This window comes from Gracilinanus agilis, chromosome 2 (assembly GCF_016433145.1).
Source record: "Gracilinanus agilis isolate LMUSP501 chromosome 2, AgileGrace, whole genome shotgun sequence".
Classification (NCBI taxonomy): domain Eukaryota; kingdom Metazoa; phylum Chordata; class Mammalia; order Didelphimorphia; family Didelphidae; genus Gracilinanus; species Gracilinanus agilis.
In genome coordinates this window covers 113,435,230-113,723,587 of record NC_058131.1, presented here as the reverse complement: position 1 = coordinate 113,723,587, position 288,358 = coordinate 113,435,230, and the positions used below count along the sequence as shown (strand labels likewise).

General features: G+C 35.8%; 4 protein-coding genes across 5 annotated transcripts; 1 reads left to right on the top strand and 3 right to left on the bottom strand.

The window, feature by feature from the left end:
- Positions 1 to 1,980: 1,980 nt before the first annotated feature.
- On the bottom strand, positions 1,981 to 50,775 carry SANBR (SANT and BTB domain regulator of CSR). Of its 2 annotated transcripts, XM_044660674.1 has the most exons (20): positions 50,629 to 50,775; positions 42,530 to 42,716; positions 41,526 to 41,619; positions 39,745 to 39,983; positions 38,361 to 38,419; positions 35,473 to 35,633; positions 27,808 to 27,894; positions 27,584 to 27,694; positions 24,324 to 24,447; positions 23,784 to 23,936; positions 22,379 to 22,524; positions 21,746 to 21,845; positions 20,166 to 20,198; positions 19,246 to 19,345; positions 16,711 to 16,802; positions 15,921 to 15,949; positions 15,709 to 15,782; positions 4,122 to 4,210; positions 3,444 to 3,535; positions 1,981 to 2,249 (listed from the first exon to the last, which is right to left on the bottom strand). In XM_044660674.1, exons 1-20 carry the CDS (start codon positions 50,773 to 50,775, stop codon positions 2,213 to 2,215), a joined length of 2,154 nt encoding a protein of 717 aa, XP_044516609.1. In that variant the 3' UTR covers positions 1,981 to 2,212. The 2 variants fall into 2 exon arrangements, with proteins under 2 accessions (XP_044516609.1, XP_044516610.1); XM_044660675.1 differs by lacking the exon at positions 23,784 to 23,936.
- Positions 50,776 to 72,473: 21,698 nt separating this feature from the next.
- PEX13 (peroxisomal biogenesis factor 13) lies at positions 72,474 to 84,040 on the bottom strand. Its single transcript, XM_044663365.1, has 4 exons — positions 83,925 to 84,040; positions 80,443 to 81,137; positions 78,270 to 78,395; positions 72,474 to 73,851 (listed from the first exon to the last, which is right to left on the bottom strand). The coding sequence occupies exons 1-4, from the start codon at positions 84,014 to 84,016 to the stop codon at positions 73,553 to 73,555; spliced, it is 1,212 nt and encodes a 403-aa protein (XP_044519300.1). The 5' UTR covers positions 84,017 to 84,040; the 3' UTR covers positions 72,474 to 73,552.
- A 443-nt stretch (positions 84,041 to 84,483) lies between these two features.
- On the top strand, positions 84,484 to 186,018 carry PUS10 (pseudouridine synthase 10). The gene is made up of 18 exons (XM_044663364.1): positions 84,484 to 85,043; positions 91,348 to 91,488; positions 94,118 to 94,372; positions 95,973 to 96,059; positions 131,995 to 132,029; positions 139,478 to 139,589; positions 146,611 to 146,672; positions 149,727 to 149,772; positions 159,205 to 159,269; positions 160,960 to 161,045; positions 164,666 to 164,791; positions 172,373 to 172,429; positions 173,230 to 173,306; positions 173,392 to 173,447; positions 173,544 to 173,661; positions 178,418 to 178,560; positions 183,195 to 183,294; positions 185,082 to 186,018. Exons 2-18 carry the CDS (start codon positions 91,363 to 91,365, stop codon positions 185,118 to 185,120), a joined length of 1,590 nt encoding a protein of 529 aa, XP_044519299.1. The 5' UTR covers positions 84,484 to 85,043; positions 91,348 to 91,362; the 3' UTR covers positions 185,121 to 186,018.
- Positions 186,019 to 195,801: 9,783 nt separating this feature from the next.
- REL (REL proto-oncogene, NF-kB subunit) lies at positions 195,802 to 254,033 on the bottom strand. The gene is made up of 10 exons (XM_044659478.1): positions 253,859 to 254,033; positions 241,265 to 241,413; positions 237,500 to 237,654; positions 232,505 to 232,596; positions 219,453 to 219,593; positions 202,934 to 203,038; positions 201,856 to 202,068; positions 198,601 to 198,669; positions 198,383 to 198,451; positions 195,802 to 196,568 (listed from the first exon to the last, which is right to left on the bottom strand). The coding sequence occupies exons 1-10, from the start codon at positions 254,031 to 254,033 to the stop codon at positions 195,802 to 195,804; spliced, it is 1,935 nt and encodes a 644-aa protein (XP_044515413.1).
- Positions 254,034 to 288,358: the final 34,325 nt, after the last annotated feature.

Here is a 288,358-nt window from a genome sequence, read left to right as displayed (position 1 = left end):
TATGGATCTGGACCCTCTTCTTGCCAGGATGCAGTTTTAGTCTGCTTTTTGATGCTGTGCTGGATATTCTGAGACTGTTTCTGGCTAAATTCAATGACCAGTCACTTCTAGGTGAGCTCTTAGCCCAGTGCCTGACATGGTATGCTTAATAAATGCTGATTAATTTGACTAAAATTAGGCTAAAATATAAAATCACCTTATAATAAAATTTATGAGTAAAGCAAATTATAGAGTATTTTGCAGCTTACCTACATTATGGGGAAGAATGAAGGAATGATTCAGAACAACAGACTATTGAAACAACTTAGTTAAATAAATTCAGTTAGCAATTTTTCATAATATTTATTTTGGTTAAAGAGGTGGGAACTCAAAGTTATTGCAGGGTATGTTTGGCAAAGAAAATGTCATTAATACAGTTTTATTAAAACATTAATTGTATTTATGCTATGTAGTACAGACAGACATTAACAAAAATAAAAAGCACATCTTGAAGAGAATCAAATTCTGAAATACTCTGGCATGTAAAAATGGCACAATCACACACACACAAAAATTAATCCAGTGGTCCAATCCCCTCTAGGAGAAGCAGCTTACTCTTTCCGCATCAGTAAATAGAGAAAGAATATATTCCTCATATTGTTGTGGGTCTTATAACAAAGTTTATATGAAAAAGCCTAGATCCTTTTGCCAGGCAAAATATATTATACCAAAACTCTAATACTGAACAGATATTATTACACAGTAAACCATTCTATTTGAAAAACTTATGATCTAATTTTAAAAACATAAAATAGAATACAATTTCTGAATAGGAAACAAAGACTTTGGCAAAGCCATACTTTTATTTTCACAAAGAAAATAAAATGCAGCTGCAAAATCCTTTAAGTAAATTAGAAAGAATACTTGAATACTTGTTTGGAATAGTGATTTCTCTATGTGTAAATTGAGTGCAACACTTAACATGTCAATTAAAAGCTGCCACCTCACATAACTAAATCTGCTTTTCAATTTAAATATTTTGAATAATTTTAATTAAAAATGAAATGAAGGCTGAAAAATACAGATAGTGCATTTTAAGGAGGTTTTTTTTTTTTCCCAGAGATTTAAGTAAAAGTAATTTCCAAACACATCATTTACTATGTGCTTATGGTTTGGAACTAATTTTCCCTGAGCACTCTTTCTGCTTGGCTTGAAAAATTAAAACATGATCTGCAGGATACAATTTTCTTGTGATTTCTTTTAAGGACACACAGTTGTGCCCCTACCCAATGTACACAAACATCTGTCTCTCTAGATAACTCTAGAGCAATTAGTAATATCACTGTAAAATGTGAACTATTTTAATGGTTGTAAAATAAATATTTGAAATTTGGGACCCTATTGTACTCAGGGTACTTCACCAAACTGAAATGATTTAGTATCCAAAGACTAATAGTTATTCTACCAGATTCAGAATGACACTAGTATCACAGAAGGAACCCCATAATTATCTGCACTTTCAGATCACTGAACAAATGTAAAAACATTTGTCTAGAAAGAGGAAGAAAAAAATGGACTCATAGTAAACATTTTTATTTTTATGTGATAAAGCTAGAAAAATGAATCCTGCCCAACATACAAAAAAATTACTTTAACCTTCAAATTTTAAACACTGCAATCTTGGGGTCTTTGTTGCTCTCTAGATACTCATGCAAACCTACATAACATCATTGGGAATTACATTGCACATACTGAAGACCAATAAGGTATCCCAAGATGTATAATTGAAATGTTATAATACTAGTTAATGCACATGCATGGTAACACTGCCAGCTGTATTTCAGTCACTTTTTAATGTTAAAAGAAAAAAAAAACCACCAAGAAAAAAATTTAGAATTTAGGCCTCTTTCCTTTCAAAGAAATAAATTAGGGGTCTCAAATATTAGAATTTTAAAAATTGTGCAAATTTATAAATATTTTCTACATAGCATAACTTATTAAAAAGCAGATTAAATTTAACTAGTTGCATATTTACAAATTTCATTTTTTTTACAAGATCTAACTGGAAACCTGGTTCATTCTTCTTAGTAATGTGATTAATGTGGCTTATAGTATTCAATAGATTAAGTCACTTAAAAGATTAAGAAGGTAGCCTTCCAAATATCTTCAAAAAATGAACAATTCCAGATGACAGAACTGCCTTCTGCTATTTGATATCTTTTTTTGAGGTGTCTTATACAGGACGATTTTGACCGAAACGACTTTTAGACCTAGATTAAAATACAAAAATAAACAAATGAAAATTAAAATGAAGGTTTGAGATTTTATTCTATATCATTTGGATAGTAGTTAGTAATAAAAAAGGTACAGACATATAAATTTAAATTTTACTGGTATACATTCTCACTAAAGTTCTACTCTGATGTCTCACTGTGACCCAGAGATTATCTCGGGTTCTTAATGTCAGAGATGAAAAGGGTCAGGCCCAGGGATTAATTTAGGAACAGTGTAAAATGCTGAGATCTGAAATCAGGGAACCTTAATTCAAATCCTACCCAGAGCCACTATTTATTTCCTTTGCAATGCTGGGCAATTCAATTAATCTTTTGGGTTTTTCAGTGTCCTTATTGATTAAAAACGAGGGGATGGACAGGTAAACTATAATCCTAAGAATGACCATTCTTAATCTATGATACTAGGTAAATTCAAAGAGGCTTATCACCAAATGTTGGCCATTATTTGAATATAATGAATTTCTTTTACGTTATGGCAACTCATGAGCTAAGATGTTAACTGTTTCTGATAAGTGAAACTTGTCTGATGAAATCATGGTTTTTTCCTATGGTACAGTACATAGTAAAAGCACTTTTTAATAGGATCATCAATTTAGTTAGAAGGAATTCTCAAAGTCATTTATTTAGTCCAACCCCTCATTTTATAGATGAAGAAACTGAGGCTTACAAAGGTCAAGTGACTCCCCTAAGGTTACCTAGGAGCACGGGGCAGAAGTAGGATTCCAGAGCTTCTACACCAGTAGTTGGCTCAGAGCAAAGTTGCATTAGACTCTACAATGTCAGTGACATTTTAAACTTTCAGCAGTTTAAAATAGCACTAATTCTTTTGTGATACCCTATAAATCTACTATAGTTATAAAGTTAGCATTCTGAAATTTTGCACAAATCTCTGTCAAGATTTTAAAAATACAGTTCTGAAACTATTTAATAAGTATTGGAATTTTGTTTTCTGAAAAATACCATGATTTTAAATTATTTATCCAATCAGATTTTAAGTTGGGCAGGTAAACAGAGATTTAAGCAACATTTTAAAAATATTTTTTTTGATATGAAGTTTAACATACTCCAGACAAAAGGTAAATTCTTCCTATGTTACTCATGCAATTTAAACTGAAATGCAATTTCAAAATTCATGCTTTTTTCTTTGCCCTAATGCAGGTACTTATTTACCTTGTGTTTTTATCTGTACTGCTCTGCCGTGCCGTGACTGGAATTGAGGCCTTGACTTGAGCTTCAAGCCTAGAATAAATACCACCCGCAAACTGCAAAGTAAATAAATTAAATGATGAAGCTATTCTACTTTGATCTTAATAATTCCTTTGTTTATTAGTGACACCATTTTTGAATTCTGAAAATTTATTTTAAATTTAAAGATCTGGAAGATAATAGATGTTAACCCTGTAATAACAAATGCATGATTGCCTTCTACTTATAAGCACACTGATAGTTATAGCTGCATAGTACAATCAATTGATTACAAACTGTTAATAGCTACTAATTATTTGGACAGAAGGTATTAATTAAACAATTATATCAAATTTTTGAGAAAATCATACGGTACATGGCTAGTAGTGTCAAAAATGAATTAAGAACTGCTAACAGAAACATACATATCATAAAATTTGTTGTAAAAGCATGTCGTAAACCATATAAAGTTCATAGGTAGGTTGGGTAATGGTTAATAACTCCTGTGCGCTTTTATATTTGTTTATGGAGCTGAATTACACAGGCCCCAGACCATTAATTGAGTTCTTAAGTATTTTATCTGAAACATGTTTTACTTTCCTATGATAAAAACAAAATTAGAATGAAGGCATACTAAAAAGGATACTAAAGCATAATTCTTACTTCCTTTCCTTCCTTTGATTTGACTCGATCCACATCACCAAGTCGCATTTTTATTAGGTGCCCTGTAATTTCAGACATCCGGCGCTGATCTGAACATAATAAACAGTAAAATCTGTTTACTTTCTTGTAAGGAAGCTATTACCTGAAGACCCTAAAAATCAAGACTTTAGGAATATATTTTGGAAACATTGCTCAGTAAACATGTCTTTATATGACCTAGGTATGAATAGGCTGCAAAGTTATTTCTTCATGTATTCTCTGGTGTTTAACAGATAGCCACAAACCAGGAAAACAATCAGTAGAAGCAGAGTGCGGAGGAAAGGAGAAAGGAAGGGGTGGAAGCTTTGTGTATTACCCTTGGGGTTTAAGTCTTGTCTAGGTAAAGTCAGACAATAGCTAAATAAAAGAGGATTTGTACTGGGCTTGCCTAATATAAAATACAGATGGTCTCTTAAGAAATTGGATAATTCTAGACATTCCAAAACTTTTAGGATCCATAAAGAAGTCAGGGAGAGAGAATTTTTGAAAAAGGAAAAGACAGGACAAAACCAGTGTACTCCCAATTGTCCAAACTTCACTTGCAAAATCAGAAAATTTTGTGAGGGACTTGATGTCCCTTGATTTGTACTTTGGGAGTAAAAAGAAAGTTTATCTGAAATATTTACAGAATTTGATATTCAATATGACTAGATTCCAGGCCCCCCCATCTCCCCAAAAAACAAAGGAAAGTAAGATTTACTCAAGCTCAGGCTTTCAAAATTAGGCCAATTTTATTTTTGCTTGAGTTTAATATCATTATATTGATGACTACACATATGTTCTGAGAGCAATCCTATGTATCAGTAAAAATATTAGTTTTTTGTGACTGATCACATAACTGAGCCTTTTTGGATAGACAAGAGGAAGATGAAAGAAATTTACAAGAGTTAAGAGTGAATAGGTTTACTTTTGGACAAATAAAGACTGTAAGTTAGACCAATATACTGTAAATTATTTTGTTTTTATTTGAATAATTTCTTTCTCAAAGCAAAAACATAAAAATTGGGAAAAGTCAGATGATTATTTTATTATAAAATTGAAAACCATAAAGAAAAATAATACACATAACACACGTGTATGTGCAAGAGGCAAAAATCTTACCCTATCCCCACAGCATGTAACAAGTGAGAATCAAAGGAGAAATTAAAGAATAAACAAGGAAAATGCTTTTTGAGAATTCCATCTTTCCTTCCAAGCCTGGCTCAAATTCTGCCATCTTTAGACTTCATTTTTCTTTTTTATAAGTCATAATTAGTATGCATACAATGTAATTCTGCTGATTTTAATGAACATTACTTAGTATGGATCTTCCCAAATTTCTTGTTTCATAATTGTTTTATACTGTATCATTAACATTCTGTTACATTAAGATACCCTAGTTTATTCAAGTGATCTGATTTTTGGACACACTGGTTAGTTTTGGTTTTGTGTAGAAAAATAGCTCTACAATAGACTATTGGCATTTCTTGTCCAACTGACAAGGTTTGATGGACTCAGTGGCTATGCACTAGTTTGTTCATTAGGAATATACCTTCTAACCATTGTGCCTTGGGAAATGGCCTTGAAAAGCTAAAGCCAGAAGATGATAGCTGCGAAGAGTTCATCAACAAGCGATTGGCAAAAATGCTCAGAAAAGCATTATTCTCAGTAAAGAGCTTTATGATGGCATTAGAAGATACTGAAGCTTAGCAACATCAAAGAAATGCTCTGGACAGACATGTCATGGTTATACATGGCCGCCCTCCATATATTTATCCTGATCACAAAGATTTCTTTTGTTCAACCCATATACATTTCTGACTACATGTGTTCATGGGAAGATGAAGTGAGGAATGTCCTCAGTGAGTGTAGAGAGGTGAGGGGAATAGCCTAAGCACTCCATTCCCCTTCAGTTCTTGCTGCCTGTGAGCCATCTACCTTACCCCAAACAGGGAAGGGAGAAAGCACTCCTATAGGGCTGCTGGGCAGAGGGGTGGGTGATGTGAAAAAATGTCATCAGGCATGATGGAGAGGTAGAGGGGAGCAGCTTTGCCCAAGTCCCTCTGTCTTTCTAGCAATGAACCCTGGGGTGGGGAAAAGAGGGTGTACATGGCCACGTGCCCACAGAGAGCTCTCTGCATGCCATCTTTGGCACTTGTGCTACAAGTTCATCATTACTTTTATAGTGTCTGGATTTTCTGTTGTTTTTCTAAATTCTCTAGATGTGGGTAATTCTTGAGCTTGCTGTATTCATGTTCTAACTCTCTCAAGTCTATCAAATGGGTTTTCATGTTTTTGAGTAGTCTGTTTGATTCCGTAATTTTTTTTAGTTTACATCTTGAACTATTGGATGTTGTGGGCACTCATGTTTCTTGCTATAGTGTGTAATCGGAATCTGAACCCCAAAACTTCAATTTCCAGCATCCCACTTTCCTTCCCACATTACGTGCTGATGTAGGGAGGATATAAATTTTGTGTAACTGGCTTCTGGGTTAAGATGGCTGCAGAGTAGAAGCAGGGCTCTATAACTCTCCTCACTACCAATCACCAGTGTACCTCCAAAGGACAAAAAATCCAAATCCAGATGAAAGAAGGGGCCCCACAATAGAGTGCAGTATTGAAGGTATGTGGGATTTGGACACTTCCACGCTATAAGGGGGGGAAATAACTCCCATCAAAATGTGAGTGGATCAACTCTCCCCCACCCCATCCATAATACCAGAGTCAGAGGCTACGCTCCAGAGTTAGAGTGAGCGGGGGCACAAAATCTAGCTTGTTGGCAGCTAACTGAGACCACTAGGAGCTTGCCCCAGAGAGCAGCAAGACCTGAGACCCCAGAAGGCTAGAAAATTCAGACCTTGGACATGGGAGTGGGGCTGACAGAGGCAGCAGCAGCCTGTAGCTCACTCAGACTTGGGAAAACCTCAGGTGGAGGAGCAAGCATGGTCCAATTTCTGGGCTCTGGGCAACTGGCTAGGACCACAGGGGCTTGACTCTGAAAACAGCTAGACCAGAGACCCCAGGAAGCTGGAAATCTCAGACTTCGGGCACAGGAGTGGGACTGAGAGAAACAGTGGCAGCACCTCAGCCTCAGGGGAAAACCTCAGGTGGAGGAGCAAGCTTGGGCCAAGTTTCGGGCTCAGGGCAGCCAGCTAGGAGCATGGGGGTTTAACCCTGAAAACAGCTAGACCAGAGACCCAAGGAGGGTCCCAAGAGAAGCCAGGGGACTCAAAGTAGCCTCAGGCAAAAACTGCTCCCTAACTCCATACAAAGAGAATCAGATTGCTTTACTCAGACTTCTGGTAGATAAAGCATGATGATGCCAAGCAAGGCCCAAGAAATAAACACGAAGACCAAGAAAAAAACACTTGATAACTTCTACACAGAAAAAACCCCAGAAAACAGAGGAGGACAAACAATTAAAGACATCCCAACCTTCCCAAAAAATGAAAATGGGTCACAAGATCTTGAGGAGTTCAAATCTGAGATCATGAGAAAGATGGAAGAGATCTGGCAAGAAAATAACAGTTTAAAATTTCACAATTGGAAAGTGAGGCTCAGAAATCAAATGAATTGATAAGCAAACTGAAGACCAGAAATGACCAGGTGGAAGCCTTGAAGAGCCAGATAGACCAGATTCAAAAGGAAAGCCAAAAGATTATAGCTGAAAACCAGTCTCTAAAGGCTAGAATTGGGCAATTAGAAGCCAATGATCTCACAAGACAACAAGAACTAATAAAGCAAAGTCAAAAGACCGACAAAATAGAAGGAAACATAAAATATCTCAATGAGAAGTTAATAGATCAAGAAAACAGGCCTAGAAGAGACAACTTGAGAATTATTGTTCTTCTGGAAAATCAGAGACAAATAGAAACCTAGATATCATATTACAAGAAATTATCCAACAAAACTGCCCCAATATCCTTGAACAAGAGGGCGAAATAGACATTGAACAGATCCATAGGTCACCCTCTACACAAAATCCTCAGAAGACAACCCCCCGGGATTGTAATAGCCAAATTCAAAAGCTTCCAAGTTAAGGAGAAAATATTACAAGAAGCCAGAAAGAGACAATTCAGATATCAAGGAACACCAATCAGGATTACACAGGATCTGGCAGCCTCCACAGTACAAGATTACAAAGGGCTGGAACATGATATTCAGAAAGACAAAAGAATTGGGTCTACAACCAAGGATTACCTACCCATCAAAACTGACTATATACTTCCAGGGGAAAGGCAGAAGATCTCAAAGCATTTGAACAGAAAAGACCAGGACTAAATGGAAAGTTTGATATCCAACCACAAAACCCAAGAGAAACATGAAAAGGTAAATAAGAAAGAGAGGGGAAAGAAAACTCTTACCTTTAAATTGCCTTCTTCAAGGGCTTCAATAAGATCAAATTATTTGTATTTCTATATGGAAAAAGATTATGTGTAACTCTAAAAAATTGTACTCACTATTATAGTAATTAGAAGAATTAGTCATAAGGAGAGGTTGGAGTACTAAACGGTCTAAGATGATATGGGGGGAAAAGTGTGTGGGGGAATAGAAGATGGCACCAAGAGTAACTTGAAAGAATAAGAAAAATAGGATAATCTATACCACAGAAAGAGGGCATGGGAAGGGGAGAGGAAGAATACTATTAAAGAAGGAGAGGAAGAGAACGTAAAAGGAAATACTTAAACCTTACTCTCAATGGAATTAATCCTGAGAGGGAAGAGTAGCTAGATCCATAAGGATATCAAATTCTATCTAACCCTACAGATAAAGTCAGAAGGGATAAACCAAGGCGGGCAGTGGGTGGGGAGTTCTTAAAGGGAGGGAATTCATTAGGCCTTAAAAAATAATAAGAGGGGAAGGAAGGGGGTGGAAAGGGTAGTAAATCAAGGGAGGGGACAAGGGGTATTGACTTAAAACAAACCACTAGTTTAAAAGGAAATACCGTGATAAAAAGGGATAGAACTAGGAGAGGATACCAAAATGTTAGGGAATACACAGCTAAAAATTATAACCCTGAATGTGAATGGGATGAACTCGCTTATAAAACAGAAGCAAATAGCAGAGTGGATTAGAATACAAAATCCTACCATATGTTGTCTATAATGCTGTGAGGAAGATTAGGTAGTTATTGATTAAGAATTAAGGTTGCAGGAAGGAGCTGGAGCTGGGAATTCTAGGATAGAATGAAGGAGGAGGAAGTGTGTGTGCCCTGAGAGAGGACTCCATTAGTGGTGGGCAAAAACTGTTGCCAGCTTGGGAGATCTCAGAGCAAAGAGATCTCCCTGCTTCCTGATTTTCCCTGGGATCCTGAGTGGTGCTAGCAAAGAGGACAAGATCTACAGTGCAGTTCCAAAGGAAGAGGAGAAGTTTGAGATCTGGTGGACAGCGTTTCAAACAAACCCTCCCTATTTGATACCTGAGACCACCTTGGCTCTTGGCATCCAGAGATCATCAGTGGATTGCAGTGAGAATCCCAAAGCCACATCAGCCCCTAGCTGTGCTGCTCAAGCCTGGCAGGGCCAGACTGAGGCAGTCACTCAGAGACTCCATTATAGCTCCTTGGGCCCTGTCTGTTTAGGTCACTAAATTAGTGTAGAAATAAGTTCTCCCCTTTCCCTGTGGGTTTTGTCATTAAATTTAAGATTTTAGAGTAGACATCCCTAACCCACCTTTTAGTTGTTCATAATTAAAACCAGTTATATCCTGTTACCTTGCCTGTTGGATTCAAAGCCTCTGGTTCAGGGTGACAGTTGATCAACTGTCCCTTTGTCAGTTAGGAGCAGCTTGGCTATTCTGGTCTTCATGTCTAGTCTAGTCTCTCATAAACCCTAGTGTGTGTACCCATAATCACCTAGTTTTATTATAATATCCCTGGTGTCCCCATTACCTTACTTATCTTTTCAACAATAAGAAACACACATGAGGCAGGTGGTTAAGGTCAAGGGCTGGAGTAAAATCTTTTGGACTTCAACAGAGAAAAAGAAGGCAGGAGTGGCAGTCATGATTTCTGATAAAGCCAAAGTAAAAATAGATCTGATTAAAAGAGATAGGGAAGGTAATTACATCTTGCTAAAAGGCAGTATAGATAATGAGGAAATAACAGTACTCAACATGTGCACACCAAATGGTATATAGCATCCAAATTTCTAAGGGAGAAACTGGCAGAGCTCAAGGAGGAAATAGATAGTAAAACCATACTAGTGGGAGATGTAAATATTCCTCTATCAGATCTAGATGAATCAAACCAAAAAATAAATAAGAAAGAGATAAGAGAGGTGAATGAAATCCTAGAAAAATTAGAGTTAATAGATATATGGAGAAAAATAAATAGATACAAAAAGGAATACACCTTCTTTTCAGCTGCACACGGTACATTCACAAAGATTGACCGTGTACTAGGGCATAGAAACATGGCAAACAAATGCAAAAGAGCAGATTATAATAATAATCTTATAATTATAATCTATAATTAGTAGTTATAATAAATATAACCTTTTCAGATTATAATGCAATAAAAATAATGACCAGTAAGGGCACATGGACAGGCAAACCAAAATCTCACTAGAAATTAAATAATATGATTCTCCAAAATCAGATAGTTAAAGAAGAAATCATAGAAACAATTAAAAATTTCATTGAAGAGAATGACAATGATGAGAAATTCTACCAAAATCTGTGGAATGCAGCTAAAGCAGTACTCAGGGGGAAATTTATATCACTGAGTGCATATAACAACAAATTAGAGAAGGCAAAGATCAATGAACTGGGCATGCAAATCAAAAAACTAGAAAGGGAACAAATAAAAAATCTCCAACTAAAAACTAAATTAGAGATTATAAAAATCAAAGGAGAAATCAATAAAATTGAAAGTAAAAGAACTATTGAATTAATAAATAAGACTAGAAGCTGGTACTTTGAAAAAATAAATAAAATTGACAAAGTACTGGTCAATCTAATTAAAAAAAGGAAAGAAGAAAACCAAATTACCAGTATCAAAAGATGAAAAGGGAGACCTCACCTCCAATGAAGAGGAAATCAAGGCAATCATTAAAAACTATTTTGCCCAATTATATGGCAATAAATATAGCAATCTAGGTTATATGGATAAATATTTACAAAAATATAAATTGCCTAGATTAGCAGCAGAAGAAATAGAATAATTAAATAATCCCATATCAGAAAAAGAAATTGAACGGCCATCAAAGAACTTCCTAAGAAAAAATCCCTAGGACCAGATGGATTCACAAGTGAATTCTATCACACCTTCAAAGAACAACTAATTCTAATACTAAACAAACTATTTGACATAATAAGCAAAGGAGTTCTATCAAACTCCTTCTATGACACAAATATGGTACTGATCCCGACCAATTTCCCTAATAAACATAGATGCAAAAATCTTAAACAGAATACTAACAAAAAAGACTCCATCAAGAGATCATGAGGGTTATTCATTATGATCAGGTGGGATTTACACCAGGAATGCAAGCATGGTTCAACATCAGGAAAACCATCCACATAATTGACCATATCAACAAGCAAACCAACAAAAAACACATGATTATCTCAATAGATGCTGAGAAAGCTTTTGACAAAATACAACACCCATTCCTACTGAAAACACTAGAAAGTTTAGGAATAGAAGGGCCTTTCCTAAAAATAACAAATGGTATACATCTAAAACCAACAACATCCTCTGCAATGGGGATAAATTAGAAGCATTCCGAAATAAGATCAGGAGTGAAGGCAGGATGCCCATTGTCACCTCTACTATTTAACATTGTACTAGAAACACTAGCAGTAGCAATTAGAGAAGAAAAAGAAATTGAAGGTATTAAAATAGGCAATGAGGAGACTAAGCTATCACTCTTTGCAGATGATATGATGTCTACTTAAAAAATCCTAGAGATTAAACTAAAAAGTTAGTGGAAATAATCAACAACTTTAGCAAAGTTTCAGGATACAAAATGAACACACATAAATGATCAGCATTTCTATATATTTCCAACACATCGCAGCAGGAAGAGTTAGAAAGAGAAATTCCATTTAAAATCACCCTAGACAATATAAAATACTTGGGAATCTATCTGCCAAGACAAACACAGGAATTATATGAACACAACTACGAAACCCTTTCCACCCAATTAAAACTAGATCTAAACAATTGGAAAAACATTGATTGCCATGGGTAGGATGAGCTAACATAATAAAAATGACCATTCTACCCAAATTAATTTACCTATATAGTGCTATACCTATCAAACTACCAAAATTTTTTTTTTTACTGAATTAGAAATAAACTATAACAAAGTTCATTTGGAAGAACCAAAGACAAAGAATATCAAGGGAAATAATGAAAAAAATATGAAGGAAGGTGGCCTACCAGCAGCAGATCTTGAATTGTACTACAAAGCAGTAGTCATCAAAACAATATGGTACTGGCTAAGAGACAGAAAGAAGGATCAGTGGAATAGACTAGGGGTAAGAGACCTCAGCAAGACAGTTTTCAATAAACCTAAAGAACCCAGGTTTTGGGACAAAAACCCACTATTTGACAAAAACTGCTGGGAAAATTGGAAAACAATATGGGAGAGATTGGCCTAGATCCACATCCCATACCTTGTACCAAGATAAAAAACTCAGAATGGGTGAATGACTTGAATATAAAGAAGGAAACTATAGGTAAATTGGGGGAGCAAAGAATAGTATACTTGTCAGATCTATGGGAAGGGAAAGATTTTAAAACCAAGCAAGAGTTAGAAAAAAAATCACAAAATGTAAAATAAATAATTTTGACTACATTAAACTAAAAAGTTTTTGTACAGACAAAACCAATGCTACCAAAATTAGAAGGGAAACAACAAATTGGGGAAAAAATCTTTATAACAAAAAACTCAGATAAAGGTCTAATCACACAATTATACAAGGAGCTAAATCAATTGTACAAAAAATCAAGACATCTCCCAATCAATAAATGGGCAAGGGACATGAATAGGCAATTCTCAAATAAAGAAATCAAAACTATCAATAAGCACATGAGAAAGTGTTCTAAATCTCTAATAATTAGAGAAATGCAAATCAAAACAACTCTGAGGTATCACCTCACACCTAAAAGATTGGCTAAAATGACAGCAAGGGAGAGTAATGAATGTTGGAGAGGATGTGGCAAAATTGGGACATTAATGCATTGCTGGTGGAGTTGTGAACTGATTCAACCATTCTGGATGGCAATTTGGAACTATGCTCAAAGGGCTTTAAAAGACTATCTGCCTTTTGATCCAGCCATAGCACTGTTTGGATTATACCCCAAAGAGATAATAAGGAAAAAGACTTGTACAAAAATATTTATAACTGAGCTCTTTGTGGTGGCAAAAAATTGGAAAATGAGAGAATGTTCTTCAATTGGGGAATGGCTGAACAAATTGTGGTATTTGTTGGTGATGGAATACCATTGTCCTCAAAGGAATAAAGAACTGGAGGAATTCCATGTGAACTGCAATGACCTCCAGGAATTGATGCAGAGTGAAAGGAGCAGATCTAGGAGAACGTTGTACACAGAGACTGATACATTGTGGTACAATCGAACATAACGGTCTTCTCTACTAGCAGCAGTGTAAGGATCCAGAGCAATGCTGAGGGACTTATGAGAAAGAAAACTAGCCACATTCAAAGGAAGAACTGTGGGAAGAGAAAGACAGAAGAAAAACAACTTCTTGAACACAGGGGCTGCTGGGGATATTATCAGGGATGTAGACACTAAATGATAACTCTAGTCCAACTATCAATAATATGGAATTAGGTCTTGATAAATGATACATGTAAAACCCAGTGGAATTTGCATCGGCTAAAGAGGGTTAGGGTGCTTTGGGGGCGAGGGAAAGAGCATGAAATATGTAACTAGGAGGAAATATTCAAAATTTTAAAAAAAGAAAAAAAAAAAGAAAAAAAATTTTGTGTAACCTCACCTCTCATACTCTTCCTGTGATCAGGGTTTGGTGGAGGTGGCGTGAGTTGTGAGCCAGGAGAGTTTTTGCTCACATAGTCTTAATTTTGTTAGATAATTTGGTTTTTTTACTTCTATTTCCTTTTTATTCCTTCAAGTGACTATTAATAAGCTTCATAAAATATAATTCTTGGAGTGTTGGATATTAATTTAAATCCTACAGTAGTAAGTTTACTCTACAAATTTTGAGATTTTCTAATATAACTTCTTTATCAGTCATTTCTTTCATGAATTTATATCATCCTTTTTTGTTTCCATTCTGACTTAATTTCCTTATACACTTTCTTTTTCTGTCCAAGTTCTTTTACTTGGTTTCTGTGATGTTTTTGTGTATCATTTCTCGCTAATTTCTGTGAATGTGCTATTTATCCATATGAGATCATCTCTTGCAATTTATTTTTCCACTTCTGTTATTTCTGATGCTTTAATTAACTTATTTTTTTAGTATTTTAAAGCCCTTATTGGTTTTCTTTGCCTTTTTTTTTTTAAAACCCTTACCTTCTGTCTTGGAGTCAATACTGTGTATTGGCTCCAAGGCAGTAAGGGTAGGCAATGGGGGTCAAGTGACTTGCCCAGGGTCACATACCTGGGAAAGTGTCCTGAGGTCAAATTTGAACCTAGGGACCTCCAATCTCTAGGCCTGGCTCTCAATCCACTGAGCTACCCAGCTGCCCCCTCTTAGCTTTATTTTCTTGTGTGCTTTTAAAATTCATTTTTCTTCAGTGTTTCTCTTTGGTCTTTTTTGGTGGAGACATAAAGACCTTGGGATTATTTTGGTTCTCTCACTCTGATAATTTGTCTTGGTCTCTTCAGTCCTTATAAGCATATAACCTAAAGTAGCCAAGAATGTTTGGAATAATTATATGTCCATTTGGTCAATAAGGTATAATCACAATTGGCACTACATACACAACGTGAAGACAACTTGGAAATGCAATTTAGGTGGAATTATAATAATTTCATGTCTAAATAGTATTTTCCTTTTAGTGAAAAGGTTATTGAACTATCTATTAATGATGAAAGGTGGTCATAGGTTAGGGGCCACAAAAAACCCACCTTGTAAGAAAATTTTCTTAGTATAGTCCCTTTGTTTATCACTAGTATCATGTGAAAAAATTATCCAGCTTGAAAAGAATTATCCATTCACACATCTTTCTACTATAATAATAAATGTCTAAAAAAAGACACATATCATAACAGTTTACGTAGGAGTTTGGGAAAGACTTATAGAGTAGGGTTCTTGTTCTTTATCAGGTCAATAGGAACAAAAGGGATGTTCTCTCTCTCTTTCAAACTAGAGATCTGCAATGACCTGGATTCACTGTCACTGGCATTGTCCCTCAGCAGCAGTGTGATCTTAGATAAGTCACTTTAAACTCTCTGGAAATCAGCCTCCTCATTTGCAAAATGAGGGGCTGATATAAATTATCTTAAAGCTCTTCTACTGTTAAATTTCCAAGATAATTCCAATCTTTGTATGTTAACATGTTTTATGAACATTTTAAAAAATACCTATCTCTTTTATGTATATACAAAAGTGTTGACCAAATTTACATGTCTTACCCTCTTCTCTCTGAGCATCCTGATTGAACCTCAATGACCTGGAGGCATCCCACTTATTCCTTTGTATGCTTACACTATTGACATAAAAAAAAAAAGACATAAAAAAATTAGCCTTTTTTTATTTGTATATGTGTGTGTAAATAGATATGCATATTATACATAGTATATGTATCACATGTAAATATAAGAAAAGATGCAAAGGCTGTACTTACACAAATGGAGAGGCATCTCTAGAAGTTGACTAAAAAAAAAAAGAGGAAAAGACTGAATGATGACAATTAGGACCAACTGTAACACATTTGCTGAGTTAGGCACAAATGAGTATTAAAAATAATTATCTCTGATATATAAATTAAATCTTAAATATACTAAACATTTTTATTCCTATAAAACCTACCCTGTGTGGAGTATGTCTATGCTTGATGGTAAACTACACAGATCTTTGAAGTTCCTGCTATTACTGTCCCACAGGGAAAACGGGACTGCTCTCATCCAATGATGGGCAAACTTTTTAAAGAGGGGGCCAAAGGAAAGGAAATGCTCATTTGTCAGTCTGTTTCTAAGGCAACTCTTTCAAAGTTTCATTGTACTGTATCCTACTCATTATATTTGTCAGATTAGGAATAATGTCCCGCAGCTGGATAGAACATTTTAGGGGGCTGCATCTGGCCCAAAGGCTGTAGTTTGCCCATCACTGCTCTAGTCCATTTTAACAGGGCCTTGCCTGCCCTTCCCTGTTATACCTGAAGCATTTCCTGATCCCACACTACAAGTGCCTCCTACCTCCAATGCTTTCTTGACTGTTTTATAGAGAGTATGTACAAAGGTGCACTTTTTCCCCCTAGTATCTTCAAGGGCCTAAGTATAGTGTTTTATCACATATTAAGTGCTTAATAAATTGTTGATTTTTGATTGACCTGACTTTCCCCATGCCTTTTATTCAAATGACCTAAATCTAAGTGACTTAGTGTATTAGTGAATTAATTTTAAACTTAAAATTACCTTATCTGATGATTTTTCTTTCTTTTGAACGCATGGTGAAGATGTCTGTTTTTTTGGCTGTTTAGTGAACTTCTTTGGCTTCTCTTTTTTTCCTGTTAATAAAAATGTCATTTAGTCATAAAGCTTAAAGCTCTTAGAATTCTCTAATGATGGAATTTTTAAATGTTTTTATTTCATAGACTTTTTTGGGAGGATCTGATGGAGCCTATGGAGCCCTTTCCCAGAATAATAGGATTACAAAGGAAACCTATTATACTGAAATAAAGATGTAATCTTTTTTTCCCAGTCAAATTCAAGGACCTCTGAAATTTATCCATGGATACCAGATTAAGAAGCCTTGTTGTAATATACTTATTACTATTGCCTAAACAATAAAATCAATGTTTTCTGATAACCAATCAGATGATTCTTAAAATGCAAAATAAATATGGGAGGACTGCATTTAAAGTAATCAGGGAGGTGGGTTTTTTTTTTGATGTTGTCTTCTGTTTAAACTTAATATGCCAATATGGTAAAACATTTTCAAAATGCAAGTGAGGTATATTTGAAGTATCTTCACCATAAATGTAACAAAGTATTGACTGCTTCTCCTCTTTACCCTTCTGTTCTAATCTCAGATAAAATGATGGGTTTTTCTCCTTGCTCATGCCAGCCCCTATTATTTGTGTCCTCCAATCTCTTCTTTACTCTAGGAACTTGTTCCTTTGAACATCCTTTCTTTTCTTTAATTTTCAATTAATCCTTATTCACTGGTTCCTTCCTTATTATCTACAAACATCTGCAGAACTCCAAAATAAATTACTTAACCATGACATCCCTTTCAAGCTCTCCTATAGCTCTCTCCTCCTTTTCTCTGACAAAACAGGAAAAAAAACTGCCCATACTTGTCACCTCCCACTCTCTTGCAATCTGGTTTCCAACTCAACCACTTGATGGAAATTGTCCTCATTTGCTAATGACGTCTTAATCATTAAATTCCAAGGCCTTCTTTCTAATTACTCTATTTCTGTTGTAATCTGTGACTGCTGAAGTCAATTAACAAGGGTTTATTAGGCACTTAATATGTACCAGTGATATTGCTACAATTTAATAGAATGATATTCTGATAAGTTTTTATACAAAAATTCAGAATCTCATGGCTATGGGCCTCCCTATTACCAGTCCAGGTATCTAAACCCATCCAGACCCCAATGCCTCATTCTCAGATGCCTGCCAATGTTTTTCCATGGACTGACCAAAGACCTAATTCAGAATACTAATTGTTTCTAGATGGTTCTTTTAATCTTCTGTGGATATAAGCACAACACTAGAGCTATCCCTTTGTTATTGCCTCCTCTCACTATGCTACTGACCCAATTTCTTTTTAGGTCATACATATTCTTGATGATATTTGTTATATAATTTCTCATGTTCAAATCATAGTTATTCATATGCTATTGATTTTGGGTTATCACATGTCTTTTGAGTTTTAGGAAACATGCAACTGAGATTCTTCAGTAATCATGGTGCTATATAATTTGCAACCATGAAGTATCAGTATCATCAGATTATTGATGCTAACAGTTGGGCTTATAGTAAAAAATGACAATACTAACCTAAATTATTTTACAGACAGGATGTTATGATAATCAAAGTACCAAGGGGATACTTTGGAGATTTAGACAAAATAGTAATAGAATTCATTTGAAAGAAAGGTCTAGAATCTCATAGGAAATTAAAAAAAAGGAATGAGGAGAGAATAGCACTTCCAAACCATAAATAATATTTTATAGAAACAACTGCTAAAGCCATATAGTACTGATTAAAAATAGAAAAGTAAATCAGTGAAACAGAGTAGACAAGAAAGAATCAGAAACAATTTAATTCAATAACTCAGTGTTTAACAAACCATAGAACATTAAGTTACTTTGGTAAGAACTTCTTGCTTTATAAAACATGAAAGCTGACAGAGAAATTAAGTTTAGACCAATACCTAACATTCTATGCTTAATAAGTTCAAAAGGGATACATGAGCAGAATATTTAAGGCCACAGCATTAAAAAATTAGATGAGAACAAGATCAGGGACCTTTTGTTGCTATGGCTAGAGAGGAATTTCTTAATCAAACAAGGGCTATAGTTATGATCACAAAAAATGAAAAATAATTTTTGTTACATGAAAATGAAAAGCTTTTCCCTAAATAGAATTAGCACAACTGGGTTAATTAGAGAAGCTGTCCAGTAGGGGAAAATATCTGTGCATAAAATATTTCTGATTTATAGGATGTAGAGGGAATGAATATAAATATATGGGTCCTCATTGAGATGACAGAAGAGATCCCTGATAAAAATGGAAGGATAATTGTGTATTTGTCATGCAATCTATTTGTACTCTAACCCCCAAACTATAAGCCTCACGAAGGCAAGGAAAGTCTTAGCTAACTTTGTTCCTGTCCTTATGCTAAGCACAGTGCTTCAGACACAATGTTTAATAATTATTTGTCGAAATAAATTTTGGATGCAGCTATGAACACTGACAAGTAGATCATAATTATACCTTGCTTTTTAGTTACTTCTTCTTCATCCCCAACCTCATCTTCAGTAACTTCAGACCCAGTAGTATATTCATCCTCTTCTGAAAATAATGATTGTTGTTTCTGAATTGAAAAAAAAAAATAACACAAAAACCCTGTAAAATAAATTCTCTCCTTTTTTAATCATTAAGACATAATCACATTTCTAACATTGCTCCTCAAGACAGAAAATATAAACTACATCTATTTTGGAAGAAAAGGCTAAATGAGAACAAAGAAATATTATAGTCTCCAGCAATCCATGGCTTATGGATGGAAAACTACCATATTTAGGGCATAATAATCGTATTGTATATTTGTTTTATATTCCTCCCATAGCAACTGCTAAGAACATAACAGATATTAAACAACTGTCTTTTGATATGGAGGCTTTGATTCAGAGCTGAAAGCCAAACTCTCTCACACGAAAACCCAAATAATGATTCTTGGTATTAAAAGATTCATGTACCCTGCAATATGGCCATTGATCACATGCTACCAACCACTTGGCTTCATGCATTTTATTTAATTATTAAGTCTCCTCTAGCTATTCTAAATCTATATAGCATCTTAGTAGGTTAGCTATCATATAGGTTCAAATGTTGCTTTAAATTTAATAGAAAATATTTTTAAACTTTACTCAATTAAAAAAATCAACACCATCATGATGAAAGACAGACCAGACAGGGGTACCATTAAATCAGAGATATCAAGCAGCATGGTGGTTGTTGCCATCCTAATAAAATATTGTCAACAATAATAACACACATTTCTTACTCTAGTAGACACAAGTTTAGCCAAAAGATTAATTCACTAAAATCTCTAAAAAAAATTGCCTAAGACCCAGTTTAAGTTCTCTTTTTCTTCTAAGAAATTCAGGAAACATGAATATTGGGTTACTTACTAGTTGTAGGGTCCAATTTTTCAAGGACAAGAACTGTAAGGAAGCAGAAAATATGGAATTAAAAGCTATACATCTACCCTGTTTATAATATTATTTAAATTTTATGTCTCTTATTATAGAAAATGATTGAAAGTTAAAAGATTCATAGATAATCTCAAAGTAAAAAGATAAAAAGACTCAGGCTGACACTGATTTTTCACAATGTTTTGACTTTGCCTTGAGCAAAGATGTGGATATTAAAGAGTTTTTCAGATACAGCCATATTCGAAACATGGAAAATAAATTTTAATTAGAGAGTATAATTTTACCCAATTTTGGGGGAATTTAAACCAAGTTTATCCAAGAGCATTCTGAGAATTTTATTATAAATTAAAGAATCAGATTTTAAAAACATGCATGCTACCTAATTATTTGTTGAAATAAAACTCATACAAATAAATCTTTGTTTCTACTTTAAGCTTAGAATTATAGCCTAGCCAAAGGTCCCCTGATTATACGTACATTTTGAGGTTTGACCATTAGTTCAGGAGTACAAGCTCAAATTAAGGGGACAATTGAAAGTGTGTGTGGGAGCTAATAAGGAAATGACTAGTAAAAGGCAAAAGTCATAAGGATATAGTAAAATTATGAGAGGATGAAAACCAGTGAAGCCCTTCATGGTTTTGGAGTCTTATCAGTGTAGGGGTATAAAACATATAAAACTCTGTATTTAAATAAATTTTTAATATGTTATATATTGATTCTAATATTTAAACAAATATTTAACATATATCTTGTGTTTTACATATAGATAATTCTATATACACACATATAGAAATATACTTAAATACTTTTGTATGATAAATACACACACATATCCATCCATCCATCCATCCATCCACCCCTATCTCAGGGCAGCTATCAGACACTTATGACCATGGGCAAGTCACTTAACCCTGTTTGTCTCAGTTTCCTTATACATAAAACAAGTTGGGGAAGGAAATAGCAAATCATTTGAGTATCCCAAATGAGGGAATGAAGAATTGAAATGTATTTGAACAACACCACATATATTTGTGTGTTTGAGTGTGTGTGTGTGTGTGTGTGTGTGTGTGTGTGTGTGTGTGTGTGTGTGTATGAATAGATCCTTGTGGCTTAACTATCTTAGTTTTTAGCTTGTAAAAATTAAAGTACCCAAGTATAAAAGGAATCCAATATATACTTCTTATAAATGGAAAGAACATTTCTTTGTTTCTTTTTTTAAAAACTTATTTCTTGATTCTAAGGCAGAAGAGTATAAAAGCTAGGCAACTGGGGTTAAGTGACTTGCTCAGTGTCACATAGCTAGGGAGTGTTTAAGGCCACATTTGAACTCAGGACCTCTCTTCTCCAGGCATAATGCTGTATACCACTGAGGTGCCTACTTATTCCTATTTGTTTCTGATTTATCAATAGAAAATCACAAGACGGCATTATTTTTTTTAATTAAAATTTTTTTCTAGCTTGCAAGAAAATGTAAAAAAAAATTAAAAAGGTCAATCGATTTTTATAGATTATATTCTGAAAATATGAACAAAATATGAGAAAAAAGATTCACTCACAGCATTGATTTCTCCAGTTTTGGGGCCCCAAGGTGTATTTGGCTCTAGCAGACCATCACAGTCTATGCCTTTCTCATCAAAGAAGCTAATTCCATAATCACTTGAAAGAAAATAGAATATTCTTGATATAATAGAAAACCTTGATAATTTTGCATTTTGTCAAATTGAAATTGAATGATTCTTTAAGTTCTCTAATGTTTTATGAATATTTATGTGTGTGTGTGTGTGTGTGTGTGTGACTTGCCTAACCAGATAGGCGAAATATACTGTTTCTTTTAATGTAAGGTATATAATCTGAAAGTTGTATTTTTTAATCAACTTAGTGATTGATATTATAGAGGTCTGCTCATTAAAGAACACTTAAATTTATTAACCCTATGACTGCCACAGGAAAAAGTAGGTTGTTAAAGTCATTCCTATTTCTGGAGCATCTTATAATTTTAGCACCAGCAATTGTACATCAAGTTCTCCAATCCAGTTGCAACTAAAGTAAGATAAGATTTCTAGAATGCTGAGACTAACCAATTTTTTTCCTAGTGTTTTTACCCAAGTATTTAAATAATTTATAAAAATCACACATAAAAGACAATTCAAAGATTAGAGAATTTTCAGCTTGTTGGGATTTTTTCTCACCTAATCGTATCTTTAGGAAAAGGTACAACAATAACATCTCTGTGCAAGAGGAGATCATCCAGTATTTTAGCTGATGAACAGGTCAGCAATTCCCCACCTTCACCTCGATCACATAAACCAATTGCATGGTCCCTCACTTTACAACCCTGTTATACAAGAGACATCAGAACAGATTATTTGTTGCCAAAATATTTTCTTTAAGGATTATACTATGTGATGTATTAAGTCTTTGCTGAGAGTATATTACTTATTTAAATCAATGTATTTTGAATATGCACTTGGCCTAAGAAATTACTATACTCCTAACATTGTCCAAAAGCTGATATAAGATAGACATCTTATAGTTTAAATGCCATATAATCCTGAGTTCATTTATAATGAATGGAATACTAGTGAATAATACAAGAAGGAAAATGAAAAATAATAGTAAAGAAGTATCAAAATTCATCATACGGTGAAGCATATTATATCTCTACAAATTAAGTTTGCATAGTAAATATGTAAAATAAAAATGAAAAAATATAATGAATTGATCATAATAAATCTCAGGAAAATATATAACACAGTAGTCATAAATTGATGCAACATCTTTGGGCCTGGCAAAATTGTACTAATTTGTCCCACATAAACAAGTAGGAAGCATCCTGTATATTGTAAGAGCATGGAATGTGAAAATGGGAGGATCTGGGTTTGAGGTCTGATTTTGCTACTTCCTGTGACCTTGGGCAAATCATTTAATCTCTCTGAGCCTATTATCTCATTTGTTAAATGAGCCTGGAAGATAAGGTGGCATAGTGAATAAAGAACTAGCTTTGGGTTCAAGCCTCAGCTAAGACATACTGGCTATGTGACCCTGGATAAGAAACTTAACTTCTCAGTTCTTTAGGCAACTCTCTAAGACCAAAAGCAGCAGGGAAGGTATCCTGGAAGGTGTAAACTAGTAGAAAAAGTTCCTTCTTGGGAAGTTTCCTAAACTAAAGAAATCACAAGTCTCTTTAGGGATTATTAACTTTTGTATTACCTTCTTCATAGAGTTGTGGGTGAGGATAAAATGAAATTATATGTGCTTTTTGGAAAAAAGGTTTTAGACTTGTAAGCTATTATTACTAAAGTTCAAGGAATTCAGAGTTGGAACATCATTCTGACAGTTCTCACAAATATTTTTAATATAAAAAACTTGAATGTAAATATTTCCCAATCAAGTAGTAATTTTATAACCTCACAAATCAAATTTCTGATCAATTAGTTATCTATCAATAAAAATCACACATAATGGACATGAGAAGTTCAGGTTTATGTGATCCTATGTGATCCTGAGGACTCAGACTTATGACTGAATTATTTTTCTTAGAACTAGTAAGTTTCAAATTTTTCTATGGGAAAAAAAGTCACATTGAAACTTTACCTTTGGAATCTGGGTAGGATCAAATCGAAGAACCTTTTGGTTACAGCAAGGATATATTCCAGTGCCAGAAGAACTGGATGTATTTGACATACCAGGATAAATCACTGGCTCTGAGTGATACTGACAATGTGAAAGCTCAGTGCAGAGAAAAGCCTAAACAACAAAGGAAAAATGCTAAGAACACATATATGTAAACATAGAAGATAGTTATTTCTTTAAAAACGAGCAATTCACATTATTTTCCACATATAATAATTTAAACCATGAGTTTGCCCAACATGTCAAAAGTTTTCTAGTAAAAACTGATTTGTGAATGTCACTTAAATTTTCAAAGCATTACCACAGACTTAAGAGTATGAAGGGACCCTAAGAGATCACAGGAGCACTAGAGCTTGAGGGAATCTCAGAGGCCATCTAGTAAAGATAGTTGTACAGATGAGAGAAATGAGCAAGGGAAGCACTTGACAACCAGTCATAAGATTTTGCTTTTTATTATATAAACACTGAACAGGAGGAAATAAAGAAATCAAAAGTACTTACTTGGTGGCATCTAGAACATGTCAGCCAATTGACAGTCCCCCATAATCGCCAATACACATCTCTCCAAGATTTTAATTCCTCAAAAAGATTAACCAAATATTCATGAACTTCCCAAGTTTTGTCTCTGAGAAGAAGAGGTTAAGTAATCTTAATGAATAGCAACATAAGAACTTCGTTTATTTTTGACTAAAAAAACTAAACAAAACCATTTTTGGCTTTTAATCCCAGTAAAGCTTCTTAAAATGATAGATTTGACATTAACTATGTTGGAATGAAAACTAAGGCACTTTGGAACAGTGGCTAAGGAAGAGACTGAGAGTCAGCAAGATCTGAATTCACATTCTTCCTTTGACACTTCCAAACAGTGAAAGTCACACAGAGTGACCATAGGAAGCCACTTTACCACCTAGAGCTTCAGTTTCTTCATGGGCAAAGTAGGAATAATATCTCTACTACTATCCTCATAGGGTTTTTGGAATACTCAAATGAGATAATACATGTAAAGCACTTATAAAGTTTAAGCTCTATTATTGTTATTATTGTTAGAAGAATAAGATCATGCAGGTCAAATCAAGTTACAATAAAATCTGGAAATCTGGAGTATTTTATTGTACTTAAAATTATTATTATTCTTATAATCATTATCACAGGAACTCACATTTGTATAGTATTTGTTAAACATGTATTTCCTCATTGAACTAAGTAGAACGTTGAGGAAACAAAGCTTTGTCATAAAGGCATTATTTTAAGTGTATATTGTAACAATCTAATACACATTCTTGGTCATTTCAAACTTTTTATCATCAGACCACATCTCTATCAATCAACTAACATTTATTAAATGTTTATTATGGGAAACAAAAAAACAACAAGTATGTTAATAAACACACAGAGTAAATGCAAAGTCATCGGAGGTGGGGTGGTTGAGAGGATATGGAAATGCCTCACTTAAGAGGCATGTGAGATGGGGCTGGAAGAGAATTAGGTATTCTAAGAGGCAGAGGTGAGGAGATAGGATATCCCAGACATAGGGGCCTGACAGTGAAAAGGGACAGAAATCATTGACAGACTGTCATATAAACCAAAAAGAAGTAAGCCAGTCTAGCTAAAAAGTAGGGTGTGAATTGAGATAATGCACAGTAAGCCTGGAGCTGGATTGTACTGGGCTTTAACATTCAAATGGAGATGTTTATATCTTATCCTAGAGATAGTAAGAAACCACTTAAGTTTGCTGAGAGGGAGAGCAAATGACATGGTCAGATCTGTGTTTTAGGAATGTCAATTTGGTGGCTGTGAGGATGGGCTAGAGAGAGTGGATGGTGGAGGGAGACCAATTTATTAGGAAGCTTCTGCAATTGAAGAGCTAAAAGATAAAAAAGATCTGAACTAGAATGGTAGCCTAGGTGGAGAGAAGGGGACAGACACAGGAGATATGATAGACCTTTTTTTTTGTTTTAATGAATTATGGATAATACCAATTTTCAATTTGATTCATATCAGTGAAGTAGAACACTGACAGATTACAATGTTGTTTAAGTTTTACCTTTAACCTTAAGAACTGTCATTCTTATTCTTTGATAAAGAGATTTCAAGATGAAGTGTTATTCTATTCTACATTGTATATATGTAGTATTTTTTAAAAAACAACTTACCTTCTGTTTTGGAATCCATACCAAGAGTCAGTGGTTCCAAGGCATAAGAATGATAAGGGCTAGGCAACTGGGATTAACCTGGGAGTGTGAGGCCAAATTTGAACTCAGGACTCCCCATCTCCAGGCCTAGCTCCCTATCTACTGAGCCACCTAGCTGCCCCATTGTGTGTGTGTATAAATGTATATACACACACACACTATACTATATGCATATATAGTATAGTAGATTTGTTCAGAGGTGATTAAAAAAATATTAAAAATAAGAAATTGCCAGGAAACAGTTCTGTATAAAAATAGCAAAAAGAACCTTTATGAATCTGTCAAGTATAATTTCCACTATGAAATACTATCATCACAGACTTCTTATTAGGAGCACAACAATGAATCAAGTCCCAGGAAATAGTTCTGAGTTTGTTCTGTTGAACACACTCCAAAAAACCCACCACCCTAACAAATAGATTCTCAGATTGCAAAAGTAGAAATAAATCCCATTTAACAATTTTAATCATACCAGAGCTTAAATATATATGTATTTAAGACCAAATGATGACTGACTGATCTCGATCACTTTAAATTTAATGTTTTTTGTTAATTAAAATACAATCTGTTATGTGTTTTGTTTTGTTTTGTTTTTGGAGATTCACTCACTCTTTCTTTATCTTGCCTAGGCTGGAAGTACAAGGGCTACTAATGAGCTGATGCCATTATTAACTGCAATTTCAGCTTGGAATGGTCCTTCTCAGGCTACAGGCACATCCTCCTTGGAATTCTTGAGCTCAAGAGAGCCACATGGTCCTCAGCCTCTCCAATATCAGGGATTGTTGGTGTGTATCCCTGGAATAAAATCTCAACTTTTTTTGGAATTAGCCATTAATGTGAATGGGAGGTAAAGAATGAAGAAATAAATCTACAAAATTATATTTTATATTTTATGCATCTTTAATTTTAAAGACAGTCTTCACTGTACTTTATGATGCAATCATAGGCAAATTTGATGCTACTAAATGCATTAAGGAGTACAATATGAGGTCTTTTGCATTTTAGGCAGCAATTTTAAAGATTTTGGAATTTATTACATAAAACAAAATAAAGGTTTTTACACAGGTTTTTTGAAAACTACATGTACCTAATGCAAAGCTGGATCCTAGGCATTTCGAATGGGAAGAACCTTTCTCATTTTAGCCCAATACCTTCTTTTTACAGATGAGGAAACTAAGACTTGGAGAGATTAGATCCCTTTACTAAGGTCACAGTAAAATAGCAGAGCCAGGGACTCGAGTCCAGTTCTTTGGATTCCAAACCTGGAGACATGATATGTCTTTGTGAGTTATTCTAAGTAGTATGGCATTATCCTATGCTTTTTACAGATGAGGAACCTGAGGCTCAAAGATCTTAAGTTACTTTCCTAAAACTCACAATAGCTATTAAGTGTTAGAAATGAAATTCAGATCTCCTAACTCAAAGTCACTATTCCTCCTAGTATAACACCACCTTGATCAGTTCATGTGAATAAATACCTTCTCTTAGTTCTTACAGGAATGGGAATATTTCTGTAAACACATGAAAAGTTTACATCAAAGGAAGTTTTGCATTTTATTTTCACCACACCTTATGTGAATATAAACAATACTTCCATGTTGGTTTATGTTGATTTTTCCTGGAATGCAAGGAATTCTTGTTTCTGTTTCTTTAGTCAGAAGTTTCTTACATAAACAGCATCTAAAAGTAATTTATAAGCAAAACAGAAACATTCAAAATTATAATTGTAAATATATAGTTCAGTGAAAAATATCTATCACTTAGTATTGACAAAAAAGAATACATTATTGTACCTGTACAATGTTGCTGCGTTATTCCGAGAATCTGGATTCTGGTACTCTGGATCAAAAAGTCTTTCAATCTTCTTACAAAAAAGTTTACTGTTAATGACAAATATATCTGTCTTCAGTTGATTGCAGCTATGTATTTATTTTGACACAAATATTACCTGGCAGTACTATGAGAAAAAATTGATCTAACTGTTTGGGATGGCAAAGAAATTAGGTCAAATTCTTGTCTCATCTCTACTTAATGGATTAAACTACTACAATTTTGTTATAGTTTGTTAAGCAAATGTACTCCAAAAAAGCAGTATTTTAATTAAAAGTATGACTTTGTAAGAAAATCAGAAAAAAACTTAAAACTGCTGAAATAGTTAAAATGTTGTAGGTACTTTCTTGGAGGAGATTTGGAGACTCACTCACTCTCTCTATCTTGCCTAGGCTGGAAGTACAAATTTGTTGAATTAATGAATAATCTTTTTAGTGCCTCCCGAAATATGTTTTGGCTACAATGATCTCCTTTTATTGGAATGGCTCTATTAATCAGAGCAAAGGGGAAAAATTGGAAATTTTAGATGAATTAGAGAGCTCACTCTTCTTAGAGATTTAGCTCTTCTAAGAGAAATTTATCCTAAGGCAAGTTTTTTTATTTGTTTGGGCCTGTGATTTCAGTTCAGCAATCATTTATTAAGGACCTAATGTGTGCCAAGTACTGGTGCTAGGATAAACAACTGGTAGGTTGAAAAAACTGATAAACTGACAAATCAGTGAAACAAAGAAGAGGTCAGTATTACCTAAACATATAAAGGAAAGTTGGGTATGGCTTTCTATTTATCAAGGAACTGAGTGTTGAGTTATCAATACCAAAGCTTTTATAGGCTGAGTTCTTTAGGAGGTGTTTTGGGGATGTGAAAACTGACAAATAGTTAAATAACAAGCTGATAAATCAAAATCAATATAGAGAAAAGGAGGAATTTTACAAGGACTCGAACTGACAATGGGGTGTTTATTTCTAACTTAACCAAATGCCTGCTATCTTATCTTTTGAGCCAGTCAGCAGAGAAGCATTAAGTGCCTACTATATATCAGGTACAGTGATAATCAGTGGGAATACAAAGAAAAGCAAAGAACAGTCTTTCTTCTCAAGGTATTCAGTCAAATGGGATAGTCAATATGAGAAAACAAATATGTATAAATAAGCATCATGCAGTATGATTTGGAGATAATAATCAATAGCAGAAAGACATTAGCATTCATGAAGATCTAAAAAGTTTAGTTGGGTATTTGAAGGAAGCCAGGAAAGCCAGAAGGTGGAGTTAAGGAAGACCGTATCACAGGCATGGGAGATAGCAAGTGAAAATGTCAAGAGCCCAAAGACAAAATGACTTCTAGGAATGACAAGGAAGCTAGTGTCACTAGAGAGTACATTTGGAAGTGTTAAGGTGATTGTGAAGAGCTTTGAATGCCAAAAAGGGTTTTCTATTTGATGCTAGATGTAAAAGGGAGCCACTGGTACATACTGAGAAGGGAGGTGACATGGTCAGACCTGTGTTAGGAAGATCACTTTGGCAGGTGAATGGAAGATAGACTGGAGGAAGAGACTTGGGGCAGTGAGGCCAACCAACAAACTTCTGTAATAGTCCATGTATTGGGGGGGTTGGGAATAGGCAGAGGGGGAGGGTGTCTGTTGGGTATTTCAGTGAATAGAGAGCCAAGCCCAAAGATGGAAGGTCCTGTTTCCAAAACTGACTTCAGACACTTCTAGCTGTATAATCCTGGGCAAGTCACTTAACTCCCTCAATTGTCTAGCCCTTACTGCTCTTCTACCTTAGAACTAATAAAGAACATGTATTCTAAGACAGAAGGTAAGGGTTTAAAAAAATATTAGTCCAGGTATGAGGTATGTAATGAGGGCTTGCAGTAGGGTGGTGGCAGTGACAAAGGGAGAAAGGGGTATATTCCAGAATTGTTACAAAGGTAAAATCAATATACCTTAACACAAAAGATTAAATAAGTGAAGCTTATCTAATGAGAAGCTATGTTTCAAAGCTTAGGTGATTGGGAGGATAGTAGTTCAATTCTGAACTTGTTGAGTTTAAGATATAAGATATACATTTCTAGATGTCCTTGAGAACACCTGGAGAAAAGTCTGGAAGTTAGGAGAGAAGTTAAGGCTAGTTAAGTAGACTTGCAAATAATAAGCATAGAGATAATCAAATCCACAGGGGCTTATGAGATGACCAAGTATGAGGTGAGGATTGAGAAATACTTAGCATTATTATATAGCATTTTAAGATTTGCAAAGTACTTTACAAATATTGTCTCATTTGACCCTCAACATAACCCTAGAAGATGAGCACTATTATAATCCTACTTTTACAGATGAGGAAATTAAAGCAGGTACAGATTAAATGTCTTGTCCAGGGCCATTCATATATCAAGTGTCTGTAAGGTAGGTGCTGCTATCCCCATTTTGCAGTTGAGGAAACTGAGGCAAACAAGGGTCAGGTGATTTGCCCAAGATCCACAACTAGTGTCTGAGGTCATGTTCAAACTCAGAATCCAGGTCTTCCTGATTCTAGGTCCAGCATATCTCTGTACTACCTACCTACCCTAGGATGTCTAATTAGGTAGAAGGCCTAGAGGTGTGGTATTATTCCAGGATCTCAAGAGACAGCTCAACCTGGGGGATTTTGTAAAGTGCTTAGCATGGTGCCTGGTATAGGGTAGGCACTGTATAAATGCATGTTGCTTTCTCATCCCTTCCCTCTCAACACCAAAGTCAAAAAGTAGTTTGGAAGAAAGAGCAAATCAAAATAAATCCCACCAGAAAAGGGTATAATGGGTCACTAAAGACAATGGGAAGAAAAGAATGATTTGAAAACATCTATAAACAAGGTCCCAAAGAAAAATATAGGTTGGAAACAATTTCAACTGGAATTCCTGAAAGAAATGAAACAAAACTTTAGAAAAACAAGTCAAAAATGATTTTATAAATGGAAGTGCCAGAGAAAAACATTGGAAAAGAAGTGAGTGGTATTACAGATATGAAAAGTTAATTAACAGCGTGGAACAAAAAGTACAAAACCTTACCTAAGAAGATACTTCCCTGAAAATTAGAAAGGAACTGAAGAGAAGATAATGACTATATCAGATAACAGGAAATATTAAAAACAAGATTGAAAAAATAGAAGAAAAACATATCTCATATTATATCAGCCAAAACAATTGATCAGGAAAAATTAAATTTGGACTTTCCTCAACTGATAAATGGTCAAAGGATATAAACAGACAATTATCAAATGAAGAAATTAAAACTATAGACATATGAAAAAAATGCTACAAATCACTATTAATCAGAGAAATACAAATGAAAAGAACTCTGAGATACCACCTTATATCTATCAGATTGGAGGGAATGTGGGAGATGTGGAACATTAATACACTGTTGGTGGAATAGTGAACTGATTATAACCATTTGGAAAGTAATAAAGAACCACACTCAAAGGGCCATAAAACCTATGCATACAGAAATACTATATGATAGTCAACTGGGAAGTGCTAAACTATCAGCAAAACAAGTTTCCAAGATAACCACAAATGATTTATGATAAAAAATGCTATCCACAGCTAAAGGAGGAACATTGAAGTATGATTGCAGATCAAAGCATGCCATCTTTCACTTTATTTCCTTCGTGAGTTTTTTATTGTATGTGTGATGTGTCTAGTGTCATGATATGGAGAACACGGAAATATATATGACAGCACTGTTATAATCGACATCAGACTATTTATTGCTTTGTGGGGTGCAGGGAAAGAATCTGAATCAAAAAATGTCAGAAAACAAGCATCAAAAATTGTTTCTTCATGCAATTGAAAAAAACTTTAAAAGTTAAAAAAAAATGGACTTTACTCCTCTTGAAAGTCAAAAAACAAAAACTCTCCAAATTCCCCAAGCCCATAGGTGTTAAATTACAAAAAAAAAAATCACAAAACTGCCCAGAACTATAAGGCAAAATGGAAAACATAAAGAATGAACCATCATCTCATGAAAGAAATCCCAAAATTAAAACTCCCAGGAATACTATTATAGTCCAAATCCAAAGGAACTAGGTAAAAGGTTAGCAAAATGTGGAATGCTAGCCACACTGGCCAAATCTAGTCTGCTCCCTGTTTCTGTGTGAAGAATGTTTTTAATATTCTTAACTAAAATTTTATTGTATTTAATAATATTAAACTCACTCTTAGCTCTCAGGAATAAAAAACAGGAAGTGAAGTTTGCCAACCAAGGCTTTAGGTCAAAATAAAAATACTGCAAAGTCAGGAAAAAAAATTGAAGTACTGAGGAATCACATACTATTTAGGAGCCACACTATGAAGAAGCAGAGAGCTTAGAATATGATATTCCAAAAGGCAAAAGATATAGGCTTACAACCATGAATAATTTACCTGGCAAAACTGAGTATAATCCTATTGGGGGGGAGGTAATGATCTTTAATGGAGAAGTATTCCTTCTAAATATTCCTAATAAAAAGAACAGACCTCCAAAGAAACTATGAAGTGAAAACAGAAAGAAATATAAAATGGCAAACAACAATCTATCACAAGGCACTAAACGAAGAGAAATTATTTACATTCTAATGTGGGGAGATGATACATGTGTCCCTCCAGAACCATATCATCCTCAAAAGCCATAGAGGGAATATAATCAGACAGAAAGCCTGGGAATTGTTCTTTTCTGTTTTGATGATCTGAAAAGAATGGAAAAGAAGAGGAGGAGGAAATTACCAAGAGGCAAATGTTTGGAAAAACTTAAGAATTAGAGATGCTTCAAAATGGAATGGGCTACATGGAGAGAGGTAGGAGCTAGAGGCAGATAGACTTGAGAGTTAAAGAAGACCTAAGTTAAAATCTTCCTTCTGATAATAAATGTTGTGTGACCCAAGGCGAATACCTTAAACTCTCAGCCTCAGTATCTTTGAGAGCCAGACTTGGAGCTAACAAAGACCTAAGCTCAAATCTTCCTTCAGACCCAAATCTATTTGCTGTGTGACCCAAGACAAGTACCTTAAACTCTCAGCCTCAGTGTCTTCACCTGTAAAATGGAGATTTTACTGTCTACCTCACAAGTTATTGTGAAAATCAAATGAGATAATATGTGTATAAATGTTAGCTATTTTTACCATCATCATTAATAGGTTCCCTCTTCCTGTAGATCTTTAAGCAGAGATTGGCCTACTACTTTAAATCAATTAATAAACATCTATTACTATATAATAAACATGCCTATAATATGCTAGGTTATGAGGTATACAAAAAAATGGAATAGTCCCTGCCTTCAAGGATTATTCTAGATGGGGAGACAACATGTTATAGCAGAGATTCTTTTTTGGGTATAGGTTGTTCTAGATGGCCACCTAAGGTCCTATCCAACTCTAAAATTCTGAGTTTGTGTGATAAAAAACAAAGTTTCTGCCTTCTAGAGTTTATATATCACGGGAAAAATGTCCAAATATAAAATATACAGGAATTATTTTTTGGAGTGGGAGGCACTAAAGAGAGTCTTCTTGTAGCACATGACATCTGAGTTTTAAAGCAAGCAAGGAATACTATAAATCAGATAATTCGTTACAGATGGGGATAGGAGGTGTAAGTGAAGAGGAGATAGTCTATGTCAAAACATGAAGATGGGATCTTGTGGATAAGGGACATCAAACAGATCAGTATGGCATGATATATGTAAAGGGGAATAATGTGCAATAAGTCTGGAAAGAGAGGTTGATGCTAGATTATAAGAAGCTTTAAAACCCAAAAGGAAGTTTGTATTTTCTCTTATAGGTTATTAGATTCTTGAGATTCTTAACAGGAGAGTAGGGTGGTCAGACCTTTGCTTTAGGAATATCACTTTGCAAATTTGATGATAAAGAGATCACTGGTTACCTTGGAGAGTGTAGTTTCAATGGGTACAGATAGGGAAACCCTACTGTGGAAGGAAAATTCCTTCACTAGTTAGAACAACATTTTTGTAACTGATAGTCTTAGAATGAAAAGTATTTAATAAGTGATTACTCTGTGTCAAATACTGGGGATTCTAATGCAAAGGTGAGACAGTTCCCAACTTCGAGGAGCTTACATTCTAAAGGAGGTAGTGGCTAGGGAAGAGGATTATGGTCTGGGAAGTCATGAAGATGCTGAGAAGGAAAACAGAGAAATCTATTAACACAATTTCCCAAGCAATGGTAATGATGAATTAAGCAGTGGAAAAGTTGAGGGATGGGAGAGAGGAGGAAGATGCATAGAGTCAACAATGCTCAAAGTGAAAATGAAGACATGATCTCAGGTAGTTGCTTGAGGCATTAGGAAGTTAAGTGACTTGTTTACCATTTAGTTAGTTTCTGTTAAAGGCAGGACTTTTTATTTTTTGCTGGCTCTCTTTCCACTATGATAAATAAGGAACTGTTAAAGGTGATTCCAAATAAGTGATACAAAGAAGTATATATGATCTTTATTTTGAAGGATCCAGTATGGGAGATATCAAAGAACATCAACAAATAACTAAAACCATTTACAAAAAGAAGTATAAGTGACATATGAATGATCCAGAGATTAAATGTTGTAGGAGGTCAGGGAAGGGAAAGATCACATGAGCTAGAAAGAGCAGAGAAGATTCCAGTAAAGGAAGTAGTTGGTTGTGATATGAGATGTAGGGGAAAGAATTAGGGAGAGAGGAGAAACAGGATTTTAGTAGGCAGGGGTTGTGGAGGAAGGCATTTCTAGCAGAGAAAACAGTATAAATAAAACTAGGAAGATCAAATCCCTGCTACATTCAAGGAAAGGCACACAGACCAATTTGACTAGAGAACAGGATTTATATGCAGAAGTGGAGTAAAAAATAAGGCTGAGGTCACATTCAGAGTGCTTTGGATAAGGCTAAGGAGGTTAAGGAATTTACATTTCATCTTAAATAATGGAAAGTCTATGTAGTTTTTCAAACCAGGTTTTGTACTATGGTAGAGGAGTGATATAACATGGGCCTAAACTAAGTTGCTAGAAGTGGCAGTGGATAGAAAGGGCAGAAGTCAATTATTCTTACCTTCTGAAGCCAAATATATAGCTAAAAGTACATATATAGCCATCAAATTAGCCATACTCACCCAAAGAATACTTAAATAGAAAAAAAATCCAAAAACTGAAGGACTTCTACAGTTCAGCCACATTTCATCTGAAGAACTTTATCTATCTGAACTATTAATGTCATATTTTTCCTACCTTCACAATACTTTTCTATTTGTATAGTGTTTTTCTTTCTATTAATTTCATGTCCTTTCCTATTTCATTCTTATAATTCTATGAAATTCATAAATGAAACAGGCATAAGAAATAAGGGACTCTTTAAATTTTACTGGATCAGGATTAGAAACCAAGTATTCTTATTGTTTTCCCCCCACAATATTCAATGCTAGACAAATTCTAGACAAATTTCTAAAATAGTCTCCCATTGTAGTGTATTTATGAAAATAATTTAAATGTTTTAAAATTAATGACCATTCCGTTGACATCTGTTCTGTAAGAAGGATATTTCACATATAAGATACTAAAAAAGACTCATAGATAAAATTGATTTATTTCTTAAAGAAAAAAAAAAGATGAATTTCAAAATAAAGCCTTGAAATTTACCTCCTAAACTTATCTTTTTTGTCCTTTACATCATCAACTTCATTATGTGTGAACAGGTCAGCTATACGTGTAAGGAGGTTTGCATTAATACAATTCATGTTGCATGGGGTGGAAACTATAGCATTCATGTGTTTATGGCAATAATGAATACACTGTTCAACCTACAAAGAAGAAAAAAGACAACGAATATTGAAAATAATAGGGTGAATGTTGGTGCTTCTGTATTTATTAAAAAGTTCACATGATAAACATTTATGATGGGCCTAACCCAAGTATATAATACTAAATTTTGTCTAATATTGATACCATTGCAAAGACAATATGGCAAGTGAAGTTTTAAATTTACAGAATACTTAAGTGTAGGTATTTTTGAATGTCTTAAAGTCTTCCAACTCATGGCACAGAAACTAAAAGTCTTATCACTAGGCTGAACCATCTTGATAGTGCTCTTGGTCTATCATAACTGTTCAAGACTCAAAACTATAAAAAGTTTATAAACTTAAAAAGAATACAAACAACAATGTGGTATAATTAAAATAATTTCACCAGTTATTGCATCAAAATTTACATTAAAACCACATATATGACATTTATGAAATAAATTTAAGAATTAACAATGGAAAAGAAAAATGAAAAACGTGCATATTTTAATGAGTGAAATTTACATCTAAGTCATGAGATTTTTGTGATGGACCACTAATTTAAAAAAATATTTAATGTTTTGCATACATATGGTATTTTTATTAGTTAATATAAAAGATTTGTGATTTCATTCTCCACGTATGAAGGTCGCAACTCTTTATGATTAAGTTTCATAATACTTTAGGGAAAAAAATGAACTGTGGCCAGCTTTGGGTAAAGAATATCTCTGAACTGAAATAGGTCTTCAGAGAAAGAACCCAAAGAGCATATCTCTGAGATCACGATTCAAAAACATTTTGGCTCAGGAGGAGCCTGCAATCTATTGGAAAAATTCTCAAGAACCTAGGGTCCTGACTTGGCCAAGATAAAGAATTAGAATAGGATGTTAGTGAAGACTATATGAATTAAACTTAAAATTTTTTTTTATTAAATGCCTATTGTTCACAAAGCATTGTTTTGGGTGCTGATGATATAAACACGACAGAGTTCATGACACCTAGGAGGTAGTGACTTTGAAGAGGGGGATTCTAAGAGACAGAGGGAAGGAAAGAGAGTATTCCAGGAAGAAGCAAAAACATGGTATACAGGGAATAGCTAGCATGCTGATTTGACAAGAACAGAGGTGCTTAAATAATCCAGTGTGAATGGTTTTAAAATCCAGGTCGAAGATTCTTTATTTCATCCTACAAGCCATTAGTAGCCCATTTGAGTTTTTTGAAAAGTGAGCACTTTAATCATATTTATGTATTAAGAATATCAATTTGGCAGCTGTGTAGAGGATGATTTGGAGAGAGATCTGAAACAAAGGAGACCAATTAGTAGACTACTATAGTAGTCCTGCTGAGAGGTATAGTAAGGATCTGAAATAGGGAGATTGGGGAAATTGTGGAAAGTAGTGAATGCAAGAGATGTAGAGCTAAAATCGATAAGACTTGGGAATTGATTAGACTTGTGGGATGAGGAAGGGAAAAGTTAAGGATGATTCTTTCTTATCACCCAGGTGTGTTTCCCTACCCTCCAACCCTATTCAACTAGTTTTTAGTAATGCCTAACAACTTGTTTCCTTTTGTCTCCTGCCTAGTTCAGCCCTCATCACTTCTCACCATCATTACCTCTCTGCCTCCATTCCCTACTCCCCAATCCATTCTCCACTCAGCTGCCAAATGAGATCTCTTAGATAGATAAGACAGATATTACCACGTCACCACTTGTGACATTCTGTGCCTGGAATCTTATACATTTGGAATACATTCCTTTCTCATGTCCTTCTCTTAAGAGTCTTTAGGTTAGTCTTAGCACAGCCCAGGCATCACCTTAGACAAAAGGCTTTTTCCTTGGCTCTTGGCCAATTACTTTACATTTACTTATTTATATACATGTTGCATCCCCTGTAAAACACAAACTTTTTGAGAACTATGACTATTTTGCTTTTGTTTCCTTCTCTCTCCCTCTAGGCCTTGCACATAGTAGGCACTTATTAAGTGTTTAAACAGAAGTGAGACAAGGGCTCAGAATGGGGTTTTGGGAATCTAACTGGTAGGAAAATAATAACAACATGTCACAGAAATATAGAAATACTTTTTATCACTGCATTTACAAAATGATCATTTATAATATCATTTTTGTTGATGTTTTATTAGATAAAATCAAACCTAAGTATGAACATTTATTAATTTTTTTGTAAGTCTATATAAAATTCCCATTAAAAATTTGGGCATAACTTCTTTATTCCTTGTAATACATGTAATAGCAGACAATTTTACACTAAGTATTAACTTAAAATTAATCATTTTAACTTCCTTTAAGGTGGTTGTCAAAATAAAATTAGTTTGAGGGGCAAACATGTAATTGTTTTGCTTCATGCTATCTAAGAATAAGGTCTCTACATTTAATGGTATATAAGAAATGATAATAATAACAGCTCATTGTTATACAACATTTTAAGTTTTGGAAAGAGTTTACTTTAAAAATCTCATTATTATCTCTGACCATCTGCAACACTCCCCAAATTGGAATCTCTAAAAATCAGCAAGTTCTTCCCCAAAACAATTTTGTTCAGGATTCTTTTTTTTCTAAAAGGGGTTATTAGATACATTAAAAAAAACTAAACAATTTGGAATGAAAACATGTAACAGGACTTCACAGATACCTGAATAATGAAAGGTCAAAATGTGTCTGATGATAGAGCATTCCCAATACAAAGAAGTAAAATGTTGTTGTAGTAAAAAGCTTTTTTGAATACTTACTAATGAATCCATCTTCAAAAATTCAGAAGAAATTAGAATTGAAATGACATTTCCTGGTTCTAAAAACAAATGGGAAAAATGATTAATTCATTTATCTCTTCCTTTATTTATGACAGAATCTCCATACAACAGACTTAACTGTCAATGGAAATAATGAAATGTATATCTTACTATACAATATAGATCAGATATTCATCAGTAAATTAAAACTTAAATTCAGGATATAGTGAAAATAAGCTGCAAATCTGTACTGGAATCAGATACATACCAAGTATATTCAAGTTCCCTTTTCACAAAAGAAAAAAAACCACAAAACACAAAAAAACTAAAAAATAAGCAACTAAACTAAAACTCAAATTTCAAGATGATCCATTATCACATCTCCTCATTGGAAACATAAAAAACAAGGAGGGATGATTTAATATCATTAGAATTGTTCCAATGGAGCTTGATATGGTTAATATATTAGACAATTCAAGGCTTCTAAAAAGAAGTAAAATATCACTACTAAAGAAGTTCTCAAACTTCCTAAATATAGAATAACTGAGCCTTAAGAGTGTACTCATTAGGAAGTTGGAGGGGGAGGGGGCCTTTAGTTGATATGATGATGTATAGAAGGGAAAAAAGATTTGCTTTTGTTCCCATTATGAAAACATGGTTATTTAAGGTGTTATTTCATATAGACATTTATAAGAGCTAAGATGCATACAGCATCCTGTCTCATTAAGAATGGTTTCATGATTTTGTGATTCACCTTTGCTAGCAAATTATTTTGATCACTGGTAATAGTGTTACATAAGAGATAGTCTTAGAGTTGAAAAGTCTTAGATTACAATTTGGTCAAAGGCAAACACTAGCTATTTTGCCATGGACAAATGGCTTACCTTCTCAGTTTCTTAGGCAACTGTCTAAGAGTAAAAGCTGATGATTAGCATTGGTGGAGGAAATTTCCATCGACTGATGAAAGCACACCCCCTATCAAAGCATATATATTATCATATCAGGAAGATCCAGTGCTTTAAGAGTCAGAACTTCACTCATGAGGCAGTTTTGCAAGCTTGAAAACCAAATGGAAAAAGCTATAAAGAATTTGTCTTGTGTAAGATGTTTTTATTAGATGGTACAATGTGTTCTCTGGCTTTATTCTCTAAAAAATGACTTGGAAAATGTCATATTTAACATCTGGAGAGTTATTCATTTGCCACAAATTTCACTACAATTTACTAAAGAAGAATGGATGATGTGTCAGTTTCCTAGAAGACTATTGCCAATATGGACTTGAACACTGCTTTCTGAACAATTTTTCACATCTTGTTATTGGCATACACAAAGCAACTACTGGGTGGCATTCCAACTTTTTAATCTATCAAATAAGCACTTTTACCTAAAGTGGGTATCTCACAATTCTCATTCTCCTTAGAGTTCCTTTTCACATACTGTATCAACCAGTTGAAGATGTGAACATCACAGTGAACTGAAATGTCCACCTCTTCCCAGCGCTGGGCATCCACAGAGAGATATTCAGCAAAATACTTCATTTCTGATATCAAAAGATCTCGAGGGCAAGTAAAATCTTCTTTCAGGTTTTTTGCTTCATCACATACATGAATCACCATATTTGGCCTTCATTTAGAAAGTTACAAAGAGATGTTATCAGAGTTTGAAAAGAAGAGTCAAACCACATTCATTACAAACAGGGAGATAAAAACTGAATATATGGAATTCAAGCAGTTTCATGGAATCGTAAATTTTGAGGTTTTTTAAAAATTGCCCAACAAAGTAAATTTAATACAATTTCTAATTTTATGAATGTTAAAACATGACTAAAAATAACTTTTAAAAAACGAATGTAATTTCATAGATAGTCCCTTTTTGGTTATTAGTAATGAACACAAATTAAATGTAACCCATTTTAAGCTAGACTTCAAAAAGGAATTAGTATTTCCACTTTACAAAAACAGCACAGAGAAATTAAATAAGAGCAGAATTCTTGACATGAACATACAACCTCAGTTTCTTAAATAAGAGTGGTAAATTATTACAGGAGATTAATAAATGAAGAAGGGAATTAAAATACTTAAAATCCTTTGTTAGTATTTTTAAATGGAAAAGAATATAAAAGTTTTAAGGACTATAAGGACAAAGACAAAAGTCACAAACAATGAGAAGGCAAGGATTTGTTTTGATCTACTTTCTAAATATCTTTGGATGGCGGAAGTACTACCCACATTGAAAAGATCATGAGATAAATGGCTATAAACAATAAAAAAATTGTAAATTTACTTACCTTTTTAAAAAAGTTTAAATAATGAGGAGACACTGTAGTATAGGAGACTGTGGCACAATGGAAAGGGCAATGGCCTTGGAGTCAGAGGACATGAATTCAAATGTTACCTTCGATGCTCACTACTTTTGTGACCTTGGGTTTCAGTTTCCTTATTTGTAAAATGAGGGGGTTATACTGCATAATTTCTAAAGTACTTCTAGCCTTGGATCTATGATCCCACAAAGTCTATCTTTCTGTATTGATTTGTAAAATTTATACCTGAAATGGTTAATATTTGGTAAAAAGAGTCTGATATCAAGTCTGAGTGGTATTAGTTAAACTTAATGAAAAATTTCAATATGTTATAAGGTAGCTAAGCAAAAAAATTTACAGAGGGGCAGCTGGGTAGCTCAGTGGATTGAGAGCCAGGCCTAGAGACAGGAGGTCCTAGGTTCAAATCCAGCCTCAGACACTTCCCAGCTGTGTGACCCTGGGCAAGTCACTTGACCCCCATTGCCTACCCTTGCCAATCTTCCATCTATAAGTCAATACACAGAAGTTAAGGGTTTAAAGTTTAAAAAAAAAAAAAAAATTTACAGAGACTGCAATCAAATCTAGACTTTCCAGTTATAAAGTCAATGAAAGAAAAAAATTCTCTCTTCAAAGTTTTCATTGTATTTGCAACTATAAATGTAAAAATAAAGTTAAATTTACCAAGAGATGTAAATTAGTAATGAGCCATAAATTAGGATTTTACGCGACAACCTGAAACCAAGTTTTGATAATATTGTAATTTAATACTTTTATGTTTCAGAAAGGAACTTATGAAAATATCTATTATATACCTTAAAATTTTAAAATGATATTAGTTCTTATCTAATGAACAATTAGTCTCTTACCCTTCTGTTTCATCAGCCTTTTCTTCATCTTTATGAGCTGTACAGTTTTCATTTTCTGAAGAACAATTCCTTGTGGAAACTATACTAGGTCTTCCTTAAATACAAAAACAAACACAAATTTTAAAAAAAGGTTAAGAGTTTGTGACTTAACTTGGGTTCTAACATAATAAGTCATAGTAATGGAAACTATCCATTCATATTATACACAAACTGAAGGCACTATAAATTAATTTTTCTAACAGTGGCTGAAAGGACAATAACAGAGAAAAGAAACCATAAATTGTTAATAAGGCAAGCCAAGCTTTTTAAAATACAGCATCAGTATTATGTTTGTATGGCAGGTACTTAAAAGGGGATTTAATGGGGGAAAAATAAACAGCTAATGATAGATTTCTTTCTTCACAGAAGGAATTGTTTTAGACTAATGAATGCTTTTAATCTGAAGCTGAGATAAAAATCATTTAGCACGTATTAAGTGTATTGAATATGAGCAACTGTTTTGACTGTCCTTACTGAAAACCACTCTTCTAAAATAACAATAACCAATTAGTGGAGTTCCTGAACAGTAGGAAAGCTACTTTTCTAAAGAAGAAAAGTAATATCTTTCAAAGAAAAAATGAATGAAAAAGCATAAAATTCTTACTATGTATATACTAACAGATAAAACTAGAGAAAAGAGCGTCTGCCCTCAAGGAACTCATATTCTAATGGAAGGAAAAACACAGATGGGGGTTTCAGCTCCAAGTCAGAAAGATATGATTTAATTCCTTTATATTAAAGTACAGGAGAATATTCAAATTCTGCATTCTTAAGATTTTGTGGCATTGAATGTTATTTCGAATAAACTAGGCTGGAAAATATTTTATATGTAACAAGAAAATGTTGTTGCAGTAATGTATTACAACTTGCTTCTTAAAATTATTGAACACATATATAAGCGGAATTCATCTAGCCTTCAGGAAAAATAAAGATGACACAAATTGTGGATTAATCCTAAAGCTTACCTGTTTTGGAAACGGAATTCTGTCTAAGAGGTGGCTCCTGAAATTCTCCTTGTGTGTCAAGGAGTGAGGATTTGATGTAAGTTGCTAAGTTTTCAACAGGACTTCCTCCAGTTGCCATCAGAGGGCTATATTGGTTGTCAACAGGTGAACTTCCACTGATTTTCAGTTCATCAAATCTTTTTGCACACTGACATGAAATTAAATGAATGATAGAAGGTAAGAAAACAAGTATTTTGGTGCCATATGTTCCTTAACTATAAACAATAATTTAATATCTGCAGATATTACTCTAGGTTTGTGTTGCTCAGCAATTATCAAAAATCTCAAAATAAGTCTTTGATCTCCCTTAAAAATTTTTTAAAAGAAAGTTCAGAATTGAATTTTTTATGTCTCCATCTGCATTAACTATATTTTTCTGCTCTATTTGTGCCATCAGCTGGTAATTTCATAATTTAATTTTAAACTTTGGCTTCTAGCTTTTACTTTTATCACTTGCTACTAGGTTTTGTTGATTATACATAATTGCTGATGGTTTATGTGGATTTATTTTATATCCTGCAACTTTGCAAAAGTTAATTGTTTCAAATAGTTTTCTAGCAGGTTCTCCAAGTATACCATCATATCATTTGCAAAGAGTGACAGTTTTGTTTTCTAATTGCCTATTTTTATTATCCAATTTATTTTTCTTGTCTTACTGCTATATTGGCATTTTTATTACAATACTGAAATAGTGCTAATAATAGACATCACAGCTTCGTTCATGATCTTACTAGGAAGGCTTCAAGTTTATCTCTGCTACAGATAATGCTTGCTCTTGGTTTTATTTAGATACTACTTATAATTTTAAGAAAGTCTGCCGAGTCCTTTGTTTTCCTACTATTTTTCTGTTTTATTCAGTTTTTGAGAGGAATAACTATTTTGTCAAGAGCTTTTTCTGCACCTATTGAGATAATCATATGCTTTTTGGTTTTGTTATTGATGTGGTCAGTTATGCTGAGATATTTCCTAATATTCAAGCAGCACTGTAACCCTGGTCTATAGACTAATATGTATTTTATTTTAAAAATTTGCACCAATATTCATTAAGGAAATTGGTCCAAAGTTTTCTGTTTTTTTCTCTCCCAGGTTTAGGTGTCAAAGCCATATTTGTGTTATAAAAGGAATTTGGTAGAATTCCATCTTTATTTTAAAAAATAATTGATATAGTATTATGATTAATTTTTCCTTAACTGGTAGAACTCATTTGTGAATCTATCTAGTCCTGAGGAGTTTTTCTTAAAGACAGCTTATTTATGGATTGTTTAATTTTTTTTCTAAGATAGGATTATTTAAATATTTTATTTCTTCTTCTGTTAATCTGGGCAGTTTATAGTTTGTTAAATATTCATCCATTTTACTTAGATTGTCAGTTTTAGTGGCATATAATTAGGCAAAATAGCTCCTAATGACCAAGACATAAAAGGAGATATCATAAGCAAATTAGAAAAACAGGGAACATTACCTATTAGATTTATAGATAGGAGAGCAATTTATCAATAAAACAAAGAGATGGAGAGCACTGTGAGATTTAAAATGGAAAATTTTGATTAAATTAAATTAAATTAGATTTGATTTGATTTAAATTAAATTTACAAGAGTTTGCACAAATAAAAGCTAGCATAGCCAAGATTAGAAGGAAAGCAGAAAATTGGAGAAAATTTTTCATAATTTTTTGAATAGCAGCTTCAGAGCTAAACTACAGAGAACTTTGTCAAATTTATAAGAATAAAAGCTATCCCCCAATTGATGAATGGGCAGAATATATGGACAGTTTTTGGATGAAGAAATCAAAGCCACATATAGGTACATGAAAAAATGCTCTAAATCACTACTGATTAGGGAAATGCAAATCAAAATAATTCTGAGATATCATCTCATACCTATCAGATTGGCTAAAATGACAAAAAAGTGAAATGACAAATATTGGAAGGGATGTGGAAAAAAGGGGACAGATTTACATTGCTGGTGGAATTGCAAAATGATCCAATCATTTTAGAGAGCAATTTGGAATTATGCCCAGAGTGTTATAAAACTGTGAGTATCTTTAAACCTAGCAAGATCTTACCAAAGAGATCAGGGGAAAAAGAAAAGAACCTATATGTTCCAAAATATTCATAGCAGCTCTCTTTGTGGGGGCAAAGAACTGAGAACTGAGAGAATATTCATCAATATGGGAATGGCTGAACAAATTCTGGTATATGATTGTGATGGAATACTATTATATCATTAAAAAAATGAGCAAGTTAATTTTTTTAAAAATTGGAAAGGCCCACATGAAATAATGAAGACTGAAATGAGTAAAACCAAGAGATTAAATATAATTATAGAATAACTTGGGAGTGTCCACCTCCGAAGAAAGAATGGATAAACAGAAACATGAAAGACATAATTTACATATACATATCTTATCAGGTGATGTTTTCTATGGTACAGGAAAGGAAAGGAGAGGCCAAGTTACTTGAGAATAAATTTAACTTTAAAAACAAGTAAATAAAATTTAAAAACTGCTCCTAATAATTGCCTTAATTTCATTTTTGTTGGTAATGTATTAGCTTAAAATTTTTTTATACTAGTAATTTGGCTTTCTTTTTTTAAGATAAAATTATCCAATGGTTTATCTATTTTATTGTTTTTCATAAAATCAGTTCCTAGTTTTATTTATTAGCTTGATGGTTTTTTCCCCACTTTTGATTTTACTAATCTCCTTTGATTTTTAGGATTACCATTTTGGTGTTTAATTGGGGATTCTTAATGTGTTCTTTTTCTAACTGTTTTTAGGGCCCAGTTCAAAGATCTGTACTTTCTCTCTTACTGATGTATGCATTTGGATATTAATTTTCTGCATACTAGTTGATTTGCCCTTTTCTCTCTATTCTCTCAAAAGAATTCATCTTTTAAAATTCCTCAATAATCATTTGAGGAGGTAGATGAGAGGAATCTACAGCTATGTAATGATGCATATGATGTCATATTTTATCAGTGTAGTAATTAGTTTTGCTGAATTGATTTTTCTTTTCTCCCTCTTCTAAAAATTCTTTTTTAAAAATAAGAGATGGCTCTCTGGGAGCAGGGAAGGAGAGGAACATGGGGAAAATTCTGATTGTAAGAACAAAATATTTCAACAATTTTAAAAAAGTACTCACCTTTGTGGTTAAACTCAATGAACAAATTTAAAAATGCTGATTGTTATACAGTTAATCACTCAATAAGCATAATTTTTTTTTTTAGCTAAGCAGTAAAACAGATGCTAGAGAAACAGACAAAAATAAAAACCATCCTTAATCTTAAGCTTATACTCTATGAGGGAGATATGTACACATTAAAGTATATATGGCAATTTTTAGGAGAAGCTAGGTGGTACAGTAGATAGAGTGCTGTTATTGGAATCAGGAAGATTCATCTTTGTAAGTTCAAATCCCATCTCAGCCATTTACTGTGCAACCCTAGGCAAGTCACTTAACCCTGTTGCCTAGGTTTCCTCATCTGCAAAATGAGCTGGAGAAGGAAACAGCAAATCACTCGAGTTTCCTTGTTGAGAAAACCCTAAATGGGGTCACAAAGAGATGGACATGACTAAAATGACTGAACAACCAACAAAGGAAATTTTGAGGGAAAGGCACTAGCATCTGGGGAGAAGGGAATCAAGAAAGGCCTCATGTAGAAGTATTTTAAAGAAAGCTAGTGATTCTAAGAGGTAGAGAAGAGGTGTGGTAATTTCAGGCATGGAGGGGAAGGAGAATTTCAGACTATGCAAAGGCAAAGAGTTGAGAGATGCAATAAGGAACATCAAAGCAGACCAGTTTGACTAGACCATTGTTACAGACCTCATTAGCTCTCACCTACAATATTCTACTTAGTCTCCCTGCTCAAGACACTCTGTACTCCAATTCATATCATATTCAGCTGCCAAAATGTTTCTAAAACACAGTTCTAATCATTCCCCATTCCTTCATCCCCCTTAATAAATCCCAGTGGCTCCCTATTACTTTTCAAAGAACTAACTCCTAATCTAATATTATTAGTTCAATAGTTCTTTTGCTTTCAATTTCCCTATTACTTTTAAGATCAAACATGAATTCCACAGTTTGATATTTAAAGTCTGTTATAATTTAGACTCATCCTTGCTTTCTAATCTTATACATTACATCCCTTCCATGCACTCTTTGGCCCAGCCAGTGACCTACTTGCTATTCTGATCATGACCCTTCACCTCTTTGGCACTGGGAGCCCCCATGCCTAGAATGGTCTTCCTTTTCACTCCTGACTTAAAATTCCAGGCTTCATTCCAGATCCACTCTGTTCAAATGCAATCTTTTATGGAACTCTTCTTAGCCTCCCAGTTAGTTCCTTCTGCTCAGACATTATCTTGTAACTACTCTGTATGTTTCTTTTATGTATCTATTTATGCACATTTTCTATGCCTATTAGAATATAAGCATCTTGAGGGTAGAGATCATTTATATTTTTTTCTTCATATTCTTAGTATTTAGCACAATTGACTACTGAGGTTATGAAGGGTTTTAAACTTCAAACAGAAGCACCTGAATTTGATCCTGAAAGGTCTCAGAGAGTCACCTTAGTTTACAGAACAAAGAGAGATATAATCAGAACTGTGCTTTAGGAATATAAGTTTGGCAACTGTATGGAAGATGGAATGAAGAGGGTATTTCATCTGAAACAAGAATATCAATTAAAAGGCTAATTCAATAGTTCAGGTATTGAAAAACTCAACTAGGATGGTAGCTCTGTGAGTAAAGAAAAGGGTGTGGATGCACAAGGTCTTTCAGAGAAAAATTTAACAAGACTGGAAACTGACTGGATATGTGAGGATGAAAGACAATTGGAAGTTAAGGAAAACTATAAGTTTGTCAACCTGAATAACTAGAAGGGCAATGGCTTCAACACAAAGAAGTTAGAAGTGTTAGGAAGAAGAAAAGTTTTGCTTTTGAGTCAGAGTTCAATACATTTATGGAATGTCTAATTGGAAATAATGGTGATGAAGAATCGGAACTTAGGAAAGAGACGAGGGTTAGACATAAAAAACTATGGGAGTCACCAATACACACGATACTGTGTATTGGTTCTAAGGTAAGAGCTAAGCAATGGAAGTTAAGTGACTTGCCCAGGGTCACACAGTTAGGAAGTGTCTGAGGCCAGATTTGAACCCAGGACTTCTCAATCCACTGAGCCACCCAGCTGCCCCCAATAATTTCCTTTCTTGAGGAATTTTAATCTTGAGTAGCTGTAATGGGGAAGCCTTCCTTTTCATTATCTTGATATATATATGTATTTTAAGATTTTTAAAAATTTTTTATTTTATTTTGAATATTTTTCCATAGTTACATATTTCATGTTCTTTCCCTCTCCCCCAAACTCCCCTACCCCTCTGTAGCTGACACACAATTCCACTGGGTTTTATATGTATCATTGATTAAGACCTAATTCCATATTATTCATAGTTGGACTAGAGTTATTGTTTAGTGTCTACCTCCCCAATAATATCCCCATCAGCCTATGTGTTCAAGCAGTTGTTTTTCTTCTATTGATATATTTTTTAAAAGGCTACCATTTCTCCTATTTCTTTATCTCTGGCTTTGCAAATTTGCCCACAGGTGCTATCTCCAGTAATTTCAATGATATCAAATTGATCCACTCAGTGTTTTCCACAGTCAATATCTTTTTCTTTTCACCAAAATGAGGATCACAGATTTTGGGCCTTCTTTATAGAGTGTAACCACAGCAAAGGCTAAATGATGGTCCAGCAAAATACATTGAAAAGGAACAAGTAGGAAAAGAACTAAGAACAGTCACCTCTAGGAAGGAGGTGGCTGACTGTCTAAAATGCTTTAGAGGTCAAGAAGAATGGACACTGAAAACATCAAAATTTGACATTGGTAACTTTGGGGAGAGTAGTTTCAATTGAGTGATTAGACCAGAAGCTAAAATGTTGAGAAATGAGAAAACAGAAAGAAGAGATGACAAGTATACAGACTTTTCTAGAATTTTGTCTGTGAATGTTAGAAGTAAACTTGAGATGGCAGGGTTAAGTAAGGGTTTATTAAAGATGAAGGATTAACTAGGCAGCAGAAAAATAAGTCAAAAGACGAAAGAGGGAAAGGAGATAATTGTAAAGGCATACTATGGAAATTAGGGATTGATTAGCTTTTATGAGGTGGAATATTTCAGATTTTAAATGTTTAGATAGTAATGGTGCATACTATTCATGCCAACAATCCATATAGCATTTCCAACCAATACTTTTAAATTTTAAAATGAGTACCAGAATACTCACTACAGTAGGATAATTATTCTATTCAGTAGTTTAAATTACTTTGTTACTGTTTCTACCAAACCACTTATATGGGCTTTGGCCAGGATCTGTTTAAATATTTTTTCAAATATTAAGAGATTTTATTTTAAAGCAAACATTTACATGATTAGTCCTACCTCTAACATTGTACATTAGTTAGGCACAGAATTAAAATTTTATAAGGATAATATTAAAATAAGTAAAAATGAAACAAATAATCAAAAAGGGAGAGTTGCTAGGTAACTGTTGAAAAAAGTTGTTAAAAAATTGTGACAAAATTTTGAACAATAAATCACAAAATTTTTATAATACTTTTACTATTAGAAAATGGCAAGTATCATATAAAAATGAGCATATGGTAAAGAATTAAAATCATCAGAAAATTCCATTGAATCTATTTTTGTACACAAAGTAATTCATTGTTATTTTTCTTCTACAATTCAGAGATATAGGTTTTACTTTTACGTTGGAAAATGGAATGAAAATTTACCAAAGTTCAATGAAGCCACTATTTATGAAGTTAACAGAAGGTGAATGCTTTTCTCATTTAATGAGTTAACCAAAAATATTTGAAACTGGTATTTTCTATACCACACTAAGAAGGTATAAACAAAAACAAGACATTTGTACTATGATATTTAACTAAAACAAGAAGCTTACAAATTCTGAATATCTTGCTAACAAGCAGTACATAATTATTTATACATATGCATAATTATCTTAATTACATATGTGAAATGTTTCTGTCTCTAAAATAAAGACTATATGTCTGGCAGCATGAGAAATTTACATAGCTAAATCAGTTTTCTTACATGTTTAATGAGTATAAGAAACAATTTTTATTGCCTTTTGCATTTCTAAATAATTTGTCATGAATGAATTTCTCATTTGAATGAACTAATCCATAGGAAAAACATTATTTTTGTCTCAATAGAAGTTACTCAAGAAACACACATGTTTTTATTAAATGGTTTATACCAATGATGGCAAACCTTTTAGAGATGGAGTGCTGGGTCCCTCCTCACAAGAGAGGGGAAAAAATGCTCTCATTGGACAGCTGGGTAGAGGGTGGTAAAGTGAGGAATGTCCTCACCACAGGTGAAGTGGGGGAGTGGCCTAAGTGCTTTGTTCCTCTCTAGCTCTGCCGCCTGTGAGCTGCCCACCTTATCCTCTGTGTGCTCCCACTGGGTTACTGGGCAGAGGGGTGGTGTGAAAAAATGTCATCAGGCATTTGGAGATGGGATCAGCTCCACCTGAGTCCCTCTGCCTTTCTAGTAATGAATTCTTGGCGGGGGGTTGGGGGGAATTGGTGGGGGGGGCGGAATGGGGAGGGAGGGCAGCAGCATGCCCACAGAGAGAGTTCTACATGCCATCTTTGGCACCTGTGCCAAAGCTTCACCATCAATGGTCTATGCCATTGTGAAGAGTGACCACTGGATATTATGCCAATGCCAATTCTATTTCAAATTTAACAGACTATTATTAAGCACCTGGATACACAGCTATGTGCGAAAGGTGACACAAAGGTAAGATAATAGCCTTGATCTCAAGGAATTTTTGATCTAGTATGAGATAAAAATATTTTTTTTCCTAACAGTTTACACAAAGTCTTTATAGGCTTCTTTAAATGCCAAGGTCCCTAATGCTTTAAAGAATTATAAAGACTCAACTTTTTGGGAATATATCTAAATGTGTAAACTATTACACCTTGGGAATGAATATTTGGTTGTTGGAATGTTTGGAATTTTACCTCTTTTGATGTTAATCCAGGAACTAGCCTTGCCACTGTTTCCCAGTTGATAGGCTGAGGTACTCCAATTAGAGAATAAAGGATCATGTCCAACACCATTTGGTTATTACACAGAAAATTATTGTTTTCTGAATATCCACGACTCATCTTTTAAAGCTAGGAAAAGAGAAAAAAACATTATTATTTTTACATGAAATCCCTAGTTTTCAAATATTGTATATAAAAGTAATCGTTTGTTCCTAAGAATTATTTGGTAGCAAAATACATTTTACTTAAATCAAATGCTCATGTTTAATATGAGCATTAAAACTTAAAAACTTTAAAGACTTGGAATTACACGGATATGGATATTACCTCAACTGAGACAGATTACGACCTTCCTAAGGTCTAATACTGACAGTTTTGTGAATTCTTAGGGCCAATAAAATTCATCACTTGTTGAACAATGTTTTGAGACTTTCCAGACTTGGCTAGGTAGGTCCACATTAGCAGCCAGAATATTTTACAATAAAATACAACTTAGAATTGAATTACTCTTGAAAGATTCACCTGAAAAAGACTACCATTTTAAATATTGCTGACTTACGTACCGAATAGCATTTTCACAGATGATGCCAAAAATTGTTAGATAATGAGTAAATACCACAGGCTAAAGGCTAAAAAAAAAAATCGCATAGGTCAAAAGTAGATGATTCATCTAATGTTTTAGTTGAGGACAAATGGACATCCTCCAGTATAGCACTAGCTACACATTTGGCTTCATAGTCTACTTAAGTAGATATAAATTTACAAATGTTTTTCCAGCCCTCACCAACTTAATTCTTATACTTCTTCTTTGTACCCCATCTTGTGGTTGCTGAACAATATATAATATACTTAATTTTTCCCTGTTCCTTTTCACAGTTTCATATTCAAAAGGACATGGCAGTGGCAAAAGATTCAGATGATTCTTAGATTGCTTGCCCAAGGTGTGAAAAGCAGCTGATATATGGGGGGCAGCTGGGTAGTTCAGTGGATTGAGAGCCAGACCTAGAGACAGGAGGTCCTAGGTTCAAATCTGACCCCAGACACTTCCCAGCTGTGTGACCCTGGGCAAGTCACTTGACCCCCATTGCCTACCCTTACCACTCTTCTGCCTTGGAGCCAATACACAGTATTGGCTCCAAGACGGAAGTTAAGGGTTTAAAAAAAAAGCAGCTGATATAATAGAAAAGTTTTTCAGTGATGCTATGTAGTTAAGAATTGAGGGACAAAATCTCCAAAGAATCAAAACTGTGGGTTTCCCAAAGAGCAATGGAAAAACCATAGTAGGCATAAGTAGAACGTAATGTATTGTCAGAAAAGATGTAAAAGCTACAAGGGGTAAATGACTACAAAAGGTTTGTTATGTTGCAAGAGCAAAGGATAAAAAATAGCTAAATAAATATCAAGCCAGTATTCACAAATGTTAAAAGACCCAAAGAAAGACACCAGAATGCTAAGTAGATCTTCTATGGAAGATTTGTGGGAGGCCAAGGCCAAGAACCACTGAAGAACATTTCTACATTGATAAAATTGTGGAGCATACAGTATTAAAAATTAAGTGGTTAGTGACAGTTCAAGGTCAATATCAATAATCTGGAAAGCACATTAAAACTGATGTTACAGGGGGCAGCTGGATAGCTCAGTGGAGTGAGAGTCAGGCCTAGAGACAGGAGGTCCTAGGTTCAAACCCGGCCTCAGCCACTTCCCAGCTGTGTGACCCTGGGCAAGTCACTTGACCCCCATTGCCCACCCTTACCACTCTTCCACCTATGAGACAATACACCGAAGTTAAGGGTTTAAAAACAAAAAAACAAAAAAAAAACAAAAAAAAACCTGATGTTACATTCTATTAATGGCATTTTGATTGCTGAGATATAATTTTGTTGGGATAGGGAAGTAATGACAGTAATTACCTGATCAGTTTAGTTTGTTTATAGGATAGTGAGCCTTTAAAAAGGACATACTTTTGAATTCTACTGATGAGTACTGGCCCAAGATAAACTTTGGGTCTGGCAGTATAGTAAAAGCTATCATTTTGACTGATCTATAAAAGGAATTCTTCATTAAAGATTTATTTCCTTCTTTTCTATCACTGGGAAAGTGTGTATGGATAACATGGCTAACTGCATTTTTTTTGGAACACATGTGGCTCTAGAGAAGAGTTTCTAGAACCCAGGAATAGATCTCATCTCTCTCATAACCCCATACATGGTAGCCTCTTGGCAAGGCAAAAAACTATGGCAATAGTGAATCAACAAGAGTTCTTTGAGAACTATGTGCTTATTTGACAGTTCTAGAAATGTTAGCTGGAACAATCAGACAGAAACTAATGGTATAATAAAATGAAGACAAAATTGTTCTTATCTGCAGATGCATTGTGGATTAAGAAAATCCTTGAGAGTTGGTGAATAAATTGAGATGATAAAAGAGCTTAATAAAGTAAGATACGAAAAACTGGTAAAAAACATAGATTTAGGGTTGGCCAGGATCAAAGAGGCCATCTAATTGAATATATTTTACAAATAAGGGAACTGAGGTTCAGAAAGGTTATATGACTTGTTTAAGGTCACGTAGGTAATAAGTGGCAGTCACAATTAGAACCCAGGTTTTTTGACTCCTTATCAACATGTACTATGTTATAATGCCAGCTCAACCCAGTAAGAAATTATACAAAAAATTATTCAAAATTATCACAAAATGCATATAACAGTTACTTTTGAAATTTTCTTCAAAAAATAAAGGAATATGTGCCTAAAGATTGGAATGGCTGAATAGGTGGTGGCATATGAATGTAGCTGAGTATTATTACTTCATAAGAATGATTAAAATGAATTCAAAAATGGGCTTTAAAGAGTGAGGATAGCTGTGCCAAGGGAAGTCCATATAGTAGGATTGAAACAATGAGATTAAAGTCAGCAGGGGTGGGGGGTGGGGGAGAATAAAAGTCTGGTCAAATAACAGAGACATGTTGTGGTAGCATATTTTCCAAGTTAGAAGATATATCTTAGGGGGCAACTAAGTGGCTGAGTAGATTGAGAGCCAGGTTAGAAACCAGAGAGCCTGGGTTCAAATCTGGTCTCAGATACTTCATAGCTGTGTGACCCTGAGCAAGTCACTTAATCCCTATTGCCTTGGCTCAGTCTTCTGCCTTGGGACCAATATACATTACAGATTCTAAGATGGAAGGTAAGGAATTCCAAGTCACAAAAACAAAACTAAAATAAGAGTTTAAAATGTCCCCAAAAGAGAAAATGTACCCTTATCTTCTGTCTTAGAATCAATACTATGTATTGGTTCCAAGGCAGAAGAGCAGTAAGGGCTGGGCAATAGTGGCTTGCCCAAGGTCATACAGCTAGAAGCGTCTGAGTGCAAATTTGAACCCAAGACCTGTGCTTAGTTTTCATTCCACTCAGCTGCTTTGCTGTCCCCATGTTTGCCATATTTTGAGAAGAACATACAGGAAATTAAATATAGACTAAAGTAAGTTTAGTAAGATGCTCTACTATAACAACAACAACAACAATAGCTAGCATTTATATAGCACTTATGTTCTAGGCACCATGCTAAGTACATTAGGTATATTATCTTATTTGATTCTCACAATAACCCTGAGAGGCAGATGCTGTTATTATCCTCATTTTAGAGTTGCAGAAATTGAAGTAAATAGAGGTTAAGTGAGTTGCCCAAGGTCAAACAGCTATTAAGTGTCTGAGGCAAAATTTGAACTCAGGCTTTCCTGATTTCTGGCCAAATACTCTATCTGCTGTGCTACCTACATGCCTAAACAAAGGCCTCTCTCCCAAAGGCATTAATTCAAGGAAGAAAACAGACAAAGATTTCAAGAGAAGAAAAACAAAAAAGGTTTACTGAAATTGTTATAAGCATTTTCTTCACTGAGAATGGTGTAATCACTAGATATCACAATCCCTGAGGGGCTTAAAAAGGAAATATAAAAGGTACTAAAGAAAACAAAACAACAGTTGGTTTGGATCAAGCATATCTAAAAATAACATAGGAAAAAGGTGGGGGGGATGAGGGCATTGAGGGACTTAAGTTTTAACTATAAGACAGAAAGATTGTAATGAATTAGAAAAAAATCCCAGATCTTATTCACATCCCACCCCCCAAAAAGAGAAACAAAAATATATCAACCACTACCTACCTTCTACACAAAATCTTTATGAGGAACATCTATTGAGGACATCCTTGATGAAGATATTAGGAGAGAACAAGAAGGCTTTTGCAAATGATATTCAATAATGGACTACATCTTTGCCATCTCACAAATGAAAAGTGTATCCAATATAAGATCCCATTATACTTAGTTATGAAAATTCATTCAACTTAATATAAATGCTGCTTTACAGTCTCTTTTACAGCAAGGTGTCTTGCATTTATATCTATATCAAGATCATTCAAGATTTCCTGGAAGATATAATAGAAATAAACCTGTTAAATGACCTTAAAATACTCAAGTAAACAATAAAACAATAAAAAAAATTACTTGTATGCTCTCCAAAAGTATTCACTCTCTAGATGGTGAGGTATTCAATGTACTCCTATTTACACTGGGTTGACTGCATTAAGCCCCAAGTCATTGCAGAGGTTCCTAGAAAATTTCTTTTCCCCTTAAATTTTTTTTATTTTGTCTTCATTGACTTTATTTATGCAAAAGCTTTATAACTTCATATATTTGAGGGAGTTTGGTTTACCCATCCATTGAGGAAAGATCAAATGGATAAAAAATGGCTATGGTCCAGTTTTCAACATGTTTCTGAAAGGACACTCTACAAAGCTTGAACTTCTGGGGCTGGCAGTTCAGATGGCAAATTAAATGAGGCCAGAGTTGGAAAAGAAGAAGAGGGAGTTAGCTGGATCCCTTTGGGGAAACTGCAAGGAACTCTTACTGACTCCAAGTTGTTATAACAATAAAGATCCATCTTTTCAATACAAACATTTTATGGTACTTGCTAACAATTCCAAAGGACCAAAAATGAACATTACACAGAGGGTGACTGAAAGGTGGGTAATAGCTGGTTATAATATAAAAAAAATCACAAAAAGTACTTGACAATAATAAAGGATGTCATCAAAGAACAGTATGACAGAAAGATGTGTTTTATATGTACTGCCCAAGTGCTTAAGCAAAAATCTCTATCTTAAGGGCATTCATTCAAGGATGAAAACAGAGAGGACTTCAGGAAAAAAAAAATTATTTACGATTGATAACTATTTTCTCCACCAAGGATGTGTGAACCACCATATGTGAACCATATCTTATTTGATCTTCATTTTACAGTTGAGGAATTTGAAGCAGACAGTTTAAGCTACTTGTCCAAGTTCTGTTCAAACAGAAAACATAGTATGTTTCCAGGGCAAGGAATAATAAGGTGATGAGCAAAGTATTCCACTGGTACCAATGTAATGCTGGGAGAAAATGAGGAAGGCCTCTAGCACCTTGAAAGGATCCCCTGTGGCAAAGTATTGAGAGGACATGGCTAGGTTACAATTTAGATCACTGAAGATTAGTCCTAATCAATAAGATCAAAGATTCTTTTAAAAAAGAAAATATATACTGTATGAATCTAATGACCAAACTAGACAGAATAACAAAATCTATTCAGAGGACTAAAAGAACCTGAGAGCACATAAAAAAAGGACTATATTATTTTTTTAAAGAACTATATTATAATTATAAACATTATTTGGCAATAGTTAAATAATTAAAAAAGTAGGTCAGTGAACAGACTTGATAAACAAGAACCAATAAGCATTTATTAGATCCAGAAGTAATCTGAGACATTGTTTTATAAACCTAAGAACATAAATTACTTGAGGGAAGGACTCCCTATTTACCAAGAACTTCTGGGAAAATTTTAAAGTGGTAAGGCAGAAATGAAGTGCAATTATACAAGTAGCACGAATTCCAAATGTATACCTGACCAGAATATAAAAAGATATCATAAAAAGTTCAAAATAGGAGGAAGTACCTTTTAGTCAGGGGAGGATTTTTTTTAAATTTTGAAGCACTAAACTTATTTTTTATGTGTTAGTCACACACTGATACAGAAATAGTCATATTTAAATAGTAATAACATTTCATTTAAAATCCTATTTAACTCCTCCACCTTTCTCAACTTTTTGACTGGGTAGAGCAGTTGAGAGAGTGCCTGGTCTGAAGTCAGGAAGACCTGAATCCAAAACTGGCCCCAGACATTTACTAACTGTGTGACCCTGGGCTGTGCCTTAATTTCTTCATCTGTAAAATGGTAAAAATACACCTAACTCCCAGGATTTTTGTAAGGATCAAATGAATACAGTTGTGAAGCACTTAGCATAGTGTCTAGCACATAGTAGGTGCTATAGAAATGTTGTCTATTACTGCTATCATCATTATTTTAATATTGCTGTATCACGTTCTGCTTCTCATCTCTATAGAGCCATCAGAGGGGAAATTCTTGATAACCCAAGGCAATAATAATTTCTTTAGAAAGTTGTTCAATTCTGTGTTTTTTCTTTTATGTCAGATTTGTCTAAAACTGAGTGACATTGATGTCTCCTACTATTATTACATTATTGTCTATATCTTCTTATAATTCAGTTAATAGTTGCTTTATGAATTAAGATGCTAAAGTATTTGGAAAATATTATTTAATACTGATATTGGTTTGTTGCCTCCAGGTTCTTTCAGCATAGTTTCCTTGTTTAACTCTATTTATATCATGATTTTATTTTTCCTTTGTCTGATAAATTTTTTTGCAGCTCCTAATTTTTTTTTTATATGCATGTCTTTGTTTTTTTAGGTATGTTTCTTATGAGCAACAGATTGCAGTTTGATTTCTTATCCAATCTGTTAGTCTTTAATTTACTGGACAGCTTAGCCTATTCATTTTTAAAGTTAAGAGAGTTAGGTTTGTATCTTCCTCTACTTTTCTTTTCCCTTGAATTCTGATTCTTTCCTCCTCTTCCTCTTTAAAGACAGCATTGTGTCTCTTCATTTATGTTTGCTTAAACTACTTTAAGGTAAGCCTTTCTCCATAGGTTCTTTTTTCTCCTCCCTAGTTTTGGATTTTAACTTAAATGTAGTAATTTTATTTTCTTTCTTCCTTTTGTCCAGCTATCTGATTCTTCCTATTTTTCCTAAGTAAAATTCTTCTCTTCATTTGTAGTTTTTCCCCATTTTTCACACCTTTTTCCTAAAGAGAATTTCTTTACTTAGTTCTTTTTGTTGTACTCTAAATTTTTATTTTTTGATTCGTGGTCCTTAAACTTCTTTATAGTTTTTGTGTTCCTTATAGATTTAAAGTTTCTAAAGTTTACTTTAAGTTCCTCCTCCAAATACTTTGTATGTTTGTGCTTTATAGATTGATTATGCTTCCTTTCTATTTTTTCTGTTGTCTCATTCTTTTCTTGTCCTCTTGATTGTGAAGTACTTTTCTATTCCCTGTCCCTTCCATGATCATGTTCTTTCCCATTTCCACTGAAATCTACTCTCTGAGTCTATGCCTCCCATCCTCATAGACAGTGTTTACCCCTGGGAACAATAACAATAATTTCAATAAAATAAAATTATAAAGCTTTCATACAAACGAAATCATCGCAGAAAGAATAAGAGAAACAATTGGAAGATTTTTTGCTTTATCTATAACTGATAAAAATATGATAAAAGGAAATTGAGGTGAAGAGTTATTCCTCAGGAGAAAAACAAAGGATAGGAAAAATTTTCAAAAGAACAATTTGTAAAAGATGGCCCTATGAAAACAAACTCCAAATCACCAATAAGAGCAACTGGAATGAAAACAATTGAGGTTTCATGTCATATCCTAAGAATCATCAAGATTGCCCTATCCCCCAAGAGTATCAATAAACAAACATTTATTAAGTGTTTACCTAATAAGTATCCTTAACCTCCTTTGATCTCTTTGGAGTACATGCCTAATGATGACACTGTTGGGTATAAGGGGATACACAGTTTGTTAACATTTGGGACACAGCTCTACCAAAATTATTGTCTATTTTCTTGAAGCTCCTTAACTTTTTCAAATTTTCTTTTTTTATCCAATTTTACATTTTACATTACATCCAATTTAATGGGTGCAAGGTAGAACCTTACATTTGCTTTAATTTCACACTACTTTAATAATTAGTTATTTGGAAAAATGTTTTCATGTGTCTATAAATACCTTGGATTCTTGAAAACTACCAGTTTATATCTTGTTTATATATTTATCAATTGGAAAATGACTTTAACTCTTATAAATCTGAATATAATAATTTCCTAATAAAAATCTCTATATGACAAAAATAGTTACACAAATGTAATTGATACTTAAAATATGCTATAATGTATACATATTTATCAAAATCTATATCGTATATCACTTAATTATTTAAGCTCATATGACTATGGATTTGTAACTGGAAAGTACTCTGCAAGTTATTTAGTATGTTTTACAGATGTGGAAACTGAGATTGTGCCCAAGATACAACAGTTGGCAAGTGGCAGAACCAGAATTCAATTTTAGATTCTCAAAATCCAATTGTCTTTAAACTATCATGTTATTTCTTATAGCCATTAAAAAAAGACAAGCCAGGCAACTATCTAGCTCTAAATTTGAATCCTATGTAATAGTAACAACAAAAACCGTAAGTGGTCTACTCAGACAGTATTAAAAAATCTTGTAATAGGACAAGGCTTCTCTCAAAACCTGACTGAAGGTGGGAGAGGTTAGGAGATAGCTTCCTGGTTATTTAAAAGCATAAAAGTCCTAGCTATTTAGAGTCTAGGCCTCTCAGACTTATTAGGTCTGAGGCAGATAGGTGGCAAAGTGGATAGAGGGAGCACTGGGTCTGATGTTAAGAAGACCTAATAAGTTCAAATCCAATCTCAGATGCTAGCTGTGACCTTAACTTGTTTGCCCCATTTTCCTCATCTGCAAAATGGGGTAACAGCACTTCTGGGGGTTGTTGTGAAGATCAAATGAGATAATAATTGTAAAGCACTAAGCATGATGCCTGGCACATAGTATAAATCAGTGGTTCCCAAACTTTTTTAGCCGACCGCCCCCTTTCCAGAAAAAATATTACTTAGCCCCCTGGAAATTAATTTTTTTTAAATTTTAATAGCAATTAATAGGAAAGATAAATGCACCTGTGGCCATCACCATCCCCCTGGATCGCTGCAGCACCCTCCAGGGGGTGGTAGCGCCTACTTTGGGAATCACTGGTATAAATGCTTATTCTCTTACTTCTTCCTGGGTGCCCAAGACCATTAAATTAACAACCCTGATGATCGAATGACCAGATGTATCTCCAGATGGATGCAAGGAGGGGAGATTTGTCCAGAAAAGCTAAGTGCTAGCATATCTTTGCTGTTTTAGGGCAAAGTAAACCTCCTTTGTTAAATGTTCAATGAATGGTGAGTGCGAATTTCATCTTAACATGGAAACTGAGAGAATGCTGGTGTTAAAGTTCTTCTATCTAAAGGTCAACAAGAATACACTTAGTTATACCAAACAACTAAAGAAAGGGCAAGGATCAGAACTAGAGAAAACAATAAGTAAAATGTACTCTTTAATGTTCCTACATAAAAATATTAAAGAAAAAGCAAGGACTTCCTATATCATGACAGGCCCAATTTCCATGCCTAAGAATTCTTAACTTAATAATTATAAATGTGTTGCATTGGTAATTTCCAAATAAATGAGATTCAAGAATGTAAAGCCTCTGTCAAGCAATCTAAAATCCAAGCATTTCAAATTTTATTCTATTATCAACTGGGCTTATTTTGTAAAGAATTATCAAGAACATTGTAAGTTTAATGTAAACAAAGAACATGAATTTATTATGCATCCATGTGCCAAACACCTAGACTATAAGGATACAATATAATGAAACAGTCCCTACTTTTAAAGAGCTTACATTCTTTTTTTTTTTAAATTTTAAACCCTTAACTTCTGTGTATTGACTTATAGGAGAAGATTGGTAAGGGTAGGCAATGGGGGTCAAGTGACTTGCCCAGGGTCACACAGCTGGGAAGTGTCTGAGGCCGGATTTGAACCCAGGACCTCCTGTCTCTAGGTCTGGCTCTCAATCCACTGAGCTACACAGCTGTCCCCATAAAGAGCTTACATTCTAAGAGTATATACATAAATATGTACAGAGAACTTAACAAATAAATACAAAGTAATTAAATAAAAAGCAGTTTGAGAGGTAGGGCACTAGCAATTGGGGGGGATGAAGAAAGATTTCACATAGAATACAAACTGTTTAGTGTTATAACTATGTAATTGTCTTTTATGATAGTATGTAATTAAAATATTTTAAACAAAATTCATATTACTTTTAGGGATTTGGAAAGAAACAGTCTCAATAACATGAACACCGCACCTACAGAATGCCTTGGCTATGTCTCCATCTTTCCAAGAATACAACTGTTTTTCCACTTAGCTCCAATTTTGGCCTAAAGAGGTTGGCAGTATCCAAAAAGGTAGCAGGAGACGCAAGTTTGATAGGATTCATCTCCAGTCTAGAAACCCTGACAACTAAGGTTCTTTTTTAGGCCCTAATGCAAGTTTAGGGTGAGAATCTTAATCAAAATTCACTTGGGCTGCTACAGATTCACAAGAGCAGATAGGATCCTTTGGGATCAAACCATATGCAAAAACCAGATGAACACTTTTGCCAAAGAGATGGAGGGCTGTGTGAGGAGTGAGAGTGGAATAGGATCAGACCATATCCTCATGAGTGTGATCATTTTTTTTTAAACCCTTACCTTCCATCTTGGAATCAATACTGTGTATTGGCTCCAAGGCAGAAGAGTGGTAAGGGCTAGGCAATGGAGGTTAAGTGATTTGCCCAGGGTCACACAGTTGGGAAGTGTCTGAGACCAGATTTGAACCCAGGACCTCCCATCTCTAGGCCTGACTCTCAATCCACTGAGCCATCCCGCTGCCCCCCTGAAATCTTTTAAGTCTGACATTGGTTAGTGATCACACTCATAGGGGCAGCTCAGTGGATTGAGTCAGGCTTAGAGACTGGAGGTCCTGGGTTCAAATCTGGCCTCAGACACTTCCCAGCTGTGTGACCCCTGGGCAAGCCACTTAACTTCCATTGCCTAGCCCAGTGATGGGCAAACTATGGCCGGAGGGCCAGATGGGGGTGGGGGGGACTTGAAATGTTCTATCTGGCTGCACAACATTATTCCTAATCTAATGAATACGAGTAGGATACAATACAATGAAACTTCAAAAGAGTTGCCTTAGAAAATGACAGATGAACATTTCCTTTCCTTTGGCCCCCTCTTTAAAAAGTTTGCCCATCACTGGCCTAGCCCTAACCACTTTTCAGCCTTGGAGTCAATACACAGTACTGACTCCAAGATGGAAAGTAAGGGTTTAAAATTAAAAAAATAATAATAAAATTTAAGAATGGGGACTAGTTCTGTGATTTAATTGGCACAGAGAACTTGCAGATAAAGATTCCCCCTTTCCTAGTGCAGGTTACCTTTCTCTGCAACTTATATAGTCTTAGAGAATTGCCTAAAGTACTGAGAAATTAATTTGCAGCTGGGTGGTTCAGCGGATTGACAGCCTAGAGACCAGAGGTTCTAGATTCACATCTGACCTCAGACACTTCCTAGATGTGTGACCCTGGACAAGTCACTTAATCTCCAATGCCTAGTCCTTATCACTCTTCTGCCTTGGACACAATATTGATTCTAAGAGGGAAGGAAAGGGTTTAAAATAAAAAATTACTTTGTCTAGAATGACAAAGTCAGTACTCAGGACTTCCTTTTGAGGCTAAGCTTGAGGAATATCCAAAAACATATTGGAAAATATCTTGTGATCATTCTTGTTTGCTCCTCATTAAACTAATAATAATAATAAAATAAATCTTACTGTCTTCTATCTCCTTTTATCTCTATCTGACCAAATGTATGATGATATTCAACAAATATTGTGGAATGGTTTGGTTTTTTTTACAGGAAAAACTGCAATAACTCAAAGCTTTTAAAAATTAACTCATGGGAGTTACATGTTACTCTATACATCTGGTTTTAGGAAATCCACGTTTATGAATATTTTGATTAAACACAGAAGTTTAAATTTTCCTTAAAGATTATACTGTACATGAAAAGATAACCAACTCTGCTTCTTTTTACAACTAAAATATCCAATAAAACCCTCTTGGGAGGATCTTTGTTCGGTTCTACAAAGATACCACGCTGTGTACTACTGAATGAAGGACTAAGAAAAAAAAAAAAAATCCAGCACACGCTCAAACAGAAATTGCAAAACTAAAAGGACCTAAATCACTCGAAGCAGATTTCATGGCCCAAAGTCCCCAAGGGGTTCTGGAGCTCGAAAGTGATTTTAGTAACATACCGGGGAGCACGATTCTTCCTCCCTAGCCGGTCCCGGGGCGGGGCACGGTCTCGGTCCCAATGCCCTATAGGTCGATGGGCCCAGCCCAGTTCCCAAAGTGAGGGTCCCGGGCTCGTCCCCGGCCTCCCGGCTCCTTGAGCGGACAACGCATCTTTCTTCTTGGTCGGGGGCGTGGTAGGTGTCTTTCTGGGAGCACAACGGCATCCTCATTACCTTTTTTCCCCGGGGGAGGTAAAGTCACACCAAAACCCAGGATGCCGCTCCAGCCCAGGGCTGGCAGACGCCCGACTTGCCCTGACACCGACCCGTCTATCCCTCCTCCAGTCCCCCCAACCCCCACAGAAGTCGTCTCGCGCACCCGAGGGCATCACTCCCAGGGCTGAGGGCGGGGTCGCGGACAAAAGGGGCAGCCGCCTCGGGGTCGCAAGGGCCGGTTACCTCGGACGCCAGCTAGCTGTCCCGAGCAGGCAGCGGCGAAAGCGAAGGGCGTTCCTCAGCCGGGGGTTAGCGTCCTCGGTCAGGCCCCGTGGCCCGGCACCCGGCGAGAGGAGAGCGGAGTCGAGCGAGGCGCGGCGTGTGGAGGAAGGACCCGGATTCCTTAAACCCTGAATGGGGGTCGAGGGGCGGGAAGACATCAGAATGCAGAGACGCACACGGCCTCACCGCCCTCGGGGCCTGCCAGCCCGCCGCCGGCTCTCTTACTCACCTGCCCAGGACTGGCCTCGCCGCCGCGCCTCCGTCACCTGCGGTGGCCAGGACGCCCCGCACACGCGCCATGAAGCTATCGGGCCCCTCAGCCCGCAGCTCGCAGAGCCCCTCGCCCAAAACAGAAGCCGGCGGCCGTCCTGACTGGAAGAGAGCGGGGAGAAGGCGGGACCGAAGAACTAGGCCGAACAGAGCCTCGCCAATCGCAGGCCAGAAGAGCAACAGGCGGACCAATAGGCGAGGCGCTCCTCAGAGGGAGGGCGAAAGGGAGGGAGTGGGACGCGTCCTGTCAGTGCAGCGGCCTCGCCTTTCCCCTCCCTGGCTTTTTCCCTCCCTCTCCTCCTCCCCTCCCCCTCCCGTCCACGCCCCGGCTTGTCGCAGTGCAGCGTCCCCCCCCACCCAGCCCTCCCAGCGTCTTGTCTCCTAGCAACCAACTCCAACCACTGGGGGCTTGAGTAGCCCCAGGCCCAGAAGAAAAAGGGGAAGCAGTTGGGGGATTAGAGATGAAAAATTATTATACAGAGTTAAGGTAATCTGTTAAGTCAGATGATAAACTGAAATTTAGGTCGCAGTAAAAGTAATGACATTTTCACTATGCTTTAGGTGAATAGGAAGTCACCTTTCCCCGATTTGAAGGCATCGTTTTATCTGACCTCAAATTCTTTTCTTACCATCTGTAAAACCATCACCTGAATTTCCTTAGTTGAAATTTGTTTTTTAAATCTCCAGCAGTCTAGTACAATGTTTGTTCACTAAGTGATCACTGAATAGTAAAAAGGAGTGTGATATTAAGCTTTTTAAAGGTACCTTTCAAATCTAAAATCCTATAATTCATTTAAGAGATTTATTGATCTTAAGCATTGTCTTCTAAACAATTTTTAAAAATGCAATTACTCTTGGAAGTGATAAAGGATCTATTCTTCCTACCCCAAAAATCTACCTTAAATTATCAGATGGCTTTCTTCTCTAGGAGGAGGATCCTAAGAAAGGGAAACAACTGAGAGTTAAGGGATAAGAGATGCAGAATAGTAACAACAGTGTGAGGTACTTTAGGTAGTAGAGGGCAGTGGCATACAAAACTGGGTAGTTTCTGGTTCTTGCCTTTATAAAAAGTACTGTGGTTATACATAGCACATACTGTATGGTTAGAAAGCCACAGAAATCCCTCAGTCTGCTTCTAAATATGTTGTAACATTCAGTTGTTTTTTATAGAGCTATAACTAGATCTGGACTTGATGAGACATCTTGTCTAACTCCCAATGAGGAAGATGAGGAAACTGTGACCCAGGAAGACTAAGAGACTTCTTCGGTGGTTTCCATTATCACTTGGTAAATAGATTTTCCCATGGAAATTTTCCTCTTTAAAAAGTTTAGGGTTTTCAGTTTTCTACTAAGGAATTTAATCTAGGTCCTGTTATCTTATGAAGTAAAGAGTTATTTAATATTGCATTAAAAGAACAATGCCCTTAATAAAATGTACTGAAGTAAATAAATATTATGATGAAAATTTTACAAGTATAAACTTTCTCAAGAATTTCAAAATTTTATTTACAAAGTAAAGTGAGATCCCTTAGGTAATATTATTCTGCTTTCTTAGCAAAGTGAAAAACTGGAAGGAATATCTTGTTTTTTTTTTTTTTTACAGTTTTTTTTTTTTATTTTAAACCCTTAACTTCTGTGTATTGACTTATAGGTGGAAGATTGGTAAGGGTAGGCAATGGGGGTCAAGTGACTTGCCCAGGGTCACACAGCTGGGAAGTGTCTGAGGCCGGATTTGAACCTAGGACCTCCTGTCTCTAGGCCTGGCTCTCAATCCACTGAGCTACCCAGCTGCCCCCTGGAAGGAATATCTTATGAGTTATGGCCATTTACAACTTCTGGATATGTAAGAGTTTAATATTTTTTTTCAGTATCATTTGAAAATGGTATTATTGGCTAACCCAAAGGGAATATAATAAAGTGATTAAGTTCCCTTACTTTAATACAGCATTCTAGATCCCTCTTTGGCCTTGTTTCTTTTAGGCTTTTTCCTAGGTGCTTGAAGTTTTTTGTTCCCTCAGTGTCTTAAGAGCAGCATTAATCACACCTTATATCTGCAGCCCAGAAAAACATTAGCTATCCTTTTACCATGCTGTAACAAGAACCATGGCAACACTGCTACAAAGGCCAAACCAAGAATGCCAAAAGCATGGGTCTTCACTTGGCTTTGAAAATTATCTTAACTTGTACAATGTTTAAGAATTTTTCAAAGAAAGAGAACTTTTCCTTGTAAAAGAATTGTTGGAGAAAGAAACTGATTTAGTTTATTGGTTAATTTTATTCTGGATTTTTGTTGTTTGGTTGTGACCTAATTTGGAGTTTTCTTGGCAAAGATACTAGAGTGGTTTGCCATTTCCTTTTCCAGCTCATTTTATAAATGAGGAAACTGACAAACAGGGTTAAGTGATTTGCCCAGGGACACAGCTAATGTCTGAGGCCAGATTTGAACTCAAGAAGATGTCTTCCAGACTGCAAGCCAGATGCTCTAACCACTGTACCACCTAGTTGCCCTATTCTGTATGTTTAGCCTAAAACACAATGTAAACACAGCCATTCATCACATCATTTGTTTCCTTACTCAAAAACTATCAGTGGATCCCCTAGTGCTAATAAAGTAAAGCTCAAATTCCTTAGTCTGGCATGCAAGATCTTTCATATTTCAACCTTAACCGTAGATACCATTATAGCCTACTTTGAACTTTTTACTTCCAGCCAAGGAAATCAATACAGTGTCCCCTTAAGTATCCTCTTCCTACCTTTTTAGTTTTGCTTCTATAACATCCTCTGTGTACCTGGAATTATCTCATCCCTTTTTTCATTATTCACGTCAGGCTTATCTTCCAGACTTTAAGTCTCACTTCTTTTGTGAAACTTTCCTTAACCATTATTCCAGCTTAGTGATTTCTGCCTCCCAATTTCAAGATCACGTGGCCATTTCTGAAGCTGATATGATGGCTCAGAGTAAAGATGCTATAGCTGGGTGAGTGTAAATCATTCTAAGTGAACTTGTTAACTGTCAGAAAGGAGAGATGCCAATGTCAGGATCCAAGTGGTACCCTGGTATAATAGGCCAACTCCTCACTCTGCATTTCAGTTCTCCATGGAAATCCTCCATGGTTTCTAATTTCATGTATTTATAGAGAATGGCTCTTCCTACTGGCCAGATGATACCCCCACCCTGCCCCACTTTTGCAGCATAATACCTTTCTTTGCCTTATACTCAGTCCTTATTATGCCTGAAAAGGAAGAAAGAGCATACCTGCACTTTATCCCCAATGATTCACTGTATTCTATCAACATATCCTTTTTAGTTCCCAAAAAACTGATATATCTTTTATTCTTTTTATTCTATTTTTTATTAGTAGTAGCATCCCTTAAGAAATTTCATTCCTATACACAGTAATACTTTAACAAAGACTTAGAGATAAACATTGAAAAAAGGACTAAAATCATCTACCCTTCAGAACGTTGGTTGCCAGGAACTATGAAAATCTACAGACTAATTATGATTTTCAAAATGGTTTACTATTGTTATTAATGTATAAGAAGCAAAACCTAGTTAACTTATTTTTTCAATTTAAACTATTTACAATCTCTAGCCCCTGGCAATAAAGGTTTTTTTTTATAGATTATTTTTTTTAAAATTTTAAACCCTTAACTTCTGTGTATTGACTTATATAGGTGGAAGATTGGTAAGGGTAGGCAATGGGGGTCAAGTGACCTGCCCAGGGTCACACAGCTGGGAAGTGTCTGAGGCTGGATTTGAACCCAGGACCTTCTGTCTCTAGGCCTGGCTCTCAATCCACTGAGCTACCCAGCTGCCCCCCTAGCAATAAAGTTTTATTGTATTTTGAAGCTTAAAATATCTTGACTACATGATAATAAATGTGTAGACATTAACATTAAGAATTTAACTTTAGCTGGTCTTTAAAAGTTGACTGTGGGGGGCAGCTGGGTGGCTCAGTGGATTGAGAGTCAGGCCCAGAGATGGGAGGTCTTGGGTTCAAATCTAACCTCAGACACTTCCTTGCTGTGTGATCCTGGGCAAGTCACTTAACCCCCAGGGCCTAGCCCTTACCACTCTTCTGCCTTAGAGCCAATACACAGTATTGATTCTAAGATGGAAGGTGTTTAGAAAAAAAAGCTGACTTTTCACATGTAAATAGGTCAACTACAATAAAGTCATGTTTACCTAGAATGTATGGATAATCTGGTGAATTTTTTGGCTAACAGAATAAACACATGCACGCACACATGCACTGAATTATCAACTTATTAAAAAGAATGCATTAGAACACAAAATGCATTAAACTATTCTGATCATCTTTCCTTGATATTTCAGAAGGCATTTTTCCTGCTTTAAAATAGGATCATAAACACCCATTATAATCACATAGCACCATAAAAGTTATAGACTATATGCTGACCCTGGAAGTTGTCTTATACATTTTTGTTTAAAAGAATAGATCCTTGATATTGAATTGTTTGTCTTGTAAAAGTGCATTACAGAAAAAAAAAATTTCAGTTACTTCAAATTCCTTAGTTGATCAGCAACATTCAGTTCTAAAAAAAAGTGAAGTAGCTTGTTAGAAGGCATGGATTAAATTTGAGGAAGTAAAAAAATTTAACATAGTAAAAGGCTAGACATACAACACAGATTTTTTTTTTATTATAAAATTTCATATAATTAGCTACTTGAAAATCTTGGGAATGATTCATGTTTCAGATATAACTGAATTGTTTGTTTAGATAACTTGCAGACTTTTCTCTAAATGCTGGGGTGGAGGGGAGGAAGTGGCCCAACCTTACAAATTCCAAAATCTCTGTTAGAACTTTATAGAGCCACAGAATTTGCTGCTAGCTAGAAAAACTAAATCTGGATAACAATAGGTTAAAGAATTCAAGAATATAACATCTTTACTGTGTGCTCGGCTTCAATAACTTAGAATGGGGGGGGCTTAAATGGAGCATTTATGTTGCTTTTTGCTTTACTACTTTAACTAGATATCTATAATATCCATTAGCATACCAGAATATCCAGTAAAACATGATAGAAGAGTGAAAAGCCAATAATTGTACCACTTAAGTTGGCCTAGGAAAATAAAACATACTTTCCTCATATTTGTGAATGTAAATTATCAAATTTAACACTGTATTAATATCACATTTAGAACTAATGATTCATTGTACAAGCACAATGAAAGGTCAAGTGCTATTTTTTTCCTTTGTAAAGAACTTCATGACACAAAAGGGAAAATTTCAAAAAGAAAACTGTGCAAAGCAATCTCTTTAGGAAAACTGGCATGTTCAGCAACTGTCAATAAGATTAGAAAGGTGGACAAATTTAGTAAATTATTAAAATGGGAATTAAAATACAAAACAGATCTCAATAAGAGATTATCTAAGTTTTAGATTTTTACCCAACCAAATGAGTAATCTGGCTTATGGAAAGGATTTTGCTTTATTTTGAGGGATATGAAAATAGGAAAAGAAACCATGAAAAAAATCTCAAACTTTTTAGTACAGGGTCACTTACAGAAGGAAAGAAGTAATCTGAATAAATCGAAGAGCTTGAATTGAAGAATTCATGGGTCAATTTATGTTGGGTATTGTTGAGACACAAGAGTCATAAAAAGATGGTACATAGAACACATTGCCTGAGAGAGAGAAAAAAAATCAATGTTTATGTCTAAAAAAGAGCTTAATTTTTCAATTATGTATCCTTAAAACACTTATTGCTGTCTCAATATAAGAATTTCAATTTAAACTAGTTGATACACTATGAAGGCTCCCAAAATTAAAGAGGAAAAACATTTCATATCTCTTAATTCTCAGAATGATTAATTTCTGAACTAGCCAAGTATATTCATTTCCAGGTTCCTTAAACAATATATTTAGCTAGAAAAGGTCCTAATGAATAAGTATTGTGTATGTTTTGATTTTTCCCTTCAAATTTGGAGTCCTTTGCCTCTTGCCATGTACCTCCCCCAAATTCCTTCACTTCCAAAGAAAATTCCTTCATGGCTTCAAAATTTCTAGAAATTTTATATTTCTCTTCACACTCAACAATTTTTTCTTCCAAGTGGCATTAAGGTACAGGTAAAGTACTTGTAAAATTCCTGTTAATGAAATTTCCCTTAAGACATATGTTACCATAATATAATTTCATTCATTCTAATTGAATGCCATTAAACTAAATCATTCAAGTTTACTCATTTTACAAAAATGAAACTAACATTCAACTATAAATGAATAAAATTTAAAAATAAAAAATTGAATACAACTTTTTTAGTGAGGTTTAAAACAGAGTTTTTACATAAGTTTAAAATTAATGAGATTTAAGGAAATATTCAAGAAATAGAAAAATGCAGAATTTCAAAAAAAAATTACTTTTAGTACATGTATATTCCATGATTTAACCACCTGAAAAACAGATCAATTCATCCTTCTGTTTTAGATAAATCGGCACAAAATTGTACATGAAAGACCTTTTGGGGAAGAAAAAAACAATAAATTTAATTTCTTTCTTCTGGATGAACATAAAAATCTCAACATGCTTTTTGTAATAAATGAGTTGCTCTATTATTTGGCATAAGTTTTTTTTTTGCTTTATTTTGTGCAGAATTATATGCAATGATTATATATGTACCATGTATAACTATATCATAATTAATGAAAGTTTTTGAGGATGAAAAAGTATTTTACCTATACATGACAATATTACTATTACCAGTGGCTACATTTGAATTTTATAGCAGAGGTTCTTAATCATTCTTATGTCATGGACTGCAATGGCATTCTAGTGACATTTATGGTTTGTTGCCTACATTCAAAATTGATGGAAATGTTAATTTTAGTTGGAGGTTAGGGAAAATAACGAAAAATTCCCCTCCTTACTCCAAGTTAATGGACTCTGAAATCTATCCATAGACAACAAAGGGGTTCATGGACCCCAGGTTAAGAACCTCTGTTCTACAAGAACCTTTATCAAAAATTTAAAATTATAAATTTTTTACTGTCTTCCCCACCCTCCCCCATTCTTCTAGACTAATAGTTATATAGCATTCTAATAAATATACTACCTGCTGCCAAAATCATGGCTGTGTCTCAAAACAGTTGCTATATCACTTTTCAAATCATTTTCATAAATACACAATCTCATTCAATCCTCACAACAACCCTGTGAGATAGGTAGGGCAAGTGTTTCTCCCACTTTTACAGTTGAGACAAATGGTTAAGTGACTTGCCCAAAAACACATAGTTATGGTACTAGGTCCACTTTTTATGACATGAGAAAAGTTAACTTAACAAAACACTTCTAATAACTTCTGAATTGAAAAACAAAATATCAGGTCACCTGCAGAAAATTATCAGTATGGTTTAATTTATTTTTATTTATACAGTACATGTGATTTCACAATCATTTAAAAAATAAAATATATTTTAACTGTATCCATTTTCTGTCTTTTTTTTCATTAAGAAAACACAAGACAAAGTATAATTTTATTCAAGTTAATATATAGTTATGACACAGTGATAGACTAAATAAAATATCCAAAAAGGAAACATTAAATGACTAACAAACTACAGTATCCTTACTTTGTTTTCTTTAAGTTGATAGGTCAAAAAATACAGTCAGAATAACTGAGAATGCTAAATGTCTGCTTATTGATAATGTGAGGATATTATTTTACTTGAAAATGTTTTGGTTAATAGTTTCTTTAAAATATCCACTCCTTAATTAAATAATTGAAAAAGGAAAAAACTCGGGACCTGAACAGCAAATAAATTTAGCCCTACCTGAAAAATTATATTGTAACGGTCATGATAACAGAAAGTTCAAAGATTTTCTTTGCTTATCAAAATTCTTAATTTCCTTTCCGGTTTTCCAGTAAAATAGGGATTCCCACACATACATACACTCACCAGTCAGATAATTTATAGCAACCTACCATACTAAAAAACATCAAGGACATAAGAACTACCTTAATGGAAGTGGAAGTTATATTTATCCACTTTATTTACTTTGTGCTCTGTTATTTCTCCATTCTTAATAGCAAGCACAATCCCTAGGAATTATACTTCTGTCAGATTAAATGGGTCACCACCAAGTTTCTGGGCTTTGTACTTCCATTGTACTCCCATTCAATTTGGCTGTTCCAACATTGAATTAAATAACTTACCTACTCTAGAATTTTGGTATGAGATTTAGAAATTCCATGAATTGGATCCCAGCAATTACATTTGAGAATGAACCACAAAAACTGAAAAAAGTCAGTAATGATATTTAAAGACTTGTTCATCTATCTTGGCTGAATCTCTAAGTAACATATCAAGGAAATTCATCTATACCTTTTTCTCTCTTACACATTTTAAAATTCTAAGATGTTTCATTTTCCTCTTAGGAGTATTCATTTAAATAATGCCTATTTAAAAACAAATTTCAGAGATGTTAATAAGTAAATTTCTTTTCATTTAGGCTACTCGTGTTGTAGTCTATTATAAAATTATTTACTGAATATAAAGTTTAAGAGAATAAATGTAAAAACATACTAACTCATAATTCTATCAAATAATTAAGTTTTAGACATCATCTGAAAGCACTCTTTTGAGAAAAAGTGTTAAAGAAAATTATTTTTAGCAATCACTGTCATCATGGTTTACAAGAATCTCCAGATTTTGCTAGAAGATATTTAAGCACCCTGAATTTTAGTGCATTTGAAATTATTTAAACAAAGAATTCAAAGTAGGTTACTTAATAGAATGGTGTTAACTGAAAATCCTAAGTCTAAAGGAAACAACCTATGGCATTTTAAATATCTTTGCAGGATTATCTGCTCGTGAAATTTAAAAAAAACCAATCACAATTAAGATAGAAATAGGGTTTTAATGAAAAAATTGAACATCTGCATTTAAAGAACTAAATGAATCATTTTACTCAGTCTGAAAGAGCTTTTATGTTCAGGCTTTCTTGGGGAAAGTACCTATACTATGTTGACTCTCTTTTTACAAAAAGTGGCCATGTTTTTAAGAACTCAAAAGATGTAGCACAAAGAGAGACATATTCTGGAGTTTTAAAAAATGCATGGGTGAAAATTAGGTGCTGTGTGTGGTCTTTAATATCATCCTAGGAAGTAGTTTTATTCACAGTTTTTCTAGTGAACTTTTCAAGATATTAAAAAAAAAAAAAGGATAAATGGGAAATTATCCAGAAAAGGTGGAAAAATATACTCAAAAGCTAAAGATGCAGACCTGGGCTGCAATAAGGTCAAACAATTCTTATTATTCAGGAGTTATTACTTACAGGACACATCTCTGTCTACCTGCCCTTAAACCACTTTTGAGTCCTTAGAGTCCTTAAAAAACAACAAATCGTTTTTTGCCTAGTTCTCACATTTTTATATTATCTCCTAATTTCTGAGGATTCTGAGACAATCTGTTTAGAAGTTTTAATCAAGTTCTACATTCCAATAAATAATATATTCCATAGCTCATCAAAATAACTCTTTCAAAAAACAATGGGGCATTTGATGAGAACAGCCAGTCTTAATTCAGGACCTAGAAAACTTCCTACTCCAGTATCTTGTAGAATGCAACCAGGTCATGTTCTGAACCAGTTTACTAAAGTACAACTTAAATATTTTCTAGCAGCAGAACTCCTAGGATAGCCAAAATAAATGTTTGTATTAGATTGTGGGCTATTTCTTTTAAAGAAATATAAAAAACTTATTTTTTGAAAACAGTTCGATTGTAAGTAAATACGTAGGATATCAAAGATCTTGTTTATCTCCACTTTTGCTAGTGGAGTCAGATGTAACTGGAACCTTATTATTTTCAACAAAAACAGATTCAAAGGCAGCTTCCTGCTCCTCCAATGTGTCAGTAGCAGTAGTTCCATTAATTAGTGCTGGGTTGGTAAAAGCTCGTTGCTGCTCGGTAATCTTATTCAATTCCACTGTTTTCCTACCTCTTCTTTTACCAAGAATTTTGACATAATTAGCTGGCACAAGTCCTGTTGTTTGACCATCAATGCTAGCAAGAAGCCAGCCACGGACTTTGGGCTGTTGTTCTGATGGGAAGGAAAAAAAAATGTAATTATAAAATATTTTAGACATTAAAATATAGTAGGTAAAACATGCTAAAATAGAAAGTAAAAATAAAATACTAAGTAACATTCAAATTTTAAGTATGCCTTAATAGTCTTCTGTTTACATGATACATTTCAATTATAATTCAAAAAATGTATCAGGAAATTAATTCCTCTCAAAAATACAAAACAGTATCCACTGGAATGCTTACATCTTTCCACATTTCAAACTTACAAAACCAAAGACAAAAATCAATTTTTTCTTCACCTTTCATTTTAATAGGAAAAATAATTCCCTAAAACACAGAAAAGAATACATTAAGTGTTATATATCCTCTTTGTCCTTTTGGTAAGCTACAAGGAAAACATTCCTTTTCATCTGTGATATAGGAACATGCTAAAAAATATTGCTTTGAAATTTTCAAAGGAATGAATATTGGGCTAAATTCAAAATTAAAAAAAAACACTTTATTAGAGCATTCAAGATTTCTAGCAAAAAGTTAAAAAACTTAAAGGCAACTTATAAAAAAGTTTTAAATACTCACTTTTGAAAGATTTATTTTCATATTTTAAAGCTCTAATGTCAGTATACCTAGTTATAAATAGCATCTTAAGACAACTGTTAAATCTGTTCACAGTTATCTTTCAAAAACATAGTATAGACAGATACAGGTCATCACAGAAGATGAAGACGTCCTTATTAATTTAGAAAGAATTATTCTAAGAGAACAAAGGAGAAAACTTAAGTGAACTAGTCCCTAGAAATAGGCTTAAAGTCTAAAATGTTCAAATCATTTAAGTATTTATTCATGCCTTTTATTTGAAGGGGGAGAAAACAGAGGAATCAAATTAAAATATTAGATTCCACTTCTATATAAAGACCAGAGGAGTTATCCATACACAATCAATTGAGAGAATAGGAAAGGAACAAGCATTTTTTATGAGTCTACTATATGCCAGCTCCTACTGTACTAAGTTCTTTTACAAGTATTGTCTCATTTGACCCTCACAATAACTCTCTAAGGAAGGCCCTAATATGATTTCCATTTTACAGTTGAAGAAACTAGGATAGACAGAGGTTAAGTGACTTGCTCATGGTCACAAAGCTTCCAAGTCCCTGAAGTCACATTTGAACTTCTGACTCCTGAACTCTAGGGTTCTATCCACTACACCACCTATCATTTGAAAAAGTCTAGACTGAAAAATAAAAACAAAAAATTTTATAGTCATACCTAATTATTTGGTTTCATAAAGAAAAAGTTAAATAGTACAAGGTGCTTAAAGGAGTAACAATAAATATTTCAAACTTAAAAAAGCACAAACTATGGGGGCAGCTGGGTAGCTCAGTGGATTGAGAGCCAGGCCTAGAGATGGGAGGTCCTAGGTTCAAATCTGACCCCAGACACTTCCCAGCTGTGTGACCCTGGGCAAGTCACTTGACCCCCACTGCCTACCCTTACCACTCTTCTGCCTTGGAGCCAATACACAGTATTGACTCCAAGATGGAAGGTAAGGGTTTAAAAAAAAAAAAGAAGCACAAACTAATACCTTATTTATCTGATCTCCTCTATTAGCATCAAAAATCCTTTAAATCATTTTTGAGAGAACTATTTCTAAAATATATCATGACCTCCTTTTTGAAATAGTATGTGGAATATAGCATTTGACTTTTCTTGGATGATTCCAGATAATTTCATTTGATTTTAAAAAGGAGAGTTCAGATTTGTCACTGACTTGAATTGGGGAATTCCCAATTTGGAAACAATCTATCAAAGCAAATAGGCAACTCCTCCACAACTATTAAGTCTTAAGAAAGCTGCCTGGGCCACTGACAGGTTAAATGACTTATTTCTGTCACAATCAAAGTCACATAACATATATAAAAGAACAAACTAGATCTACATCCTTCTTCACTTTTGATACCCACCAAATTGTCTTCATCAACATTGTATTGTAATATAGAGAAGTCATCAGGGACTACTGTGGTATAGAAGACTATTTGTACCAATAATGACTTTATCTTTTGAGTTTAAGTGGCTATAATTTTGGCCTTTTCCTTACTGTGGGATTGGCAGTTATCCTTCTTGTCAAGTGGGAAAAGCATACACCTGTGAAGCAGGAGACTGGGTTCTAGACCCAGTTCTGACACTAACTAGCAGGATGATTTTGGAAGTATCACTGGACCTCTCTGGCTCTCAGTTTCTTCATTTGTAAAATGAATTGGACTATAGAAAGGGGAAGGGAATAAGTATTTGTTAAGTGTCTAGTATGTGCCAGGCACTGTGCTAAGCACTATAGTAATATCTCATTTGATCCCTATAACAACTCTAGGAGTTAAGTGATTCTTATTACTGTTACTCTCATTATATAGCTGAGGAAATTGGGGCAGAGGTCAAGTGACTTCTCCAGGGTTACACAGCTAGTATCTGATTTGGTTTCAGGTCTTCCTAATTCCAAGCAAAGCCTCCTATCCACGGGGCCTCCCAGATGTCTCAGACTAGATGATAAGTGATTTAGGTTTGCTTCCAGCTTCAATATTCAGGACCCAAATGACAGCAAAACAATGAGAAAAAGGTGGGATAAAACAATTGTTTTTGACTCTTCCTTTCCTCTCCTTGCCCCTAGACAAATGCCCATTTGTGTGCAGAGATATTTGCTATGAAGAAAGACAATGAATGGTGAACTTGGGGACAGACCATTCCTTTACTTTAAGAAGATTACTAGACTCTGAATCTCCTGGGCTTTTCTGTAGAGAATATAGGCTAGGGAGGAGGAAAGAGGCCAGCAGTAAAGGGATAGGATAGAAGATTTCCTTCCCTCAACCAATTATGCCATTTCAAGCTTCATTCTGGACCAGCACAAGTATAAAGTGACAATCAGGAAGAGAGAGTGAGGTGAAGAAGGGAGGAAATAAAGTAATGGGGAGTTCCTGAGACTACCCAACAGGGGGACCATTCTAGGTTACTGGGCACTCATTTCTCCACTGCTGTTTTGCCCTATCATTTGATCTTTATATGTTAATGTTGACTTATCTTTAGTCTCTTACCTCATTTCACATAGATGGCCATAATATTAAATCTTTTAAAATCTTAAAAAAAATAAATCACTCTATTTGTACAGCACCTATTTTCCTGGAAGTGCTATAGACAAATTCCAAAGCTGTTACTTTACTATGTATTTCAATGGAAGAAAAACACTATGTAATTTAATAACAACATAAATAAGCAAGTCAATCAGAAGAATTATCTGGCACCTCCAAGTAAAGATTCCTAGGTTGGAAAGGCTACCTTCAATATTCAGCAAGTGCTAACCAGTTTAACAGCTTCGAATTTCCAAATCATTTACACAACAAATCAATGTTGTTGTTATTGTTGTTCAGTTGTTTCAGTCCTGTATAACATTTCATGACCCCCTTTGGGGATTTCTTAGCAAAGATACTGCAGTGGTTTGCCATTTCTTTCTCCAGCTTATTTTACAGAAGAGGAAATTGAAACAAAGAGGGTTAAATTAAATGACTTGCTCAGGGTCATACAGCTAGTTAAGTGTCTGAGGTTGGATTGAACTCAAATCTTCTTGACTCCAATTCTGGCACTTTATCCACTGTGCTGCACAGCTGCCCAACCAATTTCACATTAAAAGATCCGTTCAAGTAAAAATTGGCTAAAAACTTTAAAGAGCCAGTGTTTTCTTTAAAAAGACAACAGATATATTTTTAAAATAATTAATACAAAAATTATGATCTCAATATTGCTATTCAAATTGAGTCTCCACAAAAATTCCTATTACTGTGACTACAGAGGAATAAGAATGAAAATAATTTCACCTGAAGTTATTAAAACAGCAATTTTTAAAAAAGGAGTTCTCAGTTAATTTGCTAGGTCACTGAAAATTGAAAAATAAATTCTCAAAATATTTGGCATTGCTCCTGGTCTATGAGCACACAGAATTTTTGATATAAATGCAATACCATTACCAAAAAATAGCAACATATTTTTATAAGGAAGAGTAGTAGTCCCAAAGGAGACCTAAATAATTAGCAGATAATTCCTGGTCATTTATTTTATTATACATGCATTATTCTTCAAAGAGAGGATTTGCTTCCAGTTTGGAATTCACATATTTTGAATTCTCTAAAAGAGGCACTATATAAACCCAAAATGTTTCCTTTTTTGTTTTTATCTTTATTGGACAAAATCCCAATGCTGTATTTCTCTCCTAAAAGGTTTTGAGGCTTTAAACATATGAGATACAACTATATAATAAAGAATTAATATGGTGTCCTGGATCCTTAGTGGCGATTAGGAGTATTTAAATTCACAAATAAAAAATTTCACAAAGAAGAAAACACAGAATTACACATTAAATATCACCAATACTCTTGAAATACTTAACTATATTACCTTTGGGTGCCAAGTTTAGCATATCACCAGCCCGGAAAGAAATTTCTTCTTCAGATACAGCAGCAAAATCATATTCTGCTCTAGCTACAACATGGTCATCTTCACCACTCGCCCAATTGGTAGTAGCTATATTCCAAATTATGAATTAGATTAATGAAAAACAAAATGTCAGCAGGAAAAATAACATTTTACTAGATTCAATTTTAAAAATGCTAAAATATCTTATTTTCTCAGAGAACCAGGAGAAAAATGTATCAATATTGAATTCTTCTTAGTCTACTTCAAACTTTTCCTACTGTTCAACCTCTATTTACCTTCTATTTTTGGCATCACAGTGACTCCTACTTTACTGAAAATTGAGGCCAAACAATGTGAACTCCCTAATTTTCCTTCTCTTTACCTGTGTATGTCTTTCCATTCCTGTCCTTTCCCCTCCTAGCCTTAATGGAAGTTACTTTTTTTCTTTGGCTAACCCTTCTACTGGTAAAGTACTTTTGATCCCATCTGTCCCAAATCCCTCCCCAAGACTTTGCCCCAACAATTTTCACCTTTACACTTAACATCTTCAATTTCCTGAAGCTCCTTTCTCTTCCTACAAGCACATTCGTCTCTTCTTGTTTGTTTACACTCACAGATTTATCTATGAACTTTAGACAGTTGACTCTGAAATCTATATGTTCACACCCGAACTCACGTTTCTGCTTATTGGATATTTCCATTTTAATGTTCTGTTTAACACCTCAAATTTAAGCCTACAACCAAAGCTACTAAATTCTCCCCTAAATTAGCTCTTTTTCTAAATGGTACCACCATTATTTCAGTGCCTGGACTTAAAATCTTGGAACTTCTTACCTCTCTCCTCTTCATTATCCCACACAGCTAAATAAGTCACTTAACTCAACTTGATTGAAATGCTACAATTTAACAAAATAATGGATTATGTGCAACAAGGCACTTTGAAACATCTTTTCCATCAGACTCCTCCTTTCTATTTCCACATTGCTTTAGTACCTTTGACCTGGACTCTAATACTAATCTCTTAACTGGTATTCTGCCACTCTCTATCCGTAATTCATACTGTACACTTTTGCTAGATCAATCTAGATAAAACATGTCTTATATGTTATACTACTATACTCAAAAATTTTCAGTGACATCCCACTATCTACAAAGATTAAAATTTTTAGCTTAAGTAGAAAGTATGTTGCATTTTAAAAGAACAAGGGGACTTAGATTCAAACCTCTCCTATAACATTTACTAATTTTGCACCCATGAGAAAATGATTTAATAATCACTCAGTTCATTTGCTCATCTATACAAATAGAGTATCTGTAATAATTACATTTCAAGGACCATGTAAAGATCAAATGAGAAGTACATAAAGCACTTTGTAGACCTTAAAGCACTGTGTTAGCTTATCGGCAAGTATTTAAATCAGTTCATAATCCAGTCCCAACTTGTCTCATTTCCATTATTTTCCTAATTACAGCCTTCTGCCAAAATACATAATTTTCTGAAACCCTAGAAAATGTAACACATTTGCTTTTTAAATTTTAATCCTGAACTGTATGACTCACTCCTGGGTGAGATAGTTCCTTTTACCTACACAGATTGGCAACTGTTCCGTAATTTGCAGTCTTTCAGACTAGAAGCAGTCCTGGGCCCTGAAACTTCTGAAATTAGCTTCAAAAATCTGATTCATTTTTTTTTTTTTTTTGGAACTAGCTCAAACATTACTCCTTTAAGGTTTCCCTCAACAACTGTCAGAAGTGATGATTCTCTACTTTAAATTCCTTCAGTATTTTGTACTATAACACTCACCATAGTCTGCCTTATATTGACACAGTAGTTGAAAGGCAAGGAAAATGTTTTTTTGTTTTTTGTTTTTTAAATTCTGGTTATCATCAAGTGAAGTGCCCTTGCAGTAATGTAGGTTTGCAATGAATATTTGTTTATGTTAATCAATGACTAAATCAACAAATCTTTTCCTAATCATTCTTTTTCCATGTAAAATATCCTTGACTCAAAATATATCTAAAGAAGGCTGGAAAACAGAAATGCTATTCTATAATCTGGTAATATGCCTCATCCATTAAAAACCTGAGGTGGCTATGTTACTTCATTCCTTTATAACAGAAATATGATTATTTGTAACCTTACAAATGTCCTTACCTGTTATTTCCTCACTGTGAGTGGATAGCAGTTTCCAGATAAGATAAGGACCCCCAAGGATAACAGCAAAGAACAAGAATATTGGCCAAGATTTTGCAGAGTTAGCTGCTCTGTCTTCTGGGCCAAGGCAAGCCACAGTACCTTCACTTTCTGCCCACAAATCCTCATTCTCAGAGCCCCTTCTTAAACCCATCATCTGCTGTAATCGTCTATACAGATACCGTATAGTCCTAACTAATGCAAAAGCTGAAAATACTTTTGTGAAATGTATTTTCAATCGGGAAAAATGATTGGCTACATCCAAAACGGCTCTGAAACTGTTATAGACAGCTGAAAAGGTAGCATCCATCATCATACTGACAGAAGCAAATGCATGCACAATACTTTCGATGGATTGAAATGCACCTCTGCTGCTTTCTTCAGCTTGCTGCACAAATCTGCTAGGAGGAAGATCATCCATACGGAACCGATTATACCCTAACCCACCATATCCATAACTGTAAGGATTGTAGCTTCCATAAAAGGAATTTCCATATGCACCATAAGCAGAAGAAAAGGAAGTATAAGCAGGTCTGAAAGTGTTCAGATTGCTGTTTCCTGTCTGCTGAGATGGTCTTGGAAGAATTGGTGGGGGTACTCTTGTAAGTGTTGGTTGCCCAGGCCTTGTCAATAAAGTAGGACCCAAATCAGCAGATCTAAAAAAAAAAGAAAAAAGAAAATTTCAGAGATTCAGAATCCATATCCATTACAAAGATAGTCATTCAAATACTAGTTCAATGCATGTTACTTATTAAGTTCCTAATATACACTTAAGTTGAGATAAGATACCCATAGGGGATACAAAATTACTATATTTTTATTTATTTCCAGCTGCACAGGCACTTTGTCTTCATTCCTTCATAGGTCTTTTTGAGTTGCTTTGTGTTATGTGCCTTGTGGTTAAAGTTCCAGGAGTAGAACCTCCCCCTAAAATAGGCTGGTTTTGAGACAAGAGATACAGTATACCATTGGGTTCTATACTTAAAAGGTAAAAAAAATTTTTTGCTCACTTCATAAGCTTGTGAAGATCATATGAGATTCAGTCATTCATTGAAACTATTATATATAGACACTGTTAGGCACTAAAGGAGATACAAAGTTGATTTAAACAGTTTCTGCCACCAATGCAAGAAAGAATTATAAACTGCAAAGTCCTATTTAAAAGTATTATAAAATGTAAAGTTCTACTCAAACATAAGGCATATAATTACTGTGAAGAATATAGTTCCTATCCTCTAATACTTGATAATAGAACTGGGGACACAAGTTACAGAGATTAATAAAAATATACGATGGCATGTGATTAAATGCCTATGTGAATGATATAGACAATAAAAGCATAGGGAATTCTGAAAAGAAGTGTAAAAGCTTCAACATAGGCTTTTAGCTAGAATAATCTTCCTTATACATAAATCTGATGTCACTCTTCCCTGCAAAAAATTTTAGGGCCTCCTTATGACCTAGTCAAGAAAGTTCAAATTCTTTGGCAGGAAAAGTCCTGTATATACAACATGATGCTACTCTGTTCTTCTGGTCCTATCTCATATTCTAATCCTTCATATCCCCTACAAGGTAGCTAAACTCTTCCACTCTACACACATCACATAATCTAGTATTCTTTCCAGCTTCTGTTCCAATGCCTAGAACTTTCTCTCCCTCTTTTTACATATTGTATTCTTACCATATTGTAGTACTGTGCATCATATGCGATATTGCATATTATAGATATGCCTGTGCAATATTCTTTTACTGGTCTGTAAATTTCATGAAGGTAAGGGCTGTGGTTTATCTAATCTTTGTATTTTTCCTGTATCTAACATAGTGTTCTGCCTACACAGTAAGATGGCACAGCTAGGGAAATGTCTGAGGCTAGATTTGAATCTAGGACCTCCCATCTCTAGGCCTGGCTCTCAATACACTGAGCCACCCAGCTCCTCCCCCCTCCATCTACTATTATGAACAATGACCAATGCTTCCAGAAGATACCTCATTTTATTGTGTGAATAATCCTGAATCTTATTTTCATGTGCTTCCGGGCTTGTTGTGCACTTAGAGATGCAATTCAGCAGGGATACATTCTAGTGTAGCTTTTTTCAGAGACTGAGTAAAATTTAATGTTTTGACTCCACGTCAGCACTGAACATAGAATAATCATCAGAAGATAAGACTGGAGACAGTAGAGTAGAAGAAGCACGAAAATGCCTTTTCAAAAATCCAGTCCTAAATATTAACAGAACTTGGCAGGACAAGAACAAAATCATTCCAATAAACATTTACTAAGGCCTCCAGTAGTCAAATGTTTCTACATGTTACTCAGTGCCCTAGGAAGATGGGCCACTGTTATTACCAAACTAGTTTGGACTGGAAAGGAATCACTTTCCAATAAATCAGGAGCAAAGCCTTCAAGGCTCTGAGTGAAAAGGGAAATTCGGAGATTCATTTCTATTCCTTGAACACTCAGGTTTCAGGAAAGAGGCATCCTATACATACATACATACACACACGCACAATCTTCCTTTAGAAACTCTGGCTCAGGAGGTACCAGACAGCTTGGATACTCTGTTCTCTTCTTTCTCTAGTGCAGACTCTCACCATCTCAGACCTGAACTATTGAGATAGATTGCTGGTGGGGTTAGCCTGTCTCAAGTCTCATCCCATTTCAATCCATTCTCCATTCAGCCACTAAAGTCATTTTCCTAAAACTTAACCGATTATTTCACCCTGCACATTCAATAAAGTCTAGGTGCTTCTAATAGACCTCTTACATAATGCACTGTTTGGCATTCAAAGCCCTTCAAAACCTAATCCTCCTACTGCAACAGTCTTCTTACACCTATCCCCTCAATACAATGTTTTTGAGCGAGTGACACTGGTCTCTTGTCTGCTTCATAAACAAGATGCTCTATCTCTCAGTTTTGGGCATTTTCTTTGGCTAGAATCTCTAGACTACACCGCCTCAGCTCTGACTACTGACTGCCCTGGATTTTTTTAAGTGCCAATGAAAATCCCACTTCTACCGGAAACCTTCCCTAACCCTTCTTAATTCCAGTACCTTCCCTCTGTTAATTATTTATCCTGCAAACGGCTTTTTTTTGTGTATGTGCGTAATTGTTCCCATGCTACCTCCATTAGACTGTGCGCTCCCCATGGGCAGCCGGACTGCCTTTCTCAAGTGTCCCCAGCGCTCGGAATGTATAGTGGGCGCTTAACAAACGTTTCTTGATCGGCTGAAACACTCAGGAACGCAGCTAGTCCAGACGCACTTCCCGGGAAACGCCGGAGCTGAGCCGGGGCCCTTCCCTTTACCCCTAGCCACTAGACGCCCCGGAGGCCTCCGTGCGGAGGGGGTTTGGGGGAGGGGACCGAACCTAACGACTGTAACCGCCGCTCCCCGAGTCTCCTCGGCCTCCCCAACAGCATGAGCCAAGGGACCCCACACTTACTGGAAGGAGGGGCCAGGCCCCGGTCCTGTTCCAGCCCCGGGGATCCTCCTGGTCTCCCAGGGCTTAGGCGGAGGGGGCGGCTGAGACGCCATCTCCTGCGGCTCTGCCCTGCTCCCGCTCGGCTTGGCGGCGGCTCCAGCGGGGGTCATCGGTGCGTCCCGTGCCGGCAGACCCGACGAGAAGAGCGACGAATCATCCACCTACCCGATGACTCCCCCCGTACACAGCCCCACTGAAACCAGACCGAGGGTTCGGCTTTCCACGAGGAAGGGCAGGTCTCAAGTCGGACGGAGGCGCTAATGGATGATACGCAACCACATTCTGTGGAAGACAACACGGCCTCCTCACTTTCCTTTCCGGGCTACGGGTGGAAGCTTCCAACGTAGGGGAGGGGCTTATCGATGTTTCCGTGTGCGGCTAAAAAGGCCTTCAGACCGTTGTCTTCTCACCTCTTTAAGACCCAAGCCAATATTCCACTGGGGAGTGATACCTCCACCCGGGCGGGGGTGGGGGTGGGGTGTCACTGAGGTGAGGCTAAACCCCTCAATCCCTTATCTTTCCAAATGTGTGCAGCTGGCTGTGGAGACCTCACTCAGGACTCTTCAACCCAGGGAAGGGGCGGGGAGTGGGGTAGGACAGGGCCGGAGATGGCGATGAGGAAAAGGCGGTACTTTAATGCTGGGGAGCTTGTTTCCTTAGGGGACGGGATTGCGCTTAGCACCGAGTGTCCCCTCCTTTTTTCGCCCCCATTCCCTAGGAGGGACCGAAGGGGTTAAGCTCGTTGTGGCTGTCGCTGCCGCAGGAGAGAGAGAGGATCCAGGGAAGAAGACTCGGGGGGGAAGCCGGGCTGAAAGGACAGAGGCAGAAGAGAAACTGGCCTTGCCGTGCCCGCATTTGCTGCACAGGCGGGGAGAAGGCGTGTGATAGTCCTGAGGCCAGCGGCTAGTCTCTCGATTCTACATCTGGCTGGAGAAACGCGAGCGAACTTTCCCTGTAGCTGGGAGGTGCAGTCGTTAGCTCGGCGCCAGAATCTCTCGAATTGACCGAGGAAATTGTGGCCCCTGCAAAACTCTGAGGGTGAGACTGACCTGTGTGAGGCTGCGTTAGATATTCCAAGAGGTGGGTAGTATCCCGGGAATGACACAAGCTTTCCTCCCCACCTCTCCTTTCTTCCTCCTCTGCCCCCTCTCCCTTTCACTCCTGCATCTTTCTTTTTCTCTTAAGCGGTTTGTTTTACTGTATAGTATAAGGGGTGTACCAAGAAGTTCATCCCCAACCCCCCACCACTGGATAGAGAGCGAAGGAGAAACTGGATAGAGAGTGAAGGAGAAGGACTGCTGAAGGGAAAGCCGTTCTGCTATCGGTACCCCGTACACGTGGGAGGTGTGCTGCCAGAAGTTCAGAACTTTGTTCTGTTTAAAATACCACTTATCGTAACCCAAATGATCACAAACAGGAAAAAAAGTACTTTCCTTGGGGGGGGGGGAGGTGATGGGTTCTGAGTTTTCAGTCATTAAGTTGTAGCAGACTTTTTTGAACCCTGGCTAGATTTGGGAGTCAGAAAATTTGGCATTTTTATTAGCCATGAAATTGCATTCTTTTGGGTTGCTTAAAAGCCATGTGATCGGGCAAGTCATTTGGACCTCCCTGAGCTTCACTCGCTTATCAGTAAGATGGGGATCAAGTACTCATATCCAATTCCAGTTCCTTATATCGTGGCTCGGAGGTAACACTTGATTTTCAAAGACTATGCCAACATAAACATGCTCCAGAAATTCCTATTAATTTGGAAAGGATTTTAGTAGGGGACTAACCTTCCTAAGGTAAAGAGCAATCCCTCTCTCCTTTAAAAGAAAAAAGGGGTGGAGGTACGGTGGTTTTTGGTAGCTTTAACAATTTCGATCAGTAAGACAGGTAGAAAATCCACTTCTAGTAGTTGGAAGAAATCTTCTGAAAGATATCATTAGATTTTTTGGAATATCGAACAAGAAAATAGGGGTAAAAATATTTTCACTGCTTCTCTCACAAAGTCGTTGAAAGTAAAGTGTTGTTTTTTTAAATTGTATTTCCAGTGTTCAAAGATTGAGGGTAAAATGAAGAAAGCACATATTCCTTTTTTTTTTTTAACAATAAATAATTTAATGAATGAATGAATGAACATTTGGTTGGTGGATCAAAACACTGTGTTCTGTTTTTTAAGTGTCTGAGATATTAAAAATATTCCATACCAACATTGTATATGCTGTTAAACTTGGGTGATGGTGATGTTTTGCTTAGTTCTGGTCAATTGATTTTTAAGTCTTTAATTTTTATTACAAGAAGTGAGTAGGGGAGGAAATATATTAGGGAAGTGGTGGCATTAAGACAAAAGATATCAGTAAAAATTAAGCATTAAAATTTTTACCCCTAGAAAAGTTTTCTATTTAGAAATCTGTTAAAATTATACAGTAAAGAGGGTTGAATGATCCTCATCAGTTTTGGGAACCATTTCAGTGTTTTAATTTGCCACCTATTTCTTGAATTTACATTGCATCCTTATTATAGAAAGCTCAAGATAGGTACAAAAGATGTCAGTCTTTGAAATGGGAGAAAAAGCATAAAAGAGAAAGAGGAATAAAGGAGAATTTGCAGCAACAGTTTATTAACTAGTTAGAATCCTTGGAGAAAATGTCCTGATAACATATAGCTGTTTCTGCTTTTTGCATAATTTAGTTGTTATTTGTGGTGGAGTTGGCCGTTGGCACCGTGCAATTGTGAATTAAGTGAATACTTTGTCAGTGGTCTTAATGACTAGAATAGTGAAGATGATCAGTTAATACAGAAGTTTGTATTTGATTTTGGATTACAGTTTGATCTGGATACTTAGATGACTATATTCATATACTTGCATAATTTTCCAATTCCAAGGGAAGGGAGCCTCAGAATCTACATGTACATAATTCAGAATTGACAACATACATATTTATCAAATGAAAATAATAGTGATTTTACTTTTACATTTTTAGCATTTTATTATTATAAAAGTTGTAATTTTCATGTTCCTAGTAATACATGTCTGGGACTTAAAACTCTTTCAAAAAATGACTTGTTAGGTACCTATTTGCAAAACTTCTAGGGATATAAAGACAAAAATAAAATAATTCTTACCTTCTAAGAGCTTTATACTCTCTATAAAACATGCTCACCAATCCAACAAACACTGCTCAGTAATAATAATAACTCCTATCACTTATTTAGAACTTTCTATATTCTTGGTACTATGCCAAGTACTTTACAATAATTATCTTCTTTGAAATTGTCACAGTTCCGGGAGGAAGGCGCTCTATTATTATTACCATTTTACAAATAAGGAAACTGGGCAAATAGATTAAGTGACTTGCCAAGATCACACAGTTTAGAAGTGTGTGAGGATGGATTTCAATCTGGGTCTTCTTGACTCTAGGCCTAGTACTCTATTACACTATAACACTTAGGTTAGCACAGTGCCTGGCACCTACTGGCTACTTAACAAATGCTATTTGACTAAAATGAAATCCCTGCTATGTGCAAGGTTCATGAAATACATTCAGAACAACAAATGGTTCCTGCCTTTATAAAGGAAAGCATTATATATCTAGATAAATATATATGGGATAATCAGGAGGAAGAAAGCCCCTTACAGAAGCCAGTAATTAGTAAAGGCTTTCCAGTGGAGGTTGCAAATGTATTAAGATTTGAAAGAGGCTAAGGACTCTTTTTTTTTTTTTTTTTTTTTTTGGTGGTATTTAGAAAAATTTTCCATGGTTACATTATTCATGTTCTTACTTTCCCCTTCACTCCCCCAATGCCACCCCCCCCCCATAGCTGACACTCATTTCCACTGGTTTTAACATGTGTCATCGATCAAGACCTATTTCCATATTGTTGATAGTTGCATTGGTGTGGTCGTTTCGAGTCTACATCCCCAATCATGTCCACATCAACCCATATGTTCAAGCAGTTGTTTTTCTTCTGTGTTTCCACTCCCAGAGTTCTTCCTCTGAATGTGGGTAGCATTCTTTTCCATAAATTCCTCAGAATTGTCCTGGGTCATTGCATTGCTGCTAGTACAAAATTCATTACATTCTATTTTACCACAGTGTATCAGTCTCTGTGTACAATGTTCTTCTGGCTTTGCTCCTTTCACTCTGCATCAATTCCTGGAGGTCTTTTTAGTTCACATGGAATTTCTCCAATTTATTATTCCTTTGAGCACAATAGTAGTCCATCACCCGCATATACCACAATTTGTTCAGCCATTCCCCAATTGAAGAACATTCTCTCATTTTCCAATTTTTTGCCACCACAAAGAGCCTGGCTATAAATATTTTTGTACAAGTCTTTTTCCTTATTATCTCCTTGGGGTATAATCCAAGCAGTGCTATGGCTGGATCAAAAGGCAGGCAGGCAGTCTTTCAGAGCTCTTTGGGCATAGTTCCAAATTGCCATCCAAATGGTTGGATCAAATTTCACAACTCCACCAGCAATGCATTAATGTCCCAATTTTGCCACATCCCCTCCACATTTATTACTCTCCCCTGCTATCATTTTAGCCAATCTGCTAAGTGTGAGGTGATACCTTAGGGTTGTTTTGATTTGCATTTCTCTTATTATTAGATATTTAGAACACTTTCTCATGTGCTTATTGATAGTTTTGATTTCTTTATCTGAAAAATGAGACTAAGGACTCTTAAGGTAGAGAAGATTGGGTGCTGAGTTTGATTAAAAAATAAGTAGGATTCTTTGATCATCAATCAGTAAGTATTTATTGAGCACCTGCTACATGCCAGGCACTGTACTAATAAGCACTGTGGATATAAAAGGATACAAAAGACAGTGCATGCCTTCAAGAAGCTTTCACTCTAATGGTGGAGACAACATTTAGACAAATGTATACAAATCAAGTATATACAAGATACTTGTCAGATCTTTGGGAAAGGAATGATTTTAAAACCAAGCAAGAGTTAGAAAAAAATTACAAAATGTAATGTAAAATAAATGTAAAATGTAAAAAATAATTCGGATTACATTAAACTAAAAAGTTTTTGTACAAACAAAACCAATGCAACCAAAATTAGAAGAGAAGCAACAAATTGGGAAAAAATCTTTATAACAAAAAACTCTTTAATTACTCAAATATATAAGGAACTAAACTAACTATACAAAAAGTCAAGCCATTTCTCAACTGATAAATGGGACATGAATAGGCAATTTTCAGTTAAAGAAATCAAAACTATCAATAAGCACATGAAAAAGTGTTCTACATCTCTTATAATTAGAGAAATGCAAATCAAAACAACTCTGAGGTACCACCTCACACCGAGCAGAGTGGCTAAAATGACAGCAAAGGAAAGTAATAAATGTTGGAGGGGATGTGGCAAAATTGGGATTTTAATGCATTGCTGGTGGAGTTGTGAATTGATCCTGTCATTCTGGATAGGAATTTTGAACTGTGCCCAAAGGACTTTAAAAAACTGTCTGCCTTTTGACCCAGCCATACCATTGCTGGGTTTATACTCCAAAGAGATAATAGGGAAAAAGACTTGTACAAAAATATTTATAGCCACGTTCTTTGTGGTGGCAAAAAATTGGAAAATGAGGGTATGCCCTTCAATTGGGGAATGGCTGAACAAATTGTGGTATATGCTGGTGATGGAATACTATTGTGTTCAAAGGAATAATGAACTGGAGGAATTCCATATGAACTGGAATGACCTCCAGGAATTGATGCAGAGTGAAAAAAGCAGAACCAGGAGAACCATATACACAGAGGCTGATTCACTATGGTACAATCGAACATAACGGACTTCTCTACTAGCAGCAATGCAATGCTCCAGGATGACTTGGAGGGGCTTATGAGAAAGAAAACTAGCCACATTCAGAGGAAGAACTCTGGGAGTGGAAACACAGAAGGAAAACAACATGGGTTGATGGGAAAATGACTTGGGGATATTTACTCTAAATGATCACCCTAGTGCAAATATCAATAGTATGGAAATAGGTCTTGATCAATGACACCTGTAAAATCCAGTGCAATTGTACGTTGGCTATGGGAAGGGGGTGGGGGGAGGAGAGGGAAAGAACATGAATCTTGTAACCATGGAAAAATATCCTAAATTAATTAAATAAAAGGTTCAAAGATTTAAAAAAAAAAAGGTTTACAAAAGAGTGAGAAGAAAGGAACTAGAGGCACTAGATGTAGAGGTTTTTTCCAAGTAGTTTAGCCGAGGAGAGGAAAGCTATAAGATGCTAGCTAGCAGAGATAGGATCTAGTGAGGTATTTTTAAGGAGGAGGGAGACATAGGTATATTTATTTGGTATCAAGGAAGGAACTAGTAATAAGGTAGAGATTGAAAATTACATTTCAGGGAAGTAGAAAGGGGACATGATTTGGGGGTCAATCTACTGACAAATATAAGAGATAGTACTAAATACATGTTCAGGGGTAGAGACTGGGGAAAAGGGCCATAAGGAAAGAATGGGATATCCAAAAGCCCAGCCTTTTAGGAAAGCAGCCAAGATCAGCAGGCATAATCAGGACTTGGTAGTTTTGTGTTTGTTAAGTGTATATTGGGAATATAAAGATGTAGGAGAAATTATTCTCAGGTAGTTGTATCAGGAACAGCTTCATGAAGGAGATAATATTTGTACTGAGCTTTAAAGGACAGTTGAAATTCAACAAGTGATAATGAACAGGAGCAATTGAAAGTAAGCATTCCAGGCCTTGGGAACAACATCAATGAAGGTACTGATATGGAAGTATCAAAGATACTTAAAACATTAAACTTTTTAATCATTAAAGGGGCAAGAATGTCACAACAGAAAAATAAAAAGACAGCATAGTATAATAGAAAGTATATTGGGAGCAGCTTGGTAGTACAGTGGATGAAGTACCAGGCCTAGAGACTGGAGATCCTAAGTTCAAATCTGGCCTTAGACACTTCCTAGCTGCGTGACGTTAAGTGCAAGTCACTTAACCCCAATTGCCTAGCCCTTAGCACTCTTCTGTTTTAGAGTTGATATATAGAATTGATATATCAACTCTAAAACAGAAGGTAAGGGTTTAAAATGAAAACAAAAACAAATACTGGATTTGGAGTTAGAAGACTTGGGTTTAGAGCTCCCTGTATATATTTTCTACCTTTTTGACCATGATCGACTCTAGAATCAAAATCTTTTAATCTCTCAGATTCTCAGCTTTCCCATCAGTTAATTAGGGATACTATTTTTACTCTTACCTTACAGTATTGTTGTATTTTTACCTTAAAGTACTTGCACACTTCATAGCATTATGTAAATGTGAATTGTTAAAAAGTGTTTTGGGTAAATTTGTATTTATGAAATTGAAATGTGGAGTTAAATTGCTTATTATCCATATAGTTTTTTTTTGTTTTTGTTTTTAAAGTTAGGTTTACTCACCATGTTCCCACTGGCTGAAAAAGACAAACCTATTGCCCGGTTGCTGTTCAGTACTGGCACTTGTCCACGATGCATCTTCAGATTGTGTTGTGTGGATTTTCATTCACCTTACAAACTTCCATACAAGGTCTTTTCATATTTTTTTAATTAAAAAATCAATATATGCATGAATGTTTGTATGTATGACTATATTTGTTCATGATCTTTTAGTAAATGTAAACTTTATTAACAAAATGCACACATTGATTACTGATAGTAGTAAAAAGATATTCTTATAAAATAAAGAATGCATAGAATTATCCATGGTGAATTTAATGTTAAGCGGGGCATTCTGCATCTATCACAAAACATTTTCTTTATATAGTACTTTATAATATGAAAAACACTACATATGTTATTTAAATCTCAAAACATCTCTACAAGGTAAGTTAAATTATTATCCATGTTTTATAGATGAGAAACCTGAGGCTGAGGGAGGGTAAGTGATTTGCTCAGGGTCTCATAGTTAATAAATATCCAAGGCAGGATTTCAAATCAGGTAGTCAAACATTAATCAGTGTCACATGCTGTAATTTTTCATTAATACTGGAAATTCCCCAGTGAGGAAACTGCCTCTTTCAATTCAGGTCAGCACTTTTTGTTATAATTTAGAGCCTTATAGAATTACCTAGAGCCCTGAAGTATTAAATGACTTACCCAAGGACAAAGAGCAGACTGTGTATCAGTGGAGGACTTGAATGGAGGTCTTCTTATTTCCAGGCCAGCTCTCTATTTCCAGCATCAAATTGTCTCTCATGTTACAAATGCACTTTTATTTAGAAATAGGGGCTAAGCAGTGGGAGTTAAGTGACTTGTTCAGGATCACACAGCTAGAAATGGTTAGATGCTAGATTTGAACTCAGGACCTTCCATCTCTAGGCCTGGCTGTTAATCTACTAAGCCACCTAGCTGTCCCTATTTTTCAATATTTTAAGAATAAATAATTTTGCTGGTGTTAACTCCAATCCTGCCTCTGCTTAGTAAATGATCATTGAAAGTTTGACCTGAAATTCATTATCCTGTTGCTCACCTGGTGTTAGAGTATATCTTTTATATATTGGCACATTTTTAGTGACCCCATGAAATAAAGGCCTATATTTTTAATAAATTTTCTTCTGGTGGTGATGTGTGACTGTCAGTCATAGAAGATCATAGTCTCTTAATAGAGTCAAGGCTCACTCAGGTACAGTAGAGAGGCATATATCATTGGTGTAAGCAGTCTGTAACATGTTACAAAGAATTATTTAGGAGAAATAGGCATAAAGGATGTCATAAAAGAAATGTGTGGTGGAAAAAGATGAATTGGTCACAAAGCAAGAAATAACTGAAGGACAGCTTATATCCTCCATTGGCATCTTTGTGATTTTAAGAGAATAGGAGGAAGGCTTTTAGAACAATAGATGATCCCTTTGTGGTAAACTTATATAAGGACATGGACATAGTTGCTGATGTTGGAAAGGTGTTGCCACTGGAGGAAATACTCATATATATCTAAGATGATAGATTCTTTGCAGTAATGGAGCTACAACTTCTTTTTTATGTATTTCTCCCATTAGATTGTGAGCTCCTCCAGAGCAGGATCTCTCTTTCCTTTGATGTCTGTATCCCTAGTACATGGCACAGTGCTTGGCTTCATATTAGATGCTTAATAATTGTTTATCATATTATACTTAAAGTTAGGATAATTAAATATTGCCTTAGTGGTTTCTGTTTTGATGAATGAGTATAAATGCCTTGCTATTACCATATCACTGCATCAAGTTTAGGAGTCTTCATTTCCGTTGACATTTCTAACATTGTTTATAAATGAATAGGTACTTTTAAAATAATTTGTGCAGTATAAATTCTCAAAATTTTGTTTTATTCATTTACTTAAGTCCTTTCTGCACCCCCCCCATAAGTGGGACCCTTATTTGTGATAAATTTTTATAAATTCTACATATATAAAATTTAAATTCATGAAATTTTATTCTGCATTGTAGAATATCATGTATTTCTCAGGAAGCAAAATATTTTAGTAAATATTTTAATGTATTTACTCCTGTAATTAATGAACAAAAGCCTAAACTATCACAGATAAGGTTATCTTTCACAGGAGGACAATTAGTAGATATTATAATTAATTGATTTACATATCATAAGATCATAACTCTCAAGCTTGAAGTGACCTTTCAGGTTATCTAGTTCCACCCCTACATTCTATAGAGAAGGGAAATGAGGAACAGAATGTATGTAAATACTATTATGATGATGACTTGCCCAACATCACATAGATACCAAGTTTGAGTCAGAATTTGAGCTTAGGCTCTTTAATTCTTAAGACCTATATTTCAATATTAACATTTACTTTTAAAATCCTTCTATTTCTATTATAGAACTTAAGTAGTAATATTGCAATTTTCTATGAAGGTATAGGATGACGGGAGTTGCTCCAAAATTGATGGGAACAAAAATCATCTAAATGTGCTATATTAATTGCTTGCTATCTCAGGGAGGGGGACAGAGAGGTGGGGGAGAATTTGACTCAAACTTAGGAAAAAAAGGATAAAAAACTGTTTTTTCATGTAATTGAAGAAAAAATAAATATGTATACTGTATTTAATGTTTTCCACTGATGTTTTAATATATGGTACTTAGATGTTCTAAAAAAAAGCATCACCTCTCCTTCCCCCAAAACAAAAACTACTAAAAAGTCCTATTCAACTTCTTTTCTTTAGGACTTGCTTAGAGAGTTAGAGAATTTCCTGAAAACTGAAGATGATGATTTAATTTTGGAAGCCACCAAACCACCCCTCAAAAAGATTCGATTGGAAGATGGCGAGGCTCAAATTGATGATCGAAGTCAAAATGGTGGAGAAATGGCTGCAGTCATGCAGGATGAAAATTTGATACTTGAAGATCCATATCTAAATGCCTGTAATATATGTCTGGGGATTCTGCAAGAATTCTGTGAAAAGAAGTTTGTTAAAAAGGTAAACAGTTAGTTGTTCTTACTAAATGATCAGTTTGGTAGCAATTTTCCTTGGTTTAAGACCTGAAATGATCTTGGTGCAAGATTCTTTGACTCCTGTCACAAAGATAAGCTTATTTGACAACCCTCTGATCATTAACATCAAGCTAGGCTTAAATAAATAGGGAGAAAGTATGTTTGCCAAAGCTGTTTTGCACTTTGATTAAAAAGATCCAGAATTGAATTCAAGTAAATGTGGAATTATTTATGGTTGAACAAGTCCTCCATCTGCTTCTGATACTGTATTGATTACCATAAGCACTAGAATGTTGCAGAGTCTCCTAAAAGATTTAATCATCCTAAGGAATTTGGTCTAACTGTTCATAGAGTCTTAGAATTAGAAGGAACTTTTGAGATTATCTGTCATTTTATAAATATTTATTAAGCGCCTTTATATGCCAGGCACTAAGCTAAACATTAGAGACATAGAAAAAGGCAAAAGACAGTTCCTGCTACAGAGGAGCTCCCAGGTTAGTGGGTGAGACATTATGCAAAAAACAATGTACAAATAAGCTATTTCTCTAGTGGATTGAAAATATTAAACAGAGGAAAGGCACCAGAAGTAAGAGGAGTTAGAGAAGGCATCCTATAGAAGGTAGGATTTTACTTGGAACTTGAAAGAAGCCAAGAAATAGAGATAAGGAGGAAAAGAATTCCAAGCAGGGAGGATAGTTACTGAAAATAGCTGAGTTAAGAGATTAAATGCCTTGTTCAAGAAGCAGCAAGGAGGCCAGTGTCAATGTATCAAAAAAACATATGATAAGATTGCAAGGCTCCTTACCTAAGAAAACTGGAAATGTGGGTCAGGTTATGAAGGACTTTGCTTGGCAAACAGGGGATTTTATATTGGATTCTAGGAATGAAAGGGAACCATTAAAGTTTATTGAATTGGGGGTGGGGGAGTGACATGGACAGAATGCAGTTATTAAAGAAGATCATTTGAAAGCAGAGTAGAGGATAGACTGTAGTGGGGAGAGAATAAGGCAGACCAACCTTAAGACTATTGCAGTACATTTAGTACAACTGCATTTTCTTTTATTTATTTATTCATTCATTTGTTTGTTTGTTTGTTTGTTTGTTTATTTAGGACCCTTACTTTCTGTCTTGGAGCCAATACTATGTATTGGCTCCAAGGCAGAAGAGTGGTAAGACCTAGGCGATGGAGGTTAAGTGACTTGCCCAGGGTCACATAGCTAGGAAGTGTCTGAAGCCAGATTTGAACCTAGGACCTCCCATCTCTAGGCCTGGCTCTCAATCCACTGAGCCACCCAGCTGCCCCCACAACTGCATTTTATAAATGAAGAGTAGTTGTTTTTTTACTGCCCAGAGCAGTAAAAATAGCTGCAGAAGGTCACAGCCAGTTGAATAACAAAGTTGGAACTAGAAGCCAGTTTTTATGATTCTCAATCCAGTGTGGTTAACAAAATTTGGAAGTACATTTATTCAACTGAAAGTCTGAATATTATGATATTATAATATCATAATAGTTGAGCAAAATTTCAGGTTAAAGAGTAAAATCTCAACAGTTCCTATGGACTTATGTAAATGTAATTAATTTTCAGGTATGCCAGAAGGTTGATTCTGCTGGGTATGAGTTCACCAACTTGGTATTTTCAGTGTCCTTCCCACCACAGCTGTCTGTAAGAGAGGTATGACCATTTTCACCATAATTACATTAGCAAGTTCATAAAATATGAGAAAGGAGAACAATGTGTTTTTTTATTTCCTACTTTGTGTATATTTCTAACTATTAAAAGAGACATATTAGTGATAGATAGATGCCTGAATGAAAGAATGAATTGCTAATATTTTCTTTCAGGAACTGCCTCTTTGAGTGTAGTATAGAGTAGCAAGTTTCTGACTAGTGGTGCAGAGGCCCTTTCTGGAAAATACCAGAAAATTTATAATGGCTTCAAGGAGAAGGAACATATTTTGAAGGACAAAATTTGTCTCTTTTGTTTAGGAGAAGCCATGTTATTTACCAGACTAACTGATGGAAACACGAACAGCTTTCAAAAACTATTTTTTTTTCTATTTAAATAATAATTTAAAACACTTCAATACTTCAATGATTGGTGAATTTCTTCTGTCAGAATAATCCTTTCCCCAGTGCAGATCATGATTCCTTCGTTACTTTGTAGATGACTTTCAATTCCATTTAAGTCTTGGAAGTGCTCCCATGCAGTGCAGCTTCATGGATATAAAGCCACCCTATAAAGTCCAGCATCTGTCTCTGACACACTCTGGGAGAATCACATATTGAGTCAGTCCCCGAGACTCCTTTTCTTGAAGACTGTAACTTGCAGAGTATATGCTAATGTGTAATAAAAGAGTTTCTTCACTGAGTGTCCTCTGTACCAGTGAAACCACAAGTTTGGTTTAAAAAATTCTAGGCACTATATTAGGTGTTGGGAAGGCAAAGATAAAATCAAAATAGTCCAGGAGGCTACCTTCTATCAGCATGAAACAATGTATATGCAAAAGATTCTATATAGACTCTAGAAAGTAAAAACAAAGGGCTACTGGTTGGGATGGGGAGAATCAATTAAAGAACCAAGAAAGACCTCATGAAAGAAATAATACTTGAACCTGAGCATTAAAGGGAGTTAGAGTCTAAGAGGATGAGATAAGGAGTGAGAGCATTCTAGTTATAAGATTGGACTGGGCAGTGATGAGGAGGTAGGTGATGGAATAGTCTGTGTAGGGATTAGCAAATAAGACAATTTGACTAGAATGTAAAGTACATGAAAAAGGGGGCATGCAAAATCAATGTAGAAAGATTACAGTTGGATGATAAAGAGCTTTAAATGTCAAACAGAGGTATTTGTAGGTATTATTAGACCTGTGCTGTATAGATATCTATTTGGTACTTTTGTGGAAGATGAATTAGTGATAATGAAAAGAATAATGGTAATTAACATTTATATAGTACTTTAAGTTTTGTCATCTCATATTATCCTCATGATAACTCAGGGAGGTAAGGTCCCATTATTGACTCCATTTTATAGTTGAGGAAATTAAGGCAGGTTTAGTTGATTGCCCAGGGTCACATATCTAAGTAAGTGTCTGGGGTCAGATTTGAATTCCTATCCCCTTGACTCCAGCAGGTCCAGAGGCCTATTTACTATATTGCCTAGAGAATGGAAGAAACTAATTAGGAGATGGTTATAATAATGTAGGCAAATATGAGTAAAGATGTTAAGGCAGTATAGCCAGCAAGAGGCTGATTGGTAGTTGATGAACATGAAGCTAAGGGTAAAGGAAATGTTGAGAGTGACTCTTAAGGTTTGGCATCTGAATGATGGGAGGATGGTGATGTCTGTGAAAGAAATAAAGAAGTTTGGAAGTGGGGTGAGTTTCTGGAGAAAGGTAATGTGTTCAGTTTTGAGTGTGTTAAATTCAAGATGGCTATGGTATATCTTTGTGGAGGTGTTGAAGATGTGGGATTAGAACTCAGCAAGGAGATAAAGTTTGGAAACAGAGATTTGGAGGCTATCTTCACAGATATTACTCATTGAACCCATAGAGTCTGATGTGAGTATGAGAGAAGAAAAGAAGGTCCTGGATGGAATTAGGGACAGGATATAAATAATGATCCAGCACAGAAGACTGAGAGGGAATGATTGGACTGGTAAGAAGAGAATCAGGAAAGATAGTATCATAACAGCTTGTGGAAAAGTGTATTAAAAAGAGGGTCAGTTGTGTCAGAAGCTAAAGGGGTCAAGATGGATGAGGACATAGGAAAGTCCTTAAATAGCAAATATAGTAAATAAGAGATTATCAGTTATTTTAAAGCAGAAATGGTTATTGGGTATAGTTGAAACTTAGATTACAAAGAATGAGTAGTAAATAAGAGTAAGGAAGTGTGGAGGCAGTGAATGATGGAATTTTTTTTTTAGGTTTTGCAAAAATATGGATAGATATAGCAAGATAACTTAAAGAAAAGTTTGGTCAAACGACAATTTTTTAAAGACAGGGTAAATTCTGGGCATGTTTATAGGGAGCAAGAAGAGAGCCAAAAGATAAATTGAAGACCAGAAGTGAAAGTGTGTTTAATGCAGGGGCAAAGTTCCAAAGTAGATAAGAAGGATGGGATCAAGAACCCAAGCTCTGGCAAGAAGAGTCACTCCCTTGTCAGAGAAGGAAGTAAAGAAAGAGATGATGGAGGGCTTCAGTTGAGAGAGTGAGTTATAGAATTGAGGAGAGGAAGGAGCATGGATAGATGACCTTAGTATTCTAAGTCAGGTATGAGGGAAAGTCTTCTACTGAGACACAGTTAAGAAGGAATGGTGAAGAGGGCTGGGGAAAAGAAAATTTTGGAGCAGTTGCTGCAGGGAGAACAGTCGAAATTTGGGCAGGGAGGGATTATAAGAATTGCCCAGGAGTCTTTTCTGTCTTCCTTTACTTTTCTCATTCTTTGTCCTTCCTATTTCCCTCTTTCACAGACTGCAGAGCTTGGTCCTCAGACTCCCTGGTTGGGTGGCCTGGGAGCCTCACTGATGCCCTCTCTTTCAGACAAAGGTGACCCTAGGACCCTAGTTTTTAACTGTCTCCAAGTTGCCCTCCCTTTTCTTTGAATGGCTGGATCTTTTAGGGCTGTGGGGAAAGGTCATTCAAATTCAGTCCCAGCTGTCATGGAAGGAGCCTCAAGCTCAGAGATCCAAGGGGGAACTCTCTTGGAGAGAATATGGGATACAGTGCAAAGAGGGGCTGCTGGTTTGGAGTTGAAGAACCCAAGGTTTGATTTCACTTTGGCTGTGTGGTTTTGGGTCAAGTCATCTCTCCTCCCAAAGCCTCAGTTTCCTAACCTGCAAAGGGTCTGAATTGGTCTACATTTTCAGAAATCCTTTCCAACTCCAAACTTGTGGTTCTAAGCCTTGCTCTTAGTCACATGAGTAGTTAACAGTAGAGTTAGTATTTGGAAATTCAGACACAGTATATGTTTTTGCTTTAAGTTCCGGGGCAAGTCACTTAAACCTGTGTCTGTCTCAGGTTCTTCTACTGTAAACTCAATTTCTTCAACTCTAGTGTAAAACGAGGGTGATAATAATAGCACCTACCTCCCAGTTATGCTCTGAGGATCAAATGAGATAGTAATTGCAAAGTGCTTAGCATAGAGCCTAGCCTATAGTAAGTAGGTGCATAATAAATGCTCATTCCCTTCTTTGCTGTGGGACCCTGGTGGGTGGCAGCTGAGAGAGCAGAATGAGGGAGGCTTATAGCTAAAAAAAAAGAAAGGAAAAAAAGGGATCTATCACAGCCAGAACCTGAAGTACAAACCTTCAATGTTGCCTGTGCTGACTATGCTTAGATATTTCTATCTTTTCATCTTGTGGATTCAGCTTTAATTATTCTATATCTGGCAAATGTCTTTTTTCTCTTGAGGTTGTATGGTTGGAAGTATATGGAAAACAATTACTGAGCCATTTTGCCAATCAGATGATATGATTATTACCACCCCCACCCCCTGTGCTATGGAAAAAAGGTGTCGACAGACTAAAATTAAATGAACTTTAAAAATATGGGAATTGTAAATGTAAAGCCTTATACTTAGGTTCATAAAATCCACTGTACAACTATTAGATAAGGAATGGTTAAGTTTTTTTTTTCTTTGTTGTAATTTTGTGTTTTAGTGGATTGAATGTGGTATGGTAGAAAGTATGCCAGTTTGGTGTCACAGGACCTGATTTCAAATTTCTGCTCTGCTGCCTACTAATTCTATGGCCATAAGTTCAAAATGAGGCTTGTGATATGGCAGCCAAAAAAGCTTTTGAACTGTAATAAGGGAAGCATAAGCTTCCAGGAGTGTATGAGACTATAATTCCAATGTACTTGCTTTAATCTGATCTCATCTAGGGTATTCTGTTCCATTCTGGGTACCACAATTTAAGAAGTACATTGATAAGCTAAAGAATGTTCAGAAGAGGACAGCCAGAACAGTGAAATTTATTACGTTCATGCCATATAAATGTCACTTGAAGGGATTGGGAATGGTGAAGAAAAAATTCAGGAAGGGGAGGACATAATAATTGTTTTCCAAAATATGAAAGGCTGTCTCATGGAGAGAGGATTAGATTTCTTTTTCTTTTTTCTTGACTCTAGAAAGAAGAATTCAGAATGATGGGTGGGAGTTGCAAAGGAGAAAAATTTTAGGATGAAAAAAATGGAAAAAAACTAAAAATAATTATTGCTATCTAAAAGTCTAATGATCTGCCTCAAAAAGTAGTGCATTCTCTACAATGATATCTTCAAGTAAATACAGGATTCTTTTCTTAAGTATAGATTAAACTAAATGGCCTCTAAAGTTCCATTTCTGAAATTTAGCGATTTGGTGATTCTTCATCAAGAAATATGAAAAAACCGGATTTGTCTTTATTGATAAAGAGATAACTGACCATTGGATGGAAAGGAAATTGTTTTAATAGTGACACAGAAACATTTCTCTAGGCTTTTAGAAGTCAGTAATCATAATTCTGTATTTAAGGTCACTAAAAACATAGACAGCAGCTCATATTTACAAGTTGTGGGTGACATATCCAGGAATGCAAAATAAATCTTCTGAAATTTCAATTACCTGCCAGGTAATACTGCCTTTTAAAGGTGTGTGTGCGTGCGTGCGTAGTTTTTTTTACATAAGCATCTTTTTCATCACTTGTCAAAATCACCACTTATTTATTGAAGCTCACTGATCATAAGTTACTATATAATAGATATATCTTGAGATATATTTATAAAATATATGTATAAGATGTATAGAAAATTAGAGATGGTAGGTAACCTCTTTTCCCATTCACTTCATCTCAAAACTCCTTTGTTTTTTCCCCTTTTTTCCTAGTCTTTGAAAAAAGAGGTGGCACTTCACCTTTACATGTGCACTTGATTCCCTCCTCCCTCATCTCCAGCAGATTGTATCCTCAGTCGTCTTTTCCATTTCTCTGATCTTTACCTTCTTCCCGTCTGCTGGTTCTTTCCCTGCTCTCCTAAAACATTCCTGAGTCTCTCCTTCCTTAAAATACTTTCATGACATCTCCCCAAACTCAGCCACACTCCTTGATGTAGTTGTCTATACTTTCTTCCTACACATTTTTCAATACTTTTCTTTCCTACCTTATTTTTTTCCCATTTTATTGTCATGCAAAACACAATTCCGTATTAGTCATTGTTGTAAGAGCAAACTTATACAGAACCAAAACCCCTAAATAAAACCATAAATACACTGATGTGTGAAAGACTACTACAACAGTTCTTTCTCTGGAGGTGGATAGCATTCCCTATCATAAATCTTTCAGGATTGTCCAGATCATTGCATTGCTGAGAGTAGTCAAGTTTTCACAGATAATCTTCATCCAATATTGCTGTTACTATGTTCTGCTAATTTCACTCTGCATCAGTTCCTGCAGATCTTTCCAGCTTTTTCTGAAATCATCTTGCTTATCATTTCTTATAGCACAATAGTATTCCATCACCAACATATACCATAATTTGTTCAGCCATTCCCCAATTGATGGGCATCCTCTCAATTTCCAATTCTTTGCCACCACAAAAAGAATAGCTATAACTATTTTTGTGCAAGTATCTTTCCTACCTTATCATGAAACAAATTGTTCACTACAAAGTTATCATTGATCTATGATGGTCTTTTCCATCTCTACATCTCTCTGTGCAGCATTTTGCACTGTTGAACACTCTTTTCTCCAGGCTATTCACTCCTTTGTGAGTTTTAGTGCTAGTCTCTCCCAGTTCTCTTACCAATCTGATTACTCCTCAACCTCATTTACTGGCTCATCGTCTATATTGTGTCATCTAACTGTGGGTGTCCCCCAAGGTTCCAGCCTAAGTCCTTTTCTCTCTTTACAATCTCTTGGCAACCTTAATCAGCTTGAAATGGTTTAGCTACTTTAGAAATTTAGAGATTTAGAAATTTCTTTGTGAATTTTTTTAAAAAGCCACCATGTGGAGGTAATTAGGTAGCTCAGTGGATTAAGAACCAGGTACAGAGACCCAGGTTCTGGCTTCAGATATGGCCTTAGATCTAGCTATGTGATCCTGGGCTAGTCATTTAATGCCTGCTATCTAGCCCTTACTGCTTTTCTGCATTGGAACCAATACACAGAACTGATTGTAAGACAAAAAGTAAGGGTTTTTAACAAATACCTTGTAATCCCTTGATAACTAAGACATCATTTTGATGATTCATTCACTGACACTTTTTTAAAAATTACTATCAGGCTGTGATATAGAAGGTCCTTCCATGGAGCTCAGTTTCTTTATTTTCTGTTGCTTTGACAAGGACCTTAAATATAACTTCTCTCCTGTACAGAGAATCAGGTTAATATAGACCCATTCAAACAAATACCATGTCACTAGATATTGAAAATATTGAAATCCTTCTACTTCACCCAGTTAACATCTTATTTTCTATGTATTATGACTGTCCAAATATTAAGATAATGGAGATTGATTAGTAGTAGTTATCTAACAAGTTGGTCAAACAATGAGTCATTGTTATGAAATTAAGGATTTAAAAAGAAAATAAGCCTATGATTATAAAGATATTTTAATGAAACTTTCAGAAGTTCTCTACTATTCTATTTCTAAGCAGATCTTTATGATATCTGATATTTTATCATGGTATTTTTGACACACTACTAGTTTTTTTTTCCTATTAAAGTAGTATTTCAATGCATCTATAATGGCATGGAAGTGACCCTGTATTCTTTAAAAGAAAATTTAAAAAAAAATTTTTTTTAAACCTTTACCTTCTGTCAGAAGGCAGAAGAGTGGTAAGGGCTAGGCAATGGGGGTTAAGTGACTTGCCCAGGGTCACACAGCTAGGAAGTATCTGAGGCCAGATTTGAACTTAGGACCTTCCATCTCTAGGCCTGACTCTCAATCCACTGAGCCACCCAGCTGCCCTCTAAAAAAGAAAATTTTTTTTAATCCTTACTTTTTGTCTTGGAATTGGTACTAAGTATTGGTTCCAAGGCAAAAGAATAGTAAGGGCTAGGCAATTGGGGTTAAGTGTCTTGCGCAGGGTCACACAACTAGGAAGTATCTGAGGCCAGATTTGAAGCTAATGCTCTGTCTCCTATCCACTGAGCTATCTAGCTGCCCCTGATTTTGGATTCTTAAAGATTATCCCATCAGAGTGTAAGATCTATCAAGTCCTAGCAAACTGGAAGGACTTCAGTTTGGGGTACTTTAGTCTTTTTGTTTTATAGATCTAGTTATCTAAATTTTCTAGGTGAAATTTTTTTGGAGGGGCCACACCACTTCATGAAGGCAATCTACAAACACATGGAATGATTTTGATATATCAGTGGTATCTATCGCATGTTTTTCTAAAGTATAAGTAAGATACTGTTTTGATTTCCTTTAAATAAGAGTTGGAAGAGAGTCAGCAGAAAACAGTAGAAATATGACCCTAGAGTCATGAAGACTTGGTTGAAAGTCCTATTTCTGACACGTTCTTATGATAGAACATTAATGAAATTATAGGACAAAGTTAAGTAAAAGAAAACTTTGAAAATAGAGAACTTTTAGAAATCATTGTAATAAACTTATTTTGTTCCTTCCATGTTATTGTCCTCAGAAAACCCTTGAAAATTTAAATAATGTGACTTAAGGTTTTTGATATATTTAAAAAATTTGAACTCTAAAGTAACATATTTGTTAAAAATATGTCACTTCATGCTTTTGCCTTGTTCCTTCAAGTTTCTCCCACATTGTAGTACTAAACCAAATTATGAAATGAGAAATTGCTGAACCTAGATTTGTATAATGGTTGGTAATGCTTTCCTAGGTTAGAAGTATATTGATAGGTCTTTTTAAAAATTAATTTTATTTTGAATCCTACTCATTTCTTTATGTTCCTTTACCAGTTTAGGCCAGTAGAGGGCAATATTGTCCTGTCATTTTGTATAAAAGGCCTTTTTTCAGTGTTCCAAACTGGAGGTGCAAAAGAAACTACTCTGGGCAATGAATAGGCTGAAGTTTGTTTTCATTCATGCCCTCTATTGATTTAAAATCAAAGATTGTTAGTACTTAAGAGTTCGAAGGCACCTTAGATATCAAGTAGTATAACCACTTCTTTTTGCACATGGGAAAACCTCCTGTAGTATATTAGGTATTCCTTTTCATTTTTAATTATTTCCACGTGTGCTAAACATGCTATATGTTCCTTTCTCCAAGTCTTTGATAACAATATTAAATAAATAGCATAGGATTTTTGACGTGTTCCACTGGAAGCTTGTGTCCAAGTAATCCTTGGTGTGTCTACTTTAGGTCCATCCATTCAGTCAGTTGTAAATATACCTAATTCTACTGTTGTCTAGCCCATATCTCTTATCTTTTTACCCTAAAGATATCATGAAAGACAATTGTCAAATGCTTTGCTAGTCTCCTGAAATTGTATCTGTAACAGTATCATGATTTACCTGTCTAGAAATCTTGTCTAAAAAGGAAATTAGGTTAGACTGTCATCACCATTTGTTGCTGAAGCAATGCTGATTTTTTATGATAACTGCTTCCTTTTCTAGTTGTTAACTAATCAGTCAACAAAAATCCCATAATATGTTTTGACAAGGAAGAGTCAAAGTCAAGCTCACTGACTTATAGTTTACAGATTACATTTTCATCTTTTTTTGAAATCTAGGAAAGCCTTTGTCCTTTTCCAATGTTTTTTCCATTCTCCAGAATTTTTTTCCTTTAGAGATTGGATCACTTTATCTTTCCCAAGCCAAAAGTCTAGGGCAGTGATTCCCAAAGTGGGCGCTACCGCCCCCTGGTGGGTGCTGCAGTGATTCAGGGGAGTGGTGATGGCCACAGGTTAATTTATCTTTCCTATTAATTGCTTTTAAAATTTTAAAAAAATTAATTTCCAGGGTGCTAAGTAATATTTTTTCTGGAAAGGGGGCAGTAGGCCAAAAAAGTTTGGGAACCACTGGTCTAGGGAGTACTTACAGACCTGATCCCACTTACTGGTCATTATGGGAGCTTTGACAAGTCCCATTTCTGACCTGGGCCAGATCATTCCTATTTAGGTAATTTAGTGGCTTCCTCACTCTCAGGGGCTTGCTATATTAGTGCCAGACTTTCTGGAATAGCCCAAGTCAGCTCAGAATTCAGAGCTAAAGCGTCCAGGGTTTTGCAAAGATAACTAACAGTGACTCAGTCACATCTGGGAGTTCTTTCAGTAGTGAAAAGATACATTGTAATTTGCTTGGACCTTACAACTTCAACTTTACCAAAGGCAGCTAGATGCTTTCTCACTCCTTTAGAATCAGATCTCCTTGAGAGCAGGAACTATCTTAATTTTCTGTTTGTATCCCCAGTGCTTAGCACAGTGATTTGTATATATAGTAAGCAAGCATTTAACATCAGAAGGACCAAAATTTTTCTCAAATGCCCAAGCTGGATTTTGGCTACAGCATTCCTGGGACGTTTTTTCGTTTGTGGCACTTTTCAGGATCCAATCTTTGACTTTTTTTTAAATTCAAATTTTATTTTATTTTCAGTTTCAAATCCTTTCCTTCTTACCTCCCACTCCCCAACTCATTGAGAAAGCAAGAGAAATAAAACCCATTACAAATAAGCAAAACAAACTGCCACAGTAGCCATGTCCAAAAGAAAAGGAAAAATGTGCTTCAATCTGTGCTCTGAATCAAGTCAGCTCTGTATTTGGAGTCCTTTGAAATTGTTGTTGGTCATTGTGTTGGTCAGAGTTTCTACATCTTGTAAAGTTGTCTATTTTTACAATATTATTGTTATTGTAAAAATTGTTCTCTTGTTTCTGCAAACTTCATTTATTTCATTTCATATGAGTCTTCCTAAGTTTTTTTTAATGATCCCTTTCATCATTTATTATTTTACAATGTAAAAACATCAAAATTTACAATGTAAAAACACCAAAATTAAAAGTTTTTTAAAGAAAGTGATATCAAAGAGATATAAATTATACAAAGCCCCAGGTGCAGGGTGGGAAAGTAGTCCAGAATAGTATGAAATCTTCTGTGAAGGAAGAAATCAGATGACATAGCAGTAGCAGCCTCTTATAGGTACAGGATTACATGGACATAGGGATAGAGCAACTAATATTACCTGGCAAGAGTTAAGAAAAAGTAAAAAAAAAAAAGGTTCACATGATTCAGGCTAAGGGGTTGTTAAAACCACGTGGTGACACTCAAGATATAGCAAAGATAGACCTTACATGGCTCTATTTTAACAGCACTGAAGGAGCAGTTAGGAGAAAAAAGACTTAAGAAAAACACTGCATTTCTCTTTCAGCAAGCACGAGGCCCCTTCCAGGCACAAACACAAGAACCCAAATGTTTAACATTTAGAAACCTGAAAAAGGAAAAGAATGAGATTATTAGAGAAAAATAGCAACACTGGTTCTTATCACATTCCAGGTGATGGTTACTCTCTGTTTCTAGTTCTTTGCCAACACGGAAAATACTGCTATATTTTTATACATATAGGTCCTTCTCCTCTTTCTTTGATGTTTTCTGGTATAGACTTAAGTAGTGATATTGCTGGGTCAAAGAGTATTCGTAGTTTAATATATAGTTTGGATATAGTTTGAAATTGCTTTCTAAAATAACTAGATCAGTTTATAGTTCTGCCAGTAAGTTTATCACTGTACCTGCTTTTCCACACTTTCCTTTTTTTATCAACTTAGACAATCTGATAGGCATAAAGTGGTATCTCAGAGTTATTTTAATTTGCACTTATCTAATTATTAGTGCTGTAGAGCATTTTTTTTAGTTATCAAAAGCTTGAATGTCTTCCTCTGAAAATTTCTTCTTCATATCCTTTGACTTTATCAATTGGAGAATGGAAAATTACAAATTTAATTCAATTCCCCATATAAATCTTAGAAATGAGATTTTTATCAAAGAGATTTACAAAGATTTTTCCTCCAGTTTACTGCCTTTTAATTTTTGCTACAATAGTTTTGTTTATACAGAAACTTTAATTTTATGCAATTTTATGTATTGCCTATTTTTACCTCAGATGAACCTTTCTATCTTTTGTTTGGTCATAACTTCTATATTCATAGATCTGTTAGATCATTAATTCTATGATCCTCATTTTTTTATGATATTACCCTTTATGTCAAAAATCATATACCCATGAAGTTTGTCTTAGTATGTGGTATGAGATATTGGTCAATCTAGTTTCTGCCAGATTGCTTTCTAGTATTGCAAACAGTTTTTGTTGAATAGTTCTTGCCCCACTAGCTGGGATCTTTGAGTTTCTCAAACCCTAAACACCCTTGCTTGTTTGCTTCTGTATGTTGTTTATTTAATCAATTCCACTGATTAACTTTTCCATTTCTTACCCAGTACCAAATTGTTTGACACTTGTAGTATAGCTTGACATTTGATACTGCTAAACTCCCATCCTTCCCACTTTTTTTCATTTATTCTAATGATATTCTTGACTTTTGTTCTTCCAGATTAATTTTATCATTTTTTCTAGCTCTCTTAGGACATCCTTTGGTAATTTAATAGGTGTCATGCTGAATAAGAATTAATTTAGCTAGCATCATAATTTTTATTATATTGGCTCATTCTACCTGTCAACAATACAATTTCTCCAGGTATTTAAACTTGGATTTATTTGTGTAGTGTTTTCTGATTCTGTTCATATAGTTCCTGTGTTTGTCTTCACAGGCAGACTCCCAAGGACTGATTGTAATTGTTTTATGTATGAAAATTGTGTAGAAATGAAATTCCTCCTTCTATCTCTTTGTATTAGGTTTTGTTAGTAATATACAAAAACTTTGTTGACTTGTTTGGGTTACTTTTAGATCCTACAAACTTTGGTGAAATTGTTAATTGTTTTATGTAAGGTGTGTTGTTTTTTTTTACTGACTAGGGTTCTCTGAGTAAACTATCTTATCATCTGCAAAAACTGATAATTTTGTTTACTCTTTGCCTATGACAATTTCTTTTTCTCTTTCTTATTTCCATTGTGAGGATTTCAAATGCAGCATTGGATAAAAATGGAGATAGTGGACATCTTTACTTTTCCCCAATCTTGTTGACAAACCCTCTAGCTCATCCTCATTACAAATAATGCTGGCTCAGGGATAGAGAACTAGACCTGCAGTCAGGAGGACATGGGTTCACATCTGGCCTCAGATACTATCTAGCTGTGTAATCCTGGGCAACTCATTTGATTTTAGACAAATAGTACTTGTCATTTTAAAGAATGTTCCATTTATTCCTATTTTTTCTTGTGTGTTTGTTTTTTAAAAACAGAAAAGGGTGTCATATTTTGCTAAAAGCTTTTTCTTCATAATTATGTGGTATTTTTGTTTCTGTTATTAGTATAATTCCTTGTTTATAGTTTTGCTAATATTGAAATAGCCTTGTATTCCGGGCATATTTCCAAGTGAATAATCTTTGTGATGTGTTGCTGTAGTCTCCTTGCTAATATTTTATTTAAAATTTTTGCATTGTTATTCATTAGGAATATTGATCTACAATTTTCTTTCTTGGTTTTGACTCTTCCTGGTTTAGATATCAAGACTTTTTATATCTTTAGGGGAATTTGAAAGGACCTTTTTTTCCCTACATTTTTTTCAAACAGTTTATAGAATAGAATGGAATGAATTATTTTTAAATGTTAGAATTTGCTTGAAAATTCAGCTGGTCCTGGATTTCTTTCTTTTGTAGATTCCACCCCCACCACCATTTGCAGATTCCCCCTTCAGTCCAACTGTGAACTGGATAGTGGGTGATCTAGCTGCCAGATGACACCCATTCCTGACCCTTTGCTAATTCTGGGATCTCCTTCTGTCCAAATGCTTCTTGTCCTTGAGTTGTGTTTCAGCTTTCAGTTCTTGAATGTTTTTGCATGCAGTATGCTTCTGGCTAGACCTTACTATATATATGCCTACAGTTCTTTCTATCGTTCTCGAAGTCTTCTTTTCTGGAAAAATGAATCATTATGATTTTTTTTTTTAGCATTCCTAATGAGAATTGATTGGTACATTTTCTAGATCTTTGTGTGGAGTATGTTTAGTAAGAGAAAGCCTGTACTTCTTCCTACTCTGACTTCTTTATTCTGTTTCCTTTTTATTAGTCAACTCTATTTTCACTTTGCCTTGCTGTTCCAGTAATTTACAGGTAATGTAAATCCCTCCATCACAATGCCATTCTACTTTCTTGCCAGACTTCTTGTCTGATTACCCTAGCCCAGTGATGGTGAACCTATGGCACACTTGCCAAAAAAGAGCACGCAGAGCCCTTAAGGGCCCACTTGTAGTTGCCCACCAGAGTTCGTTACTAGAAAGCCAGAGGTACTCAGGTCAGAGCTGTTCTCCTTCCCCTCTCCACAGGTGCCTGAGGACATTCTTCACATAACCTGTCCTCCTGCCCAGCAGCCCAATGGGAATACTTCCACCTTCCCCTGTCTGGGGTAAGGCACAGGGAGCGGGTCCCTCACATGCTTCATGAGGGTGTGGCACTGACAACAGCTTGTTCAGTGGTGATTCCTGTGGTGGGGTTGGAGAGGAGCATAGCTCACAGCATGGTGCATAGCTGGGGGGGAGCAGAGTGCTGAGGGCACTCTTCTCCCTCTCCACATGCACCTCTCATCACATGCTCCTCTCCCCAACAGCCCAATGGGAGCACTTCCCTGTCTGGGGTAAAAGGTGGGGGGTTCAGGGGGTGAGGTGGAGGGGTATAGGGCATGACACTCAGTTTCTAGGGGTGGGGTGGAGCAGGGTACTCAATATCTGCAGGGGGCGGGGTTAGGGGGGTAGGCATGGCACTCAGTCTGGTGGGGTGGGAGCAGGGCCCAGCACTCCATCTCTAAAAGGTTTGACATCATTGCCCTAGTCTCTCATCTTTAATTTCGCCAATGTGTTATTGGAAATTTTGGGGTCCTTGAACTACATTTCCCGTGAGCCTACTGGCTTTCTGTCTTATGGGATGATGTAGAAGTTATATAATGCCATAGACAGGAGGATAAAATCGAGTGGCTGGACTTGCACTTCCTCTTGGCTCTTTATCCACTATGGAGGCAACAGGCAAGGGCGTGTTTCTTTTAAACTGACTTAGCTAGCATGGCATGTGGCTTCATTTCCTAATGGCTACTAATAAATCTATAAAAACCATAATATTTTTAAAGCTATACTTTTATATTCATTTTATTTCTTACACTTTAGTACACTAAATACTCATCTACCCAGGTGATCTATAGTGTGATGGGATGAAAATGTTTCCTTTCTTTTTTTGTCTTTGTTGATGATATTGATTTGTAGCCAGATGTTCTTAGTCGTGCTTCCACCCTATGGTTCTTTGATTTCTGCTTGTAAGTACATATACTTCCCAGTCCCTTTCATCCATTCACCTATCTTGAGTGTTTTGTGAAAATGGCTCCTTTCAGAGCCATTTTACCCATGGGTCTCATCCTCTCAAGCCATAGACATTCCTATGAAGTCAAATTCACTTCTTATATTAGGTAGGATTTCTAGTTTACCTTGTATATTACCCAAACATGTTTTTATGTATTCACATTTCAGATCAGGGGTATTATTGATTACTTCTTTCTGGGATTTTGTTTTTGTAAATTTCTGGTCAATTCTTTTTCGCTATTCTCTAGGGTATCTAGCTTGGTGAATCAGGTAGATATTTTCTCTGTCTTTTCATTTATTAAGAGTAGGAAACTCTGCTAGTTGGATATAAAGATAAAAATGAAAAACAATTCCTGCCCTAAAAAGACTGGTTCTACTTTATTTTCAGTTTTATCAGTTTAATAAGACCCCAGTCAAATATGTTCTTACTACTCCTTGTTAGGAGTCTATCCTTGCTCAGGATCCTTTCATTTTTATATTTTAAGCTGTAGTCCTAGAAATACAAATCCTATTTTTAGGCACCATATTCTTAACCAGCTGTTACCTCCCAAAATTGAATTACCCTTTTGAAGCATTTGTATTTCATTGATAGCAGTAGTGAAAATACTTCCTATGCCTCTATAAGGTAAGGTATTTTCTTTCCCAAGACCAATAATCTTTAGCTTTCTAGCTTCCTTTCCTCATGTCATTTGTGCCATATGAATCACTAGCAGTGGGGTGGGGATAGTAATCATTATTAGGTTTGACAGGTCCTGGGAGGTTCTTTGTCAAGTGTTGGACATATCCCCCAGGAAGACAGATAACTTCTCGCTTACCAGGTCATCAGACAGCTTCCTCACTACCCCTTCCTTATCAAAGTTATCAACTAGTATTTCTTCTCAGCCCTTACTGGGTTATAGCATCTTCTTTGGGGGACAGTCAGCTATTCTCTACACTAACATATTTGTCAAATTATACAGTAGAAAAATATTTTTGACCACCTTGATTTGGTAATTCTTGAAAATATGTTTTAAAAAAAGGCCTACTTTTTTTTTTCTGAATTCTCCTTACTGATTTCCATTATTGCCTTTAATAGAAATCATCTGAGTATTACTGAAACTGTGTAAGCACAACTTCAGAAGATTACAAAAGAAAGACAAAGATGGCAAGTTTTGTGTATTTATAGAAACATAAATAATTTAATTGACCTACGTGACTTGAAGTGAGATAATTTGCAATTGTGAGGGAATATTAATGGGGTTTTATTATCATAGCTTTTAAAAAAGGAGAAAAAATTTAAATTTGTTAGTTGTTAGTTTTGGGGGAATCTAATGACTCTTGAATTGTCTCTTCTTGCCCTCTTTCTCTGGTTGAAAACACAACTCCTTTGAGGCTTTTGACTGTAGGTGCCTGAGCAGGCAGAGAATAATAAATGTCTTATTTTTCTTCATTGTAATTGGAGTCACAAAGCACAAGGAGGAAAAAAATGTTGTGAAGATAAGAATTCTTTCTGGCTTCCCATTGCCCTATATTTCTGATAAATGTGGGCAATTTCCATGTATAATTTCTTGAAATATTGTTCATAATTTTTAAAAATCGTTTTGGGGAAGTATATTAATACTTAAATTATTTATTTCTTCATCATCTGTTTTTCCAGTCACTTGTTTCTGATATCAGATATCTTGGATCGATAATAACCAACATATTTTAAAAACAAATATATTTAGGACATTTCTAATTGTGTTTATGCAAAAGATTAAGATGTGCCACATGCATATTCTGAAACATTTTTAATCAGTATTGACTATGTAAACAGCATAATGAATTTGGCAAAAAATTTGTCAACATTTAACATATACACATGTTACAAGTCAGTTTATGTATTTTATATTTCTCACATCTGAAATCACTGCTTTGGAAGAATCATTTCTCTAGGTAAGATTAAACTTAAAGAGGTAATTTCTCATCAGAGCATATTGGGATTTCTATGTATGTGTCTTTAAAATGCTAATTTTTCATTTACCTGTTTTAATTTTAACTTTTTAAATATATACAGTGGTTTCATTATATAAGTTCAAAGCTTTTAGTATTAGGCTAAAGAAGGTACTAATCTCACATTTTGTGAATCTTTTCTATAAAAAGTTACCAGTTAGCAAGAAGTTACAAGGTTGACATTTTGTTAATCTTTCTGCCAGCCATTTGGCAACTATAAACTATATGTTTAACTTATTTAAATCATCTTTATTTTTTAATGTAAGGGAAAATATAGCAAAAATGTATTTACCTTATAGTTTGTGTTTTTTATTACTGAAAGGTTTTGCGAATTATTGGTTACTCTTTAAAAAGTCCACCTACTTTAAGGAACTAGATATGGTAGTGAGAAGAAAAAATTGAGAGAATTGGTTTAAAAATGAGAATTTTATTCATCAAAGTTTAATGTTTTCATTATCATATGATTATAGACCTTTTTATTTATCTGCTGATTATCTCCTGATTTTACATATAAAATTAGCTATGTTTATTTTGTCATTGTGACATTCATTAGGAATTTGAGGTTTCCCTCACATACTAAAATCTTGTCAGTACAATTCACTTTTATCAAACTAGTTAGTGAAACTTGTGGTACATTTTTTACTTATTACATCATAGTATATTTGTAGTCAATGGTAAGAGGTTAGATAGGGCAAGATGAAACAGGCTCTGAGATCTTCCTCCACTATCTATTCTGTCTTGGTAGGTGCCAGTAGAGGAGACTGGGGTTGGTTGGTCCCATTCAATCTAAACACATGCTTTTTGTTGTATAGACAAGAGAACTAGTATTGGCTTGACATGGCATCTAATCTCCAATCAATTAAGTTCGAAGAATTTCTAATACTCCATGTGTCTGGGATGAAGCTAAAGCTTTTAGCTTTAGTGTATGAAGAAGGAAGAAGTACAAAAAGAAAAGAGACCGAGGAGAGGCCTTTTCACCTACTACAATTAAAAATGTAGCTCAGGGGTGATATTATAAAAGGAGCAATTGATCTTGACCTTCTGCTTATATCTTTCTCTCTGAAACTGTTTCCTCATCTTCAGAATGAGGGATTTGGATTCCAGAAGTCCTTTCAGATTTGTGCATTGTGACCCTATTACTTCTTCACTGGTCCTGTTCTTTAGCTGTTAATGTGTGAGTGCCCCAACTGGGGATTGGCCTGAATGAGGCTCAGGGGAACTTCAAAGGGGAACTACAGGGAGGAAAAAATGAATGATCTTTTCTAAAAATTTTAATAGTAATTTAAGAGACTCAAATAGAAGGAATTCAATTAAATAATCCTTTTGTAGGTGCCTTATACCTGTAAGGCTTTATGCTTTGGAAATATAATATTGAAAAATAACACTGCCTGATCTCAAGGAGTATATAATCTAATGGAAAAGGTACACAAATTAGTAAGACATGGGCAGAATATGATGAGAAACAAAGAGAGATCTTAATAGACTACTATATGAACATTGAAACATGAATGAATTATTTTCTTTGAACATGAAGAAATTACTTTCATTTTGGATATGTGTAGATTTTCATAGTGAAGATGATATTTAAGCTGAGTACAGAGATGTGGAAAAGAGTGCCTTTTAGGCATGGGAGATTGCCTGAATGAATGTAAGGAAGTTGATTTGGTGACAGTGGTCCAATCTGGCTAGATTATGTGATCAGAAGTCTATGAAATAAGGTCAGGGCGGTAAAATGGAGCCAGATTGTGAAAGACTTTAAATGGAAGCCTTCAAAGAGCTTATGTTTTATTTACTAATTGATTACTAATTTACTAATTAATTACTAATAGGTAGTAGGGAACTGCTGAAGGTTTGTAAAAGGCAGGTTTTTAACATGGTCTGATCTCTTCATTAGTAAAATTAGTTGTGTAATTGTGGGAAAGATGGATTGGAGAAAGACAAGATTGGAAATGGGAAAACCAGTCCAGGCAAAAAGGTGATAAGAGCCTGAATTAGAGTATTGGCATTGGGAATAGAAAGGAGAACATAATTGAAAGACTAAGGTTATTAGGATTGAAAGGATTTAATATTTAATTAGATACGGGAGATGAAACAATTGAGAAGGAAAAGTCCAAGATGACTCCATGTTTTTGAGCCTGCATGTATAGAAGAACTATCATCAGAAATTATTGATTTGGAAGGTATGCTAAATTTGTGCAAGGGGAGATGATGAGTTCTCTTTTAGTTATGTTGAGGATAAGGTGCTAGCAAGGCCATGAATTGGCTATAGTTAGCAATTAGTTCTAGCTGTGCGATTGGAGATAAAGACTTGGGGTTCTTTTGCATAGAAGTGATAATTGAAGCCATAGGAACCTATGGAAGGTGCCAAGGGAGACTTTATAGAGAAGGAAAAAAAGTCAACTAAGAAAAAAAAAAAAGCCTTCAAGAATGTGCACACATGCATGGGTGAGAGGTGGAAGTTGAACAATGGAGACTGAAAAATGACTTGACATATAGTTGAAACAATTTAATTCAACAAACATTTATTAATTATATACTTATGCAAGACCCTGGGAATACAAAGACAAAAATGAAACAGTCTCTGCCTTTGTGGAAGTTACATTTTACAGAGAGGAGTATAACATGTACACTAAATATATAGGAAATAATTTCAAGAGAAAGAATATTCTCACAAGAGACAGGTGGTATATGAAGCTGTGTTTTGAAGGAACCTAGTGATTCTGAGAGGCAAAAAGTTGATTTCATACTCAAGGGGCTCACTTCTACATAGAAATGGAAGCTATGAATGGAATATGATATATTGTGGATGATAGCTAGTAGGCTAGTTGACAGGAATGAAGGGTGTCAGAAAGTAGAATGACATTAAATTCCAGGGAGGAGAAAGAATATCAACGAGGAAGAGAATTTTAATTATATTGGAGAACTAAGAGGTCTCAGTTATATTCAGACTAAGAAAGGGCCATTGCATTTGGCAATTAATAGTTTCTTTTTAACTTTGGAGAGATTAAATTTCAATAAATTGATGGGTTTTGAAGCTATATTTTAAAGAAATTGAATAGTAGATGAAGGTGAACATTTAAAAATTGGACTTGAGCCCTTTTATATGGACTTCCTGATTCACCCACTTCCTAGTGCCCTTTCCTTCCCTCAAAAATTTTTTTGTAAGTACTTGTATTTATATATATGTTGTCCCCTTGACAGGGTATAAGTTCTACCAGGGCAAAGACTATTTTGTTTTTTTCTTTGTATCTCCAGTGTCTTGCTCATTTTAATAAAGTCAATAAATGCTTGTTGATTGATTGATAGTTACAGTGAGCCTCAGGGAATTTAGTTCTAAGGGAAGCTCTGCCTGATAGGCAATGAGGCCACAAACATTAAAGTGCTTTTTTTGTGCTAGGCACTGTGCTAAACCTGAGGTTACAAAGACAAGCAAAAAGAAAGTCCCTTGCTCTCAAGGAGCTTATATTCTAATGGGATAAGATTATACTCTTTGTTCATCATTTTCAAAGAGGGCCAAAAACCTCTCAGGGTGATGATTTGACTTGCTTGTGAGTTGGATTAAGTGAGGCAGAATTGCACAGAATTGTGAGCCTCACTCTCTCTTCTAGAGTCATTAAAGTCCAGTAGCAAGACAAAAGTCAGGACAACTGGGAATGGCCTGGAATGCAGTGGATGACCTTGGTGTCTTTGATGTCTGACCAAGCTGTAAGCACTCCATAGCTAGTGATTTAACTGCCTTCATTGACTATTGAAAATAATTGTTCTTTTCCACTCATCCTGCTCAGGGGAAGTCTTCACATGCTTGGAGTAGATATCCCCTGACTTAGACAGGTTTGAGGCTTGTCAGTTACCCTCAGTCTGGTAAAGCACATGGGCTGAGACAGTTTTACCAAGGTGTGGCTGCTGCGCATGCTACAGCTTCTTGGAGCCACGGGTGACAGGTTGGGTGACAGATAAATAGATGCCAAAGGTGAATGAGTAGTCCTGGAAAGGAGTTGGTAAGTCCTCACACCAGAAGTGCTAGTCCTTGCTGCACACCTCATTCACTCTAACACTATATATCCAAGAGCTGAAAAGGGATAGGATAGAAAGATTGTAGTGAGTAAGTCCAAAGAGTCCATAGCAAACCTAGGATGGGAGTGAAGGATGACTGCACTAGTCCTTCCCTAAAATGGAGGTTCCAGGAGGAACTCACCAGTGATAATATTGTGTCTCAAGAACAAATCATACTGAGCTGGATGGCTCAGTAGATTGAGTCAGGCCCAGAGATGGGAGGTCTTTGGTTCAAATCTGGTCTCAGACACTTCCTGGTTGTGTGACTCTGGGTGAGTCACTGTACCCCCATGGCCTAGCTCTTACCACTCTTCTGCCTTAGAACCAATATTCAGTATTGATTACAAGATGGAAGGTAAGGGTTTAAAATAAAAAAGAATAAATAATACTGATGTAAGATTTAAAATTAGGTTTGACTCAGTATGAGAGTTATAAAAGTAAGATTGTGGTTGCCATTCATAAAATATTAATCCTTAAATCAGAAAAAACTGTTAGCAGCCTTTATTTACAATAAGGTAGAGATATTAAAGTGGGAAATATAGGAAGGAGGTAGAGAATTGTCTGACCTACCAGCCTGATTGCTGATCCGGTGAAGTCTGGCTCAGCACTCAGCAAGGGCTCCCTCAAGTCCTGATCTCCACTCAGAAGTCCCAGTGGTGTGTTCAGACAGAGTTCCACCAATGCAAGCCTCTTCCTTCAGTTCCAGTCACTCACCCATTAAGCCTCTCCAGAGCAGAAAGCTCCAGTCTAGAATGATTCCAGGTGACTGCCTTCAAGAATCTCACCAGAACTCATGCGGAAGAGAGTGTCTCCTTGCCGAAGAACCAAGGAAGCAAAAAGTGAATTTTGTCCATCAGTCTCGCCTTTTATAACCCTTTTTCCCACATCACTTCCTATCTCTCTCCCACTTCACGGTATTTTAAGGAATTTATTAATTGTTCGCTCTGTCTCCTTAGGAGCAGAGTTTCTAGGTTAGAGGAAGTTTTAGTAATATCATGCTGTCTCCTTTAAGAAACCAGAGCAGATAGCTTTCTCCCTCTGTCACTTTAAGAAGCCTATCATAAAAGAAAGATCCAGTTGGAGTTCTGGGTCCAGTCTCTCTGACTTCCTTGGGAGCAGGTTGCTGGGTCATTCTCTCAGAGAAAGAAGATCTATTAGTGACTTTTGAAGCCATTACTTTGAGAGTTTGAGATACAAAGACTAAGCTGAGAAAGTGTGTTTTACTGAGAGCTTTTCTCCTCAGAACCTGAGGGGAAGCTAGAGAACTGTTTGTGTCATCTGAGACAGGCAGTTGGATTTGAGTTGAGGAAGAAGTAGTCAGAGGCCTTGTCTTCTTTGACTTCAGAGAGAGAGAAAAGCTGCATCAGTTTCTCTGTGAAGATTTTTTTTATATTACTTTAAGAGTTCATTATTTAAGGTTCATCATTTAGCATAGGTTTAGTTAGACAGAAATATTATTTAAGATAGTCAGAATAGTTTAAGGAGGCCTACTCTGTAGGTAAGAAGAGGCTGCAAAGATAGCAGCTAGTTTTTTGGGGGGTTATTTAGAGATTTTAGTATAAGGTTAAGAGATTTCCTATTCTATTCCTAACTCCTAGTTTCTACCTCCTATTTCCTTTCCCTACCTCTTCCCATAGAACAAATAAATCAGGGTTGTATCAAACTGCTTCCTGCCTTCCATCCATTGCCTGCAAATAGGTTAACCCTCCAGCTTTAGTTTATTATAACAGCTGGGCATTACCAACCAGCTATCAATATTCAGTACCAACATTAGATCATTTATACTTATAACAACAGGAACCAATCACAGCTTCCCTATTTGCCTAGCACTGCCCAAGGGGCGGGGAAGGGGGGGGCAGTGCTTGTGTCCTTTGGGGTTGTGAACTAGTAAGTGACTTGTGAGCTTTCTTACTTGATGGTTAAACTAGATACTAAGTAGTGGTACTTTAAGTTCTTAATTTCATTAAATTAAAGTTTGCTGATTGACTACACATTAAAAATAAACCAAGAGAGTCTAATTCTCTCTTTACACTGAGATAATATTTTAAAAAGATTTTTAACTAGGGTTGTTAATTAGGATTATGGTGTCATAGATTTAAAATTCTACCTTTGAAGTCATCTAATCTATTTTACAAAGGAGAAAGTAAAAAAGTGATTGAGTGACTTTTCGAAAATCACACATGGGATTGGAACCCAAAACCTTCTTCTCTACTTCCAGTGATCTTTCTGCTACATACCATTAGGGATTAAGTGGAATAACCTTCCTAACAACATATAACAAGCAAATGGCAGATCCACTGGTAGTCAAAAAGTAGTTGTTGAATGAATATTATTTAATCTAACTTTGTTTTCTTAACACTGATTAGACTAAGTTGATGGCCCTTCCAACTCTGAAATTCCATGATTCTATTGGAAGCAATTACCTTGTTCAGTATAGAGTCTTGGCTTTTTTAAAAAAAAATTTACTAAAGTACTTAAATATTCAGAAGGATCCATGATCTAATCAATTTTGATATTCTCTCACACCAGGCAAGATTGTTAACCATTTATTGGTTTGTCTACTGTATTTGTATAGTATTGTCTATTGTCTATTGTATATGACTCTTGTTCATGTTTTCCTATAGGTTGGCCACAGAGGTTCTACCCCACACTGGATATCTTCCTTTTTCAGTATAGTGACAGAATCAGAAGCCAGATTGAAAGGGGTTTAGAAGTGAGTGAGTGACCAAGCAGGTAGAGATTTTACACATCAGAAGTTGATCCTAGGTGCCAACATCTCTGTGATGCCTTCCTTGATTATCTTGATTCTGAAATCATTATTCCCTTTTCTTTCCTTGATTTTGATTATATTATGTTTATATTTATACATGCTGTATCGTCCCAAGAGGGTATAAGCTTCTTTGAAAACTAATTATTTTGACTATATCTGTATCCCCTTCAGTTAGCATAACACCTTGTGCTCTCAATGGGTACTTAATAAATACTCATTTAATTGGAAAAAAAAGAAGAAATGAGTGGAAGAATTTTCAGTGGAAAAAACCCAAACCATCTATAGTCATATGAAAACAACCCTAAGCAACTAATCCCCATCACTGTCTCCTACCCCTCATCAGATTGGCAAAGATGGCATAAAAGGAAAATGACAAATGCTGCAGAGACTATGAGAAAAGCAGATACATTAATATTCAGTTGGAATTGTGAACTGGCCTCACCATTCTGGAAAACAGATGGAACTATGCCCCAAAAGCTATTAAACTAAAACCTTTGACCCAGTGATATCACTTAGTAGTATCTATACCCTAAATACATTGAAGAAAGAGGAAAACTTTATATAATAACATTGTAAAAAAAACCCAACAACTTTAAAAGTCTTAGCTCTCATCAGCATAACAACCAAACACAATTCCAGAGAACTTATGATGAAACATGTTTTTACCTCAAGGTAGAGAAGTGATAGACTGAGAGTACAGAAGGAGACTTTTTTTTTTTTTTTTTTTTTTTTTTGAAACATGGTCAGTGTGGAAATTTTTTGCTTGACTATACATGTTTGTAATGGATTTTGTTTTTCTTGCTTTCTAATTGGGGGTGCGTGTGGGAGGGGAGGTTGAGGAAAGGGGAAGGCAGGAAGGATAGAATGTAGACTTGAAAATAAAACAAAATTGAATTTTAAAAAAGGAGTGGTAAGTGAAGAATTGAGGCAATAAGTGTATGGAGTTTTTCTTAGGACTTTGGCTATGAAAATGAGAAGAAATATAGTGATAGCTTCAGGGTATGGGCAACAGTAAGTAAAGTTAGTTAGTCAATATAAATTTATTTTGTGCTAGAAACTTTACGAATTGCTGGGGAGATAAAGAAAAGTAAAAGACAGTCCATGTCCTTGAGGACCTCACCATCTAATGGGAGAGATGACATGAAAATTGCTATATTTGAACAAGTTACATTCAGGAATTAGTTTTGGAAATTCTACTGTTTCCATAATGCAAATGGATTCTAAGTTTTGGTTTTAAGTATATGATTTTTATAATATTTGACACTAAAGAAGACTATTACCATAAGACTGCTGTATGCAAGAACTATGAGGCCTTCCCATCTTTCTAGAAAACCACCTTTATAGTGTTTGTAAAGACCTTTAATTTGTTATGGAAGAAATGGTTACTGCTGCCAAATAAATCTATCACAACATAGAAATTATAGAAGTAAAAATCCAAGTTTTATCCTTCTTAAGCATAGGTCAGAAGATAGAAAATAAACTTGAACAAATATTAGAATTCTAAGAAGGCTTTTGAATAGAGAAAATTATGTCAGACAGAGAAAAAAATATTTGATACATAGCTATCTAGACCTCAGTCCATAAAAGTTGAACAGATTTAAAAGGAATCATAATGTCATATGTCCCTTAAGGAAATAAGCCTAAATAGACTGTATAGGTAAACTATGTCAAATTACATAATAAACTATATTTAGAGAGTTCACAAAGGGCTAATTGAGAGGAGAAATTTTACATACTTTAAAAATAACTACAGTTTGGAGCCAGTCTAATCCCTTAGCTATTCTGGGAAGCTCAAAATTCCTCTTTGGCTTCTTATTTGAGAAATGTAGAAAGGTCTTCCCTTAATAAGAGTCAGCTTTTAACTAATATTACTAGAAAACAGATTTAAGTTAGCCAAATGTTCTATGAGGAATGGCAAAATAAAAATCAATAAAATTGGAAAAAGTTATTTTTACCACATCTATTCTCTCATTTGATCTTTACAACAATTCTGCAAGTTAGATGCTATTATTATCTTCATTTTACAAATGAAAACCGAAATGAGGCTTAGAAAGATTAAATTATTTGTCCAGAGTTTTGTAGCTAGGAAATCATAAGTAGTATTCAGATCTTTTGAGCCTAAGTCCAATATCCTAGCAATCTAGCTACAACCGATAAACTCTGACCTAGCTATGTTGCTAATATCTCATCAAGAGCAAAAACTCTTACTTTTCTATTTTTATTCTGAGCTCTTAGCACAGGGCTATGTGCATAAATACTTAAGTTCTTTTCATTCATTCGAACTTTGTAGAATTTTAATAAGTTTCATAACCTGTCAAGTTTGTAATTTGTTCTCTGCTTCTATTGATAAAATTATATGGAGTTTTTTGTTTCAAATATTATGTTAATTGATATTTTATCAAAGCTTTCAAAATTTTTGTTTTTATAATTAATATCTTCAGTTTTTAGATAACTTTCCTTTCCATATATATTCCTTAAACATGGATGTCATCCATATGAGTGAAGAGGAAGGAAGAGAATCAGCAGGGCTTGACAACTTATTGAGTGTAGGGGAGAGAAGGAGAGGGAAGTTTCAAAAAAGATTCTACTCATTTCCTCCTCAGAGAACCATGCATTATAAAAGAGAATAAAAAAAGACAAAGTAGTTCATCAAAACTAACAAACAGCATATCACCTAAGTAATAGTATATGCTGTATTCTTTTCTGCATAACCCAACCCATATCTCTATAAAGGGCTCAGTTTCAGTTTTTTTGTACTTTCCATTTACATAGTTGTAATTATTGTGTATGTTGTGTTCCTGGTTCTGCTTACTTCTCGGCATCAGTACATAAAAATGTTTATTCTATGTACTTCTTCTATGTATTCTTTGTATTTGGGGTATCTTATATTCATATACTGCAATTTATTTAGCCATTCTTCAGTCATTGGGCATCTACTTTGTTTCTGTTTTGTTACTTTGTTTGTTCGCAGCAGCATTACAGAAAATGCTGCTGCAAATATGTGAGTCTGTCACCTTTTTGACTTTCCTCTCCTTGAAGTCTTTTCCTAGCACTGAGATCTATGGATCAGAAAGAATAGTATTTTAGTCACCTTTCTTTTAAAAATTCCAAATTGTTTTCTGGAATGGTTGAACTTTTTCTACCACTACCAACAATGTTCCTGTCTTTCCACAACTCCCCCAACATTGATTTTTCCTTATTTTGTCATCTTTGCTCATTTGCTGCTTGTTGGATGAAATATTCAAGTTATTTGATAAGCATCATTTCCCTTGAAATTTTAGACTTTTTTCCTCTAAAGGAAAAAAACTTTAAAACTTTTTCTGGTCCTAATAAGCAATCTCTTGGTAGTTTAAATTGGTACAGCATGTAATTTTTTTAGGTGACATAGTTATTTTTATTGTAGTGATGTGACCCAACGGTAAGAAATGAATATCCCTTCAGTTATTTAAGTTTTCATTTCTTTTGTTTAAGTCATTTGCCAAAGTTACAGTATTCTGTATGATGACCACCTTTTAACTATGACTCCATAACATTTTTTAGAAAATCTTTTTCCAATTTATTATTTAAACATTTTTTTCTTTTTAAAAAATTTGAGTTTCAAATTCTCTCCCTTCAACCCCCTCTGACATCCACTAAGGCAATGTCAGTTATACATGTGAAATCATGTAAAATACATTTCCATATTACCTATATTTCCAAAAAAGCAAGAAAAATTTAAAAAGTGAGAAAGTTATACTTCACTTTGCTCTCAGATTTCATTAGTTCTCTCTCTAGATAACATTTTTCATCATGAGTCCATTGGAATTATTTTGGATCATTTTACTGATTGTAGCCAAATCTTTCATAGTTGATCATCATTATAACATTGCTGTTATTGTGCTCCTGGTTCTTCTTACTTCACTTTGCATCAATTCAGTATAGATCTGGCCATTTTTCTCTGAAACCACCCACCTTATAATTTCCCACAGCACAATAGTACTCCATTACATTCACATATCTCATCTTGTTTAGCTATTCCTCAACTGATGAGCATCACCCTCCACTCCATTTCTTTTTCTTTCTTTTTTTCCTCTCATTTTTAAAGTCCTTAATTTCCATCTTAGAATCAATACTATGTATTGGTTCCAAGGCAGAAGAGTGGGAAGGACTAGGCAAATAGGGGTCAAGTGACTTGCTCAGGATCACACAGTTAGGAAGTGTCTAAGACCAGATTTGAACTCAGGATCTCTTGTCTCTGGGCCTGACTCTCAATCCACTGAGCCACCCAGTTGTCCCCCCATTTCTAATTCTTTGCAATCACAAAAAGAGCTGCTATAAACTCTTGTTCATATAGGTCTTTTTTTCTTTTTTCTTTGATCTTTTGGGATGCACATCTATTGTGGGTATTTACTAGGTCAAAGAGTATATATAGCCCTTTGAGTCTACTTCCAAATATATCTACGGAATTGTTGGACCAGTTTCATATCATGAATAAAAGTTATGGAAATCAATACATTAGCTTCTGTGGAGGTCAGCAGTGTTTTGGGATGCATAGCATAGAGCTGGGGTCAGCAACCTTTTTGGCTGGGAGATCCATAAATGCCACATTTTTTAAAATGTAATTTCGTGAGAGCCGTACAGTGCTCACAACGTGCGCTCCTGTAACAGCGCTTGAAAAAAATTGACTTTATGGCTCCTGCAGAAAGAGCCATATCTGACCCTCAAAAGAGCCAGATATGGCTCCAGAGCCATACGTTGCTGACCCCTGGCATAGAGGGAAGGAGCTTACACATTGTGATGAACTAGGATAGGAAGTACCTGCAGGAAAAAAAGTCCTTTAAGTGTCCTTCTTTATATGCTGGTTGATTTTTCTGGAGGGTACTCAACTCTTGGTGTCTTTGCTTATTCCTTCCTCCCTCCCTCCCTCCCTCCCTTTCTCCTTTTCTCACAGCTGATGAAGATAATGTTTTAAATTTTTTGACTTTCCTATTACAATATTCTAATCAATATTCTCTTGTAGGAAAATAGACTGGCAGCTATTTGTTGGAACCAGCACTAAGTATAATAAAATTGTTTTTGTGGTAGATGGGGAACCCTTTCAGAAAAATCTACCATCTTCCTCAGTCACTGCCCTGTTCTTAATTTCTTTTTTTTTTTTTTTTTTTTTAACCCTTGTACTTCGGTGTATTGTCTCATAGGTGGAAGATTGGTAAGGGTGGGCAATGGGGTCTTAATTTCTTTAAAAAAAGTTTGACACTTAAGTTTATGTGATTAAGTACGTTTTAGTAGAGTAGCTCCAATTTCTAAGACTGTTGTTCAGTTATTTCAGTTGTCTGACCTCTTTTTTTTAATAACAAATTTCCACAAGTTTTCTGAAGTTATATGATCCAAACTATCTCCCTCCTTTTTTTCCTCCCCCCTCACAGAACTGGCAAGCAATTGAATCTGGATTATATATGTATTATCATTCCAAAATTCAAAATTGTAGTGAATAATTTCAAGAGCCTTTTTTTGCTTAGATTTTTAAAAAAATGGAATTGATATTCATTATAGATAGTGGCCAATAGTATCCTCTCTGCTTTATCTCTCCTTGGATTAGGTATCCAAAAGACTGTATTTATCTCATAAAAAGAGTTTGGTAGAAGAATCCTTTCTATCTCAATCTTGAGAACAATTTGTCATAGCTATGAATTACTCTTTAAATATTTTTTATTTTATTTATATTGAATATTTAATAGAATTCACCTTCAAATCCATCTGGATATCAAGAAGGTAGTTCTCCCTTTAATACTTCCTTAAGTAAAGATTTTTTTAGGATGGGAGGAGTCTGGATATATTTGTAGGTAGAGGGGAAGGACTCAGAGGGTAAAGACAAATTGAAAATCAGAGACAGGTTTTATTATTAGCCCTTAAAAACCAAAGAGAAGGTTATCTTGTACCCCTGAAAACCAAAATAGCCAGTGTACTCTGTGAATTTGTTTATTTCTTTTAAAAGAGGGAATTCACACGTGGTGGTGATGGGGGAGGGGAGGGTTGGATAGACACAAAGTCCACAGAGGAAAAGATTACAGCTTTTATAGTGTTTCCTGGGGGAATTAGGGGTGCTGGAGTGAGCAATGTGGGAAAATGTTGAGATAGCAGCAGGAGATGGTTATCAGCCACTTGGAATGTTCATCAATAGCTTGGAATGTTGGTCAGGGCACTCCAGTAAGATAGAAGAAAGTAGCCTTAACGCTGTTTAGGGCAATCTGAATTGTTCTTGTGCGGGAACATTGCGGAAAAATTTCCAGAGTATATGCCATTGTTTTATCAGATTAATCCCTATATTTCAGGGTAATTCTAAACATCACAAAGCCATTAGAAACCTGTTAACTTTTGACAATATGAATTAAGGGACAAGCTCTCAGAGATGAATGGAAAAAAATTTTGATATTTGCACAAGCAGAGAAGTTAGCCTTGGGATAGAGAAGAGCTATTTTCCATTTTGGAGCAAGGAGGAGACAACAAGAGGTGATGGTAAAGGAAGAGTTCAGGAAAAACTGGAAAAAAACTTATATGAATTCATACAAAGTAAAGTCAGCAGGAGATATTATACAACAATTAGCTGTGAAGGACTAAATTATCATCAGCAAAACAAGGTTCCAAGATAACCCTAGGAAATTCATAATAAAAAATGCTATCCGCAGCCAAAGAAGGAAACTGCTGGAATCTGATTGCAGATTAAAACGTGCCACCTTTCACTTTATTTCTTTATAAGCTTTTTTATATGTGTGATATGTGTTTTCTGTCATGACATGGGGAATATGGAATGAAAGCACTGGTATCAGACTATTTACTGCCTTGGGGAGGGGAATGGGGAGAGATGGAGATAATCTGAATTGCACAACGTCTGAAAACTATTGTCAAAAATCATTTCTACATGTAATTGAAAATTTTTTTTAAGTTTAAAAAAATAATTGATATTGAGGGGATTTGAGGTATAGAATTAGGGAGAAGGAGCACTCATTGGATGATCTTTGCTTTCTCAGTAAAGAATAAAGTACTTCTCAATAAAGTATAAATAGGTTCTTTGTTAAGAGGGAGGCATGAAGGAATTGACAGAAGTTTAAGGTTTAGAACAACTACTTTGGGGAATGTGATAGAGCAGAGGTATCATGTAATTGCATGTGGCCTGAACCAAATTAAAATGTAATTGGGAAGCATTTAACAAGACAAATAAAAATACAACAAAACATGGAGGGCAATACATTTTAAAACAAAATCAATGTATGGGTTATCTGGCTCTTTACATATGGATTAGTGGCCCCCATTTCTATTTGATTTTGACACCACTATGAGAGACCATCAATTAGGAAAGTCAAAGGATTGCTATGCTATGTAATGCTATGTAATACTTGGATATGAAATAATTGGGATTAGATATCATCAATTCATATCCAAGTTGGACCCTTTCAGCCTAGTTGTGTGATTACCTCCATCAACTGAGCAGAATGTTATTAGAAGTGAAGAAAACCTTATCTCAGTTAGTTTGGAAAGAGATGGGTAGCAGCAGTACTGGGGGCAAGGAATTTAAAGGTACAGAACAGTGTTAAAATTGAGCCCATTAGGTGACTGACTTGAATATAAAGAAGGAAACTATAGGTAAATTGGATGAGCACAGAATAGTATACTTGTCAGATCTATGGGAAGGGAAAGATTTTAAAACCAAGCAAGAGTTAGAAAAAAATCGAAAAATACAAAATAAATAATTTTGACTACATTAAACTAAAAAGTTTTTGTACAGACAAAACCAATGCTACCAAAATTAGAAGGGAAGCAACAAATTGGCGAAAAAAAATCTTTATAACAGAATACTCAGACAAAGGTCTAATTACTCAAATATACAAGGAGCTAAAAATCAATTGCACAAAAAAATCAAGCCATCTCCCAATCGATAAATGGACAAGGGACATGAATAGGCAATTTCCAGATAAAAAAATCAAAAGTATCAATAAGCACATGAGAAAGTGTTTTAAATCTCTTATAATTAGAGAAATGCAAATCAAAACAACTCTGAGGTATCACCTCACACCTAGCAGATTGGCTAAATGACAACAAGGGAGAGTAATGAATGTTGGAGGGGATGTGGCAAAATTGGGACATTAATGCATTGCTGGTGGAGTTATGAGCTGATCCAACCATTCTGGACGGCAATTTGGAACTATGCTCAAAGGGCTTTAAAAGACTATCTGCCTTTTGATCCAGCCATAGCACTGCTTGGATTATACCCCAAGGAGATAATAAGGAAAAAGACTTGTACAAAAATATTTATAGCCATGCTCTTTGTGGTGGCAAAAAATTGGAAAATGAGAGAATGTTCTTCAATTGGGGAATGGCTGAACAAATTGTGGTGTCTGTTGGTGATGGAATACTATTGTCCTCAAAGGAATAAAGAACTGGAGGAATTCCATGTGAACTGGAATGACCTCCAGGAATTGATGCAGAGTGAAAGGAGCAGATCCAGGAGATAATTGTACAGAGACTGATACACTGTGGTACAGTAGAACATAACGGACTTCTCTACTAGCAGCAATGTGAGGATCCAGAGCAAGGCTGAGGGACTTATGAGAAAGAAAACTAGCCACATTCAGAGGAAGAACTGTGGGAGGAGAAACACAGAAGAAAAACAACTACTTGAACACATGGGTTGATGGGGATATTATCAGGGATGTAGACACTAAATGGTAACTAGTCCTACTATCAATAATATGGAATTAGGTCTTGATCAATGATACATGTAAAACCCAATGAAATTGTGCACCGGCTAAAGGGGGATAGGGAGGTTTGGGGGAGAGGGAAAGAAAATGAAATATGTAACTATGGGAAAATATTCAAAATAAAAATTAAAAAAAATTGAGCACATTAGCTATAGGGTCAAGATTTCTAAAGGAGAGAAGTGAAGACAAGGTACAGGAATAGGAAAGGAAAGAGAGCTAAGAGACCTTATTAAGGACAAAGGTTATATTTAGAAGACTAAAGTCCTGAGACATAGAAAGAGAATATGTTTTGGTGAGAAGAATTTCAGAGTACTTGGATCATGAATATTAAAAATTTTCAGATAATGGTTAAGTTTTCCCTTAAGAACTTCTCCCCTCCCAATTCTTTTCCAATAAAGAATTCTCATTTTCTTTTTAATATTTTTTGTTTCTTCCAGAAATTCTAGCTGACTTCGTTGGCAAGTTGTATTTTTGTTTGAAGCTTTACTTGTAAATGTTGTATAGTTATTCTCTTCTTTTGAGTTTGTATCTCAGACCTCCCTGGTTTCATAGTAGTTTTTATCACTGCTGTCTTTGTTGTTGACTCATTCTTCCAGACTTCTTTCCTGAATTGAATCTCTTACCAGACCATGTATACTTCTGACGGAAATGTCAAAGCCTTTTTTGGTGTTGACTTGTTATCAGCAGTCCTTCAGTTGCTTTCTTCAGGTACTGGAATGCTCTGTTCTTCAGGGAACTCAGGGACAGCTCAAGCCAGGTTGCTATGAACTTTCAAAACACTTGTGTCGAATCTAGACCATGGGCCAATCACTGCTCTCCTATTCTAAGCTTTATTCATTCTGGTTTGGGTTTGGGCAGCACAACTACAAACCTGGCAGTGGTAAGAACTCCAGTAAACAGCTTTTGTTCCTACCTAGCCCATGTCATCTCATTGGAAGCCTCTGCACGTTCAGAGCTACTAAAATCTAGGATTGCCTCTGGGCCAGACTCTCTGTTTTCGTTACTCATCTGCAAGCTCCAATTCAGATCTGTGAGCTATGATCCTGTTCCAGAGACAGTGACAGAGCTATACTCTTTCCTGAACCACACTTCCTGCCCTGGGATATAATAGAAAGCTCCAGCCCCATCTTTGGTAGATCTACAACCCTGGGCCAGGGTCAAAACTATATAGCTGCTGCCTTTTCTCTGTTATATATTGGCACATAGCCAAAAGCACAGCTCAGTTTGCTTACTAGAATGTCCTTATGAACTTCTTAACTGGACCCCTCTTCAGGATCCAGAGACCTTTGATTGTCTTCCTTTGCCGACTTGATCTGTGGTTTCTGCTTGGATTTATCCAGCTCTCCAAGTCTGGTGCTTCAGTCTTTGTTGGAGTAGTTGCAGGAGAGGGTTGGGCTGTACTAGCTCATCTTATTCAAACATTTTAGGCAGTCTCCAACTCAGTTTATGTTTATATCTATATCTTATCCTTCTTGTGGTTTGTTTCATGAATTAATGAATTCCTGTAAGTTTATAAATGTTGAAACCAAGCAGGTGAATTTCTCAAATAATGAAATGGCTTTCTCATCTCATTGATTTAAAAATTACTTCCAAAGATGCAATTCACAATTCATCCATGCCTGTGCTACTCCCTCCGTCCTATTGCAAATGAAACCCTGTAGACAAGACTCTTACTAAGAACTGCCCTGAAGGGTGGAGCCAGGCAAGGGGTGCGTGGTACTGCCACAAGGTGCTCTGGGGCCAGGGTTTGTATAGGTTTAAGGCGAAATGGGAATAAACCTAATTGCACCTGCGCAGTTATTATGTAATAACAGTAACAGTGGTCGGGTTCTTTCAAACACTGGCAAGATTGGCAATTTTGGCAAAGCTGGGATGCAACCTGTCCTCCATTTGGCTAGTATTCTACCCCCATGGATCACACACACTCTGGGGTACGCACTCTATTTTGAACCATACCCCCACCTCCATGACTAGATAACGTGATGAAAGAGTGCTAAATATAAAATTCAATTTATACGTTTATCCCTCAGACAAATAGGCCAAAATAACTTTCCCATCTTGGAGACTTGCCAGTGATACATTGGATCTATGCTTTGTCTATGCTATCATTAGTTGTGTTTACATGTTGCGTTTTGGACACAGCAATAATACAAAAGCAGTAAAAACCAGGTTCTAAGCATTTTGGTATGACCCACACATTATTTTGAGTTTTTCTGGTGATATTTGTTTATTTTTAGTCTGGATCTGTGATTTCATCAATTTAGAGAAATTTCAATGTTGAAACTCCTTCCACTGCTGTAGCTTGGCAATTCATCTATAATTTAAGGTGTAGAGAGTTGCCTGGGGATACTTAGGCATTGTTATTTTCCCTGGGTCACATAGCCTGTATATGTCCTATGTTGGACTTGATAAGGTCACAGATTTCATAGAGGGAGAACTCATAGCTCATCTAGTCCTATTCACTCTTTTTACAGGTAATGTAACTAAAGTCCATGGAAGTAAAATGACGTTGCAATGTCACACATGGCAGAGCTCCCAAATACACTGTTCACTTTTCTGTGTTACCACCTTACGTTTATAGGAGCTATCCCCTTTAATCCATAATATTGTATATAGTACTTTTCATCTGAACCTTCAGAGCCTGTTCTCCTTGACCCCTAGCACCCTGGATAATATGGGATAGTAGATAAAAAGTAGACCCTGCCTCATAAACTTGCTAGCTATGTGATTGTGGGCAAATTACTTGTAACCTTTCTGATTTTCCAATTTCTCATCTATGAAATGGGGACAATACCTGTTATACCTACCTCATATTATTGTGTCTCAATAAAATATATATAAATTATAATATTAAATTAACTATACATATGGTCTATCTTAAATAGTAAGAAACAAATGAAATCAATAAAACTATTTAATGTTTGACTGTCTTTATTCTGTAACTAGTTCCTCTCAAAGAACTTTGCAATTTGGTCATATATATTTGAGTTAAATGTTTTACTTCACTTGTATACATACATATGTGTGTGTACACATAGATTATTACTTTGCTCTGGTTTGGGCCGCTTGTCTTCAGGAGTTGCTATGGCCAAAAAATTCATTACTTTCTTGCCAGTTTAGTGATGAGCCTAGTGATATGGTTCTTATGTCTGCATGTATAGGAAATGTACACATAGATCAAATGCATATTTAATGTGAAGTTAAGGATAGAAGTTTCACTGAACTTGGTAAGATTTCTCAAGTTTTCAATATTCCTTTTTTGAAATCTTACTTTTAAGAAGTTGAGTTCCCAATGCTTGCCTTATGGGAAAGGAAAATAGTTATTTACTTGTGTCTTTAGGTCAGTCTTACTTTGGGACTTCCCCTATAAACTAGAAAAAAATACATTAAAAATAAATGTGTGATTTCATTGATTCTCAGGCAACATTAGTGAGAAATCTGTAGGAGTGGAGGGGATACCCCCTGTTTAATTCCAGACTCACTACAAATCAAGTGATGTTTGAATGCCTTTCTAGTATTTACTGAGATTGAGGTCATTGCTAAATTTCTCAATACTGATTCCTCCTGAAAAGAGGAGTTTTATTAGCAAATTAGTTAGGTATTCAGTAATGGTGTTGAAACTTAATTTCACTTAACATTTTTTCCCCTTTTCCTTTTCTTTCTGGGTGTGACTAAACTGCCTACAGCATGCTGCATGGTTGCTGGTAAAACAGGAAATGGGGTGAGTAATTTGAGTAGGGAATTTTTATAGTCTTTTAAATACAGACTACCTGTTTTTTAAAGTGCTTTTACTACATTTTTCTTAAGGGTGGCTTCCCTAGCTATTAAAGCAATTGGATGCAAAGAAAAACTTGTGATCATTTGAATTCATTGTGTTATCTTTCAGTTCCTTTGCATAGCAGAGACATGCTAATTCGTATTGGTAACTTATTAAATCTTTGCAGCTTTAGCACAAATGTAAGTAGATTTGCTAGCACATATACTAGGCATCTGTGTTACATAATATAGTTTGATAAGCTATTTTGACAAGAGAAATTTATTTTCATCATTTAGGAAAATTCATAGTACGTTTGTGAATGTACTAGAAATTATAAAAATCTTAGTTCCATTATGTGAAATCTTAGTTTTTGAAAGTGGATTTAAAATGATTGCTAGAGTTTTGGTTATTAATCAGTAAGCACTCACTATAACAAAATAATCTGCAGATTAATAGATTATACTGCCACTTTTTATAGCAAAATGAGAACTTTTTCACTTGAGTCATTTTAAAGGTGAAGATGAAAAGAGAGTTCATGGGTTGCTAAATGGCTAAATAGGTTGAGAGCCAGGCCTAAGCAGGGAGGTCCTGGGTTCAAACTTGGCCTTAGATACTTCCTAGCTGTGTTGCCCCAGGAAAATTATTTAACTCCCATTGCATAACCTATACTACTCTTCTACCTTGAAACAAATATACAGTATTGATTCTAAGGTGAAAGGGAAGGGTTTTTAAAAATAAAAAAGAGAAAAAGTTCAGGTTTTTTACTTGATAATTATGGTAATGATAAATAAATTTTGTAGTCTCAGATCATAAGATTTGTAAACCAGTAGTGGAGCACAGTGTACTGTTTCCAAATCCCAAGTACTGTATTAAAATATAATAACCATTAAAAAAAATAGCCATTGGTTTATTTAGATTTTCATCTGAATTTTTAATCCAGACTTATTCTTTAGAGGTTTATGTTAGTTTTTATCTTATATCAACCAAATTTAGTATTATATCTAAGACAGGTTTTGCAATAAGTACCTTAATTATTGGGATTGTTATTTATCTGAGAATCTAGAAGGCAAATCCATTTTGTTATTTATCTGAGAGTCCAGAAGGCAAATTCATTTTTCTATTTTAAATTTATTAAATACCCAAATTAAAAATTAAATAAAAATAAATTAAACATTAAATAAATATGAAACATTAAATTAAGAATACTAAGATAAAATTAAATTAATAAAATAAATAGTAAATAAATAAATTGGGATAATAAGATTTTAGAACCATTTACATGAAAGGTATTGAATTTTCCTGTCTGATTTAAATGATTTTGGGGAAATCACTCCTTTTCCCCCCCTCATATTGTCAACTGGACAAAGTACAGTTTTTTTTTTGTCAAGGGCTTCAGGTTAACAGATAGCACATTAATGCTAATTGTTCATAGATAAGTACAGAACCTGATCCTTATGTTTGTTCTTAAACTTTGAAAATGTTGTTTAGCCTGTTCAAGTCATAAATTCAATTAAAAAAAGGATAAGCTTCAGATATATGCAAAAGTCCTGTGCTCAATGATGAGGATGCAAAGATTAAAAAAAAACAGGCATTTCCCTCTAGGTCTTACATTCTATTTTTTCGAATTTGCATTTACCCGTGTTGATTTTTGTATTGTTCTCACTCAAAGAGTTTAAAATAAAGCAATAAACGATTTCAGTTCTAAAACAAACTATAAAATAGATTGGTACAGAATTTCAAAGCTCTTCCCAAGTGTCAGAGTTTCATGCAAAAATGATCTAGAGGTGGGGCAGCTGGGTAGCTCAATGGACTGAGAGCCAGGCCTAGAGACTGGAGGTCCTAGGTTCAAATCCGGCCTCAAACACTTCCCGGCTGTGTGACCCTGGGCAAGTCACTTGACCCCCATTGCCTACCCTTACCAATCTTCCACCTATAAGTCAATACGCAGAAGTTAAGGGTTTAAAAAATTAAAAAACAAAACAAAACAAAAAAAAATGATCTAGAGGTACTACCATTAAAGAATTAACTTTAAAATCTAAATGAAATTAATTGAATTGAAACTTTTAGACCAATTTTGTTCTAATTTGTGTTGTATTTGTTCCACAAATTATATAATTGGAATTGATACAAGCAATATTTTGAAGAGTCATTAGATTCTTAGGGGGATTAAATTTGTCTTAATTAGAATTAAACCTTACAGAGAACTTTGGGGTAGGTGATTACACATTTTTTCTTATTATGGATTGTATAAAATCCCTTTAAAGTAAGATTCAATTTTCAAAATGATATAAACTTGGAATTTTTATTAAGTATTTATTTTGTAGTAAAGGAAGATATATCAGAAATGTCTTAACCTTTTCCTATGGGTTCTTGACATGAATGGGGAAGAAATACATATAGTAGCCAGTTATTAAAGAATTGAGACTCTAAAAATACTTGACATATTAGAGATTTTGTGTGACCATGTTCTTTCAAAATTGGAATGTATGACAACTAAGCATTTTAAAGAATTACTTCTTGTTCATTCTTTATAGTAATCTCATTTAACTGTGTATTTCCTTATTTCACCTGTTTCTCCTATTCTTCAGAATATAATTGACTGTAAGTTAATCCATATACTTCCTATTTATTAAAATTCTTCTCAAAGGAACATGAAAATGTGAAAAATAAAATGATCTATCATATTCTATAGTGATTCTTTCCAAAAATAGATATGTAGTAGGAATTTTTTCATCCACATAGTGTTTCCTATGTGGATTGTTAAGCTAATTTCCTTTGAGTTATTATGGATCTCATTCTCTGGAATGTTTTGAGTCTTATGTAGTATTACTCATACTAGGAAGACTTCAATAAAGAATCCCTCTTTCATTTCGACTTTGCATAAATAGGGAAATTCAGTTGGTTTTCTATCCCACTTCATTAGTATGTTAATATACATATCCAGGACAGGCATTATGAATGGTCAGTGAGCCATGTCCAGAATTAAACAAATAGAAGAGAGTAGCCTCAGTTACATTTGGTGCACTGCTTTCTGATACACACCAAAATAATCTCTTTAAAAAATTCTGTTGTTCTACTAGTGATATTCTATAGTCATTAATCTTAGAATACCACAGTTTCCAAAGATTCAAAGTTGTGTATTCAAATAGGCAGAGAAACATACTGGGCATGAGCAAGCAAGATTATCTGTGTGGAAGCTGTCATGTGAGACATAGGTGTTATCAGAGAAACTTACTTTTAGGAAAAGTGATTTTCCTAAAGCATAGGTCTGACTATGTCTCTCCCCTCTTTAAAAAACTCCAGAGGTTCCCTATTGCCTCTAGTCAAATATAAATTCTTCAGTTTGGCATTTAAAACCTTTTATAAACTGTCTTCAACCTACCTTTTCAGGCTTATTACACTTTACTCTCCTTTGTGCACACTGCAGTCTAACCAAACTGTCTTTAATATTCTTCACACAGGTATAAGCCTTTGCATAAGCTTTCCCTAATGTATTCTTCTCTTAGATTCCCTTGCTTCCATCAAAGCTCCCCTCCAAGAGTTGCCATCCTTATATAAGGCCTTTCTTCCTATTTTTTAAACCCATACCTTCCATCTTAGAATCCCTACAGGGTATTGGTTCCAAGGCAGAAGAATGTAAGGACTAGGCAGTGGGGGTTAAGTGACTTGCCCAGGATCACATAGCTAGGAAGCATCTGAATTCAGATTTGAACTCAGGACTTTTAAGTCTCTAGACCTGGCTCTGTATCCACTAAGTGACCCAGCTGCCCCAAGGACACACTTTTCTAACATTCCCAGACTAGCTCATATTTGTACATCATCCTTAAGCACTTGAGTATTCATGTAGGTAAACCCAATGACTGAAAAATTCCTTGACCTTACATTATACTTTAGCCAAATGTTACTTCCAGATGGAGAGGTAGTAGATCCCAGTGCTTTGTACATAGTGCTTCATCACACATTCTTTGTAAGAGAGGGTCGTATCCTTCATTTATCTCTCTCACCTACAGATATAAGTTGCTAAATCATGTCTTTTCTAGCTCTGCAGTATTATTTCTGTCTCCCTCCTTCTCTCTGCTCACATAGTTACTACCTTAATTCAAGCTCACATCACCTTTTGCCCACATCACTGTTCTACATGAAGCCTTTCCTGATCTTCCTGAGCTGTTAGTGCTTTTCTTCCCAAAACTGCCTCGTATAAACTTTATAATTATTCTCTATTTATTTCATATACATGCTTTCTCCCTTGTTCAAATGTAAGCTTTTCGAGAGCAGGGAATGTTTCACTTTTTCCCAGACTTTAATAAATGTTTGTTAATTGACTGCAGATTTTAAACTGTCAACTGATTGCTTCCTCTGACTTGATACTGTTCCTTTTTTAAGAAATGCCATCCTCTTCTGATTCTTCTTGTACTGTCACCACTACTCTGTTTCTTTCACTAGTTTCTGATGGTCTGACTTCTTTATGTGGGACTTTTCCCACAAAATGCCAAACTTATGGCCCTATCTGGATTAAAATGTAATTGGGAAATGTTTACCAAAAATAAATGGATCACATTACTACATATATATTATTAATTTATGACTTTTAAGTCAAAATGTAGCCAAGATGGGATCCCCTTCTATTTGACCTTGTCAACACTGATGTAGAAGGTGTCATCTGAGCTGAGTTTTGGAGGAAATCAAGATTCTAAGATTCTCCCCTTGTTTCTCTTCTTTGTTCTTTCTACATTCTTTTCCTAGACCATCTCATTTATTCCATGGCTTTAATTGTAAGTACTTATTAATTTTTTTTATTTTTAGTCCTTAACTTCTAAATTTCAGGCTAACATCTTCAGTGGCCTACAGGACATTTTAACCTAATCTACAAATTAATATAAGCACCTCTTGACTCATTATGTCCAATTGAGCATATTCTACTTATTTCTAAATGTTTCTCATCATGGCTTCACTGTTTCAATCTGAAGGACTACTAGTCTACTTCCTTTGTTGAAGCTCTGGACCATCTTTCTTTATCTCTCTTCCTACCCTTCCTATCTAAACAATTACCAAATCCTGTCAGTTCTTCTCTTGCAAATTATATATTTCCCTTCTCTCTTCCTACTTTCACCACTCTGGTAATGCCTTAATTGCTACCTACCTTAATTATTGTTATATCCTCCTAACATCTCCTAAATTGTTCATTCTTCGTCAGATATAGTTTCTAGGATAATCTTACTTAATGCAAATATCATTTGAATCACATTCCATAACAGTCCTCAGCTCTATATTGCCTGCCTCTATATTTCAAACTCCTTTGAATTTCAGGGCTATTTCAGTCTGTTGCCATTTGCCACTTTCCAATTTCAGTATTCTCCACCATGCATCCTACAGTCATACAATTCTCTTCACCTTACTTCCTTTTTCTGTTTTTGTTTATGTTCTTCCCTATACTTTGAATGTCCTTTCTCCTACCATTCATACTCTTCACCTGTTGTTTTACCCTTCCCTTTAAAACCCAAATCAGATGACAATTTATTAATGAAGTCTTCTCTGATGTTCTTTCCTATCCCTCCCAAAGGCCTTCTTCCCTGTGCTTCACTCAGCAAAGTTTTTTGACTCTCGTGTAATTATCATGTATTATTATATACCATAGTTATATTTTTATAAGCCCCATGCAGACAGGAACCGTCTTATTTTATAATGTAAAAAAAATTTTATGTCCTTTAACATTTAGTACAGTATTCTGCATATAGTATTTGCTTAATAAATGTTTTCTGAATGGATATTGAAAAGCTAGAGAACTTTAATATACTTATTAAAGGTTTTCATAACCTTTGAAATGGTTATCCAGTTTTCTTTTGTAAAGATTAATTAATTAACTTCATTAAAGAATAAGTCCTAAGTAGAAAAAAGGATTTTAGGCTAGAGAAAGTTTTTGGGTTTTTGTTATTTTTTTTTTTTTAAACTCTTACCTTCCGTCTTGGAGTCAATACTGTGTATTGGCTCTAAGGCAGAAGAGTGGTAAGGGTAGGCTATGGGGGTCAAGTGACTTGCCCAGGGTCACATAGCTAGGAAGTGTCTAAGGCCAGATTTTAACCTGGGACCCCCCATCTCTAGGACTGGCTCTCAATCCACTGAGCTACCCAGCTGCCCCCTAATGAAAGTTTTGAAATTCACCTTGGCTCTTTTAACCATGAAGAGAATTTTCAGGGGGTCAGGGGTTAAGAATTCCCAGTACCCCCCCAGGGAGAGTTGGTTGGAAAAACTGACACTCTGGAGACTCCTCTTTGGGGAAAGTTGTCTAGAGAGTTGTCTCTAATAAACTTTGGAATTTTTGGATGACAGTTTGGAAAACCATCTTGATATTCGGGGAAGATGGGGAGAGTGGTACATTTGATAGAGTTTGACTTAAGCCATTCATTGGAACCATCCAGGGCCAGCAGGGGGCAGTGAAGAACAACTTCTATGAGAGAACTGTCTGTGAACAGCTGACAGGCAATTGATCTCTAAGGCTGGAGAGAAAGAGCTGCAGTGAATATAAGACTGTAGTAGTTTAAGAATAATTATAAATTAGAATAGTTTAGTAAAATAGATTTATTTAATAGATAGAAAAGGAGTTAAATTAGCCCTGCTTATCAGGGGAGAAGCAGTCCTTTTCAGGACAGTTTGGGTTCTGGGTTTTAGATAGATATCTTAGATTCAGGGTAAATAGATCAATAATCAATATCTATTTTCCTTTTGCTGTCCCTACTCCTTCTGATACTCTAAATAAATAGTTTTTTAATAGTCTATCTCTAACCAAATCTATCAGCTGTCATCTATCAGCGAAAGTTCCCTGTCAGCAGTATCTATATCAACTCATAATCAACTGCCATAATCAAGATCAAGATAATTTTGATCATAACACTTTTAATATTGCACTGGTTTGCTTGTCAAAATTATATGACTACTTCTCAACATGGACATTTATTTCTAGCAACACAGATGTAATCCCTCTATAATCCAGAAGGTGACCAAATTATCACCCTTTAACCAACCTGATTATGAGCATCTCCAAATTTAGCTTGACTGGTTTTCATGCAACAAATACACAGTCCAGCCTGATCTCATATTCAAAGCTTTTCCAGCTTGTTAGGACCCGCCATGATGAGGCATTAGAGTTGGAGTGTCACAACAAATTCTTATAATTTCACGTCTCTATAACATGAATTTTTCCAGAACTCTCTGTTCTGTAAACATTTGAAGCTATATGGTTATAAGCAAACATGTTAATTTTAAAGAAAAAAACTCAGTTTGCTATGGAAGGTATTTTACACGTGCTATAAAGCCTTTTAATTACTTTTTTTTCCTTTTGTAGTTTCTTCTGGTGTTTGATAGAAAAAATAAGATCTCACCTTGCTGAATCTCATATCATTTTTTATAATGTTTAGGAAACATGGCCTATCACTGGGAAGGGATGATATTGTTCAGCTTAAAGAAGCCTACAAATGGATTACTCATCCCTTGTTTTCGGAGGAGCTGGGTGTTCCTGTTGATGGAAAGGTATTAACTAATTAAAGTAGTGATAGTGTTCATTTCTTTCACTTGTTCTGCAAATCTTATCTTCTTATAGCATTGATGAGTTTCTCTTAGTTAAAAAACTCTTCTAGCCAAACAGCCCCTTGAATAAACATGAAGCTTTCTAATTTCCTAATTTTAAAATGTAGCATCCAAGGTGTTTTCAGACTTTTCCTCAAGAAAGATATTTATAACATTACATTATTCATCCATACATTCAGTTCTATTTTTAATAAGTATGACCTCTATGAATCTCCCCTAATAGAATTCTTCAGAATGTTTCTTATACCAAAGACAGTAGAAAATTTAGTAATTTAAAGTGCCTGGAGTATAGTAGGGAAAACACTAAGTATAGAATCAGGAGCTCCATTAAAATTCTGTCTGTGACTAGTACATGTATATCCTTGGATAAGTCTCTTCACCTTTTGGTTTCCCCATCCATAAAATGAAGGTATCACCCTACATGATGCCTAACTCTTATCTTTATTGAATCGACATTAGATACTCTACCCCTGCTCTCTGTCTGCTCTTTCCTTTTTAAGGTAGGTCTTTGCTAAGTTTCCAATCATGGCTTCTGCCGACTTCTAAATCCTGGGCATGATCCTTTCAGTACTTGGTTGGGTGAGGACCCTAATGTCCTGTACCTTGCTCATGTGAAAAAGTCACAGCCTTTATTGGTAGTGGCATCAAAGTGGCCTAGGTAGTATGGAAAGGCCTTTGGATGTCTTATTTGGGCCATTACACTGGCTGCATACAGTGTAACATATATAATTTCCTGTTGGCCCAGACTCCTAACCTGCAAACAGCTAGAACCCTCACTGTTAACTAACACTCAGCATGTGGTCCTGGCAGTCCTGCCAATCAGCCTTGCTGGCGTCAAACGTGCCATGTGTATAGAAGAAAAGGAACTAGAAACTTGGCTGGTACTGACTTCAGGAGCCTTCATCATCTCAGCAGTCCTGGTTCTGATCCCTGAGTGCTGGAATGTCCATGGGATCATCAAGGACTTCTACAACTCCCTGGTGGCTGAGGTTCAGAAATGGAGGTTAGAGCCCTCTCTGTGCCTAAGCCAGGCAGCTGTAGCCCATCTTCTACTAAGTGGAAAGTTGTTGTGCCCCACTTGTCCTCAGACAACTCAAAGGGCACAGACTAATCTGTGACCTAATAATCTGCTTCTGTTCCTCCTCTGGGGCCCCTGAGGTCCTCTGTGTACTTAACCAAGAATTATATATGAATCTGGAAGAAAGTGTGTAGGGTGGGGATGACTCCCTGAAGTCCTTCTATTTCCTTCTCAAAATATGAAACTACAAGTGACCCCAGTAAATCTTAAGATTTTTGGTTTTCTTTCCTTTTTTTTTTAATCCCTTGGATGACTGAACCACAAGGAGACTTTACATCCTCTTCTTAGTGTTTGCTGCCACTACTGATGCAAATGTTGTCCTGTAGGTACTGACTTTGAATAGTAGGACTGTAGAGATGCTGCCTAAGAGCTCTGCAAAGATTAGTTCTCTGCATATGCTAGAATTGGTTGTGGGACTGAACTTTAACTCTGTCAGGTGTCAAGTGCAGAATTCTCTAGTGTGTTCTCTCCTTCCTACTCCCATCTCCCAAGAAAACAAGATTCCACCAGCCTTTCTCATCCTCCATGGGAACTTTGATAGCTGCTTTCTTCCCCCTGGTCTCCCGAAGAGCAATTTCCCTGCTGGCTTTCATATCTTGCATTAGCCTATCCTTTTTTCCTAATTCAGAATCCAGCAAATACAGCTGTACCTCTGGTCCTGGCACCAGCTCCAAGCTGGTACCTTCCTTCTCTGTCTCTATGGAATTTCCATAGTGGGAGATTTTTAGAGAATAAAGCGTGACATGCCAAAAACCAAACCAAACCAAAAAAACCCACATGTTAAGTATAGATTCTTAAAATTCTGTTTCTAGAACAAACCAATTGTTTATTAACATCTTACTGTGTGCATCAGCTTAAAACTTTTATTATTATTGCCAGTTAGCAAAATTCATTGTCATTGTCTGTTCTCTTCCTGGTAGACTAGTTGATGTGAAGCTCATCAGAGAACCAAGAGCTTAGAGGATGACAATAACAAAAGTAGTTAGCATTTATGAAGCTTTAAATGTTTGCAAAGCACTTTACAAAAATTTTCTCATTTCATTATCACAATCACCCTGGGATATAGGTACCTTCGTAATCTCCATTTTACCACTGAAGAAACAGACACACACAGATTAAGCAGCTTGTCTAGGGTCATATAGCTAGTAGCGTCTGAGATTGGATTTGAACTCTGGCTATCCCTACTGTAGATTCTGTACTCTATGCATTGTACCACTTAGTTGCCTTATATAGCCAGTGTTGGAAAAAAGTTGTATAGGTTTGCCTTTTTTTTTCATCAAGCTTTTACTAGTTAGTCTGTGATCTCATCTATGGCATATCTGTCTGTGAAATTACAAGGAATAGTGGAGTGGTCTTTTGTATTGAGCAAGAGTTCTAAAGTTTTTAGTGTCCTTGACTTCTTTGGTAGTCTGGTCAAGCCCATGAGCCCCTTCTCAGAATAGTATTTTAAAATATAAAACATAAAATACATAGGATTATAAAAGAAACTAGTTATATTGAAATGCAGTTATCCAAATACTTTTAGAAACTAAGTTAATAGCGCCAGTAGTTTAAGAACTCTTGCTACAGAACAATGAAGCTCATATTAGTAGTAAATATACAGTAGGACAGGACAGTAAGGAGATCTTGGTCTCTCTTCTTCAACAAACAACAGGTGAGAGACTAGCTGGTTTTATCACTTGTTAATACAACCTAGCAATGCCTCCCTTTCAGAAATGTATTTTGTTCTATTACTTTAATTATTTAAATTTTCTGAACTTTTAGATTCAATATTCACATTTCCTACATGAGCACACACTTGTCTTATACTCAAGTGCTTATGGAAACTCTCAGCATTAGTTAGTTTCTTATTTAGTTTTGTTTTTACAAGTCCAGTACCTTTATGCTTTAGGAATTTAGAACCAAGTCAGTAACAGATCAGTCAATATTATTCTTTGACTTAATTATGGTACATTTAATTTTGACTACCAAATATACATTAACGGAAACAAGGATGTTAATAGAAGGTGAGAAAGAGCCACCATAGGTAGTTATCATTTGTATATACCAGTGTCATTTTTCTTTCACATTTTACTAGTCTGAACAGTTAGGGCATATCATATCTCATTACATATTTAATAAATATCCACTGATTTGAATCAGTCAGAATTCATTAAGTGACATTTCTTGCTGGTATGAAAGATTAGAAAAGAAATGCAGATTTATTATAATCTGATATGTCCTTCCAGGCTGAAATATCAGAATAGAATTGTAATGGAAAAATTATGTAGTTAATCCATTATAATATAAATGTGGAAACAAATTTAATGGCAAAGCAGTATATAAATAAATTTATTAAGTATAAATTGACTTAAGGTTGTTCAGTTTAGGCCTGTACTTGGCAAATTTTTCAAGTTTGTACACATAACATCCTCCAGTTAAGTATTTGCTTTGTTGATATTGGGCTTTTATTTAATAATCTGAATTGTTAATTTGCCCTTTTTTAAAAAAAAAAATCTTAGCTGCCATTATTTCTATACACAGAAACACTCCAAAACATAAATATCTAATAATCCTTTCTCTTCAGGGCTGACCTTGCATAAATCTGAGTCTATATTGTTTCTCTACTGATTGTATTAAATTATAGAAATGTTTTGATTAGTACCAGCTTAGAAAAATTGAACCATTTCTTAGCTCCTCCCAAATCAAGTCTTCATAATGTAGTGCGATCACTTTGTTTGAAAGAAATTCCCCTAACATCAGACAAGCCTATATTCATATATAAGAACAAACAAATTTGACAGTGTCAAAATTTACAGGGTATATTCAGTATTTTGGATTTTCTATCTATATTCCACTGCAAGACTGATTCTAATATAAATGAAGAAATGAGCTAAGATGATGATAATTCATTTTCGTATAGTTGTTTTAGAAAGTATTTTCCTAATAACAATCCCCTGAATGAGGTAGTACAGGTATTATCACAGTTTTAAAACTGAAGAAACTGAGGCACCTAGACTTTTAAAAAAAATTTATATTTAGAATATTTTTCCATGGTTACATGATTCATAATCCCCCTCCCCCGCTCTCTCCTCCCCCTCCCAAAGCCAACAAGCAGTTCCACATTGTTAAAACATGTTTCTATGTTATTCATATATGTAGTAGAGTGATCCTTTAACATCAAAACCCTAATCAGATCCCTATCGCACTATGTAATCAAGCATATGTTCTTCTAATTCATTTCTGAACCTAGACTTTCTCAGAGTTTCTCAACCAGTAAGTACCAGACAGAGCTAGTGCTTGAACTCTTAACTGGAAACGAGTATTCCCATATGAAAGTAGCATTGTGGTAAAATGAGTAGAAAGTTGGCCTTGGAGTCAGAGTCCTGGGTTCCTTTTGTCTCTGACACAAACCACTGTAGTCATAAAACTTCTCAATGCCCCAAGAAACTCTCCAAGACTGTAAAATATAGGTGAGTGTCAGGCTTTATCAGTTGAGAGAGTTCCATGTGATAAGTCTCTAAAATGGTTAATATCACAGGTGCAGACCAAAAAAAATTACTTCACTATATATCAGTTTTGATGCACTGACAACTTTACCTATTAAAGTGAAAATAAAATTATAAAAAGAAAAAGATAAAGGAAAACATTACTTAGACATTCACATGTTGTTTGTTTTAATATCAAGAATATTTATGATTTTTTTTGCTTCATTTGTTATTAATGGGTAGAAGGGAGATGCTATAGATATTGGCCTAAATAAAAGAGATACCCCTGAGATTTCAGAAGTTTCTGATTTATAGTCTTGTGATCCAGTAATATAAATAATGCATAATTTATTTAACAAGAAGTCATGAGGTGGATGGACCCAAGATGGCAGAGTAGCAAGAAACAATATAGTTGAGCTCCTATCCACAACTCCTCCAAATAGATCTAGAAAATAAAATGCACGAGACCAAGTTTTGATATGGAAATCCAAAAAGTCATAGTCCTTTGCTGGACAAAGTTGGCATAGGGAGGCAGAGAGGTCTGCTGATGCTAGTTATTGGGTCAGTACATGACCAGGCTCTAGCACCTAGGGAGAGGCTATGGCCCAGAGCAGGTGCAAACTGCCGGCTTTGTTGCCTATTAACTAGTTCTGGGTAAATCCAGAGTACACTGAGAAGGGGATCTGTACACCAGGGTGGGGATGCCTTGGGGAGTGTATTGAGAAAGGGGGGAATTCCGAAGCAAGCACAGGGGTAGTTTGGTTCAGAGTGGGTTGTCATTTCTAATAGCTAGGTAGCTATGTCTACAGAGGAAAAACCAGGGCAAAAATCACAGACAAAAGGGGAGCTTACAATTCTGTCACTCTAAACCTCAACTACATGACTAGCTGATAGAAGCTGAGTCCTATATCATTTTATTGTTACTCATACCCAAATCCAGGTCAGGAAGTTGCAGAGCTCAGACCAGGGAGGGTAGCAATCAGACTTTGCACTGGTGACTTTGGGAAACTTAAAGCTTACAGATCCACAGCCTCAGAAAAACAGGCACAAACTCAACTAGAATTCTTGAAAGACTTGAAGCAAGAGTTTTAAAATGTTTTTATAAATAAAATGAGAGCATGAGGAAAAAGTTGAAAAAGAAATGAGAGCTATGGAAGAAATTATTGGAAAGTGAATTAATAGTTTAGCATTAGAAATTTTAAAAAAACTTACTCAAGCAACAAACTCCCTGAAAATTAAAACGGACCAATTAGAAGGCAGTGATGTTATGAGGCAGCAAGAAATATTGAAACAAAGTCAAAAGAGAGAGAGAGACAAAGAGAGGCAGAGTATATTTTTCCTTTGTTTAAGGAAACTAATTTGTATAGTAGTGCTGGGCCTGGAATTTGAAAGACATGAGTTCAACTATGGGCTCAGACACTTACTAGCTATGTAATGCCGAGCAAGTCACTTAACCTTTGACTCAGTTTCCCCAACTGTAAAATAGGGCAATAATAGCACTTAACACCCAGGGTTACTATGAGAATCAAGCAATATTTGCAATTTGTAATGCAACAGTCACTGTGCCTGGCACATGGTAGGAGCTATTTAAAAAACACTTTGTTTAGTTCTTTACCATTTTTCATTTTTTAACTCTGGTAAGTGAACTTCAAAATTTCAATCCAGCTCCATTTTTTAAAAAAATCAGGAATGCTTAGAAATCCTCTATTTCATTAATGACCTATTTTTTTTCCCTTGTAGTATTATACTCAGTTTTGTTGGGTAAGTTATTCTTGGCTTTAAGTCCAAATCTTTTGCCTTCTAGAATACTTTATTTCAAGTCCTCAATTCTTTTGTAGTAATAGCTGCTAAATTGTGTGTGATACTGACTGTGGCTCCTCAGTACCTGAATTCTTTCCTTTTGGCTGCTTCCAATATTTTTCCTTTCAGCTGGAAGCTCTGAATTTTGGCTATGATGTCTTAGGAGTTTTAATTTGGGGGCCTTTTTTTTTTGGAGGCAATTGGTGGATTCTCTCCATACATACAAATATATATAGAATTGGGTACTAAATTAGAGTATAATTTTTAAGATTGAAAGGCACAAATTTTATAATCTTACTGTCTCTATATCATTACCCCAAATTCTCATCCTACTTTCATGTGTCATGTACATACAACAAAAGCTATGATGTATAGTAAAAACCCTAGGCTTTAATTTTGTTAGGGCACATAGGTCTCTATAAATAGTTTTAGCAGGATTTTTTTTAAAGCAAGGTTTAAAAAATTGGCCTCTGAATAAGTTGATTATAGCAGTATTTCCAGTTTTCTTTTTTGCTTTTTTTTAATGAGCTAGTCTTTGAGAGTTTAATTTATGTTTTCATTCACAAGTTGTGAGATGTCAGTTTCCTCTGCTAATTTTAAAACTATTTTTATAATTTAGAGCTTGTTTGAAGTAAGTGTGATCTTTGCTCACCCTGAAACCGATGAGGATTGCCACTTCCTGTAAGTTGCTATTTAAACATGATAGTAATCTTTTAAATTGTATAACAATGTTCATGTTCTTTAGTTTTCATGATGATAAATTTAATGGCTTATTTCTCTCTTTTTCCTGCATGTCTTTAGAATTTATTCAAGCAGTAAGCCAGTTTACATCTTAATTTCTTAGCTAATAATCTTAGATGATCCTCTTAGGAGATGTTTTTTAGCCACTTACCCCAAACTGTGGATTTTAAAAAATATAATATAAGGTAACATGTCAGGTCCTTTTCAAATTTAAGATCTTATGGTCTTACCTTATATTTACAAAGGACCTTTCAGTTCAAAGGTTTTCTTACTTTCTTTTCTTATAAAGGTTCTTGCCACCTTTATCTTATAGAATGGTAAATCTGAAATTCATAAGAGATTAATAATTTTATTAGAAGTTTTTTCTGGTCCAGTGCTGTTTCTCTGGGCCCAATACATGAAATTCATGTCAGTCATTAAACTTTTACTAAGTATTGGCTATATGCCAGGCACTATGCTAAGTGCTAGAAATACAAAAGGACAGAAAGAAGCCTCTGCTTTCAAAGAGAGTCTGATTAGGGAGATAAGATACAACAAATTTTATGCAAACAAGATATATACAGGGTAACTTGGACATAATCAGCAAAGGGAAGATACTTATATTAAAGGGAATTGGGAATTGTAGAAGGTAGGATTTTAGTTGAGATTTGAAAGAAGCCAGGAAGTCAGCCCATCAGCTTTTGTTAGTTAGTCACTATTTTAGTCTATTCTGATTCTTGGTGTCCCTGATTGGAGTTTTCGTGGCAAAGATGCTAGAGTGGTTTGCTGTTTCTTTCTTCAACTAGTTTTATAGATGAGGAAACTGAGGCAAATGGAATTATGCCCAGGGTCATACAGCTTATCAGTGATCCACTATGCCTTGTAGCTTTCCCAGTCAGCAAGCATATATTAGGCACCTACTATTTGCTGGGCACTATGCTAATCACTGGAGATACAAAGAAAGGCAAAAGACAGCCCTTGCTATCAAGGAGCTACAGTTTAATGGAAAATAGAGATGAAGAGGAAGGGAATCACAAAGAATGTGGGGAGATTAAAGAAAACTGAAATGGGATGGAGAAGTTGGGGGAAGCAAGTTTTATTGTCAAACAGAATTTTATAGTTGATCCTGGAGGAGAAAAGAACATATTGGAGTTTATCGACTTGGGGGTGAGGGGTAACATGGTCAGAGCTGTGCTTTTTAGAAAGAAATGAAGTTTGGATGTAGAACAAAAGAGAAGAAAATAGTCATATAAAATGCTTTTGATATTTGCTTAAATATAATGTTGAACATTATATTTCCCGAAGACTCACATTAATGCCTTATGGGCATTGTTCTACTTCCAGCTTGTTCTATTGAATTAATTGATACAACTAGGAGCTCTATAAGACACTGGGAGTTAAATAGTATTATGACAATCCTAACTAATGTTTAATAAAGCTCTTTTAAGGGTTACAGAATGCTTTACCAATATATGCTTTACTATTTGAGGTAGGAACTAAAGGCATTATTATAATTTATTTTAGAGATGAAGAAACCTGAGGCTTAGGGAGATTAAATAATTACTCCATGGTCACCATTAAATAAGGACTAGAGTAGGTATTTGAGGCCAAGACTTCCTGACTCCAAATCCACCACTCACCATACCACACTGGCCTTCCATTGCTTTTGTTTTAACTCTTCTTGGGTACTAAATGTTTTCTCTTGAAAATATTTTTGTTGGAACTTGCAAGTGAAAAAAATTCCTTGGCCTTTATTTCCAAATAGGCGTGAAGAAATAGAGTAGGATTTTTACATTTATATAACCCTACACCATTTTGACAGTGCTTTCACATACCTGATTTTGAGCTTTACAACACTCCTATGAAGTGGTAATAATAGTAATAGCTAGCTTGTAGAAAGCACTTTAAAGTCCAAAAAGTATTTTACAAATATTTTAACATTTCATCTCCTCTAATAACCCTGGAAGGTAGGTGGCATTATAGGCCCCTCCCCCTTTTGCAAATAAGAAAATCAAAGTTAAGATGTTGTGCCCTGCCCAGGGTCACACACCTAGTAAATGTCTGAGGACTGGTTGGAACTCAGGGCTTCCTGCCTCTGGGGCCAGTGCTCTGTATCTACTCTTCTGCCTAGTTAGGCAAAGTACCAATATTATCTTCATTTTAGAGATGAAAAAAAAAAACCTCAAAAAGGTTGAAACTTGGATTAGATTACATGGCTAGTGAGTGAGAAAGCCCAGACTGGAATCCAGATCTAATTGCTAGTTTTTCCCTAAATTTAGACCATGCTGCCTTTTCATATGCAGATGTTTATTTTTTAAAGTACATATTTAAGTGTAAAGTTGAATCTTCCCAATGGATCATCAAGAACTGACAAAACTGGTTAGGGAAATGTAAGATTAAAAATTAATATATAGTACTCCAAGTATTATATTTTTATAAGATTTATTAATAATAACTTAAAGTAAAGTATAGTGACAGCCTGAGCAAAGAGGAGCTGCCTAGACTGGAGAAGAGCACGGGAAGCAAAAAAAGGTGGTGTTATAGCAAACTTTTATCACCAACACCTAAGGATACAACGTGGGGATGAAAAAGGAAAGGGATTCTGGGAAATTAAGTCCAAGGATACAGAATTCTATTTACACAGGAGGCATAGCATAGTTCAGTGGAAAAAATCCTAAATTTTAATTTGGATCAATCTAATTTTAAATCTTAGCCCTCACACTTAACAGCTATGTGATCATGGATAAGCAAATAGTCACTGTCAGTCTCAGTTTCTTCAACTATAAAATGATGGTGATAATACTTTATTTACTGCACAGGATTTTGGGGGAAAACTTGCAAACTTTAAAGTGCTATACAGAAATGAGTAAAATGTGGATAAATATGATCATTATCATTTATAGTATTTGCTTCCATCTAATATCCTGAAGTCAAAAACCAAATTATATAAAATGTTCCTGATTTTTATTTTCTAAAAGTACATTAACCCTTGAAATTAATTTTATTTTGTTTTAGGAGCACATCATGCCCAGACTGTTTCAAACCAGCCAAAAATAAACAGGTAGAAATTTTCCTATCTTATTCTTAGATGGATTCTGCATGAGCTAAAAGTTCACCAATAATATGTCATTCATTTAATATTGTATTTTTTATTTTTATTTTTCCCCCAATTACATGTAAAAATAATTTCCAACATTTTTATAAGAATTTTTAATCTCTAGTCCCTCCCAACTAAAATGAAATATTAAAGGTTGCAAAGCACTTTACATTTATTATCTCATCTGGGCCTCAAAACAGCCTTTGAGGCAGGTTCTCAAGATATTATCTTTCTGTTTATGGATGACAAAAGTGAAAGTCATGGAGTTTAAGTAGCTTGGCCATGGTCTCTTAGCTGGCATCTCTCATTATCCTTTATGTCACTTAAAAAGATCTGCTCTCAGGACTGTGAGGGGAGATGGATGGTTTCACTGCTATAAGCTCAAGTCTGAGTCTCTGCTCTGCTCTCTCCTGAGCAAGTCTCTTACGCACCCTGAGGTTCAGTTTAAACAACTTTCAAATGGGGATAAAAATACTTTCATCACCTATTCACAGTCTTGATGTCATAGTGTATGTGTGTATGTGCATGCACACATGTGCACATGCATGTGTGTAAAATGCTTTAGAGTTCATAATACTACAGTGCTTCAAACATATGTGATTTTGCTAGTGTGGGTTCCTCCGCTGATGCAGAACATAGCCCCTCAGTGCCTTAGGCAGAGATGTCATACATTTGGAGTCCATGAGGCCTTTAGCACTTTTGAATACAGCCTGAATCCTATTAAAATATAATTGGGGAATATTTAACAAAATAAATAAAAATATAGTAGAACATAGATACATTACCATGTGATTTTTCATGTCAATATGTAATCCACAAGGATCCTTATGGTGCTTTTTTCTGTTTGACAACTCTGCCCTAGAACATGTTTTTCACAAATGTTCATGTCCAAAAAAAGTCAACTGTTAGCCAGATGATTAGCTTGTCTAAACTTAACTAGTTTGTCTGAACTTAACTTTATCCATTGGAATATTCCTGGGCCCCAAACTCAAAGCCTTTCTAGATTACTAGAACCTAACAGAACTTGTATATCCTAAGAGAGCCTTGCATCACCTTCATTCTATTCTGAGTCACAAGAATAGGACTTTATTAGATGATTAAAATATATTTTTGAAAGATATTTATTTCCATTTCTTTTTTTTGTTTCTTCAGCCCTTGTCACTCTAGCTAAAAAGTTATAGTGTAGAAACAAAAATAAGTTGTTACCTAATGTTAAGATTAGTGGCATAATTTCAGCAATGCTTCTGTTATTCTAGCTAAAAAGTTATAGTGTAGAAACAAAAATAAGTTGTTACCTAATGTTAAGATTAGTATCATAATTTCAGTAATGCTTCTGTTATTCTCATGGGAAATAAAATCTGATTCTAATCCAAAGGTTCCATTTTCCAAGAAAACGTCTAAATCAGTGTAACAAGCCACATTTCAAAGTCTCGTGTCATTCCTATTTTCTGGAAGTTTATAATTTTTTAATCAAATCCAAAACTAGGCTATTTCACTTGGAGAAATCTTGAGTTGATAAGTCTCTTTATTGAAAAAAAAAATGAATCTGTATAGACACTTATTTCTTAGTTTTAACCTCCCTAATTGTAAGTACAGGCAATTCACAGGAACATAATGATAGCAAAACCATCCATGGTAAATTTGCATGTCCCAGTTACTTACATGGTCTTGTGATGGGACTCAAGACATTTTTACATAAATGACTGACATCCATTTTCAATTATTTCCAAGTTCTCTTTATTGTTATGCGCACCTGTTGGCCTTTTAATTATAATTACTTGTCTATTTTTAGGGTCACAAATTTTGAGCTAAATGGGGCCTTGATCCCATAACAGGTCCAAACTATGCATTTTATAACTTAAAATATTGAAGTTTATAGAATATAAGGGGGGAAAGGTGGTTATATTATAAAATTTGCCAAGTGTTTACTTTTGTAATTTAAAGGGTAGAATAAATCTACTAAATGTAACATTTATTTTGTGCATCTAGCTTCTATAATGTGCTTTTGAATTTTGACTTGACATAAAAGTACTTCATCAAGTAATAGATTCAGGTATATTTCAGAAACAACTACAACAAAACCACATATTTGGCTTGGACTGAAGCCTCCTCTGATCCCTCTTGTGACAGGGAAATGACCCAGGGTCCTTGAAGGCATTGCCTGCAAAGTTCTAACCTGCTGGAAAGGCTTTGCATCTAAATCCAGTGACTATAAAATGAGGCCAACCTAGGTAAGTTTGGAGAGGTTTATCAGCTTACGGTTAGTCACCAGTATGGTCGTTTATTTTGACTGCAGCCTCTACTCAAGATGCGAAGTGGTTGTCTTCAGAAGAAGAACTATTTCTCTGAATTATCAAAGTAGGAAAAAAGGATTAATGAACTAATATACAATTTTAAAGGTCTCAAGGAATTGAGAAGTATAAAAGGTAAATAAAAATTTAAATAAATAGAAGAAAATAGAAATAAAAGAAGAATGCTTAGAAAAATTAAAGAAGAAATCAATAAAGTAGAAAACTGTAAGACTAAAGCCATGCAATCTGCATACCTCTCTGGACACAACTTGACTACTGGGGTTATACCCTGGAGCCAGTTTGAATCTTATCTTGATTGGCTCCAGATCTCCACACTTTAGGAACATCTTTAGTTATCCCTTCCCTAGCCCCCTTTTATGTATTGCCCCCACCCCCATTAAAATGTAAGGTCCTTGAGGGCTGTAATTGTTTTGCTTGCTTAAAAACTTGATATTAAACATTAAAAAACAAACAAACAACTAACTAAAATCTTGGCAACTTGTCCCATCATTTCCTGGGAAATAGAGGGAGACGAAATGGAAACAGTGTCAGATTTTATATTCTTGGGATCAAAGATCACTGCAGATTGAGACTGTAGCTATGAAATTAAAAAAACTCTTGCTCCTTAAAAGGAAAGCTATCGGATGGGCAGCTGGGTAGCTCAGTGGATTGAGAGTCAGGCCTAGAGATGGGAGGTCCTAGGTTCAAATCCAGCCTCAGACACTTCCCAGCTGTGTGACTCTGGGCAAGTCACTTGACCCACATTGCCCACCCTTACCACTCTTCCACCTAGGAGCCAATACACAGAAGTTAAGCGTTTTAAAAAAAAAAAAAGGAAAGCAATGGCAAATTTGGTCAGCATAGGTCCATATAGTCAAAACTGGAGTTTTTAAGTAGTAATGTATGGTAATGTAAGGAAAGCTAAGCACTTCAGAATCAACATTTAAGTAATGATGCTGGAAAAGACCATAGGGCTTTTGAAAATCCAAGGGACAGCAAAGAGATCAAATCAGTCAAGACTTAAATAAATTCAAATTACTCACTGGAAGGAAAAATACTGAAGCTGAAGTTTGGCCACATAATGAGAAGACAGAACTCTCACTGGAAAAGATCCTGATGTGGGAAAATACTGAAGGCAAAAGAAGAAAGGGGATGGCAGAGAATGAGGTAGATAGGTAGTGTCATAGAAGAAACAAACATTAACTTGGACAGACTCCTGGAGATAGTGGACTACAGAAGGGCCTGACATGCTATAATCCATGGTGTGGTCATGAAGAGTCAGATCCAATGAACAAACAAACATCAAATCTGCATCCTCAGTGCTTAGCAGAATTTTTGGCACATTGTAAAAAGCTTAATCAATATTTTATTTTGAAACAATAAGACTAAACAAACACCATCTGAAATATATAGACAACTAACAGAATCAGGTTAGGAATTGGATAGGGACTGAATTTATGATTTCATTAGTATCAGGAGCCCAGTCAGTCAACAAGAATTTATTAAAAGCACTTAATATGTGCCAAGCACTGTGCTAAGGACTGTCCCTGTCCTGAAGGAGCTCCTATTTTGTTAAGGAGATAGGATATTCAACAAGATACACACAGAGTAGGTGAAGGAAGGACTTGGGGGGGGGGAATGCTTGGAAAAACTTCCTGAAGAGGAAGTAAGTTTTGAACTGAGACTTGAAGAAAGCCAGGGCATCAAAGAGCCTGGAAGAAGAGCATTCCAAGCATGGCGTTGGAGATGTGGTATATACCAGTGTAGCATCACTTGGTTTAAAATGCCAGGGAACTTCATATTTGATCTTCAGTGAAAAAGGAGACTACTGGCATTTACTGAATAGGGCGTTAGACCTGCCCTTTAGAAGCAAGTCCCTTTGACAGCTAAGTAGAAGTCTGTCCATTTGTCCCACTGCCTCTCTCACCAGAAAGATACAAGACCAAAAGCCATTCCCAGTAAATAACGGGTCAAAGGATAAGTGCAGTCTGTTAACAACTTTATGAAAGAATGCTCCAAATCACTATGCAAATCAAAATGAGTGCAACTTTATTTTACACCTAGAAAACTGGACAACATGACAAAAGATGGGAAAAACCAATGTTTGAGAGAGTATAGAAAGAGGGTCATGGAGCTGTTAGTTGGTCCAACGTATCCTGAAAAGAAATTTGGAATTATGTGAATAAAGCGCCTTAACATGTCTGTACTCTTTGATCAAAGTTTCTGTTAAGATTAATGTCAAAAAGAAAGTTCTCATATGTATCAAAACATTCATAGCAGCACTTTTTGTGGTAACACCTGGAAACAAAGTAAATGCTCATTGATTGGGAATGGCTAAATAAGAGGTGGTACATGAATGTACAGGCAGCTAGGTGGTGTAGTGTATAGAGTACCAGGCCTGGAGTCAGAAAGACTCAACTTCCTGAGTTCACATCTGGTCTCAGACAGACCCTTTCTAGCTATGTGACCCTGGGTAAGTTATTTAACCCTGTTGGCCTCAGTTTCCTCATTTGTGAAATGAACTGATGAAGCAACATGAATGTAATGGATATAACTATGTTTTAAGGGACTGTGACTATGATGGGTACAGAGACACATGAAAGATTTACAGGAACTGACATCCAACATAGTAGGCAGAACCAGAAAAACAATATATACAGGTTACAACAATGAAAATGGAAAGAACAAAACAATTGAAATGGAATACTACAAAGATATTATAATTACGCTTGGCTCCAAGGAGGCTTTGAGAAGACACTTGGCCCTGATACTTGGCAGAAGTCAGGAGCTATGGATATGGAACACTACATATAATGTCAGGTCTTTGTTTTGATATGTTTACTTTTGCTGAGCAGTTTTTATCCTTTATTATAAAAAATGACTCTCTGAGAATTATGGGATATAAAAACAAAAGATATAAAAATGTTAAATTTATTTTATTTTTTAAAAATATTTTATTTTTATAATTATATGTAATAACAGTTTTCAAAATGTTTTCCAAAATTATAAGGTCCAAATTGTCTTCTTCTCTCCTTTCCCTCCCCTTTCCCAGAGATGGTAAGCAGTTTAATCTGGGTTATACGTGTATTATCATATCAAATTTTAAAAAAGAAAATACTAACAAAATCAGTACTCTTCAGCTGAACTGATCAAAAAAAGAAGAAAAGTAAATTACCAAAATTAAAAAAAAATTAAAAAGGTGAATTTACAACAGATGGAGATTTTAAAGGAGTTATCAGATGTACTGCTTACAGATATAAGCTAGCAAAACTGAAGATTTAAGGAAATTATGGATCATCTACAAAAATATAAACTACTTATATAACAGAATATGAAATAGCCAATTTCAGAAAGTGATTAAATAAGCCCTTGCTACCAAATAAAAAGTCTACTTCATACAGATTACTAGTGAAATCTGTTAAACATTTAAAGAGCAGTAACTATGCTCCATAATTTATTTTCAATTATTAAGAAAGTACCCTACCAAACATGTTTATTAAACAAGTATGGGCTTGATACCTAAACTAGAAATGAATAAAGCAGAGGGAACTGGAATAGTAGCTAATGAATTTTTATGCAAAAGATCTTAAATAAAATATAGCAAAAAAGTTACAGTAATATATCCAAGAAATTATTCATATGATCATAGGTTCAGAGCTCAGGGACCTTAAAGGCCATGACATACAAAGTCATCTTCTTCCATTTTTCAGATCAGAAAACACATTATTTATTGGGAATAGCTTTTGGTGTTATATCTTTCTGGTGAGAGAGACAGTGGGTCAAATGGATGGACTTCTACTTAGGTACCAAAGTGACTTGCTACTAAAGGTCATTAAACTTGATATTTTAAACCTTTACAAGTGGTGCTACCCTGGTGTATACCACATCTTCACCTCCAAATTTTTGTACTGGCTATCCCCCATGCCTGGAATTCTTTTCAGGCAGAGACATATGAGGTGACTTGCCCAAGGTTACTAATAACTGAGACAGGATTCAAATCCAGAATCTTCCTGGCTTTCTTGGTTATACTCACCATGACCAAATTAGAGATGCAAGGATGTTTCATCATAAATTTTTTTCCTTTTAATTAAAAACAAACACCAAAATTATATGATTTTATCAATAAATTCTGAAAAAACCTTTGTCAGAACCTAAGTCACTTAAAATAGTTCTCAAAATAAAGGCTGGCATTATTTACAATGGAGAACCATTGTAACTTTTTTTTTACCAAAAAAGCTTTTGTGGTAAATACAAAGATAAAACATTATCAAGACATTCTGTTCTCATAGTTCTAGAAATGTTGCTATGAGCAAAAGGCAAAATAAAGTCATTAAAAGCCTAAGCATCAACAAAGAGGAGATGAAATTATCCCTATTTGCAAGTTATATGGTTTACTTACAAAAGCCCAAAACACTCAGTCAAGAATGATATAATAGTTTCATTAAAGTAGCAAGATACAAAGTAAATCTATAAGATATTTTAGCATTTTTATATGCAGAGATCCCTCACTTACAGCAGGAATTACATTCCAGAGATCCCTGCAGTAGGTGAGAATCCACAAAGTAGTGGCGTTACATTTATTTTATTATTTATATATTTGTATATATAATTATATATAAAATATATATAAATGTAAAAATATATATTTTAAGGCTTTATAAACCTTTCCCATTCTCCTATAAACCTTTTCCACACTCTTATTAACCTATAGTCACTGAGCCAGTCAGCGCCTAGGATACAGAACAGAGTGCTGTGGTTGGTCGCCTTTCACAGCCAGTAGTGTGCCACGATAAGTGTAACTCCGCAATACAGAATTAGATATGTTTTTTTTAAAACCCATGATGCAGTGAAGCCATGGTAAGTGAACAGTAATATAGCAAGGATTGACTGTTGTAAGATCAGAAGTCAGAAAGAAATAACAGAATGAAAAATCCCATTCAACAAAAGCTGTGTAACACATAAAATGCCTGAGAGTTATCTATCAAGACACAGTAAAGATAAAAAGTACAATAAGAACAATACAAGTACAAGAAAATGCTTATTAAGGAACTAAGGAATGACAAATGCAGAAATACTCATTGTTCATTATTGGTCTACACAAATATGATTAAAATAATGATACCATATAATCTGTTTTGTAGATCATAAGATCCTAAAGCTAGAACTAGAAGGAACCTCAGAGGTCATTTAATCCAGTCCCCAGATTTTACATATGAGGAAAGAAAAATCCAGATAGGTGATTTGTCCAAGGTCACATCTGTAGTAAATGTCATTGGCAAGATTCAAGCCTAGGTCCTAAGACTCCAGAAACTCCAGACTTTCAGAAAGTATAGAAACTCAAAGGTAGTGAGAATGAAGGAGACTAACAACTTCTGTTCTTCAAATTATACTATAAAGTTATAATCATCAAAACTATTTGGGGCTGGTTAAAGAAATAGAAAAGTACATTATTATAACAGACTAGTTAGGCAAGAACCAGAAGTAGTCAAATTTAACAAAGCAGTATTCAGTAACCTGAAGATCAAATGAGATAATATTTGTAAAAGTATTTGGCACAGTGTCTGGCACATAGTAGACCCTTAATAAATACTTATTCTCTTCCCAAAGAACATTAACTCCCTGTTTATTAAGAATTACTGGGAAACCAAAAGTCAGCAAAAAAATACAGATTTTGACCAACAGTCTAGACCATACACATTTTATTACATGAAACAAAAGTTTTTGCACAATTTGTGTAGCTAGAATAAGAAAGGCAATTATTGGAGAAAAATGTTTGTACTGGATAATTCTTTTAAAACAAAGGTCTGGTATCTAAGCCATCAACAGAATTAATACATATATGAAAGATCAAGAGCCATTCCCCAAAGATAGTCATGGGATATAAATAAACAGTCCTTAGAGGACAGGTCACAAACTAATCACAGTCATATGAATGATTGCTCTAAATGAAAGGAAAGCAAATCACCATGAGCTTTGAGGTTTCATCTCACAACAAATTGACAAAAGTGATAAAAAGAGAAATAGTCAATGTTAGAGGGGCCATGGGAAGACACACACACTAATAAATTCTTGGTGGAGTTGTGAAATTAATCTAGCCATTCTGAAAAACACTTTGGAAGCATACAAAGTAAAATATCTTATGTTTAGACCAAGAAATAACACCACTAAGCACATAACTCAATGAGATAAAAAGCAGGTATATCAACTTCATAGCAGCATTTCTTGTAGTAACAAAGAATTCAAAATTGTGTGGACTTGAATATTATTGCAATATAAGAAAAAACAAATATGAGGATTTTAGATAAATGTGGGATGACAACAGGAACTAATAATCAGTAAAATTATATATCTAGATATAGATGAAAGCAATGTAATGAAAAAGAATGCTATTATAATTTTATAATGACCAAGATTAGTCCAGGAGAATTATGTGAAAGAACGTAGCTTCATTCATTGCTGAGATGAGGGACTTCAAGAGTGGAATATTGCACATGCTCTCAGACAAAAGCTATTTCTATTTTTATTTATACTAAATCTTTGGTCCATTGATAGAGGAGTTATAGAGGGGAAATGAATCTGATATAAAAACAAAGGGTATTAGTAAAATTTAGAACAGAAAAGGGAGCATTTTATTACAGCTATTATTTTATGCAGTGCAATTGACTTTTTCCTTGAGTTGCTCAGTTCATCTGTGACTTTACTCAGTTATAACATAGTGGAGGTGATGGGCTTATAGTTAGTTTAGCTGTAATGTACATCCACCTACCCGTCCTGTTCCAAAAATTCAACTCACCAAATATATGTGGTGCCAGAGGGAGATTAGGGAAGAGAGTACTAACTGATAGATATCTCAGCAAATTCTAAATTTAAAGTAGAAAATCTGTCATTTAAGGAAAAAAACATTCCATTCATGAAAAGAGATGGAAGACAAATATAAGAGTTACATTGTTTGCATGCTTGCTTTTTTATTCATATATCTGCTAAAATTTTCAGATATTTACCCTTTGACTTATAAATTTACATAATTTCACCATTTATGCTTTATTTTGCCTCTATTTTCATTTCTCAGTAATAAAATTTCTCTTATTTTCATTTTCTTCTATAGTCTGTATTCACTAGAATGGCAGTTGTGAAAGCTTTGGACAAAATAAAAGAAGAAGATTTCCGCAAGTATGTATAAGTATAGAATCCTAGAGGAAACATAGACTATTAGAACTGAAGAGGCCATCTGGTCCAACCTTTCCATTTTACAAAAGAGAAAATGAAGTTACTTTCCTAAGGTAAATACAGCTAGTTTGTGGCAGAGCCAGGACAATAAGGTCACATGCTTAGAGTTAGAAAGGACCATTGATTCCAACCCCCTTGTTGATAGATTAGGACAATGAAATAGAGACAGGTAGAAGGTAGAGTGACTTATCCAACTCATAAATACCTGAGGTAGGATTTGAACTCTTTCCTGATCTATTGCTGATTTTAGCTAAAAATGGGCCATACGATCAGAGTTGTATGGCACCTTAGAGACCATCAATTCTAACTCTCTTACAGATAAGGAAACCGAGACCCAGAAAGATTAAAGGATTTTTCCAGAGTAATATATTACATATGAGTCAAGATTTGAACCTAACTCTTGTTATAAGTCTATGTCCTGTCTTCTGTACAATGAAACCAAAACCCAGGACTCCTAACTTGCATTTTTTTTCTTCCTTCCATGACACCACAATTAATCTGTATTTCCTATTACAGTCCAGCTCTTTAGTAGGGGGGAAAAAAACAACAATGGGAATCATGTGATCTTCCTTAATTGACAAAATCTGGTTCAGTGAAAGTCTTAAAGTATTTTTTGAGAGTTTAAAGTACTGCTGTTGCATGAATTTTCTATTAAATTAAATTGTCATCATAGTGATCTTTCCAGAAAATATATTATTTTTAATAAGACTGCAAACAATTAAAATTATGAAGACAGAAAGTAAAGATCTTTCCAGGCTGATTATATTTCAAAGTCTGGGGAAGTGTCTTATAAATGAATATTTTTATTCCATTTAAAAACTTGATGATAATTCATCTATGTAAGCTATAATTAATTCCCCAGAACCTAAACTATTTGCTGATTAAATCATTTTGAAAAGTTGAACTTTTTCAAGCCATATAGAGACTCCTTGTCAGTCAGTATCTGGAGCTCTGAGGGAAAGGGAAAGGGAAATAAGTATTTATAAAGTACCTACTGTGTGCCAGCACTGTGCTGAACATTTTACAATAATTATCTTGTCTGAATAGTATCTCTGTAGGTAAGATCTAACCTCAGAGATGGATTTTGTTATAAATTTGCACCTTGGGATGGTCAGGGCTTTGGTTGATCATTGTTTTTTTCCCAGCTCCTTCGAATCTGAGTATCTGAGATCTAGTTTCTGAAGTTAAAGAGAAAAAAAAAAAAAGGAAAGAAGAGAGTGGTGTCCCCCACTTCCTCTCTTAATTGAATCATTTATGTCATTGAGACTGATTGTCAGGTTAGTGAGGAAGGAGGAAAGGAAGAGGGGCAGAAAATGCTCGCCTCATTCCTCTCCATTCAAAATACTATAAGGCAAGGCAAGGTCTTTGCACAATTTACAGAGCAAATAAACGATCTGGAGAATGTCCCCAATTTGACTTTGAACCCTATTAACTGAATTAGATTAACATCTTTGCAGATCTAGTCTTGTTGGTTTAGTGACTTAGCACCCCCACATGATAAAAGTTGACTTTTGTAACTTAAAAATATATCTGACTCGGTATGTATTGGTTGTGTGATTGAACTTTGTGTTCTGAAAATAGTCGTGACAATTTTGTTGTTTTTGTTGTTGTTGTTGTTGTTGTTATTCTTCAGGAAGTTTCCTTGTCCTCCAAATTCACCAAAGACTTTTTGCTCAGCTATTGAGATTGAATGTGCTCATGGTGCAGTCTTTGTAGCTGGTGAGTATTTGATGAAAAATATATTTATATTAAGTTTCTGCTCTTTCCAGAAAACAGAATTGCATCCTGTGTCCTCAGGCTTTGTTGTTGTTGTGATTGTCAGAGGCTGAATAGCATTTTAAGTAATTTTCAGAGAATTAGAAATGCTTAGTTAGTTGAACTTTTAAAAAGTTAGCTTGTATTCTGTGCACTTTTAAAATAAACTAATTTTAGGTTAATTCTTTTAAGTGACATGAAGGTATTAAAAAATTACAGTAAATTAATAGTATTTTTTAAAAGTTTTTTTTTCCTATCACAGATGACTAAAGGAATTTGACACAGCAACATAAAACCAGACAGAGGGAAGAATGCAGGGGAGAACAGTTAGAAGTGAAGGCTATTATTCTCATATTTTATTAACTCTGAAATGAGTTTTCGTTTCTACCAGAAAAATTTTCTGGTGCACTGATTTTTCCCAGCAGTAAGCTCATTAGGCCTTTTTCTTGGTAAAGAAAGTTAATAATGTCTAATAACAAGGGCTTAAAATGAAAATGCTACCTTAACACCCAGTCTTGAAGCAATAGTAGGGTATTTCAGTCCTCCTCTTGTTTGCTTATTCATATAAGTCTGAGTCATCTACATTGTTTCTTAGGAGCTTCCATGATGCCATCCTGCCATTCAGAATTGCACTGAGGTACTAATAAAAAAAAAAATAGGGCACGTGATTACTTTTGTGAGCCTGGATATTGTTAAATTGTATTCCAGTCCATTTGGTCAACATATATTTATAGTTCATATAGGACACTGTGCTTTATGAGGCTTTGACATGATACCTTGTCCTCAAGAAGCTTCATTGTAGTTGGAGAAATAGGACTAAGCAAACAAAATACTTATGAAAATGAAGGTTTAAAATATGAATTTCACCTCTTCCCATTTCTCCTTGTGTAAGTTACCTTGGTACAGTCAATTAACCTCTCTAGATGTCAGGGGAAACCATTAAAAGAGCTTTTGATAATAAGAGAAATGGGCTTTTTATAATAAGAGATAATAAGGAAAAAGACTTGTATAAAAATATTTATAGCTGTGCTCTTTGTGGTGGCAAAAAATTGGAAAATGAGAGAATGTCCCACAATTGGGGAATGGCTGAACAAATTGTGGTATCTGTTGGTGATGGAATACTATTGTGCTCAAAGGAATAATAAACTGGAGGAATTCCATGTAAACTGAAATGACCTCCAGGAATGAAAGTGTGAAAGGAGCAGATCCAGGAGAACATTATACACAGAGATGGATACACTGTGGCACAATCGAATGTAATGGACTTCTCTACTAGCAGCAATGCAAGGATCCAGAACAAGGCTGAGGGACTTATGAGAAAGAAAACTATGTGGTATAATATATGGGTCAGGGGCCCTAATGCTAGTAATAAGGCTAGAAAGGAGGATGGTGCTAGTTGAAAGGATGGAATGAACTATACCCAGGCTGAGCTAGAAACTTGTTATAAATGTATCAAGGATCCAACCCAGGTAACTGAGCATCAAGTGTAACTCTCACTACTAGACACCAGGCTCCTTTAAGATATCAGATTGGGGCAGCTGGGTAGCTCAGTGGATTGAGAGCCAGGCCTAGAGACGGGAGGTCTTAGGTTCAAATCCGGCCTCAGACACTTCCCAGCTGTGTGACCCTGGGCAAGTCACTTGACCCTCATTGCCTACCCTTACCACTCTTCCACCTATAAGTCAATACACAGAAGTTAAGGGTTTAAAAAAAAAAAAAAGATATCAGATTATCAGCCCCTTTCCTGCTGAGGAAGCAGCTTCCTATTGGTGAACGGTAGACTGACAGGAAGTGGATGTTGAACTTCCTGCCCTTCAGCAATGGAATTTGTTCCAGCTGAAACTTCTCAGAACCCTTCCTGTTGCCTGTCCCTGCTTGGCTTTAGATGGTAGGCAAATAACTACAGAGTTCTCAATGTTAAGGCTAAGGGGTTTATTCATAATAGAGTAATGGGAATAAGGCAGTGGAAAGAGGGTTAGGAAGTACTGAGATCTAAGGGTGAAAGGTTTATCTGACTCAGGTTGCCAATAGATCTTGTCTGGATAGTCTTTTGCTGACCCAGGGCAGGAAGCCCTGGGTCAGAGTGATGTGGTCTCTGGATAATAAATAAAGTTGATCTTTGACTAAAGGTTTGCCAGTTGTGCTGATAGTATTGATAAGCTGTTTTCCAGGATTGGTTTAAACCCTATTCTAGGCCTAAGCTACCCACGTTCTCACTCCCACCACCCAGGGCCCATGGGGTAATGGATAAGTGAGTGATCAAGGGAGAAGTCAGGGAAGAACAGAACCCAGCCCAGGGTCTCCAGGGCTTTATATACCCTTGGCTCAACTGGCAGTTGGTGTTTTGCCCTTTGGTTCATGCCACGATCAACATTCCAACCAGGGCAACTGACAGGTTGCCCCAGGCCAACATGGCAAAGTTAATAATCCTACATTACAGTTGGAAGCCAATAAGAGAAACAGAGTCTCAAATAGATAAAAATCTGAGGCTCCTCTTTTGACCCCTTTTGTGATCCTTGTGACTTCTTGTTGAAAAGTATTGTGACCTTATTAAAAAACTTTAAGTTCCTAGCTAACCAGAAGTTAAGAGGTTAACATTCTTCCCCTTTGATCAGAAATGCAGCCAAGGCCGAAACCTAAGTTAGCTGAGGCATTTGCCCCTGAGAAAAGTATTCTCAGACTTAACTTGCTGATAATCAGGCAGCTGAAGGTCCAGCCTGGTTCTTATCTTCACCTTGAAGCTTCTAAGCCTCTTGTATTGTCTATGTTAAAAATGCAGCTCTGCCCAGATGTGGGAAACTCTCTCTATGCTTGTGGGTGAAAGGGAATTTGAATTTTCATATATAATAAGCTTGTGACTCAATAGCACTTTGGAGAAACAGTTATGAGTTAACAGTCAAGATCGTCTCCCTTGCCCCATTTCTTATCAACTAAGCTGGCCTTATCAGATTATCAGATATGATAGATCTCGAAAAAACTAGCCACATTCAGAGGAACAACTGTGAGAGGAGAAACACAGAGGAAAAACAACTGCTTGAACACATGGGCTGGTGGGGATATTATTGGGGATGTAGATGCTAAACGATAACTCTAGTCCAACTATCAATAATATGGAATTAGATCTTGATCAATGATACATGTAAAACCCAGTGGAATTGTGCATCGGCTACGGGGGGTGGAGGGGATTGGGGAGAGAGGGAAAGAACATGAGACATGTAACTATGGGAAAATATTCAAAATAAAAAATTTAAATTAAAAAAAAAAAGAGCTTTTGAGCCCAAAAGTGTTGTGATTAGTCCTATATTGAGTTTTTGGGTAGTTGTATTATAGAGAGCTTAGAATAAGGCAGAAGATTTTGCAATAAATATATGTACATATGTGTGTGTATGTTGAATTTTCATTAAAATACTTTTTTCAATTTCTTACATCTCTGCTGTCTCTAAATCTAGATTATAAATTTATTTACTGTGTTCTTCATTTATACCTTTTTGTATTCCTGATAAAATGCATTGAACATAGTCTATTCTCAATAAGTATTAATTTTATATTTTTATAAGAATGGTCCTCTTGTTTTTGTTTGACAGGAAGATATAATAAATACTCCAGAAATTTACCACAAACTCCCTGGATAATTGATGGAGAAAGAAAGCTGGAGTCCTCAGTTGAAGAATTGATTTCCAGTCAGCTATTGACAGTATTTAAAGCAGAAAGTAGGTGTTCTAATTTTCCATTAATTTAAACTTGGGCTTAAATTCTAACAAATTCAGCCCCCCTGGACCTCAGTTTACTTATCTGTAAAATGTGTTCAACTATAGCCTCTGGGGTTCCATTCAATAGAAAAATTCTTTGATTCTATGATCTGTCATTTGTCATCTCTAAACAGATGGCTCTCAGATCTATACATCCAGCACAGGTCTCTTTCCTGAATTCCAGTCTCACTTTGCTTATTACCTGTTAGGTGTTTCAAACCAGATATCTCAGGGGCATCTCAAACTTAAAATATCCAAAAGAGAACTTGTTATCTTTCCCCCAAAATCCACCCACCTCCCCTTAGAAGTTTACAAGAAGCTCAAGGAGACTAAGCAGGTTCACAACCTCATTGTCATACCCAACTCTACTCTCTCTCATCCTCCATAGTCTGGACCTATCTCTACCACATTTCTCACATGCCTTCTTTTCTCACTATCCTAGTTCAGGCACTTATCTCTTGCTTGGGTGACCTTTCTGTTTCATCTTTTTCCTTACTCCAGTCCATTCTCCATGTAGCCTTTCATGTAGTGACTTTCTTTAAATGCAGGTCTGAATATGTAAGCCCTTCCCCTCTCCTGCAGACACCTACATGCAAACTCAGTGGCTTAATGTTACTTCTAGGATCAAATAAAAACTTCTCTGATTCAGGCCCAGCCCCAAACCCTCTGATGTCAGGGAAAGGGTAAGTAGAGGGGCACCCTGATGTAGCACTGCCCATCTGCTATGCAAGGAGCAAGCCAGGCCCAACCAAGGCCCTATCTAGCACCTACCTCCATCCAGAGGGTCGTAATTGAGGCACCATCCCTTCTGCCCTAACACCAGAGAAGTGCTCTTGTACTTGACTGACAGCTTCCTCATACATCACCCTCTACTGCCCCATGATTAACATGCTGCCCTCTCATGTTTCTCTCCTTAACCCTATATTATTCAACCTGTTAGTCACCTCACTTTTTTTTAAGATTTATATTTTTGTTTTACTTTTACTATTTACATGTAATATATTTCCATACAAGTTTTCCTAAGTTATATGATCAAACTTATCTCCTTCCCTCCCTTCTCTTCCCCATCCCGGTGCTGGCAGGCAATTTGATCTGGATTATATGTATATTTTCATGCAAAACATATTTCCATATTGTTCATTTTTGTTAGTGAGTAATCTTATAAAGCCAGAACCCGAAACATAAACCCAAATAAACAATTGAAAAATCGTATACTTTCATCTGTATTCTGCCTCCAGTGGTTCTTTCTCTGGAGATGGATAATGTTCTTTGTCATAAGTCCCTTAGAATTGTCCTGGATCATACTTGATCATTCCACAATATTATTGTTACTGTGTACAATGTTTTCCTGGTTTTGCATATTTCACTGTACATCAGTTCATGTAGGTCTTTCTGCTCTTTCTGAAATCTTCCTGTACAGCACAATGGTATTCCATCACCATCATATACCAAAATTTGTTTAGCCATTCCCCAATTGATGGACATCCTTTCAATTTCTAATTCTTTATCACCACAAAAAGAGCAGCTATAAATATTTTTGTACAAGTAGGTCCTTTCCTCTTTTTTTTTTTTAATATACCCAGGATACAGACCTTCTACTGGATCTAAGGGTATGCACTGTTTTATAGCCTGCTGGCCATAGTTTCAAATCGCCCTAATAGCAATGCATTAGTATCCCAATTTTGCCACATCCCCTCCAATATTTATCATTTTCTTTTACTCTCATATTGGCCAAACTGTTAGGTATGAGGGGGTACTTCAGAGTTGTTTTAATTAGTATTTTTCCCATCAAGAGGGATTTAGAACACTTTTTCATATGATTATTGATAGCTTTTATTTCTTCATTTGAAAACTGCTTATTCATATCCTTTGGCCATTTGTCAATTGGGGAATGACTTGTATTCTTATAAATTTAATGTAGTTCTTTACATATTTGAGAACTAAGACCACCTCACATTTTTTAAGAGGTTATTACTTTGTGCTAAGTGCTGGGAATAAAGAGAGGTCAAAACCAAATAGTGCCTGCTCTCAAGGAACTCACAGCCTGCCAACTGTCCCCACACCTGCCATCTTCTTCAACCCCACTTTTCCCATATCTTGCTGCAACCCTCCCACCCCTTCCCTTGGGAACTCTGGACTGGAATGCCTATTCCATAATGAACCAATTTACTGTGAAGATGGGATTAACTCTCCTCTGCCTACATATAGATTTAATCACCAGAAGTGTATACACCCCACTTTACGCTTAAGTGGGGGGAGGTCTGCAACCCACATGCTAAAGTGGGTGACAACTCAGAAAAGACTGACTGTCCCCTGGGCAGTCCTAAGAAAATTCTAAAACTACAGTTGGTCCCCATAAAGTGGGGGAAGGCACAGAAAGTGATGCAAAGAAGGGCCTTTAAAAGTGTCAAAAACTTCCTGTGATGAGCTCTTTCTCCTTCGAACTTGGCCTCCAAGCTTGGGATCTCGGACTGCTTCTAGTAAGACTGCTCTTGGATCTTCTCCCCTTGGACTTTGGATTGGTGAGTGGAAAAAGCTGACCTTCCTTTCCTGACTGTTGGAGAGATTAACACCAGATAGGCCGTGTGGGTGATACTTAATTTACCTCTGGGCCCTCCAGCTGGGCTTCTGGAGCCCTACCGGAGCAAAGCCAGGCACCGGAGCAGATATTTAGCTCATTAAGCTAGATTTCTTACTCTACTCCCTTTCTCATTTCTCTGCCTTACTCTTTCCCTCTATTTTGTAAATAAATACTGCTATAAAGTAATTTGACTTGAGATATATTAATTTCAGCAACTATATTCTCATATATTTAGTCCAACCTTACCTTTTTAACCCCTACATTATGTTCATTCTAGACTACTTTCTCTCTCATTCCTATACCTTATTTTTCCTCACCTGACTTCTACCTTCTGATACCTTAATCCCTGGTCATTCTCTTTACCACAATCTATCTGTACCTTCATTCAGACTCACAATACATGAGGCCTGGATGAGTTGGGGGTTAGGCTATTCCTTGCTACTTCAGAGGTTTCCTTTCCTACCATCATTCTGTATCTTCCATTGCTTTGAAGGACAATTAACTATAAAAACTTCCAACTTGTTCAAATCATGGTAGTGATTATAGATCATCTCTATCACTACTTTCTTCTAGTCATTCTTCCTACTTTTTTAAGGAGAGAAGAACCTAGCTTATCACCTTCCTTTTCTCTCCAACTTCCATCCATATTCTAGGGGACTTCAGTATCCATGAGGATGTGCTCTCAAACTATGGAACCTCCCAATTCTTCATTCTCATTAAATTCTATGACCCTATTTCCTCACCGTAACCAAGCCACACAGAGAGATGGCCATATCGAGTGTCTTACCATTTCCCACAGGTGTTGAACTTTTTAAATAAAAAGCTGACATTCCTCTGTTTTACCTGCTATCATTCTATCTCTCCCTCTACCTCATCTCCTCTAATCTTTTACTTTACTTCCATCTTTACCTCTAGTCCTCCTAGCCCTCAGTATGTTCTCAGACCATTTTCTTGGCTGTGACATTATTATTTTCCCTTCTGTATCACAACATAATCAACCAATGTACCTCTATACCATCCTCTACCCTTGAGTTTCTTATCCCTTTATCCTACTGCCAAATCCCATCACTAGAATTCTCCTTGCTTGCTATTGATTGGTTCTGGTCCTTTGCTTCCCACTGATGCTATTAGACAAGCTTCCCAAGTTTACCCTTTCAGTCAGTACTTGCCTCTGACTTCATGGTGACTCTGGAAGATGCTTACCAGGAGTTTCTCCCCTTCCAATTATCTCAAAGTGCTTTGACATGATGGCCTACTTTCTTTCCCTTTCCCACACTCTCAGTTAGTGAGAGGAGGTCATTCTTGCCAAGACCAACACTTAGCAGGCCTCTCTGATGTCCTGGAAAGAGTCATCTATACCTGTAGCTTTCATTCCCTCTCCTCTCATTCACCTCTCATCCCTTTACAGGCTAGACTGATCATTTTCCATAGTTACCAGTAATCTTAGTCCTCAGCTTTCTCAACCTCTCTGCTCTATTTGATGCTGTTGACTGCCCTTTCCTCCTTGATGCTCTATCCTGTGGAGATGCTTATGATACCTTTCCTGGTTCTCCTTCAGGTGTGTAAGATTTAAATTTAGGGTTTTTAACTAAATATAAGAATTATAAAGTAATATTGTGGTCACCGATTTAAAAAAAATCATAGCTTGAGTCAAAATGACTTTTAGCAGCTTTATTTACAAAGAGGTAGAAAGAGTGAAAGTGGAAAAATGTAAGAAGAAGGTAGAGAATTGTCTAGCCTACCTACCCTAAGTGCTGCTTCAGTGTCTGGCTCAGCCCTGGCCAGGCTCGGAAATCTTAAGCCAGAGGTCCAGGTGGTGTCTTCAGCCAGAGTTCCACCAAAGCAGCCTCCTCCAGAGCCAAGGCAAGAATCTCAGCCACTCACCCAGCAAGCCAACACAGAATCCAGGGAAAAGGTCTCCTCCAAGCCAAGGCAGGAATCTCAGACACTCACTTCAAACACCAGGAAGGAATGAATCTCCGGAATCTATTTCTCCAGAAGCCAGGAAAGGAATGAAAGCTAGACCATGCTGGTCTCTTTTATGCTTCTTTTTTCCATGTCATTTCCTGTCACTTCCTGTCATTCCCCCTTCTTCGCAAAAACATGGCAGTCTTTTGGTGTGCCTAGCACTGCCGAAAGGGGCTGCAGTAGACTTTGGAAGTATGAGTTTACTCTAGTAAGTGACTGTGAACTCTCTTATTAAGTGTCAGGTAGGGGTTCTTTAAGTTCTTGATTTGATTAGCTAAAAATAGGCACAGGTATGACCATCCTGATCCATATTGCATAGTAGGTATTTAATAAATATATGCTGATTAGTTAATTGTTTGTCATTTAAAGGCCTGTGCAACCAGCCCTTTCTTTTTTGGCCTTCTCCACAAACAGTGCAGTCCAACTCTCCTGACCTTCTTGTTTTTACTCACAGACACCTCTCCCCATAATTAAAGTGCTCTTTCTGCTTACCTCCTCTTAGAGTTCCAAGTTTCCTACAAGACCTGTCTTATGCACTCCAGATGCAAGTGTATTCTCCTCTAGCATTATCTTATGCTTTCTTTGTATTGTGTTCTGTCAATGTTGTCCTCCCTTCTAGCTTATGAACTCCACGAGGGACCAGAGGTTGGCACTGTGCCTGGATAGACACTAGCTTGGTTGCCAGGACTTTTACTTAATTGTTGTAAAAGCTTCCAGCTAAGGGGCTTTTGAAACCTTTATGGGTACCTTTTAACTCAACCAAAAAGATCTTTTTAAGAAGTTATGAGTAAATAAGTAAAAGTAAAGCTTTAGAGTAGAATATTTCTTTCAGTCTTCCCCTCCTCTCCATAAGAGGAATCTGGAAATAGGCAGTTCTGAGTGTTGGAGTTGTAAGGAAACTTCTTTTTGCCTCTAAAGTTGTTGGCAGTTTCTGCAGTACCTTTATGTTTTCTACTTGATTTTTCCAAAAGATTGGTTTGACATTTTTGGTGGGGATTTTTCTTTGATAAATTAGATTTTAATATGACCTGTGGACAGCTCTGAAACTTCTTGTTGGTCTTAAAGTATGCATAGATTTCACTTTTCACCTCTAAAGCCCAATACAAAAATAGGGAATCCACTTTAATCTTTAATTTATACTTTTAAGCTCAACCTTCAGAGTAATTTTATGCTTTACTGAAAGCAGGAAGAAGAGAGGAAGACAGAGAGAGAGAAGTTTAATATAGTACCTACCATGAACCAGGCATATGCTAAACAAAATACAAATATCCCATTTAACACTCCTCTGAACAACACTGCCAGACAGGAACTGTTAATATCCTCATTTTTCATTTGAGAAAATTGAGGGGAACAGAGGTTAGGTGGCTTGACCAGGTTTACATTGCTATTGAGGCTAATTTGAACTTAAGTCTTCCTGACTCCAAGCCTGACACTCTTTCCAAACTGAAATTTGTGAAAATCTCAAGAAGTGTTTTCATATTTTGCTTTGGGGTTAGCAGAAGGGAAGAAATTATTTCATGAGTTGATTGTCTACCCACCAGCCCCAGTGGTCTTTCTGACTTTCTTCCTTTTCTTTGTGAAGAATTGCTCAGGTATCTAGCTTCTAAATAGTAAGATACAAGTCCAAAGAATTTTTCTGATTCCAGCTTAAATTTTAAAAAGTCCCTAGAAGAATGCCTGCTCTTTGATCCAGCCATACTATTGTTGGGTTTGGGAGATCATAGATAAATAGACTTGTACAAAAATATTTATAGCCGCACTTTTTGTGGTGGCAAAAAACTGGAAAATGAAGGTATGCCCTTCTGTTGGGGAATGGCTGAACAAATTGTGGTATATGCTGGTGATGGAATACTATTGCGCTCAAAGGAATAATAAATTGGAGGAATTCCATGTGAACTGGAAAGACCTCCAGGAATTGATGCAGAGTGAAAGGAGCAGAGCCAGAAGAACATTGTATACAGAGACTGATACACTGTGGTAAAATAGAATGTAATGGACTTTTGTACTAGCAGCAATGAAATGATCCAGGACAATTCTGAAGGATTTATGGAAAAGAAAGCTACCCACATTCAGAGGAAGAACTACAGGAGTGGAAACACAGAAGAAAAACAACTGCTTGAACACATGGGTTAAGGTGGACATGATTGGGGATATAGACTTGAAACTACCACACCAATGCAACTATCAACAATTTGGAAATAGGTCTTGATCAATGACACATGCTAAAACCAGTGGAAATACGCATTGGCTATGGGGGAGGGAGGTCAGGGGGTGAAGGGAAAAGTAAGAGCATGAATCATGTAACCATGTTAACTTTTCTAAATAATAAATATTATTAAATGTTAAAAAAAAGAAATGGAAAAAAAAAAGAAAAGAAAAAGTCCCTAGAAACCACATTGGAAATCAGAGCCACTGTCTTTGAGACAGCTCTTAGTTAAGACTTTTAGGTCTCGGTCTGTGTTCTGAAACACTTATTCACTATTTTTTTTTAAACCCTTACTTTCCATCTTGGAGGCAATATTTATTGACTCCAAGGCAGAAGAGTGGTAAGGGTAGGCAATGGGGGTCAAGTGACTTGCCCAGGGACACACAGCTGGGAAGTGTCTGAGGCCAGATTTGAACCTAGGACCTTCCGTCTCTAGGCCTGGCTCTCAATCCACTGAGCTACCCAGCTGCCCCCTTATTCACTATTGACAATAATTAAGTCTCATTTTTCTACTTCCAAGCAAGATAACAAGGTTCTTTTTCAGTGAAACTAAAACCAAAGAGGGAGATTATGTCCAATTAATGAGGTTTTTTTCCCATTTCAGTCATGGAGAAATGTCTTCTTCTGAAAAAGGGAATGATATTGCTGTAAAGTGCTTTCAAAAACCTGAAACCAGTATACCAGCTGTGGGTTGTTGTTGTTGTTGTTGTTGTTTGTTTGTTTGTTGTTTGTTGTTAAAAGTTTGGAAGCCAGAGCCTTAATTTTTCTCTGCTTCTCTTTTCAAAAGGTTTTAATTTTTCATCATCTGGAAGAGAAGATGTGGATGTGAGAACATTAGGAAATGGTAAGAATGGAATGTTATCAATTCATTCAGCCCATTTTTTACGATGACTAAGCCTTTTTTTGAGAAATAAAAGTTAGTTATTTAATTTAAATAAATCAGATGCCACCACCTGCCTAAAGCTTTTAAATTACCTCAGCTTTATTGTTTCAGACAAATTGTAATTAGCATCCTTTTAATAGGACATTTTGTAAAATTCTTAACAGCAATCATAAGTTCTATCAAGTAAACCTTTATTACTTACTCATTTCATAAGAGTAAGGTATTAGAGAATTTGTCATACCTTCTATTATTTTGTTATTGCTTTTGTTCCATTTAGTAAGCATTCCACCCAAACTGGAATATTTTCCAAAATAAAAATTCTCTTAAGAAATTATTCCATTACAGATAACCTGGCTTTCACTTCTCTCATGTTTATTGGGGCAGAGGAGCAAAACAAAGATAATGAAAATTAGTTACGTTTTAATAGAGCCACTCCCATGGCAGACCCTAATTCTCTTGAAACCAGCTTTGCCTTTTCAAAAGATGTTTCCTTGATGGTGATGACTTTGAGAACAGTGTTATCTGGGTATTTCTGATAGCTAGCTATTTTCTTTTTTTAATGTGTAATTAGTGCAGGCTTATTCTGACAGCCTTGGAAGGAAAGAAGGAATCCTTTTTCACTGATTTTGAGTTTTGCCACCAAACTAACCCCCTCTGTCTCTAACTTTCAAAACCCAAGAGGTTGACTTATTTTTACTGCCAGACCTTTTGCATTTATCCATATGTTGACTCCACTAATATGATTGCTTTTTTGCTGCCAGGAAGGCCATTTGCTATTGAACTGGTGAATCCTCGTAGAGTCCAGTTTACTTCACAAGACATTAAAGAACTCCAGCAGGTAAATTCACCAGCAACACAGAACTATATTGTATCTAGCTCTCTACTGAGATTGCTCACTAATTATTTTCTACTTCATTGTTCAGAAAATCAACATCTCCTCAGACAAAATCCAAGTGCGAGACTTGCAGCTTGTTACCAGGTGGGGGAATCAAGATCTTTTTAGAAAAATTATTTGAGCTGGACTACATTGTATCTTTTAAGTGTTGGTAATACTGTTTTCATTTATTTTGTTTAGAGAAGCAATAGGACATATGAAAGAAGGTGAAGAAGAAAAGACTAAGACTTATAGTGCTTTAGTATGGATAGATAAAGCAATACAGAAGAAGGACATTGAATTCCTAGATGATTTAAAGGTAGTTTATTTGGATTTTTTTCTTATTTTATGATTCACAAAAGACTCTTGCATTTTGTTGCTCAGTGTTCCTGCATGATTTTAGTAAAAGTGGAAATACTTTCAAGGTAAGAGATTAGAGAGATTTCTAAATCCTACCCAGTCAGTCAACCCTCCAAGGAGTTTTGTGCCAGGCACTGTAAGAGGACCTGTCTGGCTAGTTATAAATGCCATTACCACTTGGAATTTCTACTCCACCTCACCCCCTTTTTATTAGTAAAAAGAAGATTCCCTGATATTACTGCTATTTTGAAGTATAGATTGCCATGCTTAGTGCTCCCCTGGGAGCCTCTGAAAGCTTGATCCGAGTACTTAGATATGAAAAGTGCTAATCTAATTATTCCTCAAAAGTTTCTTGGGTGAAATTTATTTTTCTCATTTGATTTCTTTGAGCATTCTTACTGAGACACAAATAGACAGAACACAGGATTTTATAAGTACAAGGAATGGAAAGTGAGTAACAGAAAAATAAATTCTTAAGTTCAACAAACATTTATTAAACATATATTATTTGCAAGGTTCTGTGATTTCTGGTGGAAAAGGAAGTTTAAATTCTGTGTGAACATGAACCTAGGCAAAGCTAAAATCATCTACTTAGTGAGAGGGTTAGATTATATTATCTCTGAGGACTTTTCTACCTCTGCATCTATAAATTTCTAAAGTCAGAATACAGGGAAAGATTACTATCAAATGTGAAATGAGACTTATCTCCTTAAGGACAAATGTAAGCAGTTGGGCACATTTTGAATGTTTCAGCCTCTTGGTAATTTAGGGTGACAGATAAATTTACAGGCATTTTCTAGATTTCTAGTAAATTTTGAAATCCTTCACAGATGTACAAATCTGTCCAAAAATCATGGGGAAGATGCACATTTATTTTTAAAAGCCTTCAAAGTTTGAATGGGAAAAAATACTGTTTCTACAACATTAAAAGGGAAACAATTTAGAAAGGAGTATTTTTGCAGAAATAAAATGTTAGAAAAATCATCAGAATTTCAGAGCAGTGGCAAATTAAATTTGTTGCCTCTTCATCTTATATTCCTTACAAGATTCAGAAAGAAAAACCAAGAATAGTCATTCTCTTCAGTCTGCTAGGGGAATACAGTGTGAAAAAGGTATAAGTAAATTATAATGTGTGTTACTACGAGCAGTGCCAATAGCCCCTTCTGCAAAATTCTAGAGATGTTATAAGTCACAGGAAGTAAAGAGAGAAAGAGGCAGGCATTTTCAGGAGACACATATCTCTGGGAATGATTTCCCAAATCTGTACATTTAGTCCTAATTTCTTTCCAGATCTCTGGTCTCTAATTGCCATCTGCCTATTTGCCATTTCAAATACCAAAGGCATTTCAAACTTAGCAAGTCCAAAATTGGACTTCTTTTCTTCAATTCCTACACCCACTATCTCCTTATCTAAACTTCCCTATTTGTTAAGGGCACCACCGTTCTTCTTGCCACCTGGGTTCAAAATCTGGTGTCATCCTTGACTCCATTCTTACCCATCCAATCAGTTGTCATATCTTGTTATTTCTAGTTTTTCAACAAAATCTCTTGCATCTGTCCCCTTCTCTCTACATCTTCTACTTTAATTCAGTACCTCATCACCTGATGTCTGGGCTCTTTTCTTCTAACTGCTCTCCCAACATAACTGCTGAGGTGATTTTCCTAAAACATTGGTCTGACCATGTCACTCCCTGAAATTCCAGTTGCTCCCCATTGCCTCCAGGATAAAATATAAACCTTTTTTTGGTGTTTAAAGCTGTTAACCACCTAGCCCCAACTTTTTCCAGTTTTATATGTTCTGCCCCTTCATAACACTCTGTGATCTAGATTGTGTCTTCTTCCTCTTGATCCACTGGCTGACGCCATGCTTTTCTTATTGCTTCTTAGATTTCCATATTGCCTTCAAAACTCAGCTTGTGTGCCATTTCCTATATGAACTCATTCCTGATCTCCTCTGTTAGCATATCATCCCAAAAATGATCATGTGTGCATGCATGCTTGTGCATGTGCACATGTGGAAATATTTGCTCTTTGAGGGCCAGGACTCTTTCATTTGTGTCTTTGTATACCCAGCACACCTACCTGGGCCTGAACATATGATGGGTACTTAATAAATGCTGTTGATTGACTAATGCCATGCTTCTGTGTAATCCCTAGTAGCCAATTGAGCATATTGATTTTGTTTTTAAGAGTAGTTTTCATGGGCACATCCCAAAATGCCTCAGAAATGAATAACCTTTCTGAAGCAAATGCTTTCCTTCAAGTATGGTAGTGTTGAAACTGATTCTATTTTGCAATTGTGCAGACCTTGATTCAGTTGAGATAGGATAGACGTCTTTCTTTTCTGAGTGTGGCCTTTGGCACTTACCGAACCCATGGTTCTGTTTCCAGAAGGAGTTGTACCAACAAGAAACTAGAGACATTTGGAGGTTGTTTTGTTTCTGTTTCTGTTTAAAATCTATTTTAAAAGATATAACCACTCAGTGGCAGCAACACTCTTCATTCCCTGGTATTCTAAGATATGTAGGAAAACTCATCAATTTAAACTGAGGAGATGATTTGTCAGAATCAGTGAAAATTGTGAATTGCAGAATTATTTTTTTTAGCTTTTATTTTTTTTAAACGTTGTAAGCTTTATTTATTTATTTTTAGGAAGAATTTTCCCATGGTTACATGATTCATGTTCTTACTTCACCCCACGCCCCTGTAGCCAACATGCATTTCCACTGGTTTCTTCATGTGTCATCAATCAAGACCTATTTTCATATTATTGATAGTTGTACTAGGGTGGTCGTTTAGAGTTTACTTCCCAAATCATGTCCACATCAACCCATATGTTCAAGCAGTTGCTTTTCTTCTGTGTTTCCTCTCCTGCAGTTCTTCCTCTGAATGTGGGTAGTGTTCTTTTCCATAAATCCCTCAGAATTATCCTGGGTCATTGCTTTGCTGCCAATACAGAAGTTCATTACATTCTATTTTATCACAGTGTATTGGTCTCTGTGTACAATGTTCTCCTGGTTCTGCTCCTTTCACTCTGCATCAATTCCTGGAGGTCATTCCAATTCACATGGAAGAATTATTTTTTTTAACCCTTACTTTCCGCCTTAGAATCAATAATGAGTATTGGTGCCAAGGCAGAAGAGCGATAAGGGCTAGGCAATGGAGGTTAAGTGACTTGCCCAGAGTCACACAGCTAGAAAGTGTCTGAGGCCAGGTTTGAACCTAAGACCTTCATCTCTGGGCCTGGCTCTCAATCCACTGAGCTGCCCCTTGCAGAATTTTTCAAAAAGTATAATAAGTACTTTGAACTAGGCTAGTAAATGTTCCCTAATAGAAAACACTAACTTAAACAGTATGATATATGTTTATTTTATAGTTACATAACTTGTATATAAATAATACCATTTAGATATTTGAAGATGGAATTCTTAATAAGAAGACAGTGGATATTATTTCTAAGTATGACCTTATGCAGGTTACTTTATCTCTGTAGGTCTAGGTTTCCCATTTGTAAAATGAGAAAAAAATAAATAATCTTTAATATTTCTTCCAGTTGAGAAATATTTTTTTATGAATTCAAAGTACCCAGGCAGCTTCACTGAAATCTTAAAGTGCTAATTTCCTTAGTAAAGTCTTTTTCATTGTTAAGTTTAAGCAAACTTTACCCTTTCCATATTTTCACAAGTTCTGAACAGTAAGGATTTTATCCATGATGTTTCCCATGAATTTAGCATTTTTCATTTCCAAAATGGTGAGGCAAAGATTTATTGATTTTTGGGTTCTTCCTTAGTGAGACAATAGCATTCTCTTATTTGAAATAAGGAAGTAGAAGGATTTGTTTAGGGCCATAAGAAATATACACAACCCAAAATTCAGTCTGTTATTTTGGACAACAAAATATCTATCCAGAGGAGAAGCATAAGTGATATAGTTTTGAAATATACTTCCCATGAGTTGGAATAGAGAGCTGCTTCACAGTATGACTTGAAGAGTACTGTGAGTACTCTTTCTACTAAAAAGGCTATGCCTCATTCCTCACCCCACCTATATATCCAAAAATGTTCAACATTAGAAGCAGACTTTTGATTAGTCCCATGAGGAGGAACATTTTTTCTGGAATGTTTTCCTTTAAAAAGAATGAGGAAGGAAGTGTGACATCCATTAGATAAGGTAATTGTCACTTTAGAAAGGTTTAAGGACCTGACTTTAAGGGTATAAAATTTAGGACCGATAAGTTTCAGTGGAAAAAGATAACTTAGCATTCTAAATGATGGGTTTGGCCTGGAATCAGGAAGAACTCATGAAGACCTGCCTCTGACACAATAGTGACATAACCAGAGGCAGGTCACCTAATCTTTCAGTGCCTGTCCATTCTATGGCTGATTCAGCAGTGCAGTCACAGATTGGGCCAAAAAAGGAGGAGGACAATGCTTCACTAATGGGTATTTAAAATCCAAGGACCGCAACCTTTCCTTAGAGTAATAGAACTCACACTTCTTGTAGGATAAGGGTATAGAGTGAAGTAACACAGGACAAAAGAGATGTGAACTACTCTAGGGTTTTGTCTGGATCCAACCCTAACTCCATAACTCCCGATTATTTCTTTTCTCATCTATAAAATTGAGATAATCCTCGTTCTACGTCTCTACCTTCATATGAGGAAAGTGTTTTGTAGTCTTTAAAGCATAGTAAAAGTGTATTATTTACTTCTTCAGGACTTACCGATCAACCAGAAAACACCACTTCGAGTTCTTCACCGAAGACCTTTAGCCATAAGAACTCGTATCATTCACACTGTGAAAACACACTATATAGATGAGCATCATTTTCGTCTCCATTTGAAGACTCAAGCAGGAACGTATCCTTTCATTTTTGATATGCCAAGTTTTCAAACCAAGATAATATTGGTATAAATAGCACTGTTCTGGCAAAAGCATTTACTTGGAGATAGGCATTGTGGAAAGGCATGTTAAAGAATGGTATTTTTACCTCCTCATCTACCTGCCCCCCACCCCCACCCCATGTCTATATTGCCATTTTCAACCAAAATTGCTAGGCCTTATTTTAAAAGGTATATTCATTTCTTTTAATTAAAATAACTAACTTTTTGCTCTAATAGTAATCATAAATATTTGTTGGTTAAGCCTTTAGTTAAGTTGCAGAAATCCTTTTCTACAAAAAATCATAAATCCATTGTCATACTTAGTTCTTTGAGTATTTTAAAACTTGTTCCAGGATGAATAATGATTTTTTGCATAAATGATTTTTCTTTGTGTTTAGCAATTGAAGCTAGAAGCCAAAGGGGATCTAATTTTTGTATATGTGACCTTACAAAAAAGATCCTTAGCTGCATCACTTGTTTTTTTTTCCTTCAATCCTTACCTTCCATTGTAGAATCAATACTGTATATTTGTTCAAAGGGAGAAGAGAGGTAAGGGCTAGGCAATGGAGTCGTGAAGTATCTTCCCCAGAGTCACATTAGAAAGTGTCTGAAGACAGATTTAAATCCAGGACCTCCATCTCTGGACCTGGCTTGCTATCTACTTAAGCTGTCTAGCTGTCCCCACTGCCTCAGTTCTTTAAGCCATACACTATTTCCTGTGTTTTGAGTAGAGATATAAATATGTTATATTGGGAATTAAACAAAGTAAGAGTTTCAGAACTGAAGTTGATATTCTTTTATGATTTAATAATATCTATATAGAAATTTCTAAAATAATTTAGGTTTGAAAAGAATGGCATACTAATTTTATACTGTGCTGTTAATCAGAGATTAGTTATACTCTTGTTTTAAACAAGGACTTAAATCCCTCCTTTTTTTACATTAACATTTGCTTTGAGTTCAAAGTACTAAATTGACAGACTATTAATTGGCAAAGTGCTAGAACATCATAATACAAAACTATGATGCTTTTAGGTAAATATTTTGAAAATAGGGTGATTCTGAACTTCTTTTCTCATAGAAATATTTTGATCCTCTGCCTCTAAATCTTGACCTCAGCGGCTTCTTGTTGCATAGGGCCAGACTCCTGTCATCTCTATTTATCCTTTATAACTCTCTGGAATTCCACCACTAGGGTCCTTTTAATTTTGGATGTGATTTTTCTAGTTTTATTAAGTAGTTCTTGTCTTTTACTATATTTATATTCTCAGACCCTCTGAGGATGGACTTAGCCTAGATGATCTCTAAAATCCTTTCCAGCTTGAACATTCTATGAGTTCTTAGCTTGGATAGGTCCAAAGTTGAAGCCTTTTCACTTTGGGCCAATCCACTACTAGATTATTCCAAATAGTAGAGTAAGTTAAGTGATTAAGGGAAAAGGATGAAAAATAATGGTTTATGAACTTACAAGCCATTCTAACCCATGAACACACCTTTGCTATAAACATGAACTAGAACAGTGATAGTGAACCTATGGCACGGGTGTCAAAGATGGCTCTGTGGGCATGCAGTCACACACACTCCTCTCACCCTCCCAGAGTTCATTACTAGAAAAGCAGAGGGACTAGGGTGGAGCTGCTCTTCTGCCCAGCAGCCAGTGGGAGGGCATGGGGGTAAGGTGGACAGTCACAGGCAGCAGAGCTGGAGAGGAGCAGAGTGCTTGGGCCACTCCCTTCCCCCTCTATACTTGCCAAGAACATTCCTCCCTTCACCCACCCCTCCACCTAGCAGTCCAGTGGGAGAGCTTCCTCCCTCCCCTGTGTAGGGTAAAGGGGTTGGGGGGCACCCAGCACTTGGTGGGGTGAGGGACATAGCATGTGGTCATTGGGGGGAGATGGGCACTGCACTCAGTCTGGGGGGTGGGGTGGGGCCTGGTACTCTGTCTCTAGAATCTTGGTGTTCCCTCTTTACTGAAGTTGTACCTGAACCTTTTGAACTGTTCTGTGGGCCTTGATTCTCCAACACTCCACACATTACCCAACAGGAGAGGCAGTCCTAAAGAAGCTGAAGAATAAGACTAGGGGGAATAAAGATATTGCTGCTAGCCAAAATACTTCTCAGATATATGGTATGAAGAGAAGGGAAGAAAGCAAGAGAGTAGATTCACTAACCGTATATTGTGGACAAAAATAGAAATCCTTTTCTTCTTCATAAAGACTACACATCTTTATCTTTATCACATCTGGAAACATAACATTTTACAAGTAATGCTCAGTTTATAGTAGGCATTTTTAGGTAAAGGACTTTGTGAGCAAATAGGGAAATAGCGATCATGAAATCAAAGGATTACTGTGAATCAGCTTGGGTTCATCAAGGACCAATCACAATATAATAACTTCATTTCCTTTTCTGATACTATAAGTAGATGGGCAGATTATGGGAATTCTTTAGATGTTTTCAAATGACTTGCTGGAATCCTGATATACCAAGCCTTTCACAGTATCCTTATGGACTAGATGAGAAAGTATGATGGACAATAGATGGGTTTAGACCTAGTTGAATAACCTGATCCAAAGAATAGTAATTAATGCAATAGTGTCTATCTGGAGGGATGGCCTTAGTGGTGTGCTCTAGGCATCTGTCATTGCCCTCTTCTGCTCAACATTTATATCAATAGCTTAGAAATAGTTTATAAGTGGCATAGCCTTCCTAGCCTTCAAGAAGTCTTTCCCCCTTTCTCCCTTACTCTCCTCCATTACTCTGTATCCCAGTGGCCTGATCTTCTTGCTGTCCATCTTTCAACTGTGCATTTTAACTGGCTGATCCACATGCCTGGAATGTTTTCCCTCCTCAGCTCTTTGGCTTCTCTGGCTTCCTTCAGGCCTCAACTAAAGGCTGAGCCTCTGCAAGAAGCCTTTCCCTGCCTTCCTCTCTGGGATTATCTCTAGTTTATCTTGTATATACACAACTGTTTGCATGTTATCTCCTACTCTGAGCTCCTTGAGGGGAGGGACTGGTTTTTGCCTTTCCTTATTCCTAACATTTAGCACAGTAACTGATACAGAGTAAATGCTCAATAAATGCTTATTGAATTGACTTAAGGGATAGGAACTCTTTGAATTACAGTCAGGATCCAAGAATATCTCATCGAGTTGGAACAATGGACCCAAATTAACAAGGTAAAGTTTAATAGGAGTAAATTTAAAGTGCTTTCCTAGGTTCAAAAACTAAGCTGACCACTTTGGAAGAAATGGCACTAGCCACGAGACTGTGGGGAAAAGCCCTACAGGTTCATTGTATTGTAAACTCAGTATAAATCAAGAAAAAGCTATGCACAGAAACAAGCTAACATAGGAGCAGCTAGGTGGCTCAATGGATAGAGTGCCAGGCCTGGACACAGAAGAGCAAGTTCAAATCTGGCCTCAGACACTTTCTAGCTGTATGAACATGGGCAAGTCACCAAACCCCCATCGCCTGGCTCTTACTACTCATCTACTTTGGAGCCAATCTATAGTATTGATTCTAAGACAGAAAGTAAGGGTTTTTTTTAAATTTTGCTTTGTTTTGAAACCTAATATAACCTCTGACTATTATAATAGAATAGAAGCATAGGGTCTAGAATAAGAGGGGCATAATTTTGTCTACCGTATTCCATCTGGAAAATTGTATTCTGTTCAAGACAAGGACATTGTCAGAGGATGGTCAGAAGCACGGTGAGGTGAGTCAGGAAGATGATGATAAAAGGTCCAATTGAAGGTTTTTATCCCAAAGGAGACTAAATTTGGGGAAGTGGACATGGTAGATTGGTATCTGAAGAATACCAGTGTGGAAGACATATTAGAGTTATTTACTTGGGACAAGAGACCAAAAGTAAAAACTATGGATAGAATCTGCAATGACAGATTAGTGGAGTTTCTTTTCACTGGAAGCTTTCAGATATGGGTTTGATGATTTTTTTTAGAGAAGTTGTAGAGAAGATTCCTTCTTCTGGTGTAGTTGGACTAAAAGATCTCTGAGGATCCTTCTAGCCCAGATTATATGATCCTGAAACATAGAATAACAAAGGCTACTTCTAAAGGGTTTATATTCATTCTGAAGTGTTATCTCCTCTATCATCTCCCTTCCCTATTGTTTATAAATGTAAAGTTGCAGGGACTTAGCCTACCCAGCCCATCTTATGAGAAAAAAGCTTCTTTCAGAATCTCTCTAGGCACATGAAGCTCACTGTCAGAATCCACTACCTGAAAGATTGTCCTGCTGTCATTATTGATCCTTCAGGGCCAAAAAAGATGAGTTAATTGATTCTGTTACTAGGAAAGGTATGTTAGGGGAAAAAAATCATACCCATGAGCTGATGTATGATGAAATTTTGCCTGGAAAGAATTTGATTTAGTTGACAGGAAGCCCCTTTATTTAGCACCTGGCTTGCCAGGTCTTGGGGCTAGTTTTCTATAGCTCATTTTGTAAGACATGCATCAAGTGACATAGCTTAGAAACTGATTTTCTTTTATAGTATTTCTGCTTTTGTGTTTATCATTTCCTTTTCACCTGTTGAATCTCACCAAAACAGCTTGTATCACATACTCATTGTTCCTCAAGTAAAAACCCAGCTATATTAAAGAATTCGTGCATGGGGACTTTGGGAGAACCAAGCCAAATATTGGTTCCCTAATGAATGGAACAGCTGATATTCTGGAGTTGGATGTAGAGGTAAATTGCTTATCATTAATCTCTTATAGAAATTAGCCAAGAATATCCTTCCTTGTGTGAGACCTATTAACATTAAGCTTAGGGCTTTCAAAGGATTGATTTGTAAGATAGTTCAAACATGTAGTCAGCAGCCAAAAATGCCATCTCCAGTAGTGTGTCAGTGATAGACTCTCTGCTGAATTCTGGCAAAATATAGATTTATTCTCATTTAGATGCTCTTCTTCTGAGTATCAGATCTAAACTTGAAGCCAGGAAGGAAAACCAAAATGGAAAAAGAAATTAATTTGCTTAAAGCCCAAAGAACATACATTTTATGAAAATATATCTATGACTTCCCCAGCTTTTGTATTTAGGAATATAGAATTCAATTCAAGTGAGGACAGAGTTGAGATGGGGAGATGAAAATTCTGATTGATAGCACCATTCTGCCTAAGGGAAAAGTCAGGAAAATGTATTTTGGTATTACATAGTACTGACAATATAGTGTGAGGCAGTAATCCAGTGATTACTATGGCCTCTTAGTGGATAATTATCTTGCACAGTTGATACCTTAAAAGACCCTGGCTAGTGGCTGTTAATTACAGGGGGTGTCAGCAAGGTGTTGATTGTATCTGGTCCATGTTATCTAGTACTAGCTAGAACTTCTCTTAACAGAAAACCCCAAACATACTTTCTAACCGAAATTCTTCAAATAGCTGCAAAGATCCTTGTCAGCCAGGCCTTTAAACACACTAGATAACAAAAACTGAAATAAATTGTAGGAAAACTTTTTCTTTTAAATAATTAGGTTTCAATAGGAACTTCAGGATAGGAATAGAGGAAAGTGTGTGTGTGTGTGTGTGTGTGTGTGTGTGTATGTGTATATGTATGTATATGTATGTATACATATACATACATATACACATACACACACATATGCTCTTATATTCTTAAAAGAGAAATGAGAAGTGATACAATTCAGTGGATTGGCTAAAAAGAAGGGAGGCCACTAAGAAATGGAAGTCAGCCCCTAGGAAAAGTGACAGGCCCTTCTTGGGCCTATAAATTTTTAGTAAGTTTTTACAAAGCTGCCTTAAATCTGAATAAAATTTAACTTCATTATGAGACCCCACATTCAAGTTGAGCATAAACAGAGATTTAATATAGTACCATTGGATTCCTTATTACTACCCTTTTATTAGTAGCAAGAAAAGTTAAGTACTTTTGGCATATGGCCATGTTGGTATCATCAAAATCAACAAAGATTTTTTTTTAAATGATGATTTCATATCTGGTCCTTTACCAAGGTATCTTTTACACATGTCACTAAATTAGTTTTTCAAGTATATATGCAGTTTGCTTTATCAATTTTTTAAAAGCTATCAAATATTTGAGATAGCCAGAACTAAGAAATCCACTTCTTAGATTGGAAAAAAAAACTGCTCAAGAATTTTGAAAGGAATTAACCAAAAGATGAGCTAAACTAATTTCATTATTTCTAAAATTTAATTTCTGAATGTGGTATTTTCAACCTCTAACTCAAAGCTCTCATTTCTTTATGAAGTGACAGTTAAATAAGGAGAATATTTCTGCTGCTAGGTATAATTGGTTCAAGGCCAGTCTAAGGCAACAGTTCTAAAAGATCAGCCTGTATGTTGTCATATAAAATTGTAAGATTTACCAGCTGTCTTTGTCAAGTAAGATTTCTTACCTGCTGTATTATTTTTTTATTCTGCTTTTATTGTTAACAAATGCTAAATAAAACAATGATGTTCAGTTCTAATGACATTAGTTTCTCTTCCTCCTAGTCTGTTGATGTTGACTGGCCACCGGCTCTGGACAATTAACTTGAAAGATGGGAATCAGAAGAATATCTCTGCTATTATCCTGCAGAAGACAACTAGCAAAACATACAGACATAATCCAGACCACAAGATAGTTTCTTTTCTCTCCTTCAACTGTCTTCCAGACTTACTTGGATCATATTGATCTGAACAGTTTTCTACTCATTAGCATTTATTCATCTAACATCTTTTTTAGGCATTAAGTTGGTCTAAAGATATTTTATTGTGGTTTTTCTTTTCATCCAGTCTATGAGATAGTAATGAATAATGCTTTTCTCCACTTCTTTCATTTCAAGAGGTATGCAGACTGCAAGATACATGGGCTGATCTTTGACAGACCACTGTTCTTTAGTCCTGTAGAAAGTGAAATTGTCTTCGATGAATGAGATATTCCATGTTCCTTTTGTGTTCTGAATCCCAAAATTTCTCTGCTTTTAAGTCAAGCTCTACATAAACTTATAAAACATGAAAGGGTGGGAGATGATGTAGGGAGTGAGAACTGGATGTGGAGTCAGGAAGACCTGAATTCAAATCTAGCCTCATACACTTAATAGTATGACCTGAAGCAAGTATCTTAATTTCTCAGCCTCACTTTCCAAACAGGGATAATAATAGCATCTACCACTCAGGGTTATAAGGATAGAATGAGATAACAATATAAAATGTTATACAAACTTTAAAGCATCATATAAATTTTAGCTTTTACTTTCATCAGATAAACATTCTAAGAACAACAAAGATATCTCAGCTAGTTGATTGTTTTTTAATTATTTGTTAATTTTATTATAATGTGCTATTTGGCATATTTTTTTTACTAACTACCCTATTAACCTGGCATTGCTATTATTTTTCCTGTGGAAGAAAAACAAAGACTCGAGAGTAATGATACATATATATAGTATGTACAATGAACTTTCAAGATCTTTTTTAAATAAAAAAGGTTGAGGACAACCTGGATTTCTGGAATTTGTTTGAAAAATTAAATAATATGTAAATATAAGATCATGTTAATTATTTAAGTACAATCACTTTTAGTATTTTATATGATTCCCTACAATAACCCTACAGAGTAGGGGGTTTTATTCTCATTACCAGATTTCACACAGTTGACTCATATTGAGCTTATGGTCCACTAAATCCCCAAGCTTCTTTTCAGACAAACTACTGTCTACCCTGCTTCCCCCTTCCTCCAGCTCCTGAAATTGGAAACACAGGCTTCAAGTGTATTGGAATTAGCAACACATTAGAAGTAACTATGGAGCCAGAATTGAACAAGATTCCACAAAGTATCTTGGGACATAGGAAAGGCAAAGAGGCATGGGAAAGAACAAGCGAGAGACCTGGGTTTGACTCTCAGTCCTACTGCTTCCTAGCTGTGTGACTTTTCTGGCAATGCAGTATTCCTAAAGTTCATGTTTGACTTTATCCATGTCCTGCTCCATAAATTCTGGTGCTTCCCTATTTCCTTTAGAATCAAACACAAACTCTTTTATTGGCATTTCTCTGGTTCCGGCTTTGTGATACATTTACTCTCTTTCATATACTCTTTGGTCTGGCTGAACTAACCTGTTTGGTTGGAATCCTGGAAGGGAAACCTTTCCTGATCCCCTCCTGCACGCTCCATTACCTTTTATTTATTTTTTGGCATGTCTCAAAGAATGCAAGCTGCTTGGGGACTCTGGACTTGTCTCTAGAAATGCTAACAATTGCAATCAGAAGGAAAGAGAAATTAAAAATCACAAATATCCTCTAATAGGTACCTATTTACAGATGGCTTGATAATTCACTTAGCCTCAGAGCATTAGCCAAGAAACTAATCAAAATCCCTTTAGTAAATATGTATATGTTTATCTTCATGAGTAATATGTTTATATATTTATATGTATATATGGAGAAAGAGGAGGGTTTTTTTTCATTTAGGAGAAAATAATAAGACACATTCAGATGCCTAGAAGTTGTCACATTAACACAGTAAGACTTTTCAAAAAGAAAACTAAGTAATTGGAGTGTTTCGATTAAAATAGGATTTGGTCCTTAGATTCAAATACAATTTATTAGAATTATTTAGATAAATAGAAGATGAGAGAGATAGAAAAGGGGCCCTCCTCTGGCAAACCCAGCATAGAAGTTTGTAGACAGAGCGCCAGAGACAGAGCGCAAACTTTCTGCTTGACCCTTTTTATAACCACCTGGCTCCCCTGCTTCTGTCCTAGCTGTCCAGGTCAAGTTCAGGCTGACGCCAGGTATGCAGGTAGATAACAGGAGATGATGTCACCTGTGCAACCCCAGAAAGTGGGGAGGGTAAATATCCTTCCCAGAGGAGGGATATTCATTGCATATAGTTGATCAAAAAAAAAAAAACTAAGTAGAGCCCAAAGTCCAGAATCTCAAAAGAAATAAGGAAAAGAAATAGTAATCAAGGGGCTGTTGGGCAATAAAGTCAATGGTAACACTTTTATAGACCCCTATCTTTTTTTTCCCCTCATATTGGCATACTGACTGTATACTCTATGGATAGTGGACTTTCAGGTGGACTTGGTCTTGGAGAGGGAGATGTTGGGCTTCTGCATCTGCTTGGCAGGGACTGAGCTAAGGGGAAGAACTTCCTGATGGAATCGTATTTCATGTTACTGCTATCTCTGGCCTGGCATGTCCTCTAGAGGCACTTCTTAACATATGCTGATGTGTTGGCTGTATATTCACCTCATCCCCTCCTCTGAAAGACACCATCACTGATATCCCAACACTTCCTTCTAACTCTTCTCCCTTACCCACACCCAACCTCCACATATCCATTCCCATATTGGGTAAATTTAGCCTATTCTCTCCATCCTATTAGGCAGACTGGTGTATTGGGGGAAAGTACTGAATTTGAAATCAGGAGAGATTTGAGTTTGAACTCCCAAAAGGCAGAAATTGGAAAAATAAGTGGGAATTGCAAATTTAGGGTTGATAATGGGGAAAAAAAATGTCATAAGAATGAAAGCTGTCCCAAAAGGAACAGGATGTCTCTGGATGTAGGAAGTCAACAAGCATTTATTAAGCATGTACTACATGCTAGGAACTGTGCTATGTGCAGGCAAGGGATGTTGTAGAGGATTCTTGTTCAGGAATGAGTTGGCTCATGAGGCCTATAATTTTGAGTTCTACTTCTGACACTTGTTTTTCTTACCTTCCCTTTATTCTTTTGAAGAAAAAAAGTGTCCACCTTGAACAGTTATTGTGAATACCAAACAAGATGAAGTTTGGAATAGGCTTGAAAACTTAAAAGTGGCACCTCAATTTCCACTATGTTCATTATCATTGTTGCTGTTGTTATGATGGACTTTCCCATGGCACTGAGAAACTTCCTGAAAATAATGTGTACAAAATGTTTGGTGACCCTGACCTATAGCTTCCCCTCCACCCTCCAGTGATTTTTATTGGAATTCTTTAAAGTTACCTAACATTTAAGAAAACTTATCAATACAACAGCCAATCAGGATTCCAGAGGTACCCAGTGTATAATTTTAGTAAAATCAAAGACTTAAAATTTTTTGAGAAAAATTTCAGGAAAAAAAGTTCACTAACTCCTCGAATCAAGAAAGTAAACTGTTTGAAGAAAGTGCCATAAAGAAACCTACACTGCATCAGAAGATCCAGAATGAACTTTGGGATATAATTGATTGAACTGAAGGGGGTTGAACACATTTATTCTGAATGTAAACTCATGCCAAAGGGGACTGCCCCCAAATTGGCTTTTTGTTAATGTGCCTAGCAAACATTGGTTTTGCTCTCTCATTTCCTTCATCTCCAACTATTGTAATTTCCTCTTAGAAAAATGCAATATTTTATGCTCCTTTAGCTAGAAGATCTTTAGAGGTATAGGCTGGTTATGACAAATGTTTCATTGGGGAGACTAGTCTCCCAAAGAATCACAGGGAGTATTGTGAAGAGTGAATCAGTGATTTTTAAGTTAATCAATAAAACTTAAGTAGCCCTACTTAGTACCTTACCAGTCACTAAGTATGAGAGTTCACAAGTCACTTGCTAGATTGGGTGACAACTCCAGAGGCCACTGCCCTGGCCCTAGGGAGTGCTAGGGAAATTGAAAGACTGTGATTGGTTCCCATAAAGTGGGGAAGGAAAGTCCTGAACTTCCTGTCCAAGGGACTTCTCCTTGAGGTTTCTCCTTTGGAGTTTCTGCTCCTTGGATCTTCTCCTTTGGACTTCTTTGGAAGACGGTTCCTTGGGGTTTTTGGACTTGGACTTGGAGCTTTGGGCCTTTTGACTGGAGTTTTTGGCTTTGGGACTTCGACTTTCGGCTTTGGAGGTTCTTGGAGTTTGGGACTTTCTTGTTGGGTTCACTGCTGCCTCAATGAGCTTAGCTCATGAGGGTTTTCCTGCATTGGGACCTTTCCTGGATCCTGTCTGGCTTGCTGGTGAGTGACTAGGATTCCCACATGGAGATTGGAACTCTGTTGGGGAGTGAGCTTCATTGCACAGGATCAGCATTTAGGGCAGGCTAGGCAGTCTCCTTACCTCTTTTCTTTCCACATTTCCATCTTTTTACTAATGTTCCAATTAAACAAAATTGTTAAAAGCTGCCAATAGCTTTCCTGATTTAAGGGATAATAATTGACAACCACTTTTTATAACTCTTATTTAGTCAAAATCCCAATTTAACCATTATACCAGAGAAAATGCCAGCCACATTCCTGTGATAATCTTGGTACAGATCAAGACATTTTTTGGACATTGCTAGTGCAGGAATTAGTTTTGCTTTACTATCCATACTTGATTTGTTGGGGTTTTTTTCTTTCAAAAGGAAGAGAAAGTGTATTTTTGTTCACTGAAAAAAATTTTTGATTTAATAAAAAGTTGCCCAAAGCAACTTGTAGAAAATCTCATATGACTACTCAACTTCAGCCAAACAGGAGGGCATAAAGTGGGTCAAAATAGTATGCACATACAAGTTAGCTTGCTGTATGTATATTTCCCTCATATCCCTTAAGGAAAACTTTTTCCAAGGAAGGTCTGAAACAGAAAGGAGGAAAAAGAATGAGAAGGGGGGGGGGGAGGTTGTGGTTATAAGCTCATGCCTGAAGCTTTTCCAAAAATCCAGTCATGAGCAGCTAAATGACTCTGGATTCAGAGCCAGACCAAGAGACTAAGCCTGTGTGACCCTGGGCAACTCACTTAACCCCCAGTGCCTAGTCCTTTTCACTCTTGTGCCATGGAACCAGTATGAAGTATTGATTCTCAGAGAGAAGGTAATGTGTTTAAAAAAGAAAACAGTGTTGGAGTACAAAAGTTTCAGAACTCGGTTAACTATATCCCATAGTAATCTTGGACAAAACTCTAGGAATTGCTAGAGGAATTTCTGTGAAGTAATAAGATATTTGAGGAACTCTGGCAAAAGCTTTGACAAGCATGAGATTTCTGCCTGGCACAAGTTGGAGTTCACTTTTTCTGGGATTATGTACTCGGAGGCCAATGGACCCACATCTCGGGAGTGAACATATTTATGATGTGTTTGTGAACATGGGTGAGGGGGTTCATGTCGAGGTGAGACCCTGATGAAGTGCTTTAAGAAAAAAACTGGAGGCTAAAAACAGTACTCTCAGCTCCCACCTTAAGAGGATAATACAATGCGAATTCTACAAACTAATTATGCAAAGACAAAAGAGTTGCAGTTTGATAGAGAAATTGAGATTTTAAAGCAAGCATGTTTAATAAAATATATAATTGCTAACAGATGCCAGCCATTTCATTATTAAGGGAAATTATTACACATTTACACATTTTTCTTAAAGCCATTACTTCAAGAAAAGGAAGACTGATGGTCATGGAGCGCGAGTGGTTTCTCTATTTTGTCTATCGCTGGTGACTGGCCAATGCTTGGATGATTACCATTCAAGATAGGAAACAGGCAAATGTTTACTAGATTTCATGGTGATCAGCTCTTACCTTTAAATTTCAGTTTTAAGTACAATTTCCACTGTAATTTCCTTTGTCCTGATTCAACTACTGAAGCTTATTTTAGAACACATGTGACTTTTACACAGTGCTGAATTAGTCACTTTTTCCCATCTCTGCAACAAAACATGTTCATAGATTCTAAAAAGTAAGTTGATATTTCCTTTAGAAAGTGAGAGCACATTTTAAGGCTTTTTCTTTAGTTGAATATAGCAAATTTTTAAAATTACCCTACCATTCATAAATAACCTTCAAAGCTGATATAGAAAAAAATAGAAAAGAGCTTTTGATACAAATTTTATGATTGAATGTTGCTTATCTTTTAAAAAACTCGGTAGGATTTCCAAATTGTTTATAAGATTTTAAAAAATTGCAAAATTGCCTTTGTCAGTTCAGGTTTGGGCCCCAGAAATGTAAGAAAGAAGCAAATTATCTGAAAGGACCTCAAATATTTTTATTTACCTAGAAATTTTGAGTAAAGATTAAACACAAACTTAAAATTTTGTCAATATCTTACACTTTTTTGTAACATCCCCATAAACTAAGACAGAGAGTATTAAATAATTACATTTTCTCAGATTTATCTCATAAATGCAAGATTGGAAATGGGGGATGAAATTAATTTTTGTTCAAAAAGCAAATTTGAAGAGAGCATATTTAGAAATTTGTTTTGTAATTTCCAAATTTGAAGAGTGTATTTAGAAAACTGTAATTTCCTTTATGAATTTGTTTAGCAGATGTTCAGTGTTTGGGTTCTTTGGGCCTCTGCACTTGTGTAGTATCATTTATACTCTGGGACTAATTATCTTGAGTATACTATGTGCTTAAGATTTTAAGAAATGGAGAGGAAAAAATTATATGAAATTAACAGTGAAAGGCAATTTTACTTCAATAGCCTCTCTATGTCTAAATATTATGTTAAATTCAATAATAGGAATAGGGATCTATGATTTCTTTGGGACAGGGAACGCCCAGATAAGAAAACTCTCCCTACTAAGGCAAATCAGCATCTTTCTTGCAACATAGTCTTAGAGAATTTGCCTGTATAGTCACAGAATTCTTAAATTCTGAATTCACCATACGTTTCTTTTATCACAAGTACCATACCATGTCTGTACTTTCCTTCGGAGATTGGTAAAGAGAATAGGATTCTAATTCTTTTTAAATAGTGTAATTATTAGTATAGCAAACATTGAAATACAGGCCAATATCAGTAAAGGTTCATTTCAGTGAAATAAAATTAAAATCCAAAATTTTCTTTTAAATTTATAGTTTGTTAAGGAACAATCACCAAGTCTTCACTAAACACCTATAATATGCAAGGGGCCATGCCAAGTCCTGTGGGGAATTCCAAAAAGCATTCAGTCAGCTCTATGCTCCAAGAATTTGTACTCTAGTAGAAAAAGTCCATGTATATAAATAGTAATGCAAAAGAGCCTATCTTTAAGTATGATTTGTTTTAAAGCAAATAGTAACATGTTCAGAGAAGAGAGGAAGAGAAAAATAAAGGTTATGATAATCTAATAAAGATTATATACAGAATTTCTGTTTGTGTTAATTATAAAATAAAAAACACAAGATAAATAAAAATAAAATATACAACAAAATATAAAAGAAGAGACATGGAAATCAACACACATACAGAGGTACATACAACTGTTTTTAAAAATAAATCTAAGTAACTCCTAGTCCGTGGTAAAGGACATAGGCAATTTTCATTAAAGGAAACATGAATTGTTATAATTGTCACTCAAAAAAAAAGCTCAACTTTATGAGTAAAGATAAAAATGTATATAACTTTGAGCTATCACTTTCAACCTATTAAATTAGAAAAAAAAAGTGAATCAACAAGAAATCTCTAGTAGGTTGCAAAGAACAATTTCATTTACCATTGGTACAATTTCAAATCAGTCTAGTGTTGTAATGAATTTCTGGGACAAGATGGACACCACTTTGAGTGACAAGACCGGCAGTTGAAGACCTCGGAATGTGCCCAGGTGCTGTGACCCAGGGCAAAAGTCAGTTGGAGCCAGCCCTATAAATACCCACAAGTCCTTTCAGTCTGGAGCAGAACTTGGGAGGTGGGAGGTCGAGAGGGAGAATAGGCCTGTACCTGCAACCCAACCTGTCCTACTGAGAGAGCTAGAGAGCCATTACAACCATCATCATTAGAGCTGAGAGAGAACTGTATCACTGACATTGCAAGAAGATCATCATAGCCTTCCCCAATCTTTGGCTCGGCTCCGGCCAAGACAGGCCAGAGTTAGTGAGAGGGTGAAGAAACTCCGGTCTCTACCTGATCTAGCAATCTCCACAGCTTGATCATTAACTTCGACTATTAGCAATAGGGTTCCCCAAATCCTCCATCCTTTCCCTTGTTCCTAATCCCATCAACTAGAATTAAATGTAGTGGTTTTGTTACAAAGTACCTCTCCTGATTGGCAGATATATCTAAGCCCTAGGGAAGGGGAGTCCCTTCACATCATGCAGTCAGATCCACAGCTTTATCTGATCAGTGCACCAATAGCTCTTATCAATAATCATTCCAACCCCAGGCTGAGGAACTAGAGAAGTTAACTACACTTACAACTTCTCCGTGGTTGCCTGTCTGGGCAACTGTTAAAGAGGACAGCCAACAGGCTCAGTTTGGCAGAGCCTGTCAGGTGGGGAGAAGCACAGCTTTTCTGCCAGCAGCCCCTACTACCCAGAGGCCCGTGGGTGAGAGTGTGCTTTCTCTCCCACCAAATCCAATCCAACCTTTCAGGTCCTTGTATCCTCCTTATAACACTAGTTCTTTTGTAAATATATAGTAAGTTACAAAAATTATCATGCCTTTTGACTTACATTGATGGAATAAGCCCTGAAATTGTTTTTTTCCCTTTTTTTAAGAAATATGTTTTCAAAGATTTTTTATTTATAAAAAGTGTATTATATTACAAAGATTTATTTTTTATAGCAGCATTATCATGTGCCAATTCTGGGACATTTAAAAAATATTTCTTTTTAAAGAATACAAATCTGTAATATCACTTTGTCTTAGACTGTCTTAAAGATTTTGCACTTTATTCCAAAAGCCTAAGAATAGGAAAAGTTGATTCGTTAAGGTTTGTTGTACTCTGTGCATAGGCAGGTTTCATCTATGTCTATTAGCATCAGAACTAGTACTTTAGAACCTCATTTTTTTTCTATTTATAGCTGATATTAAAAAATCAGAGATGTCTAGGAAATCATCAAAGTGAGAATTCTTCAATCAGAAAGCATTTATTAAGTGCCTGTATCAGGCGCTCTGCTAGGTACTGTACAGAGAAATGTCCACGCCCTCTGGGAGCTTACATTCTAACCCGGGGAAACGGCTTGTACACATATATGGAAAGTAAATACAAGGCAATTTGGGGTCAGTGAGGAGGTACTTGAAGCTGTCAAAGTAGTTAACGGTATTTTGGCTTGTCCCATGAATCAATCCTAGCCCAGCCCTGTCATCCTTCAGAAGCACCTTCTAGTCCAAAGCTGGGTCCCAGCCCTTCCTGATGGAGGTTAAGCCGAGGCCAGGCCGGCGCCCCTCGGGGCATAGGCCAGGCCGGGAGCCCCTCGGGGCATGGCTGCTTCTCTGGGATGGCCAGAAGCTGGCTTGGCTTGCTGAGCAGACTTTCCTTATCACTGTGGTTTTCCCCTGAGCCTGTTTCCCTGGATAAAAGGAATGATTTTTAAAAAACCATTTACAGTCAGCTAATGTGAAATAGGAAATCCTGAGAATGCGTATTTAAAATGGAATCTGTAGCACACGGGCTACAATATTTGCAGTTTTTTCTTTGCATGCCATAATGATTTTTATTGTATTTTCATTATTTTCACTGACAGTGTGGACGGTCCCCCAGAAACGTTTCTAGCAAGTGGCCTCGATGATGCTTTCTCTCTGTATACACACATTTGTATATATGTATAAATGGTGCCATCGAGGAGATAGTCAAAATGGCCCCAGGATCCCTTCCCAAAAGCTGGTTTCTCAGGGATTTCGGAAATGCTGGTGGCCGGAGCCGAGGGAGGCCCTCCGTGAGCGTTTCTTGGGCTGCCTCGCCTCCTCCATGGTCTCGGGCTCGAACGCTGTTCTTGAAGGCGGCCTCATCAGGGAGGGCCAGTCGGTGTCCTGGCGGCTGAGAGGGGGGCTCCTCGGCGAAGCCAGGCCGGCTTCTTCACGGCCCCAGAGAGCGACGCCCAACCATCACCAGGAAGCGGCTTCGTCCCGCCGTGCGGCCGCCACGGAAAAACAGGCCTTCTTGGGGACTGGTGGCCCGGCACTCCCTCTGTCGTCCAAGGCCTCGCAGGCCCGGGAGGCCCCTTGGGGGTCACCCGCTGCCTATAATAATAATGCCGAAAACTATTTTTTCCAATGACATAGTCATTACATTATCTATAGAAAATTTGCTCCACAGCAAATTTAATTCATAAAAACCTGGGAATGTGGAAAGTTATTAGAGTAAAATGTCCTGACCAGACATCCTGAGGAAAAAGCCCGGCGTGCGGCGTGCGGAGCGGGGACGCGCGTGCCCTCCTCTAGGCGCCCTTCGGGAAGGCGCAGGCACAGCCTGGCCTCAGGACGGCCTCCTTCGCACGAGGCCCGCGGAAGGCGCCGAATTCGCACGGTAGCAAACTTACAGCAAGTCTCTAGTGCAAAAAATGAGTACCCAACGGGGCGTGGGAGAGTGGAAGCGCTCCGCCACGCTCCGCGTTAATTAGACGAGTTCTGTATTAGAAAGTCTAAGCTGACTTCAAAGGAATTAAACTGGTCTTCGCTCGGCATGCTATCATTCACGTAGCACTGACTGCCATGCACAAAGCTCGGCTCACTGGGCTGAGGATGGCCGGCCGGTTTGGCCTCACCACCCGGACTGTTGTCAAGACAACTGAAATCAACGGGGTCGAACACATCCGGCTGTGGGCCAAAGAGGGCAGGGCTGGAGGCGGAGGCGGCTTCGGAGGCCCTGGCAGAGGCCGGCGGCGGGTGGAGCGGCCTCCGATAGTCCCTGGGGCTTAGCACGGAGCTGTAGGCCGAGCCGTCAAGGCTCATGCTCACGAAGTGCACGTCGGTCTCCATGGCGCCGTCGCCGCTGGACGTGGGGCCAGTCACCGGACGGTTCTGCATCAGGCCGCTGCCGGCCCCGAAGGCGTCGGCCTGGGAGAGCGCAGGGGCCCGCATGCCGCCCGGGCCGTTGCTAAAAAGGCAGGGATCGGAAGCATCCAGGCTCCCGGAAACATTAGCCATCTCCAGGAAGGACTGGCTACTCTGGGAGCCAGACGGCAGCGGCCCTGCCGGAAAACCATTTGGTGAATGTGTATTAATTAAGTTTGCTGATGTGGAAAGAGGCATCGAAGGCCAGCATGAAGAAGGGTATGGCACGGCTGAAGCATGATGCGACATTGTACTGGAACTTGACACAAGTGAGGAAGAAAAATAAGGTGGGATTTGAGGCATGGTTCCTAAAGTTCTTGACATTTCTGTTTTAAAAAAAAGGATTAAGAGTTTTTTAAAACAGCAAGTAATTTTTACTCTAAAAGTGTGAAAAAATATTAAAACATTTTTAAAGGCATCTTAACTTTCCACTATAGACAAAATTAAAAATAATTAATTAAATCATAATATTACATGACTTAAATAATGTAATTCACATTTATCTATAAATTTGAGTGCAAAATAGCCAAAATCACTTCAGGTAAAACTATTCTACTAATTGTTAAATACCTCTGTTTATATTGAACTTAAGGAAATGGTTTTTAAAAAATATATGCTGTATATCAAAGCATAATCTTATTGAGGATATTATGAAAATCTGGCTCTTGAGGCCCCTGTGAGGAAATTGGGTATCTTTTATAGAAATATCAGAGCGGAATGACTATTAATTAGACTCCAAATAACAAGGAATGTTTTATTGAGGAACAGCATCAAAAAACAGAGGAAGGCTGAGTCTTGGGGTGGAGAGGCCTGGACTCAAAATTCTGCCTCCGATCCTTAACTGTGTGATCATAGGGCAAAACCCTCAACCTCTGAAAACCTGTTTATTCATCTGTAAAATGGTGATCCGACTTATCCTCTTTAGATCAAAGTTATTGTGAGGAAAGCTTTTACAAACCTTAAGGCTTAGTGGAAAAAGGAATGCGCTTTATGCACTGCACTTTCAGGAGAAAAAGAAACATCAAACAAGACACATCCATCTCAGGACTTATTAAAAATACATTTACACAATAAAGAATGACTGCAGAGTCAGCTCCATTTCCAAGACCCTCTACAACTTTATGACTAGGTCCGACCCACGACAACTAGTCAGGAGGATACCCAAAGACGCTACAAGAGCCTCCCTCATCTTCCTAACTCAACAGTTCAGTAATGTGACTTCACTGGTGGATACTCACCCCATTGGGTCAGATTGAGATTCCTCAATCACTCACACAGTCTTTGAATTATTGTGGTCAAAAAAATCATTCTTCTAAGGCCCTCCGTGCTCCCCACTTAGGTAGACCAGTCCTCAGATGCCCAGGACAGCCTAATCCCAGAGCCCTAACTGAACCCTTTTCATCTTGAGAAGCCCCAGGAAACCCCGTGTCTCACTGGCACGCCACTGTGTGGCGATATGAGGTCACCCATAATGAGGCATTAGAAGAACTTCAGAGGATACTCAACCATAAAAGAGATTTTGTTCAAAGTACCACATTTGGTATAATATGAAAGTAAATTTCATTAAAAAAATCCTTACCTTCTGTCTTAGAATCAGTACTGTGTACTGGTTGCAAGGCAGAAGAGCAGTAAGGGCTAGGCAATGGAGGTTAAGTGACTTGCCCAGGGTCACACAGCTGGGAAGTGTCTGAGGCCAGACTTGAGCCTAGGACCTTCTGTCTCTAGGCCTGACTCTCAATCCACTCAGCCACCCAGCTGCCCCCTGAAAGTAAATTTTAGAAAAATTTCAAGAAAGCTTGAAACAAAAGGGAATTTTCTCATTATCCTAGTTAACCAGAAATTCAGTTACCAAAATGTCTTTTTCTCCAGACATTCTAGTTAATTATATATTTACTGTAAGAATTTATTTTCTAGAAAATTAGGGTACTATAAATATAAAGAACATAATTTCATTTTCAAAGGCTGTTTCGTACAGACATCAATATGTTGTAAAATGTGAGGGCACAAGTATTTTAAATTTCTAGGGAAAAAGTCAAGTGAGCAATTGTTTCTACACTAAGAATCATACAGAATATACAAAGCACTGTTCTTTCTGATTTCCAGATCTGTGCAAAAGGCCAACTGGTACAGAAATAAATACCTTTTTTGATGATTCTTCCTTCTCTAGTTGATAGGGAAGGCCCAGCTTTTGTTCTTTCTGGAAAATTAACTGTAATTTTTTTAAACATCAATTAGTATCATTTTGAAATTTACATTTAAAAATCAAATGAATTTAAAATATTAAATAAGTTTTAATATCTGTCATTTAATTTTGAAATTTTGGTAAGATATTTAAAAGTTAAAAAAAAAAACCCTTACCACAACCTTGCAACAGCTTCTGGAAATCTAAAGTTGTTTTCTGTTTCTTCGATTTATTACCATATGGATCTGGTTAGGCAGAAAGGAGGGAAATGCATTACTCACACAATTATGCATCTGTCCTTCTAAAAACAAATGTGTTGCTTTAATCATAAACATATAGAAAGTATCTGAACATAGGAAAGAGGAAAGAAAAAGGGAATAAGCATTATTAAGCACCTACTATATGCCAGACATTGGGCTAAGTAAGCACTTTTCAAATATCCCATTTAATACAATAATCCTAGAAGGAAGGGGCTATCATTATCCCTATTTTATATTTGAGGAAACTGAGGCACGGTTAAGTGTCTTGCCTAGGTTCACATAGCTAGTATTTAAACTCAGGTTTTCCTGACTCCAGGCCCAGGACTCTATCCACTGCATCACCTCAATGTCTAGGAGTGATTTAATAAATACTGGTGCATTAGATCATTGTCAACACTAAATTTTCACTCATCTATGAAAAGAATTCATTTCTTCTCTAGCATTTGTAGGAAAAAAAAGATATTTAAAAACTGATATCAGAAAAAATTCACAGAAAACATTCTCAAACAGGTAAAACTACAAACAGAAGGTTGATCCTATTTGAATCTTAATAGAGCCATCAAAAGAATCTTTCTTCTTACACATATGGAAAAGTTTCTGGCCCTTCCTTATTGATTTAAAAGGGTTCTGGGTAAGTCTTGGTAAGAAGATAAGATGAATTACTTCCAAAATTCATTTCCAGTTCTATAAAACTATGATATACTTTAAACCTATGAATTACCAAATAATCTTAATTTAAAGTAATCGCTGGGGGAGTATTAACTAGAGAATTGAAAATATGAGGTTCCTTTTTCACTTGAGGGAGTAGTAAAGTGCTTTTCTCATGTTAGCTAAGTAGGATAATCTTTATGAAGAAATAGGTAATGATAGTAATTTAATCAATGCAAGGAAGAAATAGTTATTCGATAGTTTTGCTAATGGAGATTAATTCGAAAAGAAACTCAACTGAAAGAAAAAGGGATATTTTATTAAATATCTAAAATGTTTATTCTTCTCTAAAACTTATCAGATTTCCTGTCCCGGTCAAAAAAAGAGAGAACTACAGAGCTTAGGACTAATCAACTAATTAGTTAAGAAACACTTATTAAATGTCCATGGCTCAATTAGTAAGGACAAACTGTCCACATAGGGCAAATAACTGCTATAATTGACTTGATGAGTGGTCATTTTAAAAAGTAAAAATTTTTTAAGACTTCTCTGTAAAACAAGAGAATTTAAATATCTGCCTTGCAAGGATGGTTCAAGGATCACAGAATCCTATATTTAGAGCTGGAAACTTATGTGGTCCAACTCCCTCATTCTGCAAATAAAGTCTATAAGGCTGAAGGATGAGCCCAAACTCAACACAGGGGGTGGGCGGGATATTTGAATCCAGATTTTCTAACTCCTAAAACTAATTGCTCTTTCTAAAAGTCTAAAAAAAAAGTGTATATGGAAGTTTTTTTAAGTATAAGATTCTATGGATAAATGCATAATACACATAAATGTGATGAGCAGGCCTAGACATGTATATGCGTGTTTCACAATTTAACTTTCTAATGTCTGAAATGTACTCAATACAATGATTAAAGACATTTTCACTTTCTTAAATAAAAATGGAAGCTATAGATTGCCTTCAGCAAAACCCTTTTCATTAGGACCTTATTTAACTGGCTTCCCTGCCTCCTCCTTCCCCTCTCTGCCCACTCCTCCTCCTCCAGGGCCTCCCTGCCTGGCTCAGAGCCCTCCCAATGACAGGCCGCAGAGTGCACACAAGAGGGAAATCCCTTCTATGTGTTCATGTGGGAAAGGCTGCGTCTGCAGGACACACCTTACTAGATATTAGAGAACTCGGCCTGGAGAAAAACTCTGTAATAATAATAGTAATAAATAGTGAGTTTAACAGTAATAAATGTGGAAAAGCTTTTAGCCAAGGGCCAAACCTAAATATCCTTCAAAGATCTACTAGTGAGAAATCCATTGTCTGATGGCTATGGAAAAGTTTTCACTAAAAATGAAGTATTTTGGGGCAGCTGGGTGGCCCAGAGTCAGGGGGTCCTGGGTTCAAATCTGACCTCAGACACTCCCTAGCTGTGTGACCCTGGACTAGGCACTCAACCCCCATTGCCTAGCCCTTACTGCTCTTCTGCCTTGGAACAGCAATGATTCGAAGACGGAGGGGAAGGTTTAAAAAAAAAAAAAAAGAAAATGAAGTACTCAAAAGCCATTGGGGTATTAAAATATACATTAAATACTTTCCTTATAATGAATGTGGGAAAGAAGCAGTGGAAAGGGGTACAGGGAAAAGTAGGGCAGATTTGGAGTCAGAGAAACTGCATTCCTATCTTGCCCCCGATTCCTCTGAAACCTTCAGCACATCACTTAGGTTCTCTGAGCCTCAGCATCATCTGTAAAATGAAGGGGTTGGACCCACAGCATCTAAGGTCCCTTCGAGATCTAAATCTTTGATACCATGATGTCTCTGCCTCAATTCTCTCATCTGTAAAATGGGACTTGTCGTATAGGAACATGTAGCGCTTGTCTCACAGGATTGTTTTTAGGTTCAAGTCAAGAATGGTACATGTCAAGTACTCTGCAAACCCTAAAAAGTACCATTTAAATCTCAGCTATTATTATTATTGAACTATAGAATCTTGTCCAAATTCCTATTCTCTAAACCCTAGCCCTTGTCCTGCTCCATGCCTCGGCTCTCTCTGCTTCTCCCTAGAGTGCCAGTCCATCAAATCCCACCTCAAATGCTGCTTCTTCCACAAAGGCTTCCCCAATTCTTCCTCTTCCCTCCCCACTCTATGAGGGACCTCTTTCTCTCCTGAATAGAGTACACTATGTCTCTCCTATTTTCTTTCTGCCTTCCCTTTAGAGTTCTTTATGTCTTTGTCTACTCTCCCCACTACAGACTAGAAACTCCATGACAGCAAAGCTGATTTTTTTATGACTCACAGCAACTCAGAGTACAGTTGCATTTACAATACAGTACCTGTATTATCTAGCAGTCACACAGTTGTTGAATGAATAATGGTTTGCAAAGAAAAACAAATAAAAATACAATAGGAAGTACTTCCAAAAAATGTATGGACACAGAACTGAAAATCAGAATTGAATCAATTTTTAAAAAATCATAACCAAAAGTGTTTTTTATGTGTTAAAACTTTTTTTGTGATAAAGTGGTACCTTTTTCATCTGGCAGGTATCTAAAATCCATGGATTCACTAACTTCCTGGTCAGAAGGTCTTCGGAGCTGCATTTTTACTGTTACTGGTTCAGTAATAGCTTTGTAAAATGGAGGCGTTCGGAATACAATGGCTACTTGCCGGTGTACATCTGCTTGTGAAAAGCTACCTTTAGCTTCCCAATCATTTAACACAAATCGAACTTCTATGTCATCTAGAAAATAAGGAGCAAACTCTTAATTAGAGAAACGCAAATTAAAACAGTGCTGAGGCCACCTCACGCTATCAGATTGGCCAATATGGCAGGAAAGGGGAAAGTGATAAATGTTGGAGGGGATATGACAAAATTGAGAGACTGATGCATCATTGGTGGAGTTGTGAACGGATCCAACCATTCTGGAGGGCAATTTGGAACTGTGCCCAAAGAGCTATAAACTTTGATTCTGTAACACCACGACAGGGTCTGAATCCCAAAGAGATAATAAAAAAGGGGAAAGGTCCTACCTGTACAAAAATATTTATAACAGCTCTTTTTGTAGTGGTAAAGAATGAGGGAATGTCCCTCAGTTGGGAAATGGCTGAACAAATTGTGGTACATGTTGGTGATGGAATACTATTGTGCTATAAGAAATGATAAGCAAGATGATTTCAGAAAAAGTTGGAAAGATCTGCAGGAACTGAGGCAGAGTGAAATAAGCAGAACTGAGAGAACTTTGTACACAGTAACAATATTGGATGAAGATTATCTGTGAAAACTTGACTACTCTCAGCAATACAATGATCTGGGACAATCCTGAAGAACAGGAAATGCTATCCATCTCCAGAGAAAGAACAGTTGGAGTCATCTTTTACATCAGTGTATTCACGGTTTTATTTAGGGGGTTTGGTTATGTATGACTTTGCTCTTACAATAATAACCTGTATGGAAGTATGTTTTGCATGGTAATAAAAATAAAAGAAAATTTAAAAAGAAAAAAGGAAATAAGGAGTAAAAATATGTCAAGTAGAAGACTAAAATGCAAAATGCATATATTTATATAAAAGAAATTCAATGAAAGAACTCAAATAGGAAGGAATACCTTTCTGAACTTTGTCACAGAGTAGGAATATTTCATCTCCTCCTCGGACACTTCCACAATTCTTGTTTACACGACAGATCCTTAATTCTGCAGTATTCGGAGCTCCTAAAAATAGAGTAAAAAAATGAATGGCTATTTCAACAATGTTTTCTGTTATTCAAGAGTTAAGTTGCAACAATAACAGTAAATAATATTTATGTAGCACTTATTATGTGCCAGGCACTGTTCTAAGTGCTTCACAATTAAATTATTTGATCCTCACAACAACTCTGAGGAGTGGGTGGTGTTACTATTTCACAGATGAGGAAACTGTGGCAAACAGGTTAATTGACTTTCCCAGAGTCATACAGCTAGCAAATATCTAAGGTTGGACTTGAATTCAGGTCTTCCTGGCTCCAGGCCCCAAACTCTGTCCTAGCCAACCACCTATCAGGGCAGTGATAAAAAGCAATGCAACTTTTAAATGACCCTGCTCCCCAAGTCTTCTTTACAGAGGGATCAGGACTTTCCAGATGACTCTCCATTTTCTATCAGTTGTTCTGCCTGATTTCCAACACAGGCATCATTCCCTTGCCCCAGGTATCCTCTGGCACCTCACTTTCCTTTCAGGTCATTTTCCTTTTGGTCATTGTCTTCTCTCAGATTACAAGCTTTTTTCAGGTAAGGACTATAATTCCTTTTCTTACATATGTCTCCAGAACTCAGCATAGTACCTGGCACAGAGGAGTCACTTAAAAATATTTAATGAATTGAATTGAAAATTATCATAAATGGCATTTATATGACATTTTAAAATTTTATAAAATATTTTACTTATATTATCTCATTTGTTTCTTGCAGCAGCCCTGTAAGATAGGTACTACAGGTAAATTATGCACATTTTACAGATGATAAAGCTGAATTTCAGAGAGATTAAGTGACTTGCCCATGGTCACACAAGTTACTGTAAGAAACTTGAGTCAAACTCAGGTTTTGTTTACCTCCAACTTGAGTGTGTTTTCCACGATACTGCCTCATGCTAAAAGTTACACAATTACATCATTCTATTATTTGAAACCCTTCAATGTCTCTTCATTGCCTATCCACCAACTGCTTAAGTTGGCAATAAAGGTTTTTTTTAGCCAAACTAGTTTACCGTTCCCGAGAAACTCCTATTAAACTTTACTGCTTTTGCAAGTTTCATTTTCTTCTGCTAGAAATGCCCTCTCCCCATTCTCTACCAAACCCCACCCGGAAATCTTCCTCTCCTTTCAAGCCAGAAGAGACCCTTCTTGTTTCTATACTCCTTTAGCAGTTCGTACTTTCAAATGGGCACCTACATTATGACTTTCACTAGAGATATTTTAACATTTCAGTTTTTACTAGGATAAACTTACAAAAACAAGAATAATCTCATATTGAGAGATATTGATATCCTAGCAAAACTGTAATTCCCCATCTATTTTGAAAAGAAAATATGGAAAGAAAAAAGGATCAAAGCCAATCACCATAAATACAATTGCAAGAAAATAAACATTTCTTTAAAAGAAGATAATGTTCAGGAAAAGAAGTAAACAATGTCCCTTAGAAGAACTATATATCCCATTTTTTGTACTTTTTATCAAAAATACTCATCATTTAATCTGACTTGAGGGGAAAACAAGTAGAAAATTTATGAATTAACAACTAAATTTTTTCCCAAATAGTTGTCAACCTAACATTTATATGCTTTGATTCTAAAATAGTCAAAGGATCTTATGAGTTGGAAGGAATCTTAGAAATAATGCAATCCAAAGTCTCATGCAATGTAGGAATTGCCTTTCATAGCATCTCAAATGGAAAGTATTCTAACCTCTACTTAAATACATCCAGTATGTAAGATTAAAATTAATATCCAATAACTCAAAGTATTATATTTTATAAGATTTATTAATAATCACTTGAAGTAGAGGAAATAAAAAGACAAAAGTAAAGCTGAGTAAAAAAGAGGTTTTTCCCGAAGAGGAAGAGTGAAAAGGCAGGGTTACAAAAACTTTATCTCTAAAACGTAAGGACGTAATGTAAGGATGAAAGTGGGATTCTGGGAAACAGAGTCCTGGGGGTAAAAAATTCTAATTACACAAATTGGTTAGTTGTTTTAGGCATGCACAACTCTTCATGACCCCCTCTGGGTTTTTCTAGGCAAAGACATTAAAGTGGTTTGCTTTCCCTTTTCCAGCTAATATTAAATTTGATGATTAAAGATGAAGAAACTGAGGCAAACAGTAATCAACTTGTCTAGGTTCATACTGTTAGTGTCTGAGGCCACAGTCAGCTCCCTATTCATAAAGTATCCCATTTCATTTTCGAATTGCTGATTGTTTTGACATCATTCCTTAATGCTGAGTTGGAATCTGACCTGTAATTTCTATGCACTAACTCTAGTTGAAATGATTATGAGACCATATATTTAAAGGTAGAAGGAATCTAGAGACAACTGAAGTCAAGTCCTCATTTTATAGATAAAGTAAAGTGAGGCCCAAACAGGTTAAGTGTCCAAGGATGTAGCAGCTAGCAAGCAGAAGGCATAAATTAACTTTGGGATTGGACTCCAAATCAGTGCTTTTTCTTCTACTCTCTAAAATGACAGTTACTTTCAAGAATCTTTTCTTATCTCTAGCTTTAACAAATTCTTCCTTATTATAGTCAGAATTAGGTCTTAGGGTACTTTAAGGAATGATGAATAGGATGGTTACCGAAAGAGCTGGAAAGACTTACTTGAACTGATGCAGAAATGAAATAAGCAGAACCAGGAGATCATTATACACAGCAACAGCAATACTGTGGAATGATCCAAAGTGATAGACTTCGCTACTTTCAGCAATACAATGATCCAGAACAATTCTGAGGGACCTTTGAAAAAGAATGCTATCCACCTCCAGAGAAAGAATTGTTGGGAGTAGGAATGCAGATGAAAGCATATGATTTATCACTTGTTTATTTGGGTATATGTTTTGGGGGTTTGGTTTTATATGATTATTCACTTACAAAAATGAATAATAGGGAAACATGTTTTACATGATAATACACATATAACCCAGAAAAAAAGAATAACTTGCATTAAAAAAATAAAGAATTAGGGGACAGCTGGGTAGCTCAGTGGATTGAGAGTCAGGCCTAGAGACGGGAGGTCCTAGGTTCAAGTCCAGCTTCAGACACTTCCCAGCTGTGTGACCCTGGGCAAGTCACTTGACCCCCATTGCCCACCCTTACCACTCTTCCACCTAGGAGCCAATACACAGAAGTTAAGGGTTTAAAAAAAAGAATTAGATTCAAGTTGTAATTTGCTTTACTATTTTTCTCTGTTTTTGAAGAAATGAAACTGTTAGGAAGGCAAATCAAAAAAAGTATCAGATGTTCTGAATTCTAACTGCACTGTGAAAATTTTTTTCAACAAGTTTCCAGGTAGTTTGAGGTCTTCCTATCTTATCTCTGTGTCTGTTTTGTAATAAAGATTCAGAAAATACCAACCATACCCTCCACCCAAGTGAGCAGCCTTAAGTATTCTCCAATAAATATCACTTTTATTATTTTCTCTTTTTATTTTGACATTTAAATGGATTCTTGATCTCAGTGTGGGTACTCCTTCTACCAATGAACTTTAGCCCATTTGTTATATTGATTTCTGGGACAAGATGGACACCAACTTTAAGTGATAAGACTGGCAGTTGAACACCTTGGAATGTACCCAGATGCCGTGAGCCAGGGCAAAAAGTCCATTGGAGCCAACCCTATAAATACCCACCAGGCCCAGCACATGTGGCTCACTCTGGATCAGAACTTGGGAGGTGGGAGGTCTCAAGTGAGGGTAGGCCTGTATCTGCAAACCAACCTGTCCTACTGAGAGAGCTAGAGAGCATCACCATCATTGACAATAGAGCTGAGAGTGAACAGTGATACTATCATCCAAGATCATCAATTGCCTTCCCTAATCTTTGGCTTGGCTCAGGCCAAGTCAGGCCAGAGTTAGTGAGAGGGTGAAGAACCTCCAGTCTTTACTCGATCTAGCTTTCTCCAATAGTCTGATCATTAGCTTAAATCCTCCATCCTTTCCCCTTGTTCCTAACCCCATTAATTAGAATCAAATATAGTGTTTTGTTATCAAGTACCTTTCCTGAGTGGTCAATATACCTAAGCCCTTGGGAAGGGGAGATCCTTACACAGTCAGATCCTCACCTCTGTTCAAACAGAGCATCAATAGCCCTTATCAATATCTATTCCAACCCCAGGCTGAGGAACTAGAGAGGTTAAACACACACATAACTTTCTCAGTGGTTCCCTGTCTGGGCAACTGTTATGAGGGATAGCTGACAGGCTCAATTGAGCAAGCCTGTCAGGAGAGGAGAAGGATAGCTTTTGCCAGCAGCACCTACACAAAGGCCGTGGATGAGAGTATGCTTTCTCTCCCACCAAATCCAATCCACATTTCAAAAGCCTCTAGCCTCTATTATCCTCCCATCTCCATTATTTTTTATAACACCATTCATGCCTTCCTAAATGGTGAGATCTGTTCTATACTAAAATTCCCAATTGACTCCCAATGTTCAGGAATTTTTCCTGTTGTTGTTTTTAAAAATATTCGTATAGCTGTCAAATTATCCATCTGTTACCTCTTCTTTTCTGTATGCAACCAATCTGCCTCCTTTTTTGGAATACATGTCCTTGATGATGCTTATTATATCCTCTTCTCAAATATAAGTCAGTGATATGATATAGTCTGTTTGCACCCACCAAATGTCTTTTTTCATTACCCTTTAGGTTATCTACAATTTTGAGTATTCTGAGGCTGTGGTTTTCTATGTATTCATAAAAAATCAACAGGAAAATACTGGTGTTAAAAAAAAGGGAAGGAAGACTTCTAGTGGTCAGCAGCTTTCCAACTGTATCCAGTCTGTCTGATGTCCACTTCCTATTCGCTTCTGGGCCTGTGTTTAATTACATGCCACAATGAGAACAACAAGTAGTGTGCCATAGTAGAAAGCGAGTCATTTAAGATGAAGATCAGCACAGATAAAATCCTTCCTTAAGGGCTCCCTACATTGATGAAATGACAGTTCTGCTTTTTAAAAATGTAGACAACACATATTTTCATCCACTGTTTTTCAAATGAGGTCTGACAAACTTTTTCAAAGCCACCCCAGGAAGTGTACAAAGAAGAATTCAAACCCAATTATCCCAAATTCTGTTGATATAGTTTACCAAGATTTCTGGAAAGCACCTGACAAAGTCTCTTCAACTAATCTCATAGGCATGATGGAGACATGTGGTCTAGACTGGCAGGTCTAGAACTATTTAAATGGCTTGACCAAAAGAAGAAAGAAACTTCTTGAGGGCATAACCTGATTGATCATTGTTTCTGTATCCCAGCTTCTACCATTGGATGAAGTAGAGAGCAGCTGTTTAATAAAAGTTTGTTGAATTGCATAGAATTGACTAAAGCAGTCATCACAGTACTATCCTTTTCTGGTCAAACTATATGTTGAGAATTATGTTTGGTTTGAGATGCCACATTTTAATAAGGATATTGGCAAACCAAAGACTACTTTTCACTTCATTTTCTTCATGGGGTTTTTAAATGTCTTTCTCCACCACATAGCAAATATGGAAATATGTTTTGATAGCACATGTATAGCCAACATTAACTGTTTCTCAGGAGAAAGGAAAAGAGAGAGAGAATATGAAACTCAAAATGTCAGAAAACTAATGCCAAAAATTGTTTTTACATATAAGTGGGAAAAAATGAAACATTACTGAAGGTGGAGAATATATATATATATATAGATATACCATACATATAAACAGATATAGATATACTGATATACCAGAAACTGGCCAAAAGAAAGCAACAAGGAGTGGAGGGCCACAAGGTCATACTATAAAAAAGGATCAATCAGGGGCAGCTGGGTAGCTCAGTGGATTGAGAGTTAGGCCTAGAGACGAGAGGTCCTGGGTTCAAATCTGGCCTCGGACACTTTCCAGCTGTGTGACCCTGGGCAAGTCACTTGACCCCCATTGCCCACCCTTACCACTCCTCCACTAAGGAGCCAATACACAGAAGTTAAGGGTTTAAAAATTTTTTTTTTAAAAAGGATCAATTGAAGGAACTGGGGATCTTTAACTTAACAAGAGAAAACTTTTAAGGGGGCAGAATCACTGCCAAGTATTTGGTGGACTGTCATGTAGAAAAGGAAGCAGACTTCTGCTTGGCTTCAAAGAGTGGAATCGGAGCAAAAGAATAAACACAATACTGACTTACTATAAGGATAAACTTCCTAATGATTAGAGACGCTTGGATAGATCTGCTCCAAGAGGTTGTGGGTCATTCCTCCTCACCAGAGAGCTTCAAGGAAAGGCTACAGCATACTTGTTGAATAAACTGGAGGGTAGATTCTTTCTCAGATAAAGATTAAGCTAAATAGCCCTTAGGCTCTTTACAGCTGACATTCTATGAGTCTCAGAAATCTCCTCTTTCTCACTTCCCTATATCTATTAATGGATGTGTCCACCATTCTTCTAGGTCAACAGTTCAACATCATCTTCATTTCTTCCATTTTCCTTGACACCCTCCTACTACCACCACTGCCAAGTAATTCTGAAGTAGTTCTGAAGTTTCTATTTCCAACAACATCTCATAGGCCATTGCATTCTGTTCATTCAAATCACTGACATGATAGGGTTCAAGTCTTCATCCACGTTCACATGGACTACTCTAACAGTCTCATATCTGTTCTGCCTGCCCTTGATATCTTTCCTTTTCAAAAAGTTGCCAAAATAGATCTCTTCTGTACAAATCTGAAGTTATTCCCTTATTCAAAAATCTTTAGTGGCAATAGGATAAAATTAAGTGAAAGAATGTATATAAAGCACTTTATAAAAGTTAAACATCTATATAAATGTGAATTGCTATTATTGTTATCTCCTTTTTTTTTTGATGGAATACAGAGAGAGACATTCTCTTAGTATTATCTTTTAGGTATAATGTTCTGTGAACTATTGTGCAGGTAGAGAAACAACTGCTTTTTGTAATTAAATAAAACTATTGGGCTGTGAAGTTATCTTTTGTAGACTTGCTCAGTATTCATTAGGGATAACTCCAGTAGCAGGCAGGTTGACAGAAATGACATGTACATTGTGTTGTCCCTGTAGCGTTTTAATTTCTCCCATTAGGTTTCTATATTTTTAAAGCTTTTCATTAATTGTAGTTTGGAGACTGAATATTTGGCATAGCAACAGCTACTTTTTAAAAAGCTGTTCTTAAATTTTTATGGATCAATGTTAGGTTCAGGCAAGTATGAGTGACAGCTCTCTCTGTAAGAATTCTCTGTTTCCTATACAGTTTATTTGCTGAATTCTCAGACATTTTGAAATTTGTATTTGTAGTATGGGTACTTGTTTGTCAGCTGGTTTATAAATAATAAGTTGATGGTATACATATATAGGTGTGTATAAATATATATACATATAAACTTGTGTTTGGGTATATATACATATACATATATATATATTTGTGTGTGTATATATACATGTATATAAAAAACTATAATTATAGCCTCCTGATTATGCCTTTCTAAGGTACCTAGCAGATGCTATATTTTTGGATCTTGAAGGGATATATTTCAGTTCCCACCACTTTAATACATAATTTGCATCAATCAATAAATATGGGTGCCTTAAAGATAACTTTTTTGAAGTTTCTAGTAACAGTGACATAAACTGTTCTCATAAACTTCTCCATTTCTAGCAACAAATCTGCAAGGCTCTTGAGTCATTTGTTCAAGGCTCCTCTACTGGCATATTATCTGTGAAATTATCAATCAGTCCATAGGATTTTATTAAGCTCCTACTAGATGTTTTATACTTACATGTGCAAAGAATGAATCATCTACTTGAAGGGGCACAAGTACATATAAAAATACAGCATAAATATAAGGTTAACAATTATACAGACACATAAAAAGTAGTTGAATACAAAGCACTCTGGGAGGAAAAGCACTGGTAGTTTATTGCCAGGAGAGTAAGGGGAGGGAATCAGGAAAGACTTCATGCTAAAGAGTTCACATGGATGTTGCCCATGGAGCTCTACACAATCCCACTCTTAGATATTTGTCACTTCACAAAACCTATCTAGTGATAAACCACCATGAGTTCGCAAATTCAGTGGCACATAACTGCTATCCATTTTGAGAGGTGAGATCTGACTATTCTTCCAAATTAGCTTTGATTTCAGGATGCCAGTAAATCTCTTAACATAATCAGTCATAGCCTTCTCTTTGATATCTTTATGGTAAATATGTCATTTTATTATTACTATCAGTAATTTAAATTATAATTACTAATAAAGCAAACTCTGAAATCTAGTATTTAAAGCCTATAATGTACCTCTTAAGCCTTATTTATTTTCCTTATGTTCTACATGAGAGCCAAACTGGCTATTTCCTAAACTTGACATGCCATCTTCTACTTCTATGTATTTGTGACAGCAGTTCTTGATGCTTGAATTTCCCTCCTCACTTTTGCCTCTCAGAATGATCTTTCCTCAAGTCTCAGCTTTGCTGCTACCACCTCTGTGAAGTTAAATTTTTCCCTCCCCTTTGACTGATGTCTTTTCCCTAAGATGTTCTGAAGGTTTTCTGTCCAGGTCTATCCTCTGCCCTCATAAATGCTTGCTTTGTATTATATTTAATGTGTACATTTTGTATTCTGCCCTCCTATAGCAGAATATAAACTCCTATTTTAATCTTTGTATTCCTAGCACTAGCACAGTGCTCTGCCTATATCTTAGGCACTTAAATATTTACTGAATTGACATGACCCTTCAACTAGAAGAATGACAAAAACACCAACTCATGTCTTTGGGTCCTTTGGGACTTCAACGTTTATGCTTAGCATGTAGCAGGTGTTAAATAAATGATTATTAGATTACAGATGCAAACAAGTTTTTTTCTGGCTGTATCATTTCCTAAATGGTCAGTGGAAATATACCTGCTAGTAGGTTGGTGAGTCTTCATTTAATCTCCATTGCATCCAAATACTCATTCTAATAAGATAAATAGACCTCCCTATCAGTCATGTTAGACAGAGAGATGGCCAACTCTGAATATCCCTCAGCAAGAGTAATCAATCACCATTAATAAACAATATCATGCTTGCATTTTACTGCTTAGTAGATAGTTTTCAATTATTGCAATGGCTAGAAAATGCATCATGTGGCTAAATGAGGATGAGCTAATATAAACTTGGGTAGACTGGTCCTTAGCCGTACAATCCTCCATGGGTCCATGTTCAAGCATTCTCAACATGGCAGAACTTGCCAGAGCTTGAACTGTGATGGCATAGTCTTCAAGAACCCAGGATCACCTCCTCTTGTGATGAGGTATCTGATCAGAATTTATATTTTCCTTGAGAATTTTACTTTGTCTTTGGGGACCACAGAAGAACTTCTTCCTTTCACAAATTTTTATGACTCAAGAGGTGTATGCTTTTTTCTGAATGTTCTGGAAAGAGTTGAGTCATCAGTTCCAAAATTATATCCCCCACCTACGCAAGCATATAAAATTATCACTTTGCTTATTTACTTGTTTGACATAAAAGTTTAAATTTTGGTTAAAAAGAGAATATAATCTACAGAGAACATTAAACATAAAAAAAAATTTCCCCAAGGGTCAAACTCAGAAGAATGTAACTGTTAAAATTTTTTATTAATATTACAAGAAAGGTAGTATCAAATTTTTAATAAATTTCATTTTGAGGGCATAATACCAAATGTTATAAGGATTATGAACCTTAATTTTAGGGTCAGTGGCTATTAAAATTGTGGCCAGAATAACTGTTTTAAAGGTAGAAGAATTTTCTCTTCTATGCAAATTTAAATTCCAGCTCACTGACAGAACTAACAGGACTAGAAATCTGCTTTTCTAAAAGAGATCAATATAATATATTGCAAACAAATATCCTCTTTATGCATGACCAAAAAACTAACACACTTTAAATACATATTATAACAGGGTCTCAATTTTTGGCACATAAATGAAATACAAGTATATCCCTTCACAATGAACCACAAAGTAAAGGCCAAAATTCTTTTATCAAAAACTTCTGGGAATGAATGGGTCATCAGCTAAGTTTAGTAATTTTCTGCTAATTATAAGTATTTGTTATGATTTTATCTGTTATGCAGACAATATATACTTTTACAACCCAATGAACTCTTGTAGACAGTCCACTTTCTGTTATTTTATGAAACTTATATAAACCCATTCATATCCATTTTAAAAAGTAGAGAACAAAATAGAGAAGTAAATTAAAATAATTAGAAAATCAAAGAAAATATGATCCCTAGTTCAAATATCATACTATCACAGGGTGCTAAAAAATGTTTCAAATTTATTGAATAGTATGCTTGTCCTACATAAATTAGGAACGTCTTAGTAAAAATAATTAACAATTTGTGACAAGTAGATTTTTATTTGCATAATTTTCTATGTAGAGCCATTCTCCACTGACATTTGATACTTAATTTAACCCTTCTTGTTGCAAATAAAATCTCTATTATCACAATGTGTGTAATACCAGACCTCCAATTGTATAACCAGTATAACCAAGAGGTTAACTAAATACTTTCTTCCTGTAACCAAAAGTTCATTTCTTATTCCTTCCTTTTCATGCTAGATATGTGTTGACTGTCACCAGATCTCCCACTCTTATCTCCAATACCAAAATTATAATTTTTTGCCTGCTCATTTTTAGTCCTGTGTTATGTGTTTAAATTCTTATATTATTTGGCATACAATACGTAAATTTCTTTTAAAAACAAACATTTATCTTTGCCATTAAATTATTCTTTCTACTCTCCACAATCTTTAGTTCAAATTCTAGTCATCAAAGAAATTGACAGAGAACCAGGAATGGTCTTTTTGTAAAGAAAATCAATACAGTTTATCTCATATCCAATTTTAAAATGAAAGGAAAAAACCTACTGAAACATATATTCTTTTACAAGAGGATCTTTGCTTAGTCTACCTTTGAGGAATAACTTGAATCAAAAATATGAAAGGGTGGCTTTGGCTGACTAAAACTCAAAATCAGTAACACAACTGAACTTGTGGTTGAAAGCAGATAACATATTTATTTATGTCATAGATAAAGTGTAATGGAGGAAGACTCTAAATACCCTAAGTCACCCACATAAAAACCCAGACTAAGATAAAATAAAGCTGAACTTCCCCCACAATACGTACATGTTTCTCTTGCTTAGGAAGCAATGACATCAATTCAAATGTATATTTAATAAAGATAAGATAATTTCAAGTTAAATTCATAATAAACTATTTAGAAAATTTCTTATATGCCATAGAGAAAATTATATAAAACCTGAACATGGATTGTTGTTTTATTTTTATTCAGTGCTTACAAACTAAGTTTTAACCCAATCAATTTGTCCTAAGAAATTATGGGCAATCTCTCAATGTATTGCAGTTATACAAATTCTATCTTTTTAAAAGCAAACCTCTGTACTTTTATCATCACTGACCTACTAAATTGCTTTTTACTTCCTTAGTAGCATAATTTAGCATAGCACAGTGTGATCGGAAACATTAAAATAATACAAAAACAGATGGCTTCTTTCCAATATAATATATATATATATATATGTTACAAATATAAAAAAGACAGTTGAAACCAAAACATTATTACTTCTGAACTAATTGACAATATTTACTTAATTTAGATTAACAAGCAAATCCACTTTTCCATGTCTTGAGAGGATCTAAGGGAAAATACTAAAATGATTATGGGTCTGAGCAAGAGACCTTCCAAGGGCATGTGGCCAAGAATGAGAGTGACAGAGAAGTCTGAGTGACAGGCCTGATTTATCCTCAAGACATCTATAAATGACTTAAACATGCTACCATGACCATGAAGTACTATCATTCTCATAGTGCTCACATGACCCCAACATACAGTAATTTTGCAGTCCAATAATCACATATATTCGACCTTCAACTCACTTTCATCTACCAAAACCAAAATACAAGCCCTTCCTTTTATTTTTTTAAAGCCTTTCATTAGTTGGTTACAACCTATTTTACCTTGTGTATTTCATATTTGTCTTCTTTTACACGTTCTGTAGTCCAGCCCAAATATCCTACTTGCTCTTCTCCAAACAAAAAATTCCATTGCTTTTGAATAGGGTACCCCTCCTCTTAGCTCCATTCTACAACTGAATTCCTACTCATCTGCCAGCTACTATAGGAAGCCTTATCCTTCCAGATGCCAGTATTATCCCTACTGGAAATTTCTGTCTCTGCTCTGAATGTGTTTTGCCTTAATTTTTCTATATACTTGTTGTCTTCCCCCTCCCCCAAAGAATGTAATGGCTCTTTCATTTTTGTTTTTTTATCACCAAATCTTAGCAGTTTCTAGCCTTTAGATACTTAATAAATGCTTGTGGAATGAATGAATCATCTCCTGACTTCCCTGGTGACTTCAGTATTCATAATGACAATTTTTCTAACATCTTCTGACTTCCTTAAGTCCCAGGACGTTAGCCTTGTAACATCATCAGTAACTCCATCCGTTTTACCTCTGCGTTCATAAATCCCCAAGGTTTTCTCTGGTTCCAGTCTCCTGTCCTTGCACTTTTCCTGCCTCTCCCCCTGGGCCTGGCTCTGTGCATGGCAGGACTGCTGATCTCTAGATCCTGCCCCATTCTCTTCTACTACCATCACTGTCCTTCCTTCAGAGTCTTCGCCCTGGAGCTAGCCATTTTAATATGGTGCCACTCTTGAAACCCTTCCCCCAGGTCCTTCTATTGTTACTATCCCAATTCCAAACCTGGATCACCCAACCATTGATCTTTTCTCCTATTCCCAATCATCAATGCTGGAGGAAATCACAAAACTATGTTAACTGAGCCCACTGCATATTTATGCCATCTAACTTCAGCGAGGCACTTACCGCTACATAGCAAATCTTTTTAGCTTGCTTTAGAATCTTTTTAAGACTTAGAATTAGATTCCAGAGAGAGCTAAGTAGTACAGCCTGAAGTAAGGAAGACCTGAATTCATTTCTGGACTCTCAGACACTTATCAGCAGCTGTTTGACCCTGGGCAAGTCACTTAACCTCTACCTCAGTTTTTTCAACTGTAAAATGGGGAGAATAACAGCACCTACCTCCCAAGGTTGTTATAAGAATCAAATAAGATAATTGTAAGGAACTTAGTACACCGCCTGGCATATAGTAGGGGCTTAATCTAACTTTCTGTCGCATTCCTCACAGTATCTCCTCTAAACTTTGTCCTCAAGTCCCCATACCTTCTTTCTCTAAGGAAATAATCTCCTTTCTATTTGAGCTTATTTAAGCTTTCCTTTTCCTCAAATTCTGCCCTGATGGTCTACTATCCTTTTTGGCTACTCTTTCACCTGGCTCATTGTTTCAGAGAGAATCCAACCTCACTTCACTTTAGACCTTACTTCCTGTTCTCCTTACCTCTGCTGGCAGCCTTCCTACCACATGCATACCCTCTCTCCTCTACCATTTCCCCAATTCTAGAACCCTATTAAAACCAACTCTGACCAACCTTATAACAACATTTTGGACCAAAGTGTCCCTTTCCCCAGCCACTGTTCCTACATGTATGTGTCTATCTCTATTCAAATGTAAACCCCTTGAGGTCAAATGTGCATCCCAACACTTAGCAAGATGTAGGCCTTTAATAAATGCTTTTTGATTCATTCTCTTGCATGCCATTCAATGCAAATCAAGAAGTATTTATTAAGGACCTCCTATGTGCCAGGCAGAACTATGTTAAACACTAGGCATACAAACAAAACAAAATAGTTCCTGCCCTCAAGAAACTCACATTCTAATGGGGAAGACAACATGCAAACTAGAAACTAGAAACAAAGTAAGTTCAAGGTAAAATCTGGGTAGGAAGGCACTACTAAAATTAAAGGGAATTAGAAAAGGCTCCTCACAGCAAAGTTGAAAGAGACTTCGGCAGCCACCTGTTGTGAACTCACTTTCTGTATCTCAATATGGTTCTTGAGCATAGGCCCAAGTCTCAGCCGACAGGATGTCCCTTCTCTTTGCCAACATTAACCCCTCCATATCTCTTTCCCCCTCTTATCCTCTTTCCCTTCTACAGTTCATTTTCTGAAGCTCGGTCCTTCCATATGAAAAAGAGCCTTTCCCTGCATCTTACACTCTCCTCAATACCATGCAATCAACTAAAAGGACTCTCTCCAACTACTCTACTGAAATTGCAGGCACCAAATTCAACAATGACTTTACTGCCAAAGCTTTTTCCTTAGTCTTCAGCTTCATTTACATTTCTGCAGCATCTGATGTTTCTCTCCTTTCTGAAAGCTTATCTTGCAATGTCTATCAAACCACTTTCTCTTCATCTTCCTATGTCTCACATTCTCTGTGGTCAGTGTCCTTTGCTAGGTGATTGTGCTCTTCTAGACCTATAAATTCAATGATCACCTCTAGACAAATAACTCCTAAATGTAGTCTCCCTCATCTTTGTCACTGAACACCAATGAAGCACCTACAATTGCAGGGCACATCTCTACCTGGATATTTGGCTGGCAACCCAAACCCAAAAAGTCCATGAATGATCATATCATCTTTTACCCACCTCTTCTCCTTCTAATTTCCCTAAGTCTGTTGAAGAAATCATAATATTTCTCATCACACAATTTCCAGACTTGAATTCTGTTTTTTTCCTTTCCATCATTCCATAGAGCCAAGCAGTTTCCAAGTTCTGTCAGTTCTACATTCACAATCTCTCTTGGATCTGCCTGTTCTCCCCCATGCAAAGCCACCACTTTGCTTCCGATTTCTCCCTTCTCCAACCTATCCTTCACACATTTGCCAAAATAATTTTTCTAATGCACATATATCTGACCATGATTTTATGTCATTCTTCTGGACCTCTTTTATATCTAGAATAAAATATATCATCACCCTAGATTTAAATCCCTTTGCAATGTGGCTCCAATTAAATTTTCTAGCCATATTCTCACTATAGTCTAGCTAAATAAGCTATTTATTATCCTCTTTTCTTTCCATAAACCGACTTTTATTTTCCTAGAGCACTTTACCCATCAAATTTTCCTAGAGCACTTTAGATCTTTCCTTTACCCCATTAAATTTATTCTTATCATCAAATGTAATTCTGCACTTATTCTATCTCCTCTAGTAAACTGTAAAATTTAAGGCAAGGGCCATGCTGTTTTTTCATTGTATTCAAAGCAAACTAACTAGTAGCAGGTGTTTAATAAATGTTTGTTAAATTGAATTAAATCTCTACTTTATTAGAAGATAATTAATATTTCAATGATCTATGATCTTATAAAAATGGTTACTTCCTCAACCACAAAAATTACAACTCATCTACAACTTCTCATCCTGTGTGTTTGATCTCTCTACTCGTAAATGCTTTACAGAGGATCAATCCAAAAGGGTATACATCACTTTCTAAGTCTATTAACATTTCATGAATACCAATAGAGAACTAGGGCCATCCATCTGTTTGTTACTCTTCAACTCCTTCATAAGATCTGCCTACTTCCTTTTCCAATTCTTTATTTCCTGGATTAAATAAACCTTTAATACCATTTCCTACATGTCATTGTTGGTAGGATACACTCTTTTATATACATCTTTATTCTAAGAAAGACACTGACAAACTAGAATGTGTCTACTATAGGTTGAAGGACCATGAATTTACATGATACAAGGTTAAGTTAAAATAAGGGCTCTTAACCTGGGGTCCATGAATTTAACTATTTTTTGTTTTAATATTTTGATAAGTACATTTCAATGTAATGTGTTTCCTTTGTAATTCTATGTTATTTTATGTTTATATTCTTATAAAGCAGAGGAAATAGGCATATAAGTCAGCAAGCACTGATGCCTTCAATAGAAAAGATCACTAAATATTGTGACTGATAATCAATGAAGATTATAGGAACTTATTCTTTTTTTTTTAAACCCTTAACTTCTATGTATTGGCTCCTTGGTGGAAGAGTGGTAAGGGTGGGCAATGGGGGTCAAGTGACTTGCCCAGGGTCACACAACTGGGAAGTGTCTGAGGCCGGGTTTGAACCTAGGACCTTCCGTCTATAGGCCTGACTCTCAATCCACTGAGCTACCCAGCTGCTCCCTAGGAACTTATTCTTAAAGAACTTCAAAACCACAATAGATTGCTATCTGTTTGAGATGCCATAGGTAGAAATCATTAAGACAGCTCCCAGAACATCCTCAGAGTTCTCAGTAACACCAAACAATGCTCTCATTTTCAGCTGATGAAACAAAAGATAAGGGTAAAAATAATTGATTTCTATTCCTACCCACTAATAAAATCTAATTTGGTGTAACACATATATTCATCCAGCACTAATTAAAATTATTAAAATGTCACTGCAATTCCAAAATAAACTTTTAAGAAAACAAGCTAAGGCCATAAACTCTAGGTAGAGAATTCATACTTACGATTATCATAAATGGGGTTGGAGACGACAGGAGGAAGAGCTGATGTTAAATTGCCATGTTCGTCAAGAAGAAAAACTTGAAAACAGAGTCTTACTACATTGAGATCACAGTCTTCAATGTTGAGTAGCTGTTGTTCTGGAACTATATAACAAAATTATTTTAAGGAGATTTAGAATAAACATAAAGATTTTGTAAAAGCATAAATTCTTTCCTCCCATAATTCCACCTAACTCTGAAAGAGGCTACACAAATGTGTTTTTTAAAAAACAAATAGCACAATTTTAATTTTAATAATCATTCATCATTTAAGTATTTCCAATCATGGATGCTGTAGCTAGACATTTTTAAAAAGTGGGAAAATAGACTGACCCTTTCCTGACTAGGAAGAATAATAGAAGAGAAAAGGCATCAGTAATATAAATGATGCTGAGCAAATGGATCTATGCAATACACTGCAGACTATGACATTACTGCAATATAGTGCAATGAAAAGAATGCTAGATTTAGAATCAGGGGACCTGGGTCAAAATCTTAATTTTGCTACTTGCTAATCCAGTGATGACCTTGGGCAAGTCACATAAAGAACTGATAAAGTGATTCACTTTAATGTATTAGTAATATGAGTTTTAAAATGAACTAGAGAGGTAATATGGCAGCTTCGACTGAATTTGGAATCAGAAGGAATGAGTTCAAATCCTGCCCCATGACAATATGTGACCTTGGGCAAATCACTTAACATATCCAGGCCTCAACTTCCTCATCTTTAAAATAAAGGAGTTTAGACTGTCCCCTCTGCATTACTTTCTAGCTCTAAATCTATGATCCTATGGGTAAAAAATTATATTGTATGCAGAGAATTAAGAAATAGCAGCATACAAAAGGAAAAAACTTACATGGCACCTTCTATGTGCCTGACACTGTGCTAAGTGCTTTACAAATATCATCTTATTTGATTCTCACAACAACCCTGGAGGGTGTAGGTGTAAGATGGTCTCCATCTTACAACTGAGGAAACTGAGGCAAACAGAGATTAAGTGACTGGCCCAAGATAACAAAGAACACACAGGAACTAAGAGCATGTGTTTTGAGAGGTAGTGTACAGATGGTTAAAGAAAACTTAGTTTACACATGTAAGGAAAAATCATCAGGATTTAAAATGAAACTTTATGCATAAATAAAAATTTAGACTAAAAAAAAATTCCTAGAGTCAAAAAAATTTAGGCTAACATTTTTGTACCTTATGAAAATAGAAAAACCTTGATAATGACCTAAATTTTTTAAATTTATATTTTGAAGAAACTGTTCCTATCAGAAATATTTCTGTCCTTTTTTTGCCCTTACGGCATGTCCATTATCATATAAATTACTAAAATTCTGACTTGTACGTTTTTTTAGTCTGAAAAGAGTAAGTTCTCACATTGCTTTTTAAAATTCATTGTCCCAAAGAGTACTTAAATTGAAAGTATATGTGTGTGTATATAAATCCCTGCATATACCACTAAAAGGAGATTTCCTAATTGTGTATGTTACAGTTTGCCTTATTAAAGTAACTCTGATTGTTTTAGATTAAGGTTTTCATTGAAAATTCAGCATAATAGCAGTACAAATTTCTATGCAACATTACTATAATGCTTCTTATTCTTAAATCAACCTTACCCACTTCTTCATCAGATTTAGAAAGCACCTGAAGCATGCTTCACCAGTTCACACAACTGAACAACTAAAAGTCAAAACAACCTGCATCATAGTACTTGTACTTATGCCCCATCAACATGTGGGTGATGAGAATGCCTACTCATTAAAATATGTTAATGATATTTTAATATGTAACGACATGCAGAAAATATAAATTATTTCAAATAACTTTTGAATGAGACACTGAACAATATGAATAGATTGACTTGGCATAAGATAGACAACTGTGTAAATGTATCTTATATATGCAAAATAATGGCATATCTGATAACAATTTTAAACATAATATAAACATAGCCAATCTTTCCACAAAAGCAAATAAATATTAATCATCTATACCTTTTTGACTTGTAACAGTCTTATTGATCCCAAAATCTGAGCAAAAAGAGACCTCTATCCTTTTTTCTGCCTTTTCACTTTGGAGGCAGTTTAATACTAGTTTGTTTGTTTTTTAAACCCTTACCTTCTGTCTTGGAGCCAATACTGTGTATTAGCTCCAAGGCAGAAGAGTGGTAAGGATAGGCAATGGGGGTCAAGTGACTTGCCCAGGGTCACACAGCTGGGAAGTGGCTGAGGCCAGGTTTGAACCTAGGACCTCCCGTCTCTAGGCCTGGCTCTCAATCCACTGAGCTACCCAGCTGCCCACCATACTAATTTTTCCATCCTAATTAGAGAGTGAGAAAATGTAAGAGGTTTTTTTTGTTCTTCACAAAAAATTATGCTATGAAACTTAGTAACTGATAACTCTTCAAACTAATAATACCTTTCTGGCTCTGATGCCCTTTTCACATTTTTAGGCTTTGATCAAAACATGGAAGCCCCTTTTCTTTCTATATCAAGTTAGCAACAAATGCACCCCTGAATATCATAGCCTAGGACCATAAAGTTAATGAAACATCACTTTCAACATACCATTCCCCTGCTCCAAAACCTTGAATAGCCTTGCCTAGGTGATAACACCAAAACTCTTTACCATGGCCCTCCACAATGTGGTTCCAAGCTCCCTTTTTAAGTTGTTTTCTCACTACTCTACAATATTTTTTTTAAACCCTTGTACTTCGGTGTATTTGTCTCATAGGTGGAAGATTGGTAAGGGTGGGCAATGGGGGTCAAGTGACTTGCCCAGGGTCACACAGCTGGGAAGTGGCTGAGGCCGGGTTTGAACCTAGGACCTCTTGTCTCTAGGACTGACTCTCACTCGACTGAGCTACCCAGCTGCCCCTCTACTCTACTAATCAATCAACAAACTTTTATTAGAGGTTTACTGAGTGTTAACTCTTGTGCATAACATAGGCATTGTGGCACTTAGGATAAAACAAACAAACAAACAAACAAACAATATATATTTCCTGTCTTCAAGGTGCTTCCATTCTATGGGGAAACAAAATGTATATAAATAGGTATACACAAGAGACATACAGGGTACCCTGGAGGTAATTATAGAAGAGAAAGTACTAGCTGCACTTGAAGAGCTAGAAAAGGATTCTCATAGTAGTTTTTGAGCTTAAATGGAAGCCAGTCTTGTAAGAAGCTGAAGTGAGAAAAGTGAACTTTCCAAGAATGGGGGACAGTCAGGACAAAGGTACAAAGAAGAGAGATGGAGCATCATGGGTGAAAAACAGCCAACAGGCTGGGATGGCTGAATTGTAGAGTTTATAGATGGGAGTAGTAGGGTTTTTAAAAACTGGGAAGAGGCAGGGACTAGATTGTGAAAATCTCTAGTGACAAACAGGAGGAGTTTTTATTTGATTCTAGAGATAAGAGGGTGCCCCTTGAGTTTGATGAGGGAAGGTAGGGTGCCATTTAACTTTCCATTCAAGTCAAATTTCTTAGTCTCTATCTACATACATATTCTTACCTATGATGCTTTTGAAAAATTGTCTTCTCCTCTCCACCTTTTAAAATATTATTCATGTTTAAAGGTCCTGTTCAAAATTCCCTACTTTGTAAGACATTCTTGGCCCCTCTCCAATACAATGTGATTTCTCCTTCTGCATTTCTATGACTATCATTTTCTGTGCCATTTATCATATACTAGTCTGTACTGTTAATTATAAATTATGATAATCATCTCCTCAACTAAATAATATACTTCCTAAGGATAGGATTTCCTTGTACATTGTTTTCTCTCTCTCATAATGCAAAATTACCTTTTATATGTTTTATATATATTTATAGGGGTATATATTGTTTCCCTAATAGATCTCCCTCCAAGAGAGTTGGAGTTATTTCATTTCTGTTTTTGTATTTCCAATTCCTGGTACATGGTACCCATTTAAATAAATGCTTGTTAGCTGACTGCCTAGCCAGAGTACCTTAAACATAATAGGCATCTAATTATGGTTATGATTATACAGTTTTAGGAAACTCCCCATGAGGAAACTTCCTCTTCCAAAACAGATCAGCATCTACCCTATAACTTACAATCTTAGAGATATTGCTTTCGATTAATTCTAATAAATTCACAATGCACAAAAAAACTTAAAGGTAATATAAGGCTCAAGACTGAGACTATTCAATATAGTTCAGTCTTATGCCAAAAAGGGAATGGGTATAGCTGATTGAAGAATAACTACTAGAGACTTTCAGAGAATAATTTAGTACAAACACAGAAAGCAAGTGATTTTTAAATATGACCTAAAGGCTATATTTCGTGGAAAAGAAGGTAATAGTCTTATCCAATAATATCAAGGGCACTATACAATCCCAGGCATGAGTAAACTGGTAGATTTTTATTGATATTACATCATCTAGCAAAAAAAATAGGTAGGAGGGTAAAAAAATTCAGCAAAATGGATCAATACAAAAATCTAACATTCTATGCAATATCCCATCACCTCAGCAAAGAAGCAATAGATGCAGGGGAAAGTGGAGAGAGGGGTCTTCCCATATCTCTTCTTTGGGACCAGCTTATTCTTTATAATTTCTCAGTATTCATTTTCAATTGTTTTGTGGTTATTGGCCTTTCTATTTATGTCATTGCTATCACAATGTATATTGTTTTCCTGGCCCTGCTTATTTTTACTTCCTCTTTTTAACTTCATGTCTTTCCATGCTTCTTTGTATTCATTATCTAAATTCATTTCTTACAGCATGGTGATGGGCATCTACTTTTTCCCCCAAAAATGAAGCAATAAGTATTTTGGTAACTATAGGGCTTTCTTGTAAAATAACCCAAAATATAAATTTGATATAAACTTATGACAATATAAACATAGCCAATCTTTCTACAAAAGTCAATAAATATTAATCACCCACACTTTATTGACTTAAAATAATCTTAAATTTGATCCCAAAATCTGAACAAAAAGTTAGATGCCAAAAACCTCTATCTCTTTTTCTGCCTTTTCACTTTATAGGTTGCTTAACAATAGTTGTTTATCCTAACTAGGAGGTGAGAAAAATTGCCAGTGACCTCTTTGGAGTAGATATCTACCAGCAGTACAATCTCTGGGTCAAAAGGTATGGATATTTTAGCCCCTTTATTTGCATAATTCTAAACTGTTTCCCAGAACAACTTACTAATTCACAGCTCTACCATCAAGGCATTAGTGTGTCTGTCTTCCCAGGGAAGTTTGGTGGCCCAGTGGATAGAGTGCCAGGCCTGGAGTCAGGAAGACCTGAATTCAAATACAGCCTCAGATATTTACTAGATGTATTGTCCTGGGCAAGTCACTTAACCCTGTTTGCCTTGGTTTCTCATCTATAAAATGAACTGGAAAAGGAAATGGCAAACCACTCCAGGATCTTTGCCAAGAAAACTCCAAATGTGATCATGAAGTGTTGGACATGACTTAAACAACTGAACAATAAACTCCCACAATTTGTGCAACACTAACTATTCCAATCTTTTATCATCTTCTCCAGTTTCCTGGGTGTGAGGTAAAACTACCGAGTTGTTCTGATTTTCATTTCTCTTCTTATTAGTGATATGTAACATCCCCTTCTCTCTGACACTTGCCACTCATCACCTCATACATGGACAATCACCCCACTTCCATCAGCCACTAATGTCATATCCCTAAATCATGTCAGCCACCTAGTCAATAAACTCCAGTGGCTTCCTATTGCCTTTAGGAGCTAACACAAAACAAAAGATTATTTGCTCTGTTGGGCATTAAAGGCCTTTGGAAACTTGCTCCTTCTTACTTTTCCCACCATGTACTATTTGATCCAGTGACACCAGCCTCCTGGCTCTTCTACAAACAAAACACTGCATCTCTAGGTTCTGGGCATTCTTCCTGAATGTCTCCCATGCCTGGAATGCTCTCCTTCCTCCACTCCAGTGACTCACTTCTTTTTAGTCCCAACCAAAATCTCATCCTCTACAGGTAGCCTTCCTCAACTCTTCCTGATTCCAGTCCCTTTCATCTGTTAATTTTCTCCTGTTTTCCTGTATTTAGTTTGGAACATCTGTATATATTTGTTTGCATGTTGTCCCTTCCATTAGTTGGCTGCCCTCTTTGGAAGCAAGGACCATATTTTACCTCTTTCTGTATCTTCAGCACTTGGCACAGTACCTGGCACATAGTAGGCATTTAATAAATGTTTATTGATTGATTCTTTCATATTACTATTAATCATATGTAATTCCCTTGAGAACTTTATTTATATCCAATGACTATTTTTCTATTGGAGAATAATTTTCAGTCATTTATTTCTGTTAGTTGTATGTTGTTGGTGCAAACCCAACAGCCAAATATGAATTATTTAAAAGATCAGAGATTCGTTGATCTACATCTAGAAAGGAGTTGAGCCTCACACCTTAATTTACAAATAAGAAAAAGGAATTACTAGAGAGTTTCCCTTGACTTGTTCATGGTCATGATGGCCATTAAGTATCAATGCTATGATTTTAACCAGCTCCTCTGATTCCAAACTTAGTCATTTTTCCAGTGTATCATTCAATGTACCAGTCCTTTTAATATATTTTGAAAACTGAAGATTGAGCATGAAACTATAGTAATGAAAGAAGAGGAGAAAAATCCTTGCCAAGAAGAAATAGTAAAACAGGTAGGTTATATAACATTAAAGAGACAAGTTTTAACACAGAGGAATGTTTATGTGTTATGTATATGTAACACACATACAAAAATCACATATGAAATGTTAGGTATACTGTTACTATGTGTAGATCTACATGTGTGTCTTCATGTCTGTATGCATATATATATAACTTGTGACACACTAATCTAAAGTTTATAAAAGCATAATAACAAAGAATGTTAAAAATTAGTATAGTAATAGTACATTGAGATTTGGTTTCTCCCGCCTCCTAGCTGTGTTGCCCTAAAAAAAGACAGAATTTCTCTGAGCTTTCAGTTTCCTCCCCTGTCAAATGTCTCCCAGAGCTGCTATGTGGATAGGCTTTGCCAAAGATCTCCCTTGCAAGAAGTATTCCAAGCACTTTTCATAAACAAGGCACAATGTTAGACCCTGGGAATAAAAAGATGAAAAATAACAATCTTTGCCCTCAAGAAATTTACTGTCTACTGGAATGAAAACAGAAGCCCATAGAGAAGTGTAACTGAAGCAAAGGAGAAATGTAATAAAATGTTCTAAGAAAAAGGATTGAGAACACTTAGTAGGAAAGTTTCACAGAAAGAAGAACCTGAAAAAAGATTTCAAAGAAGAGAAGAAGCATTGACAGGCTGCAACAATGGAGAGCATTCAATACATGGGCCACAACTGGCACATATCCATGGAAGTCTGAGCTTTTGTGTTGAATTGAGGAAACAACGAGTAATTGGGTATTGACTACACCCACAGGCTGCATGGAATGGAATGTGAAATGAAGTTGGAAACATCACAGAATTTCACAACTAACAGTCTTCAGCTGTCCTATATAATAGCAGCAGGGTCTGGAATCAGGAAATCCTGAGTCCAAATCTAGCACTTCCTGGCTGATTGACCCTGGTTGAGTCACTTAACCTCCTCTTGCCTCAGCATCCTCATCTGTAAAGTGTGAATAATAATAGCACCTACCTCCCAAGGTTGTTGTGAGGCCCAAAGGAAATATTAATTGTAAAGTGCTTACTTTAGCACAGTGCCTGGCAACAAAGGATCATCTATATAGATGTTAGCAGTGATGATGATGATATCCAAATATTTCATCTTACAGATGAGAACATGGAGGCTCACAGAAGCTCTGAGCCCAACCACACAAATAGTTGCCAGTTTAACCCAGAACTCTTTCCATTGGACCTCTTGTCTCATAAAAAAGGAACCAGGTTGAAGGGATTACCTGAATTTGAACCTCTTGATTTGCAGTCAAAAGTTTTTCCCTTGGGCCATACTGGATGGCAGGCTAGTCAGACTGTGGAGGGCATTTCAGCATTAAGGTAAGGAATTTATACTGTATTCTACAAACAACAGACAGCCAATCAAGGCAGCTGCCAGGCACCAATCCCTACCTTACTCCACTCCTTAAGTAGACAAAACAGAGGATAGAATTAGTAATTTGGTTTAGCTTCTTTAATAATTTCCAGCCTTTCAAAACTTTTACATTCTTTATTCAACAAATCTGCATTAATTCAAGTAATTTAAAAGTTGTAGCTGCCACACAAAATCAGCCTTTAGATAATCTATACTGAAAGCAGGTTAACCCAAAATTCTCACCTATTTTGTTACTAGCCCTTATAAGTGCATTAAAGAAATCTATAAACTATCACGAAAGAGGAAGTGTGCATCCAACCAATTCCTCTTAAACTATTTTTACATTGTACTTCATACTTGATCAACAGAATATGATGAAACATTTATGTTCTCTTTTTTTAAATGAAAAGTTTAAGACATGTCTTTAGTACCCATATAATACAGAAATGCCTTACTCACAAGTATCATAGACAAATGGTAATAGATTATGGGAAGGAAAGAAATTAACTTTTTATAATTTATCACTATGTCATTCTTCTTTTTGAAATTGAAAATGTAAATTAAAAACCAATTAAAATATACCCTAGCTCTTTAGGTATAAGATTTAAAAAAATTCTCAGAATGCTAAATTTCATTAGTGTGAAACAAAATGGACAGGATGGGTATAGTACATTGATATATTTTCTGAACATTATAAGAAAAAAAGTTAAATAATTCAATTTCTTCTTACTGACTATATATGACACTAAGCTCTTAGGAATGGGGAAGAAAGGGAAAGAAAGGGAAGAGACCCAGGGATAGAGTCTCTCTTTTTTTTTTAATTTAAACCCTTACCTTCCATCTTGGGAGTCAATACTGTGTATTGGCTCCAAGGCAGAAGAGTGGTAAGGGTAGGCAATGGGGGTCAAGTGACTTGCCCAGGATCATAGAGCTGGGAAGTGTCTGAGGTCAGATTTGAACCTAGGACCTCCCGTCTCTAGGCCTGGCTCTCAATCCACTGAGCTACCCAGCTACCCAGCTAGCCACCCCCCCCCACCCCCCCAGGGATAGAGTCTTAAGGGAGAGAGGTGAGTATGATGGTCCAAGAGCAGAAGGCATGGTGTGTAGACTGTCACAAAGTGACTTGGAGGCAAGTTAAAGTAAGCATTCATCTATGGGAGGACAGTGAAGGGGAGTAGGGAAAGGACCTAGAAGCAGAGTCAAAGGTTATAGCGGAAGGAAGATGAGGATAGGATCAGACAGCAAGGTGGGGAAATGACCAGGAAGTGGTATAATTTAATAAAAGTCTGTTGATTGATATCTATGTTAATTTGTATAGAAATGTCTACAGTACCAAACTGTCTAAAATTAGAGCTCTGATTTTTTTATATGAATTGCTAAAACAATATAGAACATTAATTTACTTGATCATAGCCTAAAATTTAAAATTGATCTGATTAATTGAATTGATTAAAATTAAGGATTGATTAAAAGCATTTTTTTTACCAAATCATAGAAATTTCCATAACAACCTCTCCTAATCCCAAGGATATTTGGTTTCCAGGTTCACATTCTTCAATACATAAGAATCCATGATTTAACTGGTATAGTATTTTCAGTAATGCAGATCATATCACAAACTCCTTTGTCCTTTAGTAGACAGATGATCTTAATAAACTGCTATGACTAAAAAATTATCCTATAGCCAACTTGTGACCTGCCTCTCTGAACTTAGACTGATCTAAGATGATAGGCATCTCATCCATTTCCAGGATCATACTCAAAGTCTTTCTAACTTGATGGGATGAGACAAACCCAGGGTCACCACCATAACATTAGAATGCAAAGGAAGTCTTTAGTTTTAAAACATAAGACAAAATTGCTGGTCAGCAGAAACAAATATTAAAAGCATATTGTATTCCAAACCATATAGTCAACATTCTATTTTCTCTTTTCGATATAGAAGGTTAGGAGACCATCCATCCTGCACTGTCCTTTATAGCCCATTACTGGGGAAGTATAATGCTGCCCAGAATTACACCAGGAGCCTTGTGTTTTTGTTTGTTTGTTTGTTTGTTTGTTTTTGTACAGGTTAAATGGAGAGAATAAAAGGCTCTACTCTATGATAATAGGGATCTGGGATTCAGATCACTTGCCTCACTAGACTCCTCCCCTGTCAGATGCCAAGGTTTACCTCAAAAAATGGAATTATAAGCTTATATACCCTTAGGGCAAAGTCACTGATTTGTACATATGTAAAACAGAAAACTGAAACATATAATGGAGATACAAATTCCAGAATGTCAAAGACTGTTAGGTCAATGATATATATTCCTATCCTACATGCAGTTCAAGTTAATCCTTTAAAAACTTAACAAAGAGTAACATTGGAATGGTTACCAGAATCTGATCATTACATATTTACAAATACTGTCTGAGTTTTGACTTTATATTATTAAGATAAAGCAACCTTCAACAATAACACAGTAATATTATCGTGTATATTCAAAAATTTCCATATCCACTGACAGTGGATTCTAATTATAGTAAGGAAGGCACAAATTTGATTAATCTTGTTTTTTTCCTGTCAGAACTGTACACAGATCTTGCTCTGGATTTTGCACAAAAGGGTTTGACTCTCAGCAGGTTGGTTAACAGAAAGAAGCACCCTTAGTCTACACAAGACAATCTGTAAAGCATGAGACTACAGTGAAAACAGAAATGTACCTATTCCTGTTTATTTCCAGGCCACTACAAATATTATACTCACTTATATGACTCCAATAAGGCTACTTTGATAGATATAAGAACATACAAAAAGAAGATCCATTTCTTCTCTTACCAAATGCTATTGAAATAAAGCTTCCTGAAGATAGAATTTGAACTAATGAATGCCAACTGTATCGAAAGTGATGCAAAAACCTTTTTTTTTTTTAAACCTTACCTATGGGAGAAATAAAATAGAAGGGAAATAAGTACAGCAAGAAACTGAGCTTAAAAATTTTAATTAAAAAAAAGAAACTAAGTTTAAGGTTTGTTTGTGGTTTTGAAAATTTTAGAACTTTGAGATTTCAAATAAATATTTCAATCTCTTATTCTAAGTTTTTAAAAAATCACATGATAATCATTACCACTACTATAAAAGTCCCATCAGAATAGAGAATGAAACCAACCTGCAAAAAGGTAAGCATGATAGTGTGACTTCTTTGCAATATGGCCTGTCAAATAAAATTTCCCCCAAAATTCAGCTTTTCATTTAGACTAAAATAATTGTCTAAATGTATTATACATTTTTAAAAACCACTCAAATGATGCATCTAGATCTAGATGAGGATAGTTCTATACTATATTACAATTTCAAATCTGAATCTGAGGCAATTTTGAGGCAATCAGTTGGCCTCTCTAGGCCTTGGTCTCCTTAACTGAAAGTTTCATCCCAGTTTTACACTATGATTGATATCTAGAACTAAACACCTTCCTTCCCATAAAACCCTTCCCATCCCAATTCTTGTCTCTGTCACTAGTAACTTCTCCATGCTCCCAAGCTAAAAGCATTAGAATTGTCTCTGATTTAAGTTTTCTCCTCCATTGATCAATCAAAAATATATTTATCATCTATTACATGCACAAAACTCTGATAAGCACTATGATGATGGATACAAAGAATTAAGAACACTTATAATCCAGATGAAATAAGACAAATGCATGAAAATTTAAATAATATAAAAATTCAACGTTAAAAGAGAGGCTACATATGACTGTTTGACAAATGAGCTGTATAGTAAGTGCTATAAATTCAGAGAAGGGAGAGATCATAGTATGTCTAGGAAAGTTTCATAGAGGCAGACCTTGAGCAAGGCTTTTATAAGTAGTGACAACATCCCAGGCAGGAAAACAACCTGAGTAAAAGCATAATAGCAAACAGGGTTTGGGACAAATTAATGGGTTGGGGGTGGTGAGGAGATTAGAGGCAGAAGTACATAGCTTGAATGCCAACCTAATAAAGTCACACTAGCTGGAAACCATTTATGAGCAGAAAAGTAACTTGATGAAAGAATTCAGAATAGAAACTAGACATGAGGTCATTTCAGCAGAATAGGCATGAGGTGTGTAAGTTCCTGAACTTGAAGGGTGCCAAGGAAAGGAAGCAGGCAGAAGATGATGCAGAGGATGAGTGTCCTCCATTCACACTGCCATCATCCTGGCCTAGGAAGGCCCCCATTCCTAGATTACTCATTACGAGGTTCCAAGCAAGCTTCTTGTCTCCAACTTCTCCTCATTCCAGCCATTCTGCATAGTTCCCTGACTGATTTTTGCCCAAAGACTATTTTCATCATGCCATTTTCATGGTCAAAAACGTATAGTCTTTACTTACTTTCTACTATATGAAGTCTAAATTTATATTCTGGATTTTCAAGTTCTAGTCCTGCTCAAAACTTATTTTCTATTCTCCCCAACACACTTGCTCTATTCACAATAGAATTAGGTTTTCACTGTAAAATATAGGGCTCATTCCTGCCCAAGCTTTTGTTCACGGTGTTTTCCTTCTCTGCTCTCTATCTATACAAATCCAACCAGGTCTTAAAGGGTCACTTCAAATCATTCCTCTACCAGCAACCCTTCATCAAACTAATCCAGCCCCGACTAATCTACCTCTTCTAAAGACTTAAATATGTCTGGTCTGTATAATTTAACTATTACTTATGATATCTCTTATCATTTGCTATCAATTCCTGTTTTGGTTTTGTCTCCATTAAAACTGTGTATGTTCTTTAAGAACATAAAGATATGTTGTATGTTTCAATCTATAATGATATTCACTTTCTAAATTTTTTCTCTCTGAATTTTGGAGTTCACAGAAAATGGTAAACAGGAGAAAAATAATATGGTTCATCAGACCATAACCACTCTAATTCTCATACATTTCTAAGAAGAATTTTGCAAAGCAATGGCTGAATGTCAGATCTATCATTACGTCTATTAACTTTGTAAAATATACTCACCATTAAAAGGATTAATTTCTGCTGAAATTCGTGAAATAATGGCTTCTTTCACTTCTTTTTTCTTTACACAGCGAATCCCCAAATTCTGAAAACTAGGACAGAAGAAAATGAAGAACTATCAAATAAATTATTTTATTTAATCACAAAAACAAGAGTGAAGTCCTAAGTCCTTCTAAATACTGCTAAAATTAGGCACTTTAATACTAACAGATGGCAACCTAAGAGTGTCAGAAAGCAAAGTTAAGTTTCTAAAGTATACATTAAATGGAAAAAGAAAGAGAATGCACATTTTTACACAAGATATTTGGAACTGCATTCTCCTAATACATCCACATCGATTTTACCAAACCAGAACACAAAAAGTAATCAAAAACAGAACCCAAGACCAAAAGACTTAAAATCACAAAAAGTGACTAATAGGTGTTTGCAAAGGGTTTTAATGTTTGGTATAATGTCATTTTATGTGTTCCAAAACAGCAAAACATCATTGGTTGTACATAGTACTCTATTATCAACTACAACATTATTTCAATATGTGAGTAATATAATTCATTCAGAAGAATCAATGGGAAATTAAGAGATTTTGATAATAAAAATTAAGCATTTACAAGGTTTCAAAATGTCACATTTATGGAAAAGTTCTGAACAGCTATCAACACTACTTATTTGCATGTGAGATTATTGCCAGGGGACTCCCGCACCACCGCAGTCATATATAGTCCCACATGGAAAAACCATTACATCATTAAAGTTCAGTGAATGTGAACAAGGAAGCAAAACTCTGCTATAATAATACTAACTCTTCCTTCAAACTTTACTTAGCAGTTCACAGTAAGCTTTTTTAAAAGAGCTCTCTCAACTGCCATTAATCTTTTCCTCCAAATATTCTCAGAAAACACTCAGTTCACATACACTAAGCTTTGTTTAATCTGTACTTGAAATTACTTTGAAGTCCCCTTTCTCTGTCTCTTTAATGAAGTTGTGTTTTCTGTCAAAGATTCTATCCTTTCTTGAAATTCCTGAAATTATATAACCTCTTCCTAAAGAATATTCCTAGCTCCATCCAGAGGCTCTGAGACTCTCAATTTTTCTACCACAAAGGGCTTGTCAGTGAAATATTCTTTTGAAAACAGTCAAGTAATTTCTAAATACTTCACTGTTTTTAATAATATTTTGGATCAGTAACGACTGTAGGATCATAGATTAGAACACATCCAGTCTGACTCCCTCTTTTCAAAGATAAAGAAATTAGACTCAGAGAGCTTAAGTAATTTGTTAAGATCCAAAGCTCTCTAACCCATCTTGTTAGTGACAAAGCTGGAATTAGAACCCTGCTATTTTGACTTTCACTCTGGTGCGCTTGCCTGTAGGCATGCTGCTTCTATATATATATATCCTTTAAAATAAAAAACATTCATATTTTATGTTTAATCAAAGTAAAATTATTTAATTTCCCCCAATAAAAAATAAAGGTATATCACTAGTATTACTGACATTATTACAAAATTTTTTTTTGTGGATTTACAAAAAACAATTGAAAATCCCAAGCACTCTATTAGTGACATATACATATACATATAAAATTTTTAAATTTCATCTTAGGAATGAAAAAAAGAAGGAAGTTCAGCCAGTTCAGAGTTCTAATAACAAATACTACACATCTAGGAGACAGGAATATTAAGGGAAACAGTGTTTACTCATGATCCCATTTCTCTTTACCTATTCTTCCACTCATGTTTAGCCTATCCCAAGAAATTGAGGGTATGAATGAAATGATGCCCAAGCAACTATGAATCTACAAAGTATTTATAACTAATAATGAAGTATAAACACATTATATCCTTTTCGTGGAGAAACATTTTGTGTGCTATGGCTAATATGTATCCAAAGCCAAAAAAGACAAATTAGCAAATTCATTAATTAGGGTATTTTACATTTTTACTGTCAATTCTAATATTTGTTTGCTTAGAAAATAGTCTGCTGCTACTTATACTTGTAAAAGCCAGTTAGTAAATATCAGTGCACAAGACTTACACATCTTGCTTTTGTAACCACTTAAGCAGATTCATGGATAGAGAAAACAAATACCTACTGGTAAACACAACATCAAAGACGCCAGGCTACTTTCCTAGACCTTTTTTAAAAAACCAACTGTTTGCTAGAACAAAAACTATATCTTACTTTGAAAGAGGTTAACCCAATGAATATGCAAATTTCCCCTTCTTCCTCTTCCCAGCCTATGGACACAAACATGGATTTCAGCTTACTTTCTTAGAACAGGTTTAACTGGATGTTGGGAAGGGAGATGAAGATGAAAGGCAGAAGAAGAATGCTAAGAACTGGAGAAAGAGGGAGTGACATGAAAGGGAGAGAAGGGAACATAATGGATAGGCTGAGGGTACTAAAACTAGCTAGGTTCATCATGTTCATTTTCACACGATAGTTATGATACAGGTATTGGCTCTTACATAAGCTACTGAAGCATTATACCTTATAAAAGTGGTATAGACAGGACTCTAATCTTGAATTTGCTAAATGAAAATTCTGAATGGATTTTAACCTTTGATAGGTTACTTTGGTAATAATTCCATAGAATCTAAAACACATTACATTAAATAACATATTTAGATGAGCCAAAAGCACTTAAAATGACATTTTTAAGACATTTAAAAAAAGCAAATAAATGTCTATAGTAACTACTATTCTTTTACTAGCTACCTGCCAGTTTAGTTTTTAGTTCTTTGTTTTCTAGAAATGAATGATTCATTTTCAAAGATAAATCTATGGATTAGAAAAAAACAAGGCCTCAAACTATGATTAACAAAGGATCAAGGGGGAAAAATTAGAAAGGATTGGGGAGATGAAAGAGAAGATAAAAGGAGAAGGGTGTGATAGGAAAAAAGGGCACACTCACAAGAGAGTATACATTTTTTTTAACCCTTACCTTCTGTCTTAGTATCAATACTATGTACTAGTTCCAAGGCAGAAGAGCAGTAAGGACTGGGCAATGGATGTTAAGTGACTTGCCCAGGGTCACCCAACTGGAAAGTGTCTGATTCCAGATTTGAACCCAGGCCCTCCTGTCTCTAGGCCTGGTTCTCAATCCAATAAGCCACCCAACTACCCCTTATACAATCATTTAAAAAAGAAATTAGCACCTAAAAAGCAATTTTATTTTGTTCAAAACTTCAAAAAAGAGAAAGGATAATCCATAAGCATGAAAAGATATTCAGTGGAATATGTATTACTAGATCTAAAACTATTTTAATATTTTTAAAAATTTATAAATTCAACAGAATGAGTTTTCTCTTCATCAACACATCAAAATCCCTTCATGTGTTGGTAAACTAACTTACTTAAATTCTGTAGACAAAAGTAAAATTAAGTGATTTATTCTGGCCAAAGGCTATGCCAATGGAGTTCAAACTGTGGCAGACTATACATTAAACTGGAAAAACTTCAAATTGAGGTTATTTATTTGATTTTCATTTCATTAAAAAACAAGATCTTAACGTAAGTTCCAAGTATATTATTAACCCTGCCAAGAGCAGCTATTTAAGTGGGCAAAAATTCTGTATTCAAAGAAACTCAAACTAGAATTTATGTATGACAGACAAATGAGGATAGAATAGATATGACTTGTTATAATTATTTCTTCAAGAATTCCATGTGAACTGGAATGACCTCCAGGAATTGATGCAGAGTGAAAGGAGCAGAACCAGGACAACATTATACACAGAGACTGATACACTGTGGTAAAATTGAATGTAATGGACTTCTCTACTAGCAGCAATGCTATAATCCGGGACAATTCTGAGGGACTTATGAGAAAGAACACTATCCACATCCAGAGAAGGAACTGTGGGAGCAGAAACACAGAAGAAAAACAACTTCTTGATCATATGGGTTGATGGGGATATTATTGGGGATGTAGACTCTAAACAATCACCCTAGTGCAAATATCAATAATATGGTAGTACGTCTTGATCAATGACATATGTAAAACCCAGTGGAATTGTGTGTTGGCTATGGGAGGAGGGAAGGGAAAGAACATGAATCTTGTAACCATGAAAAAATGCCCTAAATTAATTAAATAAATAAAATTTGGGGCAGATTAAGAAATAGTTATTTCCTCCAAACTTTGTGAATCTTTCATTTTATTACCAGGGGCCCATTGCTTCCACCAATACTAATCTTTAGACTCTATTACTCCAGCGAATGGTCTTTCAAGATATGAAACAGACAAAAAATTCATTATTCTGTAACCAACCTGGTAATAGGGTTACGATTAAATTGTGACATTTCATAACTTATTTAGGCTGGTTGTTAAACAAATAGACAATCCATGATAGGGCCTATGTTATTAACAAAAAATGCATATTTTTTATATTTGTATAAGAAAAGTGAATAAAAGAAACAAAAAAATGTATGACAAGGTAAAGGACAGTTCATGTCAAATACTAATCAACTTAAAGAAAAGATAGCAAGTTAATTCATTTTCTAAAACTCCCATTTACATACAAAATTTTCAAATTATAATGTTTGTTTAAAGATTTTAAAATGAATTTAAGTCTTAAAAAAGTTCTTGAAATAATCAGTAAGGGTATATTCTTTTATTTCTTTAAAATAAATAATTTTTATAGACAGAAATCTAAATCTATTTCAAGGAAAAGAATATCAAGTCAAATACCCAGCTGTAAAAACAGGATCAATATTCCCAAAACACATATAACCCCTACTTATATTTAGGATGTAACATTTTAAGTGATGAACAATTACTGTCTGAGGGCAGGGGTGTGGAGGAGGTCAGTGCAAGGCAAAGATGATCAGCTGGCCAAAGTCTCAACACTGAGAAATTTGGTATATGCTGTCATTGATCAAAAAAAAAAAAAATACATCCTACCAGAGTCTTCAGGAGCAAGAAGAAGCTTAGAAAACAATTCCCAAAAAAACAAATGCCAGCCCGGGGGGGTTGGGGGTGGAATAGTCACTTACATTAGAGCTCTGCGTTCCTGACCAAATTCAGCTTCATAGTAGCCATCTCTGCAGTCTTTTCCAACTAGATCATGGGGATGCGGTTTGTATGGCTCATTCTTTGTTACTAGAGTTATTCTCACTTTTCCTTTTCCTTTCCCATAACAATTCATTATCTGAAAAAGGAAAGAAAATTCAAATAGTAAAATGAAATCATGTTTCATGAACACTTGATCTATTCACTACTGACCTCAAAATAGTTTTAATTATAAACCATATTCAAATATTACATGAATGGAATTGAATTAAGCTTTCTATAATGGACTAGTCAGTGATGGGCAAACTATTCCCCGCAGGCCAGATCCAGGCTGTAGTTTGCCCATCACTGGACTAGATGGAGGAATTAACCTTTTCTTAGCCTTGGGCTCTTGCTTCTAATGTCAACTATGAAGTCTCCTTGACCCATGACCATTTCATTTCTTAACTTTTAAAAATGAGTGAAACAATGCTTATTTAAAATTATCATTACATAAAATTAAGGGAAATTCAAATGTAAATTACAGAATAAATTATCATTGCCTACATAAAAATAAAAGCAAACATTATAATATACTACATATACACATATGCCATAGATACATAATTTAATAGGATATCAAAAATTTCTTTGAACTTGCATATTTAAATCATATTACAATCAAATTCACTTCCAAAACCATCATCAAGATAGAGATGAAATTAATCATTCATCATCTTGATTTGGGAAAATATTTATGATAGCATTTATTGAGTGCTAAGAATAGACTATTATTAGGACAAAGAAATTACCAAGAAGATAAGTAAGTTGCTAGAACTATTTAGAGAAAATAACTGGAATGGAGTTTCAGTAAGAGGGTAAAACATAATTTGGTACAGAAAAGGATAAAAAGATATTTTAAACCAGAGGAAATAAACTATTTAGAGCAATAGTTCTCAAACTTTTTGATCTCAGAACCCCTTTATACTCTTAGAAATTACTGAGGACATCCAAAGAGTTTTTGTTATATGGGTTATATCTAGCAACATTTGCCATATTAGAAATTAAAGCATCATATTATTATGAAAATTGATTTGACCTTGTGAACTTCATCAAGAGTCCCATAGTCTGCTAAATTCTGAAAAGTCCTAAGATCACACCTTAGGAACCATTAAGTTAAAGGAAGGGATAGGTAAAAAAAAGAGCATATGGATGAAACAAGGAGTATAAACCAGGCTAGAGCAGCAATCCATAGTAACTTCAAAACTGCAATTTTAAATTTAAATTCAATTTGAATGGTAAGTGGATCTGGTAGTGGCCTGATCACAATCACAAGAAGAGAGTTGACAAAGTGGTTGTTCTAGTTATGTGCCCAAGTCTAAGACTAAAAGCCTGTATACAAATGAAGAGCCTATAGAGCAAAGGATGAAAGATATCTCTTAGAGGACTGGGGGAAACAATAACATTCCTGATAGAGATAAGTTGAAAAGAGACAAGAATATGGGTGTATATGTCAATGGGCTCTTTTAAAATATATATTTTTATACTTTTTGATGGCAATAGGACATCAAAGAGACTGTAAGAAAGTTGAGATTAAATAAAGAACCAAATACTCCTAGGACTAAAATTGTCATTCTGAAAATTATTAGTGAATAGATGATAACTAACGATGGGAAAGTAGAGCTCCCTAAAGAGAAAGATGTCCTTCGTCTTCCCCATAAAATATAGGAAGAGGAACCTTTGAAGTAATAATCAGAGAGATGAAAAAATAGGAGGAAAGCATAATATCCTGATACGAAGATCAAAATATTTCAAGGACATTTCATATTTTAAAGTATGTAACTTTTATTAGCATTTTCCTTTTTTTTTTTTTAGTATTTAAGTTACAGAACTCTGATACCCAAAACTCTAACCTTATTTTCAAAAGGGAATACATGCCTAAAACTGGGAGACCTGAATTCTGTAGCCTTGACAAGTTTCTTTAACCTACATATGTACCTACATAGACACATAGCCTACATATTCCATGTAATTGAACAGAAATAAATAGCAAGTTGCTTCTTTATCAAAGTGACTTGAAATCATCAAGTTTCAAGATGAAAGGCATTATGTAAGTGCAAATAACAAGTTTAAATCTACATGACAAAAAACTTTAAGCTTTGCAGAACTTCATTTGGCATTTTATGGTAACAATTTATCTCTTTAAAACTATGTAAGAAAAGTTGACATGACAGAATCTTATAGGATCATAAGAAATGCTGAAAGGGATGGTTTCTGAGAAATCTGGAAAGATTCTGACGTTGCATAGTGAAGTGTGCAGAATCAAAACAGTTTATACAATAACATAATAAAGATAAATAACTCTGAAACATTTAAGAACTCTGATCATGTCCATGTCCAACCATGATTCCAGAGAACCAATAACAATAAAGTCTGCTACTCATGGGACAAGAATTGACTGATAAATACATCATGAGACAAACATTATTTGACATGAACAAGGAGGGAACTTATTTTGCCTGACTATACATCTTTGTAACAAAGGTTTTTTCTTTGTTTTTCTTCTCAACAGATAGAAGAGGAACAGAAAAGAAAATTAATGTTTTTAGGTGAAAAAAAAAGATGTCTATCATGTAGGGAATGGCTAAGTAAATTGTGGAGCATGAACACAATAGAATATATTGTACTGTAAGAAGCTATGCTGATAAATAATTCAGGAAATCATGGATTTATATAAACTGATGGAAAGTGAAGAAAACAGAACCAGAGGAACCCTTAGTAATGACAATGAACAAACTTAGTCCCAGTAAAGAGTTTATGAGGATGTGCTTCCTTCCCTTTTTGTAGAGGTGGGCAACTATGAACGTGGGACAAAGCACAGATTATCACACTTGATTAATCTGTTGGTTAGTTTAGGTAAACTCATTTTTTACCCCTTTTTTTTACTCTTTTAATAAAGGGTAATTCTCTGAACAAGGGTATGGGAGAGATATTGGAAAGAAAAGGTGATACAAAAAGATAACAATAAAAATTAAAAGAAAAAGAAAAGTAGTTTAGATGTTTAAAATTGTATTAGACAAAAAAACAACATGGCCTAGTGGTTAGGGAGCTGGCCTTGGAACCAGGAAGATCTGGGTTCAAGCTCTACCTCTCACACAAACTGGCTGTGTGTGCTGGGTAAGCCATTTAACCTCTAACGGGAACTGGGCAACTTTCTAAGATTATAATTTTCAGAGAAGGTGCCAAACCACTATTGATGGAGATTTTTCTCAGCTGGAAGTTCCTATTACAATGAAATTATAGGCCTAGCTTCATCATCTATCCCTATATTAGCAGGTAGAGGAATCATGGCTGAGGCAAGCACAGATTTTTTTTAGCTGTAGTTTTGAGCCAAAGTGGCAGGAAGATACCTTCTCTCCATGCTCTGCAAAAAGAGTCATGAGCCACAAACTGTCTTAGTATGAATTGCTTTGTCATATTACATTTTTGATTAAATTATTCGATTACTAAAGAATGCCATGACACAGTTTGTCTACAAGGAAACCTTGAGAAAATATTTCTGAAAATCTAGTCACTTGGTACACATTATCAGAAACCAAATCCCCACCCAAAAAGGATTGATACCTGATACCTTAAGCATACAGTATCTTTAAAAGTTGCAAAAAGAAAATTATTGGTGAACATGCAGAAAATATACCTCTTGTATAACTGTGATATTCAAACTACTAAGCCTATAGGATTGTGTGTAAAGGAAAATGGTGGTCTATTACCTGTATAGATGGATATGTTCTGTTATTATCTGTGCTGTGTTCCCCTGGAATGCTTCCTGCTGACCGTCCTTCACATTTATAACGAAAACGCATGCCCCTTTGCCTGGGTTGTTCAATGATCTGTACATATGGTCCACTTCCACCTGAAATTAAAAAGCAAAAATACAAACAGGTGAAGTTAGGGTAGCAACAACATTAGATTTTTAACAATCTTTATTTTTAACAAATAGCCTGATATGGAAATTACAGCTGAAATTTAAATATATTGTGATATTTGTGGGGGAGAGGTTTTTAAAAATAAAACAAAAGGCCTTGAGACAGGAATTCTGAGTTCAAATCTGGCATCAGACACTTTCTAGATGTGTGGTCCTAGGCAAGTCACTTAACCCCCATTGCCCAATCCTTATCACTCTTCTGCCTTGCACCCAATATATATTATTGTTTCTAAGGCAGAAGATAAGAGTATTAAAAATAAATAAGTAAAATCAAACTTTTACACAATGGCAACCTGAGTTATTTTTAAAAATAAAACGAAAAGAAGTAGGTGGTAGCATCAATTTGTCCAGGAAATCTCAAGATGTCATGCAGACATTAGCTATAAAATGACCACTTCTGAGCTTTTCAAATGAGCACCAGGGGTTCCCTAAAGGTAGAAGTTTTAAGATAGCAGTGCTCAAGTGTTTTTAGTGTTAGCTCTTAAAAGCAAGTAAATCAGAACTGAAGATATTTAAATTATCACTTGCTACTAACTAATATTTTATAGGAACATGCAAAAAAAAATACCAGATTCTTCCATTCTACCGAAACTTTTTAGTATATGAAAACTAGAAATAATAAGCAGACTAAGCAAGACTTTGGGGGGAAATCAACTCATTAAGATTATAGAACAAATGTATTTTTCAATAAGATTACTCAAAATGCTTTATTGTTACAATGTAGGGAAAAATAGTTATAACGTGATTTTAACCTAACACTAAAATCCACAACATAAAATACTATTCTTTTTTTTTTTATCAAATAGCTTCTTTATAAAAAAATTTTGATAAGGATTATTGATTCAGCCTTACAATAGGTAGCCACTTTCAATTCTCACCCTCAACTCCCCAAACATACTACACCCCCTTCCAAACCTCCCCCAGTCTGAAAGTCAAATAATTCAACTTAAGCAGCATTAAGCACTTTCTTTGGGTAAGGCATGGTGCTGTCTCCAATAAAGACAAAAATGAGGAGGCGGCACCATAGAAAGGGTACTGGATTTGAAGTCTGAGGACCTAGGTTTGATTCCAGTTGTATGTTATACCTGTACAATTTTGGGCCTTGTAGGGCTTTAGTTCCCTCAGATATAAAATGAAAGAGGAAACAAGGACCCTTTCAGCTCTACTCAAAGAGTTTACATACTACTGGGAGGACAAAATATGTACATAGAAAAGAATCCTAAAGAGGGAGAAAGGGATCAGAAAAGGCTTCATCAAAAGCTCAGTGTTGGTAACTGATTAGTATTCTCTTTTAAGGTTTTGACATTTGTCAAAATGCAAGTACAACTGAGAGAGAGAATAAATTACACTATTAATACTTAAGCCTTCTTACATGGCTTATTATATATATAACTGTATTTATTGATGTTATTTATTGCTAAATAATACATTATATTAATATTACATATAGGAAAAAAGAGAAGCAGAATGGCAGGGTGTCTAGCAGACCAGTCTTAGGGCAAATCCTGCCTCTGACACACATGAGCTACATGACCACAGACAAAGTGACGCCACCACCTCTCAGAGCCCCCAATCAGTTCACTAAAACTAAAAGTTACAGACCACTTGTATGGATGGAGTTTCCACACTAGGAGTTCCCTACAATGATGAAATCACAGATCCAATTCATATCATCCCCTTCAAAAAAAACCCCAATTTCTTCTTTATTCAATGATACGGTCACAAAATGCATATGGTCATACCAAAGCTCAAATAAGTCCTTACTATTTGCCTAGTTAAAGATGCCTGGAAAGAAAATTCCTATCTAATGATATGATTTAAAGTAAACAGTTAGGTTTCCATATAGAACTTAATATAAATGAGCTTATCAGATATTTTCTCAAGAATAAGTTTTCATAATGTGGGAAGAGGAGTAGGAAAACAAGCTATGTTCAGGGGGGGAAAAGAAAGAGGCTTCACAAAGGAAAGAAATGACAACCTTTTAATTCGTTTTCTCACCCCCCCACCCCAACACACGCATTCTCTCTGAAGACATCCAAATTAAGCCAATCAAAATACTGCTTTAAGTCTGCTTGCTGAGATTTAATTTCATCATTTGGGTTCCGGATTTTTTAGTTCTTTGCTTGTGAAACAGTAGAAACTCCTTCCTACAGTAATTTATAATCTTAAAGAATTGCCACCTGGGGGCAGTAAAATGCATGGAAATTTATGGAAATTCTCAGTAAGAAGCTAATGTTCTGCTCGATGCCAGTCATCATCATTTTACTCACAAATTCTGTTAATTTCTTACTTAATAAGACTACAATACTATTATTCTTGAGGCAAATTAAGTGCTTTGTCCAAGGACATAATGTAAAATCACTAGCTAGAAATATTTTCAGACTGTTTTTACAAGGTTAACAGAAAGGGTTTTGAGTAATGTATTCTTCTGAATAAATCAATGTCAGTTTACTAATATATTCTACACTCTTACTTAAAATTCCCCCAAATTATTTCCTTTTGTACGTTTTATTTAAGTGCATCAATGAACTCTTAAGAACATAGGAAATCTGCCTACAAAGTGGACTCAGAATTAACCAAGTTCATATTAATTTGCTGAAGAGACAAAAGTATTAGCAAATGCACATACAAATATAGAGACAGATGTGGTATAGCTGATAAGGTGCAAAGCTTGAAGACAGAGAGACAGGATTCAAATCCTACTTCTGATACCTACTAGCTATATGGCCATAGGCAAGTCACTGAACAGCTTTGTGCAACATGAAAACTTATATACTATATAGACAAAGGGTGCACACAAGCATCAGCAGAAGGAATTCCAAAGCCACAGAAATCACCAGTCATCTTGTCAAGAACTATTTTAAATTATATATTTTTCTGCTCAATTAATTTTTTTCCTAAAAGTCGTTTATGAGTAAAAGGCAAATATGTGTGAGAAAGTACTTTTTTGACTAAAATCAGCAGAATTCATGTGGTCAAAGTAAAGGTCAAATAAATCTTGCCCACTACTTACTCAAAGGTATCTTAGTGGGAAGTGACACCTAATGACATCATTAACAGGTTATGGTTAGCTTTTTTTATGCTCTTGGAAAACACACAGAAGGCACTAAAAATATATTTCATCAGTTAAGTACTGCTTTATTAAAACTGTATGAAAAGTTCTTAGTAAACATATACAACTGGGATCACCCTGTATAATGACATAAATGATTCTGGGGGAGTAATTGATTTGTATTTATAATTACCCATGAACTAGAATACAGCACATCCCAGTTCTCCACCATGTGTAACAAAGATTATTGATCATAATCTACAATGTAAAAACATTGATATTTCAAATATATGGAGGGCAGTTAGGTGGCTCAGTAGATTGAGACCCAGGCTCAGAGACAGGAGTTCATATCAAATCAAATCTAGGTTCAAATCTGGCCTCAGACACTTCCTAGCTGTGTAACTCTAGACAAGTCACTTAACCCACATTGGCCCTTACCACTTTTCTGCCTTAGAACTTATATATATGTGTGTGTGTGTGTGTGTGTGTGTACACATATATGTATATACATATATACATATATGCTCAAAATACATATATATGCATATATATATGCTCAAAATACTTAGAATATAGCAGTTTTATATGCAACAAATCCTCAGTAGCCATGATTCTCTGTATTCATTTTAGGTCACAGTTTTAATTAGCTTTTCCCAGTGTGGGAAATTTAGAGGGCCCCAAATTTGGAAGGAGCAAAAGTCTGTGCTTAATTCTCCTTCAACAGAGTGAAAGGAAGTAAGGGGAGTTCAGTTACAAGTGGCTAAAAAAGTTCTGCAGCCTTTTGTTCCCATAAAGAAATCTCTAACTTGCCATGCCCCACCCTTGTTCTCCTTTCTTTGGGATTTCCCCTTCTTGCTCTCCTTTTACAGGAAAAACAGCTTCTCTCCTGCCTTCTCTCTACAAGCTGGGCCATATCCTTCCAGTATAGGAGAAAAATTCCAGTGCCACTTTCCCCATCATGTCCTGAGTGAGAAGGAACCTTGCTAGGTTTCTCTAGTGGCGCAGAAAGAAATCCAAAATCAGTACCAAAAATGCATTCATTGGACCAGATGAAATATGTGTGATCCCTTCCAAAATGGAGATTCTTTACCTCCCAGGACACTGTAGTTATTTTCTCTCATTCTACTGAATTTGTTGACTATTTCTCTACTTTTTCCATAATTAACTACTTCATTGATTTGCCTCTTCCAGCCAGTAGTTACCCTGGGGTCAAAACTGTAGGTTTATTTTGAACCTTTCTGTGTTTTAGCTACATCCATAAAATGAGGAAGTTGAACCAGATGATATTCAGAATTATACCCCTAACATTCAATGTTAACATTCTTCCTCTAATGCTGGTGTCTCAGTCTGCAAAGGGCAATAGAGGAATTAACTTATAATTAATAAGACTTCCTTCACTTAGATAAAAAAATTTTAATGTTAAGAAAGGGCTGTCCACATTCTCTTATTTTCCAATCCTACTCTTGTCCTGATTTCATTAAACTGAGTTATATATTTGTATATTCAAAGCACTTTTCTTTAAAAGGGTGAAAATAAAAGATGCTAAAATATATCCATCCAGCTGTGAAACAGAGAAAAAGAATACCAGAAACCAGTGAAAGGAAGGAAAAATGAACATTTTAATTAAGAAAATAACCAGAGAATAATAGAATCTTAGAGTTGAAGGGAACTTGGAGATCATTTATTCCAATCTCCCTTTTAGAAAAAAGTCCAATATCTAGTTATGGAAAATTTTAGTTCACATTTAACAATAATTTGAAGTAGGACTTTCACTATATAAGCTCCAGGCCAAAATGCCACTTAAAATATAGCAAACATTATGCAAAAAAAACTAGTTATGGAAGTTTTTAGGCAGATACCTGTTAGGCATCACAAGCAGTATCTTCTTCATAAATCCTGAAGAAGATGAATAATCAAAGATGTTCATTAATTAATTCTCTTTTCAAGATTTTTCCATGTTTACATGATTCATTTTCCTTCCCTCCCCTCTTACTTCCCCTCTCCCAGAGCCAACAAACAATTCCACTGGGTTGTACAAATGTTGTCATTTAATAATTAAAGATATTAATTTTCATTGATAATGATTTTTTAAAGTATGTTAAAACCTCTAAACTGGAAGAAATATGCTACCATACTAATGAAAAACTTCCCCATTATCTACATTCCTAACTTTGGAGCCACTTTTGATTTCCTCTATCCAGCTGAATTCAATAATATATCAACACACAAATCAGTCATTATTTAAGCACTAGTGATTTAGTGATTCTACCACTAAAATATTTTTTGTAACTATTCCCTACTCTCACTGTCCTAGTTTAAACACTCATGTTGAACTTAATTGCCCAGATTACCAAAATTAAGGTAGTGAGATAGCTCAGTGCTAGAGTGCTGAGCTTGGAGTCAGGAAGACTTGAGTTCAAAAGGGGCCTCAGACATTTACCCTTGTATGACCTTGTGTGAACCTGGGCAAGTCACTTAACCTCTGTTTGCCTTAATCCACTGGAGAAGGAAATGGCAAACCACTCCTGTATCTTTCAGAAGATAACCTCATGAGCAGAACTTAAATGTCTGAACACAACTGAAATAACGTAAATAGGTACTCCCTCTGTTCCATCTCCATCCCTCCAAAATCTATCCCACACTCTGTTCCCAGATTGATCTTGTAAATACAGGAGTCTGACCCCCTTAAAAGGTTCCCCATTATATACCAAAGAACTCCATTAATTAGACTCAAATCTATATGAACAATCTGATTTCATAACAGCTTCTCTCATATACATTACACTCCAACTAAACCGTATTACTTATTTACTATGAAACTATACCACTGAGTAAATCCTGTGCTTTCCTTTCATACCTGTATTTATGCTGTCCCCTGTGATTATAATTCCCTTCTCACCCATATCTATCCATCTTTTTACTCATCACTCAAATACTACGTTTTCAATGAAGCCTTCAGCAATTTCCCCCCATCAGGTCTGATATTTTAAAATCAAGAATAAAGATATCACAAGTGACTCTCACTCTTTTTTGCACGCTATACCTTACCACCCTAGATCTGAAGTCTATAAGTTCCCAGAAGACGGTTACTGATTTTTCTGTCCCCTCTAGCATCAACCACAGCTCACTGTATGTTAGAAACTTACTAAATGTTTGTTGAACAAATGATTAACAATAGGAATATATTAAGTTGTCTATGCTAACCTCAGTAGTAACTGCTCGGTTAGATATGACTGCAAATTATAACACTGATACCTGGCACTTCCGTGTCTTATGGCTTTCAAAGCACTCTCCTATATCTTCTCCTCAAAGCCTCCTCATAATCCCTTGTGTACTTTTCCATAATTTAAAGATTGGGAAGCCATAGTTCAGAAACAAAGTTGAGTTTCTGACTTACCCCAGGTCACCTATACAGTAGTGAGCTCTGCTCTTGGAAACTACGGATTCTGATTCCTGGTCCAGTGCTACTTTCTCTTACTCACATAAAATAGATGACTTCATCACTGTATGCATTTCCTCCACCAGCACAGCTTCACCACTGTTCAGATCTTCCCATCTTGTGCCACTATTGTTCATGTCTTACCATAAATCATCTATAAATTTACCAGTTAGCTTCTAGATCTACTTGGAACACTTCCTCTCATTGATCCCTCCAGTAGCTGGTCAATTTGCTAGTTACTGTACAGAAATCGCAAACTACAAGTGTGAATAGTTAAACTAATATTAGCAGAAGGTTTTGAAACTATGTCCCATTTCCATACTCCCAAAAGTGAAAGAGAAACTACAGCAAACTCAAGAGTATAAGTAGACATTTTTGTCTGTTCCATGGTTACTAAGGCCAGCTCGGTAGCCAGTCTATTGATGATGAGACTGAATTCAGCTGAGATGAGTCCACACGTAGTCTACCATTCAGACTCTTAAACTCCTCCAACTTGGATAGATCCACCAAAGTTTGTATTCTGCTGGTAGCAGCCAAGAGAACTCAAAGTCACCTTTATGCTCCAATAAAGCATTAGAGTAGGCCCAAAAGCATATTTTTCTTTTTATGAAATAAAATTATAACTGGCATAATAGAGAGTTGGTGTTCTAGGGCCATTAAATCAAGAATAAAAATTGTTCCAGAGAAGTCACTACTTACTGACAAGGCTAAATAAAATGGAATCTAATCTAAGTGTTTTTTCTTTAATTTAAAAAAAAATTTTTTTAAACCCTTAATTTCTGTATATTGGCTCCTTGGTGGAAGAGTGGTAAGTGGAAGGGGTCAAGTGACTTGCCCAGGGTCACACAGCTGGGAAGTGTCTGAGGCTGGATTTGAACCTAGGACCTCCTGTCTCTAGGCCGGACTCTCAATCCCCCGAGCTACCCAGCTGCCCCCTAATCTAAGTGTAACTAATGTTAAAAGCTTTAAAAGAAGAAGCATTTTGGTAGATGTAAGACTCAATTAAATTCCTTTACAGTCCTTGGAACATAAAGGAGAAACAGCAGCAAAGCAGAGATCTAGAGGATATAGTGCACTTATCAGAGAGAAGGCAGGAAAAATACCTATGACCCAAGTGTAGAGATGGAGTTTACATCATCTGCTTTTCCAATTATCCTAGACATGCAATTTAAAGAAAGGGGGAAAGATAGGTTCTGTCTCCCTTAAGAATTGTAAACCAATTTAATTCATAAAGATGTTTTCTGTTACTTTTGCCTTTTCTGACCATAAAAACTACATTCTTCTCTGTTTCTTCTATAAATATGAAGCATCGACCACAGGACTATGCTTACTATTGAAGGGCATAAAATATAAATAACACCTTAGGAATTTTTAAAGTTCTTAGAATCTGAGAGGGATGATAAAAATAAAATTAATCAGTATACAATAAGTGGACAAATTAGAATTCAATAAAAGATGACAAAGTGTTATAAAATGGAAGAGGTAGAAAAAGATCACATAAGGGAGGAGGGAGAAAGATCAGAGAAGCCTTTATGAAAGGGGTATCTTTTAAACTAGATCTGGTAGGATTTCAGCAGGTAGAACTAAACAGAGGAGAGCAATTCTAAGCATAGGGAACAATATGAACAAATAAATGGAAGGGGAAGAAATCCCTGTATAAGTTCAAGGAATGGCAAGTAATCAAGTTGTACTATAATGCAGTAGATTGTTATTTTTTAATTACTCTGTACATGTCAGTAGCTATTCTTTTCCACTGTGAGTCATGTTATATGGAGGGAAAGGACCTAGATTCAAATCTCAGCTCTGTCACCCGGACACTAGCCACAGGTCCCTGAACAAGTAATTTAACATTATGGGCCTCAACAATAAGAGAGGGCTTCATTAAAAGGTCACTAAAATCCCTCTAGCTCTGTATCTATAATTCTTGACCTATACACCTTATTCTCATCTTTCATTCTTAACTTCCATGCACAAATACTGGTCCATTTCTGAAACAATATTCCAATGTGCTTCCTTTATCTCTTTCAGCTGACTCTTTAAACTAATTTATCCTGTGTAGCCTCTTCTAAGACATTTACTCTAAGGTATTTTTTGTACTTTACTGACAACCACTTTCCAGATTTATAAGCTACAAAAAGCAATGTTCTTGAAATTTGACACTACATACTGTAAAGTGATTACAAAAATAATTTTCTCATTCATCTTCTACTATGTGACAAGGCAGAATTCCAAGTGGAAGAAAAATAAATAAAAGAAAGGTAAGACTCCTTAGCTTGATGGAAAAAAGAAAAAACTCTAAAATTATTCTGATAATTATCAGAAAATTGTATCCCATGTAATGCTTTTTTGCTCTCCATAATGTATGTAATATGAAATTACAAAAACAAATAAGTTTATATTAATTATATTAGCCAACATAACAAAACAACTTACTTTCCTTGTATTTTACTCCAGTTCATAAACAGGAACACTGATTGCCCAACCATACATATCTTAGACAGGTTTGGGAACATTTTTCTTCAGACTTCTTATTCTAATTAGCCCTGATGCCAACAGATTTGAAAGGAAGCTTGAAAGTCCCTAGGAAAGCCAGTCTAATGTAATCTAAGGGCTGCAATATCCTAACTATTAATTTTAATCATTAAAAAAGCCTGAACAGAATAATCTACAAAAATCATCAATTTTTCTATTTCCCCCAGAAATCTCCTCTTTATACTTACAAATTATTGTCTTATACTTACAAATTTTATGTTATCTGAACTATATATTCAACTACACAGTCTTGCTTCCATGTCAAAATCAGTAAGAGAAAGTATTAAAATCTAAGAAAGTGGCATTAATTACTCTATTATTCTATTAAAATACTTTGTAAGGTTTTCTATTATGGCAATGTTAGTATTGCAATGTTAATATTATGGAAATGTTTATGTGGCAACAATAATAATGTGAGAGATGATAACAATCACAGATGATGAAAAACTAATCAATAAAGCAAAGCAAAAACTTATGATTTACCAAAGATACATGGATAATCAAAGGTTCAAATAAAGGTACAAAATTTTCACCAATGATTAAACATACTTCCCTGGTTTGTTGTGAGGATCAAATGAAATAATTATAAAGCTCTTAGCACAGTGGCTATCATATTTGCTGCTTTTATTTTATTCTCTACAATGATCAAATCTATACAGCAAATCTCCAATTACTATACTGTTTATTCTGTAGGAAAGGAAAAGAGAGATTCATTATACAAAATGTTAGTTATCATTATAATTTAGTATAGGTAGGTGGCACAGTGGATAGAGAGCCAGGCAAGTCATTCTCCTAAGTTTAAATCTATACTGATCATCTATATGACTCTGGGCAAGTCACTTAACCCTATTTGCCTCAGTTTCCTCATCTATAAAATGAGATCTAGATGGAAATGGTAAACCACTCCAGGGTGTTGGTCAAGGAAACCCCAATGGGGTCACAAAAACTGACTGAACAATAGAAATTATTATTATCATTATAAAGGTCAGAACAAGAAAACAGATTTTTCCTTTTAAATTATTGTTTCAAACTTCATGGATGGGAATCAAATCATAATTTGCTAAAAATGCATTTTCTTTATTCAAGATTCACTCATTTGTTTTTAAAATATTAAATTACATAGCTGATTTTAAAATACTCCTATTGAAATCCCTTTCTAGTTATTTACAATTTTAGCACTTGGGGGAAAAAAAAGAAAGCCAGCCATAGTTTTTAATTCCTTTAAAACATCCTATCATTATCAGTATTTTGTTAAAGTAATTTTTTTACAACAAAACTCATATCAGTCAACAGAGATTATAGGCTCATTAAAGGAACTCCTTTAACATCATTTTCATAAAAAATGTGGGGTTTTAAAAACATTATGTATAGATGTGGTTAATTTTGTGTTGCCTATTTAAAAAGTATCCTATGGTTGACAAATTCACACTTCCTGAAAAGATTACTTATATTTCCAGCATTCTACCCTATTTTATTTGTGAAACATATCTTCAATATTCTCATAGCTTTCCTTTTTAGATAATAGAATCTTAAAAACTAAAACCTAATTTTTTCAAGCTCATCATCCACATTTGTTTTAATTTATTAATTCGATTATCTGGTATTTTAGGGTCAATGATGTGGGTAAAGGGAAAGTTTTAATATTTAAAACTATACACATATTCTCACACTAAAACCACAAACACAGCCGAAAGCATGTCATTTGAAACAACCTTACTTCCTTTTCAACTTACAACGGTGGCAATGAAATTGTTCTTTAAAAAAAAAAAAAAAAAAGAATTCTTTCTGCTTTCTACTTCCTCTTCTTATACTCTAAAATAGGGGTGAGAAAACTTTTCTATGAAGGGTCACTGACAGTCAGAGGGGGGGAAAAGAATAAAAAAACATATAAATGATGTTGTATTTTTTAATCCAGTGAAGTTTAAGTTCTGATGGGTTGTGGGTTTTTTTGTTTTTTTAGGGGAGGAAGTAGAAGAGATGAGAGAAACATAAAATGTTCCTCTCAAGTAATTTAAGATCAAGGACTATAAAAACTACTTCAAGAAATGTAACATAATAATTGTTTTTAATACTTCAATTTTAATATAATGCCCAGCTAGGAGAGCAAGAGGATTGGGGAGAGAACTAAGAGAAAAGGAACACAGGAGAGAGACAGATAAAAGACAGTTCAGTGTTTGCCAAAGTCATAAGTAAATGAGTTCTGATTCATTTACTAATACTCAAAGCAGTCAAGTGGGGCTCCCAAATGTGGGTGTTCCCTCCAGTGGTGCAGACTGAAATCCATCTAATCCTGACCATCCAGTACAACTCTTCTATCTTTTATCTGCACTCAGAACTTCATCATGAGGGTCCCACCCTCTAAAGGGAGAGAGATATGAAAGCTTCTACCTATTCTCTTCACCCTTAAAAAAAGACAATTTGTAAACTGAAAAAAAAAAAAGAGTAAACATTGACTGAACTGGTCATTTAAAAATACATTTATTTCTAAGCATGCTTTAAATTCTCATTTCTCCTCATGTTTAATATAGAAAAACCTTAGCTCAATTTTGGGGAAGGTAAGGTATAATTATTTTATTTTACACAACTAAAAAATATTACTGCCTTAGAGTTAACATTACCATCTCATGTTTTTTCACAGCATAACTGATAAAGACATTTGGAGTCAATATGGGATTACCCTTGATTCTTTTCTTTTAGACAGGATGAATACAGACTAAAGGAGGGTCCCCAAGGGCCTCCTCGAAATTTTCCATTTTTAAGATATAATACCACCATTCCGATGGAAAAAAAATCTATTTTAAATTGTGAAAATTATGATGCATGCTTCATTGCATCTATGCAATCGCAAAGGATCTGGAGGAAAACTGCCAGGCCAGAGGGTAGACCCTCAGGGACACCAGGATAAAAGTCACATGGGATGAGAAGGTATGAATGGGCTGAGATCTGCACCAACTAAGGAAGTACCCATCTGAGATCTCTCAGACTCACTTAAGGATCCAAGAATTATGATTACTAGGACAACAGTTACTAACAAAAGTAACAATGTGGTTTATTCACACTTTCAGAGCACTTCAAGGTAAGATAAGGCTGGATAGGTGCCCTCCCTCTTGGTGTAAGCCCTATTTATCTTGTACACAGCTCGTTTGTACAGTATTGTTTGCGTGACGTCTCTTAAGACAGTGGGGTCCTTGGAAGCAGGGGCTGATTTTGTTATCCTTTGCATTCCCAGCGCCTGGGACAGAGCCGGGCACATAGTCGGCGCTCAATAAATGCACGCGGTCTGAGAACCAGGACTATCTGAACAATTCTTGCCCGTACACAGTAGGCGCCAAATCATCCTTTTTTTTACACTTCACCTTTTCGCCCAAAGTCAGGAGCCCCCTCCCTCTTCCTGGGTTCCAGGAGTTGTTGCCCAGGGGGTATGGGGAAATTCCGGGTAACTTCCCCAAACATTTGCGCCTGATCCCCTTCCCCATCCCCGGGAGTCCGGATCTGTCCGGGGCTGCCCCGGGGAAACTCACCGGCCGCCATGGCTCGGCTCGGCTGGGCTCCTTACGCCGGGGTACCTCTCAAAGTTCTCTGACAGTGCACTGCAGGGCAAGGTAGGGTAGAGTAGAGAAGGAAGGGCAGGGCAGGGTAGCACGTATCTTCTGTCAGCACTCGCCGCCAGTCAGCCTAGTCCGCCGGGTTCTAGGCGTCGCGAACTCCGTTCCTCCAGGACCCCGCCCCTCGGCCCCGCCCCCTGTGTCGGCTTTTCTCCCTTCGCTTCTCTAGTACGGAAGCTGGTGTCCTAGACGAACGCTCTCCTCCCCACGCCCAGCGTGGGGCGGGAGGAGGGACCGAGTCGAAGGGAGGGGGATTTCCCGGAATATGACGCAAGGAGTTCGTCCCAAGCCAGCCCTCTCCGAGGTGGCGGATGGAGGCGGGCCGAGCACTCTTGCCTTTCACAGAGTCCTGGGTACTCCTAGAGATTGTGGGCGTGGTCCTGCAGTCACTTCCGCAGAGGGGTGGAGCTGAGAGAGGAGGAGGAGGAGGAGGAGGAGGGAGGAGGAGGAGAGAAAACCATACTCGACTTGTTCAAGTGCCACAGCTCCTAGAAAAATCCCCCTCCTCCAGTTTCTTCCGCGAGTTTTCTTTTCTTTTTTTTCTTTTTCTTTTTTTTTTTTTTTAAAGTACAGGAGGGGGCGGAGGGTGAGGTGCAGAGAAACAGGGAGATGCGCACGATGGAGCTACATTACATACTCGCTCTAGCTTGCGGTCCTGCCCCCGCACCGCATCGGTCCTACCCTGGCATCCCGCACGCCCGGCGCTGGGCTCTCGGGTTCTTAGCTCATTGGGGGCGGCGGTGAAAATTGCGCAGCAAAGCCCCTTTGAGTTTCTGGTGAGACTGGTTTGCTCTCCTGGATGATGTAGAAGGCTGGGGTTTTCAAAGTGTGGTTCCCCTTTTCCCCTCTTTCGCAAATGCAAATCACAGCCCCCGCTGTGGGCTCTTAGGTAGGAACGACTTAGGCAGGGTTCACCCCTTGGGGAAGCGCAGGACCAGCGCCTATAGCCTTTATTAATTTTTAGCCAATTTATTTGCATACTCAGATCCCTCTACCACCCCATTTTCTTCATATTGTCTTTCCCTCCCATGAAAATATTACATACAATATTTATTATATATAATATATGCAACATATCGATGTAATATATAATTCTGTTACGGCCATTGTTAAGCATATTACCTGTAATCTATAATTGAATTGGATGCGTGTTATATATTACTGGTAATGTAGAATTACCTCTTCCATATAATACGTATTCAAATTTTATTAGTCGAAAAACAGTCAACAAACAACATCCTGAGCTTACTAAATGCCATGCAATTGTGCTAAGCGTTGGGGATGCAAAGAAAGGCAAAAGGACAGTCCTTCCTCCAAGGAGCTCACAGTCCATTGGGGTTTGGGAGGGAGACAGCATACAAACAACGAACCTACAAGTATATAAAGTATACAGTGTCACAAATATCCGGTATACAAGCATACAGTGTGTAAATGGGAGGAGCTTAAAGAACATAAGGAAGATCTTTTAGCTCAACCTTGCACATATGTGCTCAAATTTTACTTCCACAGAACGAAACAAATAAATGGACTTTTTTTTTTTTTACAGAAATTGAACTAGATTTGTTTTGAACCAGAACATGTTTTGACATCCTAGATTTTTGACAAATCCATATATAAAACTGCGGGAGACAAGCTTTTTATTCAGCTCCCCCAGAGTAATCAGCTCCAGATGTCAGAGCAAAACAAATAAACAAACACCTAATGAAAGGCTCAGAAATTATAAAAAAAACTCTAAAAAATGTTAAATGGCAAATTAAGCATAAAACTTTTAAGTTTAAAACATGTGCTTTATGTTCCGATAAAACTATGCCCTCTTTCTGCATGTCCCATTAGGATCTCAGGATATCCATGGCTTAAAAATTGTTTCTGAGCAGATAACTTCTGAATCAAAATAACTCTTAGCCCTATACTTTTCACCAGAGCTCCAAGTTAAGATCCTACAAGTGCTAGGCACTGAGAATTTAAAAAGGCAAGGGAAAAAAACCCCACAGCATCTGCTCTAAAGGATCTCACAATCTAATGGAGACACAACATATAAACAAGTATGTAAAAAGATACGTACACAAGATAAATTGGAGATAATTAATAAAGGGAAGGCTCTCGAATTATGAGGATTCAGGAAAAGAAGAATGGGATTGTAGCTGAAAGTAAAGAAAGCCAGGGAAAGCAGGAGGCAGAAGTTAAGTAGCTCCAGAATGAATTTTCAACAATCTGGGACATTTTATCCTAGATATTTTCAGAGATTCTGAATTGCTTAATATGAATAAAATAAAATTTATCATGTCCCTCTCACCTCATCCCAGATCTCATCCTCCAAATTTTCCATATTTTCTTAATGGTACCACACTTCTCCCAATTTGTTGTTGCTTAGTCATATCAATCATATTCTCACAGCTACACAGTTTCAAAACCTTTCCAGATTTCTCCAGTTAGAAAGTATTTTTTCCTTAATTAATTTCATAGTCCTTTATATTCCTATTTTATTCTCTACTCTAATATTTGAGTAGAGTATATTAATAAAAATACCCTGACCAAAGTACTTCATCCCTCTGGCAAGGATTGTTTGGATTGGTGGACGAAGCTCCTTACTGGGCTCTCCTCTCACCTATAAAATCAGTGGTTTGTATACCATCATTACTGATCACAGCTTTTAAAGTTTGCAAAATGATTTTTATATATTGTATCATTTCATATTTACATCAATTCTGTAAGGCAAGAATAGTAAGAATTCTTATCCTTATTTTTGGAGATAAGGAAAAAGAATTGAAAGGTTGTAATTTACCTATGCTTATATAATTAGTAAATGAAATGTGGTTTAGTAGAAAAAGCAGGGACTCTTGCAAAGGTGAAAATTAATGGTTGGACAATAATTTCATGAAATTTTGTGGTCACCAATGTTTATTATATCTTGAGTCAGAAATTTATTTACAAAATAAAGGGGAAACAATAAAGTAGAGAAATATGAAAGAGGTTAGAAAAAATACCTATACTAGTTCTCAGCCAGGAGGGCCGATGGGTGGTGAGTAACCACTGTGGCCTCCTCCAAGATGGAAACTAGTCTCTCCAGAAACTAGGAAAGGAGTCAGCCCTTTTCACTCACCCAATGAAGTAGTCTAGGAGTGTTAAAAACAATTATGGCGAGCACAAAATAAGGACAAAGAACAATGAAAATAAAGGTTGAAAATTGTTTCTTGATACTTTTGAAAGATGTTATCAAAGTATCTTCAGTGGTAAGTGAATTGAAGTTAAAAGATGAACTTCCCTTCAGGGCCAGGCTCAAGGAAAGGTAAAGAGACTCTTTTTATGAAAAATAAATTATTTATTTAAATATGTATATAAGGGGAAAAGGATTTCTAATTCTAATGGATTCTAATTCCACCTAAATAAACTGCCAGGTCCTGCAAGGAACCGCTTCTCCTGTGGTTCACAGGCTACACTAATCCTCTCTCTGATCTAACTAACCAAATTTATACTATTTGAAATAAACCTAACCACTCTAACTCTTAACTTTGCCTTTAAGTTATAAAGATAACCAAGGCTAGCTGGTTGTCTCCATAAGAATCAGGTTAGGACTCTGAGCCTTAACAGACTTAGAGTCCAAACTAAAGACCAGGTTTTATATGATCTTTTCACAGTTTAACCAATCTATAGACAGTAACAGATAAATGAATAGTGTTTCCTAAGTTGGAAAAGAAAAACACTCCACTCCTTCAAGTCTTTCTCTCAGACAGAGAGAGAGAGAGGCAAAGATATTACCTTCTCCAGCCCTGAGAGAGAAAGAAGCTGCGTGTGGCTCTGTTGACTGCCAGAAGCCCTCTCTTGGAATGCCACACCCAGAGTGTGTAACTGTCATAGAAATAATGGTTATAACTGCCACCAGTTGAAATTAACACTCTCTCTCAGCACTATTTGAAACTCCAATTCTTCCTCAAGCCAGCTTCTCTACTTCTTATCTCTAAACTAATAAAACAATACTTATTTTCTAATATCATCCTTATAGTTTCCCCCCTTTGAGCATATGGAGAGATAAAAGATCTCTCCATATGCTCACTATTCTATGTAATTCTAAAGCTATAGCTAATCTTATTATTATATTTCCTTAAAAAATCATCTTAATCATATGCTTATCTTATCCTATTCTTATTGGTACACTTATACATGCTAACCTGTACTAGGGATATAAAATTAAAGAAAAGAAAATTTAAATGAAAACAAATAATCAATGAAACCATAGTTTCACAAATGCAAGTACAAAACATACAATTACAGAAATGCAAAATGCAAACTTTTGAAAAATATTTGAAACAATAAAATGCAGTTACAAAAAACCAATTTAACTTATGTTTTACAAAAAACTAAAGTCTAAAATAATAACTATGAAAAACTCATGCAAACTGCATTTTACAAATCCTATTTGAACAATTCAAATAGAACTCTTTACTATGCTAAGACCTTAACCTATCGCTAATACAGAAAACCAAAATTAACTACATTAAAACTCAAAATCAACTTACTATACTAATAAAATCAAAACTTTGTAACAATTTAACTATATACACATCTATGGAAGTATATAGATATATATAGATTTATACACCTGTGTATATGTTATGTACAAACTATTTACATATTGCAGGAGGAAAACAAACTCCCTCCCTTAAGATAGTCTAAGAAAAACCTTAAAGATTTTCTTTTGAAAGATATGTATGTTTTCTTGATGTTATTTCTTAGGAACAAATAAAGTGTTCCTGTGAGATAAGATCTTATTAATTTAATGTATACAATTATTATTTTACCAAGGTGATTTATCTATATCAATTCATTTCTATAAATATTCATCACCTGGTTATGTTATTATAGACTTTGTAAGAAATGTGTCCTATATGTGTATGTTATTTTGTAGTGAATACTCACTAAATTTTTAAAATCACCTCCTCTGCTACTGTCTTCTGTCTGTGTTGTTACTATATAGTGTTTGTTTGCAACTATAGTGAAAGTGTGTAATGTTAGAATGGTGCAAAAATCTTACAGTTCATGTCCATAATCAGTCTGTGTTCCTCTTCTTTGTGATGATTTTTTCTTTTTTTTTTTGCAATGTCTTTGTTACAGTTCAATCATCCTTTCAATTGTCATCTCCTCTGTTTCTTCAATGTTGTTTTCTCCTTTGTCTTGATCTTGCTCTTTGTCTCTAAGTTAGTCTTCTTCTTCTTGAATCATTTCTTCTTCTGATATCTTTTTGACTGCAGCCATGTTGTCTGATGAAATCTCTTCTGCTGTTTTTGCTTTTTTCACATGCAAATAATGCAGCCAGGATTCTTTCTCTAAAACACAAATAGCTGAAAGTGTTGTCAAAATAACTTTGAAAGGTCCTACCCATAAAGGTTGTGTTGCACTAGTTCTATTAAAGTTTTTATGCAAACTGAATCTCCAGGTTTTATTGTATGGAGTGCATAATCTAATGGACCCCCTTGAGTTAAAATTCCCATTTCTTGTAATTCTCTAACCTTGTTTTGTAATTCTGCAATATATTCAGCAAGTGCAAGGTCTCCTCCAAGCATAAGCTGTCTTAAAACTTTTTGCCTGCAATGGTGAATGTCCAAATAACATTTCATATGGTGAGATATGCACATCTCCTCCTGGTCTAGTGCTCATATAGAATAGTGCTAGAGGTTAAATCTCTGGCCACTTCAAATGAGTTTCCATGCATAATTTCCCAATCATACTTTTGATTTTTCTGTTTAGTCTCTCTACCTGCCCAGAACTTTGTGGGTGATATGGGACATGAAATTTTGGTGTGATACCCAGAAATCATAAACTTGTTTTAGAACCAAATCTGTAAAATGGCTCTCTTTGTCAGAATCTACTCTCAGTGGTATACCAAATCTTGGAATGATCTCTTTCAACAAGATTTTGGCTGCAAAGCTTGATGTGTTTTTATCAGATGGAAAAGCTTCTGGCCATCTAGTTAGTTGGTCTACTATTACTAGACAAAATTTAAAATTTCCTGATTTGGGCATGTTGATATAATCTATTTGTAAATGCTCAAATGGTGTATGAGCTAGTGGAAATCTACCAAAAACTTTTTGTTTAAATATGCTTTGGTTATATTGTGCACACATAGAGCAAGCTGAGCAGATTTTATTTGCCATAGTGCTAATTCCTGGAGCTATCCAAGTTCTTTTGACAGTATCAATTAATGTTTGTGTCCCCAAATGACCCTTTTTGTGTATTGCTTGGCAGATGAAAGAGTAAAATGTTTTTGGAAGAATTGATTTTCCCACTGATGCTATCCAGATCCCATTTTCTTTTCTTGCTCCAAAATTTTGCTTCCACTTCTGAACCTCTTTGTCATTGTATGCTTTTTCTAGATCTGTGGTATCCATCACATAGAGAGTCATACTGGAAGCTGGAGCATTTTGTGCAGCATATTGTGCAGCCATATCCACCCTACGATTTCCTCTGGCAACTAAGTCTTGTCCTAAAGAATGCTCTGTGCAGTGAATCACTGCCAACTCCTTTGGTAGTTGGAGAGATGATAGTAATTCTCAAATTATTTCTGCATGAGCAATTCTTTTCCCACTAGATGTTAAAAAGCCTCTCTGAAGCCAGAGAGAACTAATGGCATAGCAAATTCCAAATGCATATTTGGAATCTTTGTAAATATTTGCACGTTTGTCTTTTGCAAACTCACATGTATATTTTAAAGCAATTAATTCTGCTCCCTGAGCACTTAGGTTCCTAGTTAATGAAGCAAATCATAGGGTCTCAAACTCACTTATTACCGCAGCACCTGTAAATCTTATTCCATCCTGCGCATATGATAATCCATCTGTGAATAAGATCAGGTCAGGGTTGTCAAGAGGTGTGTCTGACAGATTTTCTTGAGGTTTTTCTATTAATTGTACTACAGTTTCACAATTGTGCAATGGTTCCCCCTGTGTTGGTAAACCGGGTGATACTGTAGCTGGATTTAAGGTGTTGCATCTCTTTAGTGTTATATGTTCATTCACCCAAAGCACTATGTCATATTTAGCCAGGCATTGATTTGAAAATGCCTGTGTTCTGAACTTTTGCAGAAGTGCCTCAACTTCATGTGAATAATACACTGTCAGTGGGCAGCCTAACAATAAATTTGCAGATTTGGTAACAAGTAATGCAGTTGCTGCCACCCCTCTTAAGCATGGAGCTAATCCTGAGGCTATGGGATTGAGCTGACCAGAATAATATGCAATAGGACGTTGGTTTGGTCCTAAGCTCTGCATCAAAACTCCTGAAGTTATTCCCTTTCGCTCATGGACATAGAGTGAGAATGATTTAGAATAATTAGGAATACCAAGAGCAGGAGCTGATAATATTGCTTCTTTTTAATTTCATAATTGCTTGCACATACTCTGGTTTTAGCTTCAGTGAATCTTTTCCAGTGTCTTTTATTAAAGGAGTGTTGTCTTTTTGCAACTTGGAAAACATTATCGACTATCTATTGTGGTTTTTATAGATTGATTTAACTCTAAGAAGACCAAAGAAAACCCTGGTTTTTCCCTCAGACACAGAGAGAGAGACAAAGATATTACCTCCTCTAACCCTGAGAGAGAAAGAGTCGCTGTGTGACTCTGCCAACTGTCAGAGACCAACTGCCACTGCCACACCCAGAGAAAGTAACTGTCACAGAAAAAGGGTTATAATTTGAAAATGGACACACTCTCAGCTCTGCTTCAAACTCTAATTCTTTCTCAAGCCATGTTCTTCACTTCTTATCTCTAAACTAATATAACAATATCTAATTTCTAATATCATCCTTATAATACTCTGGAATAACAAAGAACTTGGATCATACTTCTCTAATGCTTACTCATCCTCCCAGGACCTCAGTCTCCTCAGCTATAAAATAAAATTTTTGGACTAGATGATATCTAAGTTCCATTCTAACTCTAGATGTGTGATTCAAACCTGTGGCTTTTCTAAGACCAGCACATTTTTCCTCCTAAGATACCACATTTATGGGCAAATGCTCAAAGACCTAGGGCTGGAAGAAATCTTAGAAATCATCTAATCCAGTCTCAACCAAAGCCTCACATTCTGCAAGAAGACTTTCCCAGTCCTTATTCTTAGTGCTGTTATAAAAAATAAAAGATTAGATGGTATCTTTTATACTTCTAATAAGCCAGTTATTATATTGTTGTTATTAATCTGAGGAAGCTGTGTTTGGGTTCCCCTTGATGGCTGATGCAGGGACACCCAGGTCCTGCCACTCATCTGGATGTTATAATAACTGCCCTTATTTATAACAGTGCCCAGGCAGAATCCCTACAGGTCAGTGGATGGGTAACCCTTTCAGGTCCCACCTGGGATTGATTGATTATTACTATTGGGCTCTATCAGCCTTGGATAACATTCATCTGTCTGTGTTTCTCCCTCCCCAGAGTGGTGATGGAATAACTACTCCAGGAAGGAACTTAATAAATTTTATCTATGTTGTTAAGAAGGGAAAGGAATGATCAGGAATGGATTGGTAATAGGAGACCCTGTCACTAAATCTGTGACACTAATCCCTCAGGACTGTAGGCTGTTTAGTAATGCTGGGCTCTTGTTCTTCACCTCCTCTGGCTCAGCCTGGCCACAGCCAAACCAGAGTAAGCACTCTGTTTGGATGACACAAATATTGATGGTCTCTCTCAGCTTCTTGCTGTTAGTTATTGTGCCAGTCCTATAGCCTTCAGGAAATATCACCCTTACCACCCTCTTCTTCTCCTACCCACTTCCCGGTTCCCAAGATACCTAAATATCTAGAGATAGTTTAGATGCCTATATATCTAGGGAAATTCAGAGAGAATCAGAGGATCTATGGTCAGACCCACAGGTCAATCAATGTCCAAGATCAGGTTGATGTTTTAGTCAAGGATTTCAGGTTGAAGCTCTTAAACCAAAAGCCAAGGGTCCCAAAATCAAAAAAGCCCCTCTCAGAAGTCTTTCAGGGCATTTATACGCTCTCTGGCCAACTGCATTTTTTTTTTCCCTCTCACAGCCTCTGTGAACATTCCGAAGTCTCCAACTGTCATCAACTGTCAATCAAGGTGTGATTCTCAACTCCCAGAGCTTGAATATGACAGTGCCTTACCTCTGATATTATCTCCAATTCATCCTGTATACACCTTGTTTGTACACAGTTGTTTTCTTTTTTATCATTTTTTTATTATATGCTTAATCACCACCACCACCAAAAAACATTTAACTAAACAAGTACATAAAAAAAATCATGTGCAAAACACATCATTTACAATTTGTATGAAATATTTAAATTATATATGTATGCTAATATAAACATTCTCTGCTTTTGAGTTCCCTTTGGATTTGTTTTACTTATATACTTTTTTCTCTTCATTTTGTGGCTGTTATTTTTTAATGTAATTATAGTATGTATTATTCTCTTTTCATCTCTTCATATATTTCCTTTATTTTCTTTATATTTCCAACATTTGTCATTTAAGTAACATAATACAGTCTATTACATTCAATATCATAGCTTTTTCAGCCATTTCTCTGATTCATTGCATTTGTATTATTTCTAGTTATTTTGTCATTACAAATCATTACAAAGATTCCCCACTATTATTATTTTGTTGTCTATTTCAAGCTGTAACTCATTTAGTTTTTTCTTTAATAATCTGGATGTTATAACACTTGGTACATTCAGGTCCCATATTGATAATACTTCATTATCTATAGTATCCTTCAAAAAAATATAATTATCCTATTCATTCCTTCCAACTATATTCATTTTAGCCCCAACATGTTAGAGATCATGCCTATTACTCCTGCATTCTCTGTATCATTTGAGGCATAGTAAATCCTGTTCCAGCCCTTCACCTTTACTCTATGTGTGCCTCTCATTTTCTGTATGTTTCTTGAAAATAACACATTACAGGTCCCAGCTTTTTATCCTTTCTGCAATTCATTTTCTTCCCATGGGTAAGTTTATCTCATTACACCAATGTCATAGTTACTAGCTATGAATTTCCATCTATTCTGTTTTTCCTCATTGTTTGTCCCCTTCTTCCTTTCTTTCTACACATCCCTCCTCAAATGTCCAGTTTCCTTTGACTAGAGTACCCTTCCAATTCACACCTCTTCTACAAAATCCTTGCTTGTCCTCTGACTTTGCTTTTTTAGTTCCAAATTGGCCCACAAGTCCCTCCCTTGTCCCTTTCCCCTTACTTTTTAACTTTTATTTTATCCATTTTTCCAAAAATCTTTTCCTTATCCCCACAAAAATGCCCTCCTACTCTTTGATATGAGTTTAATTCTAAAAATCCCTTCTCTATCTTGTCCCAAAAGTCCCTTCCTATTCCCTCATTATAACCCCCCAACCCTTTGATATATACTCTCCTCCCCAGTCTCTCACTTATGCTATTTCCCTTCCCTTCTGTTTCTCTGCACATTAAGAAGATTTTTACCCTCTTCTAATGGTGTGTGTTGTTCTCTCTTTATCCCAGGTCTGAAGAGAATAAGCTTCTAGTACTACCAGCCCTCCATCCACTTCTCCCCTTCTCTATGCTAGTTCTTCCACTCCTTCCTCCTCCATAGGAGATAGATAGGAGAGCTTAATATATAGTAGGTACTTAATAAATGCTTGCTGACCCCTTTATTTAATAGATGAGGAAACAAGGGTCCAGAGAAATTAATCAATTTGCCCAAGTTAAAAATAACAATTTTATTCAATTCAAACTCCATTTCTGATAACTCCAATTTGGGCAGAGAGTAAGAGAACCAGACATAGAGTTTTCAGTTGTCTCTGTTTTCCCTAGAGTAGAGTAATAGCACTCCACAGGGAAAGGTTCTGCAATTGTGATGTGCTTAATCAAGTTAGGATTATAATTCCCCAGAAGACCTAATCTGCTAATAAGCACAGGTTTCCTACCAGTCCAGAGAGTAGAAATGTCTCTCTGATAAATTGAAGTGTAAATATTCATAATTATTTCCCTTCTAAGAGTTATCATAACTGAATTTGTGTAACTTTGGGTAAATAATTTTACTTTCTGAATCTGTTTCTTTATTTGTAAATTTAGAAGGTTGGTGTAGATGACTTCTCAAGGCCAATTCTAATTCTGTGGTCCTATACAGTGATAGTGAACTTTTTAAGGACAGAGTGTCCAAATTGCGCCCTCACACTACATGTGAGCCACTCCCTTACCCCAGACAGGAGAGTAGGGAATATTTACAAGAAATGTTTCAAAGGGAAAATCAACAGAATTTGGTTCAATTGAGAAGTCTGAGCAAAATCTATTATGCTTCAACTGAATTAAAAAAAAGCTTGAGTAGCAATAATGATTTCAGATAAGGCTACAGTAAATAAAAGCCTGTTAAAGACAGATAAGAAGGAAAACTATAATTTTCTTAAAGGTACCATTGATAAGGAATTAATATCAAAACTTAATATATGTATCAAAAAGTATAACATATAATTAGTAAAGAATAAACCAACTTGTTCATATCAAAATGAAAAAAAGAATTCACAATAATTAAGAAGAAATAATAGAAATGATCTGAAACTATTTTGCCCAATTCTATGCTAACAAAATAGTTAACTCTGAGGAAATGATGACTGTTTATCTTTTTTCCCTTTTTACTGTGAGAAAATTGAGGGGAATAGGACAGCAAGTGGTTAATTATGAGAACTGAGTGAACCACGACTCCATCTTGTGACTCAATTCTGGCATTAGTTTAGTTCCCTTTCTTTCTAATTATGGGCCAAGTCCAAATTCTCTCTTGTGAGAAAAGTTCATTCAATTGTGGGAATTAGGAAAAAACCTATTTGCATTGTTGGAACCTAGCTTTGTCTGGCTGGGAAACTAGACCACCTGTACCTGCTGGTTAGAGACTTTTAACCAAAGACCTAGGTTAAGTTGACCAGAAACACAGTCAGATTCTAAAACTGATATTTAATATAATCCAGTAATCTCCTCCATTTTTGTCTTCGATAGTGCCATTTCTCCATCTTTGGCACCTCAGGGACAATGACTTGAAACTACAAGTGCATTTTCTCCACTTGATAGAAAAAAATTATTTTTTTGTAAAGAACATTACAAATTCCATTTCTCTTGTCCTCTTTCCAGTTTAATCCTTAAAAACTCCTTGGGGAGGATTTTGCTTAACCACTTCTCTTGCCAAGCTTTCTGCAAACTTGTTTTACCCTGTCTGACTTCTTGCTATTTTGAGGTTATACTACTTGTAATTTTCCACCAACTCACTCCTTAAGATTTTACAAATGAATTTCTATTCTAAATTAGTGTTATTCTTTGCTGCCATATCTGTCTGCTTGTCAAGGAGATCAAGTATTTATTTACCAGTGGTTTGTGTGATCTTTTGGTCTCTTTGTGGTGCTGGAATGCTTTCTATCAGTTAAGCTTCTTTAGAATATGGGAATAGTCTGTATCAATTCCATTGTTTTTTTTTCTCCTATTTTTAGCACCAAAGGTTTATTTAAATAAGTCAGCTTTCCTCAATTATAAACCTTTTTCTTTTCTAAATTTTATTTTTTTCTAGTTTCACATAATTTTGGACCTTGGTTCTAACAAGGTGATCTAACTGTACAGAGACAGTTATTTCTAAAAATGCCTGCCTGTCATGCATGTCTCTCCATAGTTTGATTATACTTTACCTTTATAGATTAATGTCATGTTACTTTTGTTTATAGTTTATGCAAACTGGACTATTTTGTCTCTGTACCCTACCACACCTTGCATTTTATTTACACTATTCTATTCCTGAAATGTCCTGCTTCCCTCTTTACCTGTTGAATTCCTACCTACTCTTTAAAACTCTACTCAAAATAGTCTCTTATGCAGCTTTCCCTGATGTTCTCTGTCAATAAAGACCTTCTGTCTCAGACCTCACATAATATTTTGATTTGTTACTTTCTAATATATTTATTTTACTATTATATATTATAATTATCTTCATATCTGTCAGTTCTTTATAAGTTTATAACTGCCATAAAGACAGAAATAGTTATCTAATCTGAACTTTGTTCCTAGCCCAGCATCCAAAACAATGCTTTTCCCACAGAAGGTACATAATGTTTGTTATAGGGTTGTTAAATTTATGGGATGGGAAGATAAAAAAGAGACGATCTTAAAATTAGTGGTTCCACGTTGCCTACTCAATATGGCCTGACATTTAAAAGTTCTCCATAGTTTGTTTCCAACATATCTTTCTAGACTTGAATTCATGATTCTTCATTCCATCCAAAATGAAATATTTGCCATCCCTTGTTCTTCTCCCAGCCTAGATAAGCAAGGTAGCTACTAATCTATCAACTATTCTACACTCAGAAATAAACTTGATGGAAACTCTGAAAGAAGTGTTAGATTTCTTCCCCAAAATAGTTCATTGAATCTCAAAGAATTCTTGTCTTCATTATATTTTTAAAACAAAAATATATTCTTTATTAAAATAATGGTATAAATATTCATTGATTGAATCAATCAAGTAGATACAAGAAGGAGTAAGACTTAAAGAATGTAACTATCCCAAAGTAATTGGTGACTTCTCTTTAATAACAGTTTTTAATCACTAATTATATAAACCAGTAGTTCTTAGTTTTTTTGTGTGTCATTAGCCCCTTTGGCAATCTGGTGAAACCTATGGATCCCTTCTCAGAATAATGGTTTTAAATTTACAAAACAAAATACACAGTAGTACAAAGAAAACCAACTACTAAAATATAGTTTAATTTTTTAAAAGCAAGTTTATGGATTCTTTGAAATCTGTCCATGGTCCATAAAACCTAGATTACAAATCCTTCATCTAAACTTTTGGTACTTTCCCTGGGCAGTGCTTTTGTGTTTGCAATACTCTCTCCAGTTTGGATTTCTTATATCCTAGAGGCAGCTCCCTAGAATTTTACATTATTTTACATTCCAAATAAAGACTTTCTATTTTTTAGCTCTCCAGTTTTTTTTCCACTCTCTCTTTTCTGTATCTCTCCATGATCCTCCTAATTGCCTTAAAATCCCAAGAAAAAAAGGCAGAGTTTTCTCATAATTAACCTTTCATCCTAAATATGAAGTGACTATTCCTTGGGATGCACTACTAGTCATTAATTATGCTGGCAAATTTTTCAGGTCCTGCTTGAGTAATAAGGTCATTGAAAGAGACAATGTTGTTAAACTTCTGTGGTTCTTAGCTCTTAAAATTTGGTTTTGCTTGGTATAGTCTAGAGATGAAACCAAGTAGCTTAGTAATTACTCATAATTGCTTGGGAGGCTTCTGCAATTCACTTCTCTTCTTTTAACCAAGCACAGAAATTAAGAAAGTCATGAACGAAACACACTCATGCACATATATATACACACAAACACACACACAAAATTTCAGGTTCTAGCAAGTCAGTTCCTAATTGATCCAAAACTGTTCACAAATTTCCCAATATGCTAGGTCTCTCTTTGAAGTGAATGAAGTGTCTGTCTCTCCAGTAATGTGAAAAGTACTTTAGATGACCATTATTAGGAATGAGGTCAACTTGCATAATGTTTCTTTTTTATCTCTTTTTATACTTTCTTTCTGACTTCATTAACTCCTATGGGTTTAATTGTGATCTTGAATGCAAATGATGCAGAATTCCGTATCCAGATCAATGTCTTTTCTGAGTTACAGTTTTCTATCACAAATTGCATAAACTGGATGCCCCAGGGACATCTCAAATTTAATATGTTCACAACACAACTAAATATTTTTCTCCTCCAAACCATCCTTCTAATAGAATTTCCTATTTCTGTTAGGAACACAACTCTTGTTCCAAAACTTACAATTTCATAATGAACCCTGGTTATCTAGAAGTGGCCCAATAGATAGAGCACTGTGCCTAGAGCCCAGAAGACCTGAATTCAATACAGCTGCATGTATTTACTAGTCATGTAACCAAGTTACTTACCTTCTGCCTCCCTTATTTTCCTCACTGCTAAAATAGGTGTGATAATAATATGAGATAATATTTGTAAAGTGCTTAGCATAGTGCCTGGCACATAATAGGTGGCCATAAATGTTTATTCTCTTCCTTTCCCTTACATTTGCACAACTGAAAAAAATCTTTCTGTCATGTGTCATCCTTTAAGACCTTTCAGTGTCTCTGGGGCATCCAGTTGAAATGTTAAAATGAACTTGATGATATAAAACTGGATCGTAGGAGAGAGACTTGGTCTGGATATAGAATTCTGTGTCATTTGCATTGAGATAAATTAAATCTACAGAGTTGATGTGGTCCCAAAAACAGTGTAGAAAAAGGATGAAAAGAGAAGCATTATGCAAGTTGACCACTTTTCTATTAATACTCATCTTAAGTACTTTCCACATCACTGGAGAGAGAGATACTGTAGTCATTTTCAAAGAGTGATCCAGGTTCACACTACCTCTGACCTGAACTATCTCAGTAGTCTCAGTCTCAACTGTCTCACCATTCCAATTCATCCTCCACACAACTACCAAATTGATTTTTCTTAAGATCTGCTCTGACCAGGGACAACTAAGTGGCTCAGTGGATGGAATCAGACCCAGAGAAGGAAGATCCTGGGTTCAAATCTGACCTCTGACACTTTCTAGCGTCTAGCGTGACTCTGGGCAAGTCCCTTAACCCCTGTTAAGTACCACTCTTCTGCCTTGATACTAACAAATAGTATTGATTCTAAGAGGGAAGGGAAGGGTTTAAAAAAAATCAAGACTGATCATGTCACTTCCTTACTTGATAAACTCATCGTTCCCTATTGGATCTAGGATAAAATAGAAATATAAATTCCTCTGTCTTGAAAAACCCTCACAACTTGGCTCCACCCGTTTTGCCACACTTATAGTACATTACACCCCTTTTCACATTCTCTGGTTTAGCCAAACTGTTCCTCACGTCCGGCACGTCATCTCTCACCTCTATCTTTGCAATGGCCTCTTCAATGGCTGGGAGATGCTCTTCCTCCTTGCCAACAGCTCACAGAATATCTCATTTCCTTCAAGACACACCTAACACCTCACTTTCTACTTGAAGCCTTTCCTGATTTCCCTCCCAGCCTCCCATAACTGTGAATGCTCTTTCTTCCTATCTTACATTTATTTTGTATATATTCTAGGTACCAAAAGACATATAAGCCTTTCCAGGGAGGATATTAAGCAACTTGAGAGAGAAAATTGTTTCTTTTCTTTTGGTCTTTGCAGTCCCAGTGCCTAGCCTGAACATATATAGGGAGTACTTAATTAATGTTTTTTGATTGATTTATATGTAAAACCATATACATATCTATTAATACATGGAAAAGGCAGGAAGACAAGTACTCTTTTACATGTGAAGTTATATGAAGAAGCAAATTAAGAAGAAGCCCTTGATTATGACTAATAGAGAAGAAATTAGCAACCATTCCTCTAGAAGGACAGAACTAATTTTTCATCCTTTGTTAATAACTTAACAATAATGTTTCCATTGTGTTGGGAGCCAAGAGGACGAGACAGGCAGACACACAGCAAATAGAGATAGAGATAGAGATATAGAGTTATAGAGATATAAAGAGATATAGATATAGATAACACTGGTTCATCAACATATTTGTATCAATGCCTACATATGACACTGGTTCTTTGCCTTTAAGAAAATTACAAATTTTTTTGGTGGGGGGAGGAGGGTGGGAAATGCATAGAGAGTATAATGTTTTTAAAAATGAGACTAGTCCTATGATTTCATTGGTGTAGGAAACTACCCTAGAGAAAAACCCTTCTATGAATGCAGAACTGTAACTAGGAGTCTTAGAGAGTTGCCTAAGGGCACTTAGAAAGTTGTCAGAGTTTCTCTGGCTGTGGAGGAGTGACTAATGCATCCCCACAGGGAGGGTTAAAACCCTCCTTGAGGGGGAGGGCACAAAACAATGGCAATAATTATTGAATATATTTGGGTACCACTCGTGCATAAATACATTCCCTTTTTTCGATGAAAATAATATTCAAATCAAAATTAACAAAAGTGAAATTAACAAGGTGCATTTTCTCCAATTGACAGTGAATGTAGCACAATGATGATTTAGTATAGTATTTCTGAATAAGGTCAGATTTGAAACTGAATTGGTATGATCTGTCACCATCACCATCAGTCAGTTTAACCTGATGTAGCAGCTGAGTTGACTATTTGTTGCACACGTATGTATGCACTTAAGTATGTATACTTAAAGTTAAAGAATTTTTGAGTGGAAGTTTACAAAGTACCGACATCATTTCTCAACATCATTCACTCATCTCAACATCAACAATACCAATATAAGTAACTCTGCAACTCTAAAACAATGGAAATCACTCAAGAATGTTAATAGATAATCATTTGGACTTTCCAACAACTAAACTTAAATTTAACTGCCTTAAGTTTTAAAAATATATTTAATTTTTTAAAAGTGAAATAATAATCTCATAGTTGGCTTGACTATCATCCAGTGTATTATTCATCCCTCTTCTTTTATTGCCATCTGCAAATTTGATAAACATGTCTTCTATACCTTTACTGAGATCACTAATAAAAAATGTTAAAGTGCACAGGACTGAACAAAGATCCCTGAAGTACTTCACTATAGACCTCTTTCTTTGTTGACACTGAGCCATCCAGACATTTCTCAGTCCACCTAATTGTGCTATTATCTAGCTGACATCTTTCCATATTGTTGACAACTATAGCATGAGAAACTTTTTGAAATGTGTTACTAAAATCTAGGTAAACTTTTTGTAAGTGATAGATCCCCACAGAGTGACTTTAATTATGAAGGTATCTCGATAATAACAGTTTCCAGTGAGGGTCAGTGGAAGAGCAAAATTTTGCTTGTTTTCTAGCTCTTAACTAGAGATATTAAGTTCTTCTGCTATCAACACATTAACAATGAACATATAATATAGAAGAGGTTTACTAAGGTCAGGTAAAGAACAGAAGGACTTGTCCTCATACCCAGTTATCATGGAATTCCACATGTGTTGAATAGCATTTCTTTCTCCTTTCCTAAAGGTTGTTACGGTTCCCCCCAATTCACAGCTCTGACAGGTAATCATGTCCTTATATCATGAGTTGGGTTTGAGACCTTTGCTGAACAGTTGAGGCTATCTTGCTGCTCATTAATGCTTATTCCTTGCTCTGGTGTTCACTGCCTTGACCCCAGCTTCTGACCACCACTGTTCTTTGACCCTTACCTGGCAGCTGTTGCCATCTTCTGTGCCTTGGTGACTCTATCACTAGTATGCTCCTTCTTCTTCATTCTGTATCAGAATTTTCATGTCCCAGAAACTTTTTGTCCTTTTTGATGTTATAGAAAGGGTCTGAATCCTTTTAGCCATGGCACTATTGTATTACAGGGGAAGACTACCTAGTTTTGCATGCATGCTCACTCTCTGTAACTAAAGCATTACTTGATCTGCCAGTTTATTAATCCTGCCAGAAAGAGAATTTTTTTTTTTTTTTTGTATTTCAGGACTAGTTCTTGATGAAGACATGTTGACTTTTTTGTGATTAACATTCCTTTTTCTAGTTAACTCTTCTTAAAGAATGCATTTTAGAGGGGTGACTAGGTAGCTCAATGGATAGAACCAGACCTAGGGATGGGAGGTCCTAGGTTCAAGTTTGATCTCAGGCACTTCCTAACTGTGTGATCCTGGGCAAGTCACTTAACCCTAATTGTCTATCTCTTATTAATCTTCTAACTTGGAACCAAAACTTGGTATTGCTTCTAAGACAGAAGGTAAGGGTTTAAAAATAATAATGTAGATTAGGGTTTTGATGTTAAAGGATCACTCTACTGCAAATACGAATAACATAGAAATATGTTTTGAACAATGATACATGTATAACATGGTGAAACTGCTTGTCGGCTTTGGGAGGGGGAGAGGAGAGCAGGAAAAGGGGGATTATGAATCATGTAACCAAGGAAAAATATTCTAAATACAAATTTAAAAAATAAAAATAATAATGTATTTTAGAATTTTCTACTCTTCTCTTTCTGTTGAAAATCTAAACACCACTTCCACTTGCTATTCTCCATTCCTAGCCACCTCTCTCATTCTCCATAATATTTTATTACAGTAAATTTGTATTGTTATGTTCTATTTTAAACTAAATTTTCTTATATATCCCTCTTCTTTCTCTGTTCCTGAGAGTCATCCCATATAAAAATAATTTTTAAAGAGAAAAAAGAAAAAAGATGAGGACAAGAAATCAGGAAAATGGATTAACACACAAAAAAGAAATCTGGAAATATATTTGATGTTCCACATACCTGGACTTTCCACTTCTGAAAAGGAGATGAGGGGATGATGTCTTTACATACGTCTTCTTTGAAGCCACACTTATTCTTGTTGCAACATCTTTTTAAAATTATTATTTTATGGTTGTCCTTTCCATTTACATTGTTTTCATTATGTATACTTTGCTTTCCACATTTTATATCAGTTCATATAAGTTTTCCATACTTCTTTGTATTCATCATATTAATGATTTCTTAAAGCACACTAATATTCTATCTCATCCATGTATCATAATTTGTTTAGTCACTCCTCAAATGATGAGCATTTACTTTGTTTCCAATTTTTTGCTCTCACAAAAAGTGCTGCTATAAATATTTTGGTGTTTATTGGCACTTTCTTCTTACTGATGATTTCCTGGGGGGCTAAGCCTAGTAAAAGAATCTCAGGTTACAAGAATATGAACATTTTAGTCATTTTATTTGCATAATTCCAAATTGCTTTCCAAAATGGTAGTTTCATTTCACAGCTTCACCAATAGTGTCGGTGAGTCTGTCATTCCAGATCCCCTCTAACATTGACCACTCCCATCTTTTGTCATTTTTATCAATTTGCTGGGTATAAGGTAAAACTTCACGGTGGTTTTGACTTGCATTTCTTTTTATTATTAGTGATTTGGGATACTCTTTCATATGACTGTTAATAGTTTGCATTTCTTCTTTTGAGAACTGTTCCTATCTTTTGACCACTCATTTTGGAAAATGAATGGCTTTTAGATAAACATTTTTGTTAGTTGTCAATGTATCTTGGATACCAAAAATTTGATTCCAAATTCGATATAAAGATTTTCCCCCCATTTGACCAATTCTCTTCTTATCCTAGGTGCATTGATTTTTTTCTTGTAGAGAATCTCCACAATCTGTCAAAGTTCACTAATGATGGTTCAGCAATCACCTCTGTTATCTTTTTCATCAACTAAGAATATAGTTTGTACAGGTCAGGTTTGGACTTAACAAAGGCAGATAAGTATTCTCTTGCTTTCTCCTCGTTTATCTTGGGTTTGAACAAAAGATTAACCATTTTCTCTCTTTTCCAACCCAAAGCATACTCTCCATGGCAGAAAAAGAACAAGTAAAATACAAATTGAGTAGACTTGCCTCCTCTCCTTTTTCTGTTATGCTATTATTATCCAGTTAATGATATTTATGCAGTGATCCTAGCTCTCCTTTGAGTCTCTTCTCTCTAATATAATTTTCTAAAAAGGAACCCTTTTTTTTATCCATAAGCTATTCACTAACTTCAGCTCATTCTGAGTTTTAGCACCTCTGACACTGTTCTTACAAGATTAGACCAGACATTTTGTATTTATCCTCTGTTGCTTCACCTTGCTTCCCTTTTCTGTATGTGTCTTTTAAATATCTCTAGGGATTTGTGAGTGCCCTAAACATTCATATCAATCTCTTTAGGCTATTTCCTCTTCCCTGCTTTATTGAAATTGTTTCTTTTTTTGTCTGCAAAATTTCATTTATTAAGAAGTTATAAGTGGCTAGGTGGTTCCATGGATAGAGAGAAAGACCTGGAGACACAAGGTCTTGAGTTCAAATCCAGATTCAGACACTTAGTTGTATAAACCTGGGCAAGTCACTTAACTCCAATTGACTAGCCCTTAGTGCTCTTCGGTCTTGTAATTAATATTTAGTATTGATTCTAAGGCAGCAGGTGTGAGTTAAAAAAAAAAAAAGAATCTGCTATCCTTCCTGAACTAACTTGTCTTTAGAATTTTAGTTCTTGGAATCTTACTCATACTTTCTCTGCACACTTTGATATCTATCCTCCCAAAATTAAAGAATATAACTAATTCTAATATAGAATAGTCACTTCCAAGGTTCCCATCATTTCTTCCTGAGAGCCAATTTCTCCTTGTTGGTGAAAACCAAGCCCTAAAATATGAGTACTCTTCATTGGTTCCCTGACTTTTTAAAGACTGAATTTTTTCCATGACTTTTTGATCCCCCTTTCCATTCTACTTTTCATGGCACTCTTTTCTTGATTGGATTTTTTTTGCCTCTTTTTCCAGTCAATTCTGTTTTTTTAGACATATTTTTCTTTGTTGGATTTTTGTGCTTCTTTCAGTTGACTAATTTCACTTTTTAAGCTGTTATTTTCTTTTTGCATTACTTTTGTTTCTTTTTCCCATTTTTCTTCAACATGTCTTATTTGATTTTTTAATTCCTTTTTGAGTTCTTCCAGAGTTTTCAAACAATTCCTGTTTTTTTCTTGGAAGTTTTGCATGTGGTTGGTTGGATCTCATTATCTCCTATTGGTTCTATTTTTTGCTCTTTTTCCCTGTAGAAATTTTCAAGGGTCAAATTGTTTCTTTTGGTGTTTGCTCATCTTCCCAGTCTTTTTTTTTTTGGCTTGTGGCCTGGGAACTCCAAAAGCTGCTTGCCAGTTCTTTCTCCTTTGCTGATTTTTGCCCAGGGGCTAAGTCCTCACTGCTGCCATGGGACCTCAAGTGGTAACTCTGAGGTGCTGTCTTGCTGGTGCAGTTCATGCCCTGGGTTCCCAAGGTCAGCCCACACCCAAGTTCTGAATCTGTTGTGGTAGGTTTCTGAATCTGGTGCAGTAGGCTCCCTCACTTTTTAAAGGGTGAAATCATTGAACCCAAAAAAGAATTGAGGGAATGTCTTGAGAAACATTGGGAAATAAGCTCAAATAGAGAAGATCGAGTCTGGATAAATGCCATATACTTAATGGGATAAGCACTATGGAGCTATTGCAAATTCTTGATGAATGCCATGACATAATGAAAATAATGTTGGTTTGTTTTTAAAATCCTTACCTTTTGCCTAAGAATCAATATTGAGTATCAGCTCCTACGCAGAAGAGCAGTAAGGACTAGACAATGGAGATTAAGCTAATAATCACACAGCTAGGAAGTGTCTGAGGCCATATTCAAACCCAGGACCTCCCATCTCTAGGCCTGACTCTCAATCCACCGTCCTCTATCATGTTTTATGAAGTTTAGTTTCGTAGCAGAGTAGGGATGAATTAAAAATAGGGAGATGGTTTTATATGATTACACATGTAAAATCTACATGAGATTGCTTACCATCTAAAAGGGAGTGAGGGAGTTGGGAGGAGGGAAGGAAGGAGAGAATTTGAGACTCAAGATTCTTTCAAAATGTTGGAAACAGTTTTTACATGTAATCAGAGAAAAAAATAAAATTTAATATGAAAACAGGGAGATCAATGAGAAGGTTTTTGCAGTAGTCTAGAAATGAGGTAGTGAAAACAATGGTCTTCAACACATGGGCAGGAAGGAGTCTATGATGGCCTTCTAAGAGGTTGCCTCCCTCTAGGGTTTGATGTATAATAACCCCAAGAATCTATGTTTGATAGTTGGAATTCCTGGGACTGTTATCATTTTCATTGTTAGTAGAATAGGGCATTGAGTTTTATTTTATTTTATTAATTAATTCAGAATATTTTCCCATGGTTACAAGATTCATGTTGTTTCCCTCCCCTCCTCCCACACCACTCCCATAGCCAAAGTGCAATTCCTTTGGGTTTTACATATGTCATTGATCAAGACCAATTTCCATATTATTGATATGTAGATATCAATATATCCATATATGTTGATATTGATATCCACTAGGGGGATCACTAATCAACCCATGTGATTAAGCAGTTGTTTTTCTTCTGTGTTTCTACTCCCACAGTTCTTTCTCTGGATGTGGATAGCATTCTTTCTCATAAATCCCTCAGAATTGTCCTTGATTTTGTTGCTAGTAGAGAAGTCCATTACATTTGATTTTGTGCCACAGTGTATCAGTCTCTGTGTACAGTGTTCTTCTGGCTCTGCTCCTTTCACTCTGCATCAATTCCTGGAGGTCATTTCAGTTCACATGGAATTCCTCCAGGTCATTATTCCTCTGAGCACAATTCCATCACCAATAGATACTACAATTTGTTCAGCCATTCCCCAACTGAAGGGCATTTCCTCATTTTCCAATTTTTTGCCACCACAAAGAGCGTGGCTATAAATATTTTTGTACACGTCTTTTTCCTTATGATCTCTTTGGGGTATAAACCCATCAGTGGTATGGCTGGATCAAAGGGCAGGCAGTCTTTTAGCACCCTTTGAGCATAGTTCGAGATGGGCATTGAGTTTTAATGGGAGGATGAGAGTTTTGCTCAAGTAAGTGTGATTAGTTTTCCACCTCTAATGCCACAGGCAAAAATGTCCTAGTCAGCTAAGAAGGGAGACATTTCTAGCATGAAATGTTCCTGGCAGATTCCAGAAGTGGGAGTAGAGTGCCAGACAGGAGATGAGTGTGTGATTAGGAAAGAGATGGCAGGTCAGGGAAAAACTAGGCATTCCCCAATCCCTCCAAAAGAGATGTTTTCCAGATGGCAATAATAATAAAGGAAAGGCAGAAGGAAAGAAAAATGACTACATTTCAAACTAGGCAAGTGGTAAGAAATGTGTGACATAATAACAAATATTGCAGTAAAAAATAGATTCCAATGAATTGTCACTGATTCTTAGATGAATCACTGTCTTTTGATGATGAGAATCTTAAAAGTGAATGAGAATTTCTGGGAGGTAGAGCACTAGAGGCCAGATGTTCAAATAATTCCACTCCCCCCCCCTCCCACACCCACACTCAGACACCTGTGCCCAGTTTTAGAGTGAAATGTAGAAGGAAAGGGAGGAAATTATGAGAGTAAATATGGCAGCAATCATGAAAATCAACTCATCTATTTATATTTAAGGAACTGAAACATGAGACTAGTGATCATACTCACCAAAAAAATGAAATCTTAAAACTCAGAAAAGTCATAAAATATAAAAGTTTCAGGTTAAATTTTCTTTTTTAACTTTCCTGATTAGGTCATATAGACCCAATAATACTGCATTTCTTACATAATATAGATCAAGTTGAGTTTTCGGAAATGAAAGTGTTCTTACACCATAATCAATTTGGTTTTTATAACTATATTAGTAAAATCTGTAAAATCAAAAAATGGGAGCCACAAATGACTAGTTGAGATTTTAAATCAGCATATTTCAGAATTAGTAGTACAAACATTAAAAATACATGTGCTATCCTTAAAAAAAATGAACCTAGAAAAGCAATGATCTTTTCAAATAAACACCAGATTTAAAAATCTGAAAATCAAAAGATTAACAAAATTAAAAGCAAAAAACTGCCATTGGATTGATTAAAAAATTGAAAATTGATAATGTTGATACATATTAGCCATTTGAAAATAAACCAATGAAATAGATAAATCATTAAATTTTCTGATTTTTAAAAAGAAAATGGAAAAACAAATTAGCATCAAAAGTGAAAAAGGAGAATTTACAGTACAGGAAAATGAAAGAAAGGAAATTATTAAAAACTCTTCTGTTCACTCATATGCCAATAAGTTAGATGAAGTTAACCTTTATAACATGAAATACCTATAGAAAAACATATTTTAAGCAGTTTTTCAACATGAAATTAGAATTTTTTAGGCCATTACTTAATTCACGAAATATTCAGCAGCTCCTTAGAGATTACCATAATAGGGGGCAGGTGGATATCTCAGTGGATTAAGAGCCAGGCCTAGACATGGGATCTAGATCTGTCGTCAGATATTTTCTAGCTGTGTGACCTTGGGTAAGTCACCTAACTCTCATTGCCTAGCCCTTGCTGATCTTCTGTTTTAGAAGTATTGATTCTAAGATGGAAGGTAAGTGTTAAAAAAAAACAAGATTATAATGGTAGTAAGAATCTGAGAAGTTTTCTACTCCAGGCTCCTCCATCTCCCTTAATCTATAATTGAAAATGACCGTTTTTACCCATGTCTTTTCTACCATTGCTTCAGAGGGTAGTGTAGTCCTTCTTGACAAGGTTAACATACTAGTGTTCTCAATTCTCATTCCCTTCATCTCCTTTAGAAGCTTGTTTTGGCTATCGGAGCAGAGCCAAGATGGCAGAATAGAGGAGAGAAGCTCCAAGTCACCATGAGAATCCTCTCCAACCAATATTAAAATAAAGCTACAAAATGAATACAGGAATGAAAGAACCAACAAGGAGACAGAAAGAAACAACTTTCAAGAAAAGAAAAACTTAAAAGGTAGGCAGAGAAAATTTGGGGCACTGGGGTGAAAGGGGAGCCATGATCAAGATAAAACCTTGGACATTGTATTACAAGAAATTTTCAAAGATAACTTACCCAGAGATCCTTGAATAAGAAAATAAAATTGAAATTGAAAGAATTCACATATCACCTCCAGAAAAAAATCCTTAAATGACAACTTTGGAGAATGTAATAGCTAAATCCAAGAGCCACCAAGTCAAGGAGAAAAGCTTCAAATAGCCAGAAATAAACCATTCAAATACCACAGAGCTACAATCAGGATCACACAAGACCTAGAGGCTTCTACATTAAAGGATTGAAAGGCATGGAATATGATATTCAGGAAGGCAAAAGATTTGGGTTTACAACCCAGAGTCACCTATCCAGCAAAACTGAGTATATTCTTTCAGGGAAAAATAGATATTCAGTATGATAGAAGATTTCCAAGCATTCCTGAGGAATAAGCCAGACCTAAACAGAAAATCTTAAGTCCAAACACAAGACACAAGTGAAGCCCCAAAAAAGTAAATAAGAAAGAGAAAATTTAAGGGATTCATTGTGGTAAAAAAATGTTAATATATCTACATGAAAAGAGGATTTCTATCATTCTCAAAAATTACTCTCAGTAGGGGGCAGCTGGGTAGCTCAGTGGATTGAGAGCCAGGCCTAGAGACAGGAGGTCCTAGGTTCAAATCCGGCCTCAGACACTTCCCAGCTGTGTGACCCTAGGCAAGTCACTTGACCCCCATTGCCTACCCTTACCAATCTTCCACCTATAAGTCAATACACAGAAGTTAGGGGTTTAAAATTAAAAAAAATACTAAAAAAAAATTACTCTCAGTAGTAGAGAAGATAGAAGGAATTTACTCACAAAGATGGTGATTATGAAGATATGATGTATATGATGACATGATGTGTATATAAATGTGATGGTATGGAATAATATGTATGTATATATGATATGTATGCATATGAATGATATGTTTAAAAATTAATCAAGGGCTGATAGGGTTGCACTGAGAGAAGAGAGAAGGGAGACATAGAATGGGGCAAATTATATAACATAAAGAAGCATGAAAAAATCATTATAAAGAGAGGAGGATAAAGGTGGTAACAAGCAATGCTTAAACTTTATTTTCATCATAACTGGCTCAGAGAGGGAAAAACAATTATACTCAATGGGGTATAGAATTCTATCTCACCCTACAGGGAAGTAGAAGGGGAATAAGATAAGGGAAGATAGAGATAATTGGAGGGAGGGAGAAATAGGTGTGCATGTGAGACAAAAAGCAAAATACTGGTGAGGAGGAACAGAGAGAAAGGGAATAGAGTAGTATCTAAAGGGGATAATATGATGGAGGGCAGTACACAGTTAGTAATCATAACTCTGAATGTGAATGGGATGAACTCACCATAAAATGGAAGTGGATAGCAGAGTGGATTAAAAACCAGAATCCTACTATATGCTGTTTACAAGAAACACATTTGAGGCAGGATGACACACACAGATTAAAGGTAAAAGTTTGGAGCAGAATTTATTATGCATCATCTAAAGTAAAAAAAGCAGTAGCATTCATGATACCAGACAAAGCTAAAGTAGAATTGATCTGATTAAAAGAGAAAAGGAAGGAAATGACATTTGGCTAAAAGGCACTATAAACAATGAAGTAATATCATTACTAAACATTTATGCACCAAATGGGAAAGCATCTAGATTTCTAAAGGAGAAACTAAAAGAGCTTAAGGAGAAAATAGACAGTAGGACCATACTAGTGGGGGACTTCAACTTTCTCCTTTCAGAACTAGATAAATTGAACCAAAAAAAAAAAAAAAAAAAAGAAAAGAAAAGAAATAAAGGAAGTGAGTGAAATGTTAGAAAAATTAGAGTTAATAGGTATCTGGAGAAAACTGAACAGTTTCTCAGCAGTACATGGTACATATACAAAGATTGACCATGTACAGGCCATAGAAACATTGCAAACAAATGCAGAAAAGCAGAAATAATAAATGCAACTTTTTCAGATCATAATGTGATAAAAAATTATGACTAATAAGGGTCCATGGAGAGGCAAATTTAAAATTGATTGGAAACTAAATAATCTAATCAAAGCTTGTGGCTCAAAAAACAAATTATAGAAACAATTACTGACTTCATTGAAGAGAATGATGACTTTGAGGAGATAATATATCAAAATCTATGGGATATAGCCAAAGCAGTACTCGGAAAAATTTGTACTTATATCAACAAAATAGAGAGAGAGGAGATTGATGTATTGGGCTTTCACCTAAAAAAATTAGAAAGTGTTATGAGGAAGTTTAATAAATTATTATTTAGGAGGCTTAGCAGGCAGGACTGAAGGATTCTAAATGGAATGGGGAAGCAGGAAGTGTGGTTGCTCTCTCTGAGACGGACTCCATGGTGGTTGGGGACAAGTTGTAACTGACTCCTGGGAGACCTCAGAGGAAGTGGAGTTTGTACCATGACAGGTTTTAAACCTTTTTCTAAGTATACCATCATAAATGGTAGGAAATGACTTTCCTCCTTCTGGATATCAGGAGATCAGGGATAAAATCAGGGGAAAATTAGGAAAATCAGCCATTCCAAATTGCCCTCCAGAATGGTTGGACCAATTCACAACTCCATCAGCAGTGTATTGATGTCCCAATTTTGCTATATCCCCGTCAACATTTATTGCTTTCCTTGGCTGTCATATTGGCCAATCTGCTAGGTGTGAGGTGGTACCTCAGAGTTGCTTTAATTTGCATTTCTCAGATCAAGAGGGATTTAGAACACTTTTTCATGTGCTTATTGATAGTTTTTATTTCATCCTGTGAAAACTGCCTAGTCATGTCCCTTGACCATTTGTTGATTATGGAATGGCTGATTTTTTGTGGATTTGACTTAATTACTTATATATTTGGGACATTAGACCTTTATCAGAGAGTTTTGTTATTAAAATGTTCTCCCAGTCTATTGCTTTCCTCCTAATTTTGGTTGCATTGGTTTTGTTTGTATAAACCTTTTAAATTTGATATAATTAAAGTCATTCATTTTATATTTTGCAATGTTCTCTATCTCTTGCTTGGTCTTAAATTCCTTCTTTTCCCACAGATCTGAGAGGTATACTAATCTATGTTCACCTAACTTATTTATGATTTCACTCTTTATATTTAAGTCATTTACCCATTTTGAATTTATCTTGGCATAGGTTGTGAGATGTTGATCTAAACCTAATTTCCCCCATACTGTTTTCCAATTTTCCCAGCAGTTTTTGTCAAATAATGAGTTCTTGTCCCAAAAGCTGGGGTCTTTGGGTTTATCGAACACTAGCTTACTGAGGTTATTTACCCCTAGTCTATCCCACTGATCTGCCCTTCTGACTCTTAGCCAATATCATATTGTTTTGATGACCATTGCTTTATATTACAATTTAAGATCTGGTGCTGCTAGGCCCCCATCCTTCACATTTTTTTTCATTATTTTCCTCGATATTCTTGATCTTTTGTTCTTCCAGATGAATTCTGTTAAAATATTTTCTAGTTCTATAAAAAAGTTTTTTGGTAGTTTGATAGGAATGGTACTGAATAAATGGATTAATTTGGGTAGGATTGTCATTTTTATTATATTAGCTCATTCTACCCGGGAGTAGTTAATATTTTTCCAAATGTTTAGATCTAGTTTTAATTGCATGAAAAGTGTCTTGTAGTTCATATAATTCAGATAATTCCTATGTTTGTTTTGACAGATAGATTCCTAAATATTTTATATTGTCTAGAGCAGAGGTTGGCAAGTTAAGTGAACACAGAATAGTATACTTGTCAGATCTCTGGGAAAGGAAAGATTTTAAAACCAAGCAAGAGTTAGAGAAAATTACAAAATGTAAATTAAATGGTTTTGATTATATTAAGCTAAAAAGCTTTTGTACAAACAAAAACAATGTAGTCAAAATCATAAGGGAAACAACAAATTGGGAAAAAATCTTTATAATAAAAAACTCTGACAGGGGTCTAATTACTCAAATATACAAGGAGTTAAAGCAATTGTATAAAAAATCAAGCCATTCCCCAATTGATAAATGGGCAAGAGACATGAATAGGCAATTTTCAGGTAAAGAAATCAAAAGTATCAATAAGCACATGAGAAAGTGTTCTAAATCTCTAATAATTAGAGAAATGCAAATCAAAACAACTCTGAGATATCACCGCACACCTAGCAGATTGGCTAAAATGAAAGAAGGGGAGAGTAATGAATGCTGGAGGGGATGTGGCGAAATTGGGACATTAATGCATTGCTGGTGGAGTTGTGAAATGATACAACCATTCTGGCTGGCAATTTGGAACTATGCTCAAAGGGCTATAAAAGAATGCCTGCCCTTTGATCCAGCCATACCATTGTTGGGTTTGTACCCCAAAGAGATCATAGATAAACAGACTTGTACGAAAATATTTATAGCTGCGCTTTTTGTAGTGGCAAAGCACTGGAAAAGGAGGGTATACCCTTCAATTGGGGAATGGCTGAACAAACTGTGGTATATGCTGGTGATGGAATACTATTGTGCTAAAAGGAATAATAAACTGGAGGAGTTCCAGGTGAACTGGAAAGACCTCCAGGAACTGATGCAGAGGGAAAGGAGCAGAGCCAGAAGAACACTGTACACAGAGACTGATATACTATGGTAAAATCGAATGTAATGGACTTCTGTACTAGCAGCAATGCAATGACCCAGGACAGCTCTGAGGGATTTATGGTAAAGAACGCTACCCACATTCAGAGGAAGGACTGCAGGAGAGGAAACATAGAAGATAAACAATTGCTTGAATGCATGGGCTGAGGCCGACATGATTGGGGATGTGGACTGGAAACTACCACACCAATGCAACTAACAACAATATGGAAATAAGCCCTGAACAAGGCCACATGTTACAACCAGTGGAAATGTGTGTTGGCCATGGCTGGGGGGAGAGCGGGAGGTGAAGGGGAAAGTAGGGGCATAAAGTATGTAAACAGGTTAAAAATGAATATTAATAAATGTTTAAAAAATGATAAAAAAATTTAAAAAAAGAATTCTATTTCCTATTTTGTTAATCTGGACAGTTTATATTTTGTAAATATTCACCCATTTCACCTTGATTGTCATATTTATTGACATATAATTGAGCAAAGTAGTTCTTAATAATTGCCTTAATTTCCTCTTCATTAGAAGTGAGATTGCCTCTTTCATCTTTGATACTGTTAATTTGGTTTTCTTCTTTTCTTATTAGATTGACTACTATTTTATCATTTTATTTTTTTCAATATATCAGCTGATTTATTAGTTCAATAGTTCTTTTACTTTCAATTTGATTAATTTCTCCTTTATTTTCTAGCTTTTCCAATTTTGTTTTTATCTGGAGGTTTTTAATTTGTTCTTTTTCTAATCTTTTACGTTGTAAGCCCAATTCATTGATCTCTGCCCTCTCTATTTTGTGATATAAATTTTCCCTGAGTACTGCTTTGGCTGTATCCCATACATTTTGATATGATGTCTCTTCATTGTCATTCTCCTTAATGAAGTCTGTAATTATTTCTATGATTTCTTCTTTGACCCACCTGTTTTAAAGAATTAGATTATTTAATTTCCAATTAACTTTAAATTTTCCTTTCCATGGACCCTTGTTAATTATAATTTTTACTGTTTTATGATCAGAAAAAGTGGCATTTATTATTTATGCTTTTCTGCATTCGTTTGCAAAATTTCTATGCCCTTGTACATGGCCAGTCTTTGTGTATGTACCATGTACTGCTGAGAAGAAGGTATATTCTTTTTAATCCCTGTTTAGTTTTCTCCAGATATCTATTAACTCTAATTTTTCTAGCATTTCATTTACTTCCCTTACTTCTTTCTTATTTATTTTTTATGTTCAATTTATCTAGTTCTGAGAGGGGAAGGTTAAGATCCCCCCCAATAAGGTCTTACTATCTATTTCCTCTTTGAGCTCCTTTGATTTTTCCTTTAGAAATCTAGATGCTATACCATTTGGTGCACAGATGTTTAGTATTAATATTATTTCATTGTTTATAGTACCTTTTAACAAAATGTAATTTCTTTCCTTATCTCTTTTAATAAGATCAATTTCTACTTTGGCTTTGTCTGGTATTATGATTGCTACTCCTGCTTTTTTTTTACTTTAGATGATGCATAATAAATTCTGTTCTAGCCTTTTACCTTGAATTTGTGTGTGTCACCCTGCCACAAATGTGTTTCTTATAAACAACATATAGTAGGATTTTATTTTTTAATCCACTCTGCTATCCACTTCTGTTTAATGGGGAGTTTTTGTCTCATTCACATTAAGCGTTATGATTACTAACTGTGTATTGCCCTCCATCTTTTTATCCCCTTTAGGTCCTGCTCTATTCCTTTTCACTCTGTTCCTTCTTACCAATATTTTGCTTTCTTTCAATCCCCTCCCCAGTTCCCCTTCCCTTCTATTACCCACCCGCTTTCCTTGTCTTGTTCTCCTTCTACTTCTTTGTAGGGTAAGATAGAATTCTATGCCCCACTGAGTATGCTCGTTTTTCCCTCTCTGAGCCAGTTATAAAGAAAGTAAAGTTTAATCATTGCCCATCACCACTCTTATCCTCCCCTCTCTGAATTGATTTTTCTTGCCTTTTTATATTATATAATTTGCCCCATTCTATGTCTCCCTTCTCTTTTCTCCCAGTGCAACCCTCTCTTTCAGCCTTTGACTGATTTTTTGCATTGTCATTCATGTGTATACATATATCATATATACATATCATTCTATATCATCACATTTACATATATATCATATCATCATAGATCATCATATACGTCATATTATCATAATCAGCTTTTCTACCCTCTGAGTAAATTTCTTCTATCTTCTCTACTACTGAGAGTAATTTTTGAGAATTATAGAAATCCTTTTTCCATATAGACATATAAACATTTTTACCTTAATGAGTCCCTTAAATTTTCTCTTTCTTATTTACCTTTCTGGGCTTCTCTTGTGTCTCATATTTGGCTTTCACATTTTTTGCTTAGGTCTGGCTTATTCTCCAGAAATGCTTGAAAATCTTCTATCTTATTGAATTACCATTTTTTCCCCAGAAGGAATATACTCAGTTTTGCCAGATAGATGTCTCTGGATTGTAAACCCAAATCTTTCACCTTTCTAAATATCATATTCCATGGCTTCTGATCCTTTAATGTAAAAGTTGCTACGTCCTGAGATATCCTGATTGTAGCTCCATGTTATTTGAATGGTTTCTTTCTGGCTGTTTGAAGTATTTCTCCTTGGCTTGGTAGCTTTTGAATTTGGCTATTACATTCCTTGAAGTTGTCAATTGAGGATTTCTTTCTGGAGGTGATCTGTGAATTCTTTCCATTTCAATTTTATTCTTTTTCAAAGATCTCTGGGCAGTTTTCCTTTATAATTTCTTATAATATGATATCCAAGGTTTTTCTTCATCATGGCTTTCAGGTAATCCAGTAATTCTCAGATTGTCTCTCCTCGACCTGTTTTTCAGTTGTTTTTTTTTTTCCAATAAGATATTTGATGTTTTCCTCTGTCTTTTTTTTCATTCCTTTGATTCTACTTTATTGTTTCTTGATTTCTCATGAAATCATTAGTTTGTAGATGGTCAATTCTGATTTTTAAGACCTGGTTTTCCTCTATCAGTTTTTGGTTCTCCTTTTTTAATTGGCCCATTTCTTCTTGCATCACTTTCATTTTTCTTCCCCACTTTTCCTCTATCTCTAATAATTGGTTTTTGAAGTCTTTTTTGAGCTCTTCCAGAATCTATGTCCAATCCATGTTTTTCTTTTGGACTTTAGGTGTGTTTCCTCTGCTTTAACTGTCCCCTTCTGTGTCTGTACTTTGCTCTTTGCCTCCATAAAAAGTGTTTAGTTAGGTGCTTTTTTGATTGTTTGCTCATTTTTTCTATCTAATTATAGGCAGACTCTGTTTTCTGAGGAATTGTGATACCCTCTTAAACTTTAGGCTTTCCTTGATGTTATTTTTGGCTTATTTTCTGTGTTATTACTAGTTTACCAGATGGTCTGAGAGTCCCCTCCCTCTGCTGATTCAATTGACCTTTGAGATACTGATAGCTTGAAGACTTCCTTCAGGTTTAGGTATAAGCTTTTTTTTTTTTTTAAATTTTTAACCCTTAACTTCTGTGTATTGACTTATAGGTGGAAGATTGGTAAGGGTAGGCAATGGGGGTCAAGTGACTTGCCCAGGGTCACACAGCTGGGAAGTGTCTGAGGCTGGATTTGAACCTAGGACCTCCTATCTCTAGGCCTGGCTCTCAATCCACTGAGCTACCCAGCTGCCCCCTAGGTATAAGCTTTTGATCTCACTCTGAACTTGATCAGGTCAGATGCTGATCAGATTCTAGCCCTAGGCTTAGGCTCAGGTTTTTTGTTTGTTTGTTTGTTTATTCTCAAGGTGTTTTTGATTCAATCAGGCACACCCTTGATTGCCCTGTTCTGGAGTTCCATCCTTAGTTTTAGGCAAAAAATCCCTGGGAGGCTTCCCCTGAGAACTGTGTCCTCACCCCAAGCCCAAACTTGGATTCCTGGCTTTGCTCTGGGCCTAGGTGGATTGGCCCCCTTCAGCCCAGATTGCCTTGGGCTGGGACTCTGGACTTCTCCACAGGTTTGCAATTTTGTTAGTTGGCTTGGAACACTAATTGCCTGGTGGGATTTTAAGGTCTGACTTAGCTTGGGCTTAAGTTTGGAACCTGTAAGAGCAGATATGTGGGGTGGGGTTTTTGCTCTTGCCTTGTTCTTCACTTGCTGCTATGCCTCCTGCTAGCTCTGCTCCCCTCTCACCTCAGGTCACCAGATGATCTCTGCCTACCTTTTG

Coding starts and splice junctions, on each gene's coding strand:
- REL (XM_044659478.1), bottom strand. CDS start 254,033: ATGGCGGCCGGTGAGTTTCCCCGGGGCAGCCCCGGACAGATCCGGACT. Junction 219,594..232,504: donor AGAAATTAATCCTTTTAATG/GTGAGTATATTT, acceptor TTTGTTATATAG/TTCCAGAACAACAGCTACTC. Junction 203,039..219,452: donor CAACCCCATTTATGATAATC/GTAAGTATGAAT, acceptor CTCTATTTTTAG/GAGCTCCGAATACTGCAGAA.
- PUS10 (XM_044663364.1), top strand. CDS start 91,363: ATGTTCCCACTGGCTGAAAAAGACAAACCTATTGCCCGGTTGCTGTTC. Junction 91,489..94,117: donor CTTACAAACTTCCATACAAG/GTCTTTTCATAT, acceptor TCTTTTCTTTAG/GACTTGCTTAGAGAGTTAGA. Junction 164,792..172,372: donor GACAGTATTTAAAGCAGAAA/GTAGGTGTTCTA, acceptor TCTTTTCAAAAG/GTTTTAATTTTTCATCATCT.
- PEX13 (XM_044663365.1), bottom strand. CDS start 84,016: ATGGCGTCTCAGCCGCCCCCTCCGCCTAAGCCCTGGGAGACCAGGAGG. Junction 78,396..80,442: donor TCACAGTGAGGAAATAACAG/GTAAGGACATTT, acceptor TTTGGAATATAG/CTACTACCAATTGGGCGAGT. Junction 73,852..78,269: donor GCTAAACTTGGCACCCAAAG/GTAATATAGTTA, acceptor CCTTCCCATCAG/AACAACAGCCCAAAGTCCGT.
- SANBR (XM_044660674.1), bottom strand. CDS start 50,775: ATGAGTCGTGGATATTCAGAAAACAATAATTTTCTGTGTAATAACCAA. Junction 41,620..42,529: donor GAATTCCGTTTCCAAAACAG/GTAAGCTTTAGG, acceptor TTTGTATTTAAG/GAAGACCTAGTATAGTTTCC. Junction 19,346..20,165: donor AAAATTGGACCCTACAACTA/GTAAGTAACCCA, acceptor TTTTCAATTCAG/AAACAACAATCATTATTTTC.